This window comes from Carcharodon carcharias, chromosome 11, assembly GCF_017639515.1.
Source record: "Carcharodon carcharias isolate sCarCar2 chromosome 11, sCarCar2.pri, whole genome shotgun sequence".
NCBI lineage: Eukaryota > Metazoa > Chordata > Chondrichthyes > Lamniformes > Lamnidae > Carcharodon > Carcharodon carcharias.
The window spans coordinates 44,712,192-45,000,549 of record NC_054477.1 but is presented as its reverse complement, the minus strand read 5'-3'; the positions used below and the strand labels follow the sequence as shown (position 1 = coordinate 45,000,549).

The 288,358-nt window shown below is 44.0% G+C and overlaps 1 protein-coding gene across 2 annotated transcripts; it reads left to right on the top strand.

Moving 5' to 3' along the window:
• The first annotated feature begins 49,578 nt into the window (after positions 1–49,578).
• Positions 49,579–283,688, top strand: b3glcta (beta 3-glucosyltransferase a). 2 transcript variants are annotated; one of them, XM_041198585.1, is made up of 15 exons: positions 49,579–49,682; positions 64,360–64,415; positions 65,971–66,010; positions 94,922–95,031; positions 135,885–135,961; positions 161,887–161,995; positions 162,633–162,769; positions 166,493–166,556; positions 171,801–171,932; positions 190,991–191,060; positions 196,668–196,781; positions 226,483–226,582; positions 258,643–258,762; positions 271,356–271,500; positions 283,222–283,688. In XM_041198585.1, exons 1-15 carry the CDS (start codon positions 49,625–49,627, stop codon positions 283,393–283,395), a joined length of 1,506 nt encoding a protein of 501 aa, XP_041054519.1. In that variant the 5' UTR covers positions 49,579–49,624; the 3' UTR covers positions 283,396–283,688. The 2 variants fall into 2 exon arrangements, with proteins under 2 accessions (XP_041054519.1, XP_041054520.1); XM_041198586.1 differs by lacking the exons at positions 49,579–49,682; positions 64,360–64,415; positions 65,971–66,010 and adding an exon at positions 94,769–94,831.
• The last annotated feature ends 4,670 nt before the right edge of the window (positions 283,689–288,358 follow it).

Here is a 288,358-nt window from a genome sequence, read left to right as displayed (position 1 = left end):
AGAATTCCCCCAGCACACGCACAGACACACAAACAGACAAATGAAGGACAAACAAATCGAATCTGTCTGCAGAGATGGGCTTTAGAGGATGGGCGTTATAAAATAAAGGATAAAGTTTGCAGGGTCTTAACGCTGTCAACCTGAAGTCCCTAATGTGAAGCTGAACCCCTGGTCCTGGTGGACGTCTGGAAATTCTCTGGCTCAGCTTTGCAAGTCCAAATGCAGACCAGTTGCACTCAGGTGAGGGCTCTCTGGCTACAAGTTGATAGCCACACACAATTTAGGCAAGATAGCGAGAGAGAGCCAGTTAGGGTAGCCTTCCTTCTTCAGCTTGTTCCCCAACAAGGCCGCCTTCAAAACCAACAGGTTCTTTCTGCCATGTGATTTCCAGCAAGTTACTAGCCCTTGCTTTACTTAAGTCTTTTTCTCCACCAATTAAGGTGATTGCAGTTCAAACAAACAACCATGTCTCCCTCAAGTACCATAAAGGTCAGGTGATTGCTTGGAAGAGGCCTGCTTGTTGACAGTTCAAAGGTGAACTCATGACCTTTTTAAAAAAAAACCCACGCTAGCATTTAAATGTACAGGTGATGCCAAGCCCTTCCATTTTGTAAAAGAAAAATTCAGTCTTGAGAGGTATGGGTTTGAATTTTCAGCTTAGCAGGCAGGTGCGATCAACGGGCCCTGGAGTGGTCGGGAAATGGACCACCGCCCACAATCAGCCCCCGATCACGATTTCGTGCTGGCTAGCCAATTAATGGCCAGCCAATGTGAAACACATGCTGAAAAGCTCAGCGCTGCTGGGGTGGGGGTGGGAGGAGGGCAGGTGTAGACATCAGTGAGCACTGAGAGAAAGCTCCCTGAAGCAGAGAGCTGCCTCAGGGAGCTGCAGACCCGAAAACCATGAAATAAAGTTTTGAAAATCAGAAAAAAAAGACCAAGCATCACGGTCAGGTGCCTGAACATATAGATGATAAATATGCTGTCCACAGATTTTTATTTTTATTTTATTTAATAGCAGAAACCTCATCCTGCCCTTGGATGAGGTTTGATGAGAAATGCAAAGTCCGCCTGGCCAATTCGCCCATCCGCCAACCGAAAGTTTGGACAGACCACGAAAGCATCGGAGACAATTGCGCTGTTAATGGGCTAAATTGCCCTCGTAATTGTCAGCTGCTGCGTGCAGAAGTTGGAAGTGCGCCCACCAAGCAAAATACTGCACAAGTGCACAATGACGTCAGGACGCTTGCCAATTTTACGCCCAATCAGGTTGGGCACACGCCCACCCACGGGATGTAAAATTCAGCCCATGATTCCAACACTGTGACCTTTCAGTGGTAACAGCCTGGGAGCAAAAAAAAATGCCATTACAGGTAAATCTCTGGCTTTGACTGGATAAGAATGGAACTAGGTGAGTTCAGCCCAGTCCAGCTGAAGAGATTTAAGAGGGGGATGGTATGGCCAACCATGTAAAAAGCCACTGACAATTTGAGAAGGATGAGGATGGATGGTTTATGACAATGTAATTTGTTACTTTGGTAAGAGCTGTTTTCCTGCAGTGGTGCCTGGGATCTAATTGGAGGGATGCAAACATGGAATCCTGGGAAAGGTGGAAAAAGAATTGGTAGGCAACGTTGAAGGAAAATGGAGAGGAAATGGAGGTTTGAGATGGGGCAGCATTCTTCAAAGATGATGAGTTAAGGTATGGTTTTTGGAGGAGATGGGTGATGATAGCAGATTTCAGGGAGAGGAGGTTCAGTCCCTGAGGACAGAGAACCATTAACAATATCAACTAACATTGAAGCCAGGAAGGGAAGTCAGCTGTTCAGCATTTTACTGAGAATAGGGTTGAGGGAGCAGGAGGTGGGTCTCATGGATAAGGTAAGCTTGAGAGGACATGAAGGGAGATAGGAGAAAAATGAAGATGCAAGATTAGGGGAATCTCAGGGGAAGTTTGGCTCAGTGGGTTGGGGAAAGGAGAGAAGTGTCAGAGGCAACTGGTCTCAATCTTATTGACAGAGCAGCCCATGAGGTTCTTGGACTTCTTGTTGGAGGTAAGAGTGGAGGAGACAGGGGAGAGGAGTTTAAAAGATGGTTTGCAGTGAAGAAAAGAAGCAGGGGGATTATCTTTGCATTCTAAGATGATTCTGGAGTAGTGAAAAGTTTTAGGAAACAATAACAGGATAGTGCGTTTGTGATCCACACAGATCTGGCAGTGAATGGCTAAATCTTTGTTTTATTTATGCGTTCATGTAATGTGGGCATCACTGGCAAGGCCAGCATTTGTTGCCCATCCCAAATTTCCCTTGAGAAGATAGTGGTGAGCTGCCTCGTTGAACTACTGCAGTCTATGTGGTGTACGTATATCTGCAGTGCTGTTAGGAATGTTGTTCCAGGATTTTGACCCAGCGACAATGCAGGAACGACGATATATTTCCAAGTTGGGATGGTGTATGACTTGGAGATAAATTTGCAGGTGGTGGTATTCCCATGTGCCCTTCCCATGCCCTCGTTCCTTGAGATGGCGGAGGTCACAGATTCGAAAGAGACTGTCAAAGGAGCATTGACAAGTGGCTGCAGTACGTCTTGCGAATAGTATACACTGCTGTGACTGTGCATTGGTGATAAAAGGAGTGAATGTTTAAGATGGTGGATGGAGTACTGATCAAGCAGCCTGCTTTATCTGGATTGTTTTGAGCTTCTTAAGTATGGTTGGAGTGGCACTTATCCAAATGATGGAGAGTTTTTCATCACACTCCTGACTTGTGCATTGTAGATGGTGGACTAGCTTTAGAGAGGCAGAAGGTGAATTCCCAGCTTCTGACCCGCTCTTGTAGCCACAGCATTTATATAGCTGGTCCGGTTAAGTTTCTGGTCAATTTTAACCCCCCAGGATGTTGGTGGGGGATTCAGCAATGGCAATGGTACTGAATGGCAAGGGGAGATGGCTAGATTCTCTCTTGTTGGAGATGGTTAGGCATTTGTGTAGCTCGAATGTCATTTTCCGTCTATCAGCTCAAGCCTGAGTGTTGCCCAAGCCTTTTTGCAGGTGGGCAGGGGCTGCTTCAATATCTGAGGAGTTGCGAATGTGACTGAGCACTGTAATCATCAGTGAACATCCCCACTTATGACCTTAAGTTGGAGGAAAGGCCATTGCTGAAGCAGCTGAAAATGTTTGGGCCTGGGACACTACCCTCTGGAACCCCTGTAGCGATATTCTGGGGCTGAGGTGATTGACCTCCAATAACTACAACCATCTTCCTTTATGCTAGGTATAACTCCAATATGAGAAGAGGTTTCATTGCGATTTCCATTGACTAGGATTCCTTGCTTCCTCACTAGGTCAAATGCTGCCTTCACTCTAACCAAAGAATCCAGCTCTTTTCCCTACATTTGGACCAGGGCTGTAACGAGGTTTGGAGTTAAGCGGCCCTGGAGGAACCCAAACTGTGCATCAGTGAGCAGGTAGTTGCTGAGTAAATGCAGCTTAATGACACTTTAGATGATACTTTCCATCACTTTGTTGATGATCAAGAGTAGACTGATGGGGTGGTAATTGCCTGGATTAGATTTGACGTGCTTTTGAGGACAGGACACAGCTGGGCAATTTTCCATACTGTAAGGTAGATGCCAATGTTACAGCTGTACTGGAAAAGCTTGGCTAGGGGCACAGCTGGTTCTGGAGCACAAATTTTGAGTACAGGGATGTTGTCAGAGCTCTTAGCTTTTGTTGTATTTGGTGCGCTCAGCCTTTTCTTGATATCACGTGGAGCAAATCGAATTGGCTAAAGACTGGCATCTGGAATGATGGGGCCTCAGGAGGAGGTTGAGATCTAACATCAACTTGGCAGTTCTAGCTGAAGATGGCTGCAAATGCTTCAGTGTTTCCCTCTGCACAGATATGTTGTGCTCTCCCATCATTGAGGATGGGATGTTTGTGGAGTCACCTCCTCCAATTGTTGTTTAATTGTCCACCACCATTCACTGAATGTGGCAGGGTTGCAGAGCTTTGATCTGATCTGTTGGTTGTGGAATCATTTAGCTCTGTCTATAGCATGCTGTTTCAGCTGTTTAGCATGCATGTGTTATAGCCTCATCAGGCTAGCATCTCAATTTTAGATATGCCTAGTGCTGCTTCTCTCATTCTCTCCTACATTCCTCACTGAACCCAGGTTGGCTCCCTGGCTTGATGTTAATGTTAGAGTGATGTACCTGCCAGGTTATGAGGTTACGGATTGTTGTTAAATACAATTCTACTGCTGATGGCTCACAGCACCTCATGGGGACCTAGTTTTGAACTGCTAGGTCTGTTCCGAATCTATCCCATTTGACATGGTGTTAATGCCACACAGCATAATGAAGAGTGACCTCAGGGGTTCCGTCATATCTGTTCAAGTCTGCACCCCTTGGACTTAAGGAAGTGGAGATGAGGGCCATTCAAGGGGAATTGTCAAGGTTAGGGAGAATAATGGGATTAGGGATCAAAGTTGGAGGGGAGAGTATGGCTGAACAGATTGGTAGCTGCAGTAATATCATGGTAAATGGAAGGCCAAAGGCTAGATAGTTTGGAATTTGAAAGTGGAAATGTAAGTAAATAGAGAGAGGGGTGGTCATAGAAGAAAGTAGGGTTGGAAGGGGAAAGAGAAATGGAGGTGGGTAGTGATACAAGGAAGTGATCAGAGATGATCTTATCTTTAACACAATGGGAATAGCAAGGCTATGTGAGATGGCAAGGTCAAGAGATGGCTGTGAAAATGGGATGGGGAATTTATATGGAAGGTGAGATGAATGCAGATTAAGAGGATAGTGAACTCAGGAGAGAGAGCAAGAAGAGATGATGCAAAGCAACTATAAAAATATATTTTTAAAAGATTACAAACATCTTGCATTGTAACAGGAAATGAAGGAAATATGTACAAGTGTAGGAAATGGTAGATCAACAGTACAAATATTTATTCAAATAAAATACCAATACTAAACAGTAATAACGAGCCAGAGGCACTGCATCTTGTTGTGTATTCACACTTCAAAGTTGCCAACAGGTGCAAAGCCAAAACCACTTCTCAGTAATATGACACTCAGTAAAATGCCAAGGCCTGAACTGCATGAAACAATTTTACTATCTGTTCCACAGAGTCTTACTCAACCTGAAAATGGTGTTAGATAAAGCCCTGATACTGCACTTGAATATAGGCTGCATTTACACTGTAAAGCCAAACACTTTCACACCAAAGCTACAGTGCTTATTTCCGGGGTTAATGGTTGAGGTAGAAATTGTCAACATTCAAGATTAGATTAGATAATTTGATGAAAAATGTGGTTTAAGATATGTGGGAATAGGATGGGTAGAAGTGATTTGCTTGCTTGCTTCAGGGGTTATCAGCGATATGAACTAAATGGCTGTTTCAGCGTAGTAACTTCTGTGTATCCTTCTATATAATACATCCTCAGTCTACACAACTACTAGAAAAAAGAACTACCTAAAAGACTGAAGTCTGGAAGCATATAGAAAAACATTCCATTGAAATAAATGCACCCTTTATATCAGGTTGTGAAGGTCATGTAATAGTTGAAATAATTTGTCTTGATGCAGCATGTGATATCTTATTTACCCATCATCATCCACTTCTTCACCAATCCCAGAAGTCTCTGATCACAGCAGCACTGAAATCATTCTAGTCAATGATATCATGTGTACCAAAGCATATTATCCACCCCTCATCTTATTTGGTCTTCAAAATATGTTTGGCAACTTCAGCTTTCTTGGTGTCCCCATCATCTCTACTCCCTGGGCCAATTCTGGTACGTACTAAGATTGTACCCTAGCCTCTTTCAATATGTGCTGTCCCTTGAAGACATAAGCATGCATTAGCATAAACAAGGGACTGCCTTTCATGTGTATGTGGACAACAATTTCTCCAGTGTAATGGCATGTCTAATACACAACATGCAAGGTTGGGACCTGGAACTAGCCCCCATGTCAGGCTCCTGACCCCTGAATGAAAATTCAGCCCATGGTGTCTGACTGCCTGGCTGGCCTAGAATTTCCTCCAATCAAACATTGGAAAGATCAAAGCAATGCTATTCTGTTCTCTTCAGAAACTTTGTAGCCATTCTGTTGATGTCACTACCCTTCCTCGGTAGTTCAATCAGCCTAAAATCCATGATGTGCAACATCAATACTGAGGTTGAGCTTCAAAACCCATAACCGGGGCATCATCAAAACTGAACCACAATATTGTCACCTTCCAACATTACAACAAGTGTTTTGTTGGTTGTACAACACTTTAGGACATCCTGAGGTTGTGAAAAGTGCTACATGAGTGCAAGTCTTTTACAGGCTTGTCTTTTTCTCCAATCTGTCAGACCACCTCAGTGGAACTCCTCCTACAAAACAAACTCTGTCAACCTCACCCTTTCCCATCCCTCAACTGTGTCTGACTCATTTCCTGCATTTCTGCCCTCAACACTTCCTCTCCCTCCCAGAATTATGATAGGATTCCCCTTGCCCTCACTTTCCACACCACCAGCCTCAGTATTCAAAGGGTCATCCTCTGCCAACTCCAGCATGATGCCACCACCAAACACATCTTCCCATCAACTCCCCTGTCAGTATTCTGAAGGGAGCATTCCCTCTGTGACAACCTGGTCCACTCTTCTATCACCCCCAATACCTCATCCCCTTCCATGCACCTTTCCATGCAATCACAGGAGGTGTAACACCTGCCCTTTACTTCCTTCCTCCTCACCTCCCAAGGCTCCAAACATTCCTTCAAGGTGAAGTAATTTACCTGCAGTTCTTTCAATTTAGTCCACTGTACTCGCAGCTCACACTGTGGTCTCTACACTGGGAAGACTAAACACAGACTGAGTAACCACTTTGTGAAACAAAACAAAAACAGAATTACCTGGAAAAACTCAGCAGGTCTGGCAGCATCGGCGGAGAAGAACAAAGTTGACGTTTCGAGTCCTCATGACCCTTCAACAGAACTAAGTAAAAATAGGAGAGGGGTGAAATATAAGCTGGTTTAAGGTTGGGGGGGGGGGTGGTTGTAGGGATAAGCAAGCAGTGATAGGAGCAGATAATCAAAAGATCAAACACCAGGAGAGAAATGGAAAGCAATGAAGGTGAACAAGGCAAAAGAGAGATACAGAAATCCTGTCGGAGAGAAGAGCAATTCTTTGTGAAACACCTTTGCTTAGTCTGCAAGCATGATCCTGACCTTTCTTTCTTTTGCCATCTCAATTCACCATCTTGCTCTCATGCTCACATCTCCATCCTCGGCCTACTACCATGCTCCAGAGAAACCCAACGCAAGCTGCAGGAACACACCTCATCTTCCAATTAGGCTCAACATTGAGTTCAACAACTTCAGACCATGAACTCTGTCCTCCATTTTGAATTATGCCCCCCTAACTACCAGTCTGTATCTTATTCTCATGTATTTGCTTTCAGACAGTGCTTACCTTTATTCTACTGTTAACACCTATTCTGGACCAAGGCTTTAGCCTTTAATAATTTCATTGCCAGTCCCTTTGTCTTGTTTTCCATGACTCATTGTCATTTAATGTCTCCTGCCCTCCAACCAATCCCTGACACTTCATTTTGCTCCACCTACCCCTCTACCTTTTTTCAATAGCATAAAGTCCATTATATTTCTACCCCTCTCCAGTTCTGAAGATGAGTCATATTAGAGTCAAAACATTAACTGTTTCTGTCTCCACAGATGCTGCCCGACCTGCTAAGCTTTTCCAGCATTTTCTGAAAACTGTTCTTGTATTGGAGAACAATCAGAACCTCAAAGATCCTAATGAAGGCAAGCAATGCAATATGCAAGGATTTATAGATTCAGGAATGACAGACTAGATAGGAAAGAAAGTTGAGTAGTTCCATTTGTAAGGGCTAGATAGGAGGTAAAGAATATAGATTGAATGTTGCAGGATAAGCTTTAAAATTGCACATACATATTTGAAAAGTGATTGAAACATAACTCCAGGGGTTAACTATAGCCAACACTTGGCTTGCAGTGTTCAGTATTTCAATTCCTCAACTGCATCTCTTTGACCTTTTTCTCTACTGCAGCTCTCTGGACAACTTCAGTAGTCAGCCACACAGCATTTGGAACAGACAGTATAATTTTCCGTGGAGCAGTAGTTTGAAGAAAGCAGGAAGCAGGGTCAGCATCTTATAAGTGGAAAATAACTTTACAAGTAGAGTAGAAGTGGAGCAAGTGGCCCAGAATGTGATGGGAGGAGTGTTCTGAGATTGGGTCCCTCTGTCTTTGACTCTAGGCGTAGGACATGGTTCTTAGGCTGACTGTAGACATACTGTGGTTTCTACTTAACAGTTGTTTATTGGTACTATATCTAAACAGGTTACAGAGTAGGCATGTAGCTCTTAGGCATGATTCCAACCTCTGTCTCTGAGAGAGAGAGAGCCTAACACATGGCTGACTATTGTCAGTGGTACACCATCATCTATGTCATACGCTAGTACATCCCATGTGTTAACCCTTTATACTACACCTGCCCCCCAAGTATGCTACTTTACCTTTTAACAATAATATTAATTATGGGCGGAATCATCCCAGAAATTGGCAAAGTCCAATATTAGGCAGGAAAAGCGGTGTTTGACCCCCAGACAACAATGGTGGTTTTTTCTTTCTTATCATGCAGCACTTTGTTTCAAAAATGCAAAGGCATGGGCTTCACGTCGTTTCGCTGGCGGGGCAGCCACTGATTCACCCGCTCAGCCTTCAGTAATCTGGGCACCATATTTAAAAGGTGCCCATGCAAAGAGCTAGCACTCTCTAATGGATTGAAGGCTGCTGGAAAATCATGGTTGCCAAAGTGAGGAAACATATTGCTCCCAAATTTAGCAACACCTCCATCAAGTGCCTACTGGACTGAGTGGAGGCCCCTCACAAAGTCCTCTACTCCTGCTCTGGGAGAAGACAGGAGGCAGGCATGGCATACTGGTATTGTCATTGGGTTAGCAATCCAGAGACCCAGGGTAATGTTCTGGGGACCTGAGTTTGAATCCCACCATGGGAGATTGTGGGAATTGAATTTAAAAAACAAAATCTAATGACAACCATTGTTGATTGTCATAAAAAACCCACCTGGTTCACTAATGTCCTTTGCCGTCCTCACCTGGTCATGCCAACTTGTGACTCCACATCCACAGTAATGTGACTGACTCTTAAATGCCCAGCAAGACATTAGGTTGTATCCAACTGATTAAAAAGTCTAAAGGGAATGAAACCAGCCGGCATTGACCTAGGCACTGGAAATGACAACAGCAAACTCAGCCCTGTCGACCCTGCAAAGTCCTCCTTGCTAATATCTGTGGGCTTGTGTTGGCTGTTTCACAGACTAGTCAAGCAACAGCCTGACATAGTACTCACAGAATCATACCTTACAGATAATGCCCCAGACAACCCTATCACAATCCCAGCAAAGGTGGCAGCACAGTGGTATACAGTTGCGAGGGCGTTGCCCTGGGAATCTTCAACATTGACTCCAGACCCCATGACTATCACGGCATCAAGTCAAACATGGGCAAGGAAACCTCCTTTCCAATCTCCAAGGAAACCTCCTGCTGATTACCATGTACTGTACACTGCCCCCCCACCTCCCCTCAGCTGATGAATCATTACTGCTTCATGTTGAACACCACTTGGAGGAAGCACTGAGGGTGGCATGGGTGCAGAATGTACTCTGGGTGGGACACTTCAATGTCTGTCACCAAGAGCGGCTTGGTGGTACTGCCACTGATCGAGCTGGCTGAGTTGGGCAACAGGTGATGAGGAAAACAACAAGAGGGAAAAACATACTTGACCTCATCCTCACCAACATGCCTGCCGTGGATGCAACTGTTATGACATTATCAGTAGGAGTGATCACTGCACAGTCCTTAATGGAAACAAAGTCCGCCTTCACATTGAGGATACCTCCATCATATTGTGTGGCACTACCACCCTGCTAAGTTGATAGATTTTGAATAAATCTGGCAAGTCAAGACTGGGCATCCATGAGGTGCTGTGGCCCATCAGTAGCAGCAGGATTGTACTCAACCACAATCTGTCACCTCATGGCCTGGCACATTCCCCATTCTAGCATTACCACCAAGACAGGGGATCAACCCTGGTTCAATGAAGAGTGCAGGAGAGCATGCCAAAAGCAGCACCAGATGTGGCGTCAACTTGATGAAGCTACAACACAGGACTATTTGCATACTAAACTGCATAAGCAGCAAGTAATAGACAAAGCTAAGTGAATCCACAACCAACAGGTCAGACGTAAGCACTGCAGTCCTGCCACATCCGGTCGTGAATGGTGGTGATCAATTAAACAACTTAGTGGAGGTGGGGGCTCCACAACTATCTGCATCTTCAATGATGGGGGAGCCTGCACATCAATGCAAAAGATAAGGCTGAAGCATTTGCAACAATCTTTAGCCAGAAGTGCCAAGTGGATGATCCATCTTGGCCTCCTCCTGAGGCCCCAGCATCACAGGTAGCAATCTTCAGCCAATTCAATTCACTCCATGTGATATCAAGAAATGGCTGAAGGTACTGGATACTGCAAAGGCTATGGGCCCTGACAATATTCCGGCAACTATACTGAAGGCTTGTGCTCCAGAGCTTGACGCACCCCTAGCCAAGTTGTTCCAGTACAGCTACAATACTGACATCTACCCAGAAATGTGGAAATTGCCCAGGTATGTTCTGCAAAAAGCAGAACAAATCCAACCTGGCCAATGACTGCCCCATCAGTCTGTTCTTGATCATCAGTAAAGTGATTGAAGAGGTCATCGACAGTGCTATCAAGTGGCACTTGTTTCGCAATAACCTGCTCACTGAGGCTCAGTTTGGGTTCTGCCAGGACCATTCAGCTCCCAAACTCTCTACAGCTTTGGTCCAAACATGGACAAAAGAGTTGAACTCCAGAGATGAAGTAGCAGTTACTGCCCTTGGCATCAAGGCAGCATTTGACCGAGTGTGGCATCGAGGACGCCTGGCAAAACTGAAGTCAATGGGAATCAGGGTGAAAACACTCTGCTAGTTGGAGTCATATCTAGTACAAAGGAACATGGTTGTCGTTGTTGAAGGTGAATCATCTCGGTTCCAGGATATCACTGCAGGAGTTCCTCAGGTTAGTGCCATCGGCCCAACCATTTTCAGCTGGTTCATCAATGACCTTCTTTCCATCATAAGGTCAGAAGTGGGAGTGGTCACTGATGATTGCACAGTGTTCAGCATCATTCGTGACTCCTCAGATACTGAAGCAGTCCATGTCCCAATGCAGCAAGACCTGGACAATATCCAGGCCTGGGCTGACAAGTGGCAAGTAACATTCGCACCAACAAGTGCCAGACAATGACCATCTACTGCAATAGAGAATCCAACCATCAGCCCTTGACATTCAATGGCATTACCATTGCTGAATCCCCCAGTAACAACATCCTGGCAGTTACCATTGACCAGAAACTGAACTGGACTAGCCATATAAATACTGTGGCTACAGGAGCAGGTCAGAGGCTAGGAAGTTTGTGGCGAGTAATTCACTTCCCGACTTACCAAAACCTGTCCACCATCTCTACAAGGCACAAGTCAGGAGTGTAATGAAATACTCCCCAGTTGCCTGGATGAGTGCCGCTCAAACAACACTCAAGAAGCTCACTACCACCCAGGAGAAAGCAGCCCATTTGATTGTTACCTCCTTCACAAACATTCACTCCCTCCACCGCCAACGAAAGGTGGCAGCAGTGTGTACCATGTACAAGATGCACTGCAGAGACCCACCAAGCTTCCTTAGACAGCACTGTCCTAACCCACGACTGCTACCAACTAGAATGACAAGGGCAGCAGACACATGGGAACACCACCACCTGGAAGTTCCCCTCCAAGTCACTCACCATCCTGACTTGGAAATATATCGCCATTCCTTCACTGTCACTGGGCCTAAATCCTGAAACTCCCTCAATAGCAGCACTGTGGGTGTACTGCAGCAGTTCAAGAAAGGAGCTCATAACCGCCTTCTAAAGGGCAATTAGGGGCGGGCAATAAATGGTCTAGCCAGCGACACCCACATTCCTTAAATTAATTTTTAAAAAGCAAGGTTACTAATCCAGCATGGGAGGCAGTGGCATCGCTGGTCAGTGCCAATGCCCTGCAAAAAGGGACAACCACCCAGTACTGAAAGAGGATGAGTGATATCCTCCATTCCACCAGGGTAAGTCACTCTTCTCATCACTCTCAACTCACACATACAAATGTGTCACACATCCACGGGTATCTCACTTACTGCCAGTTCAAGGAACATCATGATTCACTCTGTCACACACACCTTCATCTCCCCTTCGATCATGTCCTCATCCCATCCATGGCACCATTCAACACCTGCACATGCCAGGCATCCTTCTCAATTGGCCTGGCAGGCAACTTGCTTACACTCTCTCCATTTGTGTTCATGCAGGCCAAGATGGCACACAACAAAACAGAGAGGTCACAGACTGGTGGAGCCATCCAGCTGTCCGATGATAATCTGGACCTTTCCTGTGCTGACGGTGAGGTCGGCGGTGCTCAACCAAGTGAAAATGCAGCAGTGCAACATCTATCAGACAGCCATGCTGTGAGTAAGTTCCCCTGTTCCACAGTACCCTGCCATGCACTAATTATCTCTTCTTGCTTTCGCAGGGGCACCTGGGAAGCAGCCGAGGGGGTCCATGACCCAGGTCCTCGACTCCAGCCCTGAAGACACCTCAGGAGAGGAATCTGATGACACCCATTTGAAGACCTGTCACAATGCTCACCAACACCCTCCACCAGCACAGAGATACATACCTCAGTGGGACCTAGTTCTGGAGTTGCCTTGGGATCACAATCTGGTGAGCACATTCCACTGTCTGATCCATTGCAGGTGGAGACAGGGACTTCCCAGGTTGCTGGCATTTGGAGGATTGCTGGAGGCCAGAAATCTGCTGAGGCCGAGTCAGATGAGGAGCCTCTGGAACCCACCTTATGTCAGTTGCTGGAGCTGCAAAGGCAAGTTTAAGAATATCAGGAAGGGATGTCTGCTGTGCTCCTCAGATTGCAAGGCATGATGTCAATCTGAGGTGACAGCGCCAGCATTCCAATGCATCAAGGCCAACACTGGTAGGATGAGAGCTGCCATGGAGACCTTGCTCCAGGACATTAGTCCTGCACTGCTACAGGAGCTGCACTTCATTGCTGAGGCATTTGCAGGCACCCATCAGTGCCGAGGGGGGAGGAGCATCTCGAGTTTATTTCAGCTGCCCCTTCTTCTCAAGGACTTAGCCAGGGGCTCTTGGGCACCCATAGGGAGGAGGATCAGCAGATGCTTACCCTGGTACCATTCACCCAGGTGGGGAGAGGCCCTGGACTGTGACGGTAGCCTGCGATTTGTGCATTGTAAAAACGCTCCAAAGAATGTGGCTCCTTGTTATGTTGAGCGGTGGTCATGTCAATCAGATGTGAAACCTTGTTTCCTGCACAAATCGAAGGCTAACGTCGCAGTCCAGGGTCACCTCCTACCGTCACAGTCCAGGGACTCTCTCCGCTGTCACAGCCCAGGGCCTCTCCCCGCTGTCACAGTCCAGGTCCTCTCCCCACCGTTACAGCCCAGGGCCACCCCCCACCGTCACAGTCCGGGGCCTCTCCCCACTGTCACAGTCCAGGGCGTCTCCCTGCTGTCGCAGTACAGGGCCTCTCTCTGCTGTCACAGTCCAGGGCGTCTCACAACTGTTGCAGTCCAGGGCCTCTCCCCGCTGACACAGTACAGGGCCTCTCCCCGCTGTCACAGTCCGGGGCCTCTCCCCGCTGTCAACGTCCAGGGCTTCTCACCAATGTCACAGTCCAAGACCTCTCCCCGCTGTCGCAGTCCAGGGCCTCTCCCCGCTGTCACAGTCCAGGGCCTCTCCCCGCTGTCACAGTCCAAGACCTCTCCCCGCTGTCGCAGTCCAGGGCCTCTCCCCGCTGTCACAGTCCAGGGCCTCTCCCCGCTGTCACAGTCCAAGACCTCTCCCCGCTGTCACAGTCCAGGGCCTCTCCCCGCTATCACAGTCGAGGGCCTCTCCCCACTGTCACAGTCCAGGGCCTCTCCCCACTGTCACAGTCCAGGGCCTCTCCCCACTTTCGCAGTCCAGGGCCTCTCCCCTTTGTCACAGTCCAGGGCCTCTCCCTGTTGTCGCAGTCTAGGGCCTCTCCCCACTGTCGCAGTCCAGGGCCTCTCCCCGCTGTCGCAGTCCAGGGCCTCTCCCCGCTGTCGCAGTCCAGGGCCTCTCCCCGCTGTTGCAGTCTAGGGCCTCTCCCCACTGTCGCAGTCTAGGGCCTCTCCCCACTGTCACAGTCCAGAACCTCTCCCCACTGTCGCAGTCCAGGGCCTCTCCCCAATATCATAGTCCAGGGCCTCTCCCCGCTGTCAGTCCAGGGTCTCTCCCCGCTGTCACAGTCCAGGGCCTCTCCCCAATGTCACAGCCCAGAGCCTCTCCCCGCTGTCACAGTCCGGGGTCTCTCCCTGCATTCACAGTCCAGGGCTTCTCACCAATGTCACGGTCCAGGGCCTCTCCCCAATGTCACAGTCCAGGGCCTCTCCCCACTGTCACAGTCCAGGGCCTCTCCCCGCTGTCGCAGTCCAGAACCTCTCCCTGCTGTCGCAGTCCAGGGCCTCTCCCCAATATCATAGTCCAGGGCCTCTCCCCGCTGTCAGTCCAGGGTCTCTCCCCGCTGTCACAGTCCAGGGCCTCTCCCCAATGTCACAGCCCAGAGCCTCTCCCCGCTGTCACAGTCCGGGGTCTCTCCCTGCATTCACAGTCCAGGGCTTCTCACCAATGTCACGGTCCAGGGCCTCTCCCCAATGTCACAGTCCAGGGCCTCTCCCCACTGTCACAGTCCAGGGCCTCTCCCCGCTGTCGCAGTCCAGGGCCTCTCCCTGTTGTCGCAGTCTAGGGCCTCTCCCCACTGTCGCAGTCCAGGGCCTCTCCCCGCTGTCGCAGTCCAGGGCCTCCCCCCGCTGTCGCAGTCTAGGGCCTCTCCCCAGTGTCACAGTCCAGAACCTCTCCCCGCTGTCGCAGTCCAGGGCCTCTCCCCAATATCATAGTCCAGGACCTCTCCCCGCTGTCACAGTCCAGGGCCTCTCCCCAATGTCACAGCCCAGGGCCTCTCCCCGCTGTCACAGTCCGGGGCCTCTCCCCGCATTCACAGTCCAGGGCTTCTCACCAATGTCACAGTCCAGGGCTTCTCCCCAATGTCACAGTCCAGGGCCTCTCCCCGCTGTCACAGTCTGGGGCTTCTCCTTGCTGTCACAGTCCAGGGCCTCTCCCCGCTGTCACAGTCCAGGGCCTCTCCCCGCTGTCACAGTCCAGGGCCTCTCTCTGCTGTCACAGTCCAGGGTCTCTCCCCGCTGTCACAGTCCAGGGCCTCTCCCCAATGTCACAGCCCAGGGCCTGGCCCCGCTGTCACAGTCCGGGGCCTCTCCCCGCATTCACAGTCCAGGGCTTCTCACCAATGTCACAGTCCAGGGCCTCTCCCCAATGTCACAGTCCAGGGCCTCTCCCCGCTGTCACAGTCTGGGGCCTCTCCCCGCATTCACAGTCCAGGGCCTCTCCCCAGTGTCACAGTCCAGGGCCTCTCCCCGCTGTCACAGTCGGGGGCCTCTCCCCGCTGTCACAGTTCAGGTCCTCTCCCCGCTGTCACAGTCCAGGTCTTCTCCCCGCTGTCACAGTACAGGGCCTCTCTCTGCTGTTACAGTCTAGGGCCTCTCCCCGCTGTCACAGTCCAGGGCCTCTCTCCGCTGTCACAGTCCAGGGCCTCTCCCTGCTGTCACAATCCAGGGTCTCTCCCCGCTGTCACAGTCCAGGGCCTCTCCCTGCTGTGCAGAATGCAGCCTTTTGAGCACAGTGATTGTGTGGCTTCAAAGTCACTGTCCAGATTAGTGTACATGTACTTCTATGTGGCTTGTGTTTGCTGCAAGAACCTCATACCCAAGTGTCACTGGGCTCCATGATATTCTCTGTGTGCTCTCAGCACCTTTGAGGTGGGGCTGCCCCCTCATCTCGCGACATTCCTGACAAATGAAGGTGGTGCTGAAGGGAACAAATGATGAAGTCAAAGGTTCAAGTTATCTTAAAGTCTATGTGGCTGCTGTTTCTCAGAAGTGTTTCGATGATATGAATCCCTTCACAGAGCGTATGTGTGCTGACCTCAGCCAGACAGGTGTCAGATGTTCCCAGATGTAATGTGAAGATCTCAGGAGTGTCCTCATTGCATCTCATCATCATCCTCCTGGAATCTTGCGGCAAGTACGTTTGCCTCACATTGTCCGTGTAATGGCCTCATCACCTGCATCCTCACCTTCCAGGATCTCATCACCCTCATCCTCTTTGACTTCCTCCTCATCGGAGGAGATGTGCATCTCTTGCATCTCCTTATTATCCAGATCCTCCCCCCTTTGCATCACAGCTTGTGTAGCGTGCAGCAAGCCACCATGATGCGCCACATCCTCTGGAGAGTGCACTGCAGTGCTCCACAGAATCTGTTCAGGCACCGGAACCTCATTTTCAGGATGCCAATGGTGTGCTCAACCAAACCCGAGGCTGCGGCATGAGCCTCTCTGTAACTTCTCTCACCAGGAGTCTGAGGCCGCCACATGGGCATCATCAGCCACATCCTTTGTGGGTAGCTCTTGTCTCTGAGGAGCCAACCCTGCAACCTGTGTGGTCTCTGGAAGATACCAGGGATCTGAAATCTGCTGAGGATGTACGAGTCATGAATGCTTCTGGGGTATCTTGCACACACCTGCATGATCTGTTTGTTATGGATACAGACCGGCTGAACATGGAGAGTGGAAACCTTTGCAGTTCACATACTGGACTGCTTGTTGCCAGGTAGATTTAAGAGCCAGGTGGGTGTAGTCAATGGCATCGTGCACCTGTGGGAATCCGGAAATCTGAGCAAATCCCAGCGCTCTTGCTTCCTGGCTTGCCTGATCCCTGCTGAAATTGACAAAGGTGTGTGCCTTGGCAAAAGGGCGTCCGTGACCACCTTTTTTTATTCATTCATGGGGTATGGGCGTCGCTGGATGGGCCAGCATTCATTGCCCTTGTTCAGGGGACATTTAAGAGTCAACCACATTGCTGTGGGTCTTGAGTCACATGTAGGCCAGACCAGGTAAGGACAGCTGATTTCCTTCCCTAAAGGACATTAGTGAGCCAGATGGATTATTACAATGACAATGGTTTCATGGTCATCATTAGATATTTAATTCCAGATTTTTATTTAATTCAAATTCCACCATCTGCCGTGATGGGATTCTATTCCGGGCACCCAGTGCATTACCCTGGGTCTCTAGATTACTAATCCAACAACAATATCACCACACCATTGCCTTTCCTTCCAGGGGTACCTTGAATACCTTTATGGGTGGAGGCTTATGAGATCCCACAAAGGTCCCCAGTGGAGCCCTGGAAGGAGCCACGACAGAAGAATTTGAGCATGGCGGTAACTTTAACTGCGAATGGCAGGGAATGCCATCCAAGTCCCCATGGTGCCAAACCCTGCAGAAGGTGGCATATGTGGGTGACTAGTTCCCTTGACATGCACAGGCATCGGTGACACCGGTTATCACTCATCTGCAGGTAGCACATGCGCCATCTGTAGACCCTGGGTTTAGCGATGTGCCTACGAATGACTGCTCTGTGTGGTTCATCCTCTGAATGCAGAGGAGGCCGTGCTGCCCCTTGGTGTTCAGGGTTCTGCTCCTCCCATTGGCGAGCCAGGTGCCTCTGTCGCATTCTTCTCCTTCTTCTCTCCTGCCTATAAGCAATCAGGCAGATAGCGAGGTCACCAGATTCTATGTTCCTGATGGTCTCCTCAGTGCAGAGATGGAAGTGTCAGAACTTGTCTCCTAAAGATCACTCTTAGTCAAGCCATCGCCTGCAGCTGCTTCTCAAGGCCCCTTAATGAATACCGCAGAGTCCAGGGCACCACATGGATGGCCAGTGCTTAGTGCGCATGATGGCTCACCACGTCCACACCCAGCACCGCCCCACACCACAAGACCAGAGTGGCAGTAGCTTCAGCCACCCTACTGCATCCTGAACTCTCACCTCAGGCGCAGGCATTTTCCTAACCTGGACTCCAAGGTTTCACGGTTTGCTTGCACCATGAAGGTGACTCTTCAATGTCAACTGAAACATAGTGCAAGGGACTAGGAGTACACCCCTCCATCAATATTCAATGGCCACCTTTCCCAACAGGATCTTGCCTCAGTTGAGCAATGGTTTTGCAGCACCATAGCACTCATTTGAGTTTGAAGTGTGCATGCGAGGGGCTAATGGTAGAGGAGCATCACTGGCACTGTGAGGAATTAGGGTTGCTTGAGTGGGCACAATTGCTTGACTAGCTGACACCAAGTATGCCAACTGAGCTCAAGCTAAGCGATATCGTCTGCGGTGGAATGCTCATCTTTGATGTTTTGCCATTAGCCTGGCCATTTTCTTCCCTCCCCCCATTCCAGCCCCACATGTGTTTGTGCTCAAACTTCAGGCGGTGCTGCCATGACCTCGCTGGCAATGTCGCCCTTGCCCCGAGGTTCCCTTCTTCCCCTTCCCCCTTTGCACTGTCACCCTTGCCCTGAGGTTTCCTTCTCACCCTTCTCCCCGGCACTGTCGCTCTTGGACCAAAGTTGCTTTCTACCCCTTCCCCCTTTGCACTGTCACCCTTATCCTGAGTTTGCCTTCTCCTCCTTGACATCTTGCAGACATGAAAGCTTTCTTCTGCATCTGGTAGGACATCACCATCTGCAGAATAGCACAACACTTTATCAGCATTGCTATCAGCATATCTAGGAGGCTGAGTTGCAAGGACAACAAAGACTTTTCATTGAGAGACTGATCCAAAAGAGAAGATTGAAGATCTTTTGACTCTCTGGGACTTGTAACAAGAGAAGAACTTAGGACACTCTGAAGAACTTGTTGCCCCCTTGAAGGACTCTGGGAAGAAACTTCAGAAGAGGAATGATCTTCAACTCCTGGGAAGACTATCATAACTGTATCATCAACAGCTGTGTCAAAGACTGAAAAGGCATTGAAAATCTGAGATTTCAAAGAGCTTAAACGATGAAGGAAAAATCAACAAAATTCCAATTAGCCTTTCAAGAAAAGAAGAAGAGATGATTTCCCTATGAGATTACGGAAGGAATGTCTACTTTCCGTAGGCAGTGGTAAGAGAGCCACACTTCTCTGTGCAAAGCTGCTCCACTCTGGGAAATGGGAAGAATTGCTAAGGGCATGGAGACCAGACAGCACTATCTTCTGCATTGGGACGATTTTCAACGACAAAATGAACACAAATTTCCTGTAGATGAATACTTCAGAGCCAAGTTTGCTGTACAGAAATGTATGGCTTTAGAAGTGCTAAAAGTTCTGCCACAACTTGTGTGCTGACCTCCAGCTCTGAAGAGAATAAAAATTTCAGCTGGGACTGAAGTATGGATGCCAAATGACATTCACCCTTGGAAGAAATCAGCTCTTTAATAGTGTGATCCTCTACAGACTCTAATGTGGACTCAGGCAAAGCATTCTCTGTGGAAGATTCTTCATGGACAACAGGAGATAAGGTGGGCGATACATCAGGAGACTCTCACTTGCCGGGTTGAGTGCAGCTCCAACAACACGTAAGAAGCTTTACACCATCAGGATGAAGCAGCCTATTTGGTCGGCACCCCACCCACTAGTTTCAACATTCACTGCCTCCATCACCGACACAGAGGGCGGAATTGTCTGTGCCCACTGGCGTTAGGCACGTCCGGACATGTGAACAGACAATATGGCGAGAAGGCCAAAATCAGTTTCATGACATCATGAAACCAGTTGGTGATTGTCCGCTCAGCCCTTTGATAGCGGGCCACGTTCCCTGCCATCAGACGTTAGGAACCTCACTGTAGTACATCAGCATATCATTATAACGCCAGCCCGCCAGACTCATCCCCCACCCCCCACCCCCACTGGATTGTCCATCCAGTCGGTGGGAAAACACACTGGTGCAGAACATGCCTTGACAACTGATGTGCAGAAGTTGAGACGTACTGCCAGGACCTTGCTCACATTGCAGACATCCAAGGAGCAGAAGATGCTGCAGCCCAACAGCAACAGGGTTCTGGAGTAACATCCATGGCATGCTGGGTCGATTCTCATGAACATGGCTCTGCTGCGAAGCAGCTCATGGAAGCTGGAAAGTCACCATTGATGCTCACAACAGATGATGGTCGAGGGGATGGGAGAAGAAGTTCTTGGATCAGCTGAGAGAGGAAGAGGTGCTGGGGGGTGGGTGTGGTTGGGGGGGAATGAAGGTGTCGGGGGGGATGAGGATGGGGGGGAATAAAGGTGTCGGGGGGAGGTTGGGGAGAAATGAAGGAGTCGGGTGGGGTGAGGTAGGGCTGGGGAGGGAGTATGGGGAGGGGAGGGTAATGGGGTAGAAGATGGCAATTGGAGAGGGAGGTGTAAGGGCGGTGGAAGGTGTAAAGGAAGAAGCTCGAATGGGGAAGGAATACGGACAGAGAAAGAGTCCAGGGTGAGGAAGGAATGCGGAGAGGGTGGGGAGTCCAGGGGGAAGAGGGAATGCAGAAAGGGAAGGGAGTCTGTTGGGTGGCGGGCGGAAAGCAGTCTGGAGAGGGGACGGAGTAAGGGCAGAGGAAGAAGTAAGGGTGAAGGGAGAAGACAGGGTGGAGGAAGGAGTCGGGAAGGGGGAAGGACTAAGGATGGCAGAAAAAGTAAGGATTTCTGAGGAAGTCAGGAATGAGGAGAGTCTAAGCTGAGGTTTAGTTCAGGGTTTGGGAGGATTAAGGGATAGGGAGGGGGTTCCGGTGGGGAGGGGTCCGGAGTGGGGAAGGGGTTCCAGGTTGGGGGGGGGTGGTGGAAACGTGTGCGGAGAGGGGGGCTGTCCAGGTGAACGTGGAAGGAAGGATTCTGATCGGTCCATTACCACCTCCTGAGCAAACTGAGGGTGGGTGTGGTATGAAGGAATGGTGAGAATGACCCAGGGCAGAGTGAGGCGGTAGGGTGGGAGGGTTAAGGTTCAAAGGTAGCGGTAGAAGGAAGGGCGAAGGGGATTGGTGGGGACCCTGAGGCAGACACGGACCCTGGGGATGGGAAGGAGGAGATCGGGGAGGTGAATGTGGATGGAGTTGGGATTTTTGGGAAGGAAGGCAACGTGCATGTTCACCTGGACATCCCCAAAGGAAAAGGGTTGTGGCTGGTAGGTCACGGAGGGAAGCTGGAATGTGCTGCTGGGGGGTCAACTGGGATGGGTGAAAGGAAATGGGCGACTGGGGGAGGGGAAAAGACAGGTGAGCTGACAAGAAAGCAAATACAGACCATGGTGCCCAAATCGAAAGTGAAACAACAGTCGTGGTGGGCGAGCTCAGGAGTATGATCATTGGGTGGGCCGAGATACAGGTCAGCTCAGATGGATAACTGAAAGCGAGCCCCAACAGGCAGCCTTGAAAATGCTCAGGACATTGAGGTGGATGTGATATGGAAAGTTCCACATGCATGGGAGAGTGCTTCCATGAGATTCCGAAAGGCCCTACCACACACACTTCTCCCTCCAGAATCACTCATTGGCCAGCTCCCTCTGCAGTGACAGAGAATGAAGTTGAGGGGCTTACAGGCAAAGGGACTCGGAGAGAAGGGACAGCCTCTGACATTTCTGAGTGGATGACCCAGGGGTGTCCAGTTGCCTCCTCCTCCCTTCGGGTGCCCGGGAGCCCCGGCCTAACTCCTTGAGGGAAAGGAGCACCTGGAGAGACATCGAGAGACATTGCATTGCCACTGCAGGAACTCACTCATGGCTGCTGCAATGGAGTACAGGTCTGCACACATCTCCACATTCTGCTGGACCAGGATCTCCATGGCATCCACCATTCTCCCCATGGATACCTCTACACATGCAAATGTAGGCACCCATCCTCCTGCTCCTAATACCAGTGGATGCACTCCTCCAGCTCATGTGCCGCTCTATTGAGGGCTTCCAAAAACTCTGCGTTATGTTCCCACGGCTTCTGCTGGCTCTCCATGATGTGTTGGAAGGCCAAATCTAGAGCCTTGTCTCCTGATTCAGACCTCACAGATGACTGATCCCCAGCAGTCCTCCAAGTGCGGGGGAGCTCGCACAAACCTATCTCCTGCTGCTGCAGACATGTGTCAGTGCGGTGGCCACCTGATTGTGAACCCAAGCCTGCTCTAGACCTAGGTCCCACTAAGGTCTTTGTCTCTGAGCTGTTGCAGGGTGTGAGTAAGCGTTGTGATGGGTTTCCCAGGCTGCTTATTTTCAGCTCTTTAATGGAGGATGTCCTCGTGGTTGGAGGTGAGGACCTGGATGAAGCTGAGCGACTGGCTGGCTGAGGGTGTCAGTCGCTTGGCAGAGCTCCCTGTGAACCAAAGTAGAAATGGGTAGTGCATGACAGTAGGATCAAAAGCAGGAGAGAGAGTTGTGTTAAGAGAGGGATGATGTGGTGCAGGATCCTCACGAGGATGTTTGCCGCCGGCCTCACCGTCACTGCAGGCACGGTCCATGCCCTCACCAGTCAGCGCGATCTCACACTTCTCAAAGTGAGTGAGGGTCCTAATGTGGGCCACCCTACTCCTGGTCTGGGACCTCTCCCTGCTGATGTGAGTGGCCTCCTCCTGCATGAAAACAGATCGAGAAAGTGTGAGCGGGACACATGGCACTGCGTGGAATGTTTGTGTGGTGAATGGAGCCATGGACAGGATGAGGACGCAAGCTCGAGAAGACATGAGCCTAATGGAGGTGTGAGGGTGTGTTTGAGAGTTAGTGGTGTTGACCCATGAGGTATGACCCTGTGGATGTGTGATGGCTGTGTGAATGTGTGAGTTGAGAGTGATGAGAAGATCTGGTTATGTTATGTTCTATCTTTAAGGTTTAAAATAGTACACATTTTGGTGGTAAAGTTAATCAAATATATAAGAAAGCAACATTACTAAGTGATTAATATAATTAAAAAATTATTTAAAACACATTAAGCATGACAGGACAGGTGATGTGTCAAGGCTGCAGGATGTGGGTGTTCCTGGTTAACATTGTGATTCAGGGTAAACACATCTGCAGTAAGTGTTTGCAGCTTGAGGAACTTTGGCTCAGAGTCATTGTGCTGGAGGCTGAGCTGCAGACTCTGCAACACATTAGGGAGGGGGAAAGTTACCTGGATGCTTTATACCAGGAGGCAGTCACACCATTTGGGATAGGGTCTTCTGAATTGGTCAGTGGCCAGGGACAGGAGGGTGTGACTGGAGTGAGGTAGGTAAGGGGACCCAGAGGGCAGGAGTGCAGGAGTGCGAGCCTCTGCAATTGTCCAATGGGTTAGAGGTTCTCTCAGCTTGTTTGGATGAGAGCAGGGGCTGCAGGGTAGATGAGCAAACTGACCGTGGCACCGTGGTACAGGAAGCCATCCAAGTGGGAGGAGCAAAAAGAAATGTAGAGGTCATAGGGGACAGTATAGTAAGAAGGATTGACACTGTTCTCCGCAGCAAAGAGCGAGAGTCCAGACGGCTTTGTTGCCTGCCCAGTGCCAAGGTTTGGAACATCTGCTCAGGGCTGGAGAGGAACATGCAGTGGAAGGGGGAGGATCCAGTGGAGGCTCTGCATAATCAGTATGATAACCTAGGCACTAAATTAAGAAGTAGAACCTCAAAAGTAATAGTTTCTGGATTATTACCTGAGCCACGTGCAACTTGGCATAGGACAAATAAGATTAGAGAAATGCATGTGGGACTCAAAGACTGCCGTGGGAGAAGTGGGTTCTGGTTTGTGAGGCACTGGCTCCAGTATTGGGGAAAGTGGGATCGCTACCATTGGGATGGTCTACTCCTGAATCATGCTGGGGCTGGTGTCCTCGCGAGCTGCCTAACTAGGGAAGTGGAGATGCATTAAACTGAATAGTGGGGGCAAGGGATCAAATTTGGGGAGATGTGGCAAACTAAAGAATAGAGACAAGGCAAGAGAGACAAGTATTAATATGGGAAATGATAGACAGACTGTGACAGGAAGGGAGAGAGAGTACAATTCTAAGAGTAAATCAGCAGATAAGGCTAGATGCTACAAAAATAATAAAAGGACAAAACTAAAGGTTCTGCATCTAAACATATGTCACATTCAAAACAAAACAGATCAGCTGATAGTGCTAATAAAAATAAAGAAGCCATTACAAAGACATGGCTACAGGATGACATAGATTGGGACCTGAATATTGAAGGATACATGACATTTACGAAAGACAGGAAGTTAGGAAAATGTGGAGGGTGGCTCTGTTAATTAATGATGGTATTAGCACATTAGAGAGGGGTGACCTAAACTCAGGAAACCAGAATGTTGAAGCAGTTTGGATTGAGATGAGGAATGATAAAAGCAAGAAGTTACTTGTGGGAGTGCTGTACAGGTCTCCTAATTGCAACTACACAGTAGGACAGAGTATAAAAGAAGAAATAATGGGAAGTGCCAGAAAGATACAGCAATAATCATGCGGGATTTTAATCTACCTATAGATTGGAAAAATCAGATGGGCAAAGGTAGCGTAAATGAAGAGTTCATAGGAAGGTTTCTAGAAACTTTCTTAGAACAGCATGTTCTGGAGCCAATCAGAGATGAGGCTATACTAGACCTGGCATTGAGCAACGAGATAGGAATAATTGATAGCCTCCTAGAGAAGGCACCCCTAGGTAGCAACAGTCATAATATGATTGAATTTTACATTCATGTTGAGGGAGAAATGAATGCATCCAAGACTAGTATTTTAAACTTAAATAAGAGCAATTATGAGGACATGAAAGCAGAGTTAGCTAAAGTGAACTGGCAAATGAGGTTAAGGGACATGTTAATAGAAGTTCAGTGGCAAACATTTAAAGGGATATTTCAGAATACACAGAACATGTACATTCCAATGAGAAAAAAAAATTCCAAGGGGAGGGCCCACCATCCGTGGTTAATGAAAAAGTTAAAGGTAGTATCAAACTTAAAGAAAAGGGATATTATTAAGCAAAGATGGGTGGCAGGTCAGAAGATTAGAAAGAATTTAAAGAACAGCAAAGAATGAGAAAAAGATTAATAAGAAGGAAAAAATTAGAGTATGAGAGAAAGCTAGCTAGTAATATAAAGACGAATACTAAGAGTTTCTATAGATACTTAAGTAAGGAAAGAGTTAACAAAGTGAGCATTGGTTCTATAGAGAGTGCATCTGTGGAATTGATAATGGAAAGTAGAAGGATGGCGGATGAATTAAACAGATATTTTACTTTAGTCTCCACTACAGGGGACACAAGTAACATCCCAGAAATGGCTGTAATTTAGGAAGTGGAAGAGAAGGAGGAACTCGGGAAAATTACAATCACAAGTGAAGTAGTATTGAGCAAATTGCTGGGGCTGAGGGCTGATAAATCCCCAGGTCTGGATGGACTTCACCCTAAGGTCTTGAAATAAGTGGCTAGAGAGATAGTTGATGTACTGGTTTAAATTTTCCAAAATTCCCTAAATTTGAAGAAGGTTCTATTAGATTGGAAAATAGCAAATGTAACTCCTTTATTCAAGTAGGGAGGGAGACAGAAAGCAGGTAACCATAGGCCAGTTAGCCTAACATCTGTCATACGGAAAATGTTAGAAGTTATTATAAAAGATGTTTTGGCAGGGCACTTAGAAAAATTCAAGGCAATCAGACAGAATCAACATGGCTTTGTGAAAGGGAAACCATGTTTAACCAACTTATTGGAGTTCTTTGAAGGAGTCACATGTGCTGTGGATAAATGGAACTGGTGGATGTACTGTACTCAGGTTTCCAGAAGGCATTTGATAAAGTGCCACATCAAAGGTTATTGCAGAAAAAAAAGCTCATGGTGTAGGCGGTAACATATTGGCATGGATAGAAGATTGTCTAGCTAACAGGAAGCAGAGAGTTGGCATAAATGGGTCTTTTTCTGCTTGGTAGGATGTGACGAGTGGTGTGCCACAGGCCTCAACTTTTTACATTTGGATGAAGGGATCGAAGGAATGGTTGCTAAATTTGCTGATGATACTAAGAGAGGTAGGAATATAAATTGTGAAGAGGGCGTAAGGAGGCTACAAAGTGACATAGATAGGTTAAGTGAGTGAGCAAAAATCTGGCAAATGGGGTATAATGTGGGCAAATGTGAAATCATTCATTTTGGCAGGAAGAATAAAAAGAATCTTATTATCTAAATGGTGAGAGATTGCAGATCTCTGAGATTCAAAGGGATCTGGATGTCCTAGTGCATGAATCACAAAAGATTAGTATGCAGGTACAGCAGGCAATTAGGAAAGCTATTAGAATGTAATCATTTATTCTGAGGGGAATTGATTTCAAAAATACGGATGTTATGCTTCAGTTGTACAGGGCATTGGTGAGACCACATCTGGAGTATTGTGTATAGTTCTGGTCCCCTTATTTAAAGAAAGATGTAAATGCATTAGAAGCAGTTCAGAGAAGGTTTACTAGACTAATACCAGGAATGGGCAGGTTGTCTTATAAGGAAAGGCTGGACAGGTTAAGCTTGTATCCACTGGGATTTAGAAGAATAAGAGGAGAGTTAATTGAAACCTATAAGACCCTAAGGGGTCTTGACAGTTGGATATGGAGAGGATATATTCTCTTGTGGGAGAATATAGAACTAGGGGTCACTGTTTAAAAATAAGGGGTCGCTCATTTAAGACAGAGATGAAAGAAATTTTTTTCTCTCAGAGGGTTATGAGTCTTTGGAACTCTTTTCCTCAAAAGGCAGTGGACGCAGAGTCTTTGAATATTTTTAAGGCAGAGCTAGGTACATTCTTGATTAACAAGGGGTGAATGGCGGAGCAGGCTCATGGGGCAGAGTGACCTACACCTGCTCCTAATTTGTATGTTCATATGTAGTGAATTACCTTGGTGGAACAAATGAGACCATTCATCGTGTAGTGGTACTGGGTTGCTGACCTCTTTTGCAGGGCATTGGCACTGCGCACTGCTTCACCATCTCCCATGCTGGATTAGTGATGCCGCTGCCACTCCTTTGGCTAGAACACAGGTAGAGAACATCACAGTGGGCCTCCACGGCATTCAAAAGGCGCTCGAGGGATGTGTCACCAATCCCGGGGATTGAAGTCTTTTTGCCTTTTGGGGCTATCCTATCTGTCGTGCAGCAGTCGTGGGCTGGAAGCACTGAGAGCTGTGTATACGTGGCTAGACTTTAAATATGGTGCCCGGTGTGATGAAGTGACAAGGTGATTGCATGGAGGGCAAATGAGAGCCCACCAACCACGGAAACGGCATGTTTCCTGGGAATGCATAATTAATGAGGTGCGTTTGGGATGATACGGTGTGAAAAGCCACCTTTGTGGCCGGCGGGTAAAATGTCATTTTACCCGCCTGTTACTGCACTTAGTGCAAATCTGGGACAATTCCACCCAGCAGTGTCCATCATCTACAAGATGCACTGCTGTAACTCATCAAGGCTCCTTTGACAGCACCTTCTAAACCCGTGACCTCTAGCACCTAGAAGGCCAACAGATGCATGGGAACACTACCATCTGAGGAGTGGATGAGCTAACTGACCATGGCACTGTGGTACAAGAAGCCATTCAAATGGGGGGAGCAAAAAGTAACATAGTGGTATTAGGGGACAGCTTAGCAAGCAGGATTGACACTTCTCTCTGCAGCAAAGAACAAGAGCCCAGAAGGCTTTGTTGCCTTGTTTCGGAATATCTGCTCAGGGCTGGAGAGGAACTTGGAGTGGGGGGTGGGGAGGGTCCAGTTGTCATGGTCCATGTAGGTACCAATGACATAGGCAGGACATGGAAAGACGTTCTGCATAGTCAGTATGAGGAGTTGGGCACCATGCGAGCTGCCTAACTAGGGGAGTAGAGAGGATTTTAAACTAAATAGTGGGGGCAAGGGATCAAGCTTGGGAAGATGCGGTAAACCAAAGAGTAGAGACAAGGCAAGAGAGAAAGGTGTTAATACAGGAAATGATAAACATACAATGAGAAGAAGGGATAGAGAGTACAATCTAAGAGTAAATCAGCAGATAAGGCTAGAGGTTACAAAAATAATAGAAAGACAAAACTAAAGGCTCTGTATTTAAAAGCATGTAGCATTTGAAATAAAACAGATGAACTGATGGCTCAAATAGAAATGAATAAGTATGGCCTGATAGCCATGGCAGAGACATGGCTGCAGGATGACATAGATTGAGGTCTGAATATTGAAGGTAAATAACATTTTGAAAGGGCAGGAAGCGAGGAAAAGGTGTAGGAGTGGATGACCTAAGCTCAGGAAATGTAGAAGCAGATTCATTTTTTATTCATTCATGGGATGCGGGCATCGCTGGCTAGGCTTGCATTATTGCCCATCCCTAATTGCCCTTGAGAAGTTGGTGGTGACCTGCCTTCTTGAACTGCAGTAGTCCATGTAATGTAGGTACACCTACAGTGCTGTTAGAGAACAAGTTCCAGGATTTTGACCCAGTGACAATGAAGGAGCAGTGATACATTTCCAAGTCAGGATGGTGTGTGGCTTGGAGGGCAACTTCCATGTGGTGGTGTTCCCATGTATCTGCTGCCCTTGTCCTTCTAGATGGTAGTGGCCGTGAGTTTGAAAGGTGTTGTCTAAGGAAGTTTGGTGAGTTTCTGTAGTGCAACCTGTAGATGGTACATACTGCTGCCACTGTGCATCAGTGGTGGAGGGAGTGAATGTTTGTGAATGTGATGCCAATCAAGTGGGCTGCTTTGTCCTGGATGGTGTCGAGCTTCTTGAGTGTTGTTGGAACTGCACTCATTCAAGCAAATGGATATTGTTGTAGTTCGCCTCGACAAACCACCAGGAGACTCAGGTTTCGAATGTTTATTGTTCAAGCATACATAGGGAGAGACAGCTTTGGGCAGTCCAAGACAGAACTCTAAAAGGTTACAAGTGTTCACTCCTTCTATACACCTTTGGTCACATATTCTAATCTTGTCAACTTACAATCACATATTTCTCTCATCTCTGTTACTTGTTTCCCATGAGTACATACATCAAGCATTTTTCTGATCCATGCAAGACCACCGTATCTTGCTGACTGTGCAGGAGTCTGGCCTCCTTGATTTCAACACCCACTCCCTAGCCTTATCCTTTGTTCTACTAGCTTGTTTATCTCATTCCTTATCCTGTCTAAAGTGCATCTGCTATTCTCCAGTTCTGCTTTTATGCTTATATTTTAGTTTGGCTAAAAGACACTTCTAACTAAAATTTAGTTTAACCCTTTCAGTCCTGCCTTTTTGCCCTTGGCCTAGCCCCAGGTAGCCAACTCAGTGGCATTGCCCCTTTCCTTATGCTGAACACCTGAGGTGAGGTGAGAGTTACTGCCCTTGACATCAAGGCCACATTTGACTGAGTGTGGTATCAAGGAGCCCTAGCAAAACTGGAGTCAATGGGAATCAGGGGAAAACTCTCTGCTGGTTGGAGTCAGACCGAGCACAAAGGAAGATGGTTGAGGTTGTTGAAGGTCAATCACTGTCGCTGGGTTAAAATCCTGGAACTCCCTTCCTAACAGTACCGTGGGTGTACCTACACCACATGGACTGCTATGGTTAAAGGAGATAGCTCAATACCACCTTCTCAAGGGCAACTAGGGATGGGAAAGAAGTGTTGCCCAGCCAGCAAAGCCCATATCCCATGAATGAATGAAAAAAAACATAGCCCATATAGCTTCCATTGTACAAATTGCTGTTTCATTAAACCCGCACCTCGCTTCTTCTGTTTCATATGTTGGATGTGGACACACTACCAAAGAGGCCTCCACATTTCATCTCTCCAAAGTGGTGCTTACTATATTACACTCCATCTCTACTGCATATAGTGGTATATTATGATACCTTACATAATAATTACCTCAATATTTTATACTCTATAATTAATGTTCTAGTGGGTGTTGATTCTGGTATAACTGGGATTGCCAAAACAATGCCGGTTAACATGTTATTATTCACAACACACTTAGTATAAGTTCTGTGTATACGCATTATACCCCTGAGCTGGCAACTGGTCAAATTGTGATTCTTATGTCATGACAGATTAAACAAGTGTGCATTTGTTATCCACAGGGACACCTCACCCTCATGAATTTGTTTCAAGTTTTCCTGTGTCTGCTCGAGTATCCATGATCCATAGGTGCTGCAGATGTCATTCCTGACTGCGATCTGAGAGATTTCTCTCAACATCAGTCAATTTGTTAATGGTCCAAGATTGGCTCTCTAGTACTGTGGCCAATCTCTGAATTATTTGTGTCAGGTCTTGGTCTGTACTGAATTGCCTGTCCTGGATCCCTTGTCCTTTATCCAGAATTTTCTTAAGTTGGGAACTTAAGTTCCAGACCTTTTGGTCCACTGTTGCCCAGTCAATCAAATTTACTATTAAGGTCCTTGTGTTAAATGCTGTGGTGACATCATTAACCAGACTATATTTCAGTCGACCTTTTCCCTAAACAGGGGTACAGCCATGGGCCACCCTCCACCGTTAGGCCAAGCTGCCTGTGTTGTCACTTGTTTTACTAGAGTTTCATACAGTGCTCAGGTCTGGCCCAAGCACCACTCAGGCAAGCCAATATCAGGGATGTTTAGGATGATGGGTATCAACTCATGGTGTACATTATCATACAGATTTTTTTCCGCTAACTAGTCCATTCTCTGGTCTAGGGCCCAATGCTGGTCAAGGGGATCAGTTAATTGTGGCCGTGTCATTTTGCATCCACTTGTTAAGTCAGTTAGCGCTCTTGTTGTAGTGTCATTCCTGCGGATTCAAGTACAAGACCTCTCAGTCGTCAGTGGTTGGTCGCGATTAGTTCTGTAAAATAAGATCAGTTAGTAACATGCTTCAGTTGTGACCAGTGCTTCCAGTGCCTCTTTCCTTTCATAGCCGCACAGGTACAAGTATCGCTAATCATTATTATCCCATAAAGTCCTATCCGCTTGGGTGCAAAATCTGGTTTCTCGGGCATTACCTTCACCATTACCTTATCCCTCACTTTTGGCATGTCCTGCGGGAGCTATTCCCCCTCACTTCTTTCCCGGTCTGCTATCTCCTGCTTCTTTCTCACCTTGGACCTCAATTCCTTAAGCTGTCTACACAACCCTACAATACACGTTCTTATCCTACCTTTCAATGGCTCAGTATCTTCACTTCCAGTGCCTGTTCCTTCTGGGAGCTGCTTAACTCTGCCTGTCATCATGGTGTTAATCCTGTGGTCTTACTTTTTGTAGCTCGCAGGCACAGTAATATAGTCAGTAATACATCTAATTAGCCTTTCTCCAGCTTCCCATTTACCTGTATCCATCCTGTGATAAATTGTTGTAAAGTATTATTTCTCCTTACCCTTCAATTGCCTCAGCTGCAGATTCCATATACTTTTCCCTTTAAGTTTTTTTTACTCCTTCTGACTATGATCATCCTAAGATTCTCTTAAGGTCAGTTTCTCTATTGCCTTGATTGTTTAAAATGTCTCCTTACTCTTTAGGCCATGTTAACCATTTGATGTCAACAGAGGTCTATGTCTCTAGATCTTTGCTTATCTCCCTGGCTGTGTAGTTCTAATGTCTCAGGTGATGGCCAGATTATCAAATTCAGTTCTCTTAAAACAGTTTGTATATTGTGCCCCCTTTCACTAACTCTATCTCCTATCCATAATCATTTCCTAGCTACCATCTTATCCTGTTCAGATTGCCAGGAGAGACTTTATAGTCCAATAAATTATTCTCATAACATTTTTAAAACAGAAATCAAACATTTCTATTTGATTCCAGCTATTAACATGCTGTGCTTCCTTATCTTCTCCTCAAACAACATTTTATTTTCTCAAAAATAACCCATTAGATAGTGTCTGACCTTCTTCCGTCTTAAAATTATCCCAGATTCATTAACTCTGCCAAAAATTAGAATTCTGCAAAACTTTGTCAAGGTCTTGAGCTTAAATTTATATTTTGGGAACAGACTTACAAATGCAAAAAGCTTGCAGCATTTGAATTAATGTCAATTGTTGTCAAACCTCTTAAAATAAAAATTCCCTTTTCTGAACTTTATAGGGAACCAAACCTCAAATTTTTAAACTTTGTAAGAATTGTAATTTACACTATCAAGATTGAAACTACTTCATTCTCATGTGTACAAATTTGTATCCAGATTAAAAATCCCACATATTTATCAACACGTAATCTTCATCTTTGATATCATCCTAGTTATTCAAAAGTAACTTGCTAAATTATACTGCGCTTTTCACATCTCAAGGTTCTCCCAAATTCAAATAACAGCGCTGCTGGGCTGCAGACTTCCTTTCATATTTAATTAATCTCTTCTTCAAAAGAAACCTCTTTTATCCATAGAAACCACGTAGACTGCGTGTTTATGGGCAGAATTTTTCTGTCGGCGTTAAGGCCATTAAGAAACCAACTCAGCTTATAAGTGGATCTGCCCATCCAACCTTAAGGTTGGCGGGCAGGCCGGGAGCCCAGGCTGGCTTGTGAAAAAACATGAAACATCATCCACTGGCGGGATGGGGCTTCATGAGGGTTTTAAATTTTAATGAAAGGTTGCAATAAAAGCTATGGACATGCCCCAACTCATGTGACAATGTCACATGAGGGGACATAATAGGGAAAATTTTTAAACTCCTTTATTAAAAGTTTCAAAACGGAGCCGATCTCCCTGCGGCAGCACTTAGACTCAATGAGATCTGTATGCTCTTTCACGTGCATGCTATATGCTTCCTGGCAGACGTCACACTGGGCGGGCCCATAAAATGGCGGTGCACCCCCGACCGGGGCCACTGATCAGGAGCCTGCTCGCTCATGCCCACTCCCGCTCTTCCCCCTGCAACGGGTTTGAGGGGGGAGTGTGGGGGGGATTTTTCCCTATGTCCTTTGGTATTCCTACAATCCTTTTGAATTTCAGGTAATTTTTTCCTCAGAATTTTTAGAATACCAACTTGCATGAACTAAAATGAATTAATGAATCCTAATCAGCACGGAAGCTGGTGGAAATAGTGCTAGTCTGCGAAGGGGGTGGAGCAAAGGCTGGTTCATTGCAAAGGAAAACCCTGTTTTATCTTTACAATTCCTTCAAATTGTGCATTTTTGCCAGAAATCTCAACTCGAGCCTTATACTCAAAACATTAGAATGCTTGAGTATGCTTTTCTTTTAAGCTAATATGAGGCTTTTGACTCAAAAGTTCTGAATTCCACACACAAATGACAATTTAGGGAAAAACCACATTAAGGCTCACATACAAATTCTTCCTTGCGCGCAAACATATATTTCCATTCTTATAACATTTATCTTAGCAACTTAAAACTTTCATACTCCGAATGAAACTTCAAGTAACAAGGGACAATCAAAATGACCGTACCTCACATTTCCTCTGCTCCAGCCTGTCACTGCTTATTAACCCCACTAGGGGTACCTTTCCTTCTCTCTCCCTCTCTCTCTAGAGCAAACAGCTCTTGTGACTTTGATCAATTAGTTATTAAGTTATTTACCAAAAATTCAGTGGGGGACATTTCAGGTTCCACCCGTCCTTCCGCATTCTTTTAATACCCTTTTTCTGATGTACAGCTATGAACCCCGTAATGGAGCCTTCTGGTCCCCAGTTGAGGTTCATGGTGCCCAACTCCTTCTTTCCTGAAAACATCTTGTTTTGTGCCCACCTGGTGTGGCCTTAGTTTCCAACCTGCACAGCTTTGGCCCATTCTTTTCCGAGAGGTCTGACCTATCTGTGCAGCTTCGGTTTTTAGCCCACCAGCCTAGTTCTGCCTCCTTGCCTGGCACCTTCTGTCCTGAATCCTCCTTTAGTTTCTTTGGATACTCAGCTGGACTGTTACTTGGGGAGGCTTACTGCTATAACTATGGATGGTAAATAAACATACTCACCTGTTTGCAGTGCTGTTCTGATGACCCGGTATGAGTACCCAGATCGCAGCGCCAATTCTTGTAGTTCACCTTGACAGACCAACAGGAGACTCAGGCACAGGTTTCAATTGTTTATTGTTCAAACGTATGCATGGAGAAACAGCCTTGGACAGTCCAAGACAGAACTCTAAAAAGTTACAAGTGTTCACTCCCTATACACCTTTGGTCACATACACGTATTCTAATCCTGTCAACTTACAATCACATGCTTCTCCGGTCTCAGTTACTTGTTTCCCATGTATACATACATCAAGCATTATTCTCATCCAGTCAAGACCATCATATCTTGCTGATTGTGCAGGAATCTGGGCCTCTTTGATTTCAACACCTATTCCCTGGCTTTGTCCTTTGTTCTACTAACTTACTTGTCTGATTCGTTATCCTATCTAAACCACACCTGCTACTCTCCAGTTCTGTTTTTCTGCTTATATTTTAGTTTTACTAAAAGACATTTCTAACTAAAATTATTTAACCATTTCACTAGTGTTCCTTCACATGCCTGACTTGTGCTTTCTAGATGTGGATAGGCTTTGGGGAGTCAGGAGGTGAATTACTTGTCACAGGATTCCAAGCCTCTGACCTGCTCTTGTAGCCACAGTATTTATGTGACTAGTTCTGTTCAGTTTCTGGTCAATGGCAACTCCCAAAATGTTGATAGTGAGGGATTCAGCAATGATAATGACATTGAATGTCAAGGGGCAATGATTAGATTGTCTCTTGTTGGAGATGGTCATTGCCTGTCAGTTGTGTAGTGTGAATGTTATTTGCCACTTGTCATCCCAAGCCTGGATATTGTCCAGGTTTTGCCGCATTTGGAAATGGTCTGCTTCAGTATCTGGTGCTGAACATTGTGCAATCATCAGAGAATATCCCCACTTCTAACCTTATGATGGAAGGAAGGCCTCTGATGAAGCAGCTGAAGGTCGTTGGGTTGAAGCCACTACCCTAATGAACTCCTGCATTGATGTCCTGCAACAGAGATGATTGATCTCCAACAAACACAACCATCTTCCTTTGTGCTAGATATAACTCCAGCCAGCAGAAACTTTTCACCCTGACTCCCATCGACTCCAGCTTTGCTCTGGCTCCTTGATGCCATACTCGGTCAAATGCTGCCTTGATATCAAGGGCAGTCACTCTCACCTTACCTCAGGAGTTCATCTCTTTTGACCATATTTGAACCAAGTCTGTAATGAGGTCAGCAGCTGAGTGATCCTGGTGTAACCCAAGCTGAGTGTCAGTGAGCAGATTATTGCTAAGAAAGTGCCACTTGGTAGCACTGTTAATGACCCCTTCCATCACTACACTGATGATGGAGAGTAGACTGATGGGACAGTAATTGGTTTCAATTTGTCCTGCTTTTTGTGGACGGGACATACCTGGGCAATTTTCCACATTTCTGGGCAGATGACAGCATTGTAGCTGTACTGGAACAGCTTGGCTAGGGTTGTGGCAAGTTCTGGAGCACAGGTCTTCAGTACTATTGCTGGAATATTGTCAGGGCCCATAGCTTTTGCAGTATCCAGTGCCTTCAGCCATTTCTTGATATCACATGTAGTGAATAGAATTGGCTGAAGACTGGAATCTGTGATGCTGGGGATCTCCGGAGGAGGCCGAGATGGATCATTTGAGATGGATTGGGTAAAGATGAGAAATGAGAAACGCAAGAAATAACTTGAGGGAGCGGTGCTCAGACCCCCTAACAGTAACCACATGATAAGACAGTATAAAGGAAGAAATAATGGGAGCTTGACAGGAAGGTACGGCGATTATCATGGGGGATTTTAATCTGTGTATAGACTGGAAAAATCAGATGGGCAAAGGTAGCCTATTAAAGAGAACTTAGAATGGTTTCAGGCTAGTTTCTTCGAACAGCACGTTCTGGAACCAATCAGAGAGTAGGCTATACTAGACCTGGTATTGTGCAACAAGATAGGATTAATTAATGACCTCATAGTAAATGCGCCCCAGGTAGCAGTGATCATAATATGAGCATAATGTGAATTTTACATTCAGTTTGAGGGAGAGAAAAGTGGACCCAAGACTATTTCTTAAACTTATAGGAAACTTATTACGAAACATGTAAGGTCCTGAGGGGCCTGACAGGTTGAAGATGGAGAGGATGTGACCTCTTGTGGGAGAATCTAGAACTAGGGTTACTGCTTGAAAGTAAGGAGTCGCCCATTTAAGATGGAGATGAGGTGGAATTTTTTTTTCTCTCAGAGGGTTGTGAGTCTTTGGAATTTTTTTCCTGAAAAGGTGGTGGAAGCAGAGTCTTTGAATATTTTTAAGGCAGAGATGGATAGATTCTCAGTAAGCAAGGGGTAATAGGCTATCAGGGGTAGGCAGGATCCAGGTTTGAGGTTACTATCAGATCAGCCATAATCTCATTAAATGGCAGAGCAGGCTTGAAGGGCCGAATGGCCTAATCCTGCTCCTTGTTCTTATGTACTTAAATAAGCCTAATTGTGAAGGCATAAAAGGAGAGCTACCTAAAGTGAACTGACAAATTAGGTTAAGGGATATGTTAATAGAGATGCAGCAGCAGACACTTAAAGGGATATTTCATCGGGGAAGTGGTATTGAGCAAATTATGGGGCTGTGGGCTGACAAGTCCTCAGGTCCTGATGGACTTCTTCCTAGGGCCTTAAAAGAAGTGGCTGGTGAGATAGTTGAGGCATTGGTTTTAATTTTCCAAAACTCCCTAGATTCGGGGAAGGTTCACTAGTAAGTTATTTACCAAATGCCTTGGGTGTCAAATGTTACATTGATAAGAAACATTTTCATCTGCCAAATTTAACCTGGCTGCGTTGTCTTTTAAGACATTCAAAGGACAATTTAGGACAATGTAAATGCCACCTTCAGAATCGATAATGAGATCAAGGAGCTTTAGGATTAAGGATTAGTTAACTATTTAATCATGAGATCAGGGAAATTGATAAGAAAACTACAAATAAAGTAATAGAAAAGCTAAAATAACAGAGTGCAGAAAAAGGGGAAAGAGGCAGATAGGATCAGCCAAAGCAGAATGTTTTAAACTGAATTATTTTTAAGTGTATAGATGTACTAGGACTCACAAAAGTTCTGTAAGTAAGAGTACTGTGGGCTCTGAGATCCACGTGCAAGAAAGACCAGAACAGGAAGAATCAGTGGTAGCTAGAGAAGTGGCAATGGGTTCACAACCTATGCAAGGGCAGGTTACAGACTTGTCTAAAGATTTTAGATGCAAAGGAAAAGTGTATCCATGTGTTCAGAGATGAGCAGGAAAGGATGTCAAAGTTTTAAGGGATATGGGGGCTAGCCAGTCCTTAATGTTATGGAATAGTATCATCTGTTGTGCAGAAGGGTTATTGCAGAAGAGAGTATGAATTCAGGGAATTCATGGAAAAGTTAAACCTATTTCAATGTATAAGGTAAATTTAAAAAGTGATTTGAAAACAGGAGAAGCAATTGTTGGCGTAGTACAGAAATTGCCCATTGCAGGGGTTCAGTTTATTGTAAGGAATGATATAGCTGGAGTACAGGTATTTGACTATGCCTACTGTATTACAGCAGCCTGTTGAGACACAATCATTGGAGGTTTTACAGAAATAGCATCCTGGAATGTTTCCAGATTGTGTGGTGATGAGATTACAAACACACAAGTTTAAACAGGAAGAGCAAGAATTTACAAGACATGGGGAGGATGCTGAAGTTCAGATGGTTGGATCAGGCTTTGAAAAGATCACTTAGGAGGAAAAGATTAAAGACGATGAGGTTGAGGTGTTTAGTTAGTGGAATTACAGAAAGAGGATGCAGATTTGAAACAATTATGCCAAACAGCTTATTTTGAAACAGAAGCAGAATACATTCCAGAGTGTTATTACATTAAGAACAATGTGTTAATGAGGAAATGGAGACCATCTCATGTTCTGGCAAATGTAAAATGGATGATACCATCTGGGTACCAAGATGGAAATTTGAGAGAGGATTGTGAAATTCCAATGACTGGACATTATGGAATTAAGAAATCTCAAACTCAGATGCAAAAACATTTCTATTAGCCTGGACCACATAAAAATGTTGTCAAATTCTGTCAAACCTGTCACACATGTCAGGTGATAGGGAAACCTTAAGCAGTATTAAAACAGAACCTTTAATTCCAATTCCAGTGTTTAAGAAAACCTTTTAACAGGGTCCTAACTGATTGTGTAGGACCCCTTCCTAAGACTAAAAGTGGGAATCAGTACTTATTGACAATCATGAATGTGTCCACAAGATTCCCAGAAGCAATACCTTTAGGGAAAATTACAGCAAAGGTAGTTGTAGAGGAGTTAACCAAATTCTTTAAAAGATATGGATTACCAAAGAACTAGAGTCAGATCAGGGTTCTAACTTCATATCACAGCCGTTTAAAGAAGTAATGAACAGCTTGGAATAAATTAATTTAGGTAACCGGCCTATCACCCTGAATCACAAGGTGCCTCAGAAAGGTGGCATCAAACTTTAAAGACAATGATTAGAGCGTATAGTCAGGACTATCCCCATGATTGGGATCAAAGGATTCCATTCTTCTTGTTTGCTATTTGGGACACCCCTAATGAGTCAACAGGGTTCAGTCCTTTCAAGCTAATTTACGGTCATGAAGTAAGAGACCAATCAAACTGATTCAGGAGAAATTAGTGAGTCAAAGTTCTAAAATTACTCTCCTGGATTGTGTGACAAAATTCAGAGACAGATTAAGTAAGGCATGTGAGCTAGCTAGGAAATATTTAAAGATATCTCAACAAGTAATGAAGGCAAACACAGATAAAAGGGCAAAGGCTTGTAGTTTTGCAGCTGGGGAAAAAGTGTTAGTGTTACCAGTGTCAGATGAACTGTTGAAGGCAAGGTTTAGTGGACCTTACTAGCTTGAAAAGAGACTGAGTGGAGTAAACCATGTGGTTAATACCCCAGATAGAAGGAAGAGTCAGCGAGTATACCATGTAAATGTGCTCCAAAAATACTTTGACAGAGAGGAAAGACTGATAGTTGTAAGTAAGGAAACAGGGGTAGAAGGTCAGGATTCTGAAAGTGACCTTCCTCTGATTAAATTGGACAATGTGAAAGTGCTTAAGAATCTAAATTGCTGTTAGATTACCTTCCAGAAAAATGTTGAAGTGACTTAAAAGAGCTATTGCAGTCACACAAAGCAATTTGTAGAAATAAGCTGGAAAAAACTGATTTAGCTGTACATGATGTTAATGTGGGGAATTCAGGTTCAATGAGGCAATGCCCATATAGATTAAATCCAGTAAAATTAACTCAAGTGTGGAAAGAAATGGAATTTATGCTTCATAATGACATCATAGAGCCCAGTCACAGTAACTGGAGCTCACCTATTGTAATGGTGCCATTTTCCATTTATCAGACGAAGTGCGGTGGTGGGCAGTTTTGGTGGCGCTCACACTGGTGGCTGGAATGGCTGGAACTTGCACCCAATGCTTGGCTTGGAGGGTCATTAATTATACACAGTATAATTATCAGGCGAGTATCAGGCTGAATCATTTGGTGGGTTAACAACTAATTCATCCACCCACCATCAGCTGGCAGGGCCAAAGTCTGTGTGCCAAACTTAAAGGGTAGTCCAACACATAATCGCACTCTCTCTAGCCCACCTGTCTTCTGGAGATGTCAGAGATGTCTTGAACCAGAAGTAGAAGGCTGAGAGCCTCAAGAAGAAGGCAGCACCGCGCTTCACCGACCAGGCCCTCCAGGCCTTGATCAGAGGAGTGCAGGTGCATATGCAAGTCCCAGGGATGGCTGCAGGAAGCGCAGCAGCTCTCCGGCCTGGGAGGCCATCGCAGAGCAGGTCAGTGCGACTGGCAACCATGCTTGGAATGCCATCCAGTGCAGAAGAGGATGAATGCTCTCATCTGCTCTGCCAGGGTAAGTCATCCTTCAACTCTCTCCAATATCAAACTCTCATCATGGGCATCACACACTCGAATGGCTACTCTCTTCAGGGATCTCACACAACCATTAGCGGGAAACTCATATCAACACTCATTCTCTGGTGGAGACTTTCCCATCACCACCATTCCAACTATCATGTTACTCACACTCTAGCCCTTCTGAGGAGGGCTCACCGCACACACAAGGAACATGCATCTCACCCAACCTCTGCTCCGCCTCTTCACATGCCTTTCTTTCTTCTTTCTACAGGCCAAGCTGGCACATAACAGGCACGAGAGATCACAGAGCAAGGAGGGACGGCCAATATCATTGGTATCACTGAGTTTGAGGAGCCTGCAGCCAAGCTGGCTGGGGAGGACAGGGATCGCTCCCATGGGGAAGGGGAGATCGGCCTCTCCCAACAACTTAGTATGGATCACAGCTCCATCACCTCATCAAATCCTGACATTCACAGTGAGTCACATGCGGTCTATATAGCTCATGCTCATTAATTGAAACTATTTCTATTTTCTAGGCACCGGCAGATTGAGGCCCCCAAGACAGTTGAGCATCAGTGTGAGCCCCTGGACCATGACCAAAAAGGAAGCTCTGGAAGAACCATCATGGCGCTGACATGCACCCTCCACCAGCTCAGAGACACACACGTCGCTGGGACACAGCTGTAGATTGGGCTTGGGCTCACTTTCTGGAGAACAACTCACTGACACTTCCCCGCAGCAGTCGGAGGCAGGGAAAGCCCTGGTCTCTGGCACTCGGAGGGTTGCTGGAGACCAGACACCCACTTAGCCCGAGTCAGAAGATGAGGCCCTGGAAGTGACCACCAACTCAGTGCTGGAGAAGCAACAATAGGCAGCAGAACATCAGGCAGAGATTCGAGTCCATCCATGTTATGTCTGATATTGTGGTTCTAAGATGCGAACACCTCGAGGTCACCATGGGAAGGTTGACGACCACCATGGAGACCTTGGTCCAGCAGGTCTTGCTGATTTTGTGCTCAGCCCTCCACTCCAAGGTGATCAAGATGGCATCGCAGATATGTAACATCTTGAGCCCTGCGTGGGATATTAAAGTTTAATTGAAATGAGTGACCCAACCTAGCTTTGTGCTCCAATCTCTGATTGACATATTAATGACCAATCAGAAACCCTGCAGTGAGAAACTCACCCATTAACTCCCGAAAGCCTGTCCACCACCAGCTGCCATGCTCTTGTAACCACAATGTTTATATGACTAGCCCAGTTCAGTTTCTGGTCAATGATAACCTCCAGGATGTTATTAGTGGAGGGTTCAGCAATGGTAAAGCCATTGAATATCAAGGGGAGATGGTTGGAGTCGCTCTTGTTGGAGATGTTCATTGCCTGGCACTTGTGTGGCACAAATGTTACTTGCCACTTGTCAGCCCAAGCTTGGATATTGCCCAGGTCTTGCTGCACTTGCACATGGATTTCTTCAGTATCTGAGGAGTTGCAAATGGTGCTGAACATTGTGCAATTATCAGCGAACATCTGGCACCATGATGGACAGCAGGTTATTGATGAAGCAGCTGAAGATGGTTAGGCCTAGGACACTACCCTGAGGAACTCCTGGAACTGAGATGATTGACCTCCAACAACCACAACATGATCAATGAGTGGATACCTTTTGTCTTGTTAGTGGTGTCAAATCTGGTGAACAGGTGACAGGCTTTCATTGATGAATGCCATATATGATACAGTGGTGCCTCCTTCACTATTGCCTACATTCTATTGCCAAATTCTACATTCTTATGTGTTACTCTTGAGATGCATTGACTGTGATGTGAAGCCACTGAGTTCTGAGTAGCCCATTAACAGTGCTAATGAAGCCATTGGCTTTCAGTGGCTTTCACCGCAAGGAGATCTTCCTCCTTTCTTTCTAAGCAGACTCCTGTTCACTCCTGCAGCAACAAGAATTTAGAGGCCGACCCCAGAAAGGCCCCCTCATGTTTGCCCTTCCCCCTGACTGCCATTCCCCAGGCTTCCCTCCCCTTTGACCCCTTCGCGTTTGCTCTTCCTTCTCACTGCCATTCCCCAGCCTTCCTTCCCCATTGCCCACCTTGCATTTATCAACCCCACTCTTGCCTCACAGTCCACCACCGGTTGAAGTGCTTGTTTCTGAAAGTGGAGGACTGCATGAGTACAGTGGTGCTCTTTGGGACAATGTAGGCAAAGAGCAGGAGCATACAAACCCTACAGCCTCAGCAGTGTGGCATTCATTGCAACAAGCCCGGCACAACAGCACTATTGGCTGGTATGCTATGTATGCTGCACTCACCTCGAATGGGTTTGAGGCCGATATAATTTCCCATTGGTGTGATGCAAGATCGGAAGGTGTGACAAGATTCCGATGAGCAGCTGTTTTAATGAGCATTCATAAGATGCTAATGAATGCAAATGACATTCATGCAACTAGCCATTGGGATAACTGACCTGCTGTAACCCCACCATCAGGGGAATTACAAGCTGTTTTCACGTCGCTGGATTTCTGACTTTTTGCCTGCTGCTGGATTCTCCGCTGCCGATGGGAAAATTCTGCCTAATGTATTGATTCCCAAACAGTGAACGCAGCAACAAAGGCAGCTTCATCTCCTATTCCACAATTGAAGGATTGTATCGAAAAAGTGCGACTGTCAATGTTTATCACAAAAATTGCATTGCTGCGAGGATATTGACAAGTGCCCCTATCAGAAAGGCCAAGATATCAGCTTTTGTGGTGCTTGATGACCTATATCAATGCAAAATAATGCCCTTTGGTATGAAAAATGCATAGCAACATTTCAGAAACTAACAAACAAAATGATTGAGGGACTGAACAATTGTGATGTGTATATTGATGACTTCAGCCAAACGTGGGAGGAACATTTACAATATATAAAGGAACTGTTTGATCGACTGCAGGAAGCCAATTTGGTTGTAAATTTGGCTAAAATTGAATTGCAAAAGTGCAAGCTATACTATTTGACATTGTCAAGTGGCCCCATGAGATGCAAAAGTAAAAGCTATTATGGAATTCCCAGCACCTACAACAAAATGGGAAGTTTTGAGATTTCTCGGCATGAGTGGATTTTGTCAGAAATTCACGCCAAATTTCAGCAGTGTAGTTGCTGCGCTGACTGGGTTGTTAAAAAAAGAATAAAAAGTTCCAATGGACACAGAAGTGTCACAATGCATTTAACAGTTTGAAAGATGTACTAACTACTACACCTGCCTATTAGCACTTGATTATGCAAAGCAGTTTAAGTTGGCTATTGATGCCAATTTTGTGGGTGTTGATGCTGTGTTGCTACAAAATGAACTGGGAGTTGAGAAGCTAGTAGGATATTTCTTATGGAAGTTGAATATACATCAGAAGAAATAAAGAATGAGACTTTAAGTTTGGTGTTAGCTTTGCAGCATTTTCAAGTGTATGCTGCAAACAATTCTTTGGAGTTATATATACTGAACACAATCATAAGACCATTAGACCATAAGATATAGGAGCAGAAATTAGGCCATTCGGCCCATCAAGTCTGCTCCACTATTCAATCATGGCTGATAAGTTTCTCAACCCCATTCTCCCGCCTTCTCCCCGTAACTCAATGACCTGGCCTCCACAACCTTCTGTGGCAATGAATTCCATAGATTCACCACTCTCTGGCTAAAGAAGTTTCTCCTCATCTCTGTTCTAAAAGGTCTTCCCTTTACTCTGAGGCTGTGCCCTTGGGTCCTAGTCTCCCCTACCAATGGAAACATCTTCTGCACGTCCACTCTATCCAGGCCTCTCAGTACTCTGTAAGTTTCAATCAGATCCCCCCTCATCCTTCTAAACTCCACTGAGTATAGACCCAGCGTCCTCAAACGTTCCTCATATGTTAGGCCTTTCATTCCTGGGATCATTCTCATGAACCTCCTCTGGACCCTCTCCATGGCCAGAACATCCTTCCTGAGATATGGGGCCCAAAATTGCTCACAATATTCTAAATGTGGTCTGACCAGAGCCTTATAAAGCCTCAGCAGCACATCCCTGCTTTTATATTCCAGTCCTCTCGAAATAAATGCCAACATTGCATTTGCCTTCCCAACTACTGACTCAACCTGCAAGTTAACTTTAAGAGAATCCTGAACTAGGACTCCCAAGTTCCTTTGCACTCCAGATTTCTGAATTCTCTCCCCATTTAGAAAATAGTCTATTCCTCTATTCTTCCTACCAAAGTGCATGACCTCACACTTCCCCACGTTGTATTCCATCTGCCACTTCTTTACCCATTCTCCTAACCTGTCCAAATCCTTCTGCAGCCTCCCCGCCCCCTTAATACTACCTGTCCCTCCACCTATCTTTGTATCATCTGCAAACTTAGCCAGGATGCCCTCAGTTCCTTCATCTAGATCATTAATGTATATAGTGAAAAGTTGTGGTTCCAACACTGACCCCTGCGGAACTCCACTAGTCACCGGTCGCCATCCTGAGAAGGACCCCCTTATCCCCACTCTCTGCCTCCTGCCAGACAGCCAATCTTCCAAGTAGTCCAAGTAGATAACATCCGTTGGCTCTCCTTTGTCTAACCTACTCATTACCTCCTCAAAGAATTCTAGCAGATTTGTCAGGCATGACCTCCCCTTGATGAAACCATGCTGACTTTGCCCTATTTTACCATGCACTTCCAAGTATTCGGAAATCTCATCCTTAATAACGGACTCTAAAATCTTACCAATGACCAAGGTCAGGCTAATCGGCCTGTAATTTCCCGTCTTTTGCCTCACTCCCTTCTTAAACAGGGGGGTTACATTAGCGATTTTCCAGTCCTCTGGGACCCTCCCTGACTCCAGTGATTCCTGAAAGATCACCACTAACGCCTCCATTATCTCTTCAGCTATCTCCTTCAGAACTCTGGGGTGTAATCCATCTGGTCCAGGTGATTTATCCACCTTTAGACCTTTCAGTTTTCCTAGCACCTTCTCCTTGGTAATGGCCACCATACTCACCTCTGCCCCCGACTCTCTTGAACTTTGTGGATGTTATTCGTGTCTTCCACTGTGAAGTCTGACGCAAAGTTCCTATTCAGTTCCTCCGCTATTTCTTTGATTCCCACTACTACTTCTCCAGCGTCATTTTCCAGTGGCCCAAAGTCCACTTTTGCCTCTCTCTTACCCTTTATATATCTAAAAAAATCTCTTGCAATCTTCTTTTATCCTTTGATGTTTCTGGAAAAGTTTCAAAACAAAAGCACCAGACTGTTGTTGGCGTTTACTATTACAACCTTTCAATTTACAAATTATAGATGTGGCTGGCTGAGAAAATGTAATTGCAGATGCATTGTCAAGAAATTTAAAAGAACTTGGATATTGGCAAATGGAGAAGGGACTGGAATGAACTCTATTTTTACAAAAAACTTGTATGTATTTTCATGGTTGATACATGTACACTCTAGTGTAATAGTTTTGTTTGCATAGATAAATATAGTAAGGAGTATGAACTGGGATGAGAAAATGAAACCAACTTTTTGAAATTATGATGGTTCATTTTTAACCAAGGAGTGAAGTGTGAGAAATTGATGTTATTTTTAAAAATATTTTGGGGAATATTGTGTTATTCTGTGAAGGAATCTGTGTGTGTAAATAATCTAATTAAGCCAGTTAAAAGTTACTAGAGGCAGATTTTCCGGGAGGTGGGGGGGGGGGGGGGTTGGTTTAAAACATGGAAAGGATAAAAGCATTAGGTTTGAGGTTCAAGTGAATAGGTTGGGTCTAACATTTGCATTTTTAGATAAGTAGATTGTTTGTTTGAATACTAAAGGGAGGTCAGAGGTGGAATAGGCATGTTTGCATCTTTCAAGGGTTCCATAGGTAAACAGAAGATGGGATATTATATTTTATTGACTCAATAGCACAGACAAAATAGAGACATGAAAGATTTTATATTTGGAAGGATTTGAGTTTCAGATAAGTGTGAGAACAATGGGACATGAGATGAAAGGGGAAAAAATATATTTTAGAGTTACTGTGTAGAGTTGAGGGTCGCTGTTAGCTCTGGGTTGGGAGAAAATGCAGTTTGAATCAACCATCCTATCAATCCAGGAAAGTCTTGGGTTGCAACAAGTCTTGTGATTTCCACAGCAGAGATGAAGATGGTTAGAGGTTATGTGGTATGCCTTTATTAAAGCTACAGCAGTTTACCTTGGGTAATATTACTGGATTTTTATAGTTAAACATCTGTAAGGTAGTGTTGCCTGGAAGGTGTTACTTGTGGGTCTGACCAAGTAGGGAATCTTTTGGGGGGATGTTTGTAAGGCTAATTTTAACTGTGCAATTGTAATCTTGTGTACTTATGTTTTCTTTTATTCCTGATAATAAAACTTTTACTTTTAATTTTTAAAATCCCAAAAGTATTACTGGACTTTTTGCTACTTAGATCAGTACGTCTTCTTCTAGTTTTCAGAATACAAAATAAAGGTATGACCTGTAAGCCAAGTTTCCCTCTGGGATTTGCCTTGCACAACAATTAACATTGGCTGTGGTCATAATATGATGGTGACTGACAGTTAACTGCCAAGTATTGTATGAAATGTAAACCAGGCAGCCTGACCTTGATTAGTAATGGCCTTGCCCTGGGGAATGAGTCAGCGGATGGCTGTCACTTCTTTTGTTTAGTTGAAACAAGCACAGTGTGTGTACATGTTCTCTCTCTCTGCAAGGAACAGGGCCCCGTGTATCAACATATGTAGCTTCCAGTACATGCAAATGCTCCACATAACTAGCCTGACTGACAATCTGAAATTGGTTGTCAGCGTAATTCTTAGCTTACTGAGGATTATTTAGCAAATGTTGTCCAGCTGTGGAATCATGTCTAATGTTGGACACTGTGTTTTGAGTTTCGCACACATGGGCTGTTCGGTCTGTACCTTGCCCGTTGAGAACAGTGGCTGGGTCATCCAGTTTAATATGATCTGCCAGTCTTTGGGACGTACAGCCTACAAACTAGCATCACACTGGCACCGAAATTCATATAGCACATTGCTCATTTGTGTGACAGGCAGAATGTCTTCTTGGCTTGAAGGCAGCATGTTGTTAGTAGCAAATGCCACTCATGTTGCTACTGCATAGTAGCAGCATGAAGCAGCTAGCTTCACCTGTTGCTCAAATTTTTGAAATACCTTGCACTTCCCAAGTAATCTGAGGTTGACTGGGCACTTTTCAGGGCTGAAAGTGATGGCCTTAGGCACATTCATGAGTTTGCATGATATACAGTATGAAATGATTTCATCAGGGTAGCCATTATCCTGCAGAATGCCTTTGATGTGCCCTATTTCAGCATCAAGCTTGCATGGTGAGCAAATGTCTCAGGCCCTATTTACAAGGCTGCCGATAAGACCAATCTTATAGCGTGTGGAACTGTAAGAATCCCAGCGCCTATATTAACTGGTGAAGGTAGGCTTGCGGTAGATAGTGGTAGGGACCTCCTGGCAGATTTCTCAACTAGTACGTCACGGAAGGGGAGTTCATTGGACTGCTCCATTTCAAAGGTGAATTTGAGCGCGGGATGGAGCCCATTATGACATGTAAGGAAACTGACAATCAATTTAAGATTATAAATAAAAACAATAAATGCTGGAAAAACTCAGCAGGTTCTGCAGTATCTGTGGAGAGAGAAACAGAGATAACATTCCAAGTCTGTATGACTCTTCTTCAGTTTGTCATTTGGGCTTGCAATGTGGCACATTTGTGTGCACTGGAAGCTACACACAGTAAATACAACAGGGCCCTGTTCTTTGCAGACAGAAAGAACACACATTGCTCCAGTTTCAGCTAAACAAAATAAATGACAGCTGTAGTCATAGAGGTCTACAGCACAGAAAAAGGCCCTTCGGCCCATTGAGTCTGTGCCAGGCAAACAAATAACTATTTTAATCCCATTTTCCAGCAATAGGCCTAAAGCCTTGTGTGTCATGGCATCACAAGTGCACATCCAAATACTTATTAAATGTTATGAAGGTTTCTGCCTCTACCACCCTTTTAGGCTGAGTTCCAGATTCCCACTGTCCTCTGGGTGAAAAAATTCTTCCTCACATCCCCTCTAAACCTTCTGCCCCTTCCCTTAAATTTATGCCCCCTGGTTATTGACCCCTCCACCAAGGGGAAAAGTTCCTTCCTGTCTACCCTATTTATTTCCCTCGTAATTTTATACACCTCAATCATGTCCCCCCTCCAATCTCCTCTGCTCCAGGGAAAATAACCCCAGTCTATCCAATCTCTCCTCATAAATAAAACTTTCCAGCCCAGGCAACATTTTGGTAAATCTCTTCTGCATTCTCTCTAGTGCAATCACATCCTTCCTATAATGCGTATTCCAGAACTGCATGCAATACTCTAGCTGTGGCCTAACTTTCATTTTATACATTGCCAGCATAACCTCCCTGCTCTTATATTCTATGCCTCGGCTACTAAAGACAAATATCCCTGGGAATGAGTCAGCCCTTATCCAATCAGTTTGAAGCTGCCTGGTTTAAATGTCAAACAACACTTGGCATCAGTTGGTGCTTTCGCCATGGCAATGCCTCAACCAATCCTAGTCCACTTGCCAACCAATTAGCATCCTCTTCTCATACAGTATATATTGTTGTTTTTCTCTTATATTGGTAGTGTCCTGATGAGTGCAAGATGAAAAACTTTGACGTCTCTTTTTTCAGCAATATATCAGAAGATAAATTAAAGGCAACAGAGATGTGATTTCTGTTACCTATGTTGAACACAACTAATGAGGAAGCTTTGAGCAAAGCAGGCACACAAGAACTTATGCAGGTGATCACCAAAAGACAATTCTTTGGATACGTATCTGTAAGAGAGAAACTAGAACTAGTAGTGACTGGTAAAATTATGGGTAGCAGAACAAGAGGGAACTAAAAGAAGAAATATACTGATAGCTAAAGAAGCAGAACAGGTAATAGATTTGAAAACAACACCAAGTCGAAGGGTCATGAGGACTCGAAACGTCAACTCTTTTCTTCTCCGCCGATGCTGCCAGACCTGCTGAGTTTTTCCAGGTAATTCTGTTTTTGTTTTTGACCAAGACACCAGCTGCTATCATGGGTGGTGAAAGTTGGAGGGCCACATTTTAAGTGGTAGGAACAATATAACACAACGGGAATCTGTAAAAGAACATACAAATTGTTGCGTGCCATTGCTCCATGGAATTTCTGCATTGTGCAGCCCAATTGGGACCAAACCCAGCCTCTACCAGGTGACAAGCTGGAATGTCAGGGCCTGTTTGGATAGAGAAGACAATGGTGAGGAAGTGGAGTATGCAGGAGCAGCCCATACAAAAAAATCCCTTACTGCAGTGTAATGACATGGAGAGATTTCCCAATTTATGAGGCAGGGGTTCCCCATGCAGCCTTATACTCAATGAGCACCAGATTTAATGCAAAGTTAGTTAAAATGTATACAATTCAGGAGTACATTTTCTAGATTGGTTCCTTTTTTCTTGTGCACCCCATAAGCAAAAGAGCTCCGAAATGGTCTTAGTATGTTTTTTTAAGGGAAATATAGGAATATTCCTATAAAATGCACGGTGCAGACTTGATTGCCCGGACTCTGGAGGGCGCTCCTTTGCTGTGACCGGTTTGTGGCGGGTTACTAAAATCCTGCTGACGCTTCGTCCTGTTCGCTGTTCGTTCCCGGAGATGGTGACTGACAGCTGTCCGCCGCTGGCTGTGTGTGCTCAGCTTATCCCTCTCCTCTGTAAGTGTCCTTCCTGCTGCAGGTAGTTGAACAGATTGACAGGCTGAACCGAAACCGCCTGGCGCTCCTTTCGTTTGTAAAACATGAGGAGGATGAAATGCATGGCTGTAGTTTCAGGGAGTCAGGAGCTGCAGTTTTAGCGAGTCACTGTGGTTTAGACCATGTGTTGGCCCCGGACTCGCGATCCAAGCATGTGCCGGTAGCTGGCGGGGCCTGAAACCAGGAGCAGACCTAGAGTTTGGGGTTTGTGCATTTCCCACCCATTCCCAAGACAGGGCCTGAACCAAGGCGGTATAAATAGCTGGTCAGGGCTGGACGGCTGCATGTTCTCTGGGTTCGGTTTGTGCGTTTTGGTCGCCTGCTGACTGCACACGGTACAGTGCTGCTCAAATCTCCAATACCTAGTGTTAAAAGCGCTCCCTCCCACGATGCGGTTTCTGTTACCAACTTTTGTGTTCTTCAATTAAAGGAGAAGTGCTCCGAGCATTTTTGTTCAGCCGATTAAAACTGTATTTTTGTAAAATTTAGTATTTAGATTACAAGCTTTAACAATAACTTAAGCTGCACTATCTGGCTACTTAATAAACTTACTCTAGTCTTTTATCCTTGTAATTTTTACAGCAATTGCATTTCAAAGTCAGTATTACGTGCGATGAAACATCTAAGATACTTGATATTCTTCTATATAAATACAAGCGGTTTTAGTAATCATTTAAAAAGCTAATTTTCCGGCTACGCCGCTCCAGCATTAAGAAAAATCTTGGGAGTTCTATATACATTATAAACTCGCCAATTGCAGTCAACCCATGTAATGTAACAGGGATTTTTGCCACTTGAGAATCTCACTCTGCCCCTAATAGACTCAAATTGGTAATACACCAAAACGACAGACAAAAACGTTGTGTTCGAAAGCAGGGAAACGTTACCTTATTGTTTCCCAGGCGTTCGTCCCGTGTTATAAAAAATCCAATGACCCCCCTCCCCCACTGTTCATAAAGCAAGTTTTTAAAAAAGTTAGTTATACAATGAATTATATATTTATTTTGTTTTATTTAAACTTAACTGCAATCTTCCAGTCTTTTTCCTTGTGCTGAAATTATCTCTTCTCTACACTCTGATCAGAGACATCTCACAAATAATTTGTAAATTGGAAAGATAATTACATCTTAAACAAGCTTTTTAAACAAATGCATTTACTGTTACTATGATACTGGATACAATTATAATTCTCAGTACAGTAGATAGTAACTCAATTGCAACTTTTCCACTCTTGTAAGAACTGCAAAATCACAATGTACATATACAATAGTTGCATTAATGTTTTAATTAAATACAATGCAGTTGCCCAGCAACTGTAACAAGCTCTGCCTTGACTAGTACTTTTCCACTCTAATAGGACATGCATATACCAACTCCAAAGACAAATAAACACTCTGCCAAATTTTAGGCTTTCATGCAACAGCCCTTACCAACCAAAAAAGAGCTATGCAGCTTAATCCCACTTTACAGTTCTTGGTCCATTGCTGTAAAGGTTTTAGCACTTTAAGTGCATATCCAAACATGTTTTAAATACCAAGAGGGTTTCTGACTACCACCCTTTTCTGGAATGTGTTCCAGACACTCCTCCTCAACTCGCCTCTAAACCTTCTGCCAATTACTTTAAATCTTTGCCCCTGGGTTATTGACCTGTTCCCTAATGGAAATATGTCTTTCCTATCTACTCTATCTAGGCCCCATATAATTTTGTACACTTCAATTAAATCTCCCCTCAGCCTTCTCTGTTTCAAAGATAATAACCCTAGCCTATGTAATCTTTTGTCTTGGCTAAAATCCTCAATTTCTGGCAGCATCCTCTTAAATCTCCTCTGTGCCATCTCTTGTGTGATCACATCCTATAATGCAATAACCAGAACTTAGAAATCCCACAAAATTCAAGACATAATGCAAGTTTAAAAAAAAAAATCGATGCGTAACGAAGGGACAGGGGCTGTGAGCAGAGTGAAACCACGTGGATGGTGTGGAACTAAGGAGAAATCAGAAGCACAAAGAAAACGTGGATTATTGGTGAATTTTGCCAACAGATTTGCCATACAATTATGTCATTGGGGAAACAAGAGATGAAGTTTTAAGTCACAATCTTTCTGTCTGTCTCTCTTTCCCTGGCACTGATTCTGAGCTGTTAAGTGGGTAAAGACTTAGAATCTTATCTCCTTGTCCTGCTCATCCTACTTATTTACTTGTCCTTACTCGGGTGTCTGTCTTCACACACTATACAAACAACAAAACCACTGTTGCTGCCTCACACACTGACCAGTTTCCTTTTTTTCCTCTCTCTCTTCCTCCCCACACTTCAATGAAAATCTGTGACATCACAAAGAGACTCTCATTGGATGGCATCCCTTGATTGACAAGGGATCTCAGCCACTACTTGTGTCAACTCTAATTCCCATTGCCTAGTAACACCTTTTTCTTCTTCATATCCTCTAGTTATTTTTGGCAGAGCCCTTGAAACCTGGACCATGAAATCCCAATTGAGAACCCCTGTTCTAAAGCAATTAACTAGGTTTGTGCTTTATAGGAACAGTCCAACTATGATGAATTTGCATGATGGATTTCCTACAGTTTAACAGGATAGCTCAATCGTTACTATCAGATCAGCCATGATCTTATTAAATGGTGGGGAGCAGGCTCAAGGGGTTGAATGGCATACTCCTGCTCCTTGTTCGTATGTATGTTAGTATGTTCAATCTTCTCAACTTTATTAGATGGGATGACAGTTTTATATCTGATTGAAATGTCAGTATGCTTTTCTAGCACTTTCATAGTGAGTTTGCAAAAATATAAATCTCTCTCTCTCTCTCTCTATATATATATATATATATATATATATATATATAAGACGTGTATATATACAACGTAAGTTCATACGGAAAGTGTGTTGCAGTATCTACCCTAGGTTGTGATGTACCCATCAGATGTATCCAGAATGATGGTATAATATGCTGGCTGTAGCCTGAGAAGGGATTGACACAGTGGGCCATATTTTACTGTAGAAGAGCATTTGATGGTGACTACTATTAATTAAACTTTCCCTGCAGTCTTCTGCTTAAAATAATTTTGCCCAAAAAGTTGCTGAACGTGCAAACTGATAATGGAGATCTGAGTGAACAGGTTTCTCCATAAATAATGTGATTTAACAATTAGGAAATAAACACAGCCAGGACAGAGAAGAAGGTGAATTAAAGGGGCTGAACTCAATGTTAAATAAGGACAGGAAGAGAAGCAAAGAAAGAGATAAAATAGAGAAGAAAAGTATGAGAAGAGTAACTTTAAACATCTCCCCAAAACATCTAAAACCTGAAGGATATATACTAGTTAACTTTCAGTGCCAGAGTTTGCAGTAATTGATACTGTTCACACCATTAAATGTGTACTTGTGCTTGTAATTATGAGCCCTAAATATCTGCAACAGATTTGGTTGTCCTTACCACATAAATACAGCAACTTCACAACATTCAAGGCTTATCAGTGAGGAGGCAGACAGCAAAATGGTGTTTACGTGGAGGTAATGGTGGAGCGGCACAACCTTGAGTATTTGTATTTCACTGTGCTTTTGTCTTTAACATAACATTGCTTTAACATTTTGCATAAATAACAGCAAGTGCTGTTAACAGCCTGAATTTGTTGTTGAAGTTATTACCTCATGATCAATTGATCAATGATATTTGGGGTTTGGGAGGAGTAGTGAATGAGCACCAAGCAAGAATTAGGAAACGAGATAATAACACATAAATCAAGGAAAATTTGATAAATCTTTAAAACGTGGAGATATGTAGAAAATTGGAAAGATTGAGAAGAGAATAGCAAGGCTATCGTGGCTGAATGATATCTCAATGAGGATGATGTGGGGAGAGCTGTTTATTGTTGTTGGAAAAACAGAGGGTGCAAGTTAGAATATAGGGTTAGAGGAGTTGCAGAGTGAGAGTGTGGCAAGGATGTTGAGAGAAATGTAAGTGAGGGAAGTGTTTTTGAAATCAATGCATTGATGAATGGGGAGCCAATAAGGATAGGTGTGATAGGTAAGTGTAATTTGGTATGGTGTTTACATGAGTTGGAGCTTACATAGGTGGTATTTGAGAGGAAGATATGTTGGAGATGTAGAGCCAGGAGATTAGAAGTGCTTCACTAATGGTGGAAGTGAGTTCTGGTTGAAATTGAATGCTTGCTTAGGAAATACTTGATGGATGGCTGACAGATATGATGTGTAGTTTGAAACACTGCTTAGAATTAACAAGACACTGAGTTTAAGCACAGAGATAAAAACAAAAAAACTGCGGATGCTGGAAATCCAAAACAAAAACAGAATTACCTGGAAAAACTCAGCAGGTCTGGCAGCATCGGCGGAGAAGAAAAGAGTTGACGTTTCGAGTCCTCATGACCCTTCGACAGAACTTGAGTTCGAGTCCAAGAAAGAGTTGAAATATAAGCTGGTTTAAGGTGTGTGTGTGGGGGGCGGAGAGATAGAGAGAGAGGTGGAGGGGGGGGTGGTGTGGTTGTAGGGACAAACAAGCAGTGATAGAAGCAGATCATCAAAAGATGTCAACGACAATAGTACAATAGAACACATAGGTGTTAAAGTTAAAGTTGGTGATATTATCTAAACGAATGTGCTAATTAAGAATGGATGGTAGGGCACTCAAGGTATAGCTCTAGTGGGGGTTTTTTTTTATTTTGTTTTATAATGGAAATAGGTGGGAAAAGGAAAATCTTTATAATTTATTGGAAAAAAAAAAGGAAGGGGGAAACAGAAAGGGGGTGGGGATGGGGGAGGGAGCTCACGACCTAAAGTTGTTGAATTCAATATTCAGTCCGGAAGGCTGTAAAGTCAGAAGATGAGGTGTTGTTCCTCCAGTTTGCGTTGGGCTTCACTGGAACAATGCAGCAAGCCAAGGACAGACATGTGGGCAAGAGAGCAGGGTGGAGTGTTAAAATGGCAAGCGACATGGAGGTTTGGGTCATTCTTGCGGACAGACCGCAGGTGTTCTGCAAAGCGGTTGCCCAGTTTACGTTTGGTCTCTCCAATGTAGAGGAGACCACATTGGGAGCAACGAATGCAGTAGACTAAGTTGGGGGAAATGCAAGTGAAATGCTGCTTCACTTGAAAGGAGTGTTTGGGTCCTTGGACGGTGAGGACAGAGGAAGTGAAGGGGCAGGTGTTGCATCTTTTGCGTGGGCATGGGATGGTGCCATAGGAGGGGGTTGAGGAGTAGGGGGTGATGGAGGAGTGGACCAGGGTGTCCCGGAGGGAGCGATCCCTACGGAATGCCGATAGGGGGGGTGAAGGGAAGATGTGTTTGGTGGTGGCATCATGCTGGAGTTGGAAATGGCGGAGGATGATCCTTTGAATGCGGAGGCTGGTGGGGTGATAAGTGAGGACAAGGGGGACCCTATCATGTTTCTGGGAGGGAGGAGAAGGCGTGAGGGCGGATGCGCGGGAGATAGGCCGGACACGGTTGAGGGCCCTGTCAACAACCATGGGTGGAAAACCTCAGTTAAGGAAGAAGGAGGACATGTCAGAGGAACTGTGTTTGAAGGTAGCATCATCGGAACAGATGCGACGGAGGCGAAGGAACTGAGAGAATGGGATGGAGTCCTTACAGGAAGCGGGGTGTGAGGAGCTGTAGTCGAGATAGCTGTGGGAGTCGGTGGGTTTGTAATGGATATTGGTGGACAGTCTAATCACCAGAGATTGAGACAGAGAGGTCAAGGAAGGGAAGGGAAGTGTCAGAGATGGACCACGTGAAAATGATGGAGGGGTGGAGATTGGAAGCAAAATTAATAAATTTTTCCAAGTCCCGACGAGAGCATGAAGCGGCACCGAAGTAATCATCGATGTACCGGAGAAAGAGTTGTGGAAGGGGGCCGGAGTAGGACTGCAACAAGGAATGTTCCACATACCCCATAAAGAGACAGGCATAGCTGGGGCCCATGCAGGTACCCATAGCCACACCTTTTATTTGGAGGAAGTGAGAGGAGTTGAAGGAGAAATTGTTCAGTGTGAGAACAAGTTCAGCCAGACGGAGGAGAGTAGTGGTGGATGGGGATTGTTCGGGCCTCTGTTCGAGGAAGAAGCTAAGGGCCCTCAGACCATCCTGGTGGGGGATGGAGGTGTAGAGGGATTGGACATCCATGGTGAAGAGGAAGCGGTTGGGGCCAGGGAACTGGAAATTGTTGATGTGACGTAAGGTGTCAGAGGAATCACGGATGTAGGTGGGAAGGGACTGGACAAGGGGAGAGAGAAGGGAGTCAAGATAACGAGAAATGAGTTCTGTGGGGCAGGAGCAAGCTGAGACGATCGGTCTACCGGGGCAGTTCTGTTTGTGGATTTTGGGTAGGATATAGAAGCGGGCCGTCCGAGGTTGGGCGACTATCAGGTTGGAAGCCGTGGGAGGGAGATCCCCAGAGGAGATGAGGTCAGTGACAGTCCTGGAAGCAATGGCTTGATGTTCAGTGGTGGGGTCAAGGTCCAGGGAGAGGTAGGAGGAAGTGTCTGCGAGTTGACGCTCAGCCTCCGCGAGGTAGCGGTCAGTGCAACCTCGGACGCACCGCTTCTATCTCCTACCCAAAATCCACAAACAGAACTGCCCCGGTAGACCAATCGTCTCAGCTTGCTCCTGCCCCACAGAACTCATTTCTCGTTATCTTGACTCCCTTCTCTCTCCCCTTGTCCAGTCCCTTCCCACCTACATCCGTGATTCCTCTGACACCTTACGTCACATCAACAATTTCCAGTTCCCTAGCCCCAACCGCTTCCTCTTCACCATGGACGTCCAATCCCTCTACACCTCCATCCCCCATCAGGATGGTCTGAGGGCCCTTAGCTTCTTCCTCGAACAGAGGCCCGAACAATCCCCATCCACCACTACTCTCCTCCGTCTGGCTGAACTTGTTCTCACGCTGAACAATTTCTCCTTCAACTCCTCTCACTTCCTCCAAATAAAAGGTGTGGCTGTGGGTACCCGCATGGGCCCCAGCTATGCCTGTCTCTTTATGGGGTATGTGGAACATTCCTTGTTGCAGTCCTACTCCGGCCCCCTTCCACAACTCTTTCTCTGGTACATCGATGATTACTTCGGTGCCGCTTCATGCTCTCGTCGGGACTTGGAAAAATTTATTAATTTTGCTTCCAATCTCCACCCCTCCATCATTTTCACGTGGTCCATCTCTGACACTTCCCTTCCCTTCCTTGACCTCTCTGTCTCAATCTCTGGTGATAGACTGTCCACCAATATCCATTACAAACCCACCGACTCCCACAGCTATCTCGACTACAGCTCCTCACACCCCGCTTCCTGTAAGGACTCCATCCCATTCTCTCAGTTCCTTCGCCTCCGTCGCATCTGTTCCGATGATGCTACCTTCAAAAACAGTTCCTCTGACATGTCCTCCTTCTTCCTTAACCGAGGTTTTCCACCCACGGTCGTTGACAGGGCCCTCAACCGTGTCCGGCCCATCTCCCGCGCATCCGCCCTCACGCCTTCTCCTCCCTCCCAGAAACATGATAGGGTCCCCCTTGTCCTCACTTATCACCCCACCAGCCTCCGCATTCAAAGGATCATCCTCCGCCATTTCCGCCAACTCCAGCATGATGCCACCACCAAACACATCTTCCCTTCACCCCCCCTTATCGGCATTCCGTAGGGATCGCTCCCTCCGGGACACCCTGGTCCACTCCTCCATCACCCCCTACTCCTCAACCCCCTCCTATGGCACCATCCCATGCCCACGCAAAAGATGCAACACCTGCCCCTTCACTTCCTCTGTCCTCACCGTCCAAGGACCCAAACACTCCTTTCAAGTGAAGCAGCATTTCACTTGCATTTCCCCCAACTTAGTCTACTGCATTCGTTGCTCCCAATGTGGTCTCCTCTACATTGGAGAGACCAAACGTAAATTGGGCAACCGCTTTGCAGAACACCTGCGGTCTGTCCGCAAGAATGACCCAAACCTCCCTGTCGCTTGCCATTTTAACACTCCACCCTGCTCTCTTGCCCACATGTCTGCCCTTGGCTTGCTGCATTGTTCCAGCGAAGCCCAACGCAAACTGGAGGAACAACACCTCCTGTTCCGACTGGGCACTTTACAGCCTTCTGGACTGAATATTGAATTCAACAACTTTAGGTCGTGAGCTCCCTCCCCCATCCCCACCCCTTTTCTGTTTCCCCCTTCCTTTTTTTTCCAATAAATTATAAAGATTTTCCTTTTCCCACCTATTTCCATTATTAAAAAAAATTAAAAAAAAACCCCCACTAGAGCTATACCTTGAGTGCCCTACCATCCATTCTTAATTAGCACATTCGTTTAGATAATATCACCAACTTTAATTTTAACACCTATGTGTTCTATTGTACTATTGTCGTTGACATCTTTTGATGATCTGCTTCTATCACTGCTTGTTTGTCCCTACAACCACACCCCCCCACCTCCACCTCTCTCTCTCTCTCTCTCTATCTCTCCGCCCCCCACACACACACCTTTAAACCAGCTTATATTTCAACTCTTTCTTGGGCTCGAACTCAAATTCTGTCGAAGGGTCATGAGGACTCGAAACGTCAACTCTTTTCTTCTCCGCCGATGCTGCCAGACCTGCTGAGTTTTTCCAGGTAATTCTGTTTTTGTACTGAGTTTAAGCACTATTTCGTTCAATCTGTGCAGGCAGACGTAGGGGAAACTAAACAACAGCTAGGCTGCGGAGTTTCTATTGAGAGATGATCAGGATGGCTTTGACAACAATTTGCATTTATATAGGCCGGAAGTTTCTGGCCTTGTTGATGTCAGGCGGCGGGAGGGGAATGACAATATGGCAAGAAGGCCAAAAATCGATTTTACGTTGTCGTGAATCCAGGTGGCAATCATCCGCTCCAACCATCAACAGCAGGTCGCCTTTCCCACTGTCGAATGTTAGGAAGGTTGTTTTAATAAATTTGCATCTTATTATAAGCCCTGCTCGTGGGAATCATTCCCCTACATCAAATTTACCACCATGTCAGTGTGAATTCAGAATGGGTGTTTCATGACCACCTTTAAAAGGTGGTGACCTGAACTTTGAGGGGAACTTGGAGGTGAGTGCACACAACCTTGAGCATTGCCCATAGAACATCAAGAAAGAGGCGCTGCACATTCACAGGGCCACAGGCAAGTCGCTTTTTCCCTCTGGCTTTCAATGTGGTGCCGGGGCAAGGGCTCCATGTGGGTCAGACCAGAGGTTGCGGGGCAAGGCAGCACAGACATACTGAAGGAAAGACTCAAGCACATGACGGGCAGCGGGGGTGAGGGAAGCAGCCACGCACTTGGAAAAGCTTGTCAAAAGTGAGCACTCTTCCGCAGCTGAGACCATTCAGCAGCTGCTCCATTGACGTGCTTGGAGTTGGGACTCTGAAGCATTCCTGCCCATTCAAGCAACACAAAAGCATAAAAGCACTACCAAATGCTCCAGAATGTTTTACCCCTCGGGCACAGACTGCAAATTAATGTGCGTTTTGGGGGCAGCAGAACATTTGGCCGACTGGGCAAGTTGTACAATCCCTTTGCGAAAAGTGGCCATGGCGCAGTCACTAGTGGAGGTGCTCACAGCCCCTTGCAATGTTTTTATTAAGGTTTGGATCAGTTCCATTATGGTTCAAGCTAACAGTACAGCCTTGTAGTGTGGGCTAGGAGAATGCCTGTGCCTGAGCTGAGAGCTCAGCAGGCAGTCCAGTGGCTGAAGCTGCTGCCATTCGGTCAAGTGAAGTGGGGCGGGGTTTATTACGCACTACACACTTGCTCATCCAAGTGGTGTCCAGCACCTTCCTGCATGTGTGAAGGAGCCTTTACACTTAATCAAGAGAGGTTCTTAGTACACCTATGCTAACCCACATGTGTTTCTGTTTGAACCTACAGGAGGAGAACATCAGGATCATGGAGCCTGGTGACTTACCGGTATGCCTCATTGCTTACAGAGACAAGAGAAGTAGAAGAAGAATAAGGCGGAGGCGCCAGGCTCGGCAAAGGGAGGAGCACCTCCCTCAAGATGAAGGGGTGGTAAGGCCTGCTGCGCATGCGAGCCGTTGGTTGCAGGCACCTTGCTAGACCCATGGTCTATATTCCTGCAGATGACTGAGAACCAGTGTCGCGGAAGATTGCACATGTCTAGGGAACCTGTCAGTCGCATATGCCACCTGCTGCAGGATTTGGCGCCACGGGGACATAAGGGCATCCACTATCATTGGTCCTGAAAGTGACAGTGGCGCTCAATTTTTACGCCAGTGGCCCCTTCCAGGTCTTCACAGTTGACCTGTGTGGGATTTTGCAAGACTCCATGCACAACTGTATCCAGGAGGTCATGGATGCCATTTTTGCGAAGGCACAGAACTTTGTGTATTTTGCCCAGGATCAGGAAAGTGAGGAAGCAAGAGCACTGGGATTTGTGCAAATCTTAGGTTTTCCACAAGTGCAGAGTGCCTTCGACTGCCCTCCTGTAGCGCTTAGATCTCCGTGGTAACAAGCAGTCAACTACGTGAACCACAAGGGCTTCCACTCACTGAACATTCAGCTGATGTGCGACCACCACAAACACATCCTGCAGGCCAGCACACGATTCCCAGGGACCGTCCACAACTCCTACATCCTTAGCAGGTCTCAGATCCCTGATATCTTCCACGGTCCAGACAGGCTGCAGGGTTGACTCCTCAGGGGCAATGGCTACCCACAGAGGACGTGACTGATGATGCCTGTGTGGCGGCCTCAGACTGCAGCAGAGCGACAGTAAAGCAAGGCTCGTGCCGCAACCCAGACTTTGGTGGAGCAAATGTAGGCATTTTGAAAATGAGATTCCGGTAGCTCGACTGGTCCGGTGGAGTAATGCTACACTGTTCCCAGAGGGTGTCAGGCATCATTGTCGCTTGCCTCATGCTCCACAACCTTGCGCTGCAAAGTGGGGAAGCACCTGGCTGAGGGGGAGATGGAGGAGTTGCTGTGGAGCTGGAGCTGTTGGGGTTACAGGAAGAGGGATTCGGATGGGCCGGACACTCCCAGAGTCACCTGGATGATTGACCCTGGAGTGTGAAGCAGCTGATCCTCCTCCGTAAGGGTGCCCGAAGGCCCCTGGCTGACTCCTTGTGGAGCAGGGGAATCTGGAATGCTTCGTACCCCCCTCATGGTTGACACTGTTGGAGGCCAACTATGGTGTCAGCGATGGAGTTCATCCTGCGCTGCATTTATGTCCTGGACCAAGGTCCCTATGGCAGCCACCTCCGACCAGTGTTGACCTCAGTGTGTTGGCATATCGGCACTATCACCTCAGACTGAATGTGGACGGACTCCTCCATTGTTCCTTGGAATCTGAGGAGTGCAGTGGACATCCTTTCCTGATGTTCCTGAGCTTGCCTTTGCAGCTCCAGCAACTGAGTCCAGAGGCTCATCACCTGACTTGGACTCAACAGATTTCTGGCCTCTAGCAGTGCTCTGAGTGCCTGAAACCTGGGAAGTCTCTGCCACTGCCTGCTGTGGATCAGACAGTAGGGTGTGCTCACCAGATTCTGACCCCAAGGCTACTCTAGAACTAGGTCCCACCGAGGTGTGTGTCTCTGAGCTATTGGAGGATGTGGGTGAGCGCTGTGACGGGTCTTCATTTAAGGTGTCATCAGATTCTTCTGAGGTGTCTTCGGGGCTTGAGCCGAGAACCTGGGTTGTGGACCCCCCTTGGCTGCTTCCCAGATGTGCCTGCGAAAGCAAGGAGAGATAATTAGTGCATGGCAGGGGACTGCCGAACAGGGGAGCTGACTCACAGCATGGTTGTCTGATGGATGTTGCACTGCTGGATCGTCACTTGTTTGCCGACCTCACTGTTAGCACAGGAACGGCCCAGGTCGTCGCTGGTCAGCTGGATGACTGTTTTCAAAGTCTGTGAGGACCTTAATTTCAGGCATTCCTCCACCAGTTTGTGACCTCTCCCTTTTGTTTTGTGCGAACTTCTGCATGAATAGAGATGGAGAGAGTGTAAGCAGGATGCCTGCCAAGCCAAATGATGAGGATGCTTGGCGTGTGTGGGTGGTGAGTGGTGCCATGGACAGGACGAGGACATGATTGAAGAGGAGATGAAGGTGTGTGTGAGAGAGTGATTGGTGATGTCCCTTGAACTAGCAGTGAGTGGGATCCCTATGGATGTGTGGGCTTGCGTGTATGAGTTGAGAGTGATGAGATGAGTGACTTACTCTGGTGGAACGGAGGAGATGATTTATCCTCTTTTGGCACTGGGTGGCTGTCCTCTTTTGCAAGGCGTTGGCGCTGACCAGCATTGCCACTGCCTCCCATACTGGATTGGTGACCTTGCTTGCTGGTCTTTACCCAGAGCGGGGCTAGAGGACTTTAGGGTGGGCCTCCACAGTGTCCAGTAGGTGCCTGAGAGAGATGACCCTAAATTTGGGGGCAGCATGTTTCCTCCCTTTGGCAGCCATGACTTTCCAGCATCTCCCGATGCCTTTAAATATGGCGCTCAGATTACTGAAGGCCTGAGGTTCGGGTGGGGTGGGCGAATCAGAGGTTCCCCCTCAACGACCATCGTGTTTCCTGGGAATGCATAATCAATGAGGTGGGATGCGCCAGGAATGGACGATTGGGCTTGAAAAGTCGCCATTACAGCCGGTGGGTAAAATGTGTTTTCCTGTCCGCTACTGCACTTTGTGCAAATCTGGGATGATTTCTGCCCATTGTGACTTTAATGTAGTTGAACATTTCAAGGACTTCACATGAGCGTAATCTAGCAAACAATGATACCAAGCCAAAGAAGGAGACATTGCGAAAAGTGACCAAAAGCTTGGTTATCGACATAGATCTTAAGGAGGAGATGATTGTGGATGGAATTCCAGTTTAGGACCTAGAAGGTTGAATGCATGGCTGCCAGTGGTGTGGTGAAGGAAGTAAGGGATGCATAAGGGACCAGACTGGAGGAATGCAGAATTCTCAGGAGATTGCAAGACAGGAGGAGTTTATAGAGCGAGTAAAGCCCTGTATGAATTTGAACATGAAGATGAGAATTTAAAATCATTGGTGGACCAGGAGCCAGTTTAGGTCAATGAACACCAAGCTGATGGGTAAGCAGTATTTGGTATGAGTTAGGATACGGGCAGCAGAGTTTTGGATGAGCTTAATTTATGGAGGGTGGAACAGGAGATCGAGGCCTACCAAGAGAGCATTGGTATAGTCGAAATAAAAGCAGAAAGCGTTGGAAATACTCAGCAGGTCTGGCAGCATCTGTGGGGAGAGAAACAAAGCTAAGGTTTTGAGCTGAATATGCCTCTTCAGAACTGGAGAACTGGATTTCTGAAGAAGAGTCGTTTTCGACTCAAAATGGTAATTTTGTTCCTCTCTCTACAGATGCTGCCAGACCTGCTGAGTATTTCCAGCATTTTTATGCTTTTATTTCAGAATTCCAGCATCCACAGTATTTGGTTTTATTGGAATAGGTGAGTCTGGATGAGAATTTTGATAGCAGATAGGTTGAGACAGACCACCTACTTCCACCTCCATAATATTGTCTGTGTAATGAACAAATTTTCAGGCCAAATCTAATTGTGGATTAATCAGTTATTAGGTTGAGGACAGGTTATCTAAAAGTTGAAGCTAGAATATTAAGTGCCAGAACTGAATAGGCAGGAATTCAGGGATGTTTTAAAACTACAATTCAAACTGTTCTGAAAAATATTTTTCTTTCTTTAAGAGAAGAACATAGCTAACATGTACCTTTAACACAGTTTCAAGATTTTTTGAGAACAGTCTTATTCGGAATATGTGGAATTTTTAAAAGATACGCCTGAAGGAATTTTGGACTCTTTGTGTATTGGGCTGACTAGTTTTGAAGATCTTGTACAGTAGCAGTTTGCGGTTTGTGTAATTTGAGTTTATGTATATGTTAGAATGATTGTCCTAATACATTATTTTTAATGTTTAAGAACTAACATTAGCACATATATGGATTGCTGCAACTTAATAATTATATTTTTATAGTGGCCTATTCAAGAATTAGCTCTTTCTTTGCAAGCAAGACATATATAAGCTGCTGAACCAAAACAGTACTACGATGTCCTGGGATGAAGTCACCTAGAACTGTAGAGGAGAGAATTGTTATTGTTACTGAGTTTGGTGAAAATTTGGCTCATCTGCACAGCAGGTTGTGAAGAGATCCCAGGTTCTGTGCCTTTTTTTTCCAAGATTTAATGAATGGGCAAGGACACTATGGACATATATTGTACAGTTGGTTGATTTCACAGCAGTCTAGTCTAACTAGTGCATGTAGACTATTTTGAAAACATAACCAAATTGAGCTGCAACATCCTGGTTAGATGGCTTTTGCACTGAAATAAAATAAAGAATATATGAACTATAAAGACTTTGTGGATTTCGATCCAAAAAAAATCACTTGGCTATACAGATTGAATCTTCATTGCTGTTTTGTTTTTAATGAATTTTGTCTTACTTTTAATCTAGTGCATTAAAGAATCAGTTAATGATTTTGGTTTGATGGGCAGTGTACTGCTATCTGGTACCATTTTTCTAGTAAATCTAATAATTCACTGTTTTTATTTTGTAAACACAGCAAAATGCATTTTCTACCCTAATAACTCTGTTTTTGTTGCTCTAGTATTGGGTTTCAACATTGTTTCAGGAGCTGCAAAGGAACATGACACATCATCACAGGTATAACCTTAGTTCATGGCCAGATTTCTAGATATGCAATAGTAATGAAGAATCAATATAACTAAAGCATGACTATATTGATAATGGAAAATAAATTTACACTTAGAAATTAAATAATTGTGAAAGTTTGGCTTGCGTACTTATGTTGGTATAATTTTCAATCTAAATTTTAAACTTTCATCTTCTGCACTGGAAAAGAATGGTACTGCAACTTTCTTTTCTCTCAAAGCACTGAAATTTCAACCATTTCTAATACTGTTAACTAGAATTTCAGAGTTCTATTTTCTGGAGCAATTTGAACGATATACTCCCTATTCTTGTTTTGATGTTGGAGGGGGGAAAGACCCTTCATGAAATTTCTCCATGGAGAATTCTGTACTAAATAGTTGTAGAAGCAAATTCGTGTAGAGATGCCTACATTTGTATAACATTATTTGTACAATATTAATGTACATGCCTCAAAATTCTCTCTTGAAAGATTATTTGTCAATTTTTTTTTCTTATTAAACTATTTTGTACCAAATTGGTTGATGTTCAGCACGATTATTTTATGAGTACAATACCCCTTCTGCTAAATGTCATATGGTGAATGCTGAATTTTAGCCATTTTCCTCTGGGGCAGAAAGGATCAATAATCTATGACAGTGGGTTGGCTGATTCTAACAGAACATCTAGTTCTGGAGGCTTACATCCTTTGAAAAACAAGAATCTTGATTGCTGACGTGGTTTGATTTGTCCTTGATTTGTTAATTCTGTCTTTAGTACAATCAAAGCTATGAATGAGCATTTTTGACATTTGCTAAGACCATTTTTGTTTTACTTTAATAGCTATTTACAGTCAAGTTGAATAGAAAAAAATGTTATTTTTGGAAGTCACCTTTTTTACATTCTGCCATTCATTAGGTGTACTGTGCCACACTTGGTATTTTTGGTAATCTTTCAATTTATTTATTCTAATTAAAATTCTGTAATGAATGACAGATATTGTAAAAACTGTCCATTCTTGCAAAAATAACGTAGGCCAAATATTTAATGGTGCTTTATTTGTTTTAAATGCAGTGTAGATCTAAGAATGTTTTAATTCTGTTTTGTATTCTATCCAGTTCTGTCTCATATTTGAATCTAACCCAGACAAATAGGAAGGTAATCTAGTGTCTCTTAACAATTGTTGGAGATCATAAATGACATATATTGCATATTAGCATTTCAAGGAACAAAACTGCCTTCAAATTCGACATTGATATTGTCAGTCTCGTTCAGATAAGTTGTAAAAATGATGTGAAAAGTTGGATGTCAATAGTGGTGTACAGGATGCTTACTTGAAGGCTTTGCAGCTGAAGTCCTTGCTGGGAATGCTGTATAATTTTTTGCATGGTATAAAGCAGAGAAGTAATTTTGGGGAAAATTAACAATTCCTTTCATCTTTAATATTATTGACCTATTTACTCCATGCAACTAATTTAATTGGGAAATAATATGCTGTTTAGAATACCTGTATAATATGTGTGCACTTGTATTTGCTTTCAGTTTTTGTACATAAAATCTATCTCTGCAGATTTCATCGAACGGCAATGAACCACAGAAAACATCTGTAGGTAAGTTATCGAACGATGATTCCCTAATGGGGACTTCAACTTTCTCAGCAGCAGTATTTCATGAAATTTAATTTCAGCTTCCTGAATCTTTGGTGTGAAATAGGAAAAAAAATTGTTTTTACTTCCACCATCTAGTTTTCTCGCCTCCTATTCAGAAGGCATTCATTTGGCCTGTGGTTCCACGGATGCTGGCTACCTTGCAAAAATGACCAACTGTGGTGGAATTGTAACTGAGGCTGATTGTGTTCTTTATCAAAAACCACACTCTCAGAAAGTTTTGCTAGATAGATCAGCAGCAGTTAGAACCTTGTCTGTTTCCCTCACTATCCTGGTGACGGTGAGGTTTATTGTGCTACTGCTACCCACACTGAGACCAGGGATTATGGCTCAATATGATGGTCATTACAGAAGTTTCTATCTTATATACTTGTTGTTGGATGACATTGGATATAGTCACTATAATTTGTTGACTTTACACACTTTATGCAACATCATAAATTGAAGAAACAATGTACTTTTTGAAGTGTAGTCACTATTGTAAAGTGGTGTATTGCAGCAGGCAATTTGTACACAGCAAAGTCCTGCAACTAGCAATTAGATAAATGACCAGATAGTCTATTTTAGTGATGTTGGTTGAGATATAAATGTTGTCCAGAATGCTGAGAACACACCCAGTCCTCTTCAAATGGTGCAGTGGGACCTTTTACATTCAACTGAGAGGGCCTCACTTGAAAGACAATGTGCCATTTCTCAGTATTGGGAAAAGAAGGGGAGGCAAAGTAACATATCCCAGGCATGGAGAGGGCATTGATGGGTTCAAGGAACTGCCAACTACTAAATATTTTTTCTTTGCCTTTATTTGTTCATGGGATGTAGGCCAGCATTTATTGTCAATCCCTCATTGTCCTTATTCAGAGGGTATTTAAGAGTCAATCAGTGCATAAGATAAGGACTGCATATTTCTTCCCCTAAAGGACATTAGTGAACCAGATAGATTTTTATGACAATCAGTAATGATTTCATGGTCATCATTAGACTTTTAATTCTAGATTTTTATTGAATTTGAATTTCACCATCTGCTGTGGTGGGATTCAAACCCAGGTCCCCAGAGCATTACCCTGGGTCTCTGGACTACGAGTGTCAATGACAATACCACTATGCCATCGCCTCCCCTAATGATATTAGATGATACAAAAAATCATCAATGGGAGTGTGGAAAGATGGTAAAAGAACAAAAGAATTTGCAAGTAGTTATATGATGATGATAAAACTTGGAGGTTGGAGAAACAAACTGCAAATGCAGGTTCAAAGTGGAAACAGAATATGCTAGTAAAGCACATTGACTCTGCCATCCTGAAAGGCGATCCCATCACTGGCACTATGTTCTTTCAAAAGGCCAATGGCTGTAATGTCAAACTGTCCTCCCGCTCTGCAAACCTGGACACCGACAGATCTATATAAAGTCAGCATTCCCTCTGTGAAGAAAATGGAGGATATAGCTAAGGGCAGAATACTGAGGAGAAATATGAGATACTGTTCCTGATGCTTGCAGTGAACATCTTTGAAACAATATAAGAAACCAAAGATGAAGAAGTCAGGGTGGGATTGGGAGGAAAATGTAGCGGCACACCATAGGGAACTCGTGTATATTTGCGTATACAATGGAGGAGTCGTCTTATCTGTATACTGTTTCCCTATTTTAGAGGGATCACTGCATGAACAGCGAATACAGTTTGCCAGACCAAAGGAAGTACATGTAAATTGCTGTCTTACATAGAATGGATATTTGAAGGTTCGGATGGTAGTGTATGAGGGTGTAAAGGCAGTTGGTGTGCTTGCTGCAGTTATGCAGGACGGTCCTCGGGGAAGGTCAACTGGAAATAGAGGCGGTGAAAAATGAACATGGTGCTTCAGGAAAGCAAAAATAAAAGGGAAGGAGTAATATGTAGTGGGAGGGATTATGTAATGGGTAGCTAAAAAGACAGGACATGTGAATGCTCTTGGGGTGAAACGTGAAGATTCTGCCCTTATGAGAGTATCACATCGAGCCTGTATTGCTGCTCCTCTGGCATTTTCTCCTCCTAGCTAACTCATCCCCTTAATTTTTTAAAAGTCATTCATGGGATGTGGGCTTTGCTGGCTAAGCCAGCATTTATTGCCCATCCTAATTGTCCTTGAGAAGGTGGTGGTGAGTTGCCTTCTTGAAGCGTTACAGTCCATGTAGTGTAGGTACACCCACAGTGCTGTTAGGGAGGGAGTTCCAGGACCTTGACCCAGCGACAGTGAAGGAACGGCAATATATTCCCAAGTCAGGATGGTGAGTGGCTTGGAAGGGAACTTCAAGTCGTGGTGTTCCAATGGCCAGGATTTTGCCCTCGTTGGGTGGGCTCGGCGGGGATGAGCAGGAGCGATTGGGGAACCAACCGCAGCCTGTGATCAGACTGCGACCGCGATTTCATGCTGGTGGGCCAATTAAGGCCCGCCCAGCTTGAAACGTGTGTTGCAGTGGTCTGCGCTGCCTGTGGGTGGGTGGGGGGAGGAGGGTGAACGTGCAAGTTTGCGCATGTGCGCAGGGAAAGCTCCCTGAGGCACAGAGCTGCCCAGGGAGCTGAAGATATAAAAAACTAAAAATAAAGAATTTTAAAACATTAAAAAGCCTATCCCCTCATGTGACAGAGTTGTTTAATTTTTTACATCTCTATCACATGAGCAGGGACATTTTAGAAATTAGCTTGAAAGTTTTTAATTTTTTTTAACGACCGATTGAAACCTTATCCCGTCTGTAGATGAGGTTTCACAAAAAATGCAAAGGCCACTTGGCCTTTTCACTTGCCCGCCAACTATAAGGTTGGACTGGCAGGCAAAAACTTTAATTCAATTAGATTTTTAATGGCCTTAATAGGCCTGTTAATTTTGTTGGCAGGCAGGCTGCCAACTCCAGCGCTCACCCGCCGACCGAAATGTTACGCCTCATTTTACGCACGTTTGGGCTGGGCACATGCCCGCCCAACGAACAGAGAATTCTGGCCATGTGTTTGCTGCCCTTATCCTTCCAGATGGTAGTGGTCGTGAATGCCAAAATTGTTCTTGTTACTTTTCTTTTTAACCATCTTAGTGCACATCTGACCCATTTGAAGGATGGTAGCAAAGATTATACACCATACTCCCAATTGTGGTTTGGTAAGTTTGTTATAAAACATCTGCATAATCTCTGTGGAGTTGTTCTCCATTGTTTTGGCTATGTATCCCCACATTCTATTTACTTTATTTTTTGTTTTAAAAGCTTTCTCTACTAGTTTTTTGCCAATTAATTTTACTTTATTATTCGACTATGCAAGAATTTAAATACTTTTTCAGGTAGTTGTAAAATACAGAATGACTATGTCAGCATGGCTCAGTTGGGGTTGAGTGCCCTACCATCCATTCTTAATTAGCACATTTGTTTAGATAATATCACCAAAATCAACACCTCTGATCCCTCTTACTTTCTATGCCAACTAAATTCCAACTCGTGCCCCTCACCCACCCCATGCCATCTCATACCCCTTTGCCAACTTCATAGCTAATCACCCAGTATCCACTATGGGCTGACCCCTCAGGAGCCGCGTGGAGCTGAAATAAAATAAACTTGTAAAACTCTAACACAGCTCTCACTGTACAGATTTGATAGTGAAAAAATACCCATTCATGAAAGCATCAAAGCTTTTAAATCTCAGAAAGTAGTTAATCTCTTAAAAACAAACGAACCTGTTCATACCCCTGATCCTTTAATAGTCTTTTACGCTGTCAGTCAAACTGTGAGCTCAGAACCCCTTTTATGAGATATTTGTAGCTTTTGCCAAGCATTCAACAAAGAGCTCTTTTGAAACTGTGAACAGATGCTACACCAGCTGCCCTGCCAATCAAAGCGGTCCAGCAGAGGTTTTCATTTAAGCAATCACTGACAGCTGCAGCCAGTTTTTTTTTACAGTATATAGAGCGAGCTTTTAAAAATCTTCAGATTATGACAGTTAAACAGACTTTATCCACCCTTCTAGAGTGTTTACATCTACACCATAAATTCATAACTCCCACACAGTGGGTTAAGGCCCATCGACTGCCAAAAAAGGGGTCTGTTTGAACTCAGCACTAAGTTCAAATGGCCCAGCTGAGTTTTGGTTTCCCTCCTGTGTGATTCATGCAGATTCAAAACTGGGATCTGCCAGAAATGGGGGCGGGACTTCTGCATTCTGGTCCCATCTGTCGTTTTTTAAAGGTCCGGGAGTTGTCCTGACTCTGAAAAGCCAGCCCTGAATGTGGAAAGATATTTCAGTACAGTACTGAGGCAGTGCTTTATTTTGGAGGTGCTTTTTTCAGATGAGACAGTAGTCTGGGGTCCTATCTGTTCGTTCAGGTGGATGTGAAACATTCGCTGGCAATATTTTAAGAAGACCAAGTGAGTCCTCTGATGTTCTGACCAGTATTTCTCTATTAACCAGCACCAACCCAAAACAAACTATCTGATCCTTCACACATTTGCTGATAGTGGGACCCTGCAGTGCACAAATTGACCCTGCTGCCTACACTGACTGCAATCCATTGCTGTAAAGCATTTCTGACAGTCCTGAGAAAATTAAAATGCTGTATATCTGCAAGCTCTTTCTTCCTTTACATGCTGCTTTGTAGGTTGAACAGGACTTGTGGATAAATAAATACATTTGAAATTCTCTGCAACAAATGTTGTTTTTTCTTATCTAGAATTATTTTGATGGTTGACATATAAAACTCAAAGTCATAGGGCAGAATATTGCCGTTGGCGTGCGGGAACGGGCCCGACACACCGAAGCGCAAAATGACGCGAGATGACGTTGGGCGTGTGTTCCGACGTCATCGTACGTCATTTTGATATTTCGTTCAGCGGGCACATGCCAGAGGTGGCTGCACGCCCACCGGACTATCAACGGCCTATTAAGGCCATTTAAAAAATTAACTTATTAACAACACTGCCCGTCCAGCCTTAAGGTTGGCAGCAGGCGAAGAGCCCAAGCGGCCTTCGCGTTTTCCAGGAAACATCATCCACAGGCGGGATGAGGCTTCCTGAAGGCTTAATAAAATAATTAAATAAATTTTGTCAACTTCACAAACATGTCCCAGCTCATGTGACATTGTCACATGGGGAATACGTTTAAATAATTTTTTACTTTATTTTTTAAAAAGTTTAATTATCTACTTAATCTTCCTGAGGCAGTTCTGTGCTTCAGGGAGATTGTTGCGCTCTTTCACACACATGTACGAAAGAGCGCAGGCCCCGACTCTCCCTCCTTCCCCCGCCCGCGTAGGTAGCGCTGAGCGCTTCTGGCCGCATGTTACACTGGGTGGGCCTTAATTGACTCCGTGCCCATCCACATCCGCTCCCAAACAGCCCGCCCACCATAGGAAAATTTCACCCCATAATGACAAAGGAATTTAGCAGTCAGCTGAAATCTACCATATACGATGTTGAGAAGTGCAATTTTATAGTCTCACTGTCAACAGGCTTATAAAGAAAGTTTGATGCGCAATTCTCCAGGATTACTTCAGTTAGTGTTTGGCTGACATCCCGTTTTTCAATCTGAGAGGTTTATTATCCAAAACAGATTGTCTCTGGTCTACTTACTTCTAGCTTTAAACAGATTATTCTATTTGAATAAAAAGGCAGTTAGACTTTCTAAATAGAAAACCCTCAAGTAACGAGTCATCTGGAACCTCCTGAGATGTGCTGTGTTGAAGAGCCATTTGAATTCTTCGGACACTTGGACATCACCATGACCATGGGAGAGGTATTAAAATCTCCAATATGTAAGTGCTACCTCCATGCTTCCATGTTCTTGACCACCGTAAAATTTATGGTGCGAATCAGGCCCTAGACGAGTTTCCCGCTAAAAGCAGACGGTGGGGCCGTACTTAAGTTTCAAAGTTCGTGGCCTGCTGATGTTTATCGATGCTCCAATGTAATTTTTATTTCAACATGGTAAGTCCTTTACTGTCTGCAGCCTGGTAGCAGTAACATAGTAGGGGGAATTGAAGAGGCCCAGGTAAGTTGTAAAACTTTGCCCGCCATTGAATCCTGTAGGCCAGGGCTAAGGACCCTGACAACATCACAGGCTTCAGAACTAGCCTCTTCCTGTAGAGCGACACATTGGCATCAACCTGACAATGTGGAAAGTTGCCTACTATTTCCTGTCCAATTAAAGCAGGACAATCTGGTCAATTATTGGCCTGTCAGTTTACTCTCACTTATCAGCAAAGCGATGGAAGTCTGTACAAGATCTGGACAGCATTTAGGCTTGGTTTTTTTAATGCTTTCATAGGATGTGGGCACTGCTGGCAAGGCCAGCATTTGTTGCCAATCTCTAATTGTTCTTGAGAAGGTGGCGGTGGCAAGTAGCATTCGTGCTTCACAAGCACCAGCCAATGATCACCTCCAACAAAAGAGAATCTAGCTACCACCCCTTGACATTCAATGGGATCACAATCACTGAATCCTCCAACATCAAGATCCTGGGGTTCACCATTAAGCTGAATCTTAACTGAACGAGTCATATAAATTCTATGGCTACAAGGTCACAGGTTGGGCAGTCTGTAGTAAGTAACTCACAACTGACTCCCCAAAGCCTGTCCACCATCTACAAGGCACAAGTCAGGAATGTGATGGAATACTCTCCACTTGCCTGGATGAGTGCAGCTCCAACAACACTCCAGAAGCTTGACACCATCAGGGCAAAGCAACCCACTTGATTGGCACCCCGTCTACCACCTTAAATATTCACCCTCTCCATCATCAGTGCACAGTGACTACACAGTGTAGGTTTTACAAGGCCTCTTTTACACCTTTTTCCAAATCAGCGATCTCTGCCACCTAAAAGAACAAAGCCATCAAGTTGGGTGATGGTGTGCAGTGGTAATGTCACTGGACTAGTAATCCAGAGGCCCAGGCTAATGTCCTAGGGAAATGGGTTCAAATCCCACCATGGCAGCTCGTGGAATTTAAATTCAATTAATTAATCTGGAAAACTAATCTCAACAATGTTGACCATGAAACTATCATCAATTGCTGTTTTTTTAAAAAAAGCACCTGGTTCAGTAATGTCCTGTAGGGTTTGGCCTACATGTGACTCCAGAACCACAACAATCTGGTTGACTCTTAACTGCCCTCTGAAATGGTCTACTAAGTCACTCAGTTCAAGGGCAATTAGGGATGGGCAACAAATGATGGCCTTGCCTGTGCCCACATCCCATGAACGAATAAAAAAAGTGCATGGGAAGATCACCACCTCCAAGTTCCCCTTCGAGTTGCACATCATCCTGACTTGGAAATATATCATGGAAGTTGTATCAAAATTCTGGAACTCTCTATTTAACAGCACTGTGAGTGTACCAACACCACATAGACTACAGCAGTTCAAGCAGGTGGCTCACCATCAACTTCTCAATGATTAGAATGGGCAATACATGGTGACTTTGCAAGCCCTATTTCCCATAAAATAATTTTAAAAATCACCTACTGAGCCTGGGTTTTACTGCTCTAAGTGTTTGACAGCTTTTGATGATTTTTGGTATGATTTAGCTTTTGTCCAAAAAGCCAGAGGGGAATGGGAGAATTCTTTTCCTCTCTTTTCTGTTTTGTAGCTTACACCTCTTGAGCTGTGCAGGAAGCTATAGTGGGTGACAGAAATTTGTTGATTTTGGTGTGATTTGTGTATTAGTGTAGTTGTAGTCTTTGCCTTTATGGGAAGTAATTGTGCTGCTGTCTTCATGTGTTTGTTTCCCTGTTCAGAGCATTCTTTTAAATGTTTGAGGAGGAGAGATTGATCAGCTCTCTCCTGGTGTGAATCAGGGTCCTTTACGACATGCTGGCACTTCTAATGTGGTGATACCAATTTGCCCACTCTTCTCTCCATACCCATAAGTAATGAGTTGTCACTGCTGTAGGCAAAATGTCAAAGTCACAAACTGAATTAGCAACTATGATGTTATTCAGACAGCCATCAGCCAACAAGAAAAAGATTTTGTCTTCAAACACATCCTAAACAGAAATTTCAGAAGCGACATGAAATGTGTGTACACTTGTAAACTTGTAAACATTGGAGCAGGACCTATTGAATGATTCACAGAATCACAGAATTGTTACAGTGTAGAAGGAGGCCATTCAACCCATTGTGTCTGCACCGACTCTTTGAGCATTTTAACTGCCTCCACTACACTTCCAGGCAGTGCATTCCAAACCCTTAACTACTCGCTGTGTTAAGAAGTTTTTTCTCACTTCGCATTTGCTTCTTCTGCAAAACACTTTAAAACTATGTCCACTGGTTCTCCATCCGTTTACGAGCAACAACCGTTTCTCCCTCTCTACTTTGCCAAGACCCCTCATGATTTTCAAGGCAATGTATGCTAAAAATATTTGTGAAATTTCAGAACAACTTTTATTGAAAATTCTCCCAAAAGTCAACTGTGAATGGACCAAGAGATGAAAATTCAATCATGCTTACAATCCATAAGAATGTGGCTGCAGAAGCTGTTGAAGTGACCCCGGAAATGACGAACGAATGGATTTTCTCAATTTTGTCTGGATTACTTCCAAAGTGCTTCCCTTAGGATGTGTTCAACCTGTACGGAGTGGAACTTTTCTAAATGCTGCAGCTGGGTGGATATGCACCTTTTGTGACAGCAAGTGCATTGGTGGGAAACATTCCAAGGAACACATGCCTCTTCTGGCTTCCAATATGGACAGATTTGAGAAACTTCCTCGCATGGTCTTCAGTAAAAGGGAATGACTGAAATGTTTCAATCTTGTTGAACACTTGATCATTTATCATTTTAATCAGTGACCTTGTTGACTTTTATGATCTTTGGGCTGAAAATTTCAAGTTGAGGATAAAAGCATATTAGTTCTCATGCATCCTGAAATTCCTAACCTAATGCATGTGGAATTTGTTTGTCTTCCAAAGGACAGCGTCTCTGAGCTTAATCCAATGGTTGCTTACGTTGTAAGCTTTTTCACGGGTCACTGTCGGAAGATTTTGGTTAGGGAAAGACTAGATGCTTACGAAACCAGGACTCAATTCTTTTATTAGTTTGCTGAATGCTGTGCATTTCATTGGTAGAACATTGGATTTTGAGAACGAATAATATTGCAGATTGCTTTTGCCATATGTTCATTGTCAGTAAAGAAAAAGAGGATTTGGTAGGAGTTTAAAGAATTTGCAACTGACTCTGACAACTTCAGCAAGCACGACTGAATCCTATTCTAATGAAGAAAAACAACAAATGTTGGAAGTACTCAGCAGGTCAGACAGCATCTGTGGAGAGAGGGACAGAGTTAATGATTTAGGTCGATGACTTCTCATCAAACTGGGATTAGTTAGAAATATGAAAGCTTTTAAGCAAGTGAAATGGGGGAGGGTGGAAAAGGAATAAAAGGGAAGGTTTGTAATAGAACGGAAGACAGGAGAAACTAAATGACAAAAGTTAGTGGTGCAGGGCCAAAGTGAGTAGTAATGGTACAAAAAAAGACACCTGATGTGTCTGGAGGAGGTGTGAATGGCAGAATGGTGAACAGCTGCAATCCAAAAGCAAAAACAAGGGAAAAATGAGACTAAAACCAAAACCTACAAAGAAAAAGGAAACAAAATGAGGGCAGAGATTATGGTCTGAAATTGTTGAACTCGATGTTAAGTCCAGAAGGCTGTAAAGTGCCTAATTGAAAGATGAGGCGCTGTTCCTTGAGCTTTCGTTGAGCTTCACTGGAACTTTGCAGCAAGCAGAAGACAGTGGTCGCTCAATCTGCGTTTGGTCTCCCCAGTGTAGAGGAGACTGCAATGTGAGCAGCGAACACTGTGGACTAAATTGATATATTCATTCTCCCACACAAGAACCCAGCATGATTGGAAAGTCTTTTAAAATAGTGCTAAATTGAATGGAAGAGAGATTTGTATCTGCAATCATCATTTATATCCACTGTGAACAGTTAAATTCTTCTATCAAATAAAACAATTAATTTTTCATCCACAATTTAATTAATCTTCTCAATAAAACCAAGGAGAGCTACGCAAGTGTGATTCTAACAGTGGGGGATTAGACTTATGCACATAATTACTCAAAAATATTGATCAGTGTAGAAGTTATTTCTAAAATTGTTTGTGTAGGTGTGATTAAGAATAGTACAGTGGTTATGAAATTTAATTGAGCACATGAGGAATGAGATCAATTTAACAGAATTTAAAATTAGACTTTTTTATTTTAATTTTCTGTCAAATTTGATATTTGCACAAATTATAAAATCCAACAAGCAAATTTTTCAAGTATTTATCCAGCACTTTGACTTTGCAGATGATCAGTGCCCCAGTTTCTTTTATAAATGTTGGAAATTGATGACTAACGAATCTGTGAAGAAAGCAAATTTATAATCTGTTAATTGTGTGCAATTAAATCAAGTTTTTAATTGTCTGAAGAAGAGCCATATTGGACTCAGTTTCTCTTTCCACAGATGCTGCCAGACCTGCTGAATTTTTCCAGCATTTAAGCTATTTTATTTTCTATTTGTTTTCATTTTAATTGTCTGTACTAATCATTTTAATAGCACAAACTAAATGGTCATCCTGGCATTGAAGAAGATTCTAATTTCGTATTTGGATATAATTCTAACTTTTGTTTCTGTCTTTAAATTTAATTTCAGACATAAATATTTAATTTCTTAAATTACAGTTACTTGTGGAATCAAATTGGAAAGAAAAGATGTAAAATTGTTATTTTCACATGCTGTTCCAGCCCTCCCACACCAAGTCACTGCAGTGTCATATTATGTTCCATGCGTGTTATTTTTACAATTCCTAGTTTGTGATGCACATTTACTGCTGGTTTTAAAATGAAATTTAAAATAAGAAACTTTGAGAAAACATGGGCAGTGATGGCAGCCTTAGATCCTTTGCTCCGTAACAATGTATAGAAAGCAGTGTTCAAAGATCCATTGGAAAGCTAAAACAATCGTAGAAAGGTACAGCATTGCCTGAAAAAGAGGATAACATTTCAGCAGTAAACACTTCATCAGAACTCTCTCAGTTTTCAGCCATGTATTCCGAGTGTTTTCTGTTTATAATTTTTATATTAAGAGTGTTAAGTGCTTATTTAATCTCCATTAATAAGCCTGTCTTCTATACAGTAGTTATATATCTTTTGTTTTTTCTCAGAAGTAAGTTTTCTATGTGGAAAGTAAATACAGGTACAGCATCTCAAAACCTGCACTCTTGGCAGTTCATACTGGATTTTGGGTTTTGCTGGTTTTCAGGTAGGGTGGTTCAGGTGAGCAGTTTGGGCTGGGTTGGTTCAAAGCTCTATCAGAGCACCGGAAGATTGGTGCGCGAAGCCGATAACTAGTCGGCATGCCACCGCGCCAATGCAGCCAAACAAGCATTAAGTTATTTTAATATAAAAACAAAAAAACTGCGGATGCTGGAAATCCAAAACAAAAACAGAATTACCTGGAAAAACTCAGCAGGTCTGGCAGCATCGGCGGAGAAGACAGAACTTGAGTTCGAGTACAAGAAATATAAGCTGGTTTAAGGTGTGTGGGGGGGTGGAGAGAGAGAGAGAAGTGGAGGGGGTTGGTGTGGTTGTAGGGACAAACAAGCAGTGATAGAAGGAGATCATCAAAAGATGTCAACAACAATTGAACAAAAGAACACATAGGTGTTAAAGTTGGTGATATTATCTAAATGAATGTGCTAATTAAGAATGGATGGTAGGGCACTCAAGGTATAGCTCTAGTGGGGGTGGGGAGAGCATAAAAGATTTTAAAATATTTAAAAATAATGGAAATAGGTGGGAAAAGAAAAATCTATATAATTTATTGGAAAAAAAAGGAAGGGGGAAACAGAAAGGGGGTGGGGATGGGGGAGGGAGCTCAAGACCTAAAGTTGTTGAATTCAATATTCAGTCCGGAAGGCTGTAAAGTGCCTAGTCGGAAGATGAGGTGTTGTTCCTCCAGTTTGCGTTGGGCTTCACTGGAACAATGCAGCAAGCCAAGGACAGACATGTGGGCAAGAGAACAGGGTGGAGTGTTAAAATGGCAAGCGACAGGGAGGTTTGGGTCATTCTTGCGGACAGACCGCAGGTGTTCTGCAAAGCGGTCGCCCAGTTTACGTTTGGTCTCTCTAATATAGAGGAGTTATTTTAAAGTTATTTTACTCATCTAATAATAATTAAAATGTATGCATGATAGCTTAAAAAAATGTCTGGTTTTCAGATAGCCGGGTTTGAGACACTGTACCTGTACTTTACCTAACCACTAAATAAGGTAAAGACTGCTGCATAATAGTTTGCCTTGTAATTTGGAAGAAAGAACTTGCTTTTCATGACTACAGAACATCCCAAGGCACTTCACAGCCAATTAAGTACTTTTGTTTTTGGAGCATAACCTTTGTTGTGATGTATTGTGCCCTGGAGGGAGGGGCGGTGGGGTCACTCTTTCTTAGGCAGCCCATGCCCAATGGAGTGAACTGTCCATGTATGAAGAGCCACGCCTGCCCTTAAAATTAATCCAATTTTCCACCCCACCCACCCATCAACCACACACACCCTTGCCTGGGACTCCACATCTGGCTACAGCGAGCTGGCCTCACTCACCTTCACTCCAGGTTCCAGCAGTGATTCTACAGCCTGGGCCTTTTTGCAGTACAGGCAGTGGCCATCTGGTGGCCACCTGGTGGCATTGATGGTACTGGTGATCTGCTGGCCTCTGATTGGCTGGCAGCTCTCAGAGGCGGGAAGGAGGCCTGAACACGATCAGGATCTTTTTGCAACCAGGTAAGTTTGGAACTAAATCGAGTCGGGGGTGAGGAATGTCTGTGGCAGAGTTGCCGCAGGCTCTCCAGAAGGTGGGCGGGTCCACTGTTGCAAGCATTAAATTCCACCCTATGATTTTTTTTGCCCAATATTCTGGCTCCTCCAGTTCATTAAATGTTTTGAATATTAAAGCTGCAAAACTCAATAACCCTGGATAATCCCTTTCCTCTCAAACTCCTTGCAAATGTTATTGCCTGCCAAATGACTGCCTATCTTTCTCAGAGTTCCATGTTTGAATCCCTCCAATCAGGTTTCCACACTTAGCACAGTTGTAAAACAGCTTTTATCAAAGTCACATATGGTATCCTATGTGACTGAGAAAGCCTATTTCTCCTTGCCCTACTCGAACTGTTTGCAACCTTTGACGTAGTTGATCCTCCAATGCCTCATCACCGTCGTGTGGCTGGTGGTCCACTCATGTTTCTCACTTACATGCTGCCCCTTGGTGACATCATTCGAAAACACATCAGTTTTTACATGTACGCTGAAGATGCTTTCCCTAAATCCACCTCTCTCAACTCCTGCTCTCTCTAAATTGTCAGACTGATTTCCACTCATCCAGTATTGGATGTCGGACAATTTCCTTCAACTAAATAATAGGAACACTGAAGCCATTGCCTTTGGTCCCTGCCACAAACTCTGCTCCCTTACCACCAAATTCATCCCTCTTTGGTGAAGAATCCTGCTTTGGACACCATGAAGTAGGCTGTCAGTATGGATTATGTTAACAGCAAGTCTTGATGATCAACTCATAACTATGTATATATTTACAGTGGAAGGTATAGGTATGGAGCTGACTCCATTCTAGGTCTTAAATCAACTGTGTCCATCTCCAGATTGACCCTGACTCTGGTCAGATATCTTCTTCCGTCACTGTGTGGGCAGTACTGTACTCAGTCCCACATTAATCCTTTACATACCAGACCCTTTTGTTACACCTCCCCCCAAGTCTTTATCCCAAGGATATAGAGTTGTTTTAGTTTACTTCCAAGTCTTAGGGAGCTATAAGTTTTGTGCTTTAACCTTATTGTTACAACCTTAATGCTTTTCCAGCATTATTGCTATTACCGTTTTAACATTAACAACATTCTCACTACCCTATCTCCCCCCTCCAAGTGCCTGAAGTTAGATTTTCAGGTGGTCTGGAGGCCTTATAACCCTTCGCATCTCGTTCGCTGTTCTGTCGGGAGTGCTGTGCTCCAGTGTTGCTTGTTCTTGTTGCTGGCTTGGAGGTTTGACTGGTGTTTGTGTATGGTCTCACCCATTTCTTCCATTGCTTGAGGTTAAACCACACCTGGTTGGTCTGGCTGGTTTGGTGGTGTTGGACTGTTGTTACTCTTGACCATTTCTTGCAGGGTGGACAAAAGTGGTATTTGTCTACTTGGCGATATTTTCCTCCTCTGTTTAGGCCATCTGGAAGCTCACTGAGGCTGAGGAAGAGTGTTCCTGTGACAAGAAGAAGATTGAGTAGCATGTTCACGTTTATTTTTTGTTGTTGATGGTGCAATAAGATCATGGCTGGGTTATTACCTGAGCCATGTGCAAATTGCTCTTGGGCAAATAAGATTAGAGAGATGAATGTGTGGCTCAGAGACTGGTCTGGGAGAAGAGGGTTCTGGTTTGTAGGGCACTTGTATCAGTACTGGGGAAAGTGGGGTCTGTACCATTTGGATGGTTTACACCTGAACAATGCTGGGACGAGTGTCCTCACAAATCGCATAACGAGGGAAGTAGAGAGGGCTTTAACCAAGAGGACTGAGGGATCAAGCTTGGGTAGAGATAGCAATTCAAGGTGTACAGTCAAGATAGGAGAGCAAATTAGTAATATGACAAATGAGGGTCAGAGAATGGCAGGAAAGGATAGAGAGAAAAAGCCTAAGAATACATCAATAGTCAAGACTTGATGTTACAAAGGTAACAAAAAGACAAAACTGAAGCTGTCTATCTGAATGCGCGTAGCATTCATAATAAAGTAAATGAATTTATTGGAGTTTTTTTTGAAGGAGTAACATGCAAGTGGATAAAGGGGAGCCTGTAGACTTACTGTACTTGAATTTCCAGAAGGCATTTGATAAGGTGCCACATAAAGGTTATTATGGAAAATAAAGGTGCAGGGGGTAACATATTAGCATGGATAGAAGATTGGCTGGTCTGCTCCTGTTCTTAGTTCTTATGTAACTGCTACCAGGTTCCACCATCCCTTGTGGCTTTGGCAAGCTGACTGGAAGCTGCTGTGTTCACACAGTGGTTAGTGTGTCGACCAACTGTACTGTCATCATAATTGGAGGTAAAGGCTGCTCAGACTTTGATGCTCCCTGGTTCCACTGCCACCAGAGGTGCTATGGTAATCTCGTGTGTGGTAGGTTAGTCTGACTACTGGGGACTTTCCAGGACCTGGAATATTTATCGGCTAACCTGCTCTGCAAAAAGAAAAGAAAGATCACAGATGAAATCAGAGTCTGAATATTCCTTATTGTTTGAAGACTTAGGACTGGCTGTTCAGGCTGACTGATGACTATGGTAGTCTTGACATCTTCTGCTGGCTGGATAAGATCGAGGACTACGCAGGCATCTCTGCTCAGAAGAGACAAAGGCTGATTGTGGACGACATACATCAGCTCAAATGTCTGTTTGTCACCAAACCTCAGTGGTTCAAGAATCATGCCGATAACTGGGAGTCAGACTCCCCCTTGTCTATACAGTGGAGTGTCTGTCATTTGAATCCTTGGAGCCATGGTTCCTTGTCTGACAGGACAGTAATGCTGGCACCTGAAACTAGTTTAAATTTGGATAGATGATCGTTTACCAGATTATCAGCATTGCGAAATGAAGAACCGCATTCTCTGATGTCACCCAAGAAGCATGGCTGTACATCTTCTAGGTCTTCGGTCTCAACCTCATGGATTACCTTTTGGGATATCTGTGTGGTGCTGAGGTTTTGATTTGCACAGTTTACCAGTGTCCCTGTTGGATGCAATGGAAGCATTAGGCAGTGCTCGCAGGACACTGATCTTTCCTGTGAGGGCACTTCACACTGGAGCACTGGCAGGGTCGCTTAGCTGGGCAGGTGTGGAATCTGTATGGGTAGAGCTGAGAAACACTAAGGGGCAAAAAAGCGTTAGTGGAAGTTGTATAAAGATCCTCAAACTAGTGGTGATGTTGGGAATGGCATTAAACAGGAAATTAGAGATGCATGCAATAAAGGCACATCTGTAATTATGGGTGACTTTAATCTGCATATAGATTGGGCAAATCAAATTAGTAACAATACCATAGCAGAGAATTTCTGGAGTGTATGCGGGCTGGTTTTCTGCACCAATATGTTGAGGAACTAACTAGAGCACAGGCCATCCTAGACTGGGTATTGTGTAATGAGAAAGGAATAATTGGCAATCTAGTTATCCCCCTTGGGGATGAGTGACCGTAATATGATAGAATTCTTCATCAAGATGGAGAATGACGTAGTTGAGTCTGAGACTAGGGTCCTGAATCTTAATAAAGGAAGCTACGATGGTATGAGGCCCGAGTTGGCTATGATGGATTGGGTAATGTTACTTAAAGGGATGATGGTGGATAGGCAATGGCAAATGTTCCCCGTTATAAATTCCCCTGTTTCTGACTGTAAGGGACCTACATTTGCCTTCACCAATCTTTTTCTCTTCACATACCTATAGAAACTTTTACAGTCAGTTTTTATATTCCCCGCAAGTTTACTCTCGTATTTTCTCCTTCTTAATCAATCCTTTGGTCCTCCTTTGCCGAATTCCAAAGTGCTCCCAATCCTCAGGTCTGTTGTTTTTTCTGGCCAATTTGTATGCCTCTTCCTTGCATCTAATACTATCTCTAATTTGTAAGCCATATTTTGGCCACCTTTCCTATTTTACTTTTGCGTCAGATAGGAATAAACAATTGTTGCAGTTCTTGTGTCTGGAGCTTTTTCTTTCTGATGAATTTTCTCAGCACCTGTAGCTTCAGTTGGGAATTAGGGTCAGTGCAGAATCCATTGAAGGTGTCCTTTTTCATAGTTTCTCAGCATTGTTGTGAGGATGGGGATTTTAATCCTGAGGCCGCTACCATGAAGAATCCTGCTTCGGACACCATGAAGTAGGCTTCCAGTCTGGAGTATGTTAACAGCAAGTATGTTAACAATACTTAATATGTATGTGTATATATAGTAGAAGGTATAGGTATGGAACTGACCTCATTCTAGGTCTTAACACAACTGTGCCTATCTCCAGATTGACCTTGACTCTGGGTCAGGTGTCTTCTTACATCACTGTATGGGCAGCACTGCACTCAGTCCCACATTAACCCTTTATGTACCAGACCGTTCTACTACACCTGGCAACTGTTTGAGGCTGAACCAGATTGGTTGCAAGCTTGGTATCACATTTGATTCCTGTCAGTGCCATCAGTAAGACCACCTATTTTCATCTCCGTTTCCACTTTCATTGGAACTGTGCATCATCCTTTCATTCAGTACTTTACATGCTTTTTGGACTCAACACTGAGTTGAACAGTTTCAAGCTGTAGTCTTTGCCCCCATTATATTTCCTTTTTCTTTGCAGATTTCAATTTTACTCTCATTTATTGTCTTGTCTTTACTTTCGGATGACAGCTGTTCTTCATCTTGTCATTCACACCTCCTCGAAACCTATTTTTCTTTCTTTACTTGTTCCATTATCACTCTCCTTGCCTCTGCACCACCATATCTTTATCATTTAATTTCTCCAGTCTTCCCTTTTGTTCTATTTCTATAACCCCACCTTTCACCTGCCTATAATCTATAACGTTTGTAACTTTTATGAGCTCTGACGAAAGGCTATCAACTTGAAACGTTAACTCTGCTTCTCTCTCCACTGATGCTGCCTGACTTGCTGAGTATTTCCAGCATTTTTTTTTGTTTTTACATCTGGGTTAGGTCGGTTTGGGAGAGAAAACAACCTCTTATGTCTTATTCAACAAGGTGTAACTTTTCCAGGGTTCTTTGTGATACTAATAGCATAAAAGGACAGGGTCTTGTCAGCTCAGTAATTTTCAATTGATTGCAGTCTGCAGCGACTTCAACAGTGCATACTATGAAGAGGCATAGAATCACTGACAGCTTCTGAATTTCCATATTTAACTGCACAATTTCAGGGTTGGAACTTTATGTACCTCCCGTGCCCTCCCTAGGCTTGGAGACGGTGGGTGGAGAGGTGGTGTGGGTGTGCTGGAGGGTGTATATTAAATCAGGGGCTGCCATTCCCATCACCTTTCCATCTCTGTTTTTTTTTTCAGTGATGGGAAAAGCGGTGGATAGCCCTAAGGCCCTGTTCCCACTGCTGCTGGCGGTGGTGGGGGTGGGGTGCACTTTACCACTGAGGGAGGTCATGCAATAAAACCTGGTGGCCTCCCTACGGGCTGGAGTTGGGTTGGCTTTCCTGATTGGGCACCCTGTAGCCCATGGATGGTCCTCTCCGCGGCACAGACTGCCACTGCGGGAAGATGCCTCCTTTGCCCTCGCAAGTGAAGATCCCCACTCCCCCAACTCACTGGTGGCAGTCTCATTGGCTCCAGCAGCCCAAATTTCTGGCCAGTCTGGGATAGGTGGGGAGGAGTGGGGTGGGGTGGGGCACTGCCTTTGCATGAAATCCCAGCCTAGAAGTTGTCGTCAGTTTCAGAGGAGTAAGGCAGCTGGCATTTACAGTTTCACCCTGTCCCTAGTAATGCAAAATACATTTTTCCCTGATCATAAAGATCATAAGAAATAGGAGCAGGAGTGGGATATTCGGCTCCTCGAGCCTGCTCTGCCATTCAATAAGATTAGGGATGACCTGACTATGGCCTTAAGTTCACTTTCCAGCCTACCCCGAATAACCCTTGACTCCCTTGCTGGTCAAAATTCTGTCCAACTCAGCCTCCAATATATATTCAATGATCCACCCTCCACTGCACTCTGGGGAAGAGAGTTCCAAAGTCTAATGACCTTCTGAGAGAAGAAATTCCTCCTCATCTCTGTCATAAATGGGAGACTCCTTACTTTTAAGCTGTGCTTCCTGGTTCTCCTTGAGATTCGTCCTTGAGAGGAAACATCCTCTCATCATCTACCCTTTCAAGCCCCCTAAGTATTTTTATATATTTCAATAAGATCACCTCTCATTCTTATAAAATCCAATGACCATAGGCCCAGCCTACTCAACTTTTCCTTATAAGACAACCCCTTCATCCCAGAAATCAGTCTAATGAACCTTCCTTTATCTGCATCCAAAGCAAGTTCATCTGTCCTTAAGTAAGGGGACCAAAACTGGACACACTACTCCAGGTGCTTTCTCATTAATGTTCTGAACAGTTATAGCAAGATGACTTTAATACTCATCCCCCTTGCAATAAAGGCCAACATTCCATTTGCGTTCCTAATTACTTGCTGTACCTTTGTGCAAACCTTTTGCGATTCATATATAAGGACACCCAGATCCCTCTGTTCCACAGCATTTTGCAGTCTCTCTCCATTTAAATATTTTGCTTTTCCAACCTGCCAAAGTGGACAACCTCACATTCTCCACATTATGCTCCATCTGCCAAATTTTTACCCACTCACTTAATCTATCCATATGTCTTTGCAGCCTCTTCATATCCTCCTCACCACTTGCTTTCCTGCCCATCTTTGTATGCTTATTTCAGATTTCATTGTCCTCTATAGGCTATTTCCATATCTCTGCTGAACAAATCCACAGAGCCTGTTATAAGCTGGATTATAGATTTTACTTGGATTTTAAAAATTACATTACATGGATATATACTAAAACACAACCCTTTCTCATTGTTCAGAAAGTGGAAAAAAAACTTGTGTTTGTCTTATTTAGAAATCCAATTCACTTCAGCTTTAAAATTAATAACAAACAGTGTGAGCTGTAAATCGTTTTAGTGGAGTGTGATCGATGGTGGCTAACAATATAAATGGTCATTATGAACCTGCAGTGCATACAATTCAAAGGCTAAAATAATTTCTGTAAACAGGTAGAATGGGATTTATCTTTGTGGTTAGCGTAGTTTGTTTATCTCATCAGTTGGATTTTTCTCGTCATTTCTGGATCTGTTGTACACTATTGACTATAGCAATCAATGCCATTATCATATGAGACTAGAATGTGAAATCTATGGGAAGTGATCCTTTTTCTCTAGCAGTTCCTAACCTCCTATATTTATACTGCAGCTGTAAGTTGTTGAATGATTTGCTATCAATGCCAAGTTTTCTTATGTTCTAGATTCTAAAGCATATTAACTTTTTATATTTTTACTATTTAGTTATTCGCAAATTATTCAGGGTTGTTTAAGTTCCAAAGAAATATGCATAATGTTTTTAGGGACTGAAACAGTTTAAAACAAAACAATGTTTCTTTATGTCAATGAAACTGCTAAAAGTAATTGCTGTTTTAAAAAAACAGTATGATAGATAAAATTCTTACTGGTGTCCTGAGATTTTCTGGGCTCACCTAAACAGTTGACATTTAGAGAGATAAAACAGGGAAGCCAACACTCAGGAGTAAAATGATGACTAATTAAGCACTCCATTGACATTCATTCCCAGTACTTTGAGTGGAATTTGCAGATTGTTCAGATATGATACCCATCTCCAGTGTTTCTGATAAGTAGGTGAGAAGAATAGAGAAGAATACATATTTCCCATGTGTACATTTTATAAAGCAATGATTACTTAGAGTCATAGAATGATACAGCATAGGAGACCATTTGTCCCATTGTTTCTGTCTGTTCATTGAAAGAGCTATCAAAGCATTCACATTTCTCTCCTTTTCCCTCATAGTGCTACAAATATTTCCCTTCCAAGTATTTATCCAATTCCCATTTGAACATTATTAATGAAACTACTTCCGTCATCCTTTCAGATAGTATATCCTCGACGGTAACTTGTGTAAAAAATATTTTCCTCATGTCACTTCTGATTCTTTTGTCAATCATATTAAATCAGTGTCCTCTGGTTACTGGCCCTCATGCCACAGGAAGCAGTTTCTCCTTATTTACTCTTATCAAAATCCTTCATGATTTTGAATACCTCTATCAAATCCCCCCTTAACATTCTCTGCTGGAAGGAGAGAAATTCCAGCTGCATTGTTCTCCCCTCATTATAGAGCCTTCATCCCTGGTACATTCCAGTAATTATCCTTTATCCTCACTCTAAGGTTAACATCTTTCCTAAATTGTGGTTCCCAGAATTGACCGCAATACTTCAAGTTCCTTGCTTTTGTACTCTACGCCTCTATAAAGGCATCGTTTCTGTAAGCCTTTTTTAACAGCTTTCTCAATTTTGTACAATTTTTGGTTTATGTTTTAAACAAATAGAATATCGGGAAATTAGAACATGGAGTTAATTTTTTCTGACATTTTTGTTACCGTGCAAGTGATTATATCATTGATTTTCTGTACAATTTTGGACTTCCCAGAGACTCTTTAATCCAGTGACTTCAGGATGTAAAATATACCTATGGCATTATTCCAAGAGCAGTGGAGCCCTCATGGATGCTCAACAATCATCCCTCATCCAGCATTACTGAAAAGTTTAATAGGTTGTTTACATTATTCCTGTTTTTGACACTCTGTTGTGTGCAAATTGCCTCCCCATTCCCCTTCATTTCAGTATTTTCTACACCTAAAAAATTGGCTGTGAAACATTTTAGCTAGTCCTGAGGCTGTGAAAGGTGCTTTATAAATGCAAGTTTGTTCATTCTTACATTATCTATGCTAGCACAACTGCAAGTGCGATGATTGTCTTGTAGCATTCCTGAAAGTTGAAGTATTGTCCCAGCAGTGTCAAAACTGGAATTAGTTGTCAGATGAAGCTTTCTTCTCTGCAAAGACTTCTCCTTGCTGAGCACTGCAGCTGAAGTAGCTTTTATTTTTTGTCATAAGAATAACCCTTATTCAGGTTCACACAGAAAATGATCAATAATTGATTCCTGGTAGAGAGGTTAAAACTTGATAACATTCTGGAAACAACTGGTTGCAGTAATGGGAGGAAAGCAGGGTGTGACTAGATGGATGAATTAATAAGGATAATATAGTCTTCCTCATCGATAAACATTTGATGATCTAGTTTGGTTAGCTGTATAATTTATAGGATCCACTTTGTGTGGAATTTCAGTTAAAGGCTCATAGGGATTCCAAGTGTTCTGCTTTTGGGAGCTCACTGCTCCACATAATATTGTCGAATCATTTGCAGAGTGTCTGGGATATCCATTGAGATGATTAAGAATGTTGCACAGTATCCCTTGTAGTACTTCACTTTAAGATTCAGAGGTACGTTTTATAATTTCATCCGTCCTTGTTCCCAGGGTTGGCTGCACTATGAACAATCTTTCTCTAGATTTTATACGCTAAATATTAAAAGTCTTTTTTGGATAATGGCATGTAATCCACTGAATAAGCATACATTTTCTGTAATAAATGCATTTCTTAAGCTAAAACATTTATAGATTTAACAAATCAGGTTATTGATTTATAAATTCTAAAGATAATGGGAATAAATACCGAGTCATAGTCATAGAGGTCTACAGCACAGTAAAAGACCCTTTGGCCCATTGAGTCTGAATTGGTCAAACAAGTACCTAACTATTCTAATCCCATTTTCCAGCATTAAGCCCATAACCTTGTATGCCATAGCATCGCAAGTGCACATCCAAATACTTCTTCAATGTTATGAGGGTTTCTGCCTCTACTACCCTTTCAGACAGTGAGTTCCAGATTCCGACCACCCTCTGGGTGAAAAAATTCTTCCTCACATCCCCTCTAAACCTCCTGCCCCTTATCTTAAATCTAAGCCCCCCTAGTTATTGATCCCTCCACCAAGGGGAAAACTCCTTCCTGTCTACCTTATCTATGCCTCTCATAATTTTATACACCTCAATCATGTCCCCCCTCAATCTCCTCTGCTCCAGGGAAAATAACCCCAGTCTATCCAATCTCTTCTCACAACTAAAACTCTCCAGCCCAGGCAACATCCTGGTAAATCTCCTCTGCACTATCTCTAGTGCAATCACATCCTTCCTATAATGCGGATTCCAGAACTGCATGCAATGTTCTAGCTGTAGCCTAACCAGCGCTTTATACAGTTCCAGCTCCCTGTTCTTATATTCTTTGCCTCTGCTAATAAAGACATGTATCCCATATACCTTCTTAACCACCTCATCTACCTGTCCCGCTATCTTAAGGGACCGGTGGACATGCACACCAAGGTACCTCTGATCCTTGGTACTTCCCAGGGTCCTACCATTCATTGTGTGTTTCCATGCCTTGTTTGTTCTGCCCAAGTCCATCACCTCACATTTATCCAGATTAAAATCCATTTGCCACTGATCAGCCCATCTGACCAGCCCGTCCAAAGCCTCCTGTAATCTAAGGCTATTCTCCTCACTATTTACCACCCCACCAATTTTCGTGTCATCTGCGAACTTACTGATCAACTCTCCTACATTCAAGTCTAAATCATTTATATATACCACAAACAGCAAGGGACCCAACACCGATCCCTGTGGAACCTCACTGGACACAGGCATCCAGTCACAAAACTACCCCTCGACTATCACCCTCTGCTTCTTGCCACTCAGCCAATTCTGGATCCAATTTGCCACATTGCCTTGGATCCCATGGCTCTTACCATCGTTATCAGTCTCCCATGCGGGACCTTATCAAAAGCCTTGCTGAAGTCCAAGTAGACTACGTCAAATGCATTGCCCTCATGTACACAGCTGGTCACCTTGTCGAAAAAGTCAATCAAATTGGTCAGACATGACCTCCCCTTAACAAAACCATGGTGACTGCCCTTGATTAATCCCTGCCTCTCCAAGTGTAGATTAATTCTGTCCCTCAGAATTGCTTCCAATAGTTTCCCCGCCACTGAGGCTAGAATGACTGGCCTGTAGTTTTCTGGTTTATCCCTTCCTCCCTTCTTGAATAACAGTAATTGGCTGTCCTCCAGTCCTCTGGTACCTCTCCTGTGGCCAAAGAAGTATTGAAAATTATTGCCAGCGCCCCTGATATCTCCTCCCTTGCCTCACTGAACAGCCTGGGGATACATTTCATCCAGGCCTGGAGATTTATCTACTTTTAAGCCTGCCAGACCACTTAGAACCTCCTCCCTTTATGCTAATTTCTTTCATTATATCGCTGTCTTTCTGCCTGATTTCCATACCTACGTCGCCCCTCTCTCTTGTGAACACCGACACAAAATATTCATTTAGAACCCTACCTACCTCTTCTGGCTCCACACACAAATTACCACTATGGTCCTTAATGGGCCCTACTCTTTCCCTAGTTATCCTCTCACTTTTAATGTACTTGTAAAATAACTTTGGATTTTCCTTTATTTTACCTGCCAATGTTTTTCATGCCCTCTTTTTGCTCTCTTAATTTCCTTTTTAAGATCCCCTGTATACATTCTATACTCCTCTAGGGCTTTCACTGTTTTGAGCCCTCGCTATCTGCCATAAGCCTCCCCTTTTCTCTTTTATCCAATCCTGTATATCCCTCGACATCCAGGGTTCCCTGGATTTGTTAGTCTCACCCTTTGCCTTTACTGGAATATGTTGACCCTGTACTCTCCCTATTTCCGTCTTGAATGAGTCTCACTGCTCTGATGCAGATTTACCTAAAGTAGCTGCTCCCAGTCCACTCTGGCTAAATCATATCTGATCTTATTACAATTGGCTATCCCCCAAGTTAGAACTCTGATATCTGGCCCATCCTTGTCCTTTTCCATAACAACTGGCTTCATTCCCTAAAATTAAGTCCAGGACCACGTATTGGCTTAAAAAGCTCTCCTGGATGCATTTTAAAAATTCCGCTCGCTTTAAACCTATCACACTGTGACTAACCCAGTTAATGTTGGGGAAGTTGAAATTCCCCACTATTACTACCCTATTATTTTTACATTTCTCTGAAATTTGCCTGCATATTTGCTCTTGTATTTCTCTCTGACTGTTTGGGGGCCTATAGTACACTCCCAGCAATGTGATTGCTCCTTTTTTGTTTTTAGTTCTGCCAATATGGTTTCATTTGAGGAGCCTTTTAAGATGTCATCCCTCCTTACTGCAGTAATTGGTTCCTTGATCAATATTGCAATACCTCCTCCTCTTTTATCTCCTTCCCTGTCTCGCCTGAAGACCCTATATCCTGGAATATTGAGCGGCCAATCCTGTCTCTCTCTTAACCATGTCTCTGTGACAGCAATGACATCATACTTCAATGTGTTAATTTGTACCCTTAACTCATTTGCCTTATGGACTCCTTGCATTAAAATAAATACCACCTAACCTTGCCAAACTTCCTTGTGCCTTAATTGGCCTATAATCGCTATGCCTTCCAGACTCACTTGCTCTCTCTTCTAATTTTGGCTGTGCATCTCCTCCTGCTGAACCTCCTCTCAGGATCCCATCCCCCCAACCTTGGGTTTGTGTAGAAAAGGGCATTAACTGATTGGTCACCTGCAATTCACCCCACCCGAATTTCCTTTCAATTGACTTTAATGGAAGGAAAATCATGTGGGGTGCACAATGATCCATTAGCACCCATTTTCTTCTCTGCTGAAGTTGAATTTTGCTTCTGATAAGTACTTTTAATTGATAAGTAATTTTATTCTACAATATTTCAAATTTTAATGGAGGATTTCATTCAACTGACACCTCGATTGAATCGAATTATCAGTTTTCAAGTTAGTTAATCTGCATCTGGCCCTGAATGGTTAATAACAAGTTGTTGAGTATGTACTTACTTTTTGGAAACCTGTGTAAAGGACACCGTTAAAGATAATGCAGAACACAACAACATGGGAAAGAGTACCAGAGGAGGGCAAGTGAATCATACTTAGTTTAGATTGAGTGATTTGAAGCTTGTGTTTTAAAAGCCAGAAGATCGTAAGCGGAAGGAAAGTTGGAGGAGGTGAAGAGTTGTGCAATTTTTAGGGCCTCAGAAAGAATGTGATTAGGAAATTAAGGGGGATAGTTTTCCCAGGCAAGGGGAGGTGGGTTTATGTGAGTGTGGGGAGTTCAATTTCCTGAAATTGAGATTGGGTCAGGATCCCAGCATCATCCTGCCCTCTTCTGGCTTTCACCAGGGTGGAATTGAAGGTGAGCAGGGAACCTTCTTTAGATTTGTCCAAGATAATTAAGCAGCATAAAACTGTTTTAACACTCAGTTCTAGTTTTCCGACCTGTCAGCAATTTGCCAGTGTCACTGAGGCAAGTGCACAGGGGGAAGAGCTTCTTCAGTGAAACTGACAAGCTGGGAAGGCTTTGTTCAATGAAACTGAAGAGTTCTAGCCATGACCAGGTGAAAGGGTGTTGTTTAAAGCACTTTGAGTGCTTTCCCTACTTGACAGGTGGTTGTGAGCTTCTTGGAACGCACTTCACTTGTCTAGCGTTTCACTCATCTTCAGCTACACTTCTCTGTTGCCAGCCAACACCATGGCATTTTGAATATGTGGTTATACTTGGTACCTCTAGTGAGGGGTGAGATTAGAAGCAACACCGCTGCCATCAGCAGGAGCAACACAGAACCAGCCTTTTCCTCAGACACTTGCCCATCCACATGCGAAAGGAGATGGACACTGAGATCCAGCTAGAAGTAGGCGAGACCCCCAACACAACGACTACAAGGATCAGCTCTCTTGACATGTCTGAACACCAGTGCCTCAGGAGGCTGAGGCTCACAGCAGGTCACTGCTGACATCTGCTGTTTCCTGGAATAAGACAGCTTTCCCAGTGGAGCAGGTCAGAAGGTATTGTCAGTGGCTGATATGGTGCCTGTCACTGGAGGCCACCCACATCCCCAGGATCTCTGCCTCTTGCCAAGTTGTGCGCTCTCTTCTCCTACCAGGAGAGAACTCAGACATGTGAATGTTTGTAATGGCTGGCGTGGAGAGAAGAGAAGGAAAACATTTGTAGAGGGTGACTGTGAGGCATGGGTGCAAGAGGGCAATAGGATGAGCGTGAGTGTTGGCTACTCAGCTGAGAGAAGTGAAGTTGGAATGTGGGGATTTGCACCTGAAAGTGTTATGTCACTCACATGTTATTCCCTCCTGGAGTCCTGGATCCTTTAGTGCTCTGCCTCCAGGTTAAACGGAGCATATTTTTGATGCTGGCTTTCTTGGTCAGTTCTATCCAGGCCTGCTTGGTTGGAGGGGCTATCCCTCCACCACCACTGCCTCCCCGCCCCCCCAATCCTGGGGAAATATCACCCCACTGTAGCCCCTCGGATTCCACTGCAGCAGCTCCAGGTTAGGGGTGACAGAGAAGGAGTGACCATTAGGTGACAGATGTTTTCTAATATTCTGTCTGAGAGTATTACAATTCGCCTCTTTGCATTAAAATGTTATACTAGTAGAAAATGTTGTTGCATAAAGTTTTTGTGCATTAATGTATCCTAGCAACATGAGACCCAGTGGTATGGAGCATTGATATATGGAAATCCAAATCAAGTGTGATGGAAGAGGGATTCTCCAGTTTCATTCGCAACTGAGGGCACTTCACAACCCACACTTTTATTCCAGTTGTTGGCATAAAAATGCTATCAGTAGAAGGCTAATCCCAATTCACTTGCTTCCCTTGATTGTTAAAAGGTGTGTGAGACTAAGGGCCCGATTTTCACTCACTCAGAACCCATTCATGTACACAGGGTTAAAATTGGGCTCAAAGTAGCTGAACAAGAACATTGAAATGATTTTTTTTTCTCTCCTCATACTTTTAAGACGTGATTTACCCCCAAAAATAGCAGCTGGGGAAATTGGATGATGTTAGACCTTCACCTCAGGTCTGTGTAGAAATATGGCCAAATCCTGCTGACTATTGGCTTTAAAGGTCACATGCAATGGGCTTGATTTTTCACTCCCCCACTGACGGGCTTGAAGGCTAGGGACTTCTTAAATCGAGTGGGCAGCTTAACTGCTGCTTACGTGCCCGCTCCTGTCCCCACTGCAATTATACCATTGGTAGGAGATGGCATTGGGTAGCCTACTCACCGGTGGGCCAGTTGAGCCCTTAAGTGGGCAATTAATTCCCACTTAAGGGTCTCATACCTCTGCTGGGATTTCACTGGTAGCTGGAGAGGCCCATGCCAAATGCCCAGCCTAGCAGGTCTCCTTGCATTGGCTGCTAGTGGGCAAGGGGAGGGATTCTTCCTTAACAGCATCCCCCCCCCCCCCCACAGCTCCCCCCACCCCGTGTCGGGGCCTAGCAGCTTGGCACCTGATGAGACTCCATTCACTAACCCAAATCCTGATTCAATGCCGCACACCTCTTTCCTGAAAATCTGGAGAGCTGCTGGCCGCTGATTGGCTGGTAGCTTTCTGAGGTGGGACTTCCTATCTCATAAGGTTGGAAATCCCACCTCTAGCCTAATAAAGGCAACTAACTGGTGATCCCCTCGGTGGACTCCTCAACTTTTTGCTAGGTTAGGCTGGGAATCCAACACCTCGTATAATTCATCCTAATGTTCCCTGCAACCTGCGTGGCCTAAGCTGCATGCAGCAACTTGGAAGTGCATGCCATTCACAAATGGTCTTCTTTAAGATACAACTCGTGTGTGTGTTTGGCCACGCAAAAAGAACTGAAAGATTTGTGCGTTCAAATGATTTGGCTACGCAAAAACGAAAGCATTTAGAGGGGACATTGGTCACATATGAAAAGAGTTTCAGCAGCCCCAGTCCTATTGGCTGTGAGTTCACGAGGCAAAACAATTCAGTAGCGTTTGGTATTAAAGTGGTAGTTTCACTCAGATAGATTACATCATGTTTTTGTGGAAGATGCCGCACAAGTCCATTGTTGGCACATTGTAGAGGGAAGTTTGCTCTGCTTCCTTTTCCTCTGCAGATAACTTGGGAGTATCCATTATTTGCTCAGAAATAAGGTCTGGCCATTTGGCTGAGCACAAAATTTGCAAAACAAGAAAATATGGAAACTGAATCATTTTTGAATGGTTCTTATTGCTAAAAGATTATATTGAACCAGATTTATGTATTTAAACATAATCTTACATTATCCTTGATGTTGCTTTTCTGTTTTACAGAGATCGATGAAATTGTTTTTGTTATTCAGAGTCAAAAGCAATCCTTCCATGCAAGTCAAGCAACCAAACTCAAACAGGATATCTTACTGCAGGCTGAGGCTTTTAGTCAGGTTAGTATCTGAAGAATGTACAACCAACCATGTTAATCCACATAGCGGTAGTGAATTGTTTTGCAGCTACATGCAATAAAGGATAAACTAGCCTTGCTTGGAGATTAACATTTAGGTTGTTTCAATCATAAAGCCTTACAGCTGAAAAGACTGATGTCTCTCTTTTTAATCATCTGAAATTGGCATTTTAGTTTAGAGATGAGTCAGGATAACAGTAAGCTGATTTTCAATAGCATCTTTTTTTGTTGTGCTGTATGTGTGCTAAAATGTCCTGAAGCTCAGATAACTTTTTAAAGTCAGGAAATGGCATTGGTTTGTTTTATAATGATGATTAAAGCCCAAAGCATGTGAACATAATGAGAGCAAAGTAGAGCAAAATGGGCCGATAGTGAATCAGCAGACCATTTTACACTGTGCCCAATTTTCTTCTTTGTTAAAGTCACTGGAAAGTTGAGTGTGGTGTAAGGTGGACTGCCATATCACCAATTTGCACTACTGACATTAACCAATTTCGTTCCCAATAACATTTGATTTCTCCATTGATACTGGATTCCAAAACACATTTCCCAGCATATTACAGGTCTCAAAATGCAAATTTATGAACTTGGCCTATATTTCACAAAGAATGACGATAATATTTTGGAATATATATAAATATATTTAAAATATAGCAAAGAGAACAAGTAGAAACCTATGAAGTGACAACATGAAGTTAATCTACTCTGCCTGAGTAGAGACAGAGCCTGTTACTGCAACTGTGTAAGCCTTTGGAATTTTGAAATGTTGATTTGGACAAAAATAGGCTTCATGATGCTTCATTGTGTCTTTAATAAATGCAGTGCGTGATTATAATGGACTAACTGGTGCTTTGATTAAGGGTACTCTTTGTCCACCTCTAGCACCTGGGTTTCAACTTAGCCCAGGTTGTTAGGATGAGCATCTCCTGGTAAACTTACTACAACAGTACCAAATAACATGGTTTCATGTAATTCTAAACCTGTTTTTATGCACATAAATTGACTGCAGAAACCAGCCCATAATTCAGCATGAATGGCATTCAAACTTGCAGAGGCCAGGATGGTTTATTTCGAAAGTAGAAAATCTGCATTATTACAGTAAGGGCTGTATTTCTGAAGTCAGGCATAGGGATACATAGAGATTTTGTATGAACCAAATATGTACAGCATTAAACCAAGGACTACAAGCTAATTTATATATCAAATATGTGTTGTATCCTACCTGGGGATGTAAGCTAATGATGTGAAGGATGTGAAAAATATTTTATTCCTCAGGAATTAAATTTTTTGACAAAAATGAATTACAAATAATGGTAAATCTTAACCAGATTAAAATGAAGAAATCACTCCTTGTTAGATTGAATAAAACCAATTCTGACTTGCACAAATATTTGAGAACTTGGGAGAGAGCTAACTAATAATACAGAACCAAAAACATTGTGAAGAACCTGGTCTAAAATGCACAGTGAATTGAACACTCTTTTATCTAAGTTGAATAAATATTATATGTAATGTATAAATTTTTGTATCAGTTTAAAGCTGTATGCATGTGTGACTGTGCAGCAAATAGGAATGTGTCACTTAGATGGGAACTCCACCACCTGGAAGTTCCCCTCCAAGTCACTCACCATCTTGACTTAGCAATATATTGTCGTTCCTTCACTGTTGCAGGGTCAAAATCCTGGAACTCCCTTCCTTACAGCACTGTGTGGGTGTACCTATACCACATGGACTGCAGCGGTTCAAGAAGGCAGTTCACCACCACCTTTTCAAGGGCAACTAGGGATTGGCAATAAATGCTGGCTCAGCCAGAGAAGCCCACATCCCGCAAATGAATAAAAAAAAACTTGAGGGACAAACAGGCTGCATTCAAGCAGCGTTCCCTTTAAGATGTGTGCATGCGCAGCCACGCAGTAATCTTAAAGGCACCTCACAGCAAAGGGAAATTAGAAGGAACATTGTCAAAAAACAATTTGTTTTCACGACCCGCAGAACACTGATCTAAAATTATCTTAAGCTAACAAAATAATTAGTTGAGCATATTTACTTATATACATTTTAGAAGTGAAGCTAGTTATAAATTGGAGACTGGAAATTTCTGGATTGCAATTACGTAGAACGTTGTCGAAATTTACATAGTTTCTGCACCTTGCTGCTTAGAACTTATACCTGAATTTGTAGCAGTGCTCAATTGCTTTGCTGGAGGCAATTCTGAAATAGCTTGGGTACACTGATGACTGACAGCACTATGATTATGTACAGTGCAGATCTCAAGGAGAATTATTTTTTAAAAAAGGAAATCCCTATCAACCCCCCAGAAATCTCAGTTGTGCTGACATCAGGTGAGCTTGTACCATGCTACACCTGTATTTTTGCTTGTAAATCTATTCCAGTATTTCTTTTGCATAAATCTAGGAAACCTATTTGAGCTGGTTTGTTGCATGGGAGGCTGGGGTGCAGTGGGGATAAGCAGCAGAGGGTTTCAGCAGGGGAGGCGGCACAAACAATCAAGGAAATTCACATCTGGCATGTTTCAGCATAAACCTGGCATTAACATAAGAACGTAAGAACTAGAAGCAGGAGTAGGCAATTCAGCCCCTCGAGCTTGCCCTGCCATTCATTACAATCATGGCTGTTCTCATTTCGGCCTCAACTCCAATTTCCTGCCCCCTCCCTATAACCTTTCAACCCGTTTCTAATTAAAAATCTGTCTATCTCCTTCTTAAACTTATTCAGCATCCTGGCATCCACTGCACTGAGGTAGTGAATTCCACAGATTCATGACCCTTTGAGAAAATTAATTCCTCCTCACCTCTGATTTAAATCTACCACCCCTTAGCCTAAAACAATGACCTCTCGTTCTAGAATGCCCCACATGGGGAAACATCCACTCCACGTCTACTTTGTCTATCCCCTTTAGCATCTTTTATTCCTCAACTAGATCTCTCATCCTTCTAAACTCTTGCGAGTATAGGCCTAAACTGCTCAGTCACTCCTCATAAGACCAGCCCCACATCTCTGGAAATAATCTAGTGAACCTCCTCTGATCCGCCTCCAATGCAACTACATCCTTCCTCAAACAAGGGGACCAAAACTGTGCACAGTACACCAGTGCAGTCACACCAATGCCTTGTCCAGTCGCAACAACACTTCCCTATTTTTATACTCTATTCCTTTAGCAATAAATGCCAAATTCCATTTGCCTTCTTTATTACCTGCTGTAGATGCATACTAGCTTTCAGCGATTCATGCACGAGGACACCCAGATCCCTCTGCACTGAAGCATTCTGAAGTTTCTCTCCATTTAAATAATAAGTTGCCTTTTTATTCTTCTGACAAAAATGGATAACCTCACACTTATCCACGTTAAACTCCATCTACCAAATTTTGGCCCATTCACTTAACCTGTCCATATCCATTTGTAAATTTCTTATTTCTTCATTGCAACTTACTTTCCCACCTATTTTGGTGTCATCTACAAATTTAGCTTTAGTACCTTCTATCCCTGAATCCAAGTCATTAATATAGATTGTAAATAGTTGGGATCCCAAGGACCGAACCCTGTGGCACCCCACTAGTTACAGCTTGCCATCCAGAAAAAGATCCATTTATCCTGACTCTCTGCTTTCTGTTGGTTAGCCAATCCTCTATCCAAGCTAATATATTACCTCTAACTCCGTGTGATCTTACCTTGTGTATTAATCTTTTGTGTGGCACCTTATCAAAGGCCTTCTGGAAGTCCATATACCACATCTACAGGTTCCCCATTATCCACTTTGCTTGTCACATCTTCAAAGAGCTCTAGCAAATTAGTCAAACATGATTTGCTCTTCATAAAACCATGCTGACTCTGATGGATTGCATTTTGACTTTCCAAATGCCCCATTACTACTTCTTAATAACGGATTCCAACAATTTCCCAATGACAGATGTTAAACTAACTGGTCTATAGCTTTCTACTTTCTGCCTCCCCCCCTTTTTGAATAAGGGCGTTGTATTAGCATTTTTCCAATCCACTGGAACCTTTCCGGAACCCAGGGAATTTTGGAATATTATAGCCAATGCATCCACTATCTCCGCTTCCACTTCCTTTAAGTCCCTGGGATGTAGGCCATCAGGTCCTGGGGACTTGTCACCCTTTAATTCCAATAGTTTGCTCAGTACTTTTTCTCTAATGATGGTGATTGTTCTAAGTTTCTCCTCTATATCCTCTGCACTACCTGTTACTATTGAGGTGGTACTAGTGTCCTCCACTGTGAAAACTGAGGCAAAATATTGATTAAGCGTCTCTGCCATTTCTGCGTTCCCCACTATTAACTCCCCAATCTCGTCCTCTAAGGGACCAACATTCACTTTAGCTACTCTCTTTCCTTTTATATACTTGTAGGAGCTTTTGCTATCAGTTTTTACATTTTGCGCTATTTTCTTTCATAATTCACTTTTGCTCTTTTTAGTATTTTTTTTAGTAACCCATTGTTGATCTTTAAAAGTTTCCCAATCTTCCAGCCTGACACTGACCTTTGCAATTTGGTATGCACTTTGGTTTTTGCCTTTAAGTTATCTTTAACTTCCTTGCTTAGCCATGGATGCATTTTCCTCCTCTTACCATCTTTCTTCCTCATTGGGATATACTTTACTTGGGAGGATAAATATCTGCCACTGTTCATCAATTGTCCTACCTCGTAGCCTTCCTGCCCAGTCCACTAGGGCCAAATCTACCCTCATGCCTATGTAGTTACCTTTGTTTAACTCCAGAACACTAGTGTGGGACTCAAGTTTCTCGCTCTCAAACTGAACTTGAAATTCCACCATGCTATGATCATTCTTCACTGGAGGATCCTTTACTCTGAGATCATTAATTAATTCCATCTCATTACATAAAACCAAATCCAGAATAGCCCGCTCCCTGGTTGGGTCCACAACATTATTGTTCCAAGAAACAATCTCTAATACACTCTATGAACTCTCCCTCAAGGCTACCCTTGCCAATTTAATTAATCCAGTCTATATGCATATTAAAATCACCCATGATTATTGCCGTGCCTTTCTTACATGTTCCCAGTATTTCCTGGTTTATCCTGTGCCCTGCTGCTAAACTACTGTTTGGGGACCTATAGTTTACTCCCACCAGGGACTTCTTTCCCTTACTATTTCTTATTTCTACCCAGACTGACTCCATGTCTTGCTTTCCAGTGCCTATATCATTCCTCAGTACAGCACTGATCTCTTCCTTTACTAACAAAGCTTCACCACCTCCTCTTCTTTCCTGCCTATCCTTCCTAAACACTGAGTACCCTTGGATATTCAACTCCCAAACCTGTTCTCCCTGTAACCACATCTCAGTAATCACCACCAAATCATACCTATGTATCTCTATTTGCGCTGTTAATTCATTAGTTTTATTCCGAATGCTACGTGCATTCAGAAACAAAGGCTTTTAAGTTTGCCCTATTGTCAATTTTCCCTACTCTTATATGATTCTTTGGTGCAATATGCCGTTCAAACACTCTGTCCCTTCCTTTCACTTTTTGATAGCAATCAGCCTCATCACTAACCTGTACTCTTACCCTCTCCTTAAACTTTTTTTTATTTCCATACAACTGAACCCTTCCCCCCACTATTTAGTTTAAAGCCCTATCTACGACCCTAGTTATGCGATAATTTTGTGAACTTCCCCAAAGAAATGGGACAAATTGCCTTATGTTGTAGTAATGCAAAGCTTTTACAGGAAAATCTAGACCAAGATGTAAATGAACGTTCATGTTCATAACTTATGCAGCTTCCCCTTTCCCAATTTTGTATTGTTAATTGAGATGTATTGTAAGTGTTATTGGAATATACTGGATTAGTGATGCAGAGAATTATTAGTTATATTTGGAAGGCGTAAGTAATAGATTGAAACTGGAATTTCCAGGAGAGACCAAGAGACGTCTTCAGTTGCTTATTGATCATTGTGTCTGTGTAAGATATAGCGTTAAATTACAGGATATTTTTCTGATGCGAATAGAGTGAAAGGCTCTTATGATTGGCTTCACGATATTTAATCAAACTAAAGCCCATTAAAAACAAGAATTAACTGTCACAATGGTGTTGCTCCAATTGATTGTGGGCGAAAATATGGGTGGAATTTTCCGGTCCTGCTAGCATAATTTTCTACTCCAAATTTTCATGGTGGGTCAGGTTGCCCACCATGCCTTGTCATGAACTGCACTTGCATGCCTTTGCATCTCATGAATGCTCATTAAAAACCCAGCTCGCCAGAATCATGTCCCCCACTCCAAATCAAACGGCCACACCGGTGGTTAATTCGACTGTTGTGAATCCTGACCAGCTATAACAGGCATGCACCTGGCGAACTGCACTTCAATCATGCTTTCGAGGTTTGTGAATGCAGCGTTTGCCCACCTTTTCACTCTGCTACATTCATGGCTGCTCTAACTCAGTGCCAAAGCTGCTTGGGCAAGACCAGCGGGAAGGCGGGGGAGGGTTGTAAGGATCATGCTTGACTGAGGTGGGGGCTGGGGTGTTGAGACTAGACAGAGGCAAGGGAAGAGGCTGGAAGAGACACGCTTAACCTGGGGGTGGGATGAGACTAGACAGAAGCAAGGCAAGCTTTGGACAGAGACACATGACTCGGGTGGGGAGGTGTTGACTGGAGCACAGGAAGGAAGGGGTGGATAGAGACACATGACTGGTAAGGGTTGAAGGGGCAGAAGGAAGAGGAGGTGAAAGTCTAAGGCAGCCCTGAAGCTGTGCACACCATATAGTCAAGGCCAGAAAGCAGAGATGCTCCTGGGGCTCTGAACACCATATAGTTGGGAGAAAGCAAAGGCAGTCCTGGAACTGCAATGTGCTACAAGGTTGTGCATAGTGCATATGCCCTGGTCCCAGTCCAGAAAGGGGGATAGCTTGTCCGTTCTGTTTCAGTTGCGCACAGCATGGTGTGCAGGGAGTGGTCAGCCCCTCATACATATTGATTCTGGGGGTTGGTGGCTTGGTATTGGGGCCAGATGACACAGTCATAGTCAGGGGATGCATCTGCAGCCTGTAAATGGGGGGCAGGTAAGTAAGAGGGGGGCACTCGATGGTCTCATGGTGGGGATAGTCTCAGTCGGTCAATACGCATAGGGCCTCAAGGTGGGGAGGGGTCAGGTCGACATGGAGCATCGGGACATGAACAGAAAATGTTTCAGGGAGGAAGACGGGGATGTTCAGAAAAATCATGATGGGCTCCAGGATTAGAGGGGGAGACAGGAGAGTGATCAGAGGGAGGGAAACTTGCACATGATGCTCTTCCAGAGTAAAAGGAGGCACTTGGATGGTCATGGTTGGGGAGGCGGGAAGGGGGGTTGCGGATTGTGTTGGAAGCTGGTCTCATAATAGAAGTGGGGCAGCACCCTTTTGACAACTGATAGAATGATGCAGATTGAAAAATAATCTAGGAAAAAAATCACCAGGGAGGGGTTTGAGATCTTGTAGGAGGAATCAACTAATGCACTTTTGGGCCGATAGAAGGGGCATCCTAATATTTTCCGCGTCAGGACATGGAGAGCAAGGCTCAGCTGAGACCTGTTAGGAAGATGCAATTGCCAATTGAAGGATTTGGGCACCTTAACTTGTGGTGTGCCATCTTGCGAGAATCCATTATGGCTTGGGGCCAAGTGTTGATTGGGTTTGGATGACCATTTGTCCCCCTCATAAGAATGCGCAAAGGTCAGAAGGATCCAACTGTAAAGGGGCCACGGCTAAAGTACATATGCAAATTGCTCTAAAGATCTCTACACATTGCATCTGAGAGGTTCAGGCTTTACACGTCTCAACGATTACAGTCATTACATAAGTGCAAGGTTGTGCTCTAGTCTACTCCAACTGAGGCAGCCTGACAGTGCCCTGACTGAGGCTGATGGCCCCTGGCTGAACTCATCTAGATCCAACTCCCTTTGTGAAAGCGCTGTCATAGCTGGAGTGGGGATGGAGGTGAGGCGGTGGTCGTTCAGCTTCCAGTGACCCATAAGGCTCTGCGACAGCTGCAAGGGAGGATCTGGGGATGGAATGCCTGGAATGAGGGCAACCCAAGGGCTTCACAGTGACTCACTAATTTGGTGATGGAAAGTGATCATTGCAGAGTCATGTTCAATCATGTCCCTGTTCAATTTTTCCACAGAAATGAGGAGGAATGCAGAATAGAGGCAGCAGGAAAAGCTTTTCATGGCTCTTGTGCAACTGAGGAGAAGGGTCCATCACCATCAGGCAGGGCAAATGGAAGAGCTTCGCCCTGAGGAACATAGACCATCATGATTCAGAAGCTGAAGCAGAGAGACCACTTCCAAGGAGGCATTTGGCACTACCCAGGGTGTACCAAAGATGCATCTCCTACTTGTAGATGAGTGAGAGACAGTATCCAAGGTGCCTTTGCTTGTCAAGGGATATGGTGGCTCACATTTGCCACATTCTTCCAGAAGATATGACACTACATGGCCTGGGAGGCCATCTCTTACCGGTGGCTCTAAAGGTGACCACCGCACTCAATGTTTTTGCGAGCGGCTCATTCCATGGCTTCACAGGGGACCTCTGTGGTATGTCACAATCCTCCACTCATTACTATATCCGAGAGGTCGCTGGTGCCCTATTCAGTAAGGCACGTAATTACGTCCAGTTTTCACTGGATGAAGCCAGCCAGACTGCCAGAACAGTCGGATTTGCAGTGATCTCCAGCTTCCCACGGGTGCAGGGTGCTATCAGTTGTGGCTTTAAGAGCTCCCTGGCAGCAGCCACTCTAATTCATCAATAGAAAAGGCTTCCACTCTCTCAACGTGCAGCTGATCTGTGACCACCAAAAGCAGATTATACAGGTCTATGCGAGATACCCTCAATGAAGGACATCCATCTCAGAATAAGTAGTCACAATCTTGCATGATGATGGCCTCATCCTTGGAAGACGAGGCAGCTTCTGGGGCATGTGGCCATTCTGATATGGGCTAAGAACTCCAGTGCACATATGAAGAAATTATACATGATGTACTCTTTTCAAGCATTGCACCAACATTTCACTGCCTGTAGCAGCTTTCAAGAGGAAAAAGCAGCACGGCAAACCTCAGTGCACTCATGACAGTATGCTTGGAACGTTGCAAGGCACTTTGAGGACGACAATCCTCTATCACTGGTTCTTGCCTGGACACCTGAGGGCTGATTTGAATCTGGACTGCGGCATCTCTCCACAGGCCGTCCCGCATGCAAGAATAATGTTCTGGCCTTGTCCTCATACAGAGTCTCCAGCATGAGATCATTCTTTAGGATGCTGTGATCTGTCACATTCAGTCACGGATGCGAGCTTGCGAGTCAGGTCACCTTTATGTGCACAGTGGGAGCTTCAGCAGCACCATCCTCTGATCATTGACCAGCAATTATGACCCAGCCTTGGTCTGGAGCTTCCCAAGTTCACTTCCAGCATTGTTTTTGGCATCTGGGTGTGAGGTGGCCCAGTAAATGTCAACCCTGTAATTAGGCATTACTCAGTAACTTAGTTAATAATAAAGCCCACACATCAGATGTAGTGGAGCTTTGCTCTGATCCCATTTGAGCCTCCACATTTTCATTACAGCTGTTTCAGATATACTGAATGCACTGTCACAGTCAGATAACCATGTCAATTGTCTATCTGAGAGCTAGCTCAGGGATTATGTTAAGCCCCTGTAGCCAGACCTTCAGGTCCAAAGCAGCATCCTCCCATTTAATAGTCTGGCAGCAGGAGCCTAGACACACACCTCTGATCTTGCGTAGTCACGGCTGCCTAGTAGACATTTCTAGAGTCACCAAGTGCAAGCTAGGTCTGTAGCTCTGCACCATGCAGTTGGAGAGTGGGAGCTACTATGGGAGTGATGTCTAACCATGCACACAGCCATGATATCATATTACAGGCTGCCATGAGTGCCTAAGGTCCCTGACAATTGCTTGAAATGCAACCCATACCCAAGCCTGATAGACATTACATGGAGGCCATCGAAATATGCCCCAAGTTAGAGTGACTCCAGTGCGGGTGACTATTAAAACCTGTAAGATCAACAGAGACCAGTCTTCAGTGCAGCATCAGGAGAATAAACCCAACAGCAAAATCTATACTCGTGAGGCCGCGTGATATGATGCTCTGACGCAAGTCTTACATATCCATGGCTGAACCAGCATCGCGATTGAGCAACTGGCTTTGTTCATGTTGCTGCTGTGGACAGAAAGGCGACTCACTGTGCGAAACACCATAGACTCGAGGGACACGTTGGGAGATAAGTGAGGAGGGGATGCATCTGTTACACTTGAATGACCTTGGGGCATTTTGCACCAGATAGAAGAGCCATTCACAGATGAGACTTTCAGATAAGCAAAATATATTTACAGATTTGCAAAGTATATACAGTGAGTGATCACCCGTGCCAATTTTGTGCATGCAGTATTTCTTAATTTTTCTTACCACTATGTCTAGGTGCTTCCCCGACATCTGCAGCAGAAGTAAAGGCAGCCTGCTGACTGCTATGCTCTGTTGTCAGTGTTGACCTTGGCAGGCATCCTCTGGAGACCCAAGGCCTGGAGAGTCCTGGCCGCCTTTGTGTCTCCTGCTGTGGGGCAGCTGCACCCTCCTTGGCCGGAGCAGCTGGAGTTGCTGGGGTCACAGGCAGAGTGGATTTGGAGTGGCTGGACAGCCTTGGAGAGTCCTGGGTAGATAGCTTCAAGGTGTCCGACTGACGCTCCTTCTCCCTGTGGGTACCCGAGGGCCCCTCCCTGACTCCTTGAGGAGAAGAGGCTCCTGGAGGGAGAACGAGGTGCCCTGGCCCCCTCGGATCTAACCACTGACGGATCGCACTCATGGCTATAGCGATGGTGTGCAGGACCGAGCACATATCTGGCACAAATTGCTGGACCGAGGTTTCCATGGCGGTCAACATCCTTCCAATGGTGACCTTGATGCACTGGCATGTTGGCGCCACGACATCGACAGATCATGGTCGGACTCCTCCATGTTTTGTTTGAATCTTCTGACGGCCTCTGACAACCCTGCCTGCCTTCAAAGCACCAACATCTCTCTGAGGGCTGATCCCAGAGGCTCATGATCAGGCTCAGACTCAGCGGGAGCCTGGCCTCCAGCAGTCCTCCGAATGTTGGTGATCTTTGCTGTCACTGCCTCTGCCTGCTGTGGCCCAGAATCTGTGCTAAGCAGATGGTGACCCCGAGCCTGCTCTAAAACTTGTGTTATGATCCCAGCTGATGTTACTACTGGACAAGTCAAATCCCAGGGTGGAACCCGGCTTGATAGATCCTAACTTTTATTTTTTGTTCACAAACCTGGAGAGCTTTGGGACACAGCACTTGCTTTTTCTCAGGACCATTCTGATGCTTGCCACAACAAGTCCTGGGCTGCAGAGAGTGAATGTGTGTGAGAGTGCGGCTTAAATATAGCACCCAAAAATAGGAGCCGATGTGGTAACAGTGGGGTGGACAAATCCTGGCCCACCCCACTACGTGATATGATGTGCTTCTCATTTATGCATACATAATTAGGTGAAAAGCGGATGATCTGGCATGACACCCTGTTCCTCTGGCCAGTGGGATCCACGCCAACTTTTCTTTCCACCACCACACTGAGTCTCCAGGGTTGTGTGTATTTGTTTCTGACGAGCTCATCTTGGTGGTGAAGGCGAAAGTTGCTGGTCAAAACTAATTTGCACATTGTGCGTAATAGAAACTCAATGGGGCATATTCCATCTAATTTTACCTGTAAACTTTAGCCTTTACAAGTCTGAGCTTGATGCATCACTTTTGATTACTTAGTTTGGCTTTTAGTGGAGGCAGAAGGTCTGGGCCCAATATTAAATGACAAACTATAAATAAAATCATGGAAATGTGCAGCATTGAAGGAGGCCCTTTAGCCCGTTGTGTCTGTGCTGGATCTTTGAAGTAGCCACAGGGCTTCATCTTACTCCTGCTTTTTGTCTATAAACCTGTAAGTTCTTCATCCTCATGCACCTGTTCAACTCCATTTCAACATTATTTATGGAATCATTACACCACCATGTTGGATGGTATGTTTTTGGAATGTTCCAGATCCTGGCAATTCTGTAAGTGAAAATATTTATCCTTGTCTCTTTTCCAGATATTTTGCCAATGATGTTGAATCCATAACCTATACTATTGACCCAGTCACAAGGGAGTAATTTTTCTCTTTATCTGCTTAGTCAAAACCACCCACCATCTTGAAAGCCTCTATTAGGTCACCTCAACACTCTGTTCTCAGCTGGACAGTCAAGAACAGTATATAAAACATAAGAAATGCAGACAGGAGTAGGCCATATTGCCCCTCAAACTTGCTGCATCATTCAGTAAGATTATGGCTAATTTGGAACCTCAACTCCACTTTTCCGCCTCCTCCCCATATCCGTTAAGAATCTCACAAAAGTCTATTGATCTCAGCCTTGAAGAGATTCAATAACTATCCTATACCCCAGAAATCTGAATGCTTAAAGATTCACAACCCTTTTAGTGAAGAACGCTCCTCATCTTAGCCCTAAATGGCCAGCCTCATTCCTGAGACTATGTCCCTTACTTCTGACTGTCCACCCAAAGGAAACATCCTCAGCACCCACCTTGTCAAACCCTCTTAGGATCTTTTATTTTTCAATAAGATCAGCCCTCATTCTTCTAAAGTTGAGTGTAGGTCCATTCAACTCAATCTCTCCTCATAGCATAACCTTTTCAACCCAGTGCGAGTTGCTTGGTGAACATTCATTGCACCCCCTCGAAGGCAAGTATATCCTCCCTTAGGTATAGAGACCAATATTGTTATCAGTACTCCAGGTGTAGTCTAGCCAAAGCCCTGTGCATTGCAGCAACACTAGCTTACTCTTTACTCCAATCCCCTTGCAATAAAGGCCAACATACATTTGCCTTCCTAATTGCTTGCTGTATCTGTATGTTAACTTTCTGTGCATTGCACCTAAATTCTTCTGAGCACCAATATTTAATAATTACTCAGCATTTAAAAAAAAAAATTCTGTATTTCTATTTTTCCTACCAAAGTAGATAACCTCATCCCCCCACAGTATCCTGCATCTGCCATCTGTTGTCCACTCACTTAACCTATCAATATCCCTTTGCAGACGCTTTGTGTCTTGCTCACAGCATGCTGCCCCACCTAGCTTTGTATCATCATCAAACATCAATTATTCACATTTATGTTTTTAATATAAATTGTAAATCACTAAAGCCCTAGCATTGATCCTTGCAGCAAACCACTTGTAACAGCCTGCTAACCGCAACAAGACCAATTTCTTCCTACTCTTTGTTTTCTATCCCTTAACCAATCCTCTAATCATACTAATATATTAATCACCCCCAACCCCATGAGCTGTGTTTTGTGCAACAACCTTTCATGTGGCACATTATTGAATGTCTTTTGAAAATCTACATATGCTATGTCTGCTAATTTCTACCTTTATCTACCCTATTAGCTACATCCTCAAAAACTCCAATAGATTTATCAAAGGCAATTTCCCTTTCATAACACGATTGTTCACCAGGTTTTATGATTTTCTACGTGCCCTGTTACCACTTCCTTAATACTGGGTTCCAGCATTTTTCTGATGACTGATGTCAGGCTAACTGGCTGGCAGTTCCCTGTTTTCTCTCTGTCCTTTCTTGAATAGTGTGTTCTGACTTTTCCCACCTGTCCCTATACCTGAAGTTCCTCATTCCTGGCAACATCTTCTGTACCCTTTTTCAGGCCTTTTCATGTTATCTGAAGTGCATTTCCCATAATGTTCTATAATACTCCATGTAAAGCCTAACTAGTGATTTATAAAATTCTGGCGTGATCTCTTTTCTTTTATATTCTATTCCTCTGATTATAAACCAGAGTAACCCATATACTTTTTAGCCAACCTGCCCTGCCAGCTTTTAAGGATTTGTGTATATGGACGTCGTGTTTCCATATCCAGCCACAAAAGTAATATGAAGGCGATGTGAATGCTGAAGTTTAAGGTTATTGTAGTGTTTTATCTGGAATGTTCCTTTAACACTTATTCAAATTACTTTTGAATTGCTTTTTTGCAAAGTTTTTGGATTTAATATGAAGTTAGTAATGCCCCCAGTATCCTGAGTTTTAATATGTACCGTATCAAATGTTGGAACTGTGTTTGTTATTTTGAGGATTTAAAATCACCAATAGGTGGCAATGATGTTGTGGAAGTTCTGTGCAGTTGAAGTCTTTTGGTGATGTTATTGAAGAGTCTGCTGTCTTTGATTTCTGATATCAATCCCTTTAATTAAGGGTGCTGCAAGAGTTTTATTTAGAAATCCACCTCGCTCCCCAAGTTTTCTCCCAAATTTTCATTCCTCTGAGAAGGCACCAACTCACGCTGGTGTATGAGTTGATGCTAAATCTAAGGCACCCTTTCCAAATAGCCAATTTTCATGTATGAATTTAAAAAATAAAGGTTAGAGAACTATTGAATTGAGGAGGGAATCACAGTTCAGCCAAATTCTATAGTGTCTTTAACACAGGAAACGTCATTAGATAAAAAATTTGACACAGAGCTAAAGAAGGATACATTAGCATTGATTGATCAAAGAGAGATGCTTTTAAGGAACATCTTAAAGGAGATGAGAGAAGTTGAATAGTTAAGGAAAGAATTCCAGAACTTAGTGTCTAGACAATTTAAGGGGACGGCTGCCAATGGTGAGCCAAATAAAATGGACGATGACCAAAAGATTTGATGGATCGCAGAATCCTTGAAGGGTCATAGGGCTGGATGAGGTTTCAGATGTATGGAGGAGTGAGATCACGAAAAGGTCTGAACATGAGGGTGAGAATTTTAATATCATGGTGTCGATGGATCAGGAATCAATGTAGTTCAGCGAGTACAGTGGCAATGGATGAACAGACTTGGTGCAAATTAGGATTCAGAGTCTTGGAATAAGAACAAAGTGCTGGAAGTATTCAGCAGCATCTTTGGGAGACAAACACAGTTTAGTAAATTCATTTAAAATTCTCATCAAAGAATTTCTGGAATAACTTGTATAAAGGTCTGTTTCTAATATTGACCCCAAGTGAACTGTTTTAATTCACAGGATTTTGTCAATTTCATAATTTCCTTCATCATAACACACAAGGACAAAAAGTACCTGGAGAATAGTCTGTTAGATCAAGATAGCCTTGTAATTGTTGTAATGAATACAAGTTCTTATGCACCACATAAACCTTTTCTATTAAAGGTTGTAATTTTTACTTATGTTTGATCCCAGGTCATGATAACTTCAGGGACTTGCTACTGTTACTAAGCTACTTATTATCACAAAAACAATTGCTATAATGTTCTAAAAGAAAATGGTCCATTATGACCGTTAATACCCATTATGTATGACAAAACAACCTAAATGAAGGTAGAAACGTATGTGTCTTAGTTCAGATATAAAACCTTAGAATTACATTGACAGATTAACAATAGTTTCATTAGTTCATGCCCATATAAGATTTTTGTGCCAAACCACGAACAAGCTCAATATATAGAAGGCTGTCAGTGGGGAATAGTGGAATACAGAATTTATTCCAGGAATAAGTTTTTGGTGTTTTCTCTGGAGTAATATAAATGAAATGTGCATCTCATAGCTTGTTTCTAGGCATTGTCTTTGCACTATAAATCCTTAAATGAAAGAATTTTTAAAAAATTATAGTTATAATTTTTATTGGATTTTAAGTCCATCTACATAAGTGGACAAGATACCTTACTCAAACTTTCTATCTTTTTGCTTCATTGCCCTTGGACAATGATTTACAGATTCTATAGTGGCTGAAGGTAATAAAACATCTCAGTATTCACAGATATAAGAGAAGCAATTGGGCATGTTGGGACAAGGCCTATTGAAGATTAGGATCAGAAAGGGAAGATTTTTTAAGAAGAGGGGGATAGCAAAGTAGAAAGGTTCATGGAGAGTCTTCCACAACGTGGAAGCCAAGCCAGAAGGCTTCACAGCCAAAGTTGGAGTGGGGGTTGCAAAGGAGGCCAGAGCCAGAAGAATTGGGGTGCTGCTGGAATATGAGGCCGAAGGAGATTGCAAAGGTAGAAGAAGTGGAACCATGGAAGGATTTGTAGATGATGTTTTAGATTTTGAAATCAATAAATTCTGGAATGGGAGTCGATAAAGATTGAAAGAGAGAGGGATGTGAATAGGATGATGGCGGTGGAATTTCCATGTGGCAGGTAGAATTCACAAGGTTAACAAAGACAGCAGAATAATCAAACCTAGTGCAAAGAAGACCTGGATTATGATTTCAGTGACAATAGGACTGAGATTGTGGACAAGACAGACAATGTTGTGAAGGTGAAAAACGGTGATTGTTATGCTCTTGAATTTTATGTTATAAATTCTATTCTGTTACAGTGTCAGTGATCACTTCCACAAGAAAACTTTCATCCAATATCTAAGTAAAAGGTAGCAAGAATCAGGAATTGAACACTGTAGTGAATGGCACCATGTGAATTCCTCAGTTAAATAATGTGTAATGAGGGCATAGGATGACTAAGTAAAGTGTTCACTACAAAATAGTATATGTTGCAGTAATTAGGAATGTGACTGTTCACTTAGATGTATCTTAAAACAGAAAATACACGTCACCCTGAGCTGTTTCTCAACATTTGTTGAAAAGGAAATTCATGGTGAAACTTTGTCACAAAATCAAACCACCTAAACCCTTTGCCAACTGTGGACTTATGGAGCTATTATTCCCAATTTAGTTAACAGGGTGTGGCTGGCACTGGGAAAGAAACATTTCTATTACTTATCCCCAACATCTCCCGCAGGGTGGTGCTGGGTCTGCTCCTTGGAAGTGCTTTGGACTAAATGGTGGTGGTGCCTGTGGGCTTGTGGCAGGTAGAGGATTCCAGGATTTTAAACAAGCGATTATGATGGAATGGATGTTGTATTTCCAAGTTAAGCTGGCGTGTGACTTGGAAGGGAACATGAAAATAATGGTCTTTCCAGTCTTTCTAGTGAGTCACTAAAAGTTAGCATGCAGGTGCAGCAGGCAATTAAGAAGGCAAATGGTATGTTGGCCTTTTTCGTAAGAAGATTTGATTACAGGAGTAAAGATGTCTTGTTGCAGTTGTATAGAGACTTAGTGAGATCACTTGAGGTGTTGTGCACAGTTTTGGTCCCCTTAACTCAGCAAGGATATACTTGCCATAGAGAGAGTGCAATGGAGGTTCACCAGATTAATCCCTGGGATGGTGGGATTGTCTTATGAGGAAAGATTGGGAAGACTGGGTCTATATTCCCTCGAGTTTCAAAGAATGAGGGATGACCTCATTGAAACTTACAAAAATCTTACAGGGTATGATGGGATGGATGTAGATGTTAGTAAGACATAATCTCAGGATAGTAAAGCCATTTAAGACTGAGATGAAGAGGAGTTTCTTCACTCAGAGAGTTGTGAATATTTGGAATTCTCTATCCCAGAGGGCTGTGGAGGCTCAATCATTGAGCATGTTCAAGACAGAAATTGATAGATTTCTGGGGACTAATGACATCAAGGGATATGGAGATAGTGCAGGAAAGTGGCATTGAGGTAGATGATCAACCATGATCTAGCTAAAAGACAGAGCAGGCTTGAAGGGCTGAATGAGTCTTATGTTCCTAAATCCAATCGCCTCATCTGACCTTCTGTGGTATAATTATCGCTGGGCTCCCGACGATTAACATCGCGCGGTGGTGGTGGGGATGTGGGGGGGTGCGGTTTATCACCAATTGTTCAGAAGACTGCCTCCTAGATCAGCGTTTCTAGTTTAACAAGCGAAAATGCACTGCTTGATTTAGTTCTGTAAAATGAAGTGGATCAAATACCTGACATAAGACCAGGAGCATAATTGTGAAATATTTACCACAATATGGTTAAGTTTGATGTAAGGTCAAGAAAAGGAAAAGGACGCTGGACTAGTGTAAACTGAAATTCAATGGAATGAAATAGGATACGGTCCAAATTAATGGATCAGGGAAGTTAGAATTCTGGTTGCCAGAAGCATAGAGTACAAAATAAATACAGGGCGTAATTCTCCCATCTTGTCTGTGGCGGGTTTTGTGGCAGGCGGGAGCAGAGAATCCAGTAGCAGGCAAAAAAGCCGGAAATCCGCCAGCGTAAAAATAGTTTGCAACTCTCTAGATGGAGGGTTAATGGCGGTTTGGTTATCCCGCTAAATAGTGGCGTGAATTCCATTTGCATTCATTAACATCTCATGAATGCTAATTAAAACAGCTGCTCGCCAGAATCTTGTCACGCCTTCCAATCTTGCGTCACACCAGCATGAAATTATGTTGGCCTCAGACCCATTCGAAAAAGAGCGACATACACAAGTTGGACCTCAGTTCGCTGGTAACTTCAAGGTGAGTGCAACATACATAGCCTACCTGCCATAGTGCTGCACCAGTCTTGTTGAAATGAATGGCACAATGCTGGGGTTGTATGGTTGGCCTGCTCCAACTCTTTGCCCTGAAGTACACCACTGTGCTGTGGTGCTCTGCAGGCCTACACTTTCAGACATTGATCAATACTACGGGGAGTGCAGGGGTCTTCTCCTGGCTGAGACCGTTGTCTATGAGGACACCACTGTATAGCAGTAGTCGGGCAGAACTCCACTTTCAGGAATAGCACTTCAACTGGGGGTGGGGTGTGAGGCAAGGATGAAGATGATGAACCCAAGGTGGGCAATGGGGAAGGCAGGGCTGTGAGGTGGAAGGGCGAACACGAGGGGGCCAAAGGGGAGGGAAGGCTGTGGAATGGCTGTTAAGGGGGAAGGGGCGAACACAAATGGGCCTTTCTGGGATTGCTCTCTAACTTATTGTTCCGCAAGAGTGAACAGGAGTCTGTTTAGAGTGAAAGGAGGAAGACCTCCTTGCGGTGAAAGCCACTGAAGGCCAATGACTCCATTAGCACTGTTAAAGGGCTACTCGGAACTCAGTGGCTTCACATTACAGTCGCTGCATCTCAAGAGTAACACATTGGAATTTAGAATTTGGGAATACAGGCAGGAATGAAGGGGGCACCGCTGTATCATGTGTGACATTTCATCAATGAAGGCCTGTCACGCATTCACCAGATTTGACACCACTAACTGACCAGAGGGCATCCACTCATTGACCATGAGCAACTGATTGCTCATTAATATGCCACATCAGAGATTGGAGCACAGTGCTAGGTTGGGTCACTCATCTCAATTAAACTTTAGCATCCCACACAGGGCTCAAGAAGTTACATATCTCCGATGCCATCTTGGTCACCTCCATGTGTGTGCTGGTGCCTCAGGGACAAGGCGACATCAGCTACCATGCAAGTAGGGCAGGAAAAACTGTGGACCTTTACGGAGAGAATGAAAAAGCACATATGGATCCAGGGCTCAATGCTTCCTTTATCAGGATCCTAATGCATTGAGGAGGTGAAGTTGGGGGGGAGAGACGACGCTGCCGCAACTCCAGCAGGAAGGCATGCCTGAGGGACATGGTCAAGGGGAGTCAGAGCATGAACAGGAGGGTGAGGAGCAGAGACCCAGACAATGGAGGCGAATCACCAGATCTAAGGTTTATCTTAGTAGAGTCTCACATTTACAAATGGGTGAGAGGCAATGCTGTGCACATCCGCTCTGGTACATCACATATGCCATATCCTTCGTGAATACTTGATGCCACGTGGAGTTAGAGGGTATTCCCTGCCAGTGGCTTTGAAGGTGACTGCAGCGGTCGATTTCTTTGCCTCTGGTCCTTTCCAGGGTTCAACAGGGGACCTGTGCAGCATCTCTCAGAGGCCTGAGCAGTTGGAGTGGATGGGGTCACAGGCAGAGGGGTCTGTGAACACCTGCACACCCTTGAAGCGTCCTGAGAGGAGGCTCATGACGCTCATCCACCTTATGGGTGCTTGAGGGCCCCATCCTGACTCCTGCAGGAGATGGTGCAGCTGGAGGGAGGTCAAGGTGCCTCGGCCCCATGTTGGCTATATCTTGATGGTGCCCACTAGGGTGTGTGGGCATGGAGTGCACAGCCAAGCCCAAATCTGGCAACAGCTGCTGGACCAAGGCCTCCATGATAGTCTCCAGCTTTTCCATGGTGACCTCGAGGTGCTCATGTGTCAGAGCCACGACATCAGACAGAACATGGACGGACTCCTCCATCATTCACTCTAGTCTGCTGAGTGACTATCGAATCTCTGCCTGATGTTCCGGCGCCTGTCATTGCATCGCCAGCATTGAGTTGGCAGCCGCTTCCAGGGGCTCATCATCAGACTCACGCTGAGCGAGTGGCTGGTCTCCAGCAGTCCTCCAAGTGCCGTAGATCTGGGCTGTCCCTGCCTTCCACTGCTGCAGGAATGTGTCAGTGAGGTGTTTCTCAGAAAGTGAGCCTGAGCCTTATCTATAGCTGTGCTCCACCAACGTGTGTGTCTCTGAGCTAGTGGGAGCGCTGTGACAGTTCTTCCAGAGCTTCCTCTTTGGCCGTGGTCTGGGGGCTTGCACTGGTGCCTGCCTGCCTTGTGAGCTTCGAACTGCTGGTGCCTAGAAAATAGAAAATATATTCAATTGATGAGCATGAGCTATATAAGACTGCCTTAAAGTCACTGTAATTGTCAGGATTTGATGAAGTGATAGAGCTGTGATCCATAGTAGGTTGCTGGGAGAGGCTAATAGCCCCTTCCCCACAGGATCGATCCATGTACTCCCCAGCCAGCTCGGCTGGAGCCTCCTCGAAATCAGTGAGGGCAGTGATGTTGGCCATCCCTCCCCTGGTCTGCGATCTTTCACGTCTGTTGTGTGTCAGCTTGATCTGTATGAGATAAGGCATGTGATGAGAAGGGATGGAGCAGAGGCTAGCTGAGATGCATGTCCCCTGTGTGTGGTGAGTCCACCCCAGAAGGGCCAGAGTATGGAGTGTAGGCAAAAGATGGATAGGATGGTGGTGATGTGAAAGTCTCGGTGAGTGAATGAGCGCTGATATGTGTCCTCCGCTAATGGCTGTGCGATACCCCTGAAGAGAGTAGCCATTTGAGTGCATGATGCCATGATGAGAGTTTGATATTGGAGGGAATTGAAGGATAACTTAGCTTGGTGAAGGGAATGAGATCACTCATCCTCTTCCTGCACTGGATAGTGTTTTGGGTGTGGCTGTCAGCCACGCTGACCTGCTTTGTGACTGCCTCCCAGGCCGGAGACATGATGCTGCTGCGTTTCCTGGAGCCATCCCTGGGATACAGGACATGCTTGTGCGCCTGCACTCCTCTTATCAAGGCCAGAAAGGCCTGGTGGCCGAAGTGGGTACTGCCGCTGTCCTGAGGTTTTCAGCCACCTTCTTGTGGCTGGAAGACATCTTCGCACGTGTCCTGAAGACAGGCTGGAGAGAGTGAGATGTATGTGTTGGACTGGTGTTTAAATGTGTCGTCTGGACCTTTGACCCCACTACTGATGGCAGGCAGACGAATCAGCTCCCGACCCGCCAGGTGATTTGACCCAATACTTGCCTATGTATAATTAATGAACCTCCAAGCGCGGAATTGGGTGTAAGTTTCTGCCATTCCAGCCAGTGGGGTGGGCACTGCTGAAACCTCTTGCCACCGTGCTTATATCTGATAAATGGAAGATTCTGCCCATGGATTTATTTAGATAACTGAAACTTAAAAGAGAAACAAAAGGATATAATTATGACAAGCAAACTGAAGATAATCATCAGGAATGTAAAAAATGTATTAGTGATGTGAAAAAGTAGATCAGAATGTTAGAAGGCATTATGAAAGAAACAGATATACAAAGGGAAAGAGTGTTTTTATAAGCATATAAACAGTTAAAGAAATGCACATGCACTGCAGACAGACCACTTTGGATCCCTAATAGCATTCGTAGCACTGTTACTGAGCCCAATTTGTCAGCCAAGAGAGGGTTGCACCACTTCAGATGATGGTGGGAGTCTAATTTTTGAGAATGACGTTATGGCAATAATATTAAATACTTGTCAAACATTATAAACCCAAGCAGAATATGGGTGAGAAATTGGGCTCAGTAAGTGCTACAGATGCTGTTCGGAGTCCAAAATGGTCTCCGCAGTGCATGTACACACTGATGCAAAACATGCCAGACACCACCTTGGTGAAGGAGTTTGCAGGTGCAGTTTTTAACTGCCAGAAATGTGTGGAATAATCAGATTATGGTGTTAATCAGCACGCAATGTTGATTTAATGTCAGCGCTGCCATTCCAACACTCAGCAATCTAGCTAATGCCCTTCCTTAAACTCATATAGCTGAACAGGGTTTGACACCTGATGGGCCATTTATTGCCCATCCCTAGTTGCCCTTAAGAAGGTGGTGGTGAGCTGCCTTCTTGAACTGCTGCAGTCCATGTGGTGTGGGCACACCCACAGAGCTGTTAGGAAGTTGCAGGATTTTGACCCAGTGACAGTGAAGGAACTGCGATATATTTCTAAGTCAGAACGGTGAGTGATTTGAAGGGGAACTTACAGGTGGTGGTGTTCCCATCTATCTGCTGCCCTTGCCCTTCTAGATGGCAGTGGTCATGGGTTTGAAAGGTGCTGTCGAAGGAGCCTTGGTGAATTCCTGCAGTGTACCTTGTAGATGGTACACACTGCTACTGTGTGTCGGTGGTGGAGAGAATAAATATGTGTGGATGTGGTGCCAATCAAGCAGGCTGCTTTGTCCTGGATGGTGTCAAGCTTCTTGAGTGTTGTGGGAGTAGCATTCATCCAGGCAAATGGGAAGCATTCCATCACATTCCTGACTTGTGCCTTGTAGATGGTGGACGGGCTTTGGAGTGTCAGGAGGTGGGTTACTCGTTGCACTATTCCTAGCCTCTGACCTGCTCTTGTGGCCACAATATTTATATGGCTAGTCCAGTTCAATTCCTGGTCAATGGTAACCCCTAGGATGTTGATAGTGGGGGATTCAGTGATGGTAATGCCATTGAACATAAAGGGAAGATGGTTGGATTCTCTCTAGTTAGAGATCGTCATTGCCTGACACTCATGTGTGCAAATGTTACTTGCCACTTGTCAGCCCAAGCCTGAATGTTGTCCAGGTCTTGCTGCATTTGGACATAGACTGCTTCAGTGTCTGAGGATTAGCGAATGGTGCTGAAGATTGTGCAATCATCAGCGAACATTCCCACTTCTGACCTTATGTTGGAAGGAAGGTCATTGGTGAAGCAGCTGAAGATGGTTGGGCGGAGGACAGTACCCTGAGGAACTCCTGTAGTGATGTCCTGGAGATGACTGACCTCCAACAACCACAACCATCTTCCTTTGCACTAAGTCCAACCTGCAAAGAGTTTTCCCCCTGATTCCCATTGACTCCAGTTTTGTTAGGGCTCCTTGATGTCACACTCAGTCAAGTGCTGCGTTAATGTCAAGGGCAGTCACTCTGACCTCACCTCAGATATTCATCTCTTTTGTCCATGTTTGAACCGAGGTCAGTAGCTGAGTGGTCCTGGCAGAACCCAAACTGGGCGCCAGTAAGCAGGTTATTGCTAAGTGAGTTCCTCTTGATAGCACTGTTGATGACCCCTTCCATTACTTTACTGATGATCGAGAGAAACCCAGGTCCCCAGAGTATTACTCTGGGTTTCTAGATCACTAGTCCAATGATAATACCACTACACCATCACCTCCCCGTATCCCATGAATGAATAAGAAATAAACACAGCAGAGGAGACTACTGCTCACCAGCACTATTTAAAGTGATCATCAACTACTTCCAGATTAGTTGCCGGTTGATTTCTTCTGGCTGTTACTAAAATTTTTTTACAACTTTGTTGCTTTCCATAGTTGTTTCAAGTTTCAAAAGTTTGCAGGGAGTTATGACGAGCACTAAGAGATATCTTGCTGACATTAAGACTTCCACACAAATCAACTCCTCTCAAAAATAGGCGTTCCTTGAATAGAACCTAATGGCAAATGAGCAGAGGTCACACAGAGTGGTACAAGCTTCTAGAAGAGGGAGGAAAGCAGCAAGCGGAGAGCCATATTCACTCAGGGTATATACGGAGCAATTCTCCAACATGAACATCAATGAAGAACAACACATCTATGCTTTACTAAGGAGGTCCTTACTGTATCAGTTAACTCCTGTAGCAACGACTTCAACCTCAGAACAGGGCAAGGTTTGCACTGCCCATCGCTGTGAAGGTGACCATGATAATGAACTGTTTTAAGCATAGCTTCTTCCAAGTAGGAGCTGGAGGTATTAGCAGCATCTTGCTTTTCTCCACCCACTGTTGCACCAAGGCAAAAGGTGGAATCTTACTACGATAGCTTTTCATCAGCAGTGGGGACTCTTTCTGGGTCCCAACCCTAGTGGTTTTGGAGGGATGCCTGCCTGCGCGATCTTAGTAGAGGTGAACAATTAAGAGGCTCCCTCGAGGTGCCCTGTCCAATTAATGATGGTGGGTGGGCTCTGCAGGCTGGAGTGCTAATGGGAGCACCTGAGTCTATGGTTGGCCAGCAGCCCCAATGGGTGGGTGAGTAAGCCACTTGATGGGGGACCATGAGAATGAAACAAGATGGAGACACCCTTTGAAAACTACAGAAACAAATTGTGGCTCTGGCTGGCAAGCCAGCATGTAGAAGGGAAATTGCTCCACAGGAGGATCTGTGGCTGCAGTTGAGGACACCTGGCAGGTGCACCTCCTGTGGAGAGAGGGATAACTGATGCTTTTCTGGCTTCCCTGGTCTGACTTCGTGTGGTATATAGCTCTGATAGTAACAGTTTGCTCTTCCAAGGCAGTAGGCTGACCTTGCATAAGTCCAGTATGAGCTTCCACTGCAGTACCTAGACTTGGTGGAAGCTGCTTGTTCTGCAATGGATCAAACACTGAAGTGGGGTTGAGTCCACAATATGCTAATGGATGGCCGCCTGTTCCATGTTGAAAAGGATGGGCTCCAAGCTCTGCGCAAAGCCCAATGTCAGGTTAGTGCCAGACTCTTCCATGCTCTTTGACAATGAACACAAGCTTTCTGGTAGGTTTCCAATTACAACAAGCATTTTGTTGTCCACATTCATCAGGCTTCTTCTGTGCTCTGACACATTGAACTTCTCATCTGAGTCCTCTCCAGCAGAATGCACATGTGACCTCATACTCCAGGAAGCTAGCACCTGTGGTATCCTTGCATGTAGCCTACTTGTGCCTGGTGTCTCACCACATCCAGATCTCACCCTAATCTATCCTCCAAGATATGTGCAGTGACAGGATCTGAGCTTGTGCCTGCGAGTATGAAATTAACTGATGATATTTCTTCATCACTGGCTTCTTGATCTTCCTCCACTGCCTTACCAACTTGCACATTTTTGGACTTTTGAAAGGAGAAAGGCACAGGGTAATTTTGTGGTGAGAGGAGAAGAGAAAGTAAGAAATGTATGCTTAACCCATCTGCACTTGTAAGACAAAAGAGATTGTACGAAGAGGACAAAGATAGGCTCCGCATCCACAAACATTCACTCCCTCCACCACCGACGCACACTAGCAGCAGTGTGTACCATCTACAAGGTGCACTGCAGGAATTCACCAAGGCTCCTTAGACAGCACCTTCCAAACCCAAGACCACTACCACCTAGAAGGACAAAGGCAGTAGATAGATGGGAACACCACCAGCTGGAAGTTCCCTCCAAGTCACTCACAATCCTGACTTGGAAGTATATTGCTGTTCCTTCACTGTCGCTAGGTCAAAATCCTGGAACTCCCTCCCTAACAGCATTGTGGATGTACCTACATCACATGGACTATAACAATTCAATAAGGCAACTCACCGCCACCTTCTCAAGGCGAAGCCCACATCTCCTGAATGAATAAAAAATATGAATGTAAGGAGGAGGATTAGGTCAGGAGATATTGTCATTTTCAATGGTTTCAGCCCTGCTGCAGGCCATGGCCTCAGTGATGGTCATTCCAGTAACATCCAGTGCCATCTCCCCCATATGGATGTTAGAGCATGCAGGGGCACCTCTTCAACCTCCAGTTAACTACTGTTGCCTTTAGTTGTGCGTCCTCTTTCGCCTAAGAGAGGGAAGTGTGACCGTGAATGTGGTATAACATGTGTGGATGATTGAATAGTTGAACGGCTTGCAGTGTGTGTAAGCTGTGAGGTGTAGGTGTAAGGCTTGTAACAGCATTATATGTGTATGGTTAAGTTGAAGCTATGAATGTTAGGCATAAGCCCTGATTGATAGAGATTGTTGATGGGTGAGTGATGGGGGGATGTGGTGAATTGAGCAGTTTTTGAGCTAGTGGTACTGTTTGTAGTTTATGGCATTTGAAAGTTCCCTGAGCTTGACTACATGTTTGTGGTCATTAAACTTACTGCGGCACTGTATCAATGTCCTTGGGACCAGACTCCTGGCATTAACCTCCACAGCCATCTGCTCCCTGTTATGACCGATGCAGTTGGTAAAGTGGAGTTATTTAAAATTCCCAGAGGGAAACCTTAAACAACTGTCATAACCTATAATTTTAAGTGCTGTTTGAGATGTAACTCTAAATTCAGGAATCAGACCACCAGTCCTCGAGGTTTTACATTAGACTAAATGAAACATTTTATTAATTTACACAGGTTAAGATATATATACACATAGCTACAAATTACTACTATCATAATTTCTAACAAATCCCAAACTAATCTCCATTAAGGCAACAGCAACCCATAGACTTAACCAAACAGCGGGCAAAGCATTTTCACCTTATGAATTAAAAATGAGTTTCTTTTCACTTTGGTTCATTTGGAGCCAGTTGGAGGCTTACAATTGCCTTTTGATCTCACATTGCCTGTGCTCTGCACACCCGAAAACTGCTGAAATTATACCTACCACTACTGATGGAATGTTAATTCTCATTGCATCAACAACCTTTTTGAACTCCACCTTTTAACAATGAAACCCCTTTCATAGTACCAATTTTATTAGTAATATAAACATATGGCTTGCTATCTGCTAGATAGGCGTCAAGTTTTCACCCCACTTCTTGAATGCTCTATTCAAAAATCGCAAATGCACGCTATCTCTCTTACATATCAAAACTAGCACATATCAAAGCACCCAGAATAGCTGACTTTAAACCAGTTAAGGCACACCCACAGATTAAACCTCTACTTTAAAAGGAAAATATTTTCCAATAATATTATATACATTTAATAGCTTCATGACACTCCCATTTCCTTTTCACTGTGTATCTGGAGAGCTTCCTGGCCCCCGGCAGATGCAGGATGTCTCTTCTCCTTTCCATTTTCAACAACAACAACTTATATTTAAATAGCACCTTCAATGTAATGAAGCATCCTGAGACATTTCACAAAGTATTATAAAACAAAATACAACACCAAGCCTCATAAGGAGGTATTAGGTGAGATGGCCAAAAACTTGATCAATGAAGTAGGTTTTAAGGTATGCCTTAAAGGAGAAAAGTGAGGTAAAAAAGTGGAGAGGTGTAGGGAGGGAATTCCAGAGCTTAGGATCTAGCAGCTGAAGACACAGACACTAATGGTGGAGCTGATGTTCAAAAGTTCAGGATCAGAGGAGTGCAGAGGGTTGTGGGACTGGGGGAGGTTACAGAGAAAAGGAGGCGAGGCCATGCAGGGATTTGAAAACAAAGATGAGAATTTTAAAACCATGATATTGATTGACTGGGACCCAACAGTCACCAAATCCTCCAGTGCAGCATCAGAAAACCTTTGTGCCTTCTCTCTTCCATTTTCAGGCATTCTTCTATCTTTTCTAGGTCAGATTCTGCTTCCTATGGACTCCACAGCACTGTTGCAGCCACAATGCAGCTCTCTTTTAAGAGGCACAGGTTAGATCTAGATTTTTGGGGCCCTGCTGTTGGTGCAGCCAATCAACGGTGTTGCTTAACACTGGCTGCATGCAGAAATTATATAAATGAACAGGCAGCACGAAAATAGTGTTCTGACTGCATTGCTCCAATGGGCAGGGGTTAATTGCACATGGGCTAATTTTCGAGGGCTATCCATTTTAGTTCCATCCCATGCATTAGTTTTTGAATGAGGTAAGCAGGAAACAAAAATTATTGAATAAAAACTACTTTAAAAGTATTTCTGAATTCCTAGACTATTGCTTAATTTGCTTTCGCAGGAAGAGTCATGTCGAAGCTTTTCACCTCTATCAGAGTCCACTCACCAACCAATCAATGCTGTCTTCTCATTAATATAAATCGTTGTTTTCCCGTTATTTTGGTATTCTTGTGAAGTATCTTGATAATTGCAAGACGAAAAGCTTCGACATGTGTCTTTTTTCAACAATACTAATACGACTAATTTGCTTCCCCTGTATAAACTCTGTAATACCCAGACATGAAATCTGATTGCCATGTTGAAGAATTTATTTTAATCCAACTAAAAACTATTTTGGGTTTATTGAAAAAACAGTGCATTATTACCAGCTATAACCTTAATCTGTTAACTATCAAATGATTATATAGTAGCCGAATCAAAGTTATGTTAGAGATAGTAGGATAGGTCATTATTTCACACCAGGCCATCCAGAAGAGAGTAATTGTACCTTAATGGAACACTCCTAAAAACAGTTGAAAACATTTTTCTGTTTGTATTGAATTAAATTCAAGGTCATAAGAAAATATCATAAATCTTTTTCATTGTGGGATATAAGTGGTAAAGTGGCATTTCATTAATTATTCCAACATTTGCTAATGTACATTTGATAGTATCTCTATCAGACATGTTCAGATTCGCTTAATTGCATCCTTTCACATGTTAATCAGAATATCTCTGGATGACTGAGGATGCCTTTTTGAGGCATTTTATCTATCTGCCTCACAATATATGCTAACAGTTTGAGATGACACTTGTGTGGTTTTAAATGCAGAATTATAAATGTTTTAAAAAAAAATTAATGGTACAATTGAGTACAAATAATATGCTTTCACATGTGCTTTATGGGATAGTTGAGCAGCATTGTAGGATAAAGGATGGGCTTATCAGCTGATGTCTCAAATTTTATACCTCGCTGCGTTCCTTCCCTTAGGCCAATGGTATGATTTGTTTGGATTCCTTCCTTTTTAATTATTTGTACCATGCTTTTGATAGTGTAAAACTCTATCATATTCATCATCTTTGATATTTTTCCATGATAGGGGCTGCACCACAGTATGCTGAAAAATGAACATTGCCCCCTTTGTTCTCAAAAATTGATTTCCTATAAGGCATAGCGGCATGAGGAATAATATTTACTGAGTTGCTTTGAATGTGTATAATTGGTTTAATCGCATAACATAACAAGTCAAAGTATACCTCATAAATGCAAACTAGAGAGGCATTTCATCACTTGAAACTTAAATTGTTAAACTTGATTCTCAATGTTCTTCAAAACTTAATGCACTCTCATTATGTTTCTAATTCTTGTTGGGGGTGAAAAAGCACTGTCTAAACTATTTTGTATTGGTAGAGTCAGCAGTATCAGACATTATGGGGCTGGATTTTACTGCGGCTTCAGGACCCTAATGTTGGGATCAAATGGGAGTCTCAAGCCCACAGTTGCCAGCCGCAAGACCAGCAGTGTTGTCTTCCAGGAGGCAGCTTCTTAATTGGCTGCCTCTGACCTCACCATGGTGGACGAAAAATGCAGCAAGCTGCTTCATGTTTCTCTGAGCATAGCCTAGAGACCGTCTTGCACCAGGTGGAGGCTCACGGGTATGTCATGTTTCCCATTGGACCCTGGCAGCCTCCCAGTTCCACCAAGGCAGCCTGGATCAAAATCGCTGAGGTGACCAGTGCCTTGGGACAGCATCAGAGAACTGGGATCCAATGCCGAGGTGCTTTAGTGACCTTCTGTGCTACGGTAAAGTGAGTGAGATGCTCTTCTAAGGCATGCAGCCTGGCCTTGCTGCAGTGCGGGAGCAGCAAATGTATGTGGTCAAGGGGAAAGGGAAACAATTTATGCTCATGTGAACTGTAGGGACATGAGAGTCTCTTGCAGGGTCTCACTTAGGCTCGGAGCCATAATCTAGATGTAACAGGAATGAGTGACACAATACCAAATAACGTCTGAAAACAACAATTTGTATCAAACAATTATTAGTGATAAGAAAAGGAAAGAAAGATGACTTTATTGAAAAGAAAGAATGGAAGAAAAAATATTAAGAGGAAGGAAGAAAGACAACTTTATTATAGTACATGCTATATTACAAATGGTAACCCCAAATTGGTCTGTTCAAGACAGCTCTGCAAAATGGTAAAACAACCCAAATAAGTCTGTTTGAGACAGCTCCATAAGAAGGTAAAATTCCCCTTGGTTCATACATCACCAAGTCTCTGAATAACCTTGCATGAGAGTGGACTCTCCAATCAGTCACTCCATTGATGGCCCTTTCTCCATAGTCTTGAGTGGTTGACTATTCCACTCCAGCTGCAGCCCTGAACATTGGATGCTGTGCCCCTTTTAAGTCCAGTTTCTGCCTCCATTCCAGTCTTGAGGCTTCTATCCAGACTTTCTCAAAACAAGGGCCTGATATCCATGAGCCCTTATCAAATTCTTCTCACAGGCAGTGCAAGGCTTGCACAATTTGCAATATTCACATCTCTTGATGGGGCCTCCCATCAGGTTATTCTGCCGTTCAATCAAACTCTATTTCCTAATTCCGCACCAAAGATGACCCCCCCCCCATGTATAAGGCTATCCATTATCTTGGCTTGTAAGTTCAAGGATCATCAAATGTAGTAAGGAACTGACTCCTGTTAAACAATAACAGTTTTTATTTTAACAGAGAGAAAAAACAGTAGTTTAGACAAAATAATTGCTGTAAACATGGCTGAACAGACCAGTATGAAAACGTAGCCTTGGGAAAACCGAGTCCAGAGTTAATAATATCGCCACTGATTACTATTGATTACATAACTGATTAATTGCTTGACTTAAAGCACAATCACACTTACCAAGTAACTTCTTAAAAATTCAATATAGGGTTCATACAAGTTCTCTTAAAACCAAGCAAAACAAAAATAAAATTCAAAAATATAAAATTGCAAACATTAGTGCCTTCAGGCCTCAGACGCACAGAATGGAGGAAATTGGTAGACAGTCATGTGAGGCAAAAACAAAAAATGCTGGTAAAACTCAGCAGGTCTGACAGCATCTGTGGAGAGAGAGACAGAGATAACGTTATACGGACTTGAAACATTATCTTTCTCTCTCTCTCTACAGATGCTGTCAGACCTGCTGAGTTTTTCCAGCATTTTTTGTTTTTGTTTCAGATTTCCAGCATCTGCAGTATTTTGCCTTTTATTATAGTCATGTGAGACACCTTGGAGACTTCTCCAAGCACCTTGCCTGATGACCCTACACTTCACCCTTCCATCTTTGCCTTTCAGCAGAAGAGGGCCCACAACATGACAGAGATGGCAAGGACTGGAGCTGGACCCCCAAACCTGAGGGACATCAAACCTGCAGAGGAGAGGGCAATGACCATTGCAAGAATGCCGGGGATTGAATGTATGGGTGAACTTCTCCCAGGTGCACATGGCCATGGATGCCATACAACTGTGCAACTGGATATGTTCACCACTAGGGAAAAGGGATAGATGGTAGTTGGGAGCATAGAAAAGTCCTTAAGGGGGATGCTTCTCCCCAAGTTAGAAAGCTCTGCAAACTGGGAGGCATCGACTGTCAGAGGTGGCTGAGGAAGGAGGTCAAAGGGAAATGGGAGATGATGTGCAGGACTTCAGCTCATAACTATCGTCCATTTCTCTCTCAGGTCCAACAGCTTAGTTCCACATCCCCCCCACCAAGAGAGGAGTCTGACCTCAGGTAGGAGGAGGAGACCCCAGTTGGCCGAGGGTGCACCGTCAACAACTTACAAGGCACTAGTCACCAGCCCAGAGACACACTGCAGTGGGCTTTGGCATGGAAATAGATTGGGAAGCACTTAATGAAGAGCACAGCACCAGTGTGCTGGAGGAGGAGTTTGAGGCAGAGGTGTCCGTGCACATTTTACGCAGAAGTGGGGGAGGGTAGTGGCAGGGGTGCTCCGCAGGTGAGTGAGATAGAATCTCAAGAGTCCCCCTTTGGGACTGAATATTTGGCCCTGAGGCTGCAGATAAGCACTCATCTAGCTGAATTTCCTGAGGCAATGTGAGATCATGCACTCCAAATGGTGCAGTCTGTTACTGTCATGACCTCAATAATGTCCCCCGCAGGGGACCACATGATGAGCACCCATGAGAGAGTGGCCAACCTCATGGTGAGTCCATGTGTCAGCATGTGCAGCGTAAGCAGGAGGTGTGAGACCTCATGCATGGGGTGTGAGATCTCCTGTGCAGTGGCAATAGCTCGATTACATTAGTGAGGCAGGAGCTACGGTTACTGAATGGGATTATCTCGGGTATAGCAGAACTGTGGCCAGATGGGATGGCAGCTGAGCCCTAGCACCACAGCCCGGCCAGCCATTGGAAAACGACCCCAAGGGCTCATCATTCACAGGAAGAGGTTGAGGTTTCATGTTTTTGGAGGGAATCTCAATATCCTCTGACTCTTCAGCCACTCAGCTCAATCTGCTAGCTAGGTCCATTGAGGGCAGCTGCCGCTGCACAGATGTAGGTAATGCAATCTGAGGTAGGGCTCTAACAGGTCCCTGCATGACAAGATGGACTGCAGCGACACCAACAGCCTTATAGTCAGGGACGTGAGCACTCTGCCTCCACATCATCCGCAGTAACAAAGGGGGCACTTACGTAGCAGTGTCTGAGAATGGGGGACACCACGTCAATTAGGGCACTAATGGGATCACTGTGGTATTTAGATAAATTTTAATGTGTTAAGTAAGAAACTAGAGACGTGTAAATAAGAAATACCTTTATCTGTGGAAAATAATAGCTATGTACAATATATTTACTGACTTTTGGATGTGTTCACGCTGTCCAAAGTCTTTATTGTCTCAGTCGTCCTATGCTGTACATCCACATGTGATTCATCAATCTTCTATCAGGTTTGATTGCAGGATCCTTCCAATGGCCTTCCCTTAGTTTAGCCAAGCACCTACTCTGACCTCCTGGTCAGCTTTCAACCTCATGGCAGGGTCCCATCACGTGAAGCACTGTTGTATAAGCTTCTGGCGACTATGGCATTCTGCATGGACTCCTCATAGTATGTGCGTAGACAACCCCTCTCTTGTTTCTGGGGGCCCTCCTATTGGCCTTCCACCTCACCTTCCTCATGGGCGCATATTGCATTTTCTGTATCCTCATCTTCCTTTTTTAAAAATTCATTTATGGGATGTGGGCATCGCTGGCTAGATTGCCCATCTCTAATTGCCCTTGAGAAGGTGGTGGTGAACTGCCGCCTTGAACCGCTGCAGTATATATGGTATAGCTGCACACACAGTGCTGTTAGGGACGGAGTTCGAGGATCTTGACCCAGCAGCAGTGAAGGAACAGCAATTATAGTTCCAAGTCAGGATGGTGAGTGACTTAGAGGGGAACTTCCAGCTGGTGATGTTCCCATATGTCTGCTGCATTTGTCCTTCTAGATGGTAGCAGTCATGGGTTTGGAAGATGCTGTCTAAGGAGACTTGGTAAGTTCCTGCAGTGCATCTTGTAGATGGTACACACCTCTGCCACTGCATCGGTGATGGAGGGAGTGAATGTTTGTGGATGGGGTGCCAGGCTGCTTTGTCCAGGATGGTGTCAAGTTTCTTAAGCATTTTTGGAGTTGCACTCATCCAGGCAAGTGAAGAGTGTTCCGTTACACTCCTGACTTGTACCTTATTGATAGTGGACAGGTTTGGGGAATCAGGAGGTGAGTTACTCACTGCAGGATTCCTAGCCTCTGACTAGCTCTTGTCACCACAATTCAGTTTCTGGTCAATGGTAACTGCCAGGATGTTGATAGTGGGAGATTCAGCAATGGTAACATTATTGAATGTCAAGGGCAGACGGTCAGATTCTCCTTTGTTGGAGATACTCATTGTGTGGCACTTGTGTGGCGCGAATATTATTTGCCACTTGTTAGCCCAAGCCTGGATATTATCCAGTTCTTGCTGCATTTGGACATGGACTGCTTCAGTATCTGAGGAGTTGAGAATGGTGCTGAACATTGTGCAATCATCATCAAACATCCCCAATTCTGACCTTATGATGGAAGGAAGGTCATTGGTGAAGCAGCTGAAGCTGGTTGGGCCTAGGACACTATCCTGAGGAATTCCTGCAGTGTTTTCCTGGAACAGAGATGATTGACTTCCAACAGCCACAACGATCTTCCTTTGTGCTAGGTATGACTCCAATCAGCTGAGACTTTCCCCCCAATTCCCATTGACTCCACTTTTGCCAGGGCTCCTTGATGCCACACTCGGTCATATGCTGCCTTCATGTCAAAGGCAGTCACTCTCATCTCACCTTTGGAGTCTACCTCTTTTGTCCATGTTTGAACCAAGGCTGTAATAAGGTCAGGAGCTGAGTGGCCCTGGCGGAACCCAAACTGAGTGTCAGTGAGCAGGTTATTGCTTAGCAAGTGGCACTTGATAACACTGTTAATGAACCCTTCCTTCACTTTACTGTTGATTGAGAGTTGACTGATGGGGCGGTAATTGGCCAGCTTGGATTTGTTCTGCTTTTTGTGGACGGGACATACCTGGGCAATTTTCCACATTGCTGGGTAGATGGCAGTGTTGTAGCTGTATTTGAACAGCTTGGCTAGGGGTGTGCATATTCTGGATCATAAGTCTTCAGTACTATTGCTGGAATATTGTCAGGGCTCATTGCCTTTGCAGCATCCAGTGCCGTCTTCTTAGGAGAGGCCTCATTGCTCCTTGGTCCAGAGCCAACCCTCTCCTGAGTGCCAGGTTGTGGAAAATGCAGCATACCATAATGATTTTGGAGACTCTGTGAAGTGCTTACTTTAGTGAGACGCCTGAGTGGTCCAGGCATCTAAACCTCATCTATAGAAGGCTAATGGCCTGTTAATGAGGGCTCTCTTGAATGTGGCTCTCGCTGTACCTTCTCTGCGGTTGGGTCTGGGGATGTCACAGGGCTTTGAGAAACCACATTTTCAGGTGGTTACCCATATCCAGAGTAGCCAGCCACAATCTTGTCAGCGCAGACTCCGTGAGGTTAAAGGAGTCATGGCAACTGCCAGGGTAACAGGCGCAGGCATATACAAACCTTTTGCGGTGGTCGCAGAGAAGTTGCACATTCAGGGGATTGGAGCCCTTTTGGATGATGTGCCTCTTAGCATTCACATAGGGTAGATGCAGTGAGCTACACCTTGCACTTGGGGGTATCCTGAGATATAGAAACATAGAAACTAAGAGCAGGAGTAGGCCATTCAGCCCTTTGAGCTGCTCCACCATTCAATATGATCATGGCTCATCCTCTATCTCAATGCCATATTCCTGCTTTCTCTCCATACCCCTTGATGCCCTTAATATTCAAAAATTTATCAGTTTCTTTCTTGAATATACTCAGTGACCTGGCCTCCACAGCCTTCTGTAGTAGAGAACCCCACAGGTTGACCACCCTCTGAGTGAAGAAATGTTTCCTCATCTCAGTCCTAAGTGGCCTGCCCAATATCCTGAGGCTGTGGTCCCTGGTTCTAGACTCCCCAACCAGGGGAAACATCCTCCCTAGCCCTGTTAGAATGTTATATGTTTTAATCCGATCCCCTTTCATTCTTCTAAACTCTAGTGAATACAGGCCCAGTCGAACCAATCTCTCCTCGTACGACAGTCCTGTCATCCCCTGTATCAGCCTAGTGAACCTTTGCTTCACTCCCTCTGTGGCAAGTATATCCTTTCTTAGGTAGGGAGACCAAAACTGCATGCAATACTCCAGGTGTGGTCTCACCAAGGCCTTGTATAACTGCAACAAGACATCCGTACTTATGAACTCAAATCCTCTTGCAATGAAGGCCAACATACCATTTGCCTTCCTAATTGCTTGCTGCACCTGCCTGTTTACTTTCATTGACTGGTGTACAAAGACACTCTGATCCCTTCGTCCATCCGTATTTCCCAATATATCACCATTTAAATAATACTCTGCCTTTCTGTTTTTCACACCGAAGCGTATAAATTCACATTTATCCACATTATACTTCTTCTGCCATGTGTTTGCCCACACGCACAACTTATCTAAATCACCCTGAAGCCTCCTTGCATCCTCCTCACAACTCACAACCCTGCCCTGTTCTGTGTCATCAGCAGATCGACTGGTTGTGTCGACCAAGGCAGATCCTTTCACCCTCTGTGTCTGTGCTGCAACTGTGTCAAAGGAAATGAAGTGCCTTACCTTGGCAGAAAAGGCCCCTGTTAGCTGATGAATGCATCTGTGTACTGCAGACTGTGAGATGCCATAGAGGTCAGATGTAGAGCTACGGAAAGAGCAGTTTGCGAAGAAATTGATGGTCACAGCCATCTTCAGGTCCACAGGGAATGCTTGCTTCTGGTTTCTCCTTGGCTGCAGGCCTTCTCGCAAAAGGTTGGAAAGCTCAGCCACCATCTTTTGAGACAGATGCATCCATCTCTGACATGACCTCTTGGTCATACCAAGGTATTTTACCCTGTTCCTGTACAGTCTCATGGATGGGTTGTTCACCAGCATTCTACCCCTCCTTCTCGCTGTTGTTATAGGCCTTTAAGGGATTTCAGCATGACACCACTAGAAGAAAAATGTCATGTAATCCAGTCTTAGTTTCACTTTTGCTTTGAGCAGAGCACACGCACAGCTCTGATGTCTTCAAGCTTTATACCTATGTATAACTATTCTCATGTGCCTAGCTTTAATAAATGAACCCACAATGTGTTTACGCGATGCCTTATGAGCGAATGGTACCTTGTATCTTATACAGTAAATAAGCCCAGGGGTTATATCATTATAATAACAAGACATTCGCAGGCACTCGATGTCATGTTGCCTCCTGCCTTGGAGCCATGCACTTGGCAAGTGAGGCATTTCAGACAACTGCTACTAATGCTGCTCCACCCATGCCTCTATATTCAGCAGCTTCCATTCTAGATTGCAGGTTTTAAAGTGCTTTTATTAGCACTCAGGAGGTTGAGCTTGAAGGCACATGGCTCCTTCTTGCTAAGTTCCAGATGTGTTGGGTGTGGCTTTAAGGGAATCTTCATTCCACTCCTCCCTCCCTGCCAGACACCCAGCTTGCTTGCTGGCAATGTTTGGTGGTTTAAAAGTTGTAGAAAAACGTTAAGGAAAGTTGCTGCACTTTATTTACTACCTCTTCCCAGCCTGGCAAATTTCAACTCAGTAGAGGAGACGAACGTTTATTCAGTTCGCTAAATGTGCGGGTCCTGACAAAATTGGCGGGGGTTAGGAAATGCAATTCTCATCCCCCTCTTATACTGGGAACCTGACATCATCAGGGGTGGATGTTTATTCCACAGAGGAGACATCCCTACCCTTGACAAAGGTATACAAAAATGATGTGTGTTCAAGAATGCAGAGGAAAATTGGATTTCCTCTGAAAATTCTAAGTTTGGCCTTTCTGGTGTGCACATTGGCTGCTGAGAAACGAGCGTGTGGTTAACATGGCAGACAGCAGGAAACCAATGGAAATAGGGTATTAAGTACTCCAACACAATTTTAATGGTGGGCCTATCCCATTTGTACCAGATAGCAGGTGCCAAAATTGGCTGTATTGTCTTTTCAGAGTCCTGAGATTCCACCATTGTTGAAGCTGTGCTAAATCAGATGCAGTCAAAGGTCAATTTTTTTTTGTTGTTTTCTAGCCATGAAATGACATTAGTATCAGACACATTTTTGGACAGACAGCTTCTCAATTTTAGATATACTTGTTCAGCGCTCTTGTCAGATATCCTGCATATGACCTTCCTGAGCATCTTGTGCAGGTCGGCATGACTTTCTATATTACCTTTCCATGTCCAGATATTAGTTCCTATTTCCATAGTGTCATCATTTCTATGAGGATGACCGAACACATTGGTCATTACCTGATTTTGGGTAAATACTTGACTGCTGAATCGCCGTTTAGTCAGCTGAACGGTTCATTTTCTTGGTTTCTAGCTGTCCTCCTACATTCTCTGCTGGTGTCTGGTGAAAAACAGAATACCTGTACCAAATGCCAGGACTTGAGATTTCTCAGTTGAGTGCATATGAGGTGTTTATTAATTAATTGTTTGCCATTGACAGATTTTTGAAGAGCTAAGCGATGCCACAACCAACTGATCAGATCAAAGCTCTGCTACATCCAGTTGTGAATGGTGGTGGACAATTAAATAACTAACCAGAGCAGGAGGATCCACAAATTCCTCTATGCTCAATGATGGGAGAGCCCAGCACCTCAGTGCAAGAGACAAGGCTGAAGCATTTGCAACCATCTTCAGACAGAAGAAGTGCCGATTGAATGGTCCATCTCAGCTCCTCCTGAGGTCCCCAGCATTACAGATACAAGTCTTCACCCAATGCAATCCACTCTGTGATATCAAGAAACTGTTGAAGGCACTGGATACTGCAAAGGCTATAGGCCCTGACAATATTCTGGCAATAGTACTGAAGACTTGTGCTCCAGAACTGGCCGCATCCCTAGCCAAGCTGTTCCAAATGTTGGGATGTGAGCGTTGTTGGCAAGGCCGTGAAAAAATGAAAAAAAAATCTGTAGTTTATTGGCATTTTAACCACCTGTTACATTCTTTAGAACTGGGTGAATATGCTTTGCATCAAACTTATAACTTTAAATGAAACTTGGGCCAGAAGTTTCTGGCCCCTCCTGCCGGTGGGATCTTCTTGTCTTGGCGAAGTGAATGGAAGTTTGAATGGCTTGTCACATTCGCTGCAGTGTGAGCCGCCATGCCGGACTGGAAAATTCCAGCCTTTGTTCTCTAAATCCTTCTGTGACAAAATGTTAGATATTTGAAATGTGCCAGCAGGTGACATTCAGGTTGTAGTTCTTCATCATCATCTTTGTAATTTGGAAGCATCCCATCATATGCTGTTAAAGACTAAAGGTGATATAATGCACAGGAGAATATAATATATAATTTAGAAGACTGACTCTTAATTTTTAAGACATTGGGCTGCATTTTACGTACGCCCACTGGGTGTGTTTTTGGTGGGGGCGGGGGCATGTAAAATAGGGCAGGTGCCCACCCCACTACCTTCTCAGCCACACCTGAGCTCACCCCATAATATGGGTAGTGGGTGTGTGCTGAAATTGGCAGCCCGCCCACCATATTTAAATAGATGATCATGGGTCAATTCAGCTTGTTACCAAGCCAACTGACCCAATAGCATGCTGCCCACACCATAAAATGTTTGCTGTGGGCAGTCAGTCAGGAGTGGGCAGCCTGATTTTTAAAAAATAAGTTCTTCAAAGGCCAGGAAGCAAGAGGGTGTTCTGCCCTTTGCCGATTACGGACTACCCCCCACCTTCTTTGTACTTGCCACAGCCTTAAACCCACTCCCTGCCCTCTCCCTGACCTGCCCAAACCCTCCCTTCTCAAGACCTTGGACTTGCCTGTTTCTGGGGATCCTGGACCTTCCCCTCTTGTAGTCCCAGCAGCGCTCACAAACGCGCTTTTGGCATTGTCGGGTCTAATGCAGTTGTTGGCCAATTAGATTGGCCGGCAGCTTCTGAGGATGGGACTTGTGCCTTGGTGAGGGGCAGAAGTCCCACTCAACCCTTGTTTAGCCAGCCCACAGCACATTATGGCTGCAGGATGGGATGGTATGGAGCGAGTCAACTTTCCATCTGGGGGAGGTGAGCCATCTGCATTTAATTCGATTTCAGCTTCCTGTTGGAGACAGGCTGGGTAGCAGGAGTCCTTGTAAATGGGAGGGAGGGCCTGATGACCCAACATCCTCTCGCTGCCATGGGATATTTCCAACATCAGGGTCCTAAATGGGTGTGGTGGCCCACTGGGTGACAGTGGGCATTAGGGCATTAAAACCCAACTCTCCCAACACAGTAAATAAAAAAAAACTTACCTCACCTTTGACGGCATCTCAGCAAGAAAGCACACTCGAATCCTGCAGCCTCAGCAGTGGTCACCCCTATTGGTGATGCTGCTGAAGCTGCCAAGCTGCCAGCCTTCAATAGTACAGCAGTTCTAGTGGTGGACTCTTAATTGGTCATCGCTGGTATATGCAACCCACATAGGATGATGCCCCACTTACAGTCTGCGCAGTGGGACTACCTACCTTTTAATTAAAAACAGCTTTGATTTCTCTACTCTGCTTGCTTTGCTGCTCCCGCCAGTTGACACACCAGAACTGACCTCCATGCCTCTCAGCCAATGTACCCTCTTGGCTGTCCTGCTTGTTTGGCAAAGGCAAACTGAAAAGGGAGAGTTTAGTAGTGTGACTGAAATCATGGCTGTAAAAATTATTTTGAAGATTTTGTTTTAAAAGAGAGACTGAAGGATTGAATTCCAGTGAATAGTGTCCAGATATTTGAGGTTCTTGATGCTCTTCTACAAATGTTACTGTATTGGGTTGGTGTAATGGGGTGATGTCTGTTGGGTACAATAAGGAAAGAGGGGTAAATAGTTGTATGAATTTAAAGAGGTAAAGTGGGACAAGACCCTGGTGGGATTTGAAGGCATGCAATAAAAGATTAATAGGCTTATTTTAAGTGAAATGGCAGAACTGCTGAATAGTATTTACCTTTGAGTAGGTTGAGCCTGAAGTATGTGTATCAGTGCTGTCAGCCATGGTGAAACGTTCATGGTTTAGACCATCCCACCAATGGCTGGATGGATGTTTCAATAGAAATGATGATGGGAGCAAAATAGAGATGATTTCTGAGTTTTTAATTATATTCATCTTTTCCCCCCTCATAGTATCTACCTACAGTGCTGCTTATTCATGAATTGAGCAAGCATGAAGGAGCTTGGACAATCATTCCCATAATACCACAGTAAGTATCCCATCGAAAACAGATAGAATCCATGAAAAATTGAATTGTTTCTGTTTATGGATAAGAGACATATGGTCAGAAGGATAGTGATGCTCACTACTGATGTCGGGTTTAAGTGTGCGTTAACATGGCTATTTTGTTTTGGAAGAATATAAATTAAATAATTAAGAATCAGCTGATCCACAGTGTATCCCAAATGTATTTGTCGGAATTAATTTTTAAAATATGGATCAACGTTCTATCCATATATGTTTGTCACCTGCAACCCAATACAAGCATACATCATGGAGTAAAGTAAACAAGACCTGCAATTTGCAGAAAGTACAATCTGTTCTATTTAATGAACAGTAATTTGAGTTTTGAAAAGGCAGCTAGAATTTGAGTTCCCACTGGGAAGCTGGCTGAGACACTCTTTGTTGATACTTAAAATGTAAGCTCCTTTAATTTATGAGTAACAATGAATTGAAGAAGGTTGCAAATATGAAGTTGAACTAATCACATTTGAATTTCAAGTGTCAATTTTTAAGGGATTCAAATCTTTCATATTGATGCACTTACTGAAAATTGCACACCGACATATATACAAAATATACTATCTATGTAAGATCAAAAATGATAATCTTTTTCAAGAGTAAGAAATAGCCATTTTTATCAAAATAAATAAACCTCTGGTGGGAATGTATGCTTTTAAAGTAGGTAACTCTCGGATGCGATTTTGTAAATGTTAGTGAAAAAATAACAACCGATTGTGAGACTGACTAGACTAGTATGTATGATGAAAGATTCAAATCCAGCTGTGGAGTGAGCAACTTTAGTAGAAAATGACTCAATGGCAAGAAAATTCTATGTTACTTGCTGGGCAATGTATGCTTCAGGCAATAATGGCTGTCCCGATTTGCCTTTAACAGTGATTTGAACAATTCTCATTTGTCTGAATTTGGTTGTCATAACAATAAAAATTAGATTCCTATAATGTAAAAAAAAAAATGATAGAATGCATTTTATTCATCAAGTGATTTAAAACTTAGCCAATATTTGCTACCTGCACCTAACATTTCAAAATTTGGTGTTGATGTCCGGAAGGTTATAACTGATCTCGAAAATAATTTACACAATTAAAACGTTAATAAATAGCCATAAATTTATGTGTAAGTACAGAATGTCTCCCAAAGCATCACTTAACTAAAATAAAAACAGAAAATGCTGGAAAAACTCAGCATGTCTGGCAGCATCTGTGGAGAGCATCACTTAAGTAACCTTTGTTATGGAATCGTGCCAGATTTTCAAAGGACCGTGGAGTTGGGACCCGATGCGGGCAGGAATTAAAAATTGCAGTCCCGGAGGTTGTCTCGTGATCCTGACACTTCCAGGACATTGTTGTATTTTCAAAGGACCAGCGAGAGTGGGGGTCATCGGGAAAAATAGCCGCTGACAATTAATGGCCCCTTGAGCTTGCATGCAGCTCACTGAGCATATTCGATTGAGGCATTCAAGAGGGCATTTAAATAGAAACAAAGTGCAGGGTTATGGGGAAAAGGCAGGAGATTGGAACTAAGTTAAAATGCTCAGAGAGCCAATGCAGACACGGTGGGCTGAATGGCCTTTTTTTGCACCATGACAACTCTGTGATTCTGTTAAGGGGCCTGACAGTTTGGGTTTGGTATTTTCACAATTTTTCGAGCAAGTCCAAACTGTCTTTTGCACGTTAGTGCATAGCTGTCAGGTTCACCCCGGGGACCAAGTCATTTTCTCTGCAGTTGTTTTGAGATGGAATCTGAGGGGCCAGCTAGCATTGACATGAGAGCCGCACCAAACCTTGGAGTCCACTGTTGCTTTCGACCCCCTGGCCTTCCGAGGAGCTGCCTGCTCTAATCGGCAAGTCATTGGCAGCCCTCAACATGGCTGTTGCCTGCCTTTGCTGCTGGCGCTAATCAGAGAGCTTCCGCCTCCAGGAGGTGGTCTCCACCTCTAATTGGGTGCTTAGCTCTTGGCCAGTTCAGCCATTTAACTTTAAAATGAATGTTAGGAACATAGGAAGTAAGAGCAGGAGTAGGCCATGGCTGATCCTCTATCTCAACACCATTTTCCTGCGCTATCCCCATAATTACTTGATTTTTTTACCATCTAGAAATCTATCGATCTCTGCCTTGCACATGCTGAGTCACTGAGCCTCCATAACCTTCTGGGGCAGAGACTTCTAAAGATTTACTATGCACTGAGTGAGTAAAGAAATTCCTCCTCAGCTCAGTCCTAAATGGCCTACTCTTATTCTGAGACTGTGTCCCCTGGTTCTAGCGACTCCCACCAACTAGTGGAAATGTCCTCCTGACATCTACCTTGTCAAGCCGTGTTAAGAATTTTATATGTTTCAATGAGATTGCCTCTCATTCTTCTAAACTCTAGAGAATATAGGCCCATTCTCCTTAATCTCGCATCCTAAGACAACCCAGGGATCAGTCTGGTGAAGCTTTGTTGCTCTCTCCATGACAGGTATATCCTTCCTTGGGTAAGGAGACCAAAACCAAACGCAACACTCCAGGTGCAGTCTCACCAAGGCTCCAACAATTGCAACAAGATATCTTTACTCTTGTACCCGAATCCTTTTGTAACAAAGGCCAGCATACCATTTGCCTTCCTAATTGCTTGCTGCACCTGCATGTTAGCTTTCAGTGACTCATGAATAAGGACATCCAGGTCCTTTTGGACATCAACACTTGCCACTCTTTCACCATTTAAGGAATACCCTGCATTTCTGTTTTTCCTACTAAGGGGGATAACTTCACATTTTTTCACATTATATTCCTTCTGTCTTGTTCTTGCCCACTTACTGTAGTGTCTGTCTAAATCCGCAAGAAACCGCTTTGCATCCTCCTCACAACTCACATTCCCGCCTAGCTTTTGTGTCATCAGCAAACTTGGAAATATTGCACTTGGACTGTGCATCCAAATCATTGATATAGATTGGGAATAGCTAGGGCCCAAGCACTGATCCTTGGGGTAACCCACTAGTCATAGTCTGCCAAACTAAGAATGACCTGTTTATTCCTACTCTTTGTTTTCTGTCTGTTAACCAATTCCCAAACCATGCCAGTATATTAGCCCCAATCCATGTGCTCTAACTTTGTTCACTAACCTCTTGTACAGGACCTTTTATTGAAGTCTCCTGGAAATCCAAATACACCATATTCACTGGTTCCCCCTTACTCCAACAGCTTTATCAAACCTGATTTCCCTTTCATAAATCCATGTTAACTCTGTTCAATCAGATCATTATTTTCTAAAGGTCCAGTTATCACATCATCTATAATCAATTATAGCAATTTCCATGCCACTGATGTTAGGGTAATAGGTCTCTAGTGTCCCATTTTCTCTCTCCCTCCTTTCTTAAACGTGGGGTTACATTTGCTACCTTCCAATCTACAGAAACCATTCCAGAATCTATCAAATTTTGGAAGATGACCACCAATGCATCCACTGATGCGATAGCCATGCAGCTTGACCAGAGCTGGGGCCTGGAATTCATTGGGTGTCATGTTCTCGACCTCGCATTGAAAATCTGCCCTCTTAAATCAGAAATTCAAACTCAAGCTACTGGTTAATCATGATCTCGATAATATCAACACATCTTATGTTGTAACATTGGCCCGTAGTTTTCTCTCCTAATAATGGTGAGGTCAATGGCACTCGCTGTAATTTATGTATCAACACTACAGCAAATTCAGGTGAAGATAAATGAAAGTTAAATGCAGCAATTCAAGTGTTGCTGTCCAAGGGGTGCTGCTCTGTTAGCTTCATGAAAACAGCATCTTGTTCAAAAAACTGAAATACCTGGAAAAACTCAGCAGGTCTGGCAGCATCGGCGGAGAAGAACAAAGTTGACATTTCGAGTCCTCATGACCCCTTCAACAGAACTAAGTAAAAATAGGAGAGGGGTGAAATATAAGCTGGTTTAAGGTGGGGGGGGTTGGGGGAGAGAAGTTCGGGGGTTGGTTGTAGGGACAAGCAAGCAGTGATAAGAGCAGTTAATCAAAAGATGTCACAGACAAAAGATCAAAGAGGTGTTGAAGGTGGTGATATTATCTAAAAGAATGTGCTAATTAAGAATGGATGGCAGGACAAGCAAGGTACAGATAGCTCTAGTGGGGGTGGGGTGAAATAAGACTAAAAGGGCATAAAAGGTATAGATTTAAAAATAATGGAAATAGGTGGGAAAAGAAAAATCTATATAAATTATTGGAAAAAACAAAAAGGAGGGGGAAGAAACGGAAAGGTGGTGCGGATGGAGGAGGGAGTTCAAGATCTAAAGTTGTTGAACTCAATATTCAGTCTGGAAGGCTGTAAAGTGCCTAGTTGGAAGATGAGGTACTTTTCCTCCAGTTTGCGTTGAGCTTCACTGGAGCAATGCAGCAAGCCAAGGACAGACATGTGGGCAAGAGAGCAGGGTGGAGTGTTAAAATGGCAAGTGACAGGGAGGTCTGGGTCATTCTTGCGGACATTCTGCCTCATTGTTCAAATGCTGTGAAAGTGCTGTACTTGTGTAGTAGATACAAACTAATCTCACAGAGAAATTTTATACTAAAGTAATTTCAAGCCTAAATATCCTTTTAACCACTTGATAAATGCTGATGACTGTCAGGAAACCTTTCAGGCACTGAAAATGGCCTGTTGCAAGTATAGAGTCTCATTTCCTGTAGGTTTTAATTGTTACTGGAGATTATAAAACTATAAAATTAAATGTTTTAATACTTTTTTATTATGTTTTCTCTCCGGTAATGTCAGAAGTTTCTCCAAATGCCCTCAATGTTTATGTGGCACGTATGATAGAAATGTTGTGTGGGGTATGATCTTATAAATACTTATGGAATTAATAGGCAGTTAATCTGTTTTTGGCATTGGTTGGGGAAGGATTGTTGGCAGAGGCAATAGAAAACCTTCCTGTCCCTCAAAAAGCTTCATGTTCAACTGAAAGACCTTCAATCTAATGTAAGTGATGTTGCTTCCAACAAAACAGCACTCGTTCTTAATTGCTATGGTGTGTGAACCTAGATTATAGCTTCACATCCTGGAATGATGATTGAGACGAACAAAGTGTTTGGTAGGAAGGCTTATTACAGGCTACATTTCACTTTATGTTTCTATTGTTACAAAACCTGAAAAGGCATTGGAACAATTGAATGGTTGAAGCTGAATACCTGCTGTAAAATAAATATGTGGAAAATTTCTAGTTCATAAGCGCTTAAATTGTCTGTCATTTTTTTCAATCTCTGTCAGCAGAACAAATAAATAAACTAAAAATACAGCACATCTACAGCCTTCTTTTTCTGTGAAGTATGGGCAGTTCAGTTTGATAGTTGGCATCAATAATATTATATAAAGACAAAAGTGGGGTTACATTTATGCATTATGCTGGTCAGCATCCCAAAGCACATCCAGGGTCTCCTTAGGCCTTAGTTTCCCATTTCTCTTTTAGGGGTTACTGTGCATTTTCACTATTTCCTGCTTTCTTCTAGATTTCTAACATTCCTGTTTACTTTTTTTTATCTGCTCTGATACTTTAAAATGTACCACTTTCTTAAGCTTGGACATTTTACTGAGCTGCAGTAATCTGTAAGTTAAATATATCTTATGAAAAAGGAAAGAAACACCTTGAAGATAAAGTATTTCTGTTTTTCATAGGGGTTTGTTCTGACCATCATTTTATAGCATAAGCTATTTTGTTGTGATTCTAACTACAATGCATCCTTGTAGTCTAGTAATTTAGCAATAGAATAAAGGCTTGGATTTTGAAGTCACTGGCAAATGAACAGTGATTACTGTTCATTATGTAGGCACCCACAGACTTAAGAGCTTTTGAGTGGCAACTTACAGTCTTTGGGCATCAGATACAATGTAGAATCCTTTACAGGGATTCTGGGATTTATGAGAACAGGACCAACAATAGTGTATTACTTCAGTTGACCAGTCCGCACTGAAATATATGCAGGAATTGTAAGTTAGAAAGTTTTATTCAATGTGAAGTCATGGTCGGCGTGTAAAATAAATAGACAGGAAGAAAGATGGGATTGAAAGTAAGAGAGATTAAAGAGATAAAGTAAAAGCAAAAAGGTATATATTTTTTAAATGTCTCCAACAATAATTAAAATCACAAAAAAATTAGACTCCACACTTATACAAGCTTATTTATTTTCAGAACCAGAGAGGTTATTTGCTAGTTATTAAGACTTATAAGACTGTTAAACATTCATTTATACTTGAATGGCCTAGGCCTAACTTTTTCCAGCATGTTTACTGGATGTTTTGTGGGTAAGTACATCCACTTAAAGTCCTTTATGTGTTTTAATGCCAAGTCTCTTGCTGAGCTAGTGAAGCTTACATAGAATAGAACTACATAGAACATAGCACAGAAATAGGCCATTGGGTCCAACTAATCCATACCATGCTTCACTCGTCTCATCTTTCCTCATCTAACTATATTAGTATGACCCTTTACACCTCATTTGCTGACCTAGCTTCTCCTTAAATACCACTTCCTGTGGTAGCAAGTTCTATATTTTCACCATTTTCTTGTTAAAGAAGGTTATTCTGAATTCCCTTTTAATTTTTTTGTTAATGTTTTGATGTCCTCTAGTTGTTTTCTTTCACTTTTTATACAAAACATCTTTATTGTCTATAAAAATACCAAAGCAAAGTAAGCACTATTAGAAACTATAATGTTATGAACTCAATTCAGCATTTTAATTCTTCCCAAGAGTTTCCTTATACAAGAATCTTGAAGGTTCATTCACTACTTCTTTAGCGACCAACCTACAAGGTATGCCACAGCCCTCCAGAATTCACTTCACTTCCGTGTTCTAGCTATTCTCCAAGATAATATTTTACGGGATTCTTCCATTAACTTTTTGGCTAAGCAACTCCCCAACTTTTATTTAATCACTCAAGACTGTGGTTGCCTCAGCTCTTTGTTCTGGTTGCCGGCAGATACCAACTACCTTCAGACAGCTTCCAATCTAACTCTGCTGACTGCTTTCTGCCACAAGGCTCTGTGAAGACCACTGTAGATTTCTTTCTCTAGTTGCAAACTAGGCAAATCTTCCAGTTGCTTTTTCCCTCATGAAATCCAACTGAGCTTGAGCACTTCCTGCATTCCATGAGGTGAACGATAAAGTTAGTATTTTCTCTGCTTAAAGTGCAGGCATGACTAACAATAATTTCCTTTTGGCTTTCTCAATCCAGTGAGATGCAGTCGACACCAAAACAAAACTGCCTGCTTTCTGAGCATAGACCTAGTTAATAAACAAAAGAACCTTATACCCCCTTAGCCCATCTCTATGATAATGTAGCATGCTTGGGATAGTATGAAACTGAAATATAACCAGATTATTTTACCTTCAGCACAACTCTTTGATTCTGTAATCCATATGAAATATTTATATCTCTAATGGATGTAATTGCCCTCTCTCCAGATGCAATTTGTATTTGGTATTCTTGCAGATTGTCCTGATGAGTACAAGACGAAAAGCATCGACAAGCAAAAAAAGTCTCTTTATTCAGCAATACTCAAATCCTGTACTGCCAATGTATATCAGCTTCCTTTATTGAGATAACAAAATACCTGACTGTACCAAGAGGGCCAGAGATTGGTCATCCATGATTCAAGCCCTCTCCCTTCTAAGTCTGACCTCATTAAACAAACATTTTGAACTGTAATGACCACAGGTCTATTTGAATTGGACTGGTCTTGGAACTGAAGCAGAGCTAGCTTGGAAACTTTGAGAAGGCAGGTGGGTATTTGCTGACAGTCAGAACAAAGAGCTGAGGCAGCTACAGGGTTGCTTATCAGTTTCTCATTAGACATTTCCATTTAGCATACATTTAACACTCCACTAAGTTATATTATAAAACATAAATTATGAACTTAAGTTCCACAACACTGTAGAATATTTTACTTTCTTGTTTTGTGTTATTTGATAACTTAATTTTATTGTTCCTCTTTTTTTTCCTAATAGTTTTTGATCTCTCTCTGTCTTTTTGTATTCTCCCTTGTCTTGCCCTCCACTGCTGCTCACGCACTAAATGTTTTTCTTACCTTCAATTTTCCCCTCTGTTGTTATTCACCTGTGATGTTTTCATTAGTATTTAGTTGGTTCTTGTTTTTTTAACAGAATAATGTTTTTCCTGAGCTCTGTTGAAGACCATTTCCCATTACAGCTCTACATTGTGTGTTAATAATGTTGTCCATTTAACTTTCACAAATTCTATTCTCAGTCCATCAAAATAATTTTTCCTCCAATCTATTACCTTGGTCTTTGTAGTGCTTATGTCTTCTCAATTATTATCTCAAACCTTCTTATATCATGGTCACAATTGCCTAGATGTCCCCTTACTTTTATTTCTTTCATTTGCTTTGGCTCATTCCCCAATATCAACATCAGTAGTGAATCCTCCCCTGTCAGGCTTCTTATATACTGAATTAGAAAGGAACCCCGTACTCATTGCTGACAACCCATTCTTTAAACCCCTTTACTGACCTCTTCTAGTCAACTAATTTTGGGGTAATTGAAATCCACTGTCATGATCCCAGCTGATGTTAATACTGCACAAGTAAGATCTCAGAGTGAAACCTGGCTTGATAGATGCTAACTGTTTATTGTTTAGAAATCGTGGAGGAAAGTTACTGAAAAAATTCACAGGAGTCTGCTGATGAACTTTTAACACACAGAATGAAATATTTATTAAACAAGAAAAATGAACTATATTACACTGGAGAAAAAATTGGAAAGATCTCGATACAAACACAGGAAACTGATTTAAACTCACACTATTCCTTTTACCCCAGCAATATCTTTACAGACATATACAAATTCAGACAAATAAAACAATTTACAATATATATTGTCAGGGACATATGATAATTTTCAATCTGTTGTAGTGTGTGTGTGTGTGTGTGTGTGTGTGTGTGTGTGTGTGTGTGTGTGTGTGTGTGTGTGTGTGTGTGTGTGTGTGTGTGTGTGTGTGTGTGTGTGTGTGTGTGTGTGTGTGTGTGTGTGTGTGTGTGTGTGTGTGTGTGTGTGTGTGTGTGTGTGTGTGTGTGTGTGTGTGTGTGTGTGTGTTCAAAGTGGAAAATATGTATAAAGGAGAAAAGGCTATGTGTAAGGGAAGGCCTTTTTAAGATCTAAATGTTTCTCTCTAGTTACTGCAAATAGCCTCCAGCATCTAAGCCTCAAGCTGCTGTCTATAAGGAACCAAAGCTGAGAAAAATTCACTTTGAATTTGAGGTTGACACCCTCTGTGTACTATACTGCAGGGCTCCACCAGACCGGTCCAGGCATCGGAACCTCATTTTCAGCATCCCAATGGATTGCTCCACCAAGGTGTGAGTTGCAGCATGATCCTCGTTATGTCTTCGCTCTGTTGCAGTCTGAAGCTGCCGTCATCAGCCTCATCCTCTGCTGGTAGCCCTTTGTCCCGTGGGAGCCAACCCTGCAGCCTCTGTGGACCCTTGAAGATGATAGGGATCTGTGACCGACTGAGAATGTAGGGGTCGTGGACAATCTCTGGAAAACATGCGCAGACCTGCAGAGTGCGTTTGTGGTGGTCGTACACCATTTGTACATTCAGCGAATGGGAGCCATTGTAGTTGACATAGTTGACCCCTTGTTGCGACACAGATCTGAGCGCCACATGAGTGCAGTTGATGGCACCCTGCACCTGTGGGAAACCCGAGATCTGGGCAAATCCAATTGCTCTTGCATCCTGGCTTTCTTGGTCCTGGGCGGAATACACAATGTTGTGTGCCCCCTTGAAGATGGCTTCTGTGATCTGATGGATGCATTTATGGCTGAAGGCTTGTGAAATCCCACAGAGGTCACCTGTGGAGCCCTGAAAGGAGCCACTGGCACAAAAATTGAGCGCACGATCACTTTCACAGCCACTGGCAGTGGATGCCATCCATGTCTGCATGGTGCCAAATCCTGCATTAGTTGGCATATGTGATTGAACAGTTTCCTAGCCATGCATAGTCTTCGACAACACTTGTTGTCAGTCATCTGTAGGAATGAAAGGCAGCGTCTATAGACACTGGGTCTAGCTAGACACTGACCAATACGGCTCATTGTGGCTCTTCAGCAGTGTGTGCGGGAGCCCTATCTGCCCCTTCTTCCAGAGGGTGCTGCTCCTTCCTCTGTGCAGCCGGTGCCTCCATCTCTTCTCCGTCATCTCCACTCTCTGTATGCCACGAGGTATACAACTAGTTCACCAGGCTCCATGCTCCTGATGTACTCCTCCTGCAGGATGAAAGAGAGAGTCTCATGGGTTAGCTTGGGTATACTAATAACCTCTCTTGGTTAAGTCTGAAGGCCCCTTAATGCATCTGGGAGCGTGCTGGCCACCGCTTGGATGGCTAGAGTTTAGTGAGTTGCATGGCTGACCAAAACCCCAATCACCTCTGCCCAATTCCACCTGACCAATTGGCAGCAGCTTTGCCCATTGGACTGCATGCTGTGCTCTCACCTCAGATGCAGGAATTCTCCTAACCTGCGCTGCAAGACTGCACTGTTAGCCTGAACCATGGTGGAGACTGGTCCAAACCGGGATGAAGACATTGCAAGGGGCTGTGAGCGCCTCCACCAGTGACTGCTCCATGACCAGCTTTAGCAAGGAGATTGTACAATGTGCCCATTCGTCCAACTGTTCTGCAGTCCACTAAAACGCTCATGACTTTGCAGTCCGTGCCCAAGGGGTGAAAAGCTCTGGAGCACTTGGTGGCACGTGCATGCCTCTGCGTTGCTTGAGGGGCAGATAAGCTAGACGCCCGACTCCACGCATGTCAACGTGGTTGTGTCTGAACAGTCTCAACTGCAGAGGAATGGTTACTTTATATAAGGTTTCCCTAATGCACGGCCGCTTTCCTCTCCCGCCCCACCCCTCATGTGCTTGTATACTATCTTTAACTGCAGGGCATGCCTCCAACACGCCTCAACCTTGAAGTCCAACAGGTGATCTGGGCGATCGTAGCGCAACGTTACCATGTGCTCACTGCTGAGTTCCCCTCAAAGTGCAGGTCGCTAAGTGCACACCTTATATATGCTGCTGTGAAACACATCGGCATGCAATCATGCTGATGTGGGCGGACGATCCAGCGGGGGAGGATACTGCTGGCGGACTGGCCTTATAATGATATGCTGACGTATTACAGTGAGTTTCCCAAAGACTGATGGCGGGAAACGTGGCCTGCCATCGACGGGCTGAGTGGACAATTGCAAACTAGTTTCACGACGTTGTGAAACCCATGTTTGGCCTTCTTGCCATATTGTCTGCTCATGTGCCAAGCACGCCTGACAGCAGCGGGCATGGACGATTCTGCCCATGTCTCCATAATCTCAACTGTATAGGTTCATCGCAATGTTTTGTTTTTTGTGGAGAACAAAACTTTATTGTGACTCTATAGTTGTTATCTGATACAATGCAAGTTACAAGCAGAGAGGTAATGATGGATTCCACAGTACAGTAGCATCTTCTAAATTTCTACCAGTCTCTCCCCATCTCCTCCATTCCATTAACATACATAGCATCAAGAGAGAGTCTGGTAATATTTAGACTAATGCATGTTGAAGTTATCTTTTCACTGGTTAATGAAAAAGTTGAGGGGGAAAAAATTAAGCCTAACAGCTTCATAGTCTCAGCATTTTTTTGTGTGTGTGCACAATGGAAAGGTGACAGTCAAACTTTGCCTTCAATTTCCCTGTTGTATTATAGATGTCAGCTGGCTCAATTGGGAAGCAGATAATGCCAGTCAGTGCCCAATTTCACGGCAGCAGACAATAAGTGTGTTTGCAACACCCTGCTCTCCTGCTAATAAACACCTGCACAAATTTCCCATTCTTGCTGTGACCAAGTGACCAGGCATCCTGACTTCTGATTACCAGGCCTAAGCTTCTAGACTTAAAAGGATTCATAAATGTTTATTATTGAAAGTGCTTTTTAAATGTATTTTTAAGGGGGAGAGCAAAATTATGATGTAAAAGTGAACTGGATATTCAGTTGCTTTCCCTTTGTAAGGTTAGGTGTCAGGTTGTTGGCTGATGATCACACAATATTAAACTCCATTCAAAACTGCTGTGATTATGAAACCGCCTATGCCAGTCTGTTTCCATTGTCTTGTTTGTTACCCTTCCCCTTCCTTCTGTTGCTTGGGTACCTTTTCTTCCCTCATTTCTCCCTGTTGCCTGTTTGTTTTCTACCTGCTCTCAATGATGCCGTTCTGTTGATCTCTTTCCAGTTTCGATCTGAGCATTTTTATTCTTTCTGTGTGGCTCATCCAAGCTTTCCAAAGCTGTGGTTGTGATTTTCTACCTTGTTTGTGCAGTTTCCGAGCCATGTGTTTCATTCTTGGTATTTGTGTATTTGCCAGCCAAACATAATAATTTAATTGCAGGTGCCTTTTACTGCATGGAAAATTATATAAATAGTATTAATATTAATAATATTAATATTAATTATATAAATAGTATGCTCTTGTAGTTGATTTTGTTCAACAAACGACAGAAGGTATTTTTGACTGCAAAATATTGGAAATGAGAAGCAACAATAAATTGCATTTATACAGCACCTATACCTTAAGAAAAAACATCCCAAGGTGTTTTACAGACGTTTGATCTGATAAGCGTTGACACTGGCCAAGAAAGGAGAGAACAGAGTGAGTATGGTAGGGCCTGAAAATAATGACCTCTGTGGTTGCAGTGTTTCATTCGCCCAGATTGCAGCTCATCCAGGTTTGAATGTTGGAAGAACAGGTTGACAACACAGAGCCAGTGGAGAGGACAGGAGAGGTGGGGGACTAAATTCAATAGCCCCAAAAACAAGTACATAGATTGCGATGCACATTTAACTCACGCCCTTTGACTACAATGAGACAACGGCCCGTAACTTCCAAGCTTCGGGCAGTGTATCGGGTTGGGAGGTGGGGGGGATACCCCAGAGAATCGCTGGGGAACCTCCTGGAAGTCCCAGGTAAGGTAACATGGCAATTGTTTGGAAAGTTGAAACTTTCTTTGGGCTATTGCCCTGCACTGGGAACCATCTGATAATGCGATTTAAATCGCAAACTTCCAGCTGTCATACAGCCATAGTTACCCAGAAAAAAACACTTATAGCTTTTGGGTAACTACTGTACTGACCCCCCATGGGACTCCCCCCATCCATCCACCTCCCACGGGACTCCCCCATGCCCCCCCACCCAAGCCAACCTGGCCCCTGGCCCAACCCCACCTCCACCTGCCGGCCCCGCCTGACCCACAACCCCTCCACCCGCCACAGCCAGTGTAAAAAAGTCTTACTTACCTTCAACTGAGCTGCCCTCGACTATAGGCCTTGGGAACTCACTGCACTGGAATACTGGAATGATCTTGCCCAGCTTGAATTGAAAGGTCAGGCGCGACAAGAGTAGCCTCATTTTATGATGAGAAGCTAGGAGCAGACTGGCAATCCAACTCCATTGCCACTCCACTGGAAGTACTGGGCCAAAAGGTTTGTGCTGCCTACAGTTGTCAGTAACACTGTTCTAGCGAGTGCTAACCACTGTTCATTGGTTGGGTACACAGGCAGGAGGCCAACAACAGTTAAAGCTTGCCTACATAGGAACTAGGAGCAGGAGTAGGCCACTCGGCCCTTCAAGGCTGCCCTGCCATTCAATAAGATTGTGGCTGATCAGATTATAACTTCCCACCTGCCCCTGATAACATTTCACCACTTTGTTAATCAAGAATCTATCTAGCTCTGCCTTAAAAATATCCAATGACCCTCTGAGAAAAAAAATTCCCCTCATCTCTGTCTTAAATGAGCGCCCCCTTATTTTTGAATTGTGCACCTAGTTCTAGATTTTCCCACAAGAGGAAACATCTTCCCCACATCCCTCAGGATCTTAAAGGTTTCAATCAAGTCACCTGTTACTTTCCTAAACTCCAGCGGATACAAGCCCCACCTGCCCAACCTTTCCTCATAAGACAACCCGGCCATTCCTGGTATTAGCCTAGTTAACCTTTTCTGAACTGCTTCTAAGGCATTTACATCTTTCCTTAAATAAGGACACCAATACTGTACACAGGCATGTATTGTGGTTAGAGCAGGTGCTTGCAATCATGCAGGAAGTGAATGTAACCTGTGAAACTTTGGATGACAGCAGAACATGATAAATAGTGGACTCCAAGGTTTTCACATGCTGCACTGAGGGCCTTGGTGGACGAGTAAATAAGGAGGGGAAATGCTCGTATCCACAGAAGACCCTTCAGACACACACTCATAAGGCAGTAGGAGCAGGTAGCCAAGAAGGTATTTTTAAAATTCTTTCATGAGATGCAAGGGTCGCTGGCAAGGTGAACAGTTGATGTCCACTTATAATTGCCCTTGAACTGAGTGGCTTGCTGGGCCATTTTCGAGAGCAGTTAAGAGTTAACCACATTGCTGTGGGTCTGGAATCACTTGTGGGCTAGACCAGGCAAGGATGGCAGATTTTCTTCTCTAAAGGGCATTCGTGAACTAGATGGGTTTTTCGGACAATCGTTTCATCGTCATCATTACTGAGACTAACTTTTTATATTTCAGATTTTTTATTAATTGAATTTAAACTCCACCAGCTGCCATGGTGAGATTTGAACCCATGTCACCAGAGCAATAGCCTGGGCCTCTTGATTATGAGTCCGGTGACATTACTGTTTCGTTGTGTGGTTGAAGTCCAGATGGTGGTTTTGGGGATTATCAATTCTCCCAAAGTATGCTGCTCAAGTCTGTAGTTTCTCTAAGCTATTATTCTTTGGGCAGGATTTTGACCTTGGCATGTGGGCGTGGTCAGCAGGCCCAGGGGTGACTGGAAACGGGCCATTGCCCGCAATTGGCCACCAACCGCGATTTCACGCTGACTGGCCAATTAATTTCTCCTTTCAGGTACTCAAGAAATGCAACCTGGCCAGGCCATGGAGGAACAACAAAAGAGAGTGATGATGAAGTCACACTGTTGTTCAATTGCACGCTTGCAGCCACCAGCTCAAATATTGACACCACGCATAATTCAGCGGATAGCATAAGGGTGGGATCTGTGTGACACTGGACATGAGTGAACTGCAGGAAAGGATAGATAAGTGCCAGCTCGTCTGAGGGTGAGGTCACACACAAGTTCTGTTGCAGAGAACTCAGATGAGCATGTTAATGGGACAGCCTACATATGAACCCTGATTGGTACACACATCAAAATGATGCATTGACAGGCCTGAGATGAAGCCTGTGGTCAAAGTCAAGGAAGATGGAGCAGTCCAGTACCAACTTGGTGCAGGGCTTTGCGCAGAACCTGGAGCCCACCCTTTCTAGCATGGAATTGATGGTAAACTCCATCAGCATTCAGAACCATCCATGATGTAGTGTCTGATGACCAGTCATACAATTGTTACAATGCTGTAACGATGTTATAATACAGAAGAAGACCATTTGGCTCTTTACATCCAGGTCAGCTCTCTGCAAGAGCAACATGGCTAGTTCTGCTCCTTCACCCTTTCCCTGTAGCCCTGCAAATTTTTTCCTGTTCAGGTGGTTATCCAATTCCCTTTTGAAAGCCACAATCGTATCTGCCTCTGCCTCTGCCACCCTCTCAAGCAGTGCCTAACTACTTGATGCATTATCAGTATTTTTCCTCACATTGTTGGTCCTTTTGCTAATCATCTTAAACCAGTGTCCTCTAGTTCTTGACTCCTCTGCCAACGGGAACTGTTTCTCTCTATCTATGTATTGTAGATCCCTCATGATTTTGAACACTTCTGTCAAATCTCTTCTGAACCTTCTATTCCCTAAGGAGAACAACCCCAGCTTCTCCACCCTATACCTGTAAATGAAGTCCATCATATCTGGGACCATTCTTATAAACCATTTTTGCGCTCTCTATCAAACCTTCACTTTGTTCCTAAAGTGCGGTTCCAGCTTCATTGCAGCATATACAGCTCCTGCCAGTTTTAATTGCTGCAGTGGAAACACAGACTGAATTCATGCACAGTCAGCTTGCTGCCATACAAGCTCAGACTGCTGCCACAGTTGTGGTTCACAGTGTACAAAGGGAGATTTGCTGATTGTCACAACTGTTTGTCCTCCAGAAGATTACTAGGATTGCTGAGGTGCCCCCCAAGAGTTGTGGCAGTGGCTTCATGAAGCATGAAGGATGATAGCATTCATTCCTGCCCCCACCGCTGCTCTGCCATCGCCCCTGCCTGTCAAATGGTGCAGTCTGAAGTCAGGCCTTCCCGGGACAGAGCTGCTCGAGATTATCCCCCAAGGCCATCAGCAGTCTCCTCTACTGAAACTCAGCAGCCTTCCACCAGCCATGCTGCAACTATTTGGGTAGCATTGAGAAGGAGCACAAGGACGGGCAATGACACACAGAAGACAGATACTAGAAGAATGCACAAGGATGATTATTTATATGCAGAAGGCGATGATTTCAATTATAAATTTGTCTTGGAATTTTTATCTTGTGGTCATTTCTAATTTGCACTGCATTTAAGTGGATACTGTGATGGTTAGTGACAGAGGAAAGGTAAGGTGTGAGCCGGTTCTCGATGAGAAATTGGAGTTGTGTTACTGATATTACACTCAGTTGAGCTCTACTTATGGTGAATTTACTCCTGCAATTTACTTGTTTTCTTCCTTATGCCGCTCGCATTTGTATACAGAACTCTCAATTGCACAAAGACCCAACCTACCATTTTATCCTGATGCAGTTTCTTCACACTTTTTAAATGATTACACTTACCATGAGTGGGAATTCTTCGTCATATGAAATTATTGAGACTTTCTGATTATTTGTAGTGATCCCCTCACAGCACAGTAACAATAAAGCCAGAAAGACAAATAGGTTTTGCAAAACACGCAGAAACTTTTTATTCCGATTATGTTTTTGCATTTACCTTACTACTTGGGAATCGCGCACACAGCTAGTTATATGGAATCTTCAGTTGAAATGAACTAAACCAGGAACTCAGTGTTCCTTGGGTGTTCCTCTGTTAGCATGGTTATCGACAGGATCTGCTTGAACAAAAGCTGCCACTACCAAAAAAGGGCAAAGTGATCTTGTTATTGTATTTTAATAGCTTTTTAATGGGGAGGATTCAAGACAATTGTAGATTCATTTGGCAGTTTAGGTTTTTTAATGATTAAAAACAAATTAGGTCATGATGGGACAGTCATATTGGAAGAGAGAATGTTATAACATGGCTCTACAGTTGGAAAAGATGTTTGCTTTTGTAACAATTCTTGTAGTTCTCAATTTCCCTTTTTGAATTTCAATTTACTCAGCCACTATTCTGTTTTCACTAAATTCATCTGACAAGCTTCTGCTGTAACATCTTAATTCAAACTGGAACAATCATCCCATCCTGTTTAATATTGCTTCAGGGATGCCTTCCTTCAGCAGTACTCCCAGCTCCTACAGGCTGCTGTTGCTGGGAATTGAATGCCTCTGTATGCCATCAGTGAGAATTCTTGGTTCCTCAAAATTATTGAGCATTTCCCACTACACACAATAGCTTTCAATCCCTGGAGCAGTAGTAACTTTGGAAGCCACTAAGGGCGGGCGTGAAGGGGTTGAGTGTTGGGAGTGCAGGGCGGTACCCAGAGCAACAGTAATAACAACTGAATTTCATCTACCGCCAAGCAAAATGCTGAATCCAAAAAAAATACCAGAAATGAATTAAAATAAAATCAAGGTTTATGTTTTTTGACATGATTTGCCTGCTCTGAATACTCCAGTGTCTTTTTTATTTGTTCATGGGATATGTATATTGCTGGCAACCCAATATTTATTGCCCATTCCTAATTGCCCTTGAGAAGGTGGCAGTGAGCTGCCTTCTTGAACCGCTGCAGTCCATTTGGTGTTGATACACCCACAGTGCTTTTAGAGAGGGAGTTCCAGGATTTTGACTCCATGACAGTGAAGGAACATCAATATAATTCCAAGTCAGGATGGTGTGTGACTTGGAGGAGAACTAGCAGTTGGCGGTGTTCCTGTGCGTCTGTTGCCCTTGTTCTTCTAGGTGGTAGAGTTCATGAGTTTGGAAGATGCTGTCGAAGGAGACTTGACAAGTTGCTGTAGTGCATCTTGTAGATGGTACTCACTGTTTCCACTGTGTGCTGGTGGTGGAGGGAGTGAATATTTAAGGTGGTAGATGGGTTACCAATCAAGCGGGCTGCTTTGCCCTGGATGGTGTCGAGCTTCTTGAGCGTTGTTGGAGCTGCACTCATCCAGGCAAGTGGAGAGCATTCCATCACACTCCTGACTTGTACCTTGTAGATGGTGGACAGGCTTTGGGGAGTCGGGAGGTGACTTACTCGCTGCAAAATTCCCAGCCTCTGACCTGTAGCCACTGTATTTATATGGCTGATCCAGTTCAGTTTCTGGTCAATGGTATCCCCCTGGATGTTGTTATTGGGGAATTAAATGATAGTGATGCTGTTGAATGTCAAGGGTTAGATTCTCTCTTGTTGGAGCTGGTCATTGGCTGACACTTGTGTGGTTTGCCACTTACCAACCTGAATGTTTCCCGACGTGCTGCATGCAGGCATAGACTGCTTCAGTATCTGAGGAGTTGCGAATGGTACTGAATATTGTGCAATCATCAGCAAGCATCCTCACTACTGACCTTATATTGGAGGGAAGGCCATTGATGAAGCAGTTAAAGCTGGTTGGACTTAGGACACTTATCTGAGGAAATCCTGCAGTGATGTGTAGAGATTATTGTCTTCCAACAACCACAACCATTTTCCATTGAGCTCAGTTTGATTCTTGTCAGTGAAGGGTTTTCCCCAATTCCCATTGACTTCAATTTTACGAGGGTCCCTTGATGCTATACTTGGTCAAATGCTCCCTTGATATCAAGGGCAGTCACTCTCACCTCACCTCTGAGGCAGAATTTTTGGGGGGAAGTTGATGGGCGGGTACGTGCAGGCTTCCAATCGGCGCCCCCAATCGGAGGCGGGGCGCCATTTTACTTAGGCGGGCCAGTTAAGGCCCACCCAGCGTGACATCTGCAGGGAAGCGCTATGCTCTTCCTGTGTGGGCGGGGAGGGGATTCCCTAAAATCGAAAGTGCGCTCTTTCGTGCATGCGCACAAAAAAGCGCACTCATCTCCCTGAGGCTAAGTGCAGCCTCAGGGAGATCACCTCTACTTTTAAAAACATTAAAAATAGAAAAAAAAATTCCCTTATGTCCCCTCATCTGACAATGTCACATGAATTGGGACATGTTCATAATTTTCAAAAAAACTTTATTAAAATTTTTAAAACCCTACATGAAACCTTATCCTGCCTGTGGATAAGGCTTCATGTTTTTTCTACTTCCCACCGGGGCTCCTGGCCTGCCCGCCAAGCTTAAGGTTGGACGGGCAGGTCTACTAGTGACTCTAATTGATCTGTCAACGGCCTCAATTGGCCATTGATAGGTCGGCGGGCGTGAAGCTGATTTTGCTGTGCCCCCCACTTTCCTGAAAATTTAAATGGAGCGGGGTGACGTTGGAAGTTCCGCCCAATGTCATCCCACGTCATTTTACGCGTCGGTGAGCGGGCCCCGATGGTAAAATCCTGCCCCTGGAGTTCAGCTATTTTGTCCATGTTTGGACAAGGCTATAATGAGGTCAGGAGCCGAGTGGTCCTGTTGGAATTGAAACTGAGTAGGTTGTTGGTGAATATTGGTCCACTCACTACGCATGTTCTAATGCCTTCTCCAATGTGGTGTCTGGTGGTTGATGCCAAAATTGTGTGCACACTTTGCAAATCCCACTTTGGTTCTTTATGGGAAGTTATAGGATCCAAGAAACAAGCACAAATGATCACAATTTGTCATGTTCCATATTGTTCAATAAGATGTAGCTCTGCAACGTTTCAGCCAGTATCCTGGTTGCTTAACTACAATTTTTTTAGCTTCCTTACTAACAGCAGGGGAGATGATGGCATTGTGGTAATGTCACTGAACTGGTAATCCAGAGGCCCAGCCTAATGATGGGGACATGGGTTCAAATTGCACCACGTCAGCTGGTGCAATTTAATTTTTTTTTACCCTTTCATAGGATGTGAGCATTGCTGGTTAGGCCAGAATTTGATGTCCCATCCTTAATTGCCCTTGAGAAGATGGTGGTGAACTGCTTTCTTGAACATCTGCAGTCTCTGTGGTGTAGATACACCCACAGTGCTGTTAGGGAGCGAGGTCCAAGATTTTGACCCAGCAACAGTGAAGGAATGGTGATTATAGTTCCAAGTCAGGATATGTGTGGCTTGGAGGAGAACTTGCTGGTGGTGGTGTTCCCATGCTTTTGCCTTTGTCCTCCTAGGTGGTAGAGGTCCTGGTTTGGAAGGTGCTGTCTAAGGAGCCCCAGTGAGTTGCTGTGCTGCATCTTATAGATGGTACAGACTGCTGCCGCTGTGTGTTGGTGGTGGAAGGAGTGAATGATTAAAGTATGGATGAGGTGCTTATCACAAAGGCTATTTTGTTCTGGATGGTTTTAAGCTTCTTGAGTGTTGTTGGAGTTGTACTTATTCAGGCAAGTGGAGAATATTCCATCACACCCCTGGCTTGTATTATGTAGATGATGGACAGGCTTTGGAGGAGTAAGGAATTGAGTTACTCATATAGAATTACCTGTATCTGACCTGGTCTAGTAGCCACAGTGTTTATATGGTTGATCCAATTCAGTTTCTTGTGAATGGTAATCTCCAGGTTATTGTTAGTGGTGGGGATTCAGTGATAGTTATGTCTCTGAATATCAAGGGGAGATGTTTAGACTCTCTCTTGTTCGGATGGTCATTGCCTGGCATTTGTGTGGTTTGAATGCTACTTTCCACTTATCAGCCCAAGTCTGAACATTGTCCAGGTCTTGCTGCATGTGGACACGGACTGCTTCAGTATCTGAGGAGTCAAGAACATTACTGAACATTGTGCAATCATCATCAAACATTCTTACTTCTGACCTTATGATAGAAGGAAGCTCGTTGAAGAAGCAGATCAAAATAGTTGAACCTAGGATACTACCTTGAGGAACTCCTGCAGCATTGTCTGGGACTGAGATGATTGATGTCCAACAATCATAATCATCTTTCTTTGTGCTAGGTATGACTCCAACCAGTGGAGAATTTTCCCCCTCATTCCCACTGATTTCAGTTTTGCTAGGGCTCCCTGATGTCACACTTGGTTAAATGCTGTCTTGATGTCAAGGGCAGTTACTCTCACCTCACCTCTAGAATTCAGCTCTTTTGTCCATATGTGGACCAAAGCTGTAACGAAGTCAGGAGCTGAGTGGCCCAGGTGCAACCCAAACTAAGCTTGAGTGAGCGGGTTATTGATGAGCAAGTGCTGCTTGATAGCATTGTCAACAACACCTTCCATCACTTTGCTGATGATCGAGAATAGACTGCTGGGGTGGTAATTGACCAGGATGGATTTGTCCTGCTTTTTGTGGACAGGATATACCTGGGCAGTTTTCCACATTGCAGGGTGGATCCTAGTCATACTGGAACAGCTTGGCTAGGGATGTGGATAGTTCTGGTGCACAAGTATTCAGTACTACTGCCGGAATGTTATCGAGGCCATAGCATTTGCAGTATCCAGTGCCTTCAACCATTTTTTGATATCAAGTGGAGTGAATCTAATTAGCTAAAGATTGGCACCCATGATGCTGGGGCCTCAGAAGGAGCCCAAGATGGATCACCCACTGGGCACTTCTGCCTGAAGGTAGTTGCAACTGCAAATTTCCATAATAATTCTGGAATTGAAGACTCATCTCAGTAATTATGACTGTGAAACCACCATAGTTTGTCATAAAAACCCCATCTGGTTCACTAATGCCCTTTAGGGAAAGAAATCTACCATCCTTACCTGGCTACATGTGACACAAGACCCACAGGAATGTGGTTGACTCTTAACTGCCCTCTGAAATGGCCGAGCAAGTCACTCAGTTCATGGGAAATTAGTGTCGAGCAACAAATGCTGGCCTTGCCTATGTGCCCATAGCCCATTAAAGAATTAAACCAAATAGTGCCATCTTGCCTCTCACTCAGTCCTTTTGTTGGTGACATGCCATTCATATGTGCTGCTAGTTTGGTTCACTGCTGAGGTATGTACATTTGCTTCTGCAATACATCACCAGGGAACCTGCACAGGTTCCTGGCAGTTTTTTTTACCATCACTGCCAACTTCACTGAATAGCAATATGCCCTGCTGACCATGAGTAGCTCAGCACAACTTGGCTTATGGGTAGGGACTTTGGGGCAATATCTTCATTGTTTATTATTATTCTCAGCAGAAGTTGTTTTTATTTTTTTTTAATTAGTGGCAATTCTGGGGGTGGTAACAACTCCTAATAGAAGCAGTAAGATAAAGTAATACGGTTCATCTTGATCAAAAATTCCTGGTCCCATTTTCCTGCTGGATGAAGGAAGATGAGAGAACGGCTGGCTGATGAAAATCAGTGAATACATTATCTGGAAATTGTTAGGCGGCCAATTTTTTTCGTAATTATCTTTGAGTAATAATCCAGAAGTAGATAGTGATTTATTTATCGGCTCAGAAGATACTGGAGAAGACATTTTTCTTACATTCAACATCATAAAGTCATTGGCAAAAAGGGGGAAGTAATTAGGATTGACTCAGTAACATAACAATTGAAGTTTTCAACATTTAATTATCCCTACTATGTACGTCATGACTTATTTTTTTCCCCTGAATGTGGAAAGTTAAATAATACATTTTCATTTCAAATTTGTGAAGTTCAATGTGCAGCCCTTCGAAAGAGTTGTTTGAACTGAAAGGTTGTACTTTACTAGCCCTCTGAAGATGGGCTGGGAAGTGGGAGGCCTTGTAAAGTAGCAGGGGCTTGGGAGGGGAACGTCTTGCTGCTGCTATCGGATATTGCCAGTGACGAGAGCATCAGCGATGTGGGTGCCACCAACCGGAGGCAGGCAGCCAGTGAAGGGCTGCTTCCCTCCCTCGCCACTTATTTGATTCTGCTTGATCCCTTTTTATGAGGACAAAATTAAAACTGATCAACTAGAAGTGTGAAGAGCAGGAAATGTATTCAGGTACGCTGTTTGATATTATCCTTAGACCTCCGGTGGTAATGCGTGTGGTAATTCAAATAATATGCTGGGTTATTTAAAGACTTAGACCTTGCAATGCACATGTATTATTATGTATTATGATGATACATTGATGATGACCTATCCTTTTGAGGGCAAAATGTTTAATTGCCTTAACTACAGTAAGCTCAATGTCACTTTAGGTTTATTTATTGCCTGGTTAGGTAACTTTGCAGATTGAAAAATGGATTGATGAACAAATAGCTGAGACATTTCTGGGTCAATTCGTACCTCAGCTATTTATAATTTTTTTTAATGACTTAGATGAGGAGACTGACTCTAATGCATCCAAGTTTGCTGATGGTATTGCTGTACGTTGGGTGGAAATGATGGATGTTGGGTGAAAAGTAAGTAGTGAGAAGGATGCAAAGAAGTTGGATGAGTGGGCAAGAACATGGCAAATGGAATACAATGTAGCGAAGTGTGAAGTTATCCACTTTAGCTGAAAAAATGATAAAAGCAGAATATTTTTGGATGGTGAAAGACTTGGAAATGTTTGCATTCAGATGTCCTTGTGCATGAATCATAGAATGTTAACATGCAGCTACAGCATACAATTTGAAAGGCAAATGGTATGTTGGCCTGGATTTTCATCAGTGAGGCTAACAACTGGAGTCAGGGAAATTCCTGCCTCGGCCCTCGCGCCTCGGGAGAAAGTGACTTCATTGTTTGGGAGGTTCATTGTGTGGGCTGGACTGGTGCCAGCTGGCCTGGAAAAGAGGTAGGAGGCAGCCAGAGGGACTGCTGGATGCCGAGGTGGGCTTTTTAAAAGGCCTGCCTTGGTGTTGTGGGACTTGGTTCCAGTTAAAATAAAAACACAAAGACCCTCCAGCCCTCACCACTCACACTCCCTCATCCCAAACACTCACCATGTCCCATCCATGCCACTTCATGCCTCCTATTCCAAGCAATGCCCCTTACCTACCCCTCCATGACCAATCATGCCCCCTATGGCAAGCTATGGCACTTCACCCATCACCTTGGTCCCTCATGCCCCCTATGCCATGCTAAGCGACTCCACCACTAATCAGCCCACACTCTTTCAAGGCACTCCCAAAAATCAGACAGCCCAGGAACAGGATCAGGAATTCCAGAATTGGGACATACCCTCCATTTTTAAAAGCTACCAAGTCATCCTGAGTCGATGAAAATCCAGCCCATCAGCTTTTGTTACAAAGGGAATGGAGTATAAAAGTAAAGAAGCCTTACTATGATTATACAGGGCGGTTTTGAGACCACACTTGGGCCAGAGTTTTTGGGTTGGCGAGCTGGAGCAGATGCTGAGAAAACGTTTCCCTTAGTTGGGAATCTGCAACATAGGTCACAGATTCAGAATAAGGAGTCAGCCATTTAGGACTGAGATGAGGAGGAATTTCTTCACCCAGAGGGTTATGAATCTTTGAAATTTTCTATCCCAGGGATATTTGGCCATTGAGTATATTCATACGAACATGTGAACATACGAATTAGGAGCAGGAGTAGGCTACTTGGCCCCTTGAGCCTGCTCCGCTGTTCAATAAAATCATGGCTGATCTGATTGTAGTTCCGCTCCACATTCCAGCCTATCCCCGATAATCATTCACCCCCTTGTTTATCAAGAATCTATCTAGCTTTGCCTTAAAAACACTCAAAAACTCTGCTTTCACTGTCTTTTGAGGAAGAGAGTTCTAAAGACTCACGACCCTTTGAGAGAAAAAATTTCTCCTCGTTTCTGTCTTAAATGAGCAACCCATTCAAGACAGAGGTTGATAGACTTTGGGTACTAAGGGAATTAAAGGATATGAGGACAGTGCAGGAAGGTGGAGTTGAGGTCAGATGTCCTACTCTAGCTCCTCTTTCTTATTTTCTTATGTTCTCACTGGAATGAGCAGAGGCCTGAGCAGAACCCTTGAAGTGAGGACCAATGCCTTCAACATGTGCCACACCAGTCTCTGTAGACTTCAGCAATTTTAAGTGCTGGTGCAAAATTTCAAACGTTTCTACAAACTCAGCAGCAGCCACTGGAAATCAATTAGCAACTGACCTGATAGCAGTTAGGTCTATGTTTTGTTTATTTAAGTAATGCTTATAAAGAGTCCTTCCTGCTGCTGAAAGCAATGCAAGATTAAAATGGAGACGCTAGCTGCAGCATTAGGGTTGTGAATGGCATCACTAGAGTCAAATCAATGTTAAATGCTGATTGATGTACAATCTGCATACTTCTGGTGCATGCTTCTAGCACCCACACTAACAACCTACCCAAAATCTCTTCCTGCATGGGCTGTACCAGAATTGTGCATATGTAATGTTGATGCCATTTTGGACTCAAATTGGCACCTGTGCTGTGCTACACACCCAAATTTTGCAGCTTGCATGTCGCAGTGAGGACTCTTCAATCTGATTGGTTGGTTGAGTGGAGTTGCCATTGTTTGCTCTGTTCTCATAGGTTCCCTTTAGAGGGCAAAGAGTTGTCTTAGCTCTCTGATTATTACAAATCACAAAGTAAAAGCCCTCAGTGGGCAACTGTAAGTACAATACATAGTGAGAACCATTGTTCATTGCTGCCTGCAAAAAAAAAACAGACCATTCTGGTGAGCATTTAGGTGGCCAGTTGATTCTTGGGAATAAATGAAAAAGTGCTTTAATAACTGGATGAAGTGATGTGCTGGTCAGGATTCAGCTGAATCAGGAAGTATTGGAACATAATGAGAGACGAATCCAATGATGTATGTGAATTAGTTTTAGTAGCAGGGAATTATTCTAATGTTAATGTTGCTTTTATTTCTCATTAGCCTTTCAACGACTTATGGCAAGAAATCCTGGATTTTCTTTTGTGAAGAACAAACAAAGATACAAGTTCCAAAGCTGTTGGAGGTCATCAGTAGATATGACAAAACAAAGGTATTCTGGCAAATCCAAAAACCCTTGGGGAGTTTAGTAATTACTATTGCCCTTTGCATAATGTTTCTTTTTAATTTGATAAGCTGCACTTGATGTGAGAAACTGGCACACATTTTAATCTATGCTTATCATCCATTTCCCTTGCCTAATTTGTTTGTTTTGGGAAAATCACATACGTTATTTCTGTATATTTAATCTTACCAAAGTGCAGTTTTTATAATTATAATTTCAGGCAAGATGCAATGTTCATCTGATGTAGTTTGGACTTGATTTTTTTTTGCTAACCTTTGCACCTCAAAGCTGTCTGATGAAACAAAAATAGAATAAATATAAAGCTACCAAATATGGTAGTTCTGTCGAAGGGTCATGAGGACTCAAAACGTCAACTCTTTTCTTCTCCGCCGATGCTGCCAGACCTGCTGAGTTTTTCCAGGTAATTCTGTTTTTGTTACCAAATATGGTAGTGGTCTTTTCTAATTAACCGCTGCAATTTAAACATATTTATAAAATAGTGCATTATTGACCAATAATGTTTCTTTTCAGACAATTGCTTCATTGGGGCTGTCACTTTCATATCTAAAACATTCTGGAACAATATACTCCTTATTTTAAACCATATATAATATATTTATTACAGGAATGGTTTTTAGGAAAGGCGCTGTATGATGAACAATCTACAATTATTCACCATTATGCTTTTGCTGAAGATCCGGTGGTTTTTAAATATCCAGATTTTGCTGCTGGCTGGGCCTTGAGTATTCCACTTGTCAACAGGTAGGTGACCGATTTAATTAAGGGTAGAATCTTCGGCTTGGCGAGAGGTGGTGTGGCCCGCTCGCCAAGGTGTAAATTGACGCACGGTGATGTCGGGCGTGCATCCTGACGTCACCGCATGTCATTTAGATTTTCAGTTTGGCGGGTGCTCAGCCCATTTGGCTGCACGCCTGCCGAACTGTCAAAGGCCTGTTAATGCCATTAATTAGCTAATTAAACCTATTGAGAAAGCTGCCCGTCCAACCTTAAGAGCCCAGGCGGCCTTCACATTTTTCATGGAACCTCATTCATGGGCAGGATGAGGTTTCGTGAAGGTTTTATAAATGAAGCTTTTCATTAAAGTTGATTGACATGTCCCAGCTCATGTGACACTCTCACACAAGGGGATATGTCTTAAAAAAAATTTTCATTATTAAAATTTTTCAAACTTAAAACTTAGCTCCCTGAGGCACTTCTGTGCCTCGGAGATTTCTGCGCTCTTTTGCGCATTCCCGATTCAGGGAACTCCCCCCGCCACCGGCACAGGGACCGCACAGTGCTTCCGGTGCGCGTCATGCTGGGTGGGCCTTAATTGTCCCGCCCATGTAAAATGGTGGCAGGGGTCCAATCGGGGCACTGATCAGGTCCGTGCCCACCCCCGCAGTTGGCGGATGGGTGAATTGGCCAAGCGGACTTTGCATTTTTCATCCAACCTCATCCATGGGCAGGATGAAATTTCCATAATGAAATAAAATAAATATCTGTGGGCAGCATTTTCATCAGCTATATTTTCAGGTGATTGATTGTGATGCATGGACATTTACGGTGGAAGCAGGGTCTTTGAATATTATTAAGGCAGAACTAGATAGATCCTTGATTAACAAGGGGATGAAAGGCTATCAGGTAGGCAGGAATGTGGGGTTGAGGTTACATTCAGATCAGCTATGATTTTATTGAATGGTGGAGCAGGCTTGAGGGGCCAAGTAGCCTACTCCTACTCCTAATTCGTATGTTCATATGATACGTGCCAAAGCCATCAAGACCGACGCGGCATCAGTCAGCAGCCTGCCTGCAATCTAGTTACCAGCGAAGGGGAAGCATCAAGACATAGCACTCGCAAACAGAAATTTAAGTCACAATGAATACATAAGGGGTCTCATGGGTGATTAATTTTTCCTTGGAATCTGTGTACTGGTGCATATGTATCTTTGCCTTCAATATTAAACTGTTACATAATGTGCAATGGCCTAATGTGCTTCATGCAATTGACAGGGAAGAGGCCTGGGAGTCGTGTGTCACACATATAATGGGCAGAAAAGTTTACTTCAGAGGCCGGGACTTGAGTGAAGAGTGACAGGAGGGCTTCATCAGCAACGATCAGTAAGATGGCATTCTCCTTGCCATCACCTTGACTCCTTGCTTTGGATTCTTAACTGAATATCCTCTGAATCAAGGACTCCCTGGACTCCCTGCCTCCCATAAGCATCCTCACATCGGGTTCCTGCTTCTCACCCTGAGGCTCTTCAGGCTCCTTCTCAGACTCAGCATTTGAATTGTCCTCTGCAGCCTGTGGAGCAGGATTACTGCCTTCATCCTCCAATGAGTCGCCCCTTGACAAAGCAAGATTGTGTAGTGCACAGCAGACAGCAACAATAAGGAAGATGCATTCAGCATTCAGATGGATATTGCAATGATCCCCCTGAGCAGACCAGGCAGCGAAATGTCACCTTGAGTAGGCCTGTGGTCCTCTCAATGATTGCCCTTGTGGAGGCAAGACAGCAGCTGTAGCTCTCCTTGGCTGGAGCCCAAGAGTGTCTCAGCACCGTCATCAGCCAGCCTTTGTTCCCCAGGAACCAGCCATCCAAGTGTGCTGGAGTAATGAACAGCCTTGGTACCTAGGAGTGACACAGGGTGTAGGCATCGTGGCAGCTTCCTGGATACTTGGCACAATTCTGCAGTATCCCACTCTTGTGGTCACATACAATCTGGAAATTGAGAGAGGAGAAGCCCTTTCTATTTACAAAGGCACCTGGCTCTCCCACTGGCACCTTTATGGGCACATGCATGCAGTCAATAGCTTCCTGAATGCAGGGGAATCCTGCGATTGTAGCAAAGCCTCTGGCTCGCTCTGCTTAGCTGGCCTCATCTGTCCTGAAGTGAATGAAGGTGTTGACCCTTGGGAACAAAGCATCAGTGACCAGCTTGAAGCACCTGTGGGCAGCCGATTGGGAGACACCATATACCTCTCCCACTGACCTCTGGAACGGTCCTGAGGTAACTGTCACCCTCAGGGCCACTGTCATAGACTGGCCACCTATATAGTTTGAGGCAATTTTGGGGCTGATCATTTCACATGCAGAGGTGATACTATCCCTGGAGAGAAAGAGCCTTCTTCGGCACTGAACTTCAGAAATGCCCAGGTAGCATGATCACTGACTGTACACTCTGCCTGCTGGGTAATGGCGCCTCCTTTTTTTGCCTTTCACTTCCTGTTGGCCCTGCACCCCTTCTGGCTGTGCCTCTAGGTCCATAGGTTCGATGCTGGGATGGTGCCTACAGGCAACTGGCCTCCTCTCCATCCTGGCCCTCTGCTCCTCAGAAGAGGAGGTCCCTCCAGCAGAGTACACAGTCCCCATTTCTGTACAGATGGTTGCACAAGTTTCTGCACAGAAGGGGCCTCTCAGCAGAAAGCCTCTGCTGCAAATGCTTAAAGATCAGAGAGTTAGCCAAAACACCAAAAAAAATGCCAGAATCGATCTCTAAACCAACTAAAAATAACTCGCGGCAAAATTACTAGCTCTTCAACTTACCAACATGCTGTGGGCCTTTTTTCCCACCCTGGATATAGAATGGACGAAAAATGTGAAAGTCACTTGGCCGAGTGGCCCATGTGCTGGCGTAAAAGTGCACAGGCCACTCAAAATCGCTGACGATTGCTCTATTAATGAGCTTAATTGGTCCTTTAACTGTATGTGGGTGCACTTCCGACTTGCACATGTGCCTGCTGACTGAAATGTTGTGAGGCAGCACAGTGGCGTTGGGATGCCCTCCTGACATCATTGCACCCTATTTTGTGACCGCTCGTGTCTACCACGCGCCTGCTCAGCAAGCACAATATTCTGGCCTGCTATTATAAATTGGATGAAACACATGACTTATTGGATACAAGTTTGCAAAAGGACCACTCTATATTTTATGATTTAGGGCATCTAATGCAAGCTTTACAGGTCACGAATGCCTATCAAGAAGTTTGGGTGTATAAGTTAGCAGACCTAATTTCACCCCCACATTGATTTTAATGGACAGAAAATCATGTGAGCTACAAGTCAGGGGTGCTGACCCCTACTCTTGATTGTTCCAAAATCTGGCTATATCCTCTGTGGTCCAAGAAGAGTAATGATTTTTCTTTTCATGGCCATATTCCTGGTGTTGTACATCAAGAGGAGAAAATACGGCTGCCAATTTACTTTGAAATTTTACCAGATAATGAAAGGTTACAAACTATGTTTGGAATTTGAAGGGTCTTATGTACCTTTAACTTTGGCTACAGCATCTACACCTGACCCCTTACTATTATCTTTTTGATGCTGACAGTAATGCTACTGACTGAAAGAAAATTATTTTATTTAGCACATTTGTCAGGGATGGCATAATACGCTGAAGTTAGCTATGTCTCAAAAATGTACTCTATCTCGACCAGTTTTGTCCTAGATTAACTTTTTTTCACTTCTGTTACACAAACAGGCTTGCAAAACAATTGAAGATTGAGAAACCTTTTGCAGATTTTACTATAGACTTAAAACATGAGGTATGTGATGGTTAAGATTATGTTTAGTAAAATACTACAAATTATTGATAACCTTTAAAGCTTTTCCATGTACTAAAGTTACTAATAGGAAGTTGTGACTATTTTCAACTTGACTCTTACCTGTAGGTTATCTGTGTGATGTAACCTTTTTTTAAAAAATGATACTATTTGTTGTAAAACAAACTAAAGTGTTGCCTAATACAATATAGGTCGAAAAAATCCCAACAGCATTTGTTTAACACAAAACGTTAATATAGGACCTGGATTTCAATGCAGCCAGGTTCAATGGGGTATAAATTCTCCTCCTCCACCAACTGACAAGGTCTTATGTGAAATGAAATCTCAACCCACTGAATCTCTTTCTTTGATATGTATCCCAAAAATGTATATTGGGTTTCAATTTTCCTAGTCTTAGAGGTATTAACCTATGTAATGTACAGTAAGCTTTAATCATTCTTGGTTAGATGTACAGTTCATATGGCATATAATGGTTCTCATATGTCTCTGTAGCCTGAGTTTCGCTATTTCCCTATTATGCATAAGGTTTGTGATGGACAGTAAGCCTCAATTTATCTCACTTAAGGTTATAAATCTGTTAGGTAAGTGAATCTCAGTTGCTGCTTGTTCAAGTAATGAGTCTGTAATGTACAGCGAATCTCTTGTTAAGTATGGGTCTTTATGGTGTTCAATGAGATGATAGTTTTGTGACCCCTATCTTAACACCATTTAATGTTCACTCTGTCAGAATGTTCCCTCTTACTGAGTATTGGTGGTTAACAATAGCCCATCTGTTTAAGCACACAGTAATTTCAAAATCCTGATAGAGGACATCATTAAATCCAACTTGACTTGCAATTTGGCAATTTAATATGTATTCTCATGTGATATGTGGATTCTCATTTCATTGTCACAAACTATGTAGGGTAAATTTTACAAATTTACAATCATGGTGGTGAGTAGGATATCTTGTCGATTAGAATGAATGGATGGAAATTTCTGCAAGGCCTGGCTAAGTTCTTTATGTGTGCTCCTGGCAGAAGAAGCTCTGTGCAGCAAGGGTAAATTTGTAAAATTTCCCTTCAAATATACTATTTTAAAATAGATTTGGTAACAGTTTGACTACTTTAATAATATTTTGGTCTTTCATTAAATCCAATTTCTTTGGTGAAGACTTTCAGTCTATAAAGAAAAGAGACTTATGGGAAGAAAATATTCCTCATTAGAATTGGAAGTGAACTTGGCCTTTGGGAAAACTCCAAGAAGACGATATTAAATTGACAATCTAAGACCATAAGACATAGGAGCAGAAATTAGGCCGTTCGGCCCATCGAGTCTGCTCCGCTATTCAGTCATGGCTGATAAGTTTCTCAACCCCATTCTCCCGCCTTCTCGCCATAACCTTTGATCCTCTTACCAATCAAGGACCTATCTATCTCCGTCTTAAATACACTCAATGACCTGGCCTCCACAGCCTTCTGTAGCAATGAATTCCATAGATTCACCACTCTCTGGCTGAAGAAGTTTCTTCTCATCTCTGTTCTAAAAGGTCTTCCCTTTACTCTGAGGCTGTGCCCTCGGGTCCTAGTCTCTCCTACTAATGGAAATATCTTCCCCACTTCCACTCTATCCAGGCCTTTCAGTATTCTGTAAGTTTCAATCAGATCCCCCCCTCATCCTTCTAAACTCCATCGAGTATAGACCCAGAGTCCTCAAATGTTCCTCATAAATTAAGCCTTTCATTCCTGGGATCATTCTTGTGAACCTCCTCTGGACCCTCTCCAGGGCCAGCACATCCTTCCTGGGATACGGGGCCCAAAATTGCTCACAATATTTTAAATGTGGTCTGACCAGAGCCTTATAAAGCCTCAGCAGCACATCCCTGCTTTGTATTCTAGTCCTCTCGAAATAAATGCCAACATTGCATTTGCCTTCCTAACTACTGACTCAACCTGCAAGTTAACCTTAAGGGAATCCTGGACTAGGACTCCCAAGTCCCTTTGTACTCCAGATTTCTGAATTGTCTCCCCATTTATAAAATAGTCTATGCCAATATTCTTCCTACCAAAGTGCATGACCTCACACTTGCCCATGTTGTATTCCATCTGCCACTTCTTTGCCCATTCTCCTAACCTGTCCAAATCCTTCTGCAGCCTCCCCGCCTCCTCAATACTACCTGTCCCTCTACCAATCTTTGTATCATCTGCAAACTTAGCCAGGATGCCCTCAGTTCCTTCATCTAGATCATTAATGTATAAAGTGAAATTTTATATCCTTCCCAATTTCCTTTTCCTCTGCCTGAATTGTGTAAAGTGATTTAAATTCTGAAGGAGAGAATCTGTCTCCACTTGGAGAGGCAAAGTTTGATCAGGGATAGTCAGCATGACTTTGTCAGAGGGAGGTCATGCCTAACAAATTTGTTTGAATTTTGTGAGGAGGTATAGATGAGGGTAGTGCAGTTGATGTAGTTTATATGGATTTTAGCAAAGCCTTTGACAAGGTCCCTCATGGGAGACTTATAAAGAAGACAAATGCACATGGGATACAGGGTAATTTGATAAGGCGGATTCAAAATTGGCTTAGTTGTAGGAGACAGAGGATGATGATGCAGAAGGATGCTTTAGTGACTGGAAGCCAGTGTCCAGTGACGTACCAGAGACCTGTGCTGGGTCGCCTATTATTCATCATTTATATAAACGACATAGATGACTATGTGATGGGTAGGATTAGTAAGTTTGTGAATGACACAAGGATTGACTGGGTGGTTAACAGTGAGGTTGAGTGTCTTGGGCTATTGGAAGATATAGACAGGATAGTCAAATGGGCAGATAAGTGACAAATGGAATTTAACCCTGAAAAATGTGAGGTGATACACTTTGGAAGGAGTAATTTGACAAGGAATTATTCAATGAATGGCATGACACTAGGAAGTTCTGAGGAACAAAGGGACCTTGGTGTGTGTGTCCATAGATTTCTGAAGGCAGAGGGGCATGTTAGTGGGGTGGTGAAAAAGGCATATGGGACACCTGCCTTTATCAATCGAGGCATAGATTACAAAAGTAGGGAAGTCATGATGGAGTTGCATAGAACTTTGGTGAGGCCACAGCTGGAGTACTGTGTGCAGTTCTGGCCACCACATTATAGGAAGGATGTGATTACGCTGGAGGGGGTGCAGAGGAGATTCACAAGGATGTTGCCTGGGATGACACATTTAAGATATGAAGAGAGGTTGGATAGACTTGGGTTGTTTTTGTTGGAGCAGAGAAGACTGAGGGGCGACCTGATTGAAGTGTACAAGATTATGAGGGGCATGGGAGCAGCTATTCCCCTTAGTTGAAGGGTCAGTCATGAGGGGACATAAGTTCAAGGTGAGGGGCAGGAGGTTTAAGGGAGATGTGAGGAAAACCATTTTTACTCAGAGGGTGGTGACGTTCTGGAATGCACTGCCTAGGAAGGTGGTGGAGGCGGGTTGCCTCACATCCTTTAAAAAGTACCTGGATGAGCACTTGGTATGTCCTAACATTCAAGGTTATGGGCCAAGTGTTGGTAAATGGGATTAGGTAGGTAGGTCAGGTGTTTCTCACATGTCAGTGCTGACTCGATGGGCCAAAGGGCCTCTTCTGCACTGTTTGATTCTGTGAGCTGCCAATTTACTCTTGGCCACTTTGTCCTTTGATTGCAGACCACTTTAACCTTTCCATTTCTTAAATAAGTGTTCAAATAGTCAGCAAATCAATTTCAGAAATAAGTTCTTCAAATGTAATTATTTTTGCATAAGATAAAATTACCGCAAAGATTTCATTAGGGGAAAATGATTATAACAAAGATTTATAATGGTCTTGCTGTACAGCAAGGGATATAGTAAGATAATAAATCAGCACAATTATTCCTTCATTTAGCTCACCCTCCAAATATAATAAACCGGTGTGCATAGGTTGCAGCAACAGCTGAGTTAATATTTTGAAGTAAGTTTAATGTAGTACTAGGCCTTGCTGCAGACATTGGATGATTACATAATGTTTGACAATGAGATGCCACTGAGTAATGTATTGTGATGAGTGTGTGTTAAGTGACTCTAGTCAAAAGCTGAAGTGGCTGGAAAATATGTCGATATAAATTACTTCTCTATCCTTCCACCACACCTAGGATTTGTGCCACATGCCGGCCCCAGGGCTCAGTACCACATAAAACACGGGACAGGTGCCTGATTCGCTTCTAATATTAGATACCCACCATTGGATTATTATTTCCCAGCTGATAGGCTAGATTCTGATTTGGGAAGGTTGAAGTGGTCTTCAATCAAAGGACAAAGTGGCCAAGAGTAAATTGGCAGCTCACAGAATCAAATAGTGCAGAAGAGGCCTTTTGGCCCATCAAGTCAGCACTGACATGTGAGAAACACCTGACCTACCTACTTAATCCCATTCATCTGGGAGAGCTGCCTTTTCTCAATCAGCCTAAATATCAGTCTCTCGGTGGACCTACTTGCATATAGTCCTATAGTTGATGCCAGCAAAGGGGTTCCTTGCAGAGAGTGCCATAGGACGTTTTATTATGTTAAAGCTACTATATAAATATAAGTTGTTGTGTGTTCACGAAAATTTTCCTTTTCCTTTGATGCACTTTTGCACCTAATCCATGGATGAATCAAGGCCTTTCTGGTTTTGAACTGATACACTATAATTTAGGAGAAAGATCCCATAGATGATGAAGACAAAAAAAATTAATTTTTAAATTCTATTCCTGAAAATGAAAAATATCAATGTTGCCTAGTTTCTGATTTATAATATGAAGACGCTTGTTGTATATCTCACTCTTCTTGTTCACGTTATGGATGAAATTTAATATCCCCCACCCCCGTGCCGAGTTTGGCGGCAGGGGGTAATTTAGTCAGGCAGAAGAGTAGCGGGTGGGAACCCTGCCACCATCCCACCACTGCCCGATTTCTATGGTGGCCAGGCCCATGGACAGTCTACCCAGCCCACTGCTAATTGAGCCCATAAATGGACAATTAATGCCCACTTGAGGGTCTTATCCCACCATCATTGGTATTCACCCAGCAGCAAGTGGGCAGGGGACAGGTGAACACCCAAGGACTGTACAGTGCAGGTCGGTGTTGGATGAAGGACTGAATGACTTCAGTGTGTACACATCACAGGTTTTTTTAATTTTGTGGTGGGATTTCTTTAGATTGCCTGAAGCAACATAAATCAAAACTGAAATTAATAGAAATACATGTCTTTTCAGATTGCACTCTTTATATCACAAAAATCTAATGGTCCTCAGCTGACTTCAGTAAAGGAATTCTGTACAGAAGCTGAAACCTCACCTGAAGCAACCAACTGTGCAACTACATTTCATACCTACTTTCCATTTTGTGTGAGTAATCTTCAAATATATGTTTACTGTCGAACAGTGACCCTTTTGTAAATTATTTAACTGTTCATAACTTGGCTAATTTTATGGATTCTGTCCAAATATCTGCTTCTATACCACATACTTGTACTTAACTTCGTTACAGCAGTCTCAAGTTTTAGGGGGCATAAAACGTGGGCTTTCACAAAGCTGCAGATGTTCTGTGATTCAACTCATATTGGAGAGTGCTGCATATCATTATTACTTGGCATCAATAATCAGATGCATTGCTCACACTTCTAAAGGAAAAGCTCCCTACAGATTGTACAACCTTTCCTTATCTTCAATTTGAAATTTGGGTTTGGATTAAAGTTTTCTGCATTTTTTTTCAGCTAGTACATGGGTAGTGTACTTACATCTATTGACCATACTAGCAATCCTGTTCTGAATGAATTCCCAGCAAATTTATTCAGAAACATATCTGTATTACACCAGATCATGGTGAATTTAGATTTGGCAGCTGCTTCTGTGCTATCCCCTATTCAGAAATGATTCTGAATAGATTACTTGCTGAACCCTACATGGAGGCATAAGCAGCTTCAACTCCCAGTGGGTTCTCTTTGTTCAGCTGAAAGAACAGCTGTAGGGATGTTCCAATTCGACTCACTGTCTAAAAACATTTTAGGGAGAACAGGATTTTATACTCCCAATAAACATGAAAAAAATGTTCTTCTTTCTTTGCGTTCTAATGATAATCCAGAATCTCTGCTACTTTATTTCCATTGATTGTCAAATTGATATAATTTGTCATCATTTACCTTCTCAAAAAGTTCATAATTGTAGAAATTTCTCTTCAATCCCTAGTGACAAAAGCTGTAACTCTTTGAGCCATTCTCCATGATATTTTTTATTCAAACTATTTTAGGTCATCATTGAAATTGACCTTAGTTTATATCCTGCACAGAGGAAAATGCTTAGATGCACTTGTTGATTTGGGCAATAGAGAGGATAATGTTACTGGCTGAATGGATTAAAAACTGTACGCTTACAGCTAGCTATGTTTCTAGAATTTGTAAGATTTCGCCCTTATAAGTTAGCTTGGATGAACTGACTGCCTCATCCTTCCATGGGAGAATGTTGTTAGCCTTATGAAATGCAGTGATGAGCCTCCATCTATAGAATGTTGCCCATTCTTCTTAAGAACATAAGAAATGGAAACAAGAGTTGGCCATAAGGCCCCTCGAGCCTGCTTTATTATGCAGTAAGATTATGGCTAATCTCTACCTCAACTCCACTTCCCTGCCCAAGCCCATATCCCTCGATTCCCTTAGAGTCCAAAGATCTATCAGTCTCACTCTTGAATGTACTCCACAGCTCAGCATCCACAATCCTGTGGGGTAAGAATTCCAAAGATTCACAACTCTCTGTGAGAAGAAATTTTCCTCATCTTAGTCTTAATTGGCTGAACCCTTGTCCGAAGACTACCTCCCTAGTTCTAAACTCCCCAGCCAGGGTTGACAGCCTTTCTAGTCTGTCAGGTCCTTAAATTTATACATTTCAATGTTCACCTCTCATTCTTCTAAACTGCAGAAAATATAGACCCATTTTATTCAGTCTCTCTTCATAAGATAATCCTCTCATTCCAAGTATAACATTGGTGAACCTTTGTTGCATCGCCTGTAAGGTAAGTAAAGCCTTCCTTAGGTAAGGCATGGTCTCACCAAAGTCCTATATAATTGCAGTACGGCTTTCTTACTCTTATATTCTAAACCGCTTACAATAAAGGGCAAAGTTAACATGCAGCTCTAGCAATTTGCTTTCCAAATTAATTGCTGGAGCTGCCTGAGCACTTGAGGGCCAATCAACTAAAATGATAGTTCCAAAGTGAGGACAGAGGCACAGGTGAGACAGGTTAGCAGCTGTTCAATTGACGGAGGCGGTGGTGTAGTGATATTGTCTCTGGGGTAGTAATCCAGAGACCCAGGGGGGACCTGAATTTGAATCCCACCACTGCAGATGGTGAAATTTGAATTCAATAAAATCCGGAATTAAAAGTCTAATGATGATGATCACGAAACCATTGTCTATTGTCAATTGTCAGAAACACCCATCTGGTTCATGAATGGCCTTTATGGAAGGAAACCTTGTCCTTACCTGGTCTGGCCTACACATGACTCCAGACCCACAGCAATGTGGTTGACTCTTAACTGCTCTCTGAAATGGCCGCATAAGCCACTCAGTTGTACCAAACCGCTAAAATTAAACTGAACGGACCACCCAGCATCGACCTAGGCATTGGAAAGGACAACGGCTAACTCAGCCCTGTTAGCCCTACAAAGTTTTCCTTACTAACATCTGAGGGCTTGTGCCAAAATGGGGTGAGCTGTCTCACAGACTAGTCAAGCAACAGCCTGACCTACATAATCACAGAATCATATCTAATAGACAATGTCCCAGACATCACCATCACCATTCCTGAGTATATCCTGTTCCACTGGCAGAAGACCCGGTAGAGGTGACGGCACAGTGGTATACAGTCGGGAGGGAGTTGTCTTGGGATTCCTCAACCTCGACTCCAGATTCCATGAGGTCTCATGGCATCAGATCAAACATGGGCAAGGAAACCTCCTGCTGATTACCACATACCGCCGTCCCTTAGCTGATGAATCTTTACACCTCCATGTTGAACACCACTTGGAGGAAGCACTGAGGGCGGCAAAGGCGCAGAATGTATTCTGGGTGGGGGACTTCAATGTCCATCACCAAGTGTGGTTCGGCAGCACCACTACAGACCGAGCTGGCCAAGTCCTAAAAGATAGAGCTGCTAGGCTGGGCCTGTGGCAGGTGGTGAGGGAACCAACAAGAAGGAAAAACATACTTGACCTCATCCTCACCAACCTGCCTGCACAGATGCACCTGTCCATGACAGTATCGGTCGGAGTGACCACCGCACAGTCCTTGTGAAGATGAAGTCCCACCTTTACATTGAGCACACCCACCCATTGTGTTGTTTGGCACTACGACTGTACTAAGTGGGATAGATTTTGAGCAAGTCAAGACTGGTCAACCATCAGGTGGTGTGGGCCATCAGCAGCAGCAGAATTGTACTTGAACACAACCTGTAACCTCATGGCCTGGTATATCCCCCGCTCCACCCTTACTACCAAGCCAGGGCATCAGCCCTGGTTCAATGAAGAGTGCAGGGTGGCATGCCAGGAGCAGAACCAGACCTAAAAATGAGGTGTCAATCTGGTGAAGCTGCAACACAGGACTACTTGCATGCCCAACAGCATAAGCAGCAAGCGATAGACAGAGCTAAGCAATTCCACAACCAACGGATCAGACCTAAGCTCTGCAATCCTGCCACTTCCAGCCATGAATGGTGGTGGACAATTAAATAACTCACTGGAGGAGGACGCTCCACAAATACCCCCATCCTCAGTGATGGGGGAGCACAGCACATCGGTGCAAAAGATAAAACTGTAGCATTTGCAACAATCTTCAGCCAGAAGTGCCAAGCGGATGATCCATCTCGGCCTCCTCCTGAGGTCCCCATATCACAGATGCCAGTCTTCAGCCAATTTGATTCACTCCACGTGATATCAAGAAATGGCTGAAGGCACTGGATACTGCAAAGGCTATGGGCCCTGACAATATTCTGGTGGTGGCATTGAAGACTTGTGCTCCTGAATTTTCCACACCCCTAGCCAAGCTGTTTCAATACAGCTACAACACGTCCATGTACCCGCAATGTGGAAAATTGTCCAGGTATGTCCTGTACACACAAAGCAGGACAAACCTAACCTGGCCAGTTACCACCCCATCTACTCTCAATCATCATTAAACTGATGGAAGCGGTCATCAACACTGCTATCAAGCACTATAGCTTAGCTATAACCTGCTCACTGATGCTCAGTTTGGATTCTGCCTGGGCCACTCAGCTTCTGACCTCATTACAGCCTTGTTTCAAACATGGACAAAAGAGCTGAACTCCAGAGGTGAGATGAGAGTGACTGTCATTGACTTCAAGACAGCATTTGACCGAGTGTGGCACCAAGGAGCCATGGCAAAACTGGAGTCAATGGGAATCTGGGGGGGGAGCTCTCTGCTGGTTGGAGTCATCCCTAGCACAAAGGAAGATGGTTGTGGTTGTTAGAGGTAAATCATCTCAGTTCCAGGACATCACTGCAGGAGTTCCTCAGGGTAGTGTGCTAGTCCCAAACCTCTTCAGTTGCTTCATCAATGACATTCCTTCCATCACAAGGTCAGAAGTGGGGATGTTTGCTGATGATTACACAATCTTCAGCACCATTCATGACTCCTCAGATGCTGAAGCAGGCCATATCCAAATGCAGCAAGACCTGGACAATATCCAGGCTTGGGCTGACAAGCAGCAAGTGACATTCGCATCACACAAAGTGCCAGGCAATGGCCATCACCAGTTGGAGAGAATCTAACCATTGCCCCTTGTCATTCAATGGCATTACCATTGCTGAATCCCTCTCTATCAACATCCTGGAGGTTACTATTGACCAGAAACTGGACTGGACTCATCATATAAATACTGTGGCTACAAGAGCAGGTCAGAAGTTAGGAAACCTGTGGCGAGTAATTCACCTGACTACCCAAAGCCTGTCTACCATCTACAAGGCACAAGTCAGGAGGGTGATGGAATACTCTCCACTTGAGTGCATCTCCAACAATATTCAAGAAGATTGACACCATCCAGGACAAAGCAGCCCTCTAGATTAGCACCCCAGCCACAAATATTCACTCCCTCAACCACCGATGCACAGTGGCATCAGTGTGTACCATCTACAAGATGCACTGCAGGAACTCACCAAGCTTCCTTTGTCAGCACTTTCCAAACCCACACCCGTTACCATCCAGAAGGCCAAGGGCAGCAGACCATCTGGAAGCTCCCCTCCAAGCCTTTCACCATCCTGACTTGGAAATATATTGCCATTCCTTCACTGTCGCTGGGTCAAAATCCTGGAACTCCCTCCCTAACAGCACTGTGGATGTACCTACAGCACATGGACTGCAGTGATTCAAGAAGGCAGCTCACCACCACCACCTCAAGGGCAATTAGGGATGGACAATATATGCTGGCCTAGCCAGCGACACCCACATCCCATGAACGAATAAAAAAAAATTCAGATGGTCAGGAAAGTGAAGCAAGAAGGCCCATTCATATGAACAGATAGGAGCAGAAATAGGCCATTCGGCCCCTCAAGCCTGCTCCACCATTCAATAAGATCATAGCTGATCTGTTTGTGTTTCGAATTCCATATTCCCATCTACCCCGTATAACCTTTGATTCCTTTGCCGAGCAAGAATCTATCTACCGCTGCTTTAAGTATAATCAGTGACCTCGTTTTCACTGCCTTCTGAGGCAAAGAGTTCCTCTGAGAGAAAAAAATTTTCCTCATTTTTGTCCTGTAAGGGCGACCCCTAAGTTTAAAACAGCGCCTCCTAGTTCTGGAGTCACCCACAAGAGGAAACAACCTTTCCACGTCCACCTTGTCAAGACCATTCAGGATTTTGTATACTTCAATCAAGTCACCCCTCACTACATTAATCCCTCAAAGTGGCAATGATTGTTCTCCTAGTTTTAAACTTTTGTTTGCAGCCTTCAAATTCAACAGTGTTACGAAAATGCAGAACTATTGGGCGACTGGTCAAGGTGAAGAATCCTCTTGGAAATATGGCCATTCACCACTCAGAGGAGAAGCCTCCAAACCCCCTAAATTAATCTCATGTACTCACTGAACATTCACCCTCATGGTCTGTCCAAACAGCGCAGTCTTGGAGTGCAGGTAATGATGATCCCAGCGCCTGGGCTGAAAGCAGAACATTCAGTCGCTTGGCCAAAGCTGTCGGTAGTCGATCATGTGGATGGGGATGGGGGGGCGGTGGTTATGGTGAACTTTCATGCACACCCTGCACTGGGCATCATTTCAGGGGCCAGTTCTCTCTGGCATAAGGCTACAATCATGGACAGAAAGTGGACCTTTGGCAACACATGCTGAACTCCTGTGTGTTTCTCATTGATACTGCACTGAGGAGACCATCAGGAAGATGGATCCTGGTGTTATTGCTGCTTGCATTATTGTTTATAGGCAGCAGAGAAGAATGAGAAGAAGGCACTGGAAATGTCTGGCTCGTCAAAAGTGAAGAAAATATCCCTCAAAGCCAAGGGGCAGCAGGTCCTCCTCTGGATGCAGAGGATGATCCTCAGAGAGCTGTCATATGTAGGTGCCTCGATAGACCCAGGGTTATCTGCAGATGAGTGAGAACCAGTGTTGCAGATGCCTCTGCATGTATATATCTGGTGTTTCACATTTGCCACATTCTGCAGGATTTTGTCCCATGAGGACTTGGAAAGCGTCCATTGCCAGTGGCTGTGTAAGTAACCGCCACAGTCAACTTCTACACCAATGGCTGCTTCCAGAGACCTGCTGGGGACCTCTGCAGGATCTCCCAAGCATCCACTCGCAAAAGCATCCAGGAGTTCACAGATGCCATATTTGCAAAGGCGCACAATTTTGTCAATGTCGACAGATCAAGCAAGCCAGGATGCAAGAGCACTGGGCTTTGCTGAGATTTCCCACATGTGCAGGGTGCCATCAATTGCACTCATGTGGCAACAAGAGCTCCCTGGCAGCAGGCAGTCCAGTACGTCAACCAGAAAGGTTACCACTCGCTCAGTGATCAACTGGTGAGACAAACATATCATGCAGGTGTGTGCCAGATTCCCAGGAAGTGACCACAACTCATACATACTGAGTAAGTCTCATATCTCTGAGGTCTTCAAGGGACCACTTCAAGGATGCAGGGTTGGCTCCTTGGGGACAAGGGTTACCCGCAAAGGACATGGCTGATGGCGCCCATGCGGCAGCCTCAGCCTCCTGCTGAGAGAAGCTACAACGAGGCTCATGCTGCAACCTGGTCATTGGTGTAACATACCATAGAGATCTTGAAAATGCGATTCTGATGCCTGGATTGTTCTGGTGGACAGCTCTAGTACACTCCCCAGAGGGTTTCGTGCATCATCGTTGTTTGCTGCATGCTACACAACCTGGCGCTACAAAGAGAAGAGGACTTGGCCGATAACGAGATGGAGGAGCAGCATGTCTCCTCCAATGAGGAGGACCTTGAAGGGGGTGATGTTGTTAAGGTTGTGGAAGCCAAAGACGCAGGCGAAGAGGCCATTGCACGGGCCAGACAAGGTAGATGTGCTCGTGAGGACCTCGTTGACAGCAGATTTCAGGCGGAGGATGACGAGATGCACTGAGGATCCTCCTCATCATGGTCTAGCATGACCACCAGCATTGCGACTCCTCTAATTTCACCCATGAACTTCCAGATGACAGTGCATCATTGCACAGAACGCTATGTTGCCCTGATGCCGTGAAGGATGAGCAAGCCTTGAGGGCATGTATCCTCGCTGAGATAAGGTGCTAGCTGGAGGAGGACGTCCAGGCAACAGATATCAGAAGCATCTTCACCATCAAGCATCCCAGTCGGAACAGCACCCTACAAAACGCAGGGGCACTTGCACAACCCTCTGAGCTAGTGGCTGCATGCCTTCAATGTGGGCAAGGGTCCTCATGGAGATCCATTGGAACCAATGTAGCCACACACGAAGTGTTAAATTGACGGTGAAACAGAAACATAACACCTAGGACAAGGCAGCCGATGTAATACCACTGCTCAGAGATGACTCAGCCGGTTGTGATACACTCCCCAAAATTACACTGACATTTGGCAGTTTAAGTTAGGGATCCTGAACTGCATATACCCTAACCCAACAATTGAGGCGGAGCAGCTGAGCTTGATATTGAGATGCCTCCTCTTACACACAACCAGTGTGCCCTCATGGTCCGCCCTGGCCCTTGCGAAGTCCAAGATGATCAGACAACATAAAGCCCTCAAGGGCATGTGTCATTGCCAATGAGGAGCACTGTTCTGCTTCATCACATATTCACTCCTATCCCATTGCTCCCCTCCACATTGTCTGAAGCAACAAAGTGCAATTCCAAAGCATGTCTAAAGGTTGTTTTGGCCTTCTAAGTCGCCACTTGGAAGTAGCGTCAGTAACCTCAAGGCGATGGGACTCACAGCGCTCTGCATCCCACTTTGTGACGAGACACTTCTCTCCACAGTAGACACAATTATAGGGTGAGAGATGCTTATGGTTGGATGTCTGAGTGCCTGGACACAAATGTGCCATTGCTTCATCGCCTTGAGGTGGCAAGGTACTCCTACATTTTGCTGAGCTCAGCAGATTAACACTGGGAATGTCGGCAGTGTGTTTGGCTGAGGGCAGTGCATAAGAGCTTATAAAATATAAGCTGATATCGTCAAAGCCCTGCCAAGAGAGAGCGGGCACATGGAGTTGGGCAGTACATGAGCCTTCTCCATGCATGAGCACATCTCCTTAAGCACCACATGTTCACCTTTCAAGAATGCAGATGAGGCCTCAATCGTACAGAGCCAAATATGCACATGACAGGACCCTATGAGACATGGGAACGAGGTTTGTTCCACAAGCACACTTAACATGAAGGTGCAAGCATTATTGATATGGAAAATTGTGTGAAATGAGACATTCACTGTGGTGAGATGGTTGCACACTTCACAGAAGAGAGGCCTAGGATAGACAGTTGTCATAGGTAGGTGCAGGAACCAAAGTATCACACGTGATTGACAGTAACACAGCTCAACATAAGAAGGAGGTATAAATGAGAGGAGATATGAAGTGATTGTGAGTCCGTTTACATATGTGAACATTATATACATGTGGTTAACACCCATGCCAATGTTGTGCAACTACATCTTTTTCACTTTCCTTATCCTGCCACTATATTTTGGTGCTCCCCCGACATGCACAGCGGAGGTGGAAGAAGCCTGCTACCTACTACACCCTGTTGCCTGTGATGACCTTGGCAGGCGTCCTCTGGAGGGCCCTGGCCTGCTTTGGGTGTCTGTGGGACAGGCACCCTCCCTGGCCAGTTGAGCTGGAGCTGATGCATCACAGGAAGAGGGAATTTCAATCACCCAGGCACTCCCGGAGTCACCTGGGTGGATGGTCCCAGGATGTCGAGCTGTTGGTCCTCCTCCCTATGGGTGTCCTAGGGCCCCGGCTGACTCCTTGAGGAGAAAGGGCAGCTGGAGTGCGATCAGGGCGCCCCACAGCCCTCTTGAATTGACACTGATAGATGCCACCAATGGCTATAGTGATGGAGTGCAGCTCCTGCAGCAGTGCAAGACCGATGTCCTAGACCAACATCTCCATGGCAGCTGCCATCCCTACCATTGTGGATCTTGGTGCATTGGCATGCTGGCTCTATCACCTCAGACTAAAGGTGGACGGACTCCTCCATCACACATTGCAACGTGAGGACCTGCACTGCAACATCCATCAGACAACCAGTTGCAGTCCTCTGCAGCCAGCTCTATGGCTCTGTTCTTGAAGTCCTTGAGAACCTTGACCTCAGGAACTCCAACCCCAGTCTGGGACCTCTCCTCCTTATTGTGAGCCAGCTTGTCCTGCATGAAAACAGCTGGAGAGAGTTTGAGTAAGACACACATGCGAGGGCAGATTATAAGGATACCTTCCTGATATCCCTGTGGTTGTCTTTGCAACCCTAGCAACTGATTTAAGACCGAGTCCAGAGGCTTGTCATCGAACTTGGACTCAGCAGAATCGTGGCTTCCAGCAGTCCTCTGAGTGCTGGCAACCCCTGATGTCCCTGCCTCTGCCTGCTGTGGACCAGATGGTGCACTGTGCTCACCAGATTGTGACCCTGAGACTAATCTATAGCTAGGTGCCACCAAGCTTTGTGTGCCTGCTCTAGTGGAGGGTGTGGGTGAGTGCTGTGATGGATCTTCAAAGATTCTGTCCTCAGATTTCTCATCCAAGGTGTCATCAGGGCTGGTGTTGATTGCCTGGCTTGTAGATGCTCTTAGCAGCTTTCCAGAGAAAGGAGAGACTATTAGTGCATGGCAGGTGACACTGAAGTGGGAGAAATCACTCACGGTATGGTTGTCTGATGGTGAGGTCGGGGGCGCACACCCAAGTGAGGAAGCCTGCATTGTAGCATCCCTCAGACAACCAGTTCCACTCCTCTGCAGCCGGCTCTATGGCTCTGTTCTTGAAGTCCTTGAGAACCTTGACCTCAAGAACTCCACCCCCGGACTGGGACTTCCTTTTTATTGTGAGCCAGCTTGTCCTGCATGAAAACAGCTGGAGAAAGTGTGAGCAAGACACATGCGAGGGCAGATTATAAGGATGCCTGGTATGTGTGGGTGGCATGTGGTGCCATGGACAGGATTAGGATGCAAACTTCCAGAGGAGATGAGGCCAGATGGCGATGTCAGGGTGTGTGAGAGTGAGTGGTGATGTCCTTTGAGTTGGCAGAGAGTGAGATCCTTGTGAATGTGAGAGTTGAGAGTGATGAGATGGTTGACTTATCCTGATGGAACAGAGATTGATTTTTCTCTACCTGCACTGGGTTGCTGACCTGTCCTGCAGGCTGGTTGCACTGACCACCACTTCCCAAGCAGGATTGGTCACCTTGGTGGAAGTCCTCCGGCCAGAGCGGCGGCAGAGAACATTGTGCCTGGACGCAGCATGCTTTCTGTCTTTGGAAGCTATGTCTTCACTGGAGCTTGCAGAGAGTGTGAATGCTGTGCAGGGGCACCATTTAAATAAGACACCCAGAATTAGGCAGCACTGAGGTCACAGCAGGGTGGGTGAATCAGATGCCACCCACCAGCAAAACGGCTTGCTCGCCGGAGATGAATATGTAATACAGTCTGAAGCACGAAAACTCGCCATTGAGGCCGGTGGGTGGAACACTTTTTTTATTCCTGCTAAAGTGCATTTCACGGAAAATCCGGGCCCTAGTCTTGTGGAACAACCTCTGGTATGGTGCTTTTTTGAATGCTCTTTGAAAACCCATATCTGCTTTTTGACTTCTTGCTTCTGCCTTATCTACTCTGCTAGTTATACCTCAAAAGAACTCTTTACAGTTGTGTCAAGCAGGTTTTCCTTTTCATAAAACTGTGTTGATTCTGCCTAATTTTATTTCAATTTTCTAAGTGTCCTGTTACCACATTCCTAATAAAAGACTCTAGCATTTTCCCGGTTACTGATCTCTGACTAACTGACTTATAGTTCCCTGTTTTCTCTCTCCCTCATTTCTTCAATAGCAGGGTTACATTTTCTACCTCATTATCTCTGCAGTTACCTCTTTTAAAATCTTAGGATGTATGTAATCAGGCTTGTTGACTTTTAGTCCTATTAATTTCTCCAGCACCTTTTCTTCACTAACACTAATTACCTTATTTTCAACAGACCCTTGGTTCTCTGCTATTTCCATGTTTTTTTGGGTCTTCCAAACTGTGAAGAATGATACAAAATATTTGCTTAACATTTCTTGTTATTTCCTTATTCACAATTATAATTTCTCTTGTGTTTGCCTCTAAGTAGCCCACATTTACTTCTGCTAATGTCTTCCTTTTTACATACTTGTGGAATCTCTTAAAATATGTTTTTATCTTTCTTTCTAGTTTACTTTCATTCAATTTTCTCTCTCATCGTCAATTTCTTGGTCATCCTTTGCTGATTTCTATAACCCTCCCATTCCTCAGGTTTACCACTACTTTTGGCAATATTATTAGAATCTTATTTTAATCTAATATTATCTTTAAATTCTTCAGTTAGCCATGGAAGTTTTTATTCCTCAAGCAAGCATATGTTCACTGAGAATTATGAATTACTTTTTAAAATGTTTCCCATTGCTTATTTACCATCATACAATTTAATCTAATCTCCCAATCTACTTTAGCCTACTTGTTCCTCATAATCCTTGTAAATGGTGTTGTTTAAACGTAAGACTCTAGTTTTGTACTTACCCACATCATCCCAAACTCAAATAAATTTCTCGCATATTATGATCACTCTTCCCCAGAGGATCCTTTACTACAAACTGCTTTTACCAATTTAATATGCCCAGTCTTTGTGAGGATTATAGTCCCCCTTATTACTACATTACACGTTACATGCTCTTTTAATTTCCTGATTTAAACAGCCCCATTTTGTAACTGCTGTTAGGCATCCTTTATTATCAGGGTTTTTCACCCATCCTCACCCCAATCTCGACCACTCAGTTTATTTTTGGCCTAGTTTTCCAAATGCCAGGTACTCTCAAATATTTAGTTCCCAACCTTAGTCCCCTGCAACCTTTTTGAGTAAATTGCTCTTCTATGCCAGTAACTGTGGCTGGACCAACTGAATTAAATCTCATCTCCCTTGATCGCAAGGAAACTTTTACATTGGAGTGATATAATCCTATCAGCCTTTATCTGACTGGTATAGCCGTAGAATTTTAACTTGTGTATTTCTCCCTCCGTGTTTTGATATTACAGAGACAACATTCCATATAAAAAAAAACTCCTCGATCTACTCCAAAGCCTACAACAAGATCTGCTAAAAGTAGTAGAGGTGAACTAAGGAATGAAAACTGTGGACTTGAGTTTCAAAAATATCATCTTATTTATCTTTAATTTCCAAAGAAGCCTTCTCCATTCTACTGATCAATCTGAGTGACATCTGTTAGAAGAATTTAGCCTTTCTGGTATAAATCATCTCACATAATCATGTTGGTTACCCCTGCTGACCACTAAAGCCAGGTAGCTTGTTTACTGCCTAGCTTCTGAGGTGTTTGGTCATAAAGAAGGCAAGATGAGGCAGGACATCCTTGTATTTCCAAAATGAACCATTTGAGTCCTGTGTTTTAATGACTTGTCCTCTATCTTGAGAAAGGAATGTTTTATTTGTATAGCATCCGTGGCTTCATTGGCATTAGTCCTGTCCTTTCCCAGCATTCAGTCTGACTGCTGTCTCCAGAAAACGCTGGTGGGGGTTGCTTATAGGCCCTCTAACTGTAGTTACATTGTTGGACAGAGCATTAAGCAAGAAATTATTGCCACTTATGACAAAGACAATGGAATAGCTGTGGGGGACTTTAATAAACTGGACCAATCAAATTGACAAAGGCACTCTGGAAGGGGAATTTGTAGAATACTTTTGTGACAGTTTCCTGGATCAATATCTTGTGGAACCAACAAGGGATGAATCTATTTTAGATCTACTATTGTGCAATGTAGCAGGATTAATTAGTGATGTCCTAGTAAAAGATCCGCATGGAAATATTTAAAGAAATAATTTCCCATTGACAAACAAAACCTCAGAAAGAAACGTCCATCTGGGGCTCTCTAAGGAGTTTAAGGGTAATATTAGATTAAAAGAAGAGGTTTATAATGTTGCCAAGAATAGTAGCAATTTTGAGTGTTGTTTAAAAAAAAGCAAAGGGCCACCAAATCATTTATAAAAATGAAATAAAAATAGAAAGAGAGTTAACTAACCAGGAATATAAAAACAGATTATAAGAGCTTTTACAAGTATATGAAAAGGAAGAGAGTAGCTAAAGTAAACATTGATCCCTTAAAGGCAGAGACAGGAGAAATTATCATTGGGAATGAGAAAATGGCAGACATTGAACAAATATTGTGTGTCTGCCTTCACAGTAGAAGGCTCAAGTTGCATACCAGAAATAGAGGGTAATCTAGGGACTAATAAGAGTGGGGCAATAAAGGTAATTAATATCAAGAAAAATACTAGAGAAACTAAAGGAACTAAAATCGAACAAATCGCAGGTTCTGATGGCCAACATCCTAGAGTTACCTGCAGAAATAGTAGATGCGCTGTGTATGATTTTCCAAAATTCCCTTGATTCTGGAATAGTGCCAGCAGATTGGAAGTTAGCAAATGTAACACCACTATTCAAAAAAGGAAGGAAAGAGAAAACATGGAAATGTTGGCCAGTTAGCTTGACATTAATCATTGGGCAATAACTGGAATCTATTATTAAACAAGTCTTAACAATGCACTTAGAAAAACATAGTAGAATAAACCAACATAGTTTTATGAAAGGGACCCCCCTGAAGAAGGGTTTTATGGACTCAAAATGTTAACTCTGTTTTTCTCTCCACAGATGCTGCTAGACCTGCTGAGTTTTTCCAGCATTTTCTGTTTTTGTTTCAGATTTCCAGCATCCGCAGTATTTTGCTTTTATGAAAGGGAAATCCTGTTTGGCAAATTTATTAAAGTTTTTTGAGGATGTAACTAGAAGAGTAGATAAAGGGGAACCAGTAGATGTAGTATACCTGGATTTCCAAAAGGCATTCGATAAGGTGCCACACAAAAAGTTCATACATAAGATGAGGGCTCATGGAGTTGGGGTGATGTATTAGTAAGGATAGAGGATTGCTTAATTGACAGAAAGCAGAGAGTAGGGAAAAACGGGTCATTTTCAAGTTGGCAGGCTGTGACTAGTGGAGTGCCTCAAGGATCAGTACTGGGACCTCAGCTATTTGCAATCTATATTAATTACTTTAGACAAAGAGACAGAGAGTAATGTATCTATGTTTGCTAATGATACAAAACTAGGTGGGAATCCAAGCTGTGGGGAGGACACAGTTGGATCTGCTGGCAAACTGAACAAGGAGCTGAGCATCCATAGTTGTGAGGTCAGTAAAGGAAAAGGTGGAGGTTTGTGTAGCCAGAAGCTAATGGAAGAAACTCCATAGAATCTTACCTCTGAGGAATAGCTAGAATACTAAGGTGAATTAAAGTAAATTCAGGAGGGCTCTGGCACACCTTTGAGTTGGTCCCAGGAAAAATGCATGAACTTTAAAAGATTTCATAAGATAAGGGAACTCTTGGGGAAGTAGAACTGAGTTTATGGCATAAGAATTTAAAACGTATAGTTTTAAGCTTTTAAGCCTTGCTTTGTTTAATTCTCGTTATGTACAATAAAGTTTGTTTTGTTTAAAAACATGAAATCTTGTGGTGGAGTTCTGTCAGTTAATTGCTGCATATTCAGATTTCTTCTTTAAAACGTTAACAGTCCCTAACCAGATTGTATCATCGTACAAGGAATACAAAAGGTTAGCATGCAGGTACAGAAAGCAAATAGCATGTGGGCCTTTATTACAGGGGGATTGGAGTACAGGAATAAAAAAGCCTTACTACAATTGCACAGGGCTTTGGTGAGACCACACCTGGGATACTTTGTGCAATGTTGGTCTCCATATTTATGGAAGGATATACTTGCATTGGAGGCAGAACAGCGAAGGTTCACTAGATTGGTCCCTGGGATGAGAGGGCTGTGCTCTGATGAAAGGCTGAGTAAATTGAATTTATGTTCTCTGGAGTTTAGAAAAATGAGAGGTGATTTCTTTGAAACATTCAAGATTATCAAGGGGCTTGATAGGGCAGATACTGAGACATTAGGGTATGTTTATGGCACCCCAGCCAGCGTATTTGAAGGTGGGGAGACTCATAACGCCCACCCCCAAACTATCTCCCATACTACGGTGGGTGGATAAGGCGTCGGGCAGTCCGTCCACCTTAGAGCCTCATTCAGCCTTCGCCACAATAATACACACAGCCTGGCAGCTTTCATTGCAAGGGCTGTTGGCAGGCAGGAAGGAGGGGTACCTCCTTTGGCGGGGGGGGGGGGGGGGGGGTTGGGGTGCGGTGGGGGGGGGATCCCTATGTGCATTGGAGGCACCCACTCTTCTACCACCACCCAGCCCCGCCCCCCCCCCGCACCCTTTTTGGTGGGGTTTGCCAGCCAGACCTGTCCAAAATCCCGGACTTACTTGAAGTCCAGCATCTATGACACCGCATCACCGGGGACTGCTTGTAGTCCCAGCAGTGGCCACTACTCAATCCTGTTGCTGCTGGGACATCAGAGCTGCCAGCCAATCAGATTGGCCAGCAGCTCTCTACAGCAGGACTTCCTCCTAGATGGAGGGTGGTGGTGTGGGTCCCACTCTAAATTATCACTGCAGGATAGCCAGGTTTCTGTTGGCACGAAGCTGATGAACTTCTTGGTTGGTGGGGAGGGGCAGTTAATCTGACCAGCCATGAAATCCACCTGCTTGATTGCCCTAGCTGGGGAATCTGGAACAAGAGGGCACAGTTTCAGGATAAGGCCTCGATCAGGACAAATGTGGAGAAATTTCTTCACTCAAAGGGTTGTGAATCTTAGGAATTCTCTACCCCAGTGTGTTGGGGTTGCTCTATCATTGAATATATTTAAGGCTGAGACAGGCAGATTTTTGGTGTCTCAAGGAATTAAGGGATATGGGAGCAGGTGGGAAAGTGGAGTTGAAGCCCAAGATCAATTATGATCGTATTGAATGGCGGAGCAGGCTCTACGGGCCATATGGTCTACTTCTGCTCCTATCTCTTATGTTCTTATAAAAAAGAAACAACAAAACAGACAGTAAGTCAAAAGCTAAAAGCAAAATACTGCAGATGCTGGAAAACTGACAGCACCTGTGGAGAGAAGAGTCAAATGGACTTGAAATGTTAGCCCTGTTTCTCTCTCCACCGATGTTGCCAGGCCTGCTGAGTTCTTCCAGAATTTTCTGTTTTTATTTAAGACAGTAAGGCAAGTTCCATTCAAAAATAAGAATGTGAAAAGCTAAAAATAGCATTTAAAATAAATTGTAAAAAAGATAAAGTGACATATATACTTCTTTTTATGAGGGTGGCAAAAGAAAATGAATTGAGTATGATTATTGCTCCCTTATGGAAAGTTGCCATTCAATGTGGCATGTTATCAATAGAGTAAATCAAATGTCAATTATTACTCAAAGCATTTAATGTAGAGCCCATTGATAAAGCCACATTTTATGTCCTACCTTTGCAAGGTCTTGCATGTGTAAATAGAGGGTTGAGAAAAGAGCAGCAAGGATGGTTCTAACATATCGGCACTAAGTTGTGAGGGCAGACCCGTGGAACTGATCTTATTTTCATTGGAGAGAAGAAGATTGTGAAAGCAAACATGGCCTGTCTTCAAAATACCAAAGTAACTTAATTGTTTTGGAATTGCAAGTGTGGAAACAAAGGGTTCAAATAAGAATAGAGATTGCAAGAATGTTTAATAAGAAGTAATGAAATATGGAGATTCCCACAAAAAGCAGGTGTGTGCTATGTTGTCAGTTTTGTCATCTGCCCTGTATTTTAATAGTGCCTATAGTCATCTGCCCCTTTCCACTCACATAACTTAGGACATTAAAGTACCATTTGCCCGCCTGCTATCACCTCGCCACTTCATGCCGAGTGCCATATTTAAAGTTCAGCCACGCGCTCACATCTCAGTGCTTCCAGCCCATGACTACTGCAGGGAAGATGTCCACAAAAGGCAAAAAGATTGCAGCCCCCAGGTTTAATGATGCGTCACTGGAATGTCATTTGGACACTGTGGAGGCCCACTGTGATATCCTCTACTCCCGCTCTGGCTGCAGAGCAGGCAGTGGCATCACCAATCCAGCATGGCAGGCAGAGGCAGTGGTGGTTAGTGTCAATGCTGCACCTAAGAGGTTGGCCATCCAATGCAGATAGAGGATGAATGATCTCATCCGTGCAGCCAGGGTATGGCATCCATCTCATCACTCTAAACTCACACACTCAAGCCCATCACACATTCACTGGTATCTCACTCACTGCCAGTTCAAAGGACAACACCACCCATTCTCACACACATACCCTCACATGTCCATCTCGCCTCATCTCCTCTGGAGACTGCCTCCTTAGCCCTCACCATCTTGAGGCCACTTGCACAGATCCAAATATGCCCCCGCACACAACCTGGGATGCCCTCCTTCCCCAGTACAGCTCTCATCCTGTAGCCTCTTCCCTTGCCTGAGGCCACTTCTCCAAGCAAGACCTTGCCCTGCAGCCATTGAAAAGCCACCCATATATGGTTGATCTGGTAGGTAGAGACCTACCCGTGAGCTCCTCTAAAAGTGATGTGACACTGTCTGTGAAGCCTGGCACTGATCACTGTGAGTGCTGATCGAGGCAAGATAGGCAAACAAACCTTGAAGTCCCAAGAGAAGTGCAGCCCGCCAGGCTATATGCTGTTGTGAAATATGGCGTGTTTTCCTGCCGACGTAGGAGAACAATCCAGCGGGGGCGGGGGGTGCGTGGGAGTGAGTCTGGCAGGCTGGCCTTATAATGATATGCTGATGTATAACAATGAGGTTTCCGATGTCTGATTGCAGGAAGCACAGCCTGTGGGCTGAGCACACGATCGCAAATTGGTTTGACGCTGTGATGAAACTGATTGTGCCATATTGTCCGCTCACGCCACTGAACACGCCTGACACCGGATGGCATGGAAAATCACGGCCAATGTCTCAAAATGTCAGCTGGTTGCTACCAGTCATAATTCATTGCTTTTACCCAGTAGAAAATCCAGTTTTGAAGCTGAAAGTTTAAAAATGACAGTTTTCAGCGCAAACTCAGGGCAAACTGAAACAAATTACATCTTAAAAGAAAAGCTGTGACACAAATCAAGAGCATTTTGGATTCAGAAAAACAATTGTTTAGTTGTTTTCTGACACACCTTACTGTGAACCATCCAGCAGTATTAGTTTAATACAGATGATTGTATGGGTCTCTTTTGAACTAGGCAGAAAAAATTACTTAAAAGGATTTTCTATGCAAATTAAATTTTCTGCCAAGCTCATTCATGCAGTTTTCAATGACATCACTAACTAAGAATTCATTTAAACAGAATTACATTTAATGACTGTGTGAGTTGTTTTTGTTGGTGTTGGCTAAAGGATAAATATTGGTTAGAAGAACTTATCTGTTGTTCGTCGAATAGTTTGAATGGATCATTTATTTGCAAATGAGCAGGCAGGCGGGACCTCAGTTAATTTCATCTGAAAGATAGTGTGTGCATCCCGTAGTGCCGCACCCCCTCAATACTGTATAGAAGTGTTAGCAGCTCTTGGAATGGGGCTTAAAATCACAACCTTCTGTCATGGAAGCAAGAGCTCTCACTAAGCCAATCTCACACTTGCATTTGTTTTAATTTAGATTTCATATAGATTTCTTACAATTTTGAAGTATGAAGTTTACATTTGTTTTATAATTTGTTGAGAATGCTTACACTGAAAGTTATTTTTGATGTATTGTTTTACAGGGAAAAGCAGTAGAGAAGAGAAACCTCTTTTTTGCTGTAAAAACCTGCAAAAAATTCCACCAGGAAAGAAGTAAGTAACTGCTGATATACAGTGTTTGAAGGATAGTATATTTACATTTTGCGATACCAAAAGCCAGCTCCTGTACAACATGTACTTCTGTTAAGCACTACATCTAGTATCTCTTTATATTGGGATTGTACAATAGTCTAGTTAATTATTTTGGGGAAATCTGAAAGAAAATTTAAATGTTATATTTAATAGCATTTTATGACTTTGCCTTTAAGTGAGAATTCTAGTTTTCATATTATCCTACAGCATGGGGGAGTGTCTTCCTCTCATCAATCCTGTGCTCTTTGAAAGAGCTATCCAGTTAGTTCCATACTCGCATTGTTCTCCCATAACACTGCACTGCTTTCTTTTCCAAGTATATATTCAATTCCCTTTTGAAAATTGCCATTGAATCCACATACTGCGCACTCTTATGATCCCCAGCTGAAGTTACCCTTGGACAAGCCTGATCCCAGAGTGGAACCCAGTTTGATAGATCCCAACTTTTAATTTGCTTTTTTAGATACTTGGAGAGGGGCTACTGAACATAGTCACCAAAGTCAGCTAATGAACTTTTAACAAAAACATAAAACATTTATTACACAAGAAAAGATTAATTATTTACAATATTCCTTCATCCACAACTATACTTTTACAGATAATACAGATTTGTAAGGATAACACAAGTTACAAAAGCCATCTTATACGCTAATGTTCACAGTAAGTACACAGTCCATGTAATCAAATTGGCAACCTATGGGCAGACACACAATACTCTGAAACCAACACCTGAATTTTACCCCATCGAGGGGGCTGTGCCGGCGCAGACAGGCGCATACCCAATCGGCACCCCCGATCGGGTCCACGCTGCAATTTTACGTGGGTGGGCCAATTAAGGCCCGCCTAGTGTGACGCTCACCTGGAAGCGGGCACGGGGTGTGGGTTCCCTGAGTTGGGAGTGTGATTTTGTTGCGCATGAGCGTGAAAGTGTGCAAAAATCTCCCTCAGGCACAGAGGTGCCTCAGGGAGATAAGTTTTTAGTTTTAAAAATTTTAATGAAGAAAAAATTTTAAGATATGTCTCCTCATGTGACAGTGTCACATCAGCTGGGACATGTCAATGAACTTTAATGGAAACATTTATTTAGTTTATAAACCCTTCATGAAACCTCATCCCACCTGTGGATGAGATTCCATGAAAAATGCAAAGGCCGCCTGTGCTCTTCACCTGCCCACCAATCTTAAACTTGGACGGACAGCTTTCTCAGAAGAGTTAATTAATGGCCTTAACAGGCCCTTGACAGCTCAGCGGGTGTGCAGCTGACTCGGCTGCATGCCCACCGCACTGAAAACCTAAATGACGTGTGGTGACGTCGGGACACACACCCGATGTCACCCCCACTTGCCGAGCTGAAAATTCTCCCCCAAGTAACAGATGCCACCTCAACCAGATGCTATGCATCTCTCCTCAGCTCCCCCCAAAGGCTTGTCACACCATGACTTAACCAGTCTCACTGCACTCCGTCTTTCACACGAGAGTTTCCCATCTCCACTCTCCAAGACCTCCCCTTGGAATTTTCTCCCAAATCGACGCTTTCTCTCAGATGCCTTCCGCAAGGGTTCACCTCCAGGGTTTTGAACTCTCCTTCCGATGATCCTCTCCCCTGGATCTCCACATGCATTCAAGCTGTCTTCCATGCACTCTCCCTCACTGACTCAGCCATCAACAGTACACACTGCTTCACGTGCCCATAGTAAAGAGTTACAGACCTACAGCTGTCTCATTGGACCTTCTTGCCTCTTGCAAGCTGTTCTCACTTTAAACCTGCTTTCTGCAGCTTTTGACTCTTTAAATCTGAATCTTGGAGCCTTTCTCTCTGCCCCTCACTCTTAACTTCATTAACAGGATCTTTTCTAGGTGCCTGTCTTTCCTTTGACTAGAAGGTCTGTTTGGGACTTTCTCCTGTTCCAGTCCCCTTTAGTCTGGGATTGGCTAACCTTCCCCTTTGCTTCAGTCTCTCCTGGCAGCTACTTTTAAAACCAACTGAACTCAAACAGCTTCCAAAATCAAACTACTGTTTCTCTTGTGTGTGTGTGTGTGTCTATGGGAGGGAGCTGCCTCTCTGGACCCCTGTTGCTAGGCAACAGCACTTTTTTCCACTCTTATTTGCTGAACTCAGTTAACAGTCCTAAAATTCTCATTAGAAATGCAAGTACCTTTTAAAGTGAAACTAAAACTAAATTTGACCTTTCCTCAACACACAGTACAGAAGTACAAATCAAACTTAAACTTTAAAGCTAAAACTCATTCCTAACACACACAAATACCAATATAATTTACTTAAAATGTCTCTATCTCCTAACAACACTTTCAAGCAGCCGCTAAGTAATAGAAAAATATATAATACAAAATGTGAATGAATGTGTTAAAAGATTTATAAGGTGCTTCAGATCTGTCCATGGATAAGTTTCATACATATACCATATGGTTGCATTTCTTAGTAATTATCAATATATAACTATTTTAACAAGAAATTCAAAGTCTTAATGATGCTAGATTTTGCAGATTCTTCGATAAGATTTTAAATTTTGAAAAGTAATATCTTTTTGATATTCTTTGAAACATGTTACAGAAGATCTTTGCTGGTCTTTTTATTACATTTCAAGACTTCGAATTCATTTAATCTAGTGCATGATTTTTTTCACTTTATAGTTTCCCTTTAAATTCTTGATTTTTAAAAATTCATTCATGGGATGCGGGCATCGCTGGCTAGGACAGCATATATTGCCCATCCCCAATTGCCCTTGAGAAGGTGGTGGTGAGCTGTCTTCTTGAACTGCTGCAGTCCATGTGGTGTAGGTACACCTACAGTGCTGTTAGGGATGGAGTTCCAGGATTTTGACCCAGCAACAGTGAAGGAACAGCGATGTATTTCCAAGTCAGGATGGTGAGTGACTTGGAGGGGAACTAAACTGAGCTTCCTGGGACCTCTCATTTTTAAATATTGCTGATGATTTTGTGTGATTGGGATTAGATTTGGACTTTGATCGCTAGTTGAAAGAAAGAAAGATCTGCATTTGTATAGCACATATCTGCAGGATATCCCAAAACACTTTACAACCAATGAAGCACTTTTGAATTGTAGTCACTGTTGTAATGTAGGATACATGGCAATCAATTTTCACACAGCAAGCTTCCACAATCGGTAATATAATAATGACCAGATAATCTGATTTTATGATGTTGATTGAGGGGTAAATACTAGCCAAGATACCGGGGATAATTCTCCTGCTTTGCTTTGAAATATTTCCATGCAATCGTTTACATCCACCTGATAGGGCAGACATGGCCTCAGTTTAATCTCTCATCTGTAAGAATGCATGTTTTACAGTGCAGCACTCCCTCAGTACCGTATTGGAATGTTGACCCTAAATTTTGTGCTCAAATCCTGGAGTAGGACTTGAACCCACAACTTTATGACACAGGCAAGAAAGCTAGCAGCTGAGCTATATCAAATTGTTGTGTATCACAATGTTGTAGATGAATTAACAAGTGGTTAGACTGAGGGGCCTGATTTTTCATGCCTCCATCTAGAGGCAGACTGAAACGAATGGTGGCAGGACCAGGATGTGGAAGTCCCACTGACATTTTTGGCTCTGCATATTTCGTCTGCATGGGAATGAGGGCAGGGCTTATTTCACATATGAGTTCATGGAGAAAAGTCGGAGAAGCTAGTATCTGTAGTGGAAAAAGTGTTCATACTCTAATTAATTGTTCCCAATGCTGCAGTGAAGTACTTTGGAAGCTCGTACTTGGCAAGGGGTCATGAATGTTGTTGAAGGGCGTACTGAAGGAGGAAACTTTATTCAAAGTTAGCCCAAACTATTAAAGTCACCTGGACATCACTGTTCAAAGTGCTGGTCCTATATCCAGGGCAGGAGGGGAGGTGAAGGGAAGAGAGAGGCAATTGTGCTGGGTCACCTCAGGTACTGCAACAATACCTTGAAGCAGAGGGGGCGCCAGACAGTTCTACCCGGAATTGAATCCGTATACTGATTTCTGCCTCAGTGGGGAAAATTTGGCCCTGTGTTTCCAACACTGTTCTCTCTCAGGCCCACTTACTATGACAAAGCAGCATGATTAAAGAGAGCAGCAAAGAAGGAAGAGAAGAGAGAAGGGAAAAAAGTGATTGAAGAAACAGAAAAGAGAGGAAGAAATGAAGGAGACGGAATGGTGTTAACTGAAGGCTGCAAAGATGCAAAACAGATTTGGAGTTAAGTGTGGTAATTAATTATTATTCTGTCTGACTCCGCAGCAAACTATTGACATGACCGTTGGATCTGGCCCATTGCTTGAAAAAGTTAAGATCATGGCTTACCAGTTTAACAGGTTCTGGTTAGAGTTTTGTGAAAACTGCTATAGTTGTCTGTTCAACAGGAATTCTAAGCAGATGAAAAAACTTGTTTTTTAAATGTGTCCTTCAGTTACAAATATTTTCATTCATTCATGGGACGTGGGTGTCACTATCTTGGCCAGCATTTATTGCCCATTTCTAATTGCCCTTGAGAAGGTGGTGGTGAGCTTCCTTCTTGAACTGCTGCAGTCCATGCGGTGTAGATACAGCAACAGTGCTGTTAGGAAGGGAGTTCCAGGATTTTGAGCCAGCGACAGTGAAGGAACGGCGATGTATTTCCAAGTCAGAATGGTGAGTGGCTTGGAGGTGAATTTCCAGATGGTGATCTTCCCATGTGTTTGCTGCCCTTGTCCTTCTGGCTGGTAGTGGTCGTGAGTTTGGAAGGTGCTGTCTAAGGAGCCTTGGTGAGTTCCTGCAGTGCATCTTGTGGATGGTACACACTGCTGCTACTGTGCATCGGTGGTGGAGGGAGCGAATGTTTGTGGACAGGGTGCCAATCAAGCAGGCTGCTTTGTCCTGGATGGTGTCAAGCTTCTTGAATGTTGTTTGGAGCTGCACTCATCCAGGCAAGTGAAGATTATTCCATCACATTCCTGACTTGGGCCTTGTAGATGGTGGAGAGGCTTTGGGGAGTCAGGAGGTGAATTACTCGCGCAGGATTCCTAGCCTCTGACCTGCTCATGTAGCCACAGTATTTATATGGCTAGTCCAGTTCAGTTTCTGGTCAATGGTAACCCCCAGGATGTTGATAGTGGGGGATTCAGTGATGATAATGCCATTGAATGTGAAGGGCAATTATAATGCCGCCTTTCTGCATTCAATTTCAGTCGACACCCAGACTGTTCCAAAAATCTAGAGACAACTTTTTTCATTTGTGTGAAAGGAAATGATACAGAATTATCTTTTTGATGCACATTTGGTAGCTGACCTGTCTGATATCTTAAATGTGTTTCAGGTGGTCACAAATAAAGTTCTCAATAGCTTTAAAGGGTTTATAGAAGCAACTGAATTGTAGGATAGACTGTTTCTCTTTTTTTTTGTCATTGTCACAACATGGATACTGGGTTTAGTTCAGGAGCTGGGCTGCAAAGTTAACTGAATTTAGTAGCTTTCTGGAAATATAACCAAATGATGGTGTTGATCATTTTGCTTTCATGTATATATTCAATTTCTCCTTACAGCATTTCTAAACACTCTATTCCATTACTTTGCAGTACCCATTGTGAAGAAAACTTGGGAAAAGCAAGCAGCTCTAATTGAGTACTATAGTGATCATGCAGATAGCTCCATTCCAACCCAGTACTTAGGAATACCGAACACTGAAAGAGGTGAGTTACTGAACAGATAATTGTGTTGTTAATACTCAACATAGCTTTTGAAATTCCATAATCAGTATTTTTAAGTATACATCAAAGATTTGCATCTTTTGGTCCTTTTCAATTTGTTAGTGAGCAGAAAGCTTTGAAATATCCCTATATGATGGCACCCTTTTTGCAGGGTGGCGGAGACGTATTTTTAGTTGTTGGACTACTTCATTACCTATAATTGCTAGATAGATTTGCACTAAGTCATAAATGATTCAATGAGTTTTGAACAGAAGCCCTTTTTTGATGCATTAAACCTACGTAGAAATTATAAGAGCGTATTCAGTGACAAGCATGTGAAAACAAATGTTATCCTGCCAGAGACTAAATTACATATGCTGCTGCAAGATCAAGAACCTAATGTGTTAAGCCAAGCTCTACCACGCATGCCTGCTGAGTATATATTGCACTGTGGCACCAAATCCTTATTTTCCTATTCTGAGAATACCCTAGAGGTTATGTAACTATCTTCCATTGAAATTTTCACATTGAAAACTATTTTGCCAGATGGTACTGTATAGATCTTCGGTATAGATTATTTAGGTAGAGATGAAGTCCTCTCGTCAACTCCTTCCTAGATCTAAACAACGGCTTGGAAAACTGTTTGAGTAATTTATCAAAAATTAGTTTAAATTAGCTGACTCATTACGAATATACAAATAGAACTATATTAAGGTATTTACACCTCCAGTTCAAAGTTTTAAAATATTATTTATTGTAAGAAAAATTAAAGTAGGATTAAAAGGACAGTGGCAGTGTGGTTAGGGGACTGGAAGAAGAGAGCAGTGGTAAAGAGTGTTTTGTATAGTAGAGGGCAGTAAATCTACAGTGGTGTTCCCCAGGGATCAGTATTAGGACCGCTGTCCCTCTTATATATTAGTGAGCTGGAGTTGAGTACAGAGGGCATAATTTCATAGTGTGCCGATGCTGCAAAATGCAGAAATGTAGCTAAAAGGTAGTAGACAGGCTGGTGAAATAGGAAGACCCGTGGTAGATGAAATTTAACAAAAGTGTGAAGTGAAACATTTTGGTGAGAAGAATGAGGAGAGGCAATAGTAAATTAAGCAGGGGCTTAATTTAAAGGGGCTGCAGGGACAGAGAGAGCTGGCAGTGCATGTACACAAAGTTTTGAATGTGGCAGGACATGTTGAGAAGACTGTTTAAAAGCTTAAAGGATCTTTACTTTATGAATGGAAACTTAGAATAAAGAAGCAAGCAAGTTAAGAAGCAGTGGTTAGGCTTCAGCTGAAATATTGTGTTTAATCCTGGGCACGATACTTTGTGAAGGATGTCCAAAGTCTTAGAGAGGATGTGAAGAGATTTCCTAGAGAGGTACTACCCTGGGATGAAAGTGGAAAAATTGGGGATGTTCTCCTTAGAGCAGAGAAGTTTAAGAGGAAATTTGACTGAGGTATGCAAAAATCATGCATGGTTTTCATGGAATCATAGAAGGTTTTTACGGCACATCGTGTCTGTGCCGGCATCTCAGCAGTACGAGTTCTGTTTGCTGAGCAAGGGATTCCTGAAAGAATAGTATATGACGATGGATCATGTTCACATTCAAGAAAGTTAAGGAATTCACTGAACATCATGGGTGCAACATCAGCACCTCATTGCCACATTACCTACGGATTTATCGAAAAACACATCCAGACGGTCCAAAGAACCCTTACGAAATGCTGAGAGACAAAGGAAGACACAAACCTTGCCTTATTGTCATTCCAATCCACACCTCTTAAGGCTAAAATGAAATCACCTGCAGAGTTGTTGAATGGAAGAAAATATAAGACTACTCTGCCAAGCAAAATACATCCTCCAAGTGACCAGGAGGAAGTAAGACAACAGCTCACTAAAGCACAGGAAAGAGGTCAGCACATCAGCAAACATGCTAAATCCTTACCTGAGCTGTTGAAAGGACAAAGTGTGTATGTACAGGACTCAATCATGAAAACCTGGGGCCCAGCAAAAGTGCTTGCTGAAGCTGAGACACCAAGGTCTTACATAGAATCATAGAAAGTTTGTGGCACAGAAAGAGGCCACTTGGCCCATCGTGTCTCCGCTGGCCGAAAAATGAGCCACCCAGCCTAATCCCACTTCCCAGCATTTCATCCGTAGCCCTGCAGATTTCGGCACTTGAGGTGCATATCCAGACACCTTTTAAATGGGTCAAGGGTGTTTGCCCTCTGGGTGAAAAAATATTTCTTCATCTCCCTCTAATCTTTCTACCAATCACTTTAAACCTAGTCCATGACCTCTCTGCTAAAGTAAATTGGCTGTTCCCTTCCACTCTATCCAGGCCCCTCACAATTTTGTACACCTCAATCAAATCTCCCCTCAGCCTCCTCTGCTCCAAGGAGAACAACCCCAGCCTATCCAATCTTTCCGCATAGATGTAATTTTCCAGTCCTGGCAACATCCTCGTAAATCTCCTCTGTACCCTCTCTAATACAATTGTATCCTTTCTGTAATGAGCTGACAAGTGCTGCACATAGTACTCAAGTTGCAGCCTTACTAATGTTTTATTTATATAGTTCCAGCATAACCTCTCTGCTCTTGAATTCTATGCCTCAGTTAATAAATGGAAGGATTCCATATTCATTCTTAATCACCTTATCAACCCGTCCTGCTACCTTCAGGGATCTGTGGACATTCGCTCCAAGGTCTCTCACTTCCTCTACTCCTCCCATTTTTGTGTAATCCTTTGCCCTGTTTGACTTCCCCAAATGGGTCACCTCACACTTCTCTTGATTGAATTCTATTTGCCATATATTAATAGACAAATAATGAGCTAACTATAGAGGACAGATATTAAGGTGATTGACAAATGAACCAGAGGAAAAATTAGGACATTTTATTCTACACAGTGAGCTTTGTGATCTGGAATGCGATGCTTAAAAGGGTGGTGGAAGCAGATCCAATAGTAGCTTTCAAAGGGAATTGGGTATATGCTTGAAGGAAAAAAAGTTATAGTGCTATAGGGAAAGACCAGGGAAGTGGTATAGCTCTTTCAAAGAGCCAACTCAGGCATGATGGGCTGAATGGTCTCTATCTGTATCATTCTCCGAGTCAATTCAGAGGGAAGAATCCATTGATACATTTTTTAAAGCATCTAAACCATTTAATTGCATGGTGCTTGTAGGCGAGGATATTGGCAGGCCAGCATTTTTGATACAGTTGAGAACATGCTGAAAACCACCTTCTTTGGGGGTCAGGATAATTTACCATTGCCCTTTGGGTTTCCCTTAGTCAACTGAATTTCAAGAGCAAAAGAATGAAATAACTTGAAAGCAATTTCTATTTATATAGCACCCAATCTCCACCTCAGAACTTTTCAAAGTGGCTCATGCACACTTTTGAATTACTTCTGAAGTGAAGTCACTGTTATTATGTAGGTAAACACAGCAGCCAATTGCACACAGCAAGATCCCACAACACAGCAACATCTTTTGTTTGGTAATGCAGTTTGAGGGAGAAATGAAAATTAGAACACTGGCTTTCAAATAGTGCTGTCTGTCCTAACAAGATATTTAATATCTCATCCAAATGATGGAATATCAAAACATGCAGGACTCCCTCAGTATTGTACTGCTGCATCAGCCTGGATTATGTCCTGGTTAAGGCCTGAACCTACCACCACCTTACTAATAGGTTCCCAGGTAAGGCAAGTTGCAAAATGTCTAATTGACATTCCAATTTACAGATGTATAGTTAAGTAATGTTTTAAGTAATTGACCTAGCAGAAAGAAAACTTGAATTAAACTAAATAGGGATTTTCATTGATGTTTCACAAGTGAAGTGGTATACTTCATTCTGAACAGTGCAACTTAAAGGCCCAGAATTTGCTTATGACTTGTGCCAATATTTACGCAGACGTTGCCGTTTGCAACTTTTGGTGATATGTACGGCGGAGCTCATTTGCATTAATCAGAATGTACAAAAGCGCTGTAAAGCAAGCAAGCACAAGCCATCTTCCTTCTTTAACTCCCTCCCCATCTTATTATTATAGGGTTTTGGACTCGATACTAAACCCCAGAGTAAGAAATTTCTTGTCGAGGAATAACCATATTTGCAAAAAGAACAATCTCTAATTTAGAATGTGTAACACATTTAATGTGTTACCTTGAGCTAGCCCTCTCATATTCTTCTGCAGGTTTAGTTGTCTGGGCCTGCTTCCATACCTAACCTTATTTCACTTGTTATTCAGTGATCTAGAGGATGGTGATGTGTTCGCAGGGGTTTGTTGGGAAATTCCTTGAAATGAGTTGAAGCCTTTGTAATATGGCTAGATACTGGAGAGAATGTTTAATTTAATGGTAGTGGTAGAGGTTATGATGGTTGAGGTGAAATTTATCAATCAGTTGTTGAAAATAACATCTGCTCCTGTTGGGGGTTACTTCTTTCCTATGCCTGGTTTAAAATTCACAATAGTTCAACTTGCCTAGGAGTTAATTGCATTAGATTGAGAATTGTGCTTATAAACCTTGTTGGATTTTCAGAAAGGTTTCTTTTCAGTTTGATATGGCTGCTGCCCTGTTTCTTTGGGAGCCAAGAAAATGAAACCTTCGGAAGATTATTTCTATGCCCACCGGTGGTTCGTGTGAGCAAATAGCATTGATTATTGTCCCCTGCTTATGTTTTACATTTTGCAGTAGTCACTAGTGAGCTAAATGTATAAAGGAAGTAACAGCACATTTTAGTAATGAATCAACCATGATTTTCATTGATCAACACCACAAATGGAAGTGCTTAATTATGTCTAAAAAAAACCCATGTTACTTTGAAATTTTACAAAGAAGTCTGTTAGCATTACTTGGGCCATTATTGGATAGTGCACACAGTGTATCAAAATCCAATTTACAGATGTATAGTTAAGTAATGCTTCAAGTAATTGACCAAGCAGAAAGAAAACTTTTGAATTAAACTAAATAGGGATTTTCATTGATGATTCACAAGTGAAGTGGTACACTTTGTTCTGAACAGTGCAACTTAAAGGCCCAGAATTTGCTTATGACTTGTGCCAATATTTATGCAGACATTGCCATTTGCAACTTTTGGTGATATGTACGGCGGAGCTCATTTGCATTAGTCAGAATGTACAAAAGCGCTGTAAAGCAAGCACAACTTCAGCCTGATGAAACCTGTAGACCAAGCCATCTTGCTTCTTTAACTCCCTCCCCATCTTATTGATATTATTATAGGGATTAGGACTCGATACTAAACTCCAGAGTAAGAAATTTCTTGTCGAGGAATTATTGGCAAAAAGAACAATCTCTAATTTAGAATGCAAACTAACATTAGTTATTGGACAATGAAGATTGGGACTTAACATTTCACCAATTGAGTATGGCACGATACACAAGTTCAACACATGTCGGTCTGTCTTTCCTGTGGATCCTGGGACTTCTAGGGTCTTCTCTTGGTTCTTTGATTCTGGTCCCTTGACTTGCGACGTTCTTCAAGATTTTAGCTTTGCCAACTTAACTCTAACATACATACAAATCCCTTTGCATCTTTAAGACTTCAAATCTAGTGGATCCTTTTCCAACCCACAGCTTACAGCCCACCTTAACTGCAGAAGCTGCACATTTCACAGCTGCCTGCTGAATGTTTCTTTTTTCTCTCTCTCTCTCAGTCTGGTGGAAACAGGAAACATGCTATCTCGCTGGTGGGCGGCCTCTGATTTGCCCGCCATTCCGTTACCTCGCCACTCCCTCACGCAGGGCACCATGTTTAAACTGCAGCTGTCCACACACTTCACAATGCTTGCAGCCCAGTACTGCTCCAGTGAAGACATGGCCCCAAAAGCCAAGAATAATGCTGCCGCCCAATTCAGAAGCGCATCCCTGGGATGCCTTCTGGACGCCGTGGAAGCCCTGCCGCAATGTCCTCCACCCTGCTTTGGCTGCAGGAGGCCTATCAGTCTCACAAGTCAGCTTGAGAGGCGGTGGCAAAGGTGGTCAGTGCTAATGCTGCACAGAAGAGGTTTGTCACCCAGTGCAAAAAGAGGATGAATGATCTCATCTGTTCCACCAGGGTCAGGCATCCATCTTATCACCGTAAACTCACAAGGCCATCACACATTCAAAGGTATCTCATTCACTGCCAGCTCAAAGAACATCAGCGCTCACTCTCTCACACACGCCCTCACGTGGCCTCATCTCCTCTGGAGACTGCCTCCTCAGCCCTCACCACCCTGAGCCCACTTGCACAGATCAACATTTGCCTCTACACACATCCTGGGAGAGCTCCCCTTCCCCAGTACAGCCCTTGCCCTGCAGCCTCTTCCCTTGCCTGAGGCCACCTGTCCCCCTACCCCAAGCAAGCTCTAGTCCTGTAGCTGCTGAAAAGCTACCCCCGCCTGATCTGATCGCTGGAGGCCATTCCCGTGAGCCCCCTTAAAAGTGATGTGGGGCTGCCTGTGAAGCCTGGTGTTGATGACTGCAAGTGCTGCCCGAAGCAACATAGGTAAACAAACCTCGAAGTCCTGAGCCAAGTGCAGCTACCAAGGTGCACATTGCTTATGTACAGTTATGAAGAACATCGGCATGCCCAACTGATCAGCATGGGGGCCTGATTCCAGCGAGCAGGGCTTATAATGAGATTCTAAAGTATTGAAATTAGGGCCAGAGTTTTCTCGTTGGCGTGCTGGGGGCGGGTCCCGCACACCAATCCATAAATGATGCGCGATGATGTCAGGCGAGCGTCCCGACGTCACTGCCCACCATCGCGATATTTAGGTGGGCGGGCGCACAATGTTCTCGGATGCCCGCCCGCCATTATTAATTTAATCAGGTACTTAAGGCCCTTGAGGCTGCAATTTTTTGGGGCCTGTGCGATCTTCAGGACGTTGCACGGGTACAACGGGCAGGTGGGCAGGAGGCATTTGTATAAACCTCATCCACCGGTGGAATAAGAGGGGTGAGTGGGGTGGCGAATGGTATCTGTTAGATATTTAACCGTGAAAGTTACTGTGACTTGCCTGTGTGAGCAGGAATACTTCAAAACTCATACCAGCGGCTTGGACAGGAGTAACAGCCTTCCAGTCAGGACTCTACAGTAAAAAATCATTTCTGGGGCCTTGCTGGTTTCGGGAAGCCTTCCCTTAGCCTGGGAATGGGAGTTGTACTAACCACTGGAGGCACCTCCTCTGAGGAGGAAGGGAGGGCCAGGAGGGGGAGGAGGCCAGGAGTCCACATTCAGCCTCCAGGGGAGCCACCTTTGGGAGGAGAGGCACAGGCACAAGGGATGCAGGGCCAACAGGTAGTCCAAGGCGTAGGGGGCCACAGAAGACACCACTATCCTGCTGCCAGGGTATACAGGCGGCGAAGCAGCTGCCTCAGTATGCCTAAGGTGCAGTGCCAAAGGAGGCTCTGTCGCTTAAGGGAGACAGCTTACTTCCATTTGTCAGAAGATAGGCCCTGAGATCTGCGCCAACTACGTGGGTGGTCACCCCATGCCAGTGGCACTAAAGGTCACAGCTGCCGTCAAATTCTATGCCTCCGGCTCTTTCCAGGGGTCGGTGGGTGATCTTTGCGGAGTCTCCCGATCAGCTGTCCACACTTGTGTCAAGCAGGTGACAGAGGCTCTATTCAGGCATGCATTGACTTTCATCCACTACCGCTGGGAGAAGGCCAGTCATACAGAGCGAGCTAGAGGCTTTGCAGCAATTGCTGGCTACCCCTGCGTTCAGGATGCAATCGACTGCACACATGTGGCCATCAAGGCGCCAGTGGGTGAGCCTGATGCCTTCGTCAACAGGAAGGGATTCCACTTCTTGAATGTGCAGATAGTGTGTGATCACAGGATGCTGATTCTGCAAGCCTGTGCAAGGTACCCAGGCAGCTCCCATGACGCTTACATCCTCAGATACCCACTGGTGCCGTGGCTCTTCAGTGCTCCAGCACAACTGGATGGATGGCTGCTGGGTGACAAGGGCTATCCCCTCAAAAGATGTCTTATGATGTGTCTCCGCCATCCAAGAACAGGACCTGAGTAGCAGTACAATAGGAGCCACGGCACCACAAGGGCTGTGGGGGAGAGAACCATCGGTCTTCTCAAGATGCGCTTCCAGTGACTGCACCATTCAGAGAGCGCACTCCAATAAACCCCAGATTGTGTGTCCCTGATAGTGGTTGCATGCTGCACTCTCCACAATCTGGCGCTGGAAAGGGGCGACGCAGTGGACGAAGAATGTGTAGACGCGGTTGCTCCAGCTGCACACGATGAGTCCAGCAGTGAGTCTGAGGATGAGCATGCATGGGAGAACAGTGAGGGGGTAGATGCTGACCCGGGCATACTCCAGGGAGGCAGGAATGCCTGGGAGGCTTTAATCCAAAGAACCTTCAGCTAGCCCAACACAGATGGACCTCCAACACACACCAGGGCTGCAGGCTCCATACTTGACACCTGAGTGCTAAATCTGTCTGGATAGGAACATTAAGGTCCTCATCAATAAAGCTCAATATCAAACAACTCAATCATAACATCCTGGGTACCTGTCCATCTGCAGAAGTAAGGAATCACCCTGATCTATGCTTACATATCAAAATTTAATGAGATTACAAAATGAACTTCAGAAACCAAAAAAAAGGTATTGCACATGACACCAAGTCTTAATGAACTAATATGGGGCAACATAAAAGCATCAGTGAGAAACCCGTGGTGTGCCTCATATGCCTTAAATTTATGCTTACAGGTGCTACGTTTAGGTGCTGTCCCCCCGCTGGCACTGGCATCTGAGACAGCCTGCTCACTGTGCTGTCCTGTTGGCCTCGATGACATTGGCAGCCGTCCTCTGGCCCGTGGAGCCTTTGATGGCCCCACCTGGGGGGGGGGGAGTGGCCAATTCCACAGCTGGCATCTCCCCAGTCGCCGCAGCCTCATAGGATGCCACGGTCACCGTCAAAGGGGCGGAGGAGCTGCTGCCCTCGTGCAGAGCGCTCTGAGAGGAACCCGCAGAGACAAAAGGCAGCTACTGCACCAACATGAGGTCGCTTCGGACCTCTCTGCTCACCGTAGATGGCTCAGCATCGAGCTAGGATACTTGGTGCCCAACCATCTCCCACACTGGCACTGACCAGCTGAGGTCAATGCCGCTGTGAGGGCTTGCAGGTCCGAGCACAACCCCAGGAGGACCTGATTGTTCTCCTGGAGGAGCCTCTCCACGAGAGTCGCCACTCTCTCCATGGAGGAAGCATGGCGCTCAGCCATGAGGCTCATTGCATCGGTGATGTTCCACGTGGACTCCTCCAGCATGGGCACCATGCCACGCATTGCCTCATGTATCTCAGCCAGATCCTCCCGCATACCCTGCTGCACTTACAGCATTTGCTGCCTCACGGCTGATTCCAGAGACACATCATCAGCCACCGACTGGCCATGTACCTGGTCCCCAGCAGTCCTCCGATTGCCGGTGCCCTGGGCACTCTGTCTCTGCCCGCACCTCAAGTGAGTGTGAAGTCCCCTCACCACTGTGCCCTGGGACACTAGCCGAAGATCTAATTCCCACTAAGTTGCTAGTATCTGTACTGGTGCCTGCCTATCAGAGATGGTGTAACGCTGGTGAGTCTATTTCTTCTGGGCCCTCAGGTGTGAGAGGTGGCCCCTCTGCCTTCTCTTCCTGGCCCTGCTCTGGTGAAGCTGAAAGGAAGAACAAGGACATTTGATTAGTTAAAGTGGAGACAATGTCAGTTTGCATGCCTGTCCCCCGGATCATTATGCACTCATCCTTCCATAATCAATGGTCAACCATGTTGCAAACTTCAATCACTGAGCATTCAGCAGTGCCTTGGCTGCTGGGACACACATGGTGGCCTCAGTACTCGGCAAACACACCTCCCCGTGGCACCCCAACGTCACCAGTAGACCTGGGCGCATGGCACCTCTCCAGATCTATGGCCTGCTGTTCAAAAGGACTCAAGATGGCCAGCTGGGCCTGGCCTCCACCAGTCCGCATCTGCTGGGCAGAATTGTGTGCAGTCTTCTCCTGAAAAGGAGAGAAGAGCATTGATCAGTCGAGCTTGTACCTGAATTCCCATCGCATCCCTGCCAACCCAACCAGAGTGGGACATTGCAGGACTCTAGTTCTTTGTCACCCCACAGCTGCCGCACACTCACACAAAGAAGCCAGGGCTGACCCCCTCTTGCCCAAATGCTGCCTCCGTCACATTTGGCAGCACAAGGTGTAACCTTGTAAAACAAGGAGGAACACAAAGACCAGCAGATGGATTGGTGCCCCACCAACTGGAAGCTCCCCTCCCAGCATGTTAGCACCCTGACTTTGACATGCTTCCCAGTTCCAGCTCTCTGCCTAGGTGCAGATCCTTGAGTTTCCCCCCGATTCTATATTCTGGGCGTCAGTGTCGCACATGCTGTGGGTGCAGAACACTTCTCAGCACAACCCCCACAGGGTCAACTAGGCATGAGCAACATCTGCTGGCACACACCAGCAAGGGATACATGCCGTGAAGGATTCAATGCTGTAACTGCACTCAGAGTTGCTGGGGGGGGTGGGGGGAGCCCCTGGTTTGGGAGGAAAGGGTGACGGCTGCACTAAGTGACCTCAGTCAACATGGTGCTCACCCTTCCCGAGTGCAGGAGGTTGTTGAATCTTTTCCAGCACTGGACCCATGCGTATTGCACCACATCATGGGAGCTCACGCTCTCGGCCACCTCCTTGCATGCACGTTTGGTCAGGTGGGGAGGCCTTCGCCTCCCGTCCCTCAGAAGCAGGACTTCCTGCCGTGCTGCCACCTCCTCTAGGAGGACAGCTAGGCACTCATCTGAAAACCGAGGAGCACACTGCCCTGCTGCCCCTGTCCTGCTCCGCTGGCCTACCCTCTGGCCTGTCCTGCTCCGCTGGCCTACCCTCTGGCCTGTCCTGCTCCGCTGGCCTACCCTCTGGCCTGTCCTGCTCCGCTGGCCTACCCTCTGGCCTGTCCTGCTCCGCTGGCCTACCCTCTGGCCTGTCCTGCTCCGCTGGCCTACCCTCTGGCCTGTCCTGCTCCGCTGGCCTACCCTCTGGCCTGTCCTGCTCCGCTGGCCTACCCTCTGGCCTGTCCTGCTCCGCTGGCCTACCCTCTGGCCTGTCCTGCTCCGCTGGCCTACCCTCTGGCCTGTCCTGCTCCGCTGGCCTACCCTCTGGCCTGTCCTGCTCCGCTGGCCTACCCTCTGGCCTGTCCTGCTCCGCTGGCCTACCCTCTGGCCTGTCCTGCTCCGCTGGCCTACCCTCTGGCCTGTCCTGCTCCGCTGGCCTACCCTCTGGCCTGTCCTGCTCCGCTGGCCTACCCTCTGGCCTGTCCTGCTCCGCTGGCCTACCCTCTGGCCTGTCCTGCTCCGCTGGCCTACCCTCTGGCCTGTCCTGCTCCGCTGGCCTACCCTCTGGCCTGTCCTGCTCCGCTGGCCTACCCTCTGGCCTGTCCTGCTCCGCTGGCCTACCCTCTGGCCTGTCCTGCTCCGCTGGCCTACCCTCCGGACTTGCCTGCTCCGCTGGCCTACCCTCCGGACTTGCCTGCTCACCAGACGCCCTCCAGTGAGCCCTTCTACCGGCCATTATGAGCAGCCTTGCAAAGGCTGCCAGGCCTTCGTTTAAACAGGCCGCCGGGTCACCATTGACCCAGCGGTCTGTGCATTCCCACTGCCACCTGCCCACTCCCACCATCCTTGGGAGTCGAGAAATACGCTGGATGGGCCTTAATTGTGACAGTTACTTTAGTTACTAACTAAGCCTAATACTGGGTTCTTACTGCAACCCCTCAGCCTGTGACAAATATCCATTGACTGGCAATGTCTTACGCAAATGCTAACTTTCTAGCAAGTACTTGATTTCTAGCAAATGCTCTCTTGTCAAGTGCCCCACTCCTAACTCTCTCTCTTTCTCTCTTGACAAATACCCTCCAGTGAGTGTCCTGTGCCAAATGCTAACCCATGGAAAATGCGAAGACCTCAGTGATTTACCCCTATATTTATACCCTTTTTGCAGGTTGCTTCACAACATTCAGCTCAAGTATGTGTACTTGCATCAACACAACTAACAACTTCTAACCCAATATTATAACCCAACTCTTGACCAGTGAGAAGAATGGCCTTGGCGTCCCCATAACAATCTAACCTTAATTTGTATCTCTAACCGGAGGTCCTTAGAACATTGTAGACCCAAGACCATTTTTCTAGCCAATCAGCTTTTCAGCCTTGGTTTGACATCTAACTGCAAAGCAACAACTTGTATCTTTAATCAGAAGCCCTGGAATATCTTGTCCTCAGGCCACTTTCCTGGCCAATCAGCATTGTAGCTGGCTTCTCTTTACTGCTAACCTAGATGTGCAGGAGCCTAAATGTGCAAATGTGTCCTAGTTATAACTTCAGTTCATTCCTAAAGGACCCAAATGTTATTTCTTAAAGCTATATCACTGTATTTTAGCACTTAAAGCGACGTCAAGTTTAAGACTTTCTTAACAGCATACCACAAAATTCACGAATCATCCCAGAATGACTTTTCATCACTAAGCTTATGTATAGTTTTTGATAATTTAACCATTCTGAAGAAGTCATGTTAAACTCGAAACGTTAACTTTGTTTCGCTCTCCACAGATGCTGCCAGACCAAGCCGACTTGATTTTTCCCAACATTTTCTGTTTTTAATATTGATAATTTAAGCCTTTTTAATTGTACAAATGTGCCAACGAGGTGAAGTCTAACATTATAATAATTAGTTTAATGGAATCACACCGTCATTTATGCATGTTAAGCATTTAGAAAATGCAAATGTAGAAGCTTTTCTCAGATTCTAATGCCACAATGTAGCATTCAAAGTTAGGCTTGGATTTTTCAGTCAGTGACGAAGTGACACACTTTTGTTGCTCTGTAGCACAGATTTCACCATTCCTGAGGATAACTTTATTCGGGTGTCGGCTGAAGGGGATCTCTGGTTTCTAGCAACAATGATGTCATCGAGTAGGCTAAGCAGCCAATCCTATTGAAGAATTCTCATAGGTTTCACATTAGCTGCCCAGATGGTTTATTGCCCTTTTTACATATAGGACTTATATTAGCTGTCCTCCAGTCCTCTGGCACTATTCCCTTTTAGAATTAATTTTTATATATCTGTAATCGTTCATGTGCTCCCTCTTCGCTAACTTTTAATATGTGTAGATGTAATTCATTTAGGGCAGTGGATTTATCCCCTATAAGTTTGATTCATTTATCATTTACCTCCCACTTCCTGTCTCAAATGTCTTTATCTTTTTTATCTGTTCTCCCAATGTCATGTGCACATTATTAGTCACTCTGTTACACACTGAGGCAAAGTAACTTCAATATTTCCCCTGTCATGCTGTCATTAACAATGATTTTAGCTTAGTGGTTCTATCCCTATCTTGAGGGAGTTCCAGGATTTTGATCCAGCGACAGTGAAGGAATGATGATATTGTTCCAAGTCAGAATACTGTCTGGCTTGGAGGGGAACTTGCAGGTGATGATGTTCCCATGCCTTGGTGAGTTGCCACAGTGCACCTTGTATATAGCACACACTGCTGCCACTGTGCATTGTTGGTGGAGAGAGTGAATGTTTAAGTTGGCGGATGAGGTGCCGATCAAGAAGGCTGCTTTGTCCTGGATGGCATCGAGCTTCCTCAGTGTTGTGGGAGCTGCACTCGCCCAGGTCAGCACAGAGTATGCAATCACACTTCTGACTTGTGCCTTGTAGATGGTGGACAGGCTTTGGGAATCAGGATGTGAGTTAGTCAACTCAGAATTCCCAACCTCTGATCTGCTCTTGTAGCCACGGTATTTATATGGCTAGTCCAGTTCAGTTTCTGGTGAATGGTAACCATGCCCCCCACCTCTCCCCAACCCCAAGGATGTTGATAGTGGAGATTCAGCACTGGTAATGACATTGAATGTCAAGGGGAGTTGGTTATATTCTTCTTTGTTGAACATGGTTATTGCCTGGCACTTGTGCAGCACAAATTTTACTTAGTGTCACTCATGAACTGAGGAACACCTGCTCCTCCTCATCTCGCCTGATAAGTGGTGGCAAGAGCTGCTCCCTCGTGATGGTAAGGTTGCGCAGCATTGTGCATAGAACCACAATTCTTGAGCCCCATCAGCCGATTACTGCAGGCTCCTCCAGAGTGGACCATGCAACAGAATCATTGCTTCAGCATGCCGATGGTCAGCTCTATCAGATTTCTCCTGGCAGCCTGGCTCTCATTGTATACAGGCTGCATACATGTGCATGAGTTGTGAACCAGAGTCACCAGCAGTGTTATCAGCAAACAGACCTTGTCACCCAGTAGAAACCCTTTGATAGGCTGTGGTGATTGAAAGGCAGCAGACACAGAGGACTGCCGCAAAATGAATGTATCATGATTCAGTCAGCAAAGCAGGCACTGACCAATGCCATGACTGATCGCGAATCCTGCTGGAGGCTAGTGTCAAATTGATTTGCATCCCTCTATTGACATCCGCAGCAAGGGTAGAGACAGCCTGTGCAATGGTTGTCCCTGTTGCCTCTGATGACTTCAGCGTACGTCCTCTGGAGAGGTGAGGCCTGGAAGGCCCCAGCTTGCTTTGGCTGTCATCCTGTGGTGACAGAGGATGAGGTTGAGGAGGGTCACTGGAAAAAGGGACTCGGAGGGAGCGGACAGCCTCTGAGATTCCTGAATGGTGTCCAGCTGCCGCTCCTCCTCCCTTTGGGTGCCTAAGGGTCTCAGCCTGATTTTTTGACGGGAAGGAGCACCTGAGGGACATCGAGGTGCCCCATTTCCCTCGCGCATTGCCACTTTAGGAACTCACCCATGGCCACCATAATGGAGTGCAGGTCTGCGCACATCTCTGCATTCTGCTGGTCCAGGGCCTCCTTAACATCCATCATCCTTTCCATGGAGATCTCCATGCACGCATTCGTGAGCACTACTTCATCAGAGAGCAGGTGGACACACTCCTCCGACTCATGTGCCACTCTGCTGAGGGCTCCCATCAGCTCAGCGTGATCTTCCCCTGCCTTCTGCTGACTCTCCACGTTGAGTTGGAAGGCCAAATCCAGAGGCTTGACCTTTGACTTGTACCTCACAGATGTCTCTTGCCCAGCAGTCCTCCGAGTGCCAAAGAGTTTGGCTGAATCTGCTTCTTCCTGCTGCAGACATGTGTCCATGCGGTGACCACCAGGTTGTGAACCCAAGCCGACTCCACATCTAGGTTTCAACGAGTTGTGTGTCTCTGCACTGGGAGAGAGTGTGGGTAAGTGCTGTGATGGGTCTTCCAGGCTGCTTATTTCCAGCTCTTCAATGGAGGAGGTATCCTCTTGGCTGGAGGTGAGAACCTGGATGGAACTGAGGGACTGTTTGGTTGAGGTTGTCGGTCGCTTGGCAGCGCTCCCTGTGAATCAAAATAGAAATAAGTGCAGTCACAGCTGCGTTGAGAGAGGGATGATCTGGTGCAGGATCCTCACGCGGGTTTTCTCTGTCGACCTTGGCCATTGCCGCAGGAATGCTCCAAGTTCTCGTCAGTCAGCGCAATGGCACGCTCCTCAAAGTGAGTGAGGGGCCTAATGTGGGCCACTCCATCCCAGGTCTGGAACCTCTCCCTGCTGCTGTGAGCCAGCTTCTCCTGCATGAAAACAGATGGAGAGAGTGTGAGCAGGATGCATGGCACTGCGTGGGATGTTTGTGTGGTGAGCAGAGCCATGAATGGGATGAGGATGTGAGCTCCAGAGGATATGAGCCTGATGGAGATGTGAGGGTGTATATGAGAGTTAGTGGTGTTGTCCCTTGGGGCATGAGATGCCTGTGTATGTGTGATGGGTTTGGCAGTGTGTGTTCAGAGTGATGAGGTGGTTGATATACCCTGGAGGAACGGATGAGATCATTCATCTTCTTCCTGCACTGGATGATGGACCTCCTCTGTGCTCTGTTGGTGCTGACCGCTACTGCCACTGCCTCCGAGGTCGGATTGGTGAGTCTGGTGGACCTCCTGTGGCCAGAGCGGGGACAGAAGACATCGTGCGGGCCTCAATGTCATTCAGAAGGCGCTCCAGTGAGGCGTCAGTACATTTGGGTGTTGCTGTCTTCCCGGCATTTGGGACCAACTGTCGCCTGGAGCAGTCCTGGTCTGTAGACATGAGGTAGGTTATGCTCTTTATGGCGCCAGAGTGCAGAAGCGCTGAGGCGATGGCATGGCGGACAAATCTGAGGCTACCCTCCAGCGATCCGACATGTTTCCCATGCATGCATATTAATCAGGCGGGACACGCCGGGAAAGTGGATGACACAGTGCAAAAATTTGCCCTTGTGACTGGTGGGAAAAGTGTCGTTTTTCACAGCCGCCAACTCAGTGCACTTCAGGGAAAATTCCACCTAAGGTGTAGGCAGGGGCATGGTATTCAGAAATGATAACGCTGGTGACACTGTGATCTGCCTACTCTGTATTCTTTTGGCTGACGTGAAGTGTGTGTGCACCAACGCCTTTATCAATATGGTGCCACCCATGTTTCATGAATCATAAGATGACACTTGGCAACTAAAAAAGCAGTACTACAAAGCCCAATCTTGCCCCCTTCCCTTGCAGAGTTTAAGCCAGGCAGTGTAAGTTCGAATTGTTTCTTTTAATTCATTCAGGGAATGTGGACATCAATGGAAAGGCCAGCATTTATTGCCCATCCTCAAACTAGTGGCTTCTTGGCCATTTCAGAGGAGGCTATGGGTCTGGAGTCACATGTAGGCCAGATGAGGTAGGTCAACAGGTTTCTTTCCCTCAAGAGCATTAAAAAACCAGTTGGGTCTTTACAACAATCTGGTGGTTACATGTTCACTATTAGTGATGCATTTTATGCCAAATATTTTAACGAAATATTAATTGAATTTAAATTCCCCAACTGTCATAGTGGAATTTGAACTGCTATCTCCAGATTATTAGTCCAGGCCTCTGGAATACTAGTCCAGTAACATAGCCGCTATTGCACCATTCCCCATGGTTAATTCAATGTCAAATCAGGTATAAAAAGTGAATTGAAGAGATGGAACGAAAGTTGAGATTAAGAGAGAGAGAAGACAAGTTTAAAAAAAAGTTTAAATTTAAAAAATTATCTCCATTAATAATTAAAATCTGAAGGCATTTGACTGCATGTTTGTGAAAGTTCATTTTAAGTACCAAGGAGGTTGTTTAGCAGTAATTAAGCCTTATCAGGCCAGTAAAAATTCATTTATACTTGAATGCACCTGCCTTAACTTTTTTCGGCATGTTTAATGGCTAAGGACAGCAACTTCACAATGTTGTATGTATTTCAATGCTATGTCTGTTGGCGGGATACATGCTATAGCACAGCTTCTGGCAGAGCAGGATAACTCAGACAGCAACTTCCTGATTTCCATTTTTCACTGCACATGCATGACCACCAGAAGCTGATGTCTGATTTACTCTTGAACAAAGGTGAGCACTGATAGCCATAGTGTTTTATGTACAGAAAATTTTGGGTCATAGTTCTTCATTACTTAAAAGTACTAGCCCAGTAAGACAAGCTCCACAGAGCTTCATGTACTATCAACATCCAACAGAGACAAGTTTTAATGACAACTGTGCTTTGATTATGCAATGCTAAGTCATTTCAAGCTCGATAAACAGAATGTACATTACAGGCAAAATGTTGGAAAAATGAAGCTGATGCAAATTAAAAATAACAAATTGATCTATTCATACACAAATAATCAAATGTTGCATACATCAGTTAATTTCTTGTTTAAGTAGCTAGAAAATGCGCATTGTCATGAAATGCATCCTTCTGCAGTAGTGTGATAACACTGTTTCACAGGACTACTTTTGACATGACAAACTGCATCATGTCATGAAATAATTTGGACTCTGTCTTATATGATTAATTAATAGACTGGTGAGTCTAGTTTCAGCAAGTTTAATACTTTATTTAAAAAATGGCTGACCCTCTTCCTTTTCTTTGACTGATATATAGGTCAATTAATCGCAGTATACAATTATTAATATACGTTACACACAGATAAACCACAGATAAATCAGACACCTTACGTTTCATCTTCAGATTCGCTAGTTGAAGCTGCATGCAGACCAGAAGATTACACTAACCTTATATAATACACAGCTCTTTTAGCTGAAAAAGGAAGACTAATTATTTGTAGTTGCACAAGGGTATGCACATGGGTGTTTAACACTGTTAGCTTGTTAAATTTCTATTTAAGTTTTTACTCATGCAAAAATTATTTGTTTGCATCATTTTGCCTTCTGCCTGCAAATGGACCAATTCTTAACCTGTAATGAATGGTTAGATAAGGCTTAGAGATGAGTAATGGGTATCTATGACAGGGATGTCGATGTGGTATGCCATATTAGAATTAATAATGAGCCAGATTTAATTAACAGCCTACTTACATGTGAACATTTATCTAACAGCGATCATGTTTGAGTTCAACGTAGGCTGGGATTTTCTGGTAGGACCAGAAATTCCCACTCAATGGACTTTGTGCCAGTCCACCAAATTTTCCGTCCCACCCATGACGTCCTGCCATGGTTGGGACCGGAAAATCCCGGCCGTAGTATTTGAAAGGGAGAAACGATAAATAGCTACTAAGATTCTGATTTATATAAGACTGACTTCATTGGGATGAGATAGAAGCTGTCCACGGTAAACTGGAGAAATCTGTTAATGGGTGAAATGACAAAAGAGCAGATGGAGGTGTTCAAAAATATATTTTTTTATTCATTCAAGAGATGTGGGCTTCGCTGGCAAGGCCAGCATTTATTGCCCAGCCCTAATTGCCCTTGAGAAGGTGATGGTGAGCCTTCTTGAACCATTGTAACCCATGTGGTGTAGGTACACCCATAGTGCTGCTGGGAGGGAGTTCCAGGATTTCACCCAGTGACAGTGAAGAACGGTGATGTATTTCCAAGTCAGGATGGTGAGTGGCTTGGAGCGGAACTTCCAGGTGGTGTTGTTCCCATGGATCTGCTGCTCTTGTCCTTCTAGGTGGTAGCAGTAATGGTTTTGGAGCTTTGGTGAGTTCCTGACTAAGGAGCCTTAGTGAATTCCTGCAGTGCATCTTGTAGATGGCACACACTGCTGCTACTGTGCATCCGTGGTGGAGGGAGTGAATGTTTGTGGATGGAGTGCCAATGAAGTGGGCTGTTTTGACCTGAATAGTGTCAAGCTTCTTGAATGTTGTTGGAACTGCACTCGACCAGGCAAGTGGGGAGTATTCCATCACACTCCTGACTTGTGCCTTGTGGATTATGGACAGGCTTTGGTGAATCAGGAGGTGAGTTACTCGTCGCAGGATTCCTAGCCCCTGACCTGCTCTTGTAGCCACAGTATTTATATGACTAGTCCAGTTCAGTTTCTGGTCAATGGCATCCTCCAGGATGTTGATAGTGGGGGATTCAGTGATGGTAATGCCATTGAATGTCATGGGGCAATGGTTAGATTCTCTCTTGCTGGAGATGGTTATTGCTTGGCATATGTGTGGTGCGAATGTTACTTGCCACTTGTCAGCCCAAGCCTGGATGTTGTCCAGATCTTGCTGCATTTGGACATGGACTGCGTCAGTATCTGAGGAATTACCAACGTTGTAATGAGGTCTGGAGACAAGCGGTCCTGGCAGAACTCAAATTGAATATTGCTGCAGGGAGAGTCAGGTTATTTGTAGACTGATGGGGCAGGAATTGACTGGATTAGATTTGTCCTGCTTTTTGTGGACAGGACATACCTGGGCAATTTTCTACATTGCTGGGTAGATGATGGTGCTGTAGTTGTACAGAAACAAATTGGCTATAGGCAGAGCTAGTTCTGAGAAGTACCAAGAAGAATGCAACAGGAACCACAGACTCCCCATGCTCTGGGTTCATTCCCCATTGCTTTCTCCGTGGCAACTCCTCGACCAATCAGTACCCCCCTTTTTCCTGTTTATAAATTTTTGTGCCCGTTTGAAATTTGGCATTCTTGCATCTTTCCTGATGAGTACAAAATGAAAGCTTCGACAACATGAGTCTCTTTTCAGCAATATTCAAGTTCTGTACTATCAAGCAACTGTTTGTAAGACTTTTCTTAATCCTAAATGGGCTTTAAGTCCTGATCTGAGAATTACAGAAATAATGAGATCACATTCAAAACTTTTAATTAACCATTAAAAATCTTTACTACTTGTTTGCAGTGCAATACATTGAACACTCTGTTGGTCAAGCGATAGAATGCACAGAAATGTGGATTACAAGGACCTTATGTCTACAAATCACCTGTGACTGGTCAGTTCCACATTGATTGTAGTCATCAGTGATTGACCAGATTACCCCCCTCTCTGTCTGTTGACTGAAATTTGTTTATACAGTTAAAGTTTTATTAGCATCTGCTATATTGGGGGCATATCCTTATCGTGAAATATTTTTCAACTGAACACGGTTCAGGCCAAATGCGTGTGAAGTTTTCCAAAGTTGAAGTCTGAGTTCTTCATTTGCTGGCTAGTCATTAATTGTTCTGATCAAGTCTCGAGGATACTGACGCACATCTGCTTTTCTAGACTCTCAAGGTCTGTTTAGAGGATCTTTAATCCTTTTGTCCTTTCTTGATAAAACTGTCTAGCTTTGTTCTGAGAGAAAAAAATACTTCTGAAAGACACCTTGCAGTTCAGCAGGTTTGAGAAAAACAAGCTGTTTTCCATTAGTCCTGCTCCCAATGTCTCTAAGCATGATGAACTGGTTTTTAGTCTAGCTTAAGCATTTTATATATGCATACAGTATCTATATACCATCATGATTGGATAGCCGATGCAAGTTTCGACCATAAACTATAGTTCTTCGTTTTACAGATTTCACATGTCAGTGTAACAATCTGTGTTAGTTTTAATGAATCAGAACCAGTCCATAAGCAAGTGATAAGACTACATGACAGAGGACAACATGTAAATTGGTGGGTATTTACAAGCCTTTAAAACATCAAGAAGTTTGGATAACCTCAGAAATTGTAAGAATGCATTTTGAACAGATTATCAGTTTTACCTCTACCTCTCTGGATTCTTCAAGCACATTTAACTCTGAACTATTGTTACAATCCCTGTAGAGACTTATAACTTTTTAATAGAGATGAATTAGCCAATAACCAGTGGAAAGAATCAAAATATAAGATTTCATTTTTTAAGATTATTACTGTAACAAATTGTTAGGAAATAGAGATAGTTTAAATAAGTTATATTGATATTTGTGGGAGTTAGGAATGAGTTTTACCTTTAATGTTTAAGTTTGATTTGTATTTCTGTATGTGTGTGCTAATAAAAGGTCAAGTTGAGTTTTAGTTTCACCTTAAAAGGTGCCTGCATTTCTAATGAGAGTTTACAACTGTAAGAGAAGTTAAGCAAACACAAGTGTAGAAAAACTAGGCTGTTGCCTAGCAGCAGGGCTCCGGAGAGGCAGGTCCCTCCCACCGACATACACAAGAAACTAGAAACCACAGTTTTTGAGTTTAGTTTTTGAAGACAGCTGCCAAGCAAAAGCAACCTAGAAGGGGCAGATAGCCAGTCCCAAGCTGAAGTTGATTGAAAGCAGCTGCCAGCAAGAGACTGGAAAAAGGGACATATAGCAAGTTCCAAGATAAAGAAGGAGGTTCCCAAATTTAGGTGAGTGGAACAGGAGAAAGTCCCAAGAAGACCTCCTAGTTAAAGGAAAGACAGGAACCTGGAAAAGGTCTTGTTAAGTGGAGTTGAGAGCGAGGAGCAGAGAAAGGCTTCAAGCTTAAAGCTTCAAGCTGCAGGGAGCAGAGTCAAAATGATACAAAGGCTTGTGAGAAGTCAGAAGGTCCAAAAAGGCAACTGAAGGGCTGTAACCCTTTGCTATGGGCATGTGAAGCAGCGGTGTACTGTTGATGGCTGAGTCGGTGAGAGAGTGCGCCTGCACGAAAGCATGAGTGCATGTGGTGTCCCGGGGAGAGGAACATCAGAAGGGGAGTTCAAAACCCTGGAGATAAACCCTTGCGGTGGGCTCTAAGAGAAAGCATCAGTTTGGGAGAAAATTCCAAGGTGAGTTCTTGGAAAGTGGAGATTGGAAACCTTTGTGTGAATGACTGAGTTCAATGAGACTGGTTGGCTCACGGTGTGACAAACTTCTGGGGTGGTGGGGAATTGAGAGATCCATCGCATCTGGTTGAGGTGGCATCTGTCACTTGGATTTAGAGTGTGGTGTGACCGACTACAGGTCACCAATTGGTTTACATGGATTGTGCATTTACTGTGAACAGCAGAGTATGAGATAGTGTTTGTAACTTGTGCTATCCTTACAAATCTGTATATATCTGTAAAGGTGTAGTTGTGGGTGAAGGATATAGTAATATAGTTCATCTTTTATTGTTGAATAAATATTTTATTCTTTTGTTAAAAGTTCATCAGCTGACTCCTGTGACTCTGTTCTGTAGCTACCTTCCATGCATCTAAACAAATAAATAAAAGTTAGGATCTATCAAGCCAGGTTCCACGCTGGCATCAGGCTCATCCAGTTGTGACATCAGCTGGGATCATAACACAAGTAAACTGAGATAGCATAGATCAAACATTAATTAACAGGCAGCTAATACATCAAGCTAAAGAGAAGGTACTCTGCAGTGTTGCAGACAGGGGAGAGACGATAGGGATGGTTCCCCTTTTCTTCCTGCCTCTCAACTAATCAAAGACCCTGTGTTTTAAAAAGTGTTTTAATCTGAGTGCAGTAGTGATCAGGAACAAATGAATGGCAGGTTTTCTCGTAAGATTTTTGAAAGACAAATAAACGTTTTTGTCCAACACCCAAATATATGCAACTACACCCACACATATACTCATATAAGAACACACACTCAAGAAAAGATTGCAATTATAAAAGTAGCACGCAGTTAGGTCTTATGATTTCAAGAATTCTCTTACCATTGCTTTTCGCTGGAGTGAGGAGTTGAAATGATGCAGGCCTGTAATCCTTTTTTAGTCCACTGAAGAAAAAAGCTCTGGTAGTTTTAAAAGGACAGGTTTGCTGTTGATTCATGTTCACGGTAGCAGATTGCTTTTGTTCCACTCCAGTCAAGGTGCAATACCAAAGCCCTATAGCGAAATCCTGGTATGGTTTCTGAGGTGGAGAGTTCAGGGCCAACTTTGGTCTCTGCCTACATATGTGGCTTAAAGCTGGTGGTCTAAGTTAGGGCCTTTTCCCTTCATTGGCATTGATGTTTTTGTCTCTGTCTGAAAAAATGTCCTTATCAAAACCTGGTTTCTGTCATGTGACCAGAGTTTCTCTTCCCATTGACCTCATAAAAAGCTCCTAATGGTTAGGCCATTGTCAGACAGTGAAGTCCAGATGCCATCCACATGCCATCTTGATTATTGGAGTTTCTCACACCCACTTTTCTGGATTTCAAGCTTGGTGTCGAAGGCCTGAATTTTCACAACGGCAGAGAGCCTCTATGTCATTGCAAATTGGCTGAAGAGGCTGAAACATGGAAGTCCTGCCCATGGACATAGCACCTAGCATTTTCGTGGAGATGGGAATAGGATCAAGTCGGGACTTCTGCATGCATGTTTAGCGAAGGCAGTTGCTCATATGAAACAGCATCTGCCACCAGTCATGTCTGATTTTCATTAACCAGGAGTGGGAAACACAATGTGTGCAGATTAGACATTGTAGGAGCAGGTCCAAACTTTGTAGAGTCCTTTGGAGAGGTGGGGTATCCCTTTGGACATGGTCCCGAGGCATGGGAGATGTAAGGTGCCTTTTGGGGTTGTTAAAAATGGACAGGAAAGTGTATAAAAAGGAACTTTCAAAAGCAGCTGTCAAGAGGACTGCCAAAACAATCACAAGTTTCACAAGGAACTGGCAAGAGGAACTGTCAAAAGCAACTGTCAAGCGTTGAGGCATTTAAAACTCCTGTCCTTAAAATCTTTGAAGGAACTGTTGGGCGTTTTAAAAAAGAAAGTCATTGCTTGCTATTTCACCCTGTCTGTTGACATGAACCTGAGGTCTATCATTACTGGATATGTGTTGCATGACTGATTTCACCCACAGTGGGGTGCCATCTGTTTCACAGTTTGATTGACAACTCCAAGTGGTTATAGACTCTTTGAAGTGGGACTATGAATTCTAATGCTTGTTTTTATAAGGGGTTAAGCACTTGAATGAAACTGTTGTACTTATACAGGATTATGTTGTTGAAGGAATGTAAATGTAGTGGATAGGTTTTTATGAATGAGAGTTTTTTTAAAAAATAAAGCCTGCAATAGACAGAACTTTATCTTATTTGATCTCAGCAAGGCTCCTTAAGTCTGCCCATAGTGGATACTGGGTGAGTTGGCATGGAAGGTGTAAGGGCAAAGGGTGGTGGTAGGGAGGGCATGGGCTGGCACTAAGTTGGGGACTATAAAGGGCCATGAGGGACGTAGGTTAGCATGCAAGGCAATGTGGAGTGGCTAGAAGGCATAAGGTGGCATGGGTTGGCATGAATGGGGTATGATGAGTGTGTGGGGGGGAGTGAGAGATTGAGAGGGCTGGAAACCTCTTTGTCTTAATGCTTTTTAAAAACATCTTTGACAAAGTGCTTTCCACCCTGCCCACCTCCAAGCTCTGCCCGCTTCCATACCTGGCAGCCTCCACATTCATTCCGGGGTGGCCTACCCCAACTACCAGAGAACCATGTAACCAAAATATACCTCACAAAACACTTATATTACTTCGCGCATCTGGCAGTTATGTAGCATTAATAGAACAGTCCCAAAGTAACTCCCAGCTCTCCAGCAGGGGTTCACTTCCTTCTGCCATGCCAGGTCGAAACTCCCAGTGGCCTTTGAAAATTGCTCCATGCCACCTGAGTTCTCCTGGATACGGTTATCTCCAGTAAGGTACAGCTTAACAATTCCTTGCTCTTTAAATCTTCAAAATCCCCATTGAATAGAAACCGAATTATTAAGAGCATCTTGCTTAATTCTTAACATGAAGGATGCTTTTCCACAGCAATGGCTTTTTTGTTCTTGTGTCTCAGCTGCAGCTGTCCTTTTTTCTGTGAGACATGATGAAAGGTGTTAAAACGTCCACTTGACACCTCAATGAGTTAAAAGCAAAAAACTGCGGATGCTGGAAATCCAAAACAAAAATAAAAATACCTGGAAAAGCTCAGCAGATCTGGCAGCGTCTGCACAGAGGAACACAGTTAACGTTTCGAGTCCGTATGACTCTTCAACAGAACTAAGTAAAAATAGGAGAGGTGAAATATAAGCTGGTTTAAGGTGGGGTGGGACAAGTAGAGCTGGAGAGAGGGCCAGTGATAGGCGGAGATTGCCAAAAGATGTCATAGACAAAAGGACAAAGAGGTGTTGAAGGTGGTGATATTATCTAAGGAATGTGCTAATTAAGGGTAGAAAGCAGGACAAGCAAGGTACAGATAGCCCCAGTGGGTTTGGGGTGAAGGAATAGGCTAAAAGGTAGAGATAAAACAATGGATGGAAATACATTTAAAAATAATGGAAATAGGAAGGAAAAGAAAAATCTATATAAATTATTGGGAAAAAGTTGGGGGGGGGGGATCGGAAAGGGGGTGGGTATAGAGGAGAGAGTTCATGATCTAAAATTGTTGAACTCAATGTTCAGTCCGGAAGGCTGTAAAGTGCCTAGTCGGAAGATGAGGTGCTGTTCCTCCAGTTTGTGTTGAGCTTCACTGGAACAATGCAGCAAGCCAAGGACAGACATGTGGGCATGAGAGCAGGGTGGAGTGTTGAAATGGCAAGCGACAGGGTGGTCTGGGTAATGCTTGCGGACAGACTGAAAGTGTTCTGCAAAGCGGTCACCCAGTCTGCGTTTGGTCTCTCCAATCTAGAGGAAACCGCATTGGGAGCAGCGAATGCAGTAGTCTGAATTGAGGGAAGTGCAAGTGAAATGCTGCTTCACTTGAAAGGAGTGTTTGGGCCCTTGGACAGTGAGGAGAGGGGAAGTAAAGGGGCAGGTGTTGCACCTTCTGCGGTTGCATGGGAAGGTGCCGTGGGAGGGGGTTCAGGTGTAGGGGATCTCCGTTGCCTTCGTCTCCGTGCTCACTTCTTTGGGCAGGAGTCCTCTCCCCGTTCAACAGATCCTTTTACCCACTTCCAATATTCTCCCTCCACCTGGACCCTTCCCTCTGGATTCTTACCTTCTCTTGATATTTTCATTGAGAACTGTTGGCGTGACATTAATCGTCTCACTTTCTCTGTTCCTCTCACCCACTCTAACCTGTCTCTCTCTGAACTTGCTGCATTCCGTTCTCTCAGGTCCAACCCTGACATTGTCATCAAACCTGCTGATAAAGGTGGTGCTGTTGTTGTCTGGCACACTAACCTCTACCTCGCAGAGGCTGAGCGTCAACTTGCAGACACTTCCTCCTACCTCTCCCTGGACCATGATTCCACCACTGAACATCAAGCCATTGTTTCCAGGACTGTTACTGACCCCATCTCCTCTGGAGATCTTCCTTCCACAGCTTCCAACCTTATAGCCTTCCAACCTCGGATGGCCCGCTTCTACCTCCTACCCAAAATCCACAAACAGGACTGTCCCGGCAGACCGATTGTGTCAGCCTGTTCCTGCCCCACGGAACTCACTTCTTGCTATCTTGATTACATTCTCTCTCCCTTTGTCCAGTTCCTTCCCACCTACATCTGTGAATCCTCTGACACCCTGGCTCCAACCGCCTCCTCTTCACCATGGACGTCCAATCCCTCTACACCTCCATCCCCCACCGGGATGGTCTGCTGGCTCTCTACTTCTTCCTCGAACAGAGGCCCGAACAATCCCCATCCACCACTACTCCCTTCTGTCTGGCTGAACTTGTTCTCTCACTGAACAATTTCTCCTTAAACTCCTCACACTTCCTCCAAATAAAAGGTGTGGCTATGGGTACCCGCATGGGCCCCAGCTATGCCTGTCTTTTATGGGGTATGTGGCACATTCCTTGTTCCAGTCCTACTCCGGCCCCCTCCCACAACTCTTTCTTCGGTACATCGATGATTGCTTCAATGCTGCTTCATGAACTCGTCTGGACCTGGAAAAATTTATTAATTTTGCCTCTAATTTCCATCTCTCCATCACTTTCACATGGTCCATCTCTGACACTTCCCTTCCCTTCCTTGACCTCGCTGTCTCAATTTCTGGTGATAGGCTGTCCACCAATATCCATTACAAGCCTACCGACTCCCACAGCTACCTCAACTACAGCTCCTCACACCCCGCTTCCTTTAAGGACTCCATCCCATTCTCTCAGTTCCTTTATCTCTGTCGCATCTGTTCTGATGATGCCACTTTCAAAAACAGTTCCTCTGACATGTCTTCCTTCTTCCTTAACCGAGGTTTTCCACACACGGTGGTTGACAGGGCCCTCAACCGTGTCCGGCCCATCTCCCTTGCATACGCCCTCACACCTTCTCCTCCCTCCCAGAAACATGATAGGGTCCCCCTTGTCCTCACTTATCACCCCATCAGCCTCTGCATTCAAAGGTTCATCCTCTGCCATTTCTGCCAACTCTAGCACGATGCCACCACCAACTTCTTCCCTTCACATCTTCCCTTCACCTCCCCAGTGGCATTCCGCAGGGATCGTTCCCTCCAGGACACCCTGATCCACTCCTCCATCACCCCCTACACCTGAACCCCCTCCCACGGTACCTTCCCATGCAACCGCAGAAGGTGCAACACCTGCCCCTTTACTTCCCCTCTCCTCACCATCCAAGGGCCCAAACACTCCTTTCAAGTGAAGCAGCATTTCACTTGGACTTCCTTCAATTTAATCCACTGCATTTGTTGCTCCCAATGCGGTTTCCTCTACATTGGAGAGACCAAATGCAGACTGGGTGACCGCTTTGCAGAACACCTTCGGTCTGTCCGCAAGCACTACGCAGACCTCCCTGTTGCTTGCCATTTCAACACTCCACCCTGCTCTCATGCCCACATGTCTGTCAATTAAGGCCCGCCCAACGTGACGCACGCTCAGTGCTACTTCTGTGGGCAGGGGTAGGAAGGAGAGTCGGGGCCTGTACTCTTTCGCACGCATGGAGCTGCCTCAGGGAGATTAAGTTCAGATTGAAAGTTTGAAAAAAAAAGAAAGATTAAATTTATTCAGACATGTGCCCTCACGTGACAGTGTCACATGAGCTGGGACATGTTTATGAATTGAGCAAAATTTATTTATTAATTTAGTAAAACCTTCATGAAACTTCATCCTGGCCATGGATGAGGTTTCATGAAAAACGCGAAGGCCGCTTGGTCTCTTCGCCTGCCCGCCAACCTTACAGTTGGTCTGGCAGCATTGATAATGACGTTAATTGGTGTTTAAATGGCCTTAACATGCCTTTGATAGTTAAGTGGACACGCAGCTGCCTCCGGTGCGCGCCCGCCGAACGGAGGATCTGAATGATGCGCGGTGGCGTCGGGACACATGCCCGACATCATCAAGCGTCATTTTGTATCGGCGTGCGGGGCCCGCCCCCATGTGAACTGAGTGGCACAACAATAGTCACTACTGTTAGCTAACTGCCAAGCCTGGATATGAAGGATACAAATGATTAAGATGCTTAAGCAGAGAGTTTTATTGCTCACCGCTGAGCTGACTTCTCCCCTCTAACACACCAGACAGCCAGTGCTACTCTTTTTGAGAAACCAATCAAACTAAGTTAGGAAATCGAGCAACAAATCAAGAAGCAGCCCCTTAAAGGGATATTGCAAACAGACAGTCAAATATTAAAGGAAACTTAAAATTCTCCCCGATATTTCTTTTCATTAAAGTCTCTATGTTGCAAACATACAAGTTACATAGCATTTTTAAAAAACACCTGGCAGATTAATTATGAGTGCATGTTATTATTGTCCTGTAGTCGCAATTAATTCAGATATAATGATACAAGTATTTACTAGGGTCGGGTTTTGGCGTGAAGGAGGAGCTATGTTCAGGAGGTGCACGTTTTCCCCAAATGCCGTGGAGTTTTAACTCTATGTCTGACTGTTTTTTCAGCTTCCTCACCAGAAAGCCAGCCTGATTGACAGGATTGGCTGCCTGTTGGGTGAGGCAGGCTCCAGAGAAGGCCACAGCTGAGGAGTTAGAGGTGTTGAGTAGAGTTTGGTGAGGGCTTAGGGCTGATCACGGGAGGTTCAGGAAAGCTGACAGGTCACTTGGGGAAGGCTGGTGATCATCTGGGGCAGCCGAAGATTGTGGAGGGGCAAGGGGTTTTTTCAGGGTTAGCTTGCTGGGCATGGAGAAGGCATTCCTCTTCCTCCTGTCCCACAGGTAATGCATTACATTATTTGCCTTCTTTTACCTGCCCTCCCCTAGTCCCACTTCAGTTAAAACCACAAGTCAGCAGGTTGGGTTCCTGCTTGAAATTTTTAACATTTTACTTCCTCCTTGACCCAAACTCACCTGAATTTGCAAGTGGAAATTACCTTAACATGTCTTACCATGTGACTTAAGCAAGCAAAGAAATTTAGGGATGGTGTCTAGTAGTAGCTGGTCTCCGAGTTCCTGTCTCAGTGAACCCAGTATGGAAAAAAAATGTTATATATCATGGTGGACGCATTTTATTGAACACAATGTATATATAAAAAAGGCCATGTAAAAATGTATTTTAAGCACCATTTTAAAAGCGTTAAAAGAGATTAAATAAAACATTTTTCAATTTCTGGTATGTTTCAGGGCACTGTGGCAAAACATTTGCTATTCTGGAACGATTTGTTAGTCCTGCTATCCCTGAGGTTCCCTGGCTCATGATTGTGGATGATGACACGTTAATAAGGTACTCTAAATAAAATTCAAACAATTTTCTAACTCTTTGATTAAATTTGATAACGCTACAAAATTAAAAGCTGCAACTCTTAAGCATTACTGTGCATCCACAGTTCTATATTGTAGCTGAATGTCAAGAATTACTTATCAGAATTTGCTTTCATAAACTCATTTTCTCTCATGCCTGAGAAAACTGAGATATGAGTAGTTGAAAGTAAAACTTGAATACTGGAAAAATGTCTTCTTTATGAACTGGGACTGGATATTAAATAATATTTTGAACTGCCAGGTAATCTAACCGATAAACCCTCTCTCCTTTTTCATTTCAATTCTTCCCTTTATAGCTCTATTCGTATGTTTCACTTCATGTGTCTTTCTTATGTAACTCTATGCCCCTTGCTCAGTTATGGGTAGATTTAGAGGAGCAATGTTGACAACAGTGTGCATGAACTGAGTGGCACAAAAATAGTCACTACTGTTAGCTAACTGCCAAGCCTGGATGTGAAGGATACAAATGATTAAGATGCTTAAGCAGAGAGTTTTATTGCTCACCACTGAGCTGACTTCTCCCCTCTAACACACCAGACAGCCAGTGCTACTCTTTTTGAGAAACCAATCAAACTAAGTTAGGAAAACGAGCAACAAATCAAGAAGCAGCTCCTTAAAGGGATATTGCAAACAGACAGTCAAATATTAAAAGAAACTTACAAATGTCAAATTAAAATGTGATCAGAGGTCTATAGACAGCCAGTGCTGGCTGACTCTTCCTTATATACAATTGTGTATCATTAACAAATCAACACCCAGCACCTGTTCACCTTATTACCTTCAAGTACTGGGTATTTAACGTTCATTAAACAGAACCCATAAGATACTAACAGATTCCCCTTTTTTTTAGATTAAATTGATATGCATAAAAAGTATTCATACAAAATTAAAATATCATGTTATCTTATTATACCATCACTCTTTGACATAATCCAAATTCCCACTTTTTATTTAGAAAAAAACAAATTAATAAGATTATAACATGAAAATGTCCATGTTGTCACAATCCATTACAATACAAGGCTTCCCTCTTCAAGGATATTCAATTTCTTTGGACAAGCTGTTCTTTTTGTGAAGCAATCAGATTACTGGTGACTTGCGTCAACCCGTTTAATTTCGTAAATGTCCTTCCTTTCCAATATCTCTTTTATACTTATGAGATCAATCCTCAACCTCTTTTCTGTGACACTTTATTGAATGGACATTTTCCCAAAGAGAATGATTTATCTAGGAGCTCCTTTAAAATACTCGGTAAATATATAGCCGTATCTGTCATCTCTACCAGCACAGGAGTCTCCACAGCTAAGGTGCTCTTAATCTTCTTCAATCCCCAAGCTAATGAGCAACCTTTATTGTTCCTTCCCACTAAAAATATAATGAATCCTGCTGTACTTGAATAACCATTAGGAAGGTTAGCGTGTGAGGCATCACTAAAAATAATTAATTTTATCCCTTCTGGGTCACCCACGTTTGGAAATTTGATTGTACGTTCCTCTGAACTTAATTCCTTCTACCAACGCAAACTGGAGGAACACCTCATCTTTCGACTAGGCACTTTACAGCCTTCCAGACTAAATATTGAATTCAACCAACTTTAGATCTTGAACTCCCTCCTCCATCCCCACCCCCTTTCCGTTTCTTCCCCCTCCCTTTTGTTTTTTCCAATAATTTATATAGATTTTTCTTTTCCCACCTATTTCCATTATTTTTAAATCTTGTATGCCCTGCTAGTCTTTCCACCCCACCCCCACTAGAGCTGTACCTTGAGTGCCCTGCCATCCATTCTTAATTAGCACAGTCGTTTAGATAATATCATCACCTTCAACACCTCTTTGTTCCTTTGTCTGTGACATCTTTTGATTATCTGCTCCTATCACTGTTTGCTTGTCCCTACAACCACACCACCCCCCCACTTCTCTTCCACCAACAACCCCCCCCCAACCCCCCACCTAAAACCAGCTTATATTTCACCCTTCTCCTAATATTCACTCAGTTCTGTTGAAGGGTCATGAGGACTCGAAACGTCAACTCTTTTCTTCTCCGCCGATGCTGCCAGACCTGCTGAGTTTTTCCAGGTAATTCTGTTTTTGTTTTTAATTTGTTCATTGTCTTATTTGCTTTTAGTACGTCCCAACAGTAGCATATTTCAGCATGGTGCTCAATTCTAATATATCATAGCACAGATCTGGTCTAGTTTGCATGCATAACCAGTTTAATTGCCCAATTAAGCTTCTTAACTGATCTGCTTCTTCATTAGTTGCAGAGCCTTCCTCTTGCAAGGACCTAGCCCGATTTATCAGCTTCCTGTTAACATTCTGTAGATAAGACTGTTGAGTCAAGGTTATTCCCAACTTAGTCTGCCTATGTACTTACATGCTTCAGAAGCTCGACTTCCAATTTTGTGTTGTTTCATAATTTTATCTATTACAAACTTCTCAAATGCCGCAGATCCTCCTCAGAGGAAATCATCTACATGCAATAATAAAATGCCTGCTAGCTTTCCTTCATAATGTGTACAAAACATTGTTGGATCTATTTTTAGTTGAACACAACCAGCTTTTAATAGAACGGACCTAACTGAAAAACACCACATAGTGTAGCCTGTAAACACACTTATTTAACTTCCATAATTTCCCCTCTATATCTCCAGCTTCTTTCGGAGGCTTTAAAAGTACTTCTCTTTGAAATTGCTCCCCTTGCAATTATGTTGCTTTGAATCAGTGGATTTACTTTCCCGAGAGGATGCTGCTGGAAGTGCTAGGGAAATCCTCGGACTAACTTTTCCTGCTGTTGGGGAATCTGCTCTAACCTCACTACATTTCCTGGCTTTCCACATTTTCATTTCCTTCTGCCAATCCATAGATCTGATATTCTTCCCCTTGTCTTGCCCATTCAGCCAGTTTTTGTATTTCCCTGTGGCCTTCCCTACTGTGGTGGCTTCCATACACCAGCTCCTTCTGGCATTATGCTACCTTAGATCAACCACCAAAAGTTGGAACTTTGTGACAAATTGCCCTATCCTGATCTTCAGTATCACTTGGTCTACTCTCAGTCCGCACATTATCTACCACAATCTGTTGTTCTTACAGGTCTGGCATATCTGTGTGCAAGGTGCCTGGTGCACCTTCAGTTTCCACCATTTGTTCATGTTCTATCAATTTGTATTCATTACCAGTAAGCTGCGTGGAACGTACTGCAACAATTTGTCTACCATATTGCAAGATTATCGTTTTGCTGTCAGTGCCTGTAACATTCCTTCGTCCTCCATTCTTTTTGCCGCTCTCTTTTATAATACACCATGTCCCCAGGCTGAAAATGCATTTCTGATGACCTGATTTGATACCTCAGATTTTTTCTGAAGCTTCCTCCTTAGTAAATGCTTTCCTCCCTGCATGCATAACATCCATTGGTTCCATTTTTGCGAAACATTTGATAGTCCCCTCCAAAGCCGGGGGATGGTCCCACATTATTGAAGGCATCTTCGGATTCCTGCCATAAATTAATTGATAAGGGCTGTAGCCCCCAACTACCTGGAGCATGTTTTTTGCACGAACTGTCCATGCTAAAGCAGAAGACAATTTACAATTTGGTTGCTCTGCCAAATGTTTTTAGAGCATTTCGTCAATCACGGCGTGATTTCTCTTGCATAACCCATTACTAAACAGGCGTTCTGCTGTTGTATGCATTGCTACAATATTCAAATTTTTGCACATACTCCTGAATTCCACATTGGCAAATTCTCCTCCATTGTCTGTTAAAAATTTAGCTGGTGCTCCCATCCCCGTTCCTATCCATCTTTCCATTATTTTATCCTTAATTTTTTTTTGTCTTTGCTATAAATTACTGTTGACAAACTAAATCTTATCTCTCCAGCAACACAGTGTAGAAGAAAAACTTTTTGTTCTTTATCCCATACTTTGAGGTCCAGGACTCCAGTTTCATTAAAGTCTCTCAGGAGCGGAAGACTTACTACTAGTCGTGATGGCATTCTCCTGTACTTTATAAATATCACATCTTTCACTAATATCTTCAACAAGTCAAGTGTACTCCTCATCCAGTACCCATGCATCCTTTAACTGAATCTTCAACCTATGGCCAGAGGGATGTACAAATTGTCAATGCAGTTTTGTAATAATTTGCTGCTTCTCACTTAAATCCTTATCCCCAGTTGCCATTAATACCTCTTTAACATTCTGTCTAGAGATGATAGACTTTAGAGGAATATAATAATGTCCCAGCTGTGTGAATTGCAAATCCACAGATTTCCCAAAGACAATTGCTTTATCATGCTCCATGTCTAACTTCATTTGGGCCTTTTTCATTGAAGTCTTACTTAACAGTAAAGATATTTAACTTTATTCAACATCAGTACTGATAAAGTAATTTGCCCCTGCTATTTTACACAAAATTACTATTCTTTTTAGTGATTTCAACATGTTACTATCGCAAATCTGAAACAAGTAGAACTGTCATTCTTTGACTTTACCCCAGTCTTCCTTACTTAAAGAATCTGTGTAACAGTTTAGTCAGTCCCCTCCGCACAATGTGGACATACACCCACTGTCTAGAACTGTGCAATTAATTGAATCTGTGACGAGCATACTCATTACTAGACTGAAGCTTTTGATAACTAATACAGCTCTTTCTGATCGTCCTCCTCGCCTTCCGTACCTTTGATGTCATGTCATCTCAAAAACTTTGCCTTTCATCTCTGGGCAGTTCAGTGCATCATGATACTTAGATCCACATCTGAAGCACTCATTGACCAAACCTTGGTTATTTCTGGAGCTGATCCTCCTTCCATTATAGCTAATTTCCACTGTCTGTTATGGCTCCCAAAAGAGTCTCTGTCCTCATACCCATTGTTTGCAATTCATCTGTTGCACAGATGTTTGGGCTGTATATCGAACGATTCTGAAATGCTGTTAACATTGTATCCTCCATCTTAGGTGTCATTGCCAAAGAGCCCACTTACGCCATAAGAGTGGCCGGAAATGAAAGCTCGCCCCCCAAATTTTTTTCTTTGGACACTTGATCCATAAGCATTTCTCTCTCTTTAAATCTAGCTTTGGTTAAAACGAAGAGTCTATCCATGTTTGAGATCCTAGCACAGTCCAATAGTATAAAGGCAAGTACTGATTTAGGAATTCCCATGTGAAATCGCTGCAATCTCGCATGTATTCAATTAAATTCCATGAAGTAATCTTCTATGGACGCATCATCCATTCTTATAAATTTGTCAAAGTCCGACCAACCCTCAGACATTCAGTAAGACATCTTTCATATAAATTTTATCCATAAATTTTAAGAGGTTGTCCGAACTTCATCATTGTTCAGGCCATGAGTGTGTAGTCCCAAGAACACTTTGCAGTGGATTTTGCTCCTGGCAGGAATCAAGAGTGCCAAAGCTATCCCTTGCTTTCTTTTCGGCAGAGATGTAACCTATGCCTTGACCTCATTTTTCCATTCATCATACGATTCTGTTTCACAAAACAGTGGAGGAAAGTCATATTCTGCCACCTAACACCTGGTTTCAGTCATCTTCCTTCAAAGAGCCTCCTATTACAATCTTCTCTCAAAAAAAATTAGCAGCATTTCCAAACTTCTGTCTGGAAGTTAAGCTTAGTCTCCAATTAGGGAGGGCAATGGCGTAGAGGTATCGTCACTGGACTAGTAATCCAGAGACCAAGGGTAATGCTCTGCGGACCCAGGTTTGAATCCCATCCATGGGAGAAGATGGATTTTGAAATCAATAAAAATCTGGAATTAAAAGTCTAATGGTTGCCATGGAACCATTGTCGATTGTTGTAAAAACCCATCTGGTTCACTAATACCCTTTAGGGAAGGAAATCTGTTGTCCTTATCTGGTCTGGCGTACAGTTGACTCCAGACCCATAGCAATGTGGTTGACTCTAAAATGCCCTTTGAAATGGCCTAGCAAACCACTCAGTTGTATCAAACCGCTACAAAGTCACAAAAAGAAATTAAACTGGACGATCACCTGGCATTGACCTATGCACCTTCCTAACACCTGGGGGCTAATGCCAAAATTGGGAGAACTGTCTCATAGACCAGTCAAACAACGGCCTGACATAGTCATCCTCACGAGATCATGCCTTACACAATGTCTAAGACACCACCATCACCATCCCTAGGTATGTCCTGTCCCACCAGCAGAACAGACCCAGCAGAGGTGGCGGCACATTGGTATACAGTTGGGTAGGAGTTGCCACCTCAATATCAACTCTGGATCCCATGGAAGTCTCATGGCATCAGGTCAAACATGGGCAAGGGAATGTCCTGCTGATTACCGCAAACTGCCCTCCCTCAGCTGATGAATTAGTACTCCTCCATGTTGAACACCACTTGGAGGAAGCACTGAGGGTGACAAGTGTGCAGAATGTACTCTGGGTGGGGGACTTCAATCTCCATCACCAAGAGTGGCTCGGTAGCACCACTACTGACCACACTGGCCGAGTCCCAAATGACATTGCTGCTAGACTGGTCTGCGGCAAGGGGTGAGGGATCCAACAAGGGGGAAAAACTTGACCTCATCCTCACCAATCTGCCTGCCGCAGGTGCATCAGTCCATGACAGTATCAGGAGGAGTGACCACCGCACAGTTGTTGTGGAGATGAAGTCCACCTTCACCTCGATGTGTGCCACTACCACCATGCTAAATGGGATAGATTTCAAACAGATCTAGCAACTCAAGTTTAGGCATCCATGAGGTGCTGTGGGCCATCAGCAGCAGCAGAATTGTACTCGAACACAATCTGTAACCTCAGAGCCCGGCTTATCCCTCACTCTACCATTATCAAGCCAGGGGATCAACCTTGGTTCAAAGAAGAGTGCAGGAGGGCATGCCAGGGGCAGCACAAGGCATACCTGGTAAAGCTATAGCACAGGACTTTGTGCGTACCAAACAGCATAAGTAGCAAGTGATAAAGCCAAGCGATCCCTTAGCCAACGAATCTAAGCTCTGCAGTCCTGCCACATGCAGTTGTGAATGGTGGTGGACAATTAAACAACTCACTGGAGGAGGAGGCTCTACAAAGATCCCCATTCTCAATGATGAGGGAGCCCAGCACAACAGTGCGAAAGATGAGGCTGAAGCATTTTCAAGAATCTTCAGCCAGAAGTGCCGAGTGGATGATCCATCTCGGCCTCCTCCAGAGGCCCCCAGCATCACAAATGCCAGTCTTCACAGCTGAAGGCACTGGAATCTGCAAAGTCTTAGGCCCTGACAATATTCTGGCAATAGTACTGAAGACTTGTGCTCCAGAACTTGCTGCGCTCCTAGCCAAGCTGTTCCAGTACAGCTACAACACTGGCATCCACCCAGCTATATGGAAAATTGTCCAGGTATGTCCTTTGCACAAAAAGTAGGACAAATCCAACCCTACCAATTACCGCCCGATTGGTCTACTCCCGATCATATCATCAGTAAAGTAATGGAAGGGGTCATCAACAGTCTATTGAGCAGCACTTGCTTAGCAACAACCTCTCACTGATGCCCAGTTTGGGTTCCGCCATGGCCACTCAGCTCCTGACCTCAAGACAGCCTTGGTTCAAACATGGACAAAAGAGCTGAAGTCCCAAGGTGAGGTGCGAGTCACTGCCCTCAATATGAAGGCTGCATTTGACCAAGTGTGGCATCAAGGAGCCCTAGCAAAACTGGAATAAATGGGAATCAGAAGGAAAACTCTCCGCTGGTTGGAGCCATACCTAGCACAAAGGAAGATGTTTGTGGTTGTTGGAGGTCAGTCATCTCAGCTCCAGGACATCACTGCAGGAGTTCCTCAGGGTAGTGTCCATGGCCCAACCATCTTCAGCTGCTTCATCAATGACCTTCTTTCTATCATGAGGTCAGAAGTGGGGATATTCGCTGATGATAGAACAATGTTCAGCACTATTTGTGACTCATCAGATACTGAAGCAGTCCATGCCCAAATGCAGCAAGACCTGGACCACATCCAGGCTTGGGCTGACAAGTGGTAACTAACATTCGTGCCACACAAGTGTCAGGCAATAGCCATCTCTAACAAGAGAGAATCTTCCTTGATGCCCCTTGACATTCAATGGCATTACCACCACTGAATCCCCCACTATCAACTTCCTGGGGGTTACCATTGACCAGAAACTGAACTGAATGAGCCATATGAATACTGTGGCTAAAAGAGCAGGTCAGAAGGTCAGAGGCTAGGAATCATGCGACAAGTAACTCACCTCCTGACTCCCCAAAGACTGTCAACCACCTACAAGGCACAAGTCAGGATTGTGATAGAATACTCCCCACTTGCCTGGATGAGTGCAGCTCTCACAACACTCAAGAGGCTTGTCCAGAACAAAGCAGTCCGCGTGATTGGCATCACATCCACAAACATTCACTCCCTCCACCACCGATATACAGTAGCAGTAGTGTATACCATCTACAAGATCCACTGCAGAAATTCACCAAGGCTCCTTCGTCAGCACCTTCTAAACCCATGACCACTACCATCTAGAAGGACAAGGGCAGCAGATACATGGGAACGCCTCCACCTGGAAGTTCCCCTCCAAGTCACTCACCATCCTGACTTGGAAATATATCACTGTTCCTTCACTTCGCTGGGTCAAAATCCTGGAACTCCCTTCCTAATAGCACTGTGGGTGTACCTACACCACATGAACTGCAGCGGTCCAAGAAGGCAACTCACCACCACCTTCTCAAAGACAATTAGGGATGGGCAATAAATGCTGGCCCAGCCAGTGTAGCCCACATCCTATGAATGAATAAAAAATGTTCACTTTCAGTCAACCATCCCCTACTACCATTGTTGGCTAACTCCCAAGCTGGATGTGAAGGATATAAGAGACTAGGATGCTTAGATAGAGAGTTTTATTGCTTACTGCTGAGCTGACTTCTCTTCTCTCACGTACCAGACAGCCAGTGCTACTCTTTTGCGAAACCAATAAAACGAAATTAGAAAAATTAGGAGAGGCAATTCAAGAAGCAGCCCCTTAAAGGATACTGAAAATAGAAAGTCAAATGTTAAAGTAAACTTACAATTGTCAAATTAAAATGTGATCAAAGGGCTCTATCAACAGCCAGTGTTGGCTGGCTCTTCTTTATATACAATGGAGCATCATTAACAAATCAACACCCAACTCCTGTTCACATTATTACCTTCAAGTACTGGGTATTTAACATTCATTAAACAGAACCTATAAGATGCTAACAACTACAACTTCAAATATGCCTAATGCCATGGGAATTTTCCTTTCCATATATTCAACTGGTGCATGAGCTAATAATCAAACTGAACTGTATAACTATAACTAATCATGGAGCAACAGGTTTTCTAGGGAGAACAGTGGGGTACCTCAGTGAGAGGGGGATAAGTTTTGTTCCAGTCCAGATTTCTCATTATCTGTAAGGAATGTCAATGAAAGATGATAAGTTATGATCCCAGCTGATGTTAGTACTGGACAAGTCTTATCCCAGAGTGAAACCTGGTGTGATAGATCCTAACTTTTTTTTAGAAACTGTGGAGGAAAGTTACTGAACAAATTCACAGGAGTCTGCTAATGAACTTTTAACACAAGAATAAAATATTTTTTAAACAAGAAAAATGAACTACATTACACCAGACAAAAAAATTGAAAAGATCTCAATACAAACACAAGAAGATGATTCAATTTCCCAATATTCTTTTATCCAGCAATAACTTTACAGGCACATAAACTAGCGAAGAGTTACCACTGGCTTGACACAAAGGCTCCTTGCTTGGGACTGGTACACGTGCAGACTGTTTTCTTTCGGTGAATTCTTGAGCATTCACTTGATGTTTCTCACCCAACTTGTATCTCTCCCCAAGACACCCAAAAATAACCGCACTTTAAACTCACTGTTTCAGTAGCAACATCTCTAAATTGATCACATTACTGAATCCTATAACTGATTATTTAGTTAACCACTGTCCCATTAGCCTTGTACTTTCCTCTTCTCAGAGAGCTGAGAAACCCTGTCTTCATTCCCTGACACACTGAACTCTGCCCTGTCACTAAACTCCTAACCCCTTTTTAACCTATCTCTTTAACTTCAAGGGTTGTAAAATCTCATTAAAAATATATATACTAAACCAAAAGGACTGATCTTTCAGCCACAGGTCCATCCAGATTTCGAGGCATCAAGGCTCATAAGCAACCAAAAATAAAACTGAAACTGTTTTACCTTTCTTAACACAAGTATAAACGTATCCAACTTAAAAATTATACATTGTTCCTAACAGATATGTGACTGGAACAACATACACCATGTTAGCTTTGCAAGTTTTTTATGCCATAATTCCTTTTTGCGCCTTTTATTACTTTATTCGTATCCCTTTGTTGCTTTTGATGGTTCTCATGATCTGATGATTTCCATTTCTGTACATTTATGTAAAACTTTTCTTTTCACAATATACCTTTTCCCAGCTCATTTGTTGACCATGGTTCCTTAACTTATCAAGTGAAGTCTTAGCCTTTGAAGGTTATGTAGTAGTTTTGTATCATAGCAAATACTTCCCAATGTTTGTCTGCACATTTACCCATTTATAGCTGCTCCCGACTTACTGTGGTCAATTCAATTCTCTTCCCTGGATGTTCGCCTGACAATTTGAAACCTTATACGTGATACTCCCTTCTCTATTTCCAAATTAATAACATTATTTATGGTCCCTATTTGTTCAATGTTCCCTTATTGTCAGATTGTCAAGTAATCTTGGTTCACCACTCATCGCCTGCATCTAGCATGGCTGCTCAGTTGTTGATTGTAAAAGGTAGTGGCCCAAATCTTCTGAGGAGTGACAGTTGCCACTTTGCCACCCCGCTGCTACTTTTCTGCGCCATGCTGGAGCTCCACATTTCTGGCCGGGTCTTCTGATCCCGGCTTCTTCAGAAATGCATGGCATACCTTCAATCCTTGTAGTACTGAATTGTCGGGGTAAGACAAGGCATGCCCCCTTTTTATGGCAGTAGCTGCTATATTCTGGTAAGTGTTCACTAATGCTCTGAAAAGCTGGGACATTTAAATGGATTTTCAGTGAGTTAGAGTATGAGTATCTGAGTGAATGGGTGAACAAATAGGTGAATATGAAGGTGGGTATGAGGGTAAGGTGGGTGTGGTAAGTAGGTAAGGGGGGTGAGCTAGCAGGTGGATAGGGTGATCAGGTGACAGGTGGGTAGGCTGGAAGGTGGGTAGGATGACAGGTGGATAAGGTAGTAGTGTGGGCAGGTGGATGGTGTGGCAGGTGGGTAGGGTGAGGTCAGGTTGGGTTGGGGGAAAGCCACTTGATGAGGCCAAATTGTAGGGATCCGGGGGTGTCAGGGTGGGGTAGGCAGGGGAGTCGAGGAGTCAGAGGGAGTCAGTGTGAGTGATTGGGGATCAGCTGTGTAGTTACTAGAATTACACTAGGAAGTTTATGTCTAACATCTCTTGGGTAACTAATCAGGTAAGTAAGTCGGAACCATCCGAAATCTCTGACTAAGAGTTGGAGACATTTTAGGAGGATCCTGGGGAGCAGGGGAATTGCTCATGGAGGTTCAGACTTCCCAGGCAATTCCCATGGAGTTAGTGCATTGGGAATTCCGACATGTTCCCACACGTATCTTGGGGGCTGGTCTGGTCTCCGACGATCCAGAGATCGGAAGATCTGGGCCATAGTTTTAGAAAATTCCCAAATACATTTTAGAAATTCTTTGCCCTTTCTTCTTGAATTCTGCTTCTCTCAGTTTATTGGAAAATTAAACTCTCCCAGTATAGTTCCATTGGTTTGGTACATGCTTCCCTGATCTCCATATTTAACATCCTCCTATGCATCATTCCTTTTGATTTACTACCAGAAATTTTGATTCTTTGGTCTTCCTCGCATCTATCCATTGCCTGTAAATTTGGGCTCCCCCAGAAGTCACCAGCTGAAAAAAGTCAGCCGAAAGCCTCTGGCCACGCACTGTTCAGCACTTCCTCCTGACTAACAGGGCACCAGCCCAGGCATGCCATGCATGCACCAGAAGAATGGAGAATGGTGGATCATGACATCAAATGACTTACATGACCACAGGATTTAGCAACTGCCTTACAGCCAACCAAGTACATTTGGAATGTAGTCACTGTTGTAAGGTAGGAAGCGCAGCAGCCAATTTGTGCACAGCAAGCTCCCGTAAAGATCAGTGTGATAATGGTCAGATAACCTGTTGTTCTCGATCAAGGGATAAATATTGATCAACACTGAGGATAACACCCCTGCTGTTCTTCAGAATAGTGCTATGGGATCTTTTGCATCCACCTGAAAGTGCAGACGAGGCTTCAGTTTAATGTCTCATCTGAGAGACAGCGCCTCCGACAGTGCAGCACTACCTTGGTATTGCATTGGAGTGTCAACTTTGACTTTTATGCTCAAGTCTCTGGAGTGGGGCTTAAATCCACAACCAACTGTGACATAGTTGATCTTTCTTTCTTTTAAGTGGGTGATTTTGTTTTGTGACCACTGAGCTCAACTTCATCGCCAGGGCTTTGAAATATAAGTGATGTGGGTGAACTAAACACTCAGGGTAGCTACTCTGATATGCTTATTACTTCTTTTGAAGTGGAGATCATGTTCTTCAAAAAAAGCTGTTAAACTCTGTTCCAACATGTCAAGGTTGACGCTCCAGTGCAGTACTGATGGAGTGCTACTTTGCCGGAGATGCCGTCATTCAGATGCGACATTAAATCCAGGCCCCATCTGACTTCTGGGCTAAACATAAAAGATCCAGGGATGACAAATTTCCTCTGCCTGGTGGAATTCTGACTTTTGGATGATGGAATTCCACCCCTTTAATTTTTTTCCTGGCTCTACTCCCCTTGACTGCTACCTCCAACATGGCCAACACCAGGAGGGTAGAGTCTCAGTTTGGTAAACCTCCATGAGTAATGAGGCCAGGAGCAAGACCTAGGGGAACCGCCCACAGGGAGTGCAGGCTCTGCTGCTAGCCACTCAGTGGAACCATGGTGTTCAGCAGGTGTGGGGAGGGGGTAGGGGCAGTAGAGCCCAAGGCTCAGCCAGATGCGGCAGGCCTGGGGATGGGGAGAGGGGGAATCACTGGAGCCCAACCCCTGGTGGGGTCCAGCAGGCCCAGTGGGGCGGTGAGGATGTTAGGAATAGCGTCGGCTGAGCGAGTGGGGCGAAGGGGAGTTGGGGAAGGGCTGCTGAGTCCGTGGGCAGGAAGGGAGTTGGGGAGATGGGCTATTGTGTGTGAGTGAGTGGGGGAAGGGGGGGTTGAAGAGAGGGGCAACTGAGTGAGTGAGGTGGGTGGCTTGGGGAGAGGGGCTGTAGATTGGGTGTGAGTGGAGTAAAGGTGGCCTGGGGGGAGGTGCTTCTGAGTGAGTGAGTGGGGGGGTGGATTGGGAAAAGGGAATGTGTTTTTTATTCTTTCATGGGAAGTGGGCATCACAGGCAAGGCCAGCATTTGTTACCCATCCCTAGTTGCCCTTGAAAAGGTGGTGGTGAACTGCTGCAGCCTATGTGGTATAGGTACATTCACAGCGCTGTTAGGAAGGGAGTACAGGGATTTTGATACAAGTTACAAGTCAGAATGGTGTTTATTTGGAGAGGAACTTGCAGGTGGTAGTATTCCCATGTGTCTGCTGCCCTTGTCTTTCTAGGTGGTAAAGGTAGCCAGTTTGGAAGGTGCTGTTGAAGGAGCCTTGTTGAGTTCCTGCAGTGCATCTTGTGGATGGTACACACTGCTGCTACTGTGCATTAGTGGTGGAGAGAGTGAATGTTCATTTTGGTGGATGGGTTGCTGATCAAGTGGGCTGCTTTGTCCGCAGTTGTGTCGAGCTTCACTTATCCAGGAAAGTGGAGAGTATTCTATCACAATCCTGAGTTGTGCTTTTTCGATGGTGGACATGCTTTGCGGAGCCAGGAGATGAATTACTCATGTCAGAATGTGTGTTAATGTGAGAGAGAGGCTGACTACTATGTGTGTGAGGGTTTTGGGGTGGCGGGGAGAGGGAGATCACTGAGTCTTCCTTAACCAAGGAATATGGAGAGCTTGGCTGAAACCTACATGAGTATGTAGCATAATAAAATTTTTACAAAGTACTTTTAAAAACACAGATTTTCATGTTTATATGATGTATTATTATGTGATACACAAATTAATAATTATATACTGAATGCTACTGTGCTGCTTTATTGCTGTTTTGTTTTTGCTGCAGTCCGGGTTCACGGTGATTTTCAAGAGTTTTTTTTACATATTCGTTCATGGGATGTAGGCATCACTGCCAAAGCCAGCGTTTGTTGCCTATCCTGAATTGCCTTTGTAGGTGGTGGTGAATTAAAATGTAATCACATTGGAAAATAGTTTGTGAAGCACTGTAGTAGTCTTTTGCTTCAGTTTGCAGGTACATAATCCACCAAGGTCATGTTCTGTTGTTAGTATTGACTTCATTCCATATTACACGCAGCAGCTGGGGAGACGGTGGGCTAGTAATCCAGAGACCCAGTGTAATGCTCTGGGTACGCAGGTTCGAATCCCACCATGGCAGATTGTTGAATGTGAATTCAATAAAAATCTAGAATTAAGAGTCTAATGATGACCATTGCCGTCATGGTTGATTGTTGTAAAAACCAATCTGGTTCACTAGTGCCCTTTAGGGAAAGAAATATGACTCCAGATGCACAGCAAGGTGGTTGACTCTTAACTGCCCTCTGAAATGGCCTAGCAAGCCACTCAGTTGTATCAAATCGCTATGTAGTCTACAAGGAATGGAACAGGACGAACCATTTGGCATTGACCTAGACGCCTGAAATGACAATGGCAAACTACACCACATGGACTGCAGTGGTTCAAGAGGGCAGTTCACTGCTACCTTCTCAAGGGTAATTAGGGATGGGCAATAAATGCTGGCCTAGCCGTATGATTTAAAAAAAACATTGCATGAAATGCTGGTCATTTTGGATAGGATTTTCCGGCCCTGCCCACTGCTGGGATCATCCAGTCCCACCGAAAGTCAGTGGACTTTTGGCTGGCCTGCTGCATCCCTTGTGGCAGGTCCTGCCATGGTGGGGGTGGAAAATCCCAGCTTTTAGTGAATTGATACAAATGCACGTTCTACATTCTTCACAATAATAGAAGGTAAACAAAAGAATAAAGAAAAGAACAAAGAACAAAGTAAAGTACAGCACAGGAACAGGCCCTTCGGCCCTCCATGCCTGCGCCGATCATATTGCCCGTCAACTAGAATATTTTGCACTTCCAGGGTCCGTATCCCTCTATTCCCATCCTATTCATGTATTTGTCAAGATGCCTCTTAAACACCACTATCGTACCTGCTTCCACCACTCCTCTGGCAGCGAATTCCAGACACTCACTACCCTTTGCGTAAAAAACTTGCCCCGCACATCACCTTTGTAGTTTTCTCCTCTCACCTTAAATCTATGTCCCCTAGTAATTGAATCTTCTACCCTGGGCAAAAGCTTCTGACTATCTACTCTGTTCATGCCACTCAAAAGGAACACTACCCACTTGAAGGGCAGAATTGTCCATTATGAGACCAATTCCAGAAGTGGGAATGGAAGGTGTTTCCTGCCACTCCTCAGATACTGAAGCAGTCCATGTCCAAATGCAGCAAGACCTGGACAATATCCAGGCTTGGATTGATAAGTGGCAAGTGACATTCATGCCACACAAGTGCCAGGCAATGACCATCTCCAACAGGAGAGAATCTAACCGTCACCCCTTGACATTCAATGGCATTGCCATCACTGAATCCCCCACTATCAACTGTGTGGCTACCATTGATCAGAAACTGAACTTGACTAGCCACTTAAATACTGTGGCTACCAGAGCAGGTCAGAGGCTTGGAATCCTGCACATGTAACTCACCTCCTGACTCCCCAAAGCCTGTCCACCATCCACAAGGCACAAGTCAGGAGTTCGATGGAATACTCTCCACTTGCCTGGCTGAGTGCAGCTCCAATAATGCTTGAGATGGACACCATCCAGGACAAAGCAGCCCACTTGATTGGCTCCCTATCCACAAACATTCACTTCCTCCTCCACCAACGCACAGTAGCAGCAGTGTGTACCATCTACAAGATGCACTGCAGAAACTCACCAAGGCTCCTACGACAGCACCTTCCAGAAATATATCGCTGTTCCTTCACTATCGCTGAGTCAAAATCCTGCAACGCTCTCCTGAACAGCGCTGTAGGTGTACCTAAACCACAGGGACTCCAGCGGTGTTAAAAAGCCAGCTCACCACCACCCTCTCAAAGGCAATTAGGGATGGGCAATAAATGCTGGCCTAGCCAGCCCACATCCCATAAATGAATTTTAAAAATTATGCATTCAGGGGGCTTCCCGAAATATTGTGGCGGGGCGGGCTGGATGACATGCCCCATTTTTAAAAGGCACCCAGGTAGCAACCAACACAAAATTGAGGGAGGAGATGGTCCAAACAGCTCCTGCGCCCAAATTCAGTGATGCCTCCCTGGGCATCCTGCTCAATGAAGTGGAGGCCAGGAGAGACGTCCTTTACCCAGAGGATGGGAGGAGGAGGCTGAGCAGGGAGACGAATCCACCATGTGATCAAGTCTTCAGGGCAGTCAGTGCCCAGGGCCTCCACCAGAGGATTGCCCTGAGATGCTGTAAATGGATGAATGACCTCATCCATGCCGCCAGGGTAAGTGAACGCTCAACTGCTCACACTCACCTCACTGGATGGTACAGGGGACATGGGCCTCAGTGACAACGTGATAAGGTAATGTCTGATAGCTCCACTGCAGTCCACCTGCTCTGCAGGTGGAGAGACCACTGTGGGTCCTTGACCCTTCCACACAGACAGCTCATATGCTGTCTGGAAGGGGCAGGAGGTAGTGGGTCAGGCATTGAGGGCACTAGCAAGCACTGCTAATGACATGCCTCTGTGAGCCTTATCCTTCTATCTGCATAGGCTCACACTCTGGAGGGTGCTGCCCCAGAACCCTTCTGGACAACCTGCAGTGCACCAATCAAATGGATTATTTGTAAGATTGGAAGCATGAGAAAGATACGTGAAACGCAATTGCTCTCAAACCCATCTTTTCTGTCTGTGCATGAGAAGTTAAGCTATAATAGGAGGGAGAAGGAGAAGACAGGTGGGGGCCGGCCACAATTTAAAGACTCCATCGACTTTGAGGAGCAGTAGCCCAGCTGGCAGGGGTGGAGTTGGACAGATCCTGTGGAGATTGAGATATTGGCTTGTGCCCGCCCACACTTCAGCACAGCCCTTTCCACCCTCCTGCTTCATACCAGCTCATCCATTCCACTACTCCCACAGAATCTCCTTGCCCTCCCACCAACAACCTTCCCTGACCCCCTCTAGGCCTCCATTCCTGCCCCACCTCTTAATTCCTCTCCTCCCTATCTAATCCCCACCCCCGCATCACCACCCGCCCAAGCATAGACCCTCGCCTTCCACCAGTACCTCCTGCAGCCTTCCACCTGCAGCTTGAAGATCTGAATCCTGGAAGAAGTTGCTGCACCGAGAACAACAACCTCCAGGATACTGCTGCACAGAGAAGCTCCACGTGGTTGATGCTCCACCCACCCAGAGATGCACGTGGTGTTCAGGATCCGGTCGCTGGAGGCCTCCATCATGGATCCGGACTCCAGAGCCTGCGCCAGGCCTTCTGGCAGGTAAGTGCCGATATATACACATCACGTTGGTCCAGGCGTGTCTGGATTGGTGTGATTTCCCGTTGGCAGCGTGGACGATTAGGCGGGGGAAACCCTGGGATACCCCCCTTCCCCAGTACAGCTCTCGCCCTGCAGCCTCTTCCTATGCCTGAGGCCATTTCTCCCCCTCCCCCAAGCAAGCCCTAGCTCTCCAGCCATTGAAAAGCCACCTCCACCTTACGGCTGGCCTGGTAGGTAGAGACCTGCCCATGAGCCCCCCTAAAAGTGATGTGGTACTGCCTGTGAAGCCTGGCATTATTGACCGTGAGTACTGCCTAAAGAAAGGTAGGTAAACAAATCTCGAAGCCCCGAGCAAAGTGCGGCTCACCAAGTGCACATCGCTTATTTACGGTTGTTAAAAATGTGGATGTGTGTGCCCGGATGATCCAGCATGGGGAATGATTCCAGCAAGCAAGGTTTAAGGATTAGATGCAAATGTATTAAAATGAAGTTCCCGACATGCAACAGCGGGAAACGCGGCCCACCATTGATGGGCAGGGGGACAATCGCTTATTGGTTTCACGACAATGTAAATCCAATTCTGCCCCTGGTCACAAATATATTTTCAGACTCTCTTCAGCCACTAATTTTCAGACTGTTTGACTTTGGGGACTTTTATCTCTGAAGATCTCATTGTGCTATTTGAAGAAGAGCAGGGGAGTTATCCCCAGTGTCCTGGCCAATATTTATCCTTCAAACAGCATCACAAGAAACAGTTTATCTGGTCATTACCACATTGATGTTTGTGGTACCTTCCAATGCACAAATTGGCTGCTGTGTTTTGTATGTTAAAACAATGTCTACACCTCATTAGCTGCAAAGTGCTTTGTGACATCTGTGATTATGAAAGGAACTATATAAATGGAAATCTTTCTTTTTATCTAACATGCTGAGATTATATTGCTTATTTCTATTATCTGAATGGACAGAGATGTGGGTGGCAGCCTCAATGCCATCACACCAGGCCTCAAGTGAAAGGAATATTAATTCTCAGGGTGGAAGCCTGCAGCTAGGTCATGTAGGCTACCAGCCCAGGAACAACGTGAGGGCAGCAGGCCCATCTTAATGCCTGTGCCTCATTTACATTGCACAGGCCAGCTGCCTGCCCAAAGTGTTGAGGCAATTTGCTAGCTTTTGGCCAATGAAGATCATCTGCCTGGTGGCCATTAGGTAAGTCACAGGCAGGATTTTGAAGGGTTTCATGGAGTATAAATTTCATAAACGTCATAGAAAATTTACTACAGAGGAGTCTATTCGGCCCATTGTGTCCATGCTGGTTTGGGGAGTCTGGATCAACAACAGCCTAATTTTTCAGCACTCCTGCTCTTCAAAGTCACTCAAAAGGCCTCCGCTTCTTACCCTCCAGATTTACTTAGGGAGCACCCCATCCCCACCCGCAGTCGACCATTAAATTCACATTGGAGTCCTTCCTGGTTCGATAGATGCCTCAGCTACCTGGAAAATACAATGGCAAGTGTATTGCTTCCATATGAGCTCCCATGTTTATAGTTTCTGTCAGGGAGAAGGAGTTAAACCTCCTCCTAAAGTCTTTTGAACTTCTCTCTGGCATGACACGCTATAATGGTTATGGCAGTCATGAACTATGAGCTTCGTTGATAAAGTGAGAAAGTCTTTCCCATTATTTAATAAACTAGAGACCTGTTTGACCTGATGTGGTTTTGCTTGTAGACAACAGCTATAGAAACATTCCCTTGAGCTAACAGTTGGACTTCAGCTAATGTGGATTGCTTAAAATTTGGCCTCAAGGCAACAGTAGAAAATTTTCTTGAAGAAACAACTTAACAGAACTCTGCTTTAAACTCACAGTACCTTAGTCCAGCTACAATTTTTTATTATTGAGATATAACACAGAAATATTTTATAATCAAGTTTGTCACAGTGATTATTTTCCCCTCTCCACTTCTCTACCTTGAGGTCCAATTCCCATCTCCACTTCTTCACCCCTCTTCTCTTCTGTTTTTCCTTTCTCATAGACTTTTATATAAATCGCAGCATAGTGACATGCCCTTTGGCCCACCTATTCCATGCTGTTGCTTAACCCTCAGACCAGCATTAGTTTGAACCTCATGTGCCTCCTCTGCCCCCATATTTCAAATTATGTTTTCTTTCAACCACCATCTAAGCTATTCTAAAAATTGATGTGGGCTCTAGCTCACTAACTAATACCGGTAGTATATTCCACAGCTTTGTCTTTCCTAAATTTTATATATTTAATCTTATATCAATGTCCCCTGATTCTAGACCCCTCAATCACTGGAAACAATCTACTCTTACTATTCTGTCCCATTTCTTCTTAATTTTAAGTATCTCTGTCAAATCACCTCATATTCTACTCTAAATCCTCTGGCTCCCAAGGCTACCTTGATTACATTTCCTTCCACCCTGCTTCCTGTACGGACTCTGCCATTCTCCCAGTTTCTCCCATTCAGCTTTATCTGTTTTGACAATGCTGTTTTCCACATCAGTGCTTCTGTTATGCTTTCCATTACCCTCAACCGAGAACTCCCCCGTCCCACGATTGATAGAGCCCTCAACTGCGCCTGTCCCATTTCTTGCACTTTTGCTCTCTCAGCTCTTTCCCTCCCTCCCAAGACCATTATGGGGTTCCCCTTGTCCTTACCTGTCACACCACTTGCCTCTACATTCAACAGATCATCCTTGTCCATTTCTTCCACTTCCAGCATGATGCCACCACCAAACACATCTGCCCCTCCTCTCCCCTTTCAGCATTCCAAAGGAACTGTTCTCTCAGTGATATCCTGATCCACTCTTCAGTCAGTGCCAACAGTCCTCACCTTTTCACAGCACCTTCCCATGCAAGCGTAAGAAATGCAACGCCTGCTCTTTCAGCTCCTCCCTTCCCAATGCCAAGAACCCCAAACACTCCTTCCAGGTGAAGTAGTCATTTACTTGTAGTTCCCTGAATTTAGTATATCATATCTTCTGCTCATAATGCGGTCTCCTCTAGACTGGGGAGCCCAAATGCAGATTGGGTAATTACTTTGTGGTACACCTCTAGTCCCATATTCATTCCGTAAACATAACCCTAAGCTTCTAGTTACTTGTCTTTTAAATCCTCCACCCCACCCCTACACTGACCATTCTGTCCTTAGCCGCCCCCATTGTTCCAATGAAGCTCAACTGAAGCTCAAGGAACAGTTCATCTTTTGTTTAAGCATTTTACAGCCTTCTGTACTCAACACTGAGTGTGACAAAATTTGACCAGAAAGCAGTTCAGATGAAATTTTTAAATTTCTTTGAAATGTTTGTGGAATCTGTAATTGTTTTTAAGAATGTTTGAGAGGGACATTTAAGAGTTTTCATCAATTGTAAGGGGATCAGTCCAGAAGGAAAAACCAGCAATACTTGGGAAATAACTGGTACTGGTCCAAACTCGTCTCGTATACCTTAAAATGGAGCTCCATTTCGGACCAGCAGCAGTCATTTTCCACGTTTTACTGGTTTTTCCTTCTAATAAGAAATACTAGTCCACTTGACCTGGCGACTGTTCAGCTGGAAGCACCACCAACAGGGAGGAAGTTAAGAAAGAAGCCGTGTGGCTGGCAAAGAAGCTACTGCTGTAAAGAACAAAGCAGAGCCTTTTTTTTATTCTTTTGATGGGATGTGGGCATTGCTGGCAAGGTGGGCATTTGTTGCCCATCCCTAATTGCCCTTGAGCTAGGCTATTTCATAGGATAGTTAAGAGTCAACCACATTCCTGTGGATCTGGAATCACGTGTAGGCCAGACCAGGTTAGGATGGCAGATTTCCTTCCCTAAAGGACATTAGTGAACCAGATGGGTTTTTACAGATACAGGAGTTCTTGGAGGCAATGCGTGAGCTGACTAAAAGGTCTAAAATCTTGAAAGCTGTGTGAATAGCTCAGAGATGCTAAAGGGTTAAGTGTTTTCTCAGAAGTGGCCAAAACAGGGCGTTATTAGTTGGTCAGTTGAAAAGGAACTCTGGAAAGCTGCACTATCAGTCATGTCATGAGCCAAGGGAGCCATTTCCCCCCCCTCATGTCATGAGCCAAGGGAGCCATTTCCCCCCCCTCATGTCATGAGCCAAGGGAGCCATTTCCCCCCTCATGTCATGAGCCAAGGGAGCCGTTTCCCCCCTCATGTCATGAGCCAAGGGAGCCATTTCCCCCCCTCGTGTCATGAGCCAAGGGAGCCATTCCCCCCCCTCATGTCATGAGCCAAGGGAGCCATTTCCCCCCTCATGTCATGAGCCAAGGGAGCCGTTTCCTCCCTCATGTCATGAGCCAAGGGAGCCAGTTCCCCCCCTCATGTCATGAGCCAAGGGAGTCATTTCCCCCCCTCAGCATTCCCCTGTGCATGCTCATCCTCGGACTCACTACTGGACTCATCATGTGCAGCCACATCCACTCCGTCGACGTCCTCATCGTCCACTGCATCCCCCCTTTCCAGCGCTAGATTGTGGAGAGCCCAGAATGCAACCACTATCACCGAGACACGATCTAGGGGGTACTGGAGTGAGCCCCCTAAGGGGTCCGGGCATCAGAAACACACCTTGAGAAGACCGATGGTGCTCTCCACCACAGCCCTTGTGGAGGCATGGCTCCTATTGTACCGCTGCTCAGCTTCTGTTCTTGGATGATGGAGAGGCGTCATGAGCCACCTTCTGAGGGGATAGCCCTTGTCACCCAGCAGCCATCCATCAAGCCAGGCTGGAGCACTGAAGAGCCCCAGCACCTGGGAGTGTCTGAGGATGTAAGCGTTGTGGGAGCTGCCTGGGTACCTTGCACAGACTTGTATAATCAGCATCCTGTGATCACACATTATCTACACGTTCATGGAGTTGAAGCCCCTCCTGTTGACGAAGGCACCGGGCTCACCTGCTGGTGCCTTGATGGCCACATGTGTACAGTCTATTGCACCCTGGACACGGGGGAAGACAACAATGGCCGCAAAGCCTCTGGCTTGCTGTGTCTGGCTTGCCTGGTCCCAGTGGTAGTGGATGAAGGTCAAAGCACCCTTGAACAGAGCGTCTGTCACCTGTTTGACACAAGTCTGGACAGCTGATTGGGAGACACCACAAAGAACATCCACTGACCCCTGGAAGAAGCCAGAGGCATGGAAGTTGAGGGCAGCTGTGACCTTCAGAGCCACTGGCATGGGGTGTCCACCCACGCAGTTAGCGGAGATCTCAGGCCCTGTCATCTGACAGATATAGTTGACTGTCTCCTTTGAGAGATGGAGCCTCCTTCGGCAATGCACCTCAGACATATTGAAGTAGCTGCTTCGCCGCCCGTGTACCCTGGCAGCAAGATAATGGCATCTTCTGCGGCCCCTTCCGCCTTGGACTACCTCTTGGCCCTGCGCCCCCTTCCGTCTTGGACTACCTCTTGGCCCTGCGCCCCTTGTGCCTGCACCTGTCCTCCCAAAGTTGGCTCCCCTGGAGGCTGAATGTGCACTCCTGGCCTCCTCCCCCTTCTGGCCCTCCTTTCCTCCTCAGTGGAACTGCCTCCAGTGGACAGTTCAGCTCCCATACCCAGGCAAAGGAAGGCTTCCAGAAACCTGCAGACCCAGAAATGATTCCTCACTGCAGAATGCTGACTTGAAGGCTAAGGGCCCAGTAAAAGCAGAAGTACTGCAGATCACGCAGGCAAGTTTCAAAAACGTTCAAAAATAAATACTTGACTGTGCACACTCGCGACCCCAGTGAGCCCTCTTATCCCGCCCATGGATAAGGTTAATACAAATGTGTCCTACCCGCCTGCCCACCGTGCCCGAAGACTGCACGGGCGCTGAAAAATCGGTGTCGATTGGTGAGTCTAGGGCCTTAAGTGGCCCGTTAATTAATGACGGGTGCGTGTCAGACATCATCGTGCCCCACCCAGCGAAATATCGTGATGGCGCGGGTGACGTCGGGACACTCGCCCGACATCACTGCGCGTCATTTTACGCGCGGATATGCGGGGCCCACCGCCACACGCCAACAGGAAAAATCTGCCCCATGTCTTCTGTGCAGCAGCCTTGGGCTGGGAGCACTGAGAGGTGTGAACGCAGCTGCTCTTTGAAAATGGCACTCAGCATGAGGAAGTGGAGAGGTGACGGCGTGGGGGCAAATGAGAGCCTGCCCACCATCAAAATGGCGTGTTTTCCGGGAACGTATGATTAATGAGGCAGGATTGGAACAATACAGTGTGAAAAGCTGCCATCGCGGCCGGCGGGTAAAACGTTCTTTCTCCCACTTCTACTGTACTTAGTACAAATCTGGGACAATCGCCCCCAGTATAACCTATTGCTCATATCTCTACAGCTTCACCTGCTTTCTGACATCATGTTTAATCAGTTGGCAATTTCTTCCTGTGCACCTGGGTTTTGCTTTTGTCCAGATGGCTGTCACCTTAAACCTCAGAGTCTTGTTTCCAATTTAATTTTGAAATAAAGTTGATTTTCTAAATCCAGCTGCCAGTGCTGAATTTATACAGCTCAAGTAATTCATTTTCAGCTTGATCTATGGGTGTGCTGTTTAATTGGCTGGCATTGAAAACATTGTATTCGTTGTAAAATGAAGTATTACTCCAAATGTACAGGCCAAATACCCGACTTTGTCATCCACTTGAGGCAAAGTAATTCAACAAATTATTGCTTCAAGTGGCCTAAATTTCTTTCATAGAGATTATTGCTTTGGTATACCTAACGGTCACTTTACATTGCGAGCTTAGTTTTGGAGCTAAGCAATATTTCGATTCACAATGACATAAAATTTGCAGTGCAAAATTGCACTCAGGACTTGTCATAGCATCATAGCAAAACAAGGTGATGGCCATTAGTCCTGCAGTATTCTGTTTTAATACTGTACAGTGGAAATCCAGTGTAGTGGTTTGCAAACTGCTTACTGGTATGGCCACTTTGTAAATTGATCTTACCGCGGTTTAAATGTTTAGAGAGCAGGGTTTCTCCACTTGCTGCTTTCTAAAAGTTTATATTTCTAACTGTTGGAAGAGAGCTGTGCACATTTATGTATCTGGAAAAGTACTTCCAATTCTGAATAAAACAGTTTGAGTTCCAGACAGACAGCAGCTAAGCATTGTTCCTGAATGAAACCTGAACTGTAGCTACCACTCAGTCTGGTGCAAACCTACAGTGCAAAATGCACCTTAATAATATTGAACTATTCTTTGTAATCAAAGTATACTTATATTGACCTTTTAAACATAAACAGAAGTGTATAGTGAGATAGTTGATACATTGGTTTTAATTTTCTAAAACTCCTGAGATTCAGGAAGGTCCCATTAGATTGGAAGATAGGAAATGTAACTCCATTATTCAAAAAGGGAGGGAGACAGAAAGCAGGAAACTACAGGCCAATTAGCTTAACATCTGTCGTAGGGAAAATGTTAGAAGCTATTATTAAAGAAGTTATAGCAGGGCACTTGGGTAAGCTCAAGGTCATCAAGCAGAGTCAACATGGTTTTATGAAAGGGAAATCGTGTTTAACCAACTTATTGGAGTTCTTTGAGGAAATAATATGTGTTGTGGATGAAGGGGAACCAGTGGATGTACTATACTCAGGTTTCCAGAAGGCATTTGATAAAGTGCCACATCAAAGGTTTTGGCAGAAAATAGCAGTTCGTGTTATAGGGGATAACATATTGGCATGGATTGACTGGCTAGCAGAGAGTGGGCATAAATGGGTCTTTTTCAGGTTGGCAAGATGTAACGAGTGGTGTGCCACAGGGATCAGTGCTGGGACCTCAACTGTTCACAATTTATATAAATGACTTGGATGAAGGGATGGATGTGCTGGTTGCCAAATTTACTTATGACACAAAGATAAGTAGGAAAGTAAGTTGTGAAGAGGAGATAAGGAGGCTACAAACAAGTATAGATAGGTTGAGTGAGTGGGTAAACATCTGGCAGATGGAGTATAATGTGGGAAAATGTGAAATTATCCATTTTGACAGGAAGAATAAAAGAGAAGCATGTTTTCTAAATGGTGAGAGATTGCAGAGCTCTGAGGTACAGAGATATCTGGGTGTCCTAGTGCATGAATCACAAAAGGCTAGTATGCAGGTACAGCAAGTAATTAGGAAAGCTAATAGAATGTTATATTTATTGCAAGAGGAATTGAATACAAAAGTAGGGAGGTTATGTTTCAGTTGTACAGGGCATTGGAGAGACCACGTTTGGAGTACTGTGTATAGTGTTGGTCACCTTGTTTAAGGAAGGATGTAAATGCATTGGAAGCAGTTCAGAGAAGGTTTACCAAACTAATACCTGTAATGGGTGGGTTGCTTTATGAGGAAAGATTGGACAGACTAGGCTTGTATCCGCTGAAGTTTAAAAGAGTAAGAGGCGACTTGATTGAAACATGTAAGATCCTGAGGTCTCTTGATAGGGTGAAGGTGGAGAGGATGTTTCATCTTGTGGAAGAATCTAGAACTAGGGGTCACTGTTTAAGGGAATTTAAAATAGAGATGAGGTGAATTTTTTTCACTCAGAGGGTCATGAATCTTTGGAACTCTCTTCCTGAAAAGGTGGTGGAAGCAGAGACTTTGAATATTTTTAAGGCAGAGGTGGAAAGATTCTTGGTAAGCAAGAGGGTGATGGGTTATCGACGGTAGGTGGGATGCGGATTACAGGTTACTATCAGATACACCATGATCTTATTAAATGGCGGAGCAGGCTCGAGGTGCTGAATGGCCTGCTCCTGCTCCTTGTTCGTATGTTCATACGTTATTATTATGGCATAAATTAAATTGAATGAAAATGGCCTTGAGACACTTACAAAGAACTCCTCATTCCATATCATCAAATTATATCCAAGGGATATAAAACTCTGCAGAAGGAAAAAACACATGGAGCAGAAATTTCCCCCTGCTGGGGGTTTGTGCAGGGGGCAGGGCGGGGGCAGGCTTGAACCCGATCGGGGCCGCGCCACCATTTTACGTGGGCAGGCCAATTAAGGCCCACCCAGTGTGACGCGTGCCTGGAAGCACTGAGCACTCCCTGTGCGGACGGGGGTGATTCCCTGAGTCAGGGCCTGCGCTCTTTCATCCACCCACACGAAAGAGCACAGAAATCTCCCTGAAGCACCTCTATGCCTCAGGGAGATTAGTTTAAGGTTTAAAAATTTAAATAAAGAAAAGGAAATATTTTAATACATGGCCCCTCATGTGACTGTGTCACATGAGCTAGGACATGTTCATGAATTTCGATAAAAAGTTTTATTTAATTAATGGAACCTTCATGAAACCTCATCCTTCATGTGGATGAGGTTCCATGAAAAATGCGAAGGCCGCCTGGGCTCTTCGCCTGCCCGTCAACCTTAAGGTTGGATGGGCAGCCCTGTTAATTGTTTTAATGATTATTTAAATGGCCTTAATAGGCCTTTGACAGTTCGGCGGGCACGCAGCCAACTCGATAGTTAGCTGACCTAAAAAGTTGTGTATAAAATTACATCCAGCTTTGAAGGATGTAAAGGATGCATTACATAAGGTAGTTATGTAGATAGGATTGGTTCTAAAGACATGGTGTGTATTTTTGGAACATCCAGTAGGGTTTGTTGTGTCTGATTCAATCTGAAGGTAGAACAATCACTAAGTGTTTTCCCAAGATCATAACACAATTCTGCTTGTTAAAACATCATGAGGTTATGCTATTTTCTTAAAAAGTAACTAAACTTCAACACTGAAGTAATTCCTTTCATTACATTAATTATTTTATTTGCTCTTAATTACTCTGAAAGTTTAATTATTTCTACATGTTTAATGGTGACCACAATCTGTAGTTATATTAGTAGATAGGGCATTTTTACTGCTGAGAATTGTGGATAAATAAGTATGTAACATTGGGAAAGATGTTTCTTTTAAGAATCATGAGTGTGTTACATGATAATTTGGATGACAGCAATAGATATATTTGGGATACTCCATCTAAGATTAAACAACTGAGAAAAAGTCATAGTTAGTTGATGATAAATATATTAGGCTGGTGACTGGCATCCTCTGATTTTCAGAATTCAATTCCTGCCATGGTGTATCGTGAAAAGGAATTTTAAAAAACCAGAAAAAATGTTCATTTACGTCCTTCGGAACAGAGAACCTGCTACCCTTACCTAATGTTGCTGATATGTGACTCCAGTCCCACACTGTGTGCTCGACTCTTAATGCATTCAGAACACCATTGGCACCTACATCCAAAGAATATGCACTGTGTCCTCTGCTCCTCCTCTGACAACTGCACTGTCTCCTCTGCTCCTCCTGAGGACTGCACTGTCTCCTCTGAGAAAAAAGGTGCTAGTCACCAGCCTAATATATTTATCATCAAATAAATGTGACTTTTTCTCAGAGGAGACAGTGCAGTTGTCAGCGGAACAGCAAAGGAGACAATGCAGTCGTCAGCGGAAGAGCAGAGGACACAGTGCATTCATCAGAGGAGAAAGTGCAGTCCTCAGAGGAGGAACACAGGAGTCAGTGCAGTCCTCAGGAGGAGCAGACGAGACAGTGCACTCATCAGAGGAGGAGCAGAGGACACAGCGCAGTGCTTGGAGGAGCAGAGGAGACAGTGCAGTCCTCAGAGGAAGACCAGAGGAGACAGTCCTGTCCTGAGAGGAGGAGCAGAGGAGACAGTGCAGTCCTCAGAGGAAGAGCAGAGGAGACAGTGCATTCATCAGAAGAGACAGTGCAGTCCCCAGAGGATGAGTACATGACAGTGCAGTCTTTGGAGGAGCAGAGGAGACAGTGCAATCCTCAGAGGAGGAGAAGAGGAGACAGCGCAGTCCTGGGAGGAGGAGCAGAGGAGACAGCGCAGTCCTCCGAGGAGGAGCAGAGGAGACAGTGCAGTCCTGCGAGGAGGAGCAGAGGAAACAGTGCATTCATCAGAGTAGACGGCACAGTCCTCAGAGGAGGAGCAGAGGATACAGTGCATTCGTCAGAGAAGGAGCAGAGGAGACAGTGCAGTCTTCAGGAGGAACCGAGGAGACAGTGCAGTCCTCAGAGGAAGAGCCGAGGAGACAGTGCAGTCCTCAGAGGAAGAGCAGAGGAGACAGTGCAGTCCTCAGAGGAAGACCTGACCTCATTGCAGCCTTGGTTCAAACATGGACAAAAGAGCTCAACCCCAGAAGTGAGGTGAGAATGACTGCCCTTGACAGGCAGCATTTGACCAAGTATGGCGCCAAGGAGCCCTAGCAAATCCGCTGGTTGGAGTCATACCTAGCATAAAGGAAGATGGGTGTGGTTGTTCGAGGTCAATCATCTCAGTTCCAGGACATTACTGCAGTAATCCCTCAGGGTTGTTTCGTAGGCCCAACCATCTTCAGCTGCTTCATCAATGACCATCCTTCCATCATAAGGTCGGAAGTGGTGATGTTGTCTGATGTTTGCACAATGTTCAGCACCACTCATGATGCCTCAGATACCGAAGAAGCCCTTGTCCAAATGCAGCATGACCTGGACAATATCCAGGCTTGGGCTGACAAGTGGCAAGTAACATTTGTGCCACACAAATGTCAGGCAATGACCATCTCCAACAAGAGAGAATCTAACCATCGCCCTTTGATGTTCAATGACATTACCATCACTGAATCCCCCACAAGCAATTTCCTGGGGGTTGCCATTGACCAGAAACTGGACTAGCCATGTTAATACCACAGCTACAAGAGCAGGTCGGAGGATAGAAATTCTGTGGTGAATAACTCACCTCCTGACTCTCCAAAGTCTGTCCACCATCTACAGAGCATAAGTCAGGATTGTGATGGAATTCTGTCCACTTTCCTGAATAAGTGCAGCTCCAACAACATTCAAGAAGTTTGATACCATCCAGGACAAAGCAGCCTGCTTGATTAGCACCCAATCCACAAACATTCACTCCCTCCACCACTGACACATAGTGGCGGCAGTGTGTAGCATCTACAAATACACTGCAGGAACTCACCAAGGCTCCTTAGACGGCATCTTCCAAAACCATGACCGCTACCATCTAGAAGGACAAAGGCAGCAGATGTATGGGAACACCACCACCTGGAAGTTCTCTTCTAAGCCACACACAATCCTGACTTGGAAATATGTCACTGTTCCTTCATTGTAGCTGGTTCAAAATCTTGGAACTCGCTCCCTGATGGCACTGTGGGTGTAGCTACACCATATGGACTGCAGTGTTTCAAGAAGGCAGCTCACCACCACCCTCTCGAGGGTTATTAGGGCTGGGCAATAAATGCTGGCCTAGCCAGAGATGCTCACATCCCATGAATGAATAAAATTAAACTGGATAGCTCTTTCAGAGGTGCCATACAAGACATGATGGGCCAAATAGCCACCATCAGCACAGTAGCATCCTTTGACTGTAAATAAGAAAAGCATTAGAATATGTAATCTAAAAAAATGTATACTTTTATTAATTTTTGTTGAATGAATCCTACTATCCATCCTCCTCCCACCTGCTCTTTTCTGCTTTCTCCTCCTCCTCCATCCTTCCTCAACATCCCCCTCCATCCTCACCCCATCTTGGCTCTAACAGAGGTGCGATGGCCGGAATGGTCCCTTTTTGTGCTGTAATTTCAATGAATAATGAAAGTCAGTTCTGTACATTGAGGTTCTATGTACCATTGTCACAGTTGGAATCTGGGTGCCCAAAAACTATGGAGGCTGATCTGTTAAAACCACAGGGACCAGGGTTGCCAGTCACCTTGCCTTGGTGATTGATTTTCAGTTCGCCATTCAGCATTTCTGGAGTGTTCCAGTCAGACATATTTCGCACCGGAGACCTGAGTCCCACTTGGCAGGCCACTTGAAAGCTACTTGTAGATGCCCAGTTGAGAGCTCTTGTGATACAGGACCTATTTTACGTTTTTGAAGGGGGCTCAGTACCTTTAATACTGCACCAAAGTTGTCTTTCTCCTATCATAAATATAGATGATATCAGCAGGATCCCTTGTCAGGGATTCAGTGTTTGGTCTTGCTTCAGAATTGGGTGAAGGATAATTTCCCTGTTTGCTATGAGTAGTGAAATTGTAGATGGGCTGGAGTTTGCGGTTAGCAGCAAAGCAACGGCACTCGTCACTGACCTCAATGGAGGTTGCCCACAAAGATCTAGAGATCTCTGTTGTGTGGATTTCCCAATGTCAGTTTGAATATGCACCAAGCAAGGGGCTCTCTAAGCATGCAGCATCAGTGATGTCATCAGAGTAAGTAGCCAATCAAATTGAAGTATTCTCATAGACAGCAAACACAATGAATAAACCACTGAACCCCTACACTTTTAATTTTAAAGATAACGAAAGATCAATTGGGCTATACACCTCGGATTAAGATAGAAGCTAAAGTATCATAAACTTAATAAAAAATACATTTTAAAGTGTGTGTATTTTCTTATTATAAAGAAGAAATTTGACATGTGACAAATATAAAATTTGAGTATTGCTAATAAAAGAGACATGCTGTCAAAGCTTTTCATCTTGCACTCATCAGGACGAACGCAAGAATACCAAATTTCAAAGAAATCAACAGCATATACTGCATGAGAAAAGGTGCTGAGCATTGTCATGGAGAACACACCAGGGAACTGTTATGCCCCAAGCTTTTGTTTAAATTCAAAAAAAGCAGGTTGACTCTGGTCAAGGAGATACCATGGGGAATACACCAGGGAACAGTTGTCCTCCATGCTTTTGTTTAATTAGAAAAGGTGCAATGCCTGGACATGCTCTTTCTGCTTTCAGAGGACAGGGCCACACGTATAAATATTAAATTACGCTTTCAAGGACAGTGAGGCTGTTCAGCAGTAATTATGAACTTAATACGCTGTTAAAAACCCAGCTACTCCTCAAATAACAAAGTGTTACTTTTTCCATGGGTTTTTACAGCGAGGCTAAGAGAGTGTAAGTATGGAAGTTTTCATTGATTCAGTGATTTTTTTAATTGATTGCGTTCTAGCGGGACCTCAACAGCACACCCTCTGGAGAAACAAAGTATGACTGACAGCAACTTCTGGACTTCTGTGTTTAACTGCACAGAAGAGTTATAGCGGCAACTGCTGACAGTTGTGCCATCACTAATATCGCAAAATCCAGGCCTACATGTTTATGTAAATGCATTTACATTTTTCTAAATACAGTACACAGAGGAGATCTTTCCTCCCCAGTTTTATGGCTTAGGATGATTTGATAACCAGGATAATATAAATAATGCACAATTTTTGAGCATATCCTGTGACATAGGAAGTACTGTGATTTTATATGCTTATAGTTCTACTTTATTATAATGGTACATTATATATTTAAAAATAGTTAATGGTATTTTTGATACAGTATCCCAAGACTCCAAAGATTATTGAGCTGCTACAATCCAAAAGAACCAGTTTTCCTTGGAGAGCGTTATGGATATGGACTGGGCACTGGTGGATACAGTTACATAACAGGAGGTGGAGGGTAAGTTACTTAACCAAGATTGTGTGAAGACAGACACCATAGAAGTAAATCAAATGAAACCTTACTGGCCTGGAAATTGATTACTTGGACAACTGTTGTTTGTCTATATTTATCTGTCCAGAATCTGAGTAAAGGGAGGCAATTTTTTATTTTGCCCTTTTGTATTGTTTGCAGATTGTTTGATGAAGTGGAGCATCACTTTTCTCTAATGAGTACAATTTTTGTTGAAGGGTGGACTTAAAACAGCCTATAACCACAACTGATTCAGTAGGTCAGCCTCTTTTATCCAATTTACAGGAACATTTCAACCATCCAAATATTAGAGGCTGGATTTTTGTAGAATTGGGCCAAATCTAGAAGCTTTTAAAAGTGGCAGGCAGGACCCGATTCTGGGAATCCCGGCAACAGTAGTTTTTATCGGCAGAGGATAGAGGAGTCGTAAACTATATTCTGGAACCTTGTGAAACATATGTTCAAAGTATCTTACCCATGCCCTTTCCAAGTCCACCTCCAACCACATCTTCCATACCCCTTCCATGGCCCTCCTGAATCCTCCATGGTCATTCATCCAGTATGCACTAAAGAACCAATGAGCAATTTAATAGCAATGGCAAGTCTTAAAATATACTGAGAAAAAAAACATTCAAAAACCTGCTTTGAGAAAACTGCTGCTCCTACAACCCTATAAAAGTGTCAATCAAATGGAGCCATTATACTATCAATGACAAAGCTTCACCTCACTTCACATCTCTTGCTCTTGTACAAATAAACATATAAACAATGAACGATTTCAATAAAAAATAACTTATTATAACCTCATAAAGATGTAATTTAACCAAAGCAAAAATTCTAGTTCAGCATGTGTAAATAGACTTCCTGCTAAGCTAATCCATTAGTGAGTCTTGGATCTCAGATCAGCATCCATAATGATGGCCACCTATGAACTGTATCAACAGAAACTGTTCGCCAGACATCTGTTTCTCCAGGTGGTCTTACTATGAATGTTTGGCTGAGCTTCAAGTTTCACTAATGGAATCAGCTCAACAGGGGTCTCTTCACACAGGCTAAAGTGGATTGATGCCTTTGATTGACATCTTTATGCGGTTATAATAAGTTATTTTTCTTTAGTGTTTTTCTTTCAATGTTGATATGTTTATTTGGACAGAATTATGAGGTAAGACAAAGCTTCTGTTATTGAAACTATAAATGGCAGTGTCTGACTGACACTTTTACAAGGTTGTAGGAGAAGCAGTTTTTTTTCAAAGCAAATTTCTGAATGAATGTTTTTTAATGACCTGCCGTTGTTATTATATGGCTCATTGGTTCTGTGCATAGTGCATACTGGGTGAGTGGGCATGAAGGCTGCAGGGGTAGGGAGCGTGGGGCTAATGGAAGGCATATCTAAGGGACAAAGGGGATAAGGGAGAAATAGGAGATATGAGGGGGCATGGGGAATGGGGGTTGTGAAAGGTGAGGGCTAGAGGGCCTAATAGCCTTTAGTACAATTGGGCCAAAGTCCCAGAGAACTGAGATGGGCCTTCTAACCAACGAGCAACAGCGCTTGCACGCGTCCATGGCTGTCTCTAACCTGCTTCTGTGTTGATGGGCCTGACTCGATCCTGCCCCTGTTCCGCTTCCCTGGAGTGAAAGTAGTGCTTGTGGGAAATGGAGAAATGACTGCTGAGTTGAGAAATTTTCCAACCCGAGCTTTTCCCTAATTAGCAAAAATCCGGCCCCCAACAGGAAACTTGCGCAAACTTCCAACTGGAAATGCGCCACCCACTATATTGGGTGCAGAATAGAAGAAGCGTCTAACCACACCAGAGGCAGACATTGGGCCCTTTACATATTCAAATATACCAACACCAGTTTGAGATTCTCAGGCTGCATGCCCCAGAACACTGGCAACAAATAAGGTAAATTACCTACCACTGAATCTGTAGCAGGAGTGTTCCTCCTGTGCCTATGTTAAACCCCAACCATGGCAAAGTGAGAATTTGAATTCAGTTTAAAGAATCTAGAGATAGAAAGCTGGTATAAGTGAACATGATCCTGAATCACAGAATCACACAGTGCAGAAGAGGCCCTTCGGCCCGTCGAGTCTGCACCAACTTACCTACCTAATCCCATTTACCAGCACTTGGCCCATAGCTTTGAATGTTATGATGTGCCAAGTGCTTTTTAAAGGATGTGGGGCAACCCACCTCCACCACCCTCCCAGGCAGCGCATTCCAGACTGTCACCACCCTCTGGGTAAAAAAGTTTTCCTTATATCCCCCCTAAACCTCCTTGAACTTGTGTCCCCTCATGACTGACCCTTCAAATAAGTGGAACAGGTGCTCCCTAACCACCCTGTCCATGCCCCTCATAATCTTGTACACCTCAATCAGGGAGTTGCCCCTCAGTCTTCTCTGCTCCAACAAAAACAACCCGAGTCTATCCAACCTCTCTTCATTACTTAAACGTTTTATCCCAGGCAACATCCTGGTGAATCTCCTCTGCATCCCCTCCAGTGCAATCACATCCTTCCTATAATGTGGCAACCAGAACTGCACACAGCACTCCAGCTGTGGCCTCACCAAGGTTCTATTCCACTCCTATATGACCTCCCTACTTTTTGTAATTTATGCCCCGATTGATAAAGGCAAGTGGCCCATATTCCTTTATTACCACCCCACTAACATGCCCTTCCGCCTTCTATGGACACACATGCCAAGGTCCTTTTGTTCCTCGGAACTTTCTAGTGTCATGCCATTCATTAAATACTTCCTTGTCAAATTACTCCTTCCAAAGTGTATCACCTCACACTTTTCAGGGTTAAATTCCATCTGCCACTTATCTGCCCATTTGACCATCCCGTCTATATCTTCCTGTAGCCCAAAACACTCAACCTCACTGTTAACCACCCAGCCAATCTTTGTGTCATCTGCAAACTTACTAATCCTACCCCCCACATAGTCATCTATGTCGTTTATATAAATGATGAATAATAGGGGACCCAGCACAGATCCCTGTGGTACGCCACTGGACACTGGCTTCCAATCACTAAAGCAGCCTTCTGTCATCACACTCTGTCTCCTACAACTAAGCCAATTTTGAATCCACCTTATCAAATTACCCTGTATCCCATGTGCATTTGCCTTCTTTATAAGTCTCCCATGTGGGACCTTGTCAAAGGCTTTGCTGAAATCCATATAATCTACATCAACTGCACTACCCTCATCTACACACCTGGTCACCTCCTCAAAAAATTCAATCAAATTTATTAGGCATGACCTCCCTCTGATAAAGCCATGCTGACTATCCCTGATCAAACCTTGCCTCTCCAAGTGGAGATAGATTCTCTCCTTCAGAATTTTCTCCAATAGTTTCCCTATCACTGGCATGAGACTCATTGGCCTGTAGTTCCCTGGCTTATCTCTACAACCCTTCTTAAATAGCGGAACCACCTTAGCTGTAGCTGCAGATTATTGTAAAAACTCAACTGAATCATTAATATCCTTTAGGGAAGCAAGTCTACCATCCTTCTAGGTCCAGCCTCCATGTAACTTCTGTCCCAGTCCAATGTGGTTGACTCTTAACTGTCCTGTTAAGTGAACTGGCAAGATAGTCAGCTGTATCACAAGAACATATGAAATAAGAGGAGGAGTAGGCCATTCAGCCCTTTGAATATGCTTCATCATTCACTAAGGTCATGGGTCATCTTATACCTCAACCCAATCTTTCTGTACTGTCCTATATCCCTTGGTTCCCTTAATCACTGTCTTGAATCTACTCAGTGACTGATCATCCGCTGCACTCTGTGGTAGAAAATTCTAAAAATTTCTCCTCATCTAAGTTTAGAGTATAAAAGCAAGGAAGTTATGGTGAATCTTTATAAAAGACCGTTTGGTTTCAACTGGAGTACTGTGTCTAATTCTGAGCACCATGCTATAGGAAAAATGTGAGGGCATTAGAGAGGGTGCAACAAAGAAAGGTTCCTGGGGGAAAGATTTCAGTCATGAGGAAATTATTGATGAAGCTGGGGTTGTCCTTTTAGAGAAGAGAAAGTTGAAAGGAAATTTAATAGAGGTGTTAAAAATCAGGAGTTGTCTGACCAAAGTAGACTGGCAGAAACTGTTACCATTGGTGGAAGGTCAAGAACCAGGGGACAATGACTTAAGGTGAATGGCAAAAGAACAAAAGGTGACATGAGGAGAAACAGTTTCACGCAGTGTGTGTTTCGGACCTGGAATGCACTGCCTGAGAGTAAGGTGGAAGCAGATTCAATCATGGCTTCCAAAAGGAAATTGGATAATACCTGAAGAGAAAAAATTTCCAGGGCTACAGGGAAATAGCAGGGGGGTGGTAGCTGAGATGCTCTTGTGGAGGGCTGGCACGGACACGACAGGCCAAATAGCCTCCTTCAGCATTGTAAATAGCTATGGGTCTAAGACTTCAGACAAGTTGTTGGTAAGTCGAACTCCTGTAGTTGTTGACATGGAAACCTTTTCTTGTTCAACAGTTTCAAAATTTTTCTCACCAAATTAGGTTGCATTCAGCCAAATAGACTCACTTTTGAAGTATGCCAGTTTTCTTCTCCTTTGTGCTCATTTTTTGTGCCTTGTGCTGAATATCAAATTCAGTCTTTTTGGACTATCAGATTCTCATAAAATAATGTTCACAAGGATTGTGATCTCCAATTAATTCATGACGTATTAAAGGTTTACAGCCAAGTCACAGCACCCTGTAACACCCATTCATGCCAGCCAGGAAAACAGGAAAGGCTGATCCAGACACAAAAGGCTGAGAACTCAAGAGGAGCACTGACTTGGAAACAAGTACTTACACAGGCTTTCAAAGACATACGCTATAGGCTGGAATTTCCTATGCGCTTCATGACACTGCCACTAGGTTCAAATGGGAGTTCAAAGTCCACACTTTGGGCTGAATTTTCTCATGGGGATCAGGACCGCAGCTTCAGCCATTTGCAGGACACCCGGCCACATTTTATGGGAGTCAGACAACTAATTAGTTGCTGTTACAGCCAACATCCCTTTAAAGGGCAGCCGCCTGCCCCCAGGAGCTGCTGAAAACTCAAGAGGGCCAGCAGCTCAGCAGTGCCACTGCACCTGGTGCCCACTGCTCGACTGCACCTAGAAAAAGAGGGCATCATGGAAGCAGGCTGCCCTCCCAAACAAGTAAGTGGGGTCTGGTGGTGCCAAGGCTGGTCAGGCAGGCCCCAGCGAGGGCTGTGGGGGGTGGGGGTGGTAAGGGAGGGGGAGGTTACTATTCTTGCTGGGGAGCCCATCTGTTGGCCACAGAATGCCAGGATAGGAGGGGCCCCCCCATACTGAGCCCACAGGGAGACCACCAGGCGGAGAGCCCACCTGCCATGGTATATTGCCAGCAGCGGTGGGACGAGCCTTTAATTGCCCACTTAAGCAGCTCTAGTGGCTTCTGGTTGGGAGGCAGTCCTCCACCTCTATCTTCCCTTGTCCATCGGCTAGAAAGTTGGGAGTGAGTCTGTCTCCACCAGCCCTATCTGGTAGCTATGACTAGATTTTACTGTTGTCAGGCAATTAGCTGCCTGAGGCTCTGGCCTATGTATCCATAATGGAGGATGTCCAGCCTCCTAGAGCCACCAACAAATCAGATAGTCAGCATCTCTTTAATCCCAGCAGGAGGACTAGTCAATTATCAAGGTCTTACTTAATTACACGAGACAAACTGACCTGGAGAGTATGAAATCCACCTGCTCTTTACTTTACATTCAGGGGTGGGGTTCATTTTTCAAATATGTACAAATTAATGAAGAAACAGACAACATGACTTTGTTCACAGTGCCTGATTCTCATGGAACATGTTCCCAATGGGCAATAGTTCCCCTATCAAGTTAGCCAGCAGAAGTCAAGAGAGGTGGCTAAGCAAATTATTTCAAGGACCTGGCAGGAAGAAATTTAATGATCTCATCAGGTATCTCGCCATGGTATTATTCCTCTTCAAAGCTTCAATTCTTCTTTCCCCTGCATCCTATACTTTTTCTCCAATCACAACAGGACATTTCACTACACCCTCTCCTGCTTGCACTCAGTCATTCAATACCTGCTACTTCCCTTGTAATTACTTTCCCCTCAGCTGCACTTCCTGCTCTTTCTCTTAGCATGCACACCATCTTACCCCTTCTTGTACATCTTCAAAACTCTTCAGCAACACCCACATTAACCTATTGTTACTCTTCTTTCCAAAGAAACTGGCATCCAATCAATGGGTGACTGTAACAACAGGAAGCAGTCCTGTGCTGTAAACTACCAGTAGATGATGTGTCTATGAACAATCATTGACAAGGAGAGGCTTGAGGACTCTGAAGTTACAGTGCAGGGATGGGAAGAGACACTATTGTTGTGCTAAAATCAGATTACTAGGAGTGGAACCAAACAAGGGAAGTCCCATTGAGCTGGACTGTAGAAATCAACTTGTGTTGAAAGTTGCAGAGACCCATGAGTTTGTCATTCATTGTGAAAAAAATCCTTTCATCAACTTAAGCACTGCCTTCAAGCTTTCAGTGAGTTATTTTATTTTTTAACATTTTTTAAAGTTTACTCTGAGCATAAAGCTCAACATTAGTTGTGCAAGTATCCTTTTTATTGATATCTGCTCTCATTCTATCATGTGCTTCCCACTGGATAACAGCATGACATTTCTGCAGGCTTTCAAATCAGTTATTGCAAAATGATTTCAATTACAGTCACTTTTCGTTTGAACTGACATGGCTTGGAAAAAGTTCTCATCAAACAGAACAAATCTTAGATTCTCCATTTTTCCTCTTTCACGAAGCAGAGGAAATTTCACAGAGGAGCGTTTTATTGTGCAGGACTTGGGGAGCTGGTAGGACATCAGAACCGGAGATTCTGATCTCCACGTTGAGAAGCATGTTCTAACCCACTGACTTCTTCATTTAATTGCAGTATGTGGGCAAGCAATTCACTTGGGAAAGGCGGGTTGTCAATTTCAATATGTTGATTGGCCAATTTCAATTATATTAACATGACTTTTGCAATTTAACGGTAGGTCCATTTGTTGTCAAATCTTCTTGGAACTCACCAGTGAAAACAGGACAAGAACACAGTGGCAGTTGAGGGAGTTAAAGACATGAAAGGTCAATAAGCCAATAAGTTCTGAAACCTCAAGCCTGTGTCTCAGGAGGCGCAGGATCTCACATCAGATGTGACAGACATTTGCAGCCTGCTGGAACAAAACCTGCTGCCAAGTGGCCATGTTTTACCAATGGCTGTCAAAAGTACCACTGCCCTCAACTCTTTTGTCTCTGGGTCCTTCCAGGGCCCTAGCCAGAGACATTTGCAGGATCTCAGAGTTGGTGGACCACAATGCATAGGACAGGTGACTGATGGTTTGTTTGTTGTGACAGAAAATTATGTCAACTTTCCCACTGTTGAGATCAGTCCGAATGAGCAGGAGCTCAGGTTGTGCCTTTAGCTGGCTTCCCAGAGGTGAAGGACCTGATTGCATACGTGTGGCAAATAAGGCACCCCCCACATCAGCCAGGAATTTTCACCATCCACAAGAACTTTCACTTGTGCAGCTGGTGTGCTGGCACAAAAAATATATTTATGCACAAAATTTCTGGGCAGCTGCCAGGATGCTTTTGACCTACGACAGTCTACCCTCCCTGATCACTTTGTACCTCAAAGCAGAGTTAAACTAGCTGTTTAGAGAAAAGGGATACCCACTTAAAAAATGGGATTTTTTAAAAAAATTACATGGGATGAGGGCGTCACTCGCAAGGCCAGCATTTGTTGCCCATCCTTAATTGCCCTTGAACTAAGTGGCTTTAATTACTAGCCGATTTCAAAGAGCAGTTAAGAGTCAACCACTTAGCTATGGATCTGGATTCACATGTAAGGCCACACACTTTAGAGACACTCTGAAGCTCTCCTTGAAGCACGGCAGCATTGACATTAATGACTGAAAGGAACTTGAGAGAAGTTGAAGGCAGTGGTAATTTTGACAGCCATTGGTAAAGCATGGCTACTGCGTCCACTTGGCAGCAGGTTTCCATCAATCAGAATGGTGACAATTTGTCCATCAAGGTGCATCATGCTTTGATTCCCAGTGCCTTAATGATGACGCAGAGCGGTGGCAAAGAAGGAAAGAAAAGGAAGCACTCTGCAGTCTGGGTTCCACTACCTTTTGAGCCCCATATGCCCAAAGATCTGCAGATCGAGAATTAGCCTGTTCAGTCACATGAAGGACCATGGCAGAAACTTGCACCTCTGAGTAAACGTCATCTTAGAACCAAGGGACAGCCGACAATGATGGTGCCCACCCAAACAAAAACTCCCAAGAGTTAATGAAATCCATAAAATAAACAAATGAGTCATTGAACAAGCCATTGACATGCTGAAGTCGTGCTTCAGGTATCTGGGCCAATCTGGAGGAACCCTTCAGTATGCACCAACCAGGATCCCCAGAATGGTCATGGTGTTCTATGTTCTGCATAACATTGTACAGAAGTGAGAGCCCACCCATCTGGCACATTCAGAAGCTATTTCCCATCCCCATCTTCCACCAACACAAAGCTGTCCTGAAAATAATCAAGCATCCCTTCCATAGCCCCCAGTGAACTCAAGTGCTGAGTTCAACAGACCCAATTTTCACTGGAGCAAGGGCCTTATCCTGCAGCCTGGGAGGTACAAATATTTAGAGAAGTTATAAGTGCTCTTGAAGGGCAGATAAGGTCTGTAGAACTGTCAGCTGTCAAGTTATTTAATGGCCATCCCTTTAAAAATTGAAAAAAAGCTGTTTGCCTGCATCTGAAAGTTGAAAAGAAATCTGTTCTAGTAATTTCAAAGCTGTTTGTTGACATAACCTAAGTGTTGTCATTATTGCACTATTAATATTTGACTGCTTACTACATCCTGTCATTATCATAGTGTATGATTGTAAATTCACAGTTTGATTGACAGCTCAAAGAGGTTATTAAAGGATTAGCTGTCTTTAATGTGGGTTTATGCCCACAAGTCTGTTTGTTTTGATAATGGATTAAGTACTTGAGAGGATTTAAATGTTTTGGATGGACTTTCATGAATGGGACTTTGTTTTTTATATAGTGAACTCTTGTTATAGATATTTAGAACTTTGTTTTAGTTCATCTCAGATTTGCCCATAGTGGATACTGCGTGAACATACAAACATGTGAATTAGGAGCAAGAGTTGGTCATTCGGCCCCTCGTGCCTCTTCGGCCATTCAGTAAGATCATGGCTAATCTGATTGTGGCCTCAACTCCACATTTCGCCTACCCCGATAACCTTTGACTCCCTGGTTAGTCAAGAATCTATCTAACTCTGCCTTAAAAATATTCAATGACCCCGCCCCCACCGCTTTCCATGAAAGAGAGTTCACGACCCTTTGAGAGAAAACATTTCTCCTCATCTTGTCTTAAATGGGAGACCCCTTATTTTTAAACTATGTCCCCTAGTTCTAGTCTCTCCCACAAGGGGAAACATCCTTGAAGCATCCACCCTGTCAAGTCCCCATAAAACATTTGGCGTGGACAGCAGGGCGGGAGCAGGAAGCCCATTTTTTGAACTTAAATGTTTAAAGAGTGTGAAGGAAGTGGGGGGCCTCGCTCTTCAGGGCTGTCCTTGGGCGATCGTAGGGTGGAACTCCCCTTCCTTCTTACACACTCCCTCCCTTAAACCCAACCCCTCCCACCTGCCCTCCCACACCCTTCCCCCACCCCCCAACCCCAGTACCCGCCAGCCCCTCTACCTAACCTACCCAAACCCTCCTGGCGCCAGACTCTGGACTTACCTGCTTCAGGGATCCATGGGCCTTAATCTTCCTTACCTTAAGCAATCCTGGCAGCAGCCACTGACAACACTTGGCACTGCCGGGACTGATGGAGCTGCCAGCCAAACCAATTTGCTGGCAGCTCCAGAGGATGGGACCTCCGTCCCAATAAGTGGTGGAAGTCCTATTCAGCCCTCGTTGCTCCATGCCGACGTGGTTTCCAGGGGGGTGGGGGGGGAGGCGTGCCATCAGCCCTGCCCATGTTGTATTATTCCACCGGTGGTCTCACCAGCAGCTGTAGCAAAGCATCGCTACTTTCATGTTCCATTTCACTTGCAATAAACAAAAACATTCCATTTGCCTTCATAATCACTTGCTGTAGCTGCATACTAACTTTTTGTAATTCATATACCAGGACACCCTGAGCCCTCTACCTCAGAGTTCTGAAATCTTTTCATTTAAATAAAATACTGCTTTTCTATTCTCCTGCCAAAGTGGACAAGTTCACATTTTCTCACATTATACACCGTCTGCCAAATTTTTGCCCAACTTACCCTATTTTTGTCCCAGTGCCGAGTGTTCTTTTCACAACTTACTATCCTACCTATCTTTCTGAAATCAGCAAATCTAGCAATCATACATTTGGTCCCTTCATTAAAATTATTGATATAAATTATAAATAGCTGAGGCCCGGCACTGATCCCTGTAGCACTCCACTCGTCACATTTTGCCAACCTGAAAAGAACATATTCATGCCCCCCTCTGTTTCCTGTTAGCTAACCAATCCTCTATCCATGCTAATATAAGTTGGCATGGAGGGTGTAAGGGCAAAGGGTGGTGGGTGGATGTTCATGAGTTGGCACCAAGTTGGCATCGGGCTATAAGGGGTCATGGGGAAGGGTTGGGGCATGGGTTGGCATGGAGGGTATGAAGGGCCATCAGGGTGGGTGGATGGCATGGATAGCCATAGGGGTTATAAGGGGCCATGGGGATAGATAGAGGCATGGGTTGGCATGACATGTATGAAGGCCATTGGAGTGTGTGGGGGACATGGTTTGACATGGAGGATATGAAAGAGCATGGAGTAGATGGGGGAAATGGGTAGGTATAGGGGTTATAAGGGGCCATGGGGATGGGTGGGTGGGGGCATGGGTTGGCATGAATTGGCAATGGGGAGTGGGTGGGAGTGAGAACTAGCAGGCTTAATGTTTAGGAAAACAACCGGGACCAAATCCTACAGAACCAAGGTAGGCCCTTTAAACAGTCCACCTCAGAACTTGGCAGCTCCTGTGGTCGCTTCCTATCTGCATCCCGAGATGGTGGGCCCAACTCCATTCTGCACAAGCTCCCCTCCACCCACTTACTCACCGAAACAAAGATCCCGCCATTCAGGGCATTTTTTCCCAAGGCGGGTGCAGCAAGCCTGGGAATTTCTCAATCTTTACTACCTGATTTGGGAGTGAAAATCCAGGCCCATATTTCCAAATGTTGATGTACAGAATAGAAAGCGATGTAGTAGCATTTCAATGGCATGTTCTGTCTGTGCCAATTTAATATTAATAAGACAGGATAGTCAATGATAACAATGGGAAACTTAAAAATAAATCCAATCTGAGGATGAGACCCACAGCTGTTTTTCTTTACTGTGCCATAATCAAGGATGTGGCTTCTAAATGCTGCAACAGCACTAATAGAAAACATTACTGCTTCAAATGATGCCACATACATAACTACTGCAGGCATATTCACAGCCTAACCACTGATAGCACGTACACAATCATTTTATTTCGAGTGGAGTATGCTGAAAAAAAGAGAGGGCTTTTGAAAACTGGAATTTGGTGAGAGTGGAAATTGGGAGCAGGTGTGAAAGAAATTACTAAAAAAGAAACAAAGATCAAAAGCTAAGTGTTCAATTATTTACTCTTCCCTTAACACTTAGTCACATGCTAAACTAAGTGTTAACAAAATGTAAAAAATAGAAATTAATATTGGGAACACTGGGCAGTTTGAGTCAAATGTGAGACTGGATTCACAACCTTTAAGGAAGGCAGCTTTACATCAGTGAAACAGTTGGGTTTTTAACAACAATTCGACAGATTCACTTTTCTCAGTAAACTTGTTTTATTTTTAAACTGAATTCAAATTTGTAGTTGGCCATTACAGATTTGAACACACGATTTCCGGATTATTTGTCCAGGCTCTGGATTACTAATTTAGTAATATGACCATTACTATGGCCCCATGTAATGAATAGGCTTGATAAGCCAAATGACCTTCCTTGCTGCCTGCTTCCTTGTGTTCTTATATTACTTTTAGTGATCTTTAGCAACTGCTATTTAATAAAGCAACTGGTCAGCTAGAAAATATCTTTTGATGCGTGATCAGTGGAGCTACTGAGTACCATTCGTAGACTAACAGAATAACATTTGTACTTCCCATTATTTTGATTCCCTCATCATCAACACCACGCTAAATATCATTTCCAGGTACTTGACAGTAAGATTAATGCAACAAACAAATTTGAATGCCACTCAGTTTTGCTACTAAAGTTAAGAGATGTGAATTTCTTCCTCCAGAAATTGTAGTCAAGTTATCTCTTCCATTGAAATCATCATCAACATTAATTTTCAAATAAGTAGCATCCAGAAACAAATAAGTTCACAAGCAGGCTTCAAACATGAAACATTAGGCTCTGTTAAATGATACCAATGATTTAAACCTAAACTGATGTTTAAAATTAATCTAATGTGTCATTTATTTGTTCCCAGTTTTAGCTCAATTCTCTTGCTTTTTTGTATAGAATTGTCTTTAGCAGAGAAGCAGTAAAGCAATTACTTGCAAGTGGATGCAGTTGTTACAGTAATGATGCACCTGACGATATGGTTCTGGGAATGTGTTTCAACAGCCTTGGTATCCCAGTAACACACAGTCCTCTTTTCCACCAGGTAATCCTCCCTTTTAAATGGTCTCCTGTCAATACAAAAAAATCGATTGCATACTAGAAGCAACAAACCATTTAATTATTTGCGGATAAAATGGAGGTTCTTTACAGATATATAAAAAAGGGAGAAAAAACTGCAAATGGCTGTCAGTGTCTGAAAAAAAGAAATGATGAGTTATCATTTCAGATGACAGTTAAATTCTACTCAAAATGTTAACCCTTTATTCTCAGATACTGACAGATCATATGTTCATTTCTGTTAATATGTTTTTATTCCTTTTTTGTGCATGTTTAGTGCTTTTAGTGCAGCTCTGGAAATTGAGAACTATATTACAGCACTGCATGGACTATTTTGCAAATTAATTTCAATGTTAATGTTTTTTGTAATTTTTTGCCAATTACAGTGGACCCTTAAGTATCATAAGATATGTTATCCTACTGACCATTCTAAACTAACCATCAGTTTCCTTACAAAGATTTTGGAATTAATTGCTTGTGATTCCATTTCCTAATAGAAATTCAGCCAGTTTGTCTAAAAAAAAAACTGTCATGCATTTTGTTCCAGCATCCACTGAAATATTTGTTCCACAATCGTATTGCACTTCTAATAAATAACATTGCCTAAGTTTCTTATTTTTTTCAGATTTTTAACTTTAAACCATATCCCCTAGCCCTTGGGCAGAATTTTACGTCCAGCAGGTGGGTGCTCACCCAACCAGATCAGTGGGGGAGGGTAAAATTGCACAAGATGACATCGGGAAAAATAAAATTAAAATAAATATTGTGGACAGCATTTTCATTAGGTATATTTTCAGGTGCTTAATTGTGATGCATGGACAATTTTTGGCAACTTTTTAAACCCTTATTTAGCCATTTGAAGGTTTGCAGATCCCTGAGGCAGCTGCTTGCCTTCAGGGAGCTCTCTCACAGCGCTCACCTGCGCCCACAGTGACGTCATCGCCCGCCCTCTTATCGCCCCCACCACGGCAGCACTGAGAATTTCAGCAAGTGTTTCATGCTGGCTGGCTGTTAATTGGCCAGCCAGTGTGAAATTGCAGTCAGGGGACAATCGCAGTCAGTGGTTTGTTTCCCGAACAGCCCCAAGCCCACCGATTGCGCGCACCCTCCAAGGGTAAAATTCAGGCCCTTGAATCCTGACAAAAAAATCTTCCTGGATCTAAACTCTTAATTCCTGTGAAAATGGAGCAAGAGAAGTTTAAGTTGAAGAATTTTGGGCAGAATTTTGCCCTAGATAGGCGGGCAGGTGGGCAGCCGATCGCCGCCGCCGAAACTGGCCCCGCCACCATTTTAAGTGGGCGGGCCAATTAAGCCCAGCCCAGCAGTGCTATGCACTTTCTGTGCGGGGTCGGGGGGGGATTCCCCAAATGCAAGAGTGCGCTCTTTCGCGTGCTTCCTGAGGCAAAGTGCTGCCTCGGGGAGATCGCTGAAAGGCTGGCAAATATAAAAAATAGAACAATAAAAAATTCATTAACATGCCCCCCTCATGTGAAAATGTCACACGAGATGGGACATGTTAATAAAATAAACAAAAACGTTATTAAACGTTTTTAAAACTGCGATCAAACCTCATCCCGCCACTGGATGAGGTTTGTAAAAAAAAAAAATCACCTACCCGCCTGCCCATTGGGTTCGTGCGCCAAGCCGAACTTCGCAAAATCTTCGATGATTGGCAAGTTAAGGGCCTTAACAAGGCCTTTAATTAATGGCGGGCGCACGTCCCACTGCAGAGCGCGCCCGCCAACTGAAATATCGCGATGCCGCGCGCTGATGTCAGGAAGTTCGCGTGACATTTTAGGCGCTAGCATGCGGACTCCACCACACGCACGCCAGCCAGAAGATTCTGCCCTTTAAATTTCCCCTCATATTCCCCTTCCCAGAGAGTAAATTCACTCAGTAGACAACTGACTCATTCTGATCCCAGGCTGACTCTGTCCAATCACAGCCTTACCTGATAGATCATTCCTACCCATCCAAGTCTCAAACATTTTCCCACAACTGACATGAAGCCAAAAGGTGAATTCCCTTTTTTCCCAAAGTGGAGATCACATTTGCTGCTTTTTAATTCATTAGGATGTTACTCAATTCCAGTAAATTTTGAATGATATTGTTGAAGGGGTTTGTAATCACCTCATGGTACGCATGGATAGAAATTGTCAGTCTTGTTTAGGTTCAGCTTCCTAAACCATTTAACTAATATGCTTTCCAGTTTTCTCAGACCAATATATACCTCACTCAACTGAGTTGTCTGCCTTTTTCAACAGTAAAAAGTTAAAATAATTATTTCAAATCCCACTGTATTCTGCCCTTAGATATCACCTTCCCTTGCCACTGTTAAACAGTTCAAATTCCCTTTATAAAAGCAAAAAAACTGCGGATGCTGGAAATCCAAAACACAAATGAAAATACCTGGAAAAGCTCAGCAGGTCTGACAGCATCTGCGGAGAGGAGTACAGTTAACGTTTCGAGTCCGTATGACTCTTCAACAGAACTAAGTAAAAATAGAAAAGAGGTGAAATGTAAGCTGGTTTAAGGGGAGTGGGACAGGTAGAGCTGGATAGAGGGCCAGTGATAGGTGGAGATAGCAAAAAGATTTCATAGACAAAAGGACAAAGAGGTATTGATGGTGGTGATGTTAGCTAAGAAATGTGCTAATGGTGGCATTAAGGGTAGAAAGCAGGACAAGCAAGGTATTGATAGCCCTAGTAGGGGTGGGGTGGGGGGAAGGGATTGAAATAGGCTAAAAGGTAGAGATAAAGCAATGGATGCAAATACATTTAAAAATAATGGAAATAGGCTGGAAAATAAAAATATATATAAATTATTGGAAAAATGGGGATCAGAAAGGGGGTGGGGATGGAGGAGAGAGTTCATGATCTAAAGTTGCTGAACTCAATGTTCAGAACGGAAGGCTGTAAAGTGCCTAGTTGGAAGATGAAGTGCTGTTCCTCCAGTTTGCGTTGAGCTTCACTGGAACATTGCAGCAGGTCAAGGACGGATATGTGAGCATGAGAGCAGGGTGGTGTGTTGAAATGGCAAGCGACAGGGAGGTCTGGGTATTGCTTGCGGACAGAACGAAGGTGTTCTGCAAAGCGGTCACCCAGTCTGTGTTTGGCGTCTCCAACGTAGAGGAAACTGCATTGGGAGCAGCGAATGCAGTAGACTAAATTGAGGGAAGTGCAAATGAAATGCTGCTTCACTTGAAAGGGGTATTTGGGCCCTTGGATGGTGAGGAGGGGGGAAGTAAAGGGGCAGGTGTTGCACCTTCTGCGGTTGCATGGGAAGAGCCGTGAGAGGGGGTTGAGGTATAGGGGGTGATGGAAGAGTGAACCAGGGTGTCCCGGAGGCAACTACTCTTTATGTTCTTCTCTTGCTCCTGATTTACTTAAAGAATCCTTGGCAATTATCCATTATATTTTTTACTATACAACTCTTATATTTCCTGTTTGCATCAACCCTTCTAAGTGATGATTTAATTCTCCCTGTCTTGCTCCTTTGCTGTACATCTCAGAATTTTATGCATCTTTCCTTTATCCGTATTGGCACTTTATGTTGGTTTGATTCTTTTTTTGAGCTGTGAAACACATTTCTGGAATAAAGTGTCTCTGCAATGTTAAAAATAATCTCCTTTGAGCACTCCCGTTTTCCCTCCACACTCTTCCCTTTAAATAGTCCGAAGAATTTTTCTTTCGAATGTATCCATTCTGTGCATTATGAAATATTGCTTTAAATGGGCAGAATTATGCCCTCGGTGGGTGGGCCCCACTGGCTCGGCAGTGGGTGGGCAGCCGACACCTGCCACCAAAACGGGGCCTGCCTCCATTTTGAGTGGGCGGGCCATTTAAGCCCCGCCCAGCTAGCTGCCTGACGATAAATGCTTTGCGCTTCCTGTGCGGGGGCGGGGGGGGATTCCCCAACTGTCAAAGTGTGCTCTTTTGCGCATGCGCACGAAAGAGTGCACTGCTCCCTGAGACTAAGTGCTGTCTCAGGGAGATTAGTGACAGTGTAAAAAACTTTAAAAATAGAAAATAAAAAAATTATTAACATGTCCTCCTCATGTGACAATGTCACACAAAATGGCACATGTTAATAAGAAGCACAGAAACTTTATTAAAGTTTTTAAAAATGGACGTGAAACCTCATCCCGCCAGTGGATGAGGTTTCATGTATTATCAGAAGCCCCCTGGGGCTCCTGGCCTGCCCGCCAGCCTTAAGGTTGGACGGACAGGGTCTTTGATTATCTTAATTATCCTGTCAATGGCCTCAATTGGCCATTGACAGGTCGGTGGGCGGACAGCGGATTTCACTGTCCGCCCACCTTCCTAAAGATTTAAATGGACCGGAATGATGTCGGGAGTTCCCCCCAACGTCATCCCGCATCATTTTCACGTCGGCGAGCGGGCCCTGCCCCCAACTTGCCGACAGGAAAATTCTGGCCAATGTCTACCACTGAATTTCTATTGACCTATCTCTTAAGCTAATTTGCCAGCTCACTTTAGCTAGCTCTGCTTTCATGCCCTCATAATTGTCCTTATTTAAGTTTAAAATACTAGTCTTAGACCCACATTCTCTTCCTTAAACTGAATGTAAAGCTCAATCATATTATGATCACTGCTACCTAGGGGTGCCTTCACTGAGGTCATTAATTAATCCTATCTCATTATACAATATCAGGTCTAGTATAGCTTGTTCTCTGGTTGGCATCAGAATGTGCTATTCTAGGAAACTATCCCAAAAACATTAAATGAATTTCTTATCTAGGCTACCTTTGCTCATCTGATTTTTCGAGTCTAGATGTAGATTAAAATCCTCCATGATTATCACCGTACCTTTCTGACAAGCTCCCTTTATTTCCTCCTTTTATACCCTGACCTACCATGAGGTTACTGTTCAGGGGCCTGTACACCACTCCCACAGATGACTTCTTGCCTTTTATCATTTTTCATCTCTACCCAAACTGCTTCTACATCCTAGTTTCCTGAACTTAGATCATCCCTCTCTATCTACCATCATTAATTAACAGAGCCACTTCTGCACCTTTTCCTAGCTTCCTGTCCTTCCTAAATACCCTGCAAAATTCAGGTCCCAATCTATGTCATCCTGCAACCATGTTTCTGTAATGGCTATAAGATCATACTTGTTTATCTCTGTTAGCATTATGTTTTGTTTCAAATGTTACATGCATTCAAGTACAGAGCCTTTAGTATTGCCCTTTTATTATTTTTGTAACCTCTGCTGATTTACTCTTAGATTTGTATTCTCTGCCCCTTCCTGTGGTGATCTGTTTATCATTATCCACATTAATACCTTTCTGTCTTGCCTTGTCTCTACTCTTTGATTTAACACATCTTCCCAAATTTGATCCCTTGCCCCCACCATTTAATTTAAAGCCCTCTCTACTTCTTTAGCTATGTGGCTCGCTAGAACACCGGTCCAGACATGGTTCAGGTGTAGACCCTCCTAAAGGTACAGCCCCCACTTTCCCCTGTACTGGTGCAAGTGCCCCACAGACTGGAACCTACTTCTCCCACACTGCTCTTTGAGCCATCCAGTCATCTCTCTAATTTTATGCAGCCCATGCCAGATTGCACATGGCTCAGGTAATAACCCCAAGATTATTATCTTTGAGGTTCTGCTTTTTAATTTAGTGCCTCACTCCTCATACTGATTATGCAGAACCTCTTTCATAGTTCTACCTTTGTCATTAGTAACTAAATGGATCATGACATCTGGATCCTCCCCGTCCCAATGCAAGTTCCGCTCTAGCCTTAAGCAGGTGTCCTGAACCCTGGCACCAGGCAGGCAACACAGCCGTCTAGACTCTCGCTCTTTGCTGCAGAGAACAGTGTCAATCCCTCTCACTATACTGTCACCTACGACCACTGCATTCCTTATTGCTCCCCCCATTTGAATGGCTTCCTGTACCACAGTGCCATGGTCAGTCAGCTCATCCACCCTGCACCCCCATCTTCATCCAAACAAGAGAACCTCAAACCTATTGGACAATTGCAAAGACCAAGACTCCTGCACTCCTGGCCTCTGAGTCTCTTTACCTGCCTCACTCGCAGCCATATCCTCCTGTCCCTGACCACTGACTAAATCATCAGACCCTATCCTCAGGGGCGTGACTGCCTCCTGGTACAAAGCATCCAGGTAGCTTCTCCCCTCCCTGATGTGTCACAGTGTCTGCAGCTCAAGCTTGAGGAGCTGCAAACACTTATTGCAGACATGTATGCTCTGGATCACACTGGTACCCAGGAGCTCTCACAGGCTGCAGCCGTGCACATCACCTGTCCTGGCAACCTTAATGTGTCTTAATTAACTACTTAATTATATTGTTCACTTATTTATTTTCCTTATTTATATATTTTCTTAAACTTACCACCAGTTCTTGTACTATTTTAAACCTTAGGAATAGAATAGATCATAACCACTTACCAGATACTCACCTAGCTTCTCACTCAGCTAGCTTCTTTCCCTGTAGTAGAGTAAGAACTAATAGAGTGAACAAATTAGAAAAGCAAAAGGAAGGAACACCTCCTTCCTCGCCTCACTTAACTCCCCAAACTCCCAGGTATACACTCAGTTCCAAATGCACTCGTTTGCAAGGCTCCACTAAGACCCCTGTATTTATACTAAACTGAACTGCAGTTACAGAAAGCAGATTAAACCTGCTAGCTAATTGACTACTTAGTTCTTAGTAGAATGTGATTTCCCTGCCTGAGACTGGCAGAAACATATTCTGTATACTTACTTACACAGTACTTTCCAGTTCTGCTATTTACAGACGACTAGATTTTTCAAGAACAAGATTAACACTTTAAACTCCCCCACTCACCAAACCCACAGGTATACACCCAGTTCCAAACTATACTCATTTGCCAAACTGCAAAAATGGTATGGGATGGGTCTTCCAGATTTTGACCTCTTCTGCCATTTTCGCACCAATGGAGAGGCCCTCTATCACTGCAAAAACCCAGGCCCCACTGCTTGTTATGATCTTCCATAGCAGTACAACCATTGCCATTTACCTTACAGTGGGTGACCTGTGACATATTTCTACCACAAACATTTTCCTTTTTCTACTTCTACATCTACACTAGGAGATTTTGTGCCAACTGCCACTTTTATGATAAGATAATAAGTTATTTTGTTTAAAAATAAAAGTGAACTACCATATGGTGATTTGTTTTTCTATAGAATTTTTGTGAATATATTGGAGGTATTCACAAAAGTGAACATTCTCATTAAGAGAAATAGCCACCAACCTGGCAATAATGGTCACCTTAAAACCAGCAATTCCTCTTCAGATTTACCATAATGGAGGAGAACTAACAGATAAACAAGATTTCCCAAGTTATACCCCATATCGTTGCTTTCAATTTTGAATTTGCCAGCTTCAGTTTCAACTCATTGGTCCTATTGGCAAATTGAGCAGATCCATTAGCTTAGATTTCCCCTTACTAACCTTCTCACAACTCCAGCCATTGCTCCTATTATAAACCCAAATGTGCCTTCCAAAAATGCATTCCCAATGCCACTCACATTCTTTCAACTACAGAAGTGAGAAATAAATATTTTTGGGAGACATGTGGCTTAAATCATTTTATATTGGAAACACTAGGCTACCTTTCAAGAGAGTGGATGGAACATGAGGCAAAAGAACTCAAATAGAAACAAAAACTTTGACTTTTTCTTTCTCAGAGGGTTGTGCGACTTTGGAATTCTCTGCCTCAGAAGGTGGTGGAGGCAGGGTCATTGAATATTTTTAAGACAGAGGTAGATAGATTCTTGTTAGGCAAGGGAATCAAAGGTTATCGGGGTTAGATGGGAATGCGGAAATCGATACACAAGAAGATCAGCCATGATCTTACTGAATGGTGGAGCAGGCTCGAGGGGTCAAATGGTCTATTCCTGCTCCTATTTCTTATGCTTCTCTGTTCTTATGGATGAGAGTATCCATGGGCCAGGATTTTTCCTATGGCGGGTGAGCTGGACGGGAGAGGAGCCAATCACTGCCCGCGATCGGCATCGCACTGCCATTTTACATGGGTGTGCCAATTAAGGCCTGCCCAGTGTAATACGCAGCCAGTAGTGCTCAATGTTACCTGTGCGGGCGGGAGGAGGAGAGTCAGGGCCAGCGTTCTTTGGCGCACCTGTGCGAAAGAGCACAGCAACCTCCCTGAGGCGCAGAGCTGTCTCAAGGAGATTGAATGGATATGAAAATAATTAAAGGATCGATTAAAAAATTTATTTAAACATGTCCCTTCGTGTGACTGTGTCACGAGTGGGGACATGTTTTTATATTTATGAAAATTAATTTACTTATTTAATAAAAACTTCAGGAAGCTTCATCCCGCTCATGGATGAGATTTCCTGAAAAACGCAAAGGCCGCTTGGGTTTTCGGCCTGCTCGCCAACCTTAAGGTTGGACGCGCAGCATTCTCAAGTGGCTCAATTGGTTTCTTAATGGCCTTAATAGGCCATTTAGATTTCGGCGGGCGCACAGCCGACTTCAGCGCTCACCTGCCAAATGAAATCTCGCGATGATGTCAGAACGTACGCCCAACATCATTGCCCATCATTTTACGCGTCAGCGTGACGGGCCCACCCCTGCACGCCGACCAGAAATTTCTGCCCCATGGGATTTTTCTGATCTCTAATCATGACTTTGCCAGCAGCTGTATAGGAACTGTGCAAACAGCTGTATACGTCATTTCCCCAGGACTCTTCACAGATCTTTACTTAAGTTACAACAGGGGGCTGGGAGAACCCAGATGGAAATTCCAAGTGGCTGTTATCTTGCTGTAGAAATTTTACCTGCTTCTTTGCTTCACCCATCCCATGGCCAATCTTTGTAACACCACCCATTGAAGCTGGATAATGATACTTGCTGACATTTCTTTCTCTATCATCAATTTGTGTCATTCACCATCGGGCATCAAGCATTCACAAGGTTTAAATGAGCAAGCTTCTATTCTTCTATTGGTGCTTCACTTCAAAGTATGAGAGTAGCTTTCATAGTAAAACAATTATTTTAAGGAAGCAAAGTTAACCAATAATTAAAAGGAGATTTAGTGGCTATTTTTCCTGGCCTCAAAGTTCCACAGAAGAAACAACTTAACCATTATAAGTGTTAAAGTCAGTCACTCAACTTCAGATCATATATTAAAATAAATGTGTACAGCCTAGCTGTACTATGGAACATGAATATAAGGAACTGTGTTTCATAGGGCAGAATTTTCCCCCCATCGGGGGGGGAGGGGGTGGAAGTTTAGGAGCGGGCAAGTGGAGGCGCCCCTCCAATCAGCGCCCCCAATTGGGGGCGCGCTGCTATTTTACATGGGCGGGCCAATTAAGGCCCACCCAGCATGATGTCTGCAAGGAAGCGCTGTGCGCTCCCTGTGCGGGCGGGAGGGGGTGAATTTACCTGAGCTGGGAATGCACTCTTTCACGCATGCGCACAAAAAAGCGCACTCCCTGAGGCTAAGTGCTGCCTTGGGGAGATCAGCTCCTGTGTGAAAAATTTTTTAAAACAGAACAGATAAATTCCCCTGACATGTCCTTTCATGCGACACTGTCACATGAGTTGGAACATGTCCATCACTTTCATTGACACTTTTATTAAAAATTTAAAAACCTACATGAAACCTCATCCCACCCACGGATGAGGTTTAATGCTTTTTCTTAAGCCCGCCAGGATTCCTGGCCTGCCCACTAACCTTAAGGTTGGACGGCAGATCCATTCATCAGTTTAACCACTTTGTCAATGGCCTCAATTGGCCATTGACAGGTCGGCGGGCGCACAGCTGATTTTGCTGAGCCCCCGCAGACCTGAAAATTGAAATCGGGGGGTGGGTGATGTCGGGAGTTCTGCCCAATGTCATCCCGCGTCATTTTGCGCATCAGCAGGCAGGCCCCTCCCCCCCGCTCACCGACTGGGAAATCCTGGCCATAATTTCACAGCAGATCCAAACGCGTACTGTGAACAATACTTAACAGCTCTATATATGTCGACGAGCATAACTAAATGCTATCATCATTTAATGAGTATGGCCATTAATCATCGACATTGTGGGAAACAGGGTTTAGTAAAGCTCTAAATAATAACTATTAAAGATATGAAACATATTTCAACAACAACAATTTGCATTTATAAAGCACTTTTAACATTATAAAACATCCCAAGGCACTTCACAGGAGCTTTATCAAACATAATTTGAAAGAGCCACATAATAAGATTTTTAGACAGATGAGGGGTAAATTTTAAGGGGCATCTTAAAGGAGGAAAATGAGGTTGGGGGATGGAGAGGTTTAGTGAGGGAATTCCAGAGTCTCGGGTCTAAGCAGTGGACGGCGTGACTGCCAATGCTGGAGCGATTATAATCAGGGGTACCCAAGATGCTAAACTTGGAGGAATACAGACATCTTGAAGCATTGCGGGGCTGGCAGAGGTTACAGACACAGTGAGGGATGAAGCCATTGAGCAATTTGAAAACAAGTTTCAGAATTTTGAAATTGAGGCAATGCTCAATCAGGAGCCAATGTAGGTGAATATGCACAGGGGTGATGGGTGAATCGGACTTGGTGCGATTTAGGACATGGGCAGCCAAGCCTTGGTCAAGCTCAAGTTTATGGAGGCTGGAGACCATGTCAATGCAATATAATGTTTTCTTTTTTTAACATGATCCCTGTAACACAAACATTGTTATAATAATAACTAATTATAACAAATTTCAGAACCCGTCTAGCCTTATTTGCTTTGCCAAACATACAGTAGCATTAAAAAATCATGGATTTTTTTGACACAAGAAACAAAATATTGGTTTAATAAGCTGAAGGGGATTGAAGAAAGAAGGTTTTCAACATTGCTTTTTTAAAATTGTTTCAGTTTTACCTGCTTCTGTGTTGAAAAATTGAATATTTTGTAAAAAATGCACTTATTAATAGGAAAGGCTGTGCATTAACATTTTATGACTACTGGACACCCACTAGTGCTTTACAGCCAAATAAATGTTTCATGAAATGTAATACTATTGCAATATAGGAAAATTTGGCAGCCAACTTGCACACAGCAAGAGAGAGAAAAAAATAAAAGAAAAAGTAAATAAAATGGTAAAAATATTTTTTCTTGACATTTCCAGCAATTCACTGTCTGAAGAAGTGAGACCCTTCAATTTAAATTGTTCACTTTCAGGGCCTGTGGGGCTGATTGGCAGTCATTAACAATTTTCTACTAATACTAATAATTACTAGGTTTAACTTTATACGGCAAATTAAAGGAGCAATTAATATGCAAATACTGCAAATAAATAATGGAGGTGAGATGCTGTTTGTGCAAAGCAAATGTAGAACAGCATAAATCAACCTTCAAATTTCAGACATTTGACTCTCTTAACTCCCTGAATTTGCTGCTTAGTTTAGACATTAATAATGGTATGCACTTTCACACGCTGTCATTATTTTCAGCAAATTCTGACTCAATGAAAGTATAATAGTGACAGAAATGAAGTAAATGCTATAAAAATAAAAGGATGGTCCTTTATAAATATGCATTTTTTTGAAAAATCTGAACCATGATAGAATTTTTCAAAAGCTACATGGTGGGATAGCTAATAAAATATTGACAACTCCAGAGAATTTGAACCATCTGGCAGTTATGAGCAGAGAAAAAATCTCTAACATGTCTATTGCACTTATTTTCTAGGCACGCCCAATGGACTATCCAAAAGATTATCTTGCACATCAGGTTCCAATTTCATTCCATAAACACTGGAATATTGATCCTGTTGAAGTCTATCTCACTTGGTTGGCGAAAGAGGATGAACCTGTATCAGACCAAATAATAAGGAAACCAAAAAAGGAAAGGGAAGATTTATGAATGCCTTCCTAATGAATATGCATTTTTAATATATCGATAAATAGTTCTTAGATTTCACTAAGACTGAATGCAAATAGCATCACGATTTTCAAAATACCCTCCAAAGCCGTATTCACATTAAAAATTTTGCTTAATACTTTTTATATTACTAAGTAAATTGCTGACTTATATTTGTAATTCACTTGGGCAGTATTTGAAACAGTATTTCTGGAAAGTTTGTGCAATCTGTGCTTTGCTGTTAATGTTATAAGAATTTATATAATTTTGTAAAAATAAAGTTCTATCTATATAAATAACTTACTTTATTATACACACAGTGCTATTTGCTGCTTCAGTTGCCACTGTGATTATGAAAAATTGCCTGGGGGTGAAAATGACCCTGTCTCAGCAAGATCAGATTGGCCATCCATTTTATATCATAAATACACAGAAAATATACAGCACTGAAGGAGGCCATTCATCCCATCATGTCTGCACTAGCCAAAAAAGAGCATTCTAGCCTAATCACACTTTCCAGCTCCTGCAACATCCTTTCAGGCAGTGAGTTCAAGACTGCCATCAACCCCCACCCACACCCCCCGCCAAGTGAAAAAAATTCTCCTTCCCCTCTAATCCCTCTGCCAATTACTTTAATTCGATGTCCCCTATTAGTGATTTCTCTACAAAGGGAAATAAGTCCTTTCTTCCACTCGCTCTATGCCTCTCATAATTTTATACCTCAATTACTCTCAGCCTCCTCTGTTCCAAAGAGAAGAACCCCAGCCTCTCCAATCTTTCTTCATAGCTAAAATTCTCCATTCCTGACAAGATCTTCTTAAATTTCCTCTGTACACCCTCTGGTATGATCACATCCTTCCTTGTAATGAGGCTACCAGAATTGTATGCAGTACTCTAACTGTGGCCTAACAAGTGTTTTACACTCTTAAGATAAAAGCAATATACTGCGAATGCTGGAAATCTGAAACAAAAACAGAAAATGCTGGAAAAACTCAGCAGGTATAGCAGCATCTGTGGAGAGAGAAACAGAGTTAACGTTTCGAGTCTGTATGACCCTTCTTCAGGTCATGCGGTTTCAAAACATAACTCTGCTTCTCTCTCCACAGATGCTGCAATACCCGCTGAATTTTTCCACCATTTTCTGTGTTAGTGTTTTACACAGTTCGAGCATAACCATCTTGCTCTTGTATTCTATGGCTCAGTTAATAAAGGTTAATAAATCCTGTAAGTCTTTTTAACTACCTTATCTATCTGTCCTGCTACCTTCAGCGATCTGTGAACTCCAAGGCCTCTCTGCCCCTCTACGCTTCTCAGTTTCCTACCATTTATTTTTTATTTCCTTGTATTTTTTGTCCACCATAAAGGCATTACCTTACATTTCTCCAGATTGAACTCCATTTGCCACTTCTCTGCCCATCTGATCTTGGAGCAGGCTACAGCTTTCTTCCTGACCATCAATCACACGACCAATTTTGGTATCAAGCTTCTTAATCATGCATTAAGTCTAAATGATTGATATATATATACCATGAAAAGCAAGGGGCCCAGCACTGAGCCCTACAAAACCTCACTGGAAACAGCCTTCCAGTCACCAAAACACATGTCAACTTTGTTTCCAGTTACTGAATCAATTTTGGACCAACTTATCATTTGCATTTGGAGCCTGAGGCTGCTGTTTTTATGACCAGTCTGCAATGTGGGCCTTGTCAAAAGTCTTGCTAAATCCTTGTAGTATTCATCAAAGGCACTGTCCTCATCAACTTTCCTTGTTACTTCCTCAAAAGAATTCAGTCAAGTTAGTTAGACACGATTTTCCCTTAGTAAATCCATGCTGACTGTCTTTGATTAATCTGTGCCTTTCTAAATGATAATTTACAGTGTCCTTCAAATTTTTTTCCAATAAGTTGAGCTTAGGCTGACTGGCCTAGAAGTTTAGAAGAATGAGAGGCGATCTCAGCGAAACCTACAAAATTCTAAAGGGGTTTGATAGGGTAGACACTAAAAGATTGTTTCTACTGGTTGGGGAGTCTAAAACATGGGGGCACTATCTCAGGATAAGAGGCCAATCATTGAGGTGAGGAGAAATTACTTCACTCAAAGGGTTGTGAATATTTGGAATTCTGTATCACAGGGCTGTGGATGCTCCATCATTGAATACATTTAAGGCTGGGATAAACAGATTTTTGTTCTCAGGGAATTAAGGGATAGAGCGAGCAGGCAGGAAAACAAAGTAGAAGCCCAAGATCAGCCATGATCATATTGAATAGTAGAACGGGCTAAATGGACCATGTGGTCTACTCCCACTCCTGTTTTTTGTGTTCTTGTGGCTTGTAATTCCTCGATCTATCATTTTCTCACTATTTAAACAAATGCACAACATTGACTGATTGTGTTCTCTACCAAAGTCAATGAATAGTAAATAGTTGTTTGGTAGTACAGAGCTTGAGTATTGCTGATAAAAGAGAACCCTTTTTGTTGAAGCTTACTAGTGCATCCATGGCTGCAATTTTTTTTTGTGTAGAAGTCTTGAAGTCAGCTAATGTCCATCAGCACCTGCCATACCACTCCCAGTTAGACTTTTGGAAATTCCTTGAAATTAGATACATTGCTCTTGTGCCTTTAAAAAAGAAAGAACTTTAATTTATATAGCACCTTTCAAAATCTCAAGATGTTCCAAAGCACTTCACAGCCAGTTGAGTACTTTTGAATAGTAGTCACTATTGTAACTATTGGGAACCATGCCAGCCAATTTGCACACAGCAAGGTCCCTCAATGAATTAATGACCAGATAATTGGTTATAAATGGCATAAATAAGGTTTAAATGTTGGCCAGGGCAACAGGAGAACTCCCTTGCTCTTCTTTAAAATGTGTGATGGCGTATTCGACATCCACCTGGAGTACAGTACACAATCCTGGTGTCCATGTTATAAAAATGATATTGAGGCAATGGAGAAGGTACCAAGGAAATTTGCAAGGATAATGTCAGAACTGAGAGCTTACACCCATCAGAAAAGATTGGACAGTCTAGGGCTCTATGAAAGAGAAGACTGAGGTGACCTAATGGAAGTCTTTAAGATTTTGAAAGAGTTTAATAGGGTAGATTTAGAGAAGATGTTTCTACTTTGGCAGGAAAACAATATTAGGAGCCATAAATATAAGATCATGAGAAAAACATCCAATAGGGAATTCAGGAAAAATGTCTTCACCCAGAATGGTTAGAATGTGGAATTCGGTACCGCACGGAGTAGTTTTTGTAAAAACATAAATATATTTAAGTGGAAGCTAGAAAAACATATGAGGAAGAAAGGGATATAATGTTATGCCAGTAGAGTTATTTGAGGAGGGTTGGGAAGGAGCATAAACATCAACATTGACCAGCGGGCCTGCATGGCTGTTTCAGTGCTATGCTTTTTATGCAATGTCTTATCTGAAAGTCAGAGCCTCTAAACAGTGTAGAATTCCCTCAGTACAAAGCCAAAATGGCATGTTCCATAACACGGCACCAATGGAATATGGGAGATGGTATCATGCAGCCCAGAAACACATTTCCACAAGATGAAGGCATCTCGGTACCATGAACCTAATTGTAAAGTATTAGCTACCAAAATCTTCCTGCAATTCTGGGATGGCACCAAGAAGCCCAAAATTAGCTGACTATAAGAAATGTCATACTTGTTCCTAAGAGAAGTCCCAGGGAAACTACACAGAGGGTTTTCTATGCAAAGGGTGGCGAACTTGGCTGTATATAGGGAAATAAATCCTCTAAAGTGATATAAAGTAGAGATACAACATCATCCTGCCCTCTTCCAGGCATCACCTAGACAAATTTGAAGGCAAGCAGGGAACCCATCGAGTTGTCAGGTAAGTTATTTAAATATTCCAATAGGTTACTAAGTCGTGTTGTCACCAAGGATTCGGGCTTTAACAGCCAGTGGACCTATCTCCCAAGCCACATGGAACTTGTCAGTGTCACTGAGGCAAATATATACAGGGAATGCTTCTTCAGTGATGCTGGGTAACAATTGATCAGTGAAACTGAACAGCTGCAGCTTTGGCCAGGTGAGAGGCTGCTGTTCAAAGCACTTTGTCTCAGAGTGCGCAATGCTTGACAGATTATTGCCAACTCCTTGGAAATTGCTTCTCTCTTGCACATCACTAACCTTTAGCTGCACTTCCCTGCTGTCAGCCTTCACCATGGCATAGTTGCAGCTACCTTTGCACCTCTGTTGAAGAGCAAGAGGAGCAGCAACACCAACAGCAGCAGCAGCTGCCTTCCCTCAGACATATGCTGCACCACAGGGCAGAGGGGGTGGACACATCTATCCAGTTCCAAGGGAGTGCGACTCCCAACACAGGGTCGACAGGCAGAGGATCAGCTGTCTTGACATGTGTGAGCATCAATGCACCGAATGGTTCAGACTCTCACAACAGGGCATTACTGACATCTCTAGCCACTTGGAATAAGACCTCCTTCACAGTGGGCCAGGTAGACATGAATTGCCAGTGGTTAACAAGGTGCCTGTCACTGGAGGGCCATCAACACCACCCCCTCCCCGCGCTCACTCCCTCTCCCTAAACATCCCCTCATAGGCAGGCCATTGCCTCTCCCTGAGGTCATCTCTTCTCCTACAAGGAGAAAAAGGAAAGAGTTCTTGAGCATTAATAATGGCTTGTATGGGTAGTAGGGGTTGGACAGCATTTGCAGAGGGTGACTGTGTGATATGGATGCAATAGGGCAATAGGATAAGGGATAAGTAGCAGAATGACTAAATTGAACTAAATTAGTGACCAAATTAAACGAAATTGGCAGGGGGATGGGATACTGAAAAGTAGTTCAGAGGGGAGAGAAGCTGAGATGGAATTAGAAGTTAAAATGCTAGTAAGCGACTCTGGAAGGCAGACGAAACATAGGCTAAAAGAGAAAGAGTTTAGCAAAGCTAAATGGAATATATTTTAATGCAAGGA

Coding starts and splice junctions, on each gene's coding strand:
- b3glcta (XM_041198585.1), top strand. CDS start 49,625: ATGGTGACTGACAGCTGTCCGCCGCTGGCTGTGTGTGCTCAGCTTATC. Junction 64,416..65,970: donor AACATGACACATCATCACAG/GTATAACCTTAG, acceptor CTATCTCTGCAG/ATTTCATCGAACGGCAATGA. Junction 166,557..171,800: donor CTATAGACTTAAAACATGAG/GTATGTGATGGT, acceptor ATGTCTTTTCAG/ATTGCACTCTTTATATCACA.